Source organism: Ovis aries, chromosome 1 (genome assembly GCF_016772045.2).
Source record: "Ovis aries strain OAR_USU_Benz2616 breed Rambouillet chromosome 1, ARS-UI_Ramb_v3.0, whole genome shotgun sequence".
Lineage (NCBI taxonomy): Eukaryota > Metazoa > Chordata > Mammalia > Artiodactyla > Bovidae > Ovis > Ovis aries.
This window is the reverse complement of record NC_056054.1, coordinates 255,721,184-255,973,424: the sequence shown is the minus strand read 5'-3', so window position 1 is coordinate 255,973,424 and position 252,241 is coordinate 255,721,184. Positions and strand designations below refer to the sequence as shown.

At 41.8% G+C, this 252,241-nt stretch overlaps 2 protein-coding genes and 2 long non-coding RNA genes across 7 annotated transcripts; 2 read left to right on the top strand and 2 right to left on the bottom strand.

The window, feature by feature from the left end:
- Nucleotides 1-2,856: 2,856 nt before the first annotated feature.
- On the bottom strand, nt 2,857-33,232 carry LOC121817362 (uncharacterized). The gene is made up of 3 exons (XR_006057216.2): nt 32,956-33,232; nt 30,319-30,500; nt 2,857-7,794 (listed from the first exon to the last, which is right to left on the bottom strand). It is a non-coding gene; the product is annotated as an uncharacterized LOC121817362 (long non-coding RNA).
- On the top strand, nt 6,981-12,022 carry LOC114113897 (uncharacterized). The gene is made up of 3 exons (XR_006057215.2): nt 6,981-7,095; nt 7,400-7,556; nt 11,665-12,022. It is a non-coding gene; the product is annotated as an uncharacterized LOC114113897 (long non-coding RNA).
- Nucleotides 33,233-118,858: 85,626 nt separating the features above from the next.
- Nucleotides 118,859-152,513, top strand: LOC105602127 (SIN3-HDAC complex-associated factor-like). Its single transcript, XM_042236903.2, has one exon. The coding sequence runs from the start codon at nt 118,987-118,989 to the stop codon at nt 119,650-119,652; it is 666 nt and encodes a 221-aa protein (XP_042092837.1). The 5' UTR covers nt 118,859-118,986; the 3' UTR covers nt 119,653-152,513.
- RYK (receptor like tyrosine kinase) lies at nt 129,278-241,607 on the bottom strand. Of its 4 annotated transcripts, none has more exons than XM_027960289.3 (15): nt 241,157-241,607; nt 214,592-214,713; nt 203,072-203,171; nt 201,116-201,250; nt 198,040-198,093; nt 194,301-194,445; nt 187,148-187,248; nt 183,689-183,823; nt 181,055-181,141; nt 171,562-171,631; nt 164,042-164,174; nt 163,041-163,150; nt 162,719-162,878; nt 131,914-132,050; nt 129,278-130,420 (listed from the first exon to the last, which is right to left on the bottom strand). In XM_027960289.3, the coding sequence occupies exons 1-15, from the start codon at nt 241,383-241,385 to the stop codon at nt 130,309-130,311; spliced, it is 1,830 nt and encodes a 609-aa protein (XP_027816090.1). In that variant the 5' UTR covers nt 241,386-241,607; the 3' UTR covers nt 129,278-130,308. The 4 variants fall into 4 exon arrangements, with proteins under 4 accessions (XP_027816090.1, XP_014947241.2, XP_060251619.1 ...); XM_015091755.4 differs by having other exon boundaries at nt 183,689-183,814; XM_060395636.1 differs by having other exon boundaries at nt 240,836-241,400.
- Between the last annotated feature and the right edge of the window lie 10,634 nt (nt 241,608-252,241).

The window sequence follows — 252,241 nt, the reverse complement described above, 5'->3', positions numbered from 1 at the left end:
AATCTTGCCTTTGCCCATTCTCAGGACTAACATCATCTTTAAAGGAAAGGTCTATTCAGATGTCCACAGATGGTTAGCTGCCATCATCTACCTTTCCTAGGGGGAGTTCACCTAAATGGAGTGGAGACCCAACAGTTGAGCTAACTGAAGTTGGGACTTCAATGAGTTTTATCGGTCTTTCGTAACAAAAAGACACTAGTAGGTAGTCCAGAATCACGACCTAGGTCCCTTCAAGATTCTTAAGTGTGTGTGCTTCCCTGGTTGCTCAGATGGCAAAGGATCCGCCTGCAGTGCAGGAGACTTGGGTTTGATCCCTCCGTTGGGAAGATCCCCTGGAGAAGGGAATGTCAACCCACTCCAGTATTCTTGCCTGGAAAACCCCATGGCCAGAGGAGCCTAGAGAGCTACAGTGCATGGGGTCACAAAGGGTCAGACTCAGCTGAGCGACTAACACTTTCACTTTCTTGTCCTCATGGCTGGCTCCTCTACCGGCTTCCTCTCCTAATTCCAGGGAGAAGATGGAAAATATGAAGGGGCTGTGATCACTTCAGGGAAGCAGATCTCTCCTGTGCATGCTCCGCTGCTTTTCCTTAAATCTTGTTGGCCCAAACTGGGTCACACGGTCACCCATTAGAAGGAGGCTAAGAATTGTAGTTAATATCTGACTGCTTCCTTTCAGTGTCTACAGCAACCCATTTCCCCTAAAAGAACACCCTCAGCGTCTGTTTCTAAGATTCTTCTCAGATCCTGTGATTTCAGCAAATACTTCTCAGCACTAGAAAAATAAAGCACAAGGACAGTTCCTGACTTCAAAGATTCTAGGATCTCAGGGTGGGGAGCAAGAAGAGAAAGCATCAGAGTGAGGTAGCAAAAGAGCTGTTGTGTACATTGGCTGCGGGAACACAAAAGAAGGGCAACAAGAAAGCTGCCTGGAGGAGGTGACTCTCAGACTGAGCCCTAGGGACTGTAAGGCCTGGGAGGATTAGAGTGAAGGAAGGTAAATCTACTCCATGATTTCAGTCTGGCTGGAACTGAGACCAGAAGACAGTGAGAAGGTGAGCAGTGAAGGTGTTGGAGCACCGAGTGGCATGCAATGAAGTGCAGGTCTTATTTCCAACATGCTGCTGCTGCTGCTAAGTCGCTTCAGTCGTGTCCGACTCTGTGCGACCCCATAGACGGCAGCCCACCAGGCTCCCCCGTCCCCGGTATTCTCCAGGCAAGAACACTGGAGTGGGTTGCCATTTCCTTCTCCAATGCAAGAAAGTGAAAAGTGAAAGTGAAGTTGCTCAGTCGTGTCCAACTCTTCACAATCCCATGGACTGCAGCCTTCCAGGCTCCTCCACCCATGGGATTTTCCAGGCAAGAGTACTGGAGTGGGGTGCTATTGCCTTCTCTGTCCAACATAATGGAGAGCCTTTAAAGGCTTCTGAAGTGCCCATGCTGGTTTGCATTTTACATGGGCCTATGGGGCAGCTGGGTCAGTGTGCAGTGGGGCAGTCTGGAAGACATCTCAGGAGCTCTGCAGCAATGGGGATGATTCTGGGGAAGAAGGAAAGGCACAAAAGATGTTGGGCATCCAAGTGTCAATGAGGGAGATGTTAGGCATGACTCCCAGAGTCTGACTTGGGCAATCTGCTTTGGTGATGCTGAGTGCTGAAGAAGGACCCAGAAGGAGCAGCAGCAACTGGGGGAATGTGGTGAGTCCCTGAGGCTCATTAGAGTTCAGATTGCCTGGAGTATGTGCAGGAAAGAGATCCAACAGGCAGATTGGCACAGCAGTCCCGTGCTCAGAGGATATGCTGGGCTAGAGGTCGGGGGCTGGGTATCCACATGGAGGCAGTGGGTAAGCCTCGAGAACAGATGTGTCTCCTGGTGAACATGTGTTGGAGAGCTAGGTCCAGAAGCAGCCACAGCAACACCCAGTTGGCACAGGGGGTGGAGCCAGCAAAAGAGACAGAGGGGAAGAGTCCAGCATGGAGAGGAGCAAACCCCAGAACGCACGTCCGCGTGTTGATAGAGCCCCGGGGCAGTGTTCTGAGGAGGAGGTCAGGAGCATGCCTGGGATGCTGAGAAGGGACGATAAGATCCAAGGATGGCCACTGGACTGGCAGTAGGACCTTGGCAGGAGTGTTTGTGCTGGGTGATATGAGCAGAGGCCAGACTATGTGGCCTGAGGAAGACCTGAGAGGGAGAAAGTGCAAACAGGGGCCAGTAGAACTTGCTCCAGGGGTGCAGAGTGGAGGAGAAAAACAAAGGAGCCAAGCAGCTTCTCATCTTAGCCCCGAAACTTCCTCTCCGCCTGAAACTGGAGCAGTCACGTTCCTCTCGGGCTTTGGCTCATGCTCCTCCCCCTGCCTTGTAGCGCTTGGTTTCTGCCCTTCGAGGGTGGCTCCTGTTTCTGTCTGTTCTGGGCCCCCATAACAACAATAGAACTAAAGGAAACTAAAGGTCATTGTGCCCATTTCACAGATGAATAAACCGAGGCTTGGAGCTCTTCCCTAACACACACTGTGTGTTCCTCCTGCCTTTATTATCACAGGTAGCAGTGGAGACGATACGTGTTTTGCTGAGGGCACAGACCCCCGAGTCACACATAAACGCCACTGCCCCTCCTCACAAGCTGTGCTACTTAAATAAAGAGGCCTGCATCACCTCTCAGTGCCTCTGTGCCCCTTCCCAGCTGTCATAAGTGTGCATGAGGCTGTGCTAAGTCCCCAGTGCTCGTGCGGGAGTTGCTGATGCCCAGTGGGCGCCTGGTGGTTGGCAGGATTGAGCTTGGTCTCTTCCTCTAAGTCAGTTGTGAGCCCTTTGGGACAAAGCTTCTGTGTTCATTATCTTCGCCAAGCATATCCTGTAGCTTTAAGATGTTTATTAAGTGGAATCAAGTTGAAATGAATCCCAGAAAGACCCAGTGACTGGGGAAGGCCTCATTGCTCCAGAGGCCCCCAAGCCCCTCCTGCCGCATACCAGGCTCCCCCCTCCCGCTGCCCTCCCTTCCACTCCACCGCCTCCACCCCCTACCCTAGGCCTCCCTAGTCAGCCTTGTTGTCACTGTTGACTGGCCAGGGGCCCCTTGGTGTGTTTATCAGTCCCCGGGCCGCACCCACCACTCCTGCAGCCGCAGATGGAGGTCTATGACAGTTTGGACTTAGCTATGATTTGGGGCTAACTCTGCCTGGGTTGGGAAGATCCCCTGGAGAAGGGAATGGCTCCCCACTCCAGGGTTCTAGCCTGGAGAATTCCATGGACTATGTAGTCCGTGGGGCTGCAGAGAGCTGGACACGACTAAGCGACTTTCACTTCACTTCACTTCATTGCCCACCTAGCTCCTTGTGTGCCAAGGTGATGGGCGTGGGGTGGGGTGGGTTGGGATGGGGCAGGGGTCCCCCAGTGACTACACCCCCCACTAGGTGCAGGGTATCTCTGCATCCAGATGACACTGGTGTGGCAGCCTCGTCCCCAGTGAGCGGCTCTGGCCACTAGTTTATATTTTTATTGAACAAACGCTCAGTGTTGACAGTCCTTGTCTCCCACTGGCACAAAGCTGATTCACTTAATCCTCAAAAGAACCCAATAAGAGGAGTTACTTCTATTAGTGCCATTTTGTATTTGGAGAAACTGAGGCTTAGAGAGGTTAAAATAACTTGCTCAGGGCCACACAGCTAGTAGGTGGCAGAGCCAAGATTCAAACCCTGGCCGCTCAGAGCAGAGTCTCAGCTCCTAAGTGCATCCTCTGCTCCCCACTCCCCCACCAGAGGGCTCTTCAGGGCTCTGAAGTCCACCTTGGGCCTCACCCATCCCTGCCGCTGAGGACGTCCGCTGCCAGCAGCACACCAGCCTGAGTTGGGGTTTGAGCACAGCCTGGGGCCACTGGGATCCTTCTCAGTCCAGCTCTGAGGGCCCTTCACGCCTTTCTTCTCTACCCGCACCTTCCCTCCTGCGGCACCTTCAGCAGGCCACCTGAGCCTCACTCAGGGGCTGACCTTGCTCCCCTCTCCCCATGGGAAAATGCAGCAAAGAGAGGGAGGGGCAGGGTGTCCCACTCCTGGGACCCCAGCTGCATTGCATGTTACCTATGGGCCACCAGTGTTTGCTCAGGGTGGGCACACTGATGGCATGTCCGCTTTCTTCCCAGAAGAGCTTCTCACGGCCTGATGTCTTGTTCCAGCTCTGGGTCTCACCTGCTGCAGGTCACTTGCTGCTTTGAGAGGAGGTATGGCGGGAGATTCAGCAGAGGCAGGAAGAAGAGAGACCCCCATAGCCCTGACTCTGCACCCCTCCCCCTGGGCAAGGAGCCCCAGCTGGCCCCCATCCTCTGTGCTCCATCCATCCAGTTTCAGGTTGTCCCCAAGCGGAGTTATCACAGCCAGTCCTCCTGTGTGATCACCGGCCAGCCTCCCTGCAGCGCACCGACTTCACTGCAACCTCCTGATCCTGCCATGTGAGGGCCCCGGGCACATGGATCCTGTCCTATGGATGTTGCCAAGTAACCAGAAAACTAGTGCTTTGTCTCTTTGCCATGGCGTTTGTTTTTGAACTGTTTGTTAATCTTTAGGTTATAGTCTTTCAAAAATAATTTAACTGTGTTTGAACTCTACTCCACCCATCATTTGGCACCACTATTAAACCTTTACTGACTTTTCTATTTTTCCTGTTTCTTTCCAATAAGCATGCTTTTTCCTAGAAAAATCACAGTGTACTGTTTGTCTCCTACTTTTTACAATAAGCATTTTTCCATGCTGAGAGGGGCTTGTCACCATTTTTTGAATGGCTGTGTGGACAACCAGGAGTTATGTAAGCTTCCGCTGCTGATGAATGTTGGGGGTGTCTCTAACTTTTGTCTTTTGTACACAGGGACTTGATGGATAACTTTTTGCAAAAAAACTCTTTGCCTTAGGACTGATGGCCAGCAGTGTCATTTGAACACCGCTAGATATTTTTCTCTGTGATATTCAAAATTATGCCTCCTGCTTTATTTCTACCACTTAGGTCTCTTCTCCTTACCAATGACAACCCTCCTGGCCCCTGTAGAGGGTGGCTGGCCCCCAGGGGAAATGGCCTGACTTGCTGTAAAGTTCACCCAGGTCCTGGGGTCCTCCAAAGGTCTTTCTTATTTCCAGTGGCTCAAACAGAGCCCCAGAACTCAGAGAGACATCTTCAGGCTGACCCGCGGGCGCCAGGTGATATGACTGCCTTGATCTGCGGCTCTTTCCCCCTCCCCCAGCCCTGGAGAAAGAACTGTAGGTCAGAGGTCTTGGGTAGGCACCTTCCCCGAAAGAGCTGATCCGCACCTGTATGGTCCAGAGAGGCACCCCTTTTTCTCTCTGCCCTGTCAGCTTACTGGCTGTGTCACGTAAGGCAAGTCGCTCAACCTCTTGGTGCAGCATCGGCCTCTCGGAGCTGCATGAGGAGTGAGCGGGACTCACAAGCCCTCGATATGATTACCACTGTTAGCATGGTTGCTTTCTCCCAGCTCAGCAGTGCTCCCGGCTCAGCAGTGCTCCCTCCTAGGCCCTGTTCCATCCTCAGCTGTTCCCTGCTTTTCTCCTTAGGAGGCTTCCTTTCTCCAAAAATGTCTTCCCAGAGGGAGCCTGGCAGACCTTAATCCAGCCCCTGCTGTGGAAGCTGCATGCGGGGTCAGGGAGGGTCACCTGTCACCCAGGCCTGAGGTGGCTGAAGGCATGAAAGGCCCAACCTGCCTGTCCCTAAGGAGCTTAACTGGAGCCCCATCCTCTCCTGATGCTGGGGATGAAGTTGGGGGGAGTCCAGGAGGGGCACTGCAGAGTGAGGCACCCTCCTAGGTCCCCTCTCCACTCTCCCCACTGAAGCATCCCCTCGTTCCCTCCACGTGCACTAGGAGAAGCTGGGCGTCCCAGTCCCCGCCCTGGAATTCTAGCCCCACCACCCCCTGCCTGGGAGCCAGAGGCCTGGGCTGCAGCACAAACACATAGACAGTTCCTCGCCCCGCCCTCTGCTTGAATCTTCACTCTTGTCCACAGCAGGGTCAATCCACGGGAGCCCCGACGGAGGCTGTGCTAAGCACTTTTCGAATTTCTAAAAGTTCCCACCCAGCCTGGACAATTTTGATTGTCCCCCAGGGCACCGGATCCTGCTCTGCTCCCTGTCAGGCTCTGGGTCAAGGTCTGGCCTCATGCTCCCACCTGGCTTCTGAAGGCAGTCGGTTCTTTTGTCAGTCTTGCTTCTTGACCCAAATCTCCTCCTCCTGTATTTGTCCAGGTCTGGGGCCTCTTTACCGGAAAGGCCTCTGGCTCCCTCTTCCCTTCCCTTCTACCCACCATAGCTCCCAAGTGTTCTCTGAGGCCTGCTTCTGTCTCCTCCTCTGAGAGGGAATGGGTCCCACCTGGGTGGAACACACCCTCTGTGCTGTTTGGACGGACCCCATATCAGGAGGATTGTGAGCTTTTGGGGCAGGGACCAAGGACAAACGCACGGAGATAGCAGGATGCCCGGGAGACAGAACAGGAGTCCCCCACCACACCTGGGATCCCCATTGCACTGATCACACAGACCTTACCTCCCAGATAAACAGACCTGGGCCTTCTGGGGCACCTGACCTGATGCAGCCAACCCTTCCTCTGACAGTTCCCCATTCTGTCCTCTGCCGCCGCTGCCCTTCCAGGAAGAAACAGCTCTGCTTTCTCAGCGGTAACTTTGGGGCCTCTAGAGCTCTGTGGGGCCCTTCAACTGGGCCGGGGTCCCTCACACACCCTGGCCCGTGTTCCCCAGGTGCTGAGTCACCTGGTGAGGTCACTTTCCAGTGATCTCTCCGTGAGGCCTCCTCCCCGGTCATGGGTCACCAGGCGGGAGCGCTGGGGGGTGTGGCCCCATTGCTGGGAATTCGGGAAGAGAACGTTGATTGCTTCCGTGTGAGGCCAGTGGGGGAGGAGGAGGAGGGCCACCCGGAGTGTTGGAACCCAAGACCCGGGAGTCCACAGCTCCCTCACACTGAGGAGCTCTGAGAACCTCGCTCTGCCCACAGTGGCAGGGACGATGGCCAGCAAAGTGGACGTCTCCTGCCGGCCCTTCCCCACATCGCCTGGTTCCCCCCTCCCCACTCTCAGGTTATGAGTTGAGGTGGGTGAGCCCCACTGGGGCAGAGGGCCTGGGGCCTGGGCCTCTGCTGGAGCAGTCGGGAGAGCATGCGTCCTTCGGGGGCTGCCAGCAGTGGGGACGCCTTCCTGGAGGCGGGGGTGGGGGAGGCGCAGGTTCTGGGTGAATCTGTCCCAGGATGTGACCACTGAAGGAGCAGGAATGTGGGCCAAAGTTCACTGAGGCTTGTGACTGTGTCCTTCAGGCTCTGGGTCCCACTGGACCTCAGCATCTGGACTTTGCAGTTCTGTGAGGCAGTGAGTTGATCTTGGCTTCCTGTTGCTCACAGGTAAAGTACGCTGATGAATCCAATAAACCAGGGTTTGGACAACACCAGGCAATTCAGAGAGCGGCCTCAGAGCCAGAATCTCACATAACCTCGAAGCTGCCTTGCTGGGCAGGTCTCGCTGTTACTACTCGGAAGAGTAGAGGAGTAAAGGTCAGAGGTAAGCGTGGTTTGGCACCTGTATCTTCTAAATACAGACCTCATCTTTCTGCTGGGTCTCATGTGCCACGGAGCTCTAATGCCGTGCTGGAGTCAGGCCCTGCCCGTTGAAGACACAAGGATGGGGGCTGGACTGCCCACCACCGGAGGAGATAGCCGAGCTGCAGAGGCTCCAGAAACATGTGGGGAAACAGCTCCGGGGGCGGACATGGTCACTAAAATTCATGCTCAGAAAGAATCTGTAATAATGAGGAAAACACTATGTCATAATGTCAAATAAAAAATAGGACAAACTTATAGATTACACACACATATATATATTTACATAATACTCACAATTATGTTTTTCAAAAGGCATAGAATTTTTTTAAGACTAAAAATATAGCAAAATGTTAAAAAGATGATCTTTCCATGGTGGAAATGTGAGTTTTTTCATCTCATTTTTTCTACATCTTTCTCATTTCTTTGATAAATTTGCTTTATAATGAAGCAAATATAATAAGCTTTATTTAAAGGAAAAAACAGAAAATCACTTGGTCACATAGCAGTTTTCCATAAGTACCATTTTCAGTATTGAAAACAAACCAATCCTTTGCCTGAAACGACATCAGGGAAGCTACTCTTGGTCCAGTCCTGCCTTGACCATTCTCCCCTGGCGCTCAAGTTCCAGTCACTGACTTTGGCCAAAATTCACACCCATCCTGTGCCCTCCTATGAGAGCTTGGCTATTCAGGGGGCTCATGTCACACCGCTGCTTGGCAGTAGCCCCCCTCATGGTGAGCTCTAGCCCACAGCAGCCTGCAGGGAACTCTGGGCATTGTGCCCCTTTCGCTGGGGAGAAAATCAAGGTCCAGGGGACCTAAGAATTTGCCCTCAGTGTCAGGGCTGGAACCTGAACTGCAATCCACCTGATTCCAAAGTCCACACCTCTGGCCATGATGTGACGCAGCCTCTATTCTAAAACCTTCCTGGGTCACTTGTTTCTTTGACCCTTTCACAAATATTTACTGACCACCTACTATGCCCATGACACAATTATTATTTACAAAGGAGACGTGGAGAAAATCTGAGATATCAGCACACCCCAGCAGCTCACACTGCAGCCCTATTGTCTCAAAGTGGGATGTGTGCAGCCTGGGGGTGCCGGGTCATCTTTTAAGCAGCAGGCAGAATACATCACAACTTCTATTTGTAGCTGTTTTCTAATATTTTTTCATTTCTATTTTTAAGCATTTATAATACCCGTGATATACTGCATACTGCATGTCTGCTCAGTGGCTCAATTGTGTTCAACTCTTTGAGACCCTTTGGACTGTGGCTCTTCTGTCCATGGGATTCTCCAGGTTAGAGTACTGGAGTGGGTTGCCATGCCCTCCTTCAAGGGATCTTCCTCACCCAGGGATCAAACCCATGTCTCCTGCTGTGCAGATGGAATCTTTACCACTGAGTCACCAGGGAAGCCCATACCCTATAGTGACATCCTTATAAAACATAGGTGATAACTCTTTGATTGGCATATGATCTTGTTTACGCGTCCATGTACATGAAGCTGTACATCACGGTGATCAGGGAAGGCTTGTGGAGAAGGTGCGAGCTGCACTGGGATGGGTTAATCTGGGCAGAGTGAGAGAAGAGGCCATCAAAGGCGACATCACAGCCCGGGGGGAACTCAGGGAATGGGATGTCGGCCCCCTCGTCCCTGCCCCCTCCTTCAGGCTCAGAGCCTGCAGAGCATCGGCTGGCCCTGGCGACCTCTGGGCCCCTGAGGTTCAGGCGGTGCCCACTTAGTCCAGCAGTTAGGCTCCCACCCTTGCCTAGGACATGGCCCCAAACTCAGGGTCTTTGGAGTCAGATCCTCCTCCTCCTCTCTTCCAAGAGCCCTCCATGTTTCCTCCTAGACCCAACTGCTCCCTGCATCCCACCCCTTTCAGCCCAGCCTAGCCCACCTTGAACCCTGGGTCTGTGGTCCCCACTCCCCACCTCCTCAGCCTCTGCCCCTCTGCTCCTTCTGCCTGCATCTTGTGGGACTGACTGCCCTCAGGACCCACTGCCTGAGAAAAGCTGCTCATTCTCCAAAATCCAAGGCCAGGCAGTGGCCATGGGGCCAGCTGGAGGTTTTCTCTTGGGTCCCTGAGGCCACTTCCAAGCCTTTGCTCCTTGAGCCCTGCCTCCTGTAAGCTCAGACATCCAGCCCAGGCCCCCTCGGCCCCTTCCTTGCCTCCCTCCACTGGGCGCTGCTGAACCCCTCGAACACTCTATGCTGGCACATCCCACTGCAGCTGACCTCACACTTCACCATCACACAGCTCCTTAACCCCTTCAATTCTCCCATTTATCTGTCCCCACCTGCTTCTATTTCCTTCTAGCTTAGAACCCAGAGAATTTCCAGCAAGGGCTATCCATCTCCTCGACCAGGAGTGACCAACCCTCAGGCTGTGCCCTGAGTCCATCCCCTTCTGCTCCCTTGGGCAGTAATCTGCTCCTTCAGATTTGCTCCCCTCCTTCCTGCAGCCTCAACTCTCTCTTTTGAACCTCTTCCTTCAGCAAATTTGCTTATGTTTCCGTGTTTCCAATATTAATAACAGAACAATCACCCACCTCTTGGCTTCCTCTTGCCCCTGCTCTATCTTTTGTCCTTTTTTATGGGCAAGCTTCCTGAGATTGTCTCTATTTTTCTCTCAATCCATTGCACACTGGCCTGGGTATTACACCATCGCAATGGATTGCTCTTGACAAGAGCACCAGGGACCTTGTTAACTTATTCCCTGGATGCCTGATCCTGGCAGGCTCTCCACAGCCTCGAACATATACTCATGGGAATTTGCTCTCAGTTTAGTTTACATACCACCCCTTCCTGCTTCCCTTGTCCCCACCTCAACTGCTTCTCAGGCTCCCTCCTGGCATCCTCATGGTAAATACTCCTCAAACACCCAGGGGAAATTCTGATGCAGCTGGTCTGAGAAGGGCCAAGAATTTGCATCCCTTACAAGTTCCTGAGTGATGCTGCTGCTGCTGGTCCACAGACCACGCTTCAGAACCATCACTTTATAGAGGAAAGTTAGCCTTTTCCTGAGCCCTTCAGTGAATATAGCAGGCTCATCACAAAGTGGGCCCCTGCCACCCAAGCTAGGGAAGGTTCTGGCTCCACCTGGGCTCAGCTCACAGCAGTGAGGACTTTGACAGTGGCTTGCACTGACTCTTGGCTCATTTTCCAACTTACTCCTAATCGTCGTTGCTGTGGCTAAAGAACAGAACATAGGCATTGAGGGTCATTATTGGTGCTCAAAGCGGAGATAAGTGGCAGGGATGCCCATCAAAGGGTGTTCTGCCTGCTCCCAGGTCAGACTCAGGCCTTCCTTTTCTCCGCTGCATTTTCTCTTTGCCCCATCGTTCGTGTTTTAAGAGCACACCAAGCCATGCTTCCGCAGAGACCTGAAAAATGTTATCTAGTAACTGCATTCAGAATTCTCCCTCAGTTTCCTCTGACTCCCTGAGCTCCATCCGCAGCACCCACTTCTGGGCTGAAAGTCGGAGGACTCTCCACGCAGGGCAGATGTCCCCCAAAGAGGAAACAGAATGCACGTGTTCCTGCTATAGGAACATAAGGACAGCCTAATACAGAGGCCAGGGTCATTCCGCAGGGCTGAGCCTCAGAGCTGCTAGGCTCCTTCCTCTTTGCCCTGCGTCTGCCTGAGGGGCTAAATAAATGAACTTCACCTTGGGCCCTTGCCAAGGGTCTGCCTGTTTCCCACAGCAGCCTGGGCTGATCATATCTGCATAGGAAGGAGGGCTGGAGTGCTTGTGCTCATGAATGTATGAAGTCTCTGAGGCAGGGGTTGACCCATATCTGACTCAATCACTCAAAACAGCCACAGTTTACTAGAGCCTGTGGAACAGTGCCTGGATCCTTGCCTAGTACTCAAAAGATGCTCAATAAATATTTGTTGAGTGAATGAATGCGTTCACTCCAGGATAATCTGTTCATTCCAAGAAATCTGACGCGATCCTGGCTGCTCTCATCTAAACCGAGTTTTTCCTATTTCTTTTCATCTTTCCCTTTTTAAAGTTCTCAGATGGGGCATAAAACAAATCCTCTTTCATCCTGCCAGGGAACATGGACCATGGAACCAACACACGCATGAACATCCCTGACAATGGGCTCCCTGTGCACTCAGCAAACCCAGCCATCCCTCGAGCGGCCACACCACAGAGGGAGCCCATGGCAGCCCCCCAGATGAACATAAAGCTGCCTCTCCTTCTCTAGAGATCTACAGCTCCTGGAATCTGCCAGGGCAGGTGACTCCTGGCAACTGTGCTGGTGTCCCTCCCCTTGTACACTCCTCATGACGTGCGCCCTGCATTCTCAGGCCTCAGGGGATCTGGGGCCTCAAACAAGGACTAAGAACAAAGAAGGGTCAGGGATGTGAGCCAGGTGTCAATAAAAGGCAGATGAAAGATGTTTTTAATGAATCGATTTGATCGCCAACTTGTAAAATAAACCTGCTTTTTGGAGCTAAGAGTTGGGAAGATCTCGCCCAACTCTGCTTCTTTCATGCCTGGTTCCCCTTATGGATCAAGCTGTCACCACACAGCCCTCCCCGTAAGGAGGTCACAGTGTTGCTGGGCAGACAAAGCCATCTTCATCAAATAGCCACACAACATGACAACATGGCAGAGGTTAAAGGAGTCATTCTACAGCCTGTCACAGTATCAAAAATGATTACCGGTGAGTTTGGTGTCACATTTTTCTAGCTTTGAATGCATTAGGAAAAAATTTATAACCCTTTACAAAAATGCTAAAGTTCATGTGGCTAAACTCATGCCAAGTGCCCCCTGCCGAATGTGCTCCTTTCCTTGGACAGTGTGACTTCCAGCCCCTGGCCTAAAAAGACTCCCCATGTGCGGCTCTAGCAGATAACTATTGCCCCCGAGGCCAGCCAGGCAGACATGGAGCATGCTGGATGGGGCTGGATTGTGCTGCCCTACTGGGCCATATGGCCCAAAATCAGAGCCCAGGTTTTCCTCTCTGGGCTCAGATGCCTAAGTGACTTGTTGGAGCAGAGCCCCTGGAGCACAGCAAGCAGGAAGTCTGTTCACCACTCAGCCAAGGCCGGGGTCTACCACCCTCCCATCCTGGCCCTTTGCCTCCACAAATAAAAGGCAGTGTAGCTCCACTCTCTCCCATTCCTTCTGTCAACATCCAGTGCAATTCATGACCTGGCATCTTCAGGGAACTCATGACAAAAAGAAATAGGAGTCAACCTGCCAGCAATTTTAGCCCAGACTGATGTCGAGGGAAATGTAATCGCTGCCCCTCGAAGCTGGGGAGGGGCAGGAACCCAGTCCTCCACCCATCCCAGGGCTGACTGGGGTGTGGACACTTCCCCAGAAACCCATGCAAGGTCATGGGGCAGACCTTGCTGCAGACATTGTCTTTTGGAGAAATCATCCCAAAGTATTTCACAAGTGTATGAGTAAACACCAGCCTAAAGTGTGACTCTTCAGAGGAAAAGTGAATAATTAATCTAAGTTTCAAATACTGAATATTTTTCAATAAATGTTGATTCTATTTGTATATCTCCAATCCACAAGTATTATTAAGAAGGTTTGGAAATGCTATTGAAGATAAAGAATAGAGAAAACATGTTTATCTCACTTATAGATATGTTCAGCAGTGTTGTTAACCCGGACAATGTCCAGCTCTGAGCTCACATGGGAATCAGTCACAGAGATGCTGTCCATGTCTATTATGCTTATGATGTTGAGCTGAGGGCTTTTGTCATGCTGCCTTCTTCCTTTCTAAAAATGTGTTCAGAAAGAAAAGAAAAGGATGTTTAGGTTGCAATACGGAGAAGGCAATGGCACCCCACTCTAGTACTCTTGCCTGGAAAATCCCATGGACGGAGGAGCCCGGTAGGCTGCAGTCCATGAGGTCGCGAAGAGTCGGACATGACTGAGCAACTTCACTTTCACTTTTCACTTTCATGCATTGGAGAAGGAAATGGCAACCCACTCCAGTGTTCTTGCCTGGAGAATCCCAGGGACGGGGGAGCCTGGTAGGCTGCCGTCTATGGGGTCGCACAGAGTTGGACACATCTGAAGCAACTTAGCAGCAGCAGCAGCAGCAGGTTGCGATAACAAAATACCATAGCCTGAGGCTAATAAGCAACAGAAATTTGCTTCTCATTCTTCTGGAGTCTGGAAGTCCAAGATCAAAGCGTTGGCAGATTCCTGGTTGTGGACAGTGTCTTCTCACTGTGTCCTCACAAGGGGAAAGGAGGCTCTCTAGGGTCCTTCATATAAGGGTCCTAATCCCATTCCTGAGGGCTCCACCTTCATGACCTCATTGCCTGCTAAAAGCCCCACCTCCAAATATCATCACTGTCAGGGTCAGGTGTCAATATATGAATTTGAGGGGCACAGCATTCAACCTATGCGTGCGCACATGCTAAGTCACTTCAGTCGTGTCTGACTCTGTGCAACTCTACAGACAGCAGCCCACTAGGCTCCTCTGTCCACAGAATTTTCTAGGCAAGAATACTGGAGTGGGTTGCCATTTCCTTCTTCAGTTCAATCTATAGCGATGCACAAAGAAGAGAAAGAAAAGCAAGAAAGATGATGGAAGCATACACCCAGAGCACTACGTGTTTGGTGACCACTGCATAAACTGATGTACCGGAGTGACCTCTGGGGGTGTTGAGGATCTGGGCATCCGTAAGATTGGCTAGAGGCTGTATGCACTTTCCAGAACCCCAGAGAGGGGCATTATGCCAGGAAAGGCCTCCTCTTGCCCACACACATAGATCATTGACCAAGCTCAGTTCTGACTGCCAGTTACAAGCTACTTGCAGAGTCTCTGACACTGGATGGCACACACCATAGATGTAAGTGCCAGGTTAGGGTCCTCTGATAAAATGCCAGATGCCCAGTTCAATTCGAATTTCCAACAAACAACAGGTGTTTTTTTTTTTTTTTTTAAGCATAAGTATGTCCTAAATATCTCATGGGACATGCTTATACTAAAAAATTATTCATTGTTAGCTGGACATTCACATTGAACTGTGTGCTCTTTATTTTTACTCATTAAATCTAGCAACTTGCTATACTAGGTGTCTGAGGGCCTTTCTGGACCAAGCCAGGGTGCTGAGGACAGGCATCCACCTGGCCAGGCCTCCCCAGACACTCAGATCAGGCGTACCCCTGGTCAGGTGACCGCAGAGCTGCTCTTGAATGACTTCTGAGAGAAGGGCCCACTGAATCCATTCCACCAGTGTGGGGAGGGTCCCCATGCCACCATTTCACTTCTGACATATGTCAGTGGGGTAAAAATAAACAGTAGCAAATTTAATGTGAAGATTAAGGGAGACAAACTGATGCTAGAACCTAGATGCTTTATATCAAATGTGTTATTCTATTTTTTTTTTGAGGTCACAGATGTCAAAAGCTTAATGGCAGCAGGACTTAACGGAGAGTTCTCTTTATGAACTTTTTCAATTAATTAGAGAAAGACTACCATTATTTTATTTGACATGGAGAACATGCATACTCCAGCCTGAGGACTGTCAAGGAACCATCAGGACACTGATTGTTAATAGATTCCCAACCCATTTGGAGACCCCGGAGATGATAGGAGAGGAAGCCAGGAAAGCAAGCCTCAGGCAGAGCTGGACTGGTTCACAAGGGCCAGAAGAGGGGCAAGCAGCCTGCAGTCAAGCAGTGTTTTGGGAGAGGGGGTGTTCCCTAAGGATGCATAGTATCTGTGGGCATGCACGGCCACCTGGGGGCCATGCATGTGTGGCATTGTTGTTGTTGGGGGACACTCTGGGGAGTGCAGAGCCCAGATGACAGTCCACCAGAGCCCAAGGCCCTGGAGGACAGTGAGCAGGGGCAAGTCAGGCAGACCCCAAGTGATGCAGAATGCTCAGCTTCTCTGTGTACCAGTGCTGAATTGGATCTTGGAGACAGAGTTTTGGGTGAAGTAGAAAAGAACAGCTTTCTTACTTTGCCAGGCAAAGGGGGCCTCAGCAAGCCAATGCCCTCAAAACCATCTGTCCCAACTTGGGAGATAATAGTGAGAAGTTTTACAGTAATTGTTCAAAGAGGACGTGGTCAGCTTGTGGACATTCTTCTGATTGGTTGGTGTGAAGGTGAGTGGGAGTCAGCATCATCAACTTTCTGGTTCCAACTGGTCTGGGATCTACATGTTTGTGGGCAGCATACCATTGTTAACTGTTGACTTCTCCCACCCAGAGGGTGTTTCAGTATCTGCAAAATAGCTCAAAGATATTGTGGTGCATCCACTGATGGGGAAACATGACCTTGCCCCAAGTCTGCTCTTAACTGTTTCTCACTGGTCTCACGTACTCTCCCTTCCCTAATTCGTAACTGCTTGAAACCTGTCCATTGGAACCCAGGAAGGTCCTGGAGGCTGAATGAAGGCTGCTTCCTATAACCAAGGAAATAGTGGGCACAGAAAGGCTTTGTGCCCAGGAGCCCCACAGGGCTCTGCTCGGTATCATAAGCGGAAGGTGGCATGGGAGCTGGAGGTTAGCCACCCAGAGAGAAGTCCAGGTTTGCTCTTGGCCTGCCACACAGAAGGGACCCTCTTGAGAGTGGCAGGGGAGTCTGTCTGATGGGTTGGAGACTAGAGCTGAGAAGCCCAGGTTTATTATCCTGGCAGAAGTCTTGAGGGGACCTCAGAGGCTGTTGGGCGAGTGTGGCCCAAGTGGGAGTGACTGGGGCCCGCCTGGCACGTCAGCAGGAGGGGGCAGTGAGGATGGTGGCAAAGCGACCAGAGAGAGCAGTCCCACGTAGCCGGAGTGGACAGGGGTGACAGGAGCCACACACACACTGTCTGATCTAGACCATTAGGACATGGGCCAGGGGTTTAGCTCCTGCCTTGACCTGCTGTCGGCCAATCGGCCAGGTGTCTTCCACCATGGCCTGACAGCAGGTCTGGTCCCAGTTCTGGCGCCGTCTCTGTGTTCTTTAGAGAAACCATGTCTCCTCTCAGGAGCCATTTTCACAGCAACACGGGAGACCCCCTTCATGTGCTCTGGGAAGTCACAGCTTCATGTCGGGCCAGCCAGGCTGGCCCAGCACAGTCACTGGTGTGGACCAAGCATGTGGCCTCCACTCAGGATGGCCAGCCTTGGCACCTGAGCCGGGCACACACCACCACAGCTGCCCCACCATCGCGCCCCGGTGTTTCATCAAGGGAGCCTGAAAGCGAAAACAGCGGGAAGAAAAGTGAAACCTCCGGAAGGGGAGGGCCAGGCGGCAGCCCAAGGAGCGCGGGCGAAGGTCACTCCGCGTCCCTTGAAATGAGACCCAGGGGACCTTTGTGACTTCCGCATTCCTGTCTTCCGCCGCAGTTCCTGCGTGGCTCTGGTTCCTGGCACACACAGCCCTGTCGAGGCTGTCATCACAGCCCTGTCAGCCAGGTGGCTGCTCCACCCAGCCCTGTGCTGACAAAGGGTCATCTCCCCACACGCCAGCCACACACAGAACCGAGCATGTGGTTCTGCATGTGGTTCACACAGAACCCACACCTGCGCACAGGACCCGTCCTCAGGTACCCCCGCAGCTCTCCCCAAACACAAGCCTGCACACACCCCTCCCCCAGCTCAGCCCTCACACACCCATCCTGGCAGAAGCACACTCACGAGCACAGACACGGAACACCCTGTGCGTGCTAAGTCACTTTAGTCACATCCAACTGTTTGGGACCCTATGGGCAGTAGCCCACCAGGCTCCTCTGTCCATGGGATTCTCCAGGCAAGAATACTGGAGTGGGTTGCCATGCCCTCCTCCAGGGGATCTTTCCCACCCAGGGACTGAATCTGCATCTCTTACGTCTCCCGCATTGGCAGGCGGGCTCTTTGCCACTAGTGCCATCTGCATTCTTGCACATCCAGTTTCCCTACGTGTGCTCATGCCCAGTACACAGACAGGTGCACGGGCCTCTCTGCTGACGGCTATCAAGCCCGTGGCTGGCTATTCCTCTGTGCATAGGGCAGGGACACCAGCCCCTCCCTCCACTGCCATCTAGGAATGGTTTCCACCACCTTCCTGAGCTCAGCCAACTGGGCAGGGCCCCATAACTGCATCTGGTTCTGTTTGCACTGACTCAAAGGGCACTCCCTTTGAGACCCCGCCCTTTGAAGGCCAAGCCAACACTTACCAGCTGTTTTTCCCACACATTGAACATGGAGTGCTGGAGGAACTGGCATCCTGGCTACCTGGACTCTGGAACAAATCAATATGGTTCCTCTTATCTCTGTGTTAGAGAGGCTATTCCAAGCTGTCAGAAACACAGAAATAGACACTCAGGTTATTTGGAATGGTGGCTGTTCATTGGAAGGAAGAAAAAAGGGACAGAGAGAGATGCATGGGCAGGACCGCAGCAGTGTCTTGCAGTTGGGACTTGAGTTTGGGTTTAACCCTAAGAAGAGTGTCTGCCCTACCTGGGTTCCGGGTACAGCACCAGGCGCCTAGTGTGTGTTATCAAGGGGCACTCACAGCAGCCTTCTGGAGGAGTTCCCATCACTATCCATTCAAAGAGGGTGGTGAGGCTGAGATAGTTTGTGGCTTGCCTGAAGTCCTGCAGCCAGTGAGTGCAGGGCTGGGACGTGAGCCCCGCTGTCAGGGGCCCATCCACGTACCAAGGAGGCCCTGCATCCTGCCGCTCGCAGAAGCTGGTGTCTGTGGCTCTCGACCTGGTGGATCTGCCTTTCTCTTGAGATGACTTCCCCCGTCTCTGGATGTTTGTCTGTCTGTCTCTACTTCCTACTCTGTGTGTCCCTATCTAAAAGTCCCAAGAGGGGACCCTTAGCATCAGTCAGATTCTAGCCAGTGCGGAACCACTCTGAAAGTAAAACGAGCAAAGTTTCAGCCTTTGGGTGGCTATTCCTCCATGCACAGGCAGGAACACCAGCCCCTCCCTCCACTGCCATCTAGGAACAGTCTCCACCACCTTCCTGAGCTCAGTCATCCAAAGCTCCCTTCCTTCCCACAGTGAGCAGATGCCTTGAGGCGAGGCGCTCAGCTGTGGTCAGGACAGCTAGTCACTCTCAGATGCCCTGGGGATGGGGCAAGACATTCCACCAACCCCAGGTCGTCCAGTGTGGCTTCAAATACTGTTATTGGAAATCTGTTATTGGAAATATTTCTCATTTTCCTGACTTGGTGAGATTCATCTAGTAAGAATAATTGAATATCTACAAAAACTAGTCAGGATTTTATGATTCCTGGGGCATCCTTTTGCATTCCAAGTGCATCAGGCAGCCAAAGCAGGAGGAACGGAGAGCTGACGGTGGTGACAACCAGGAAACTCCCTAAACATCTTTTTAAACATTCCTGATGAGTTTTTTGCCTTAACATTAATTTAGAGGCAACAAAGAGGAAATTCCCTGGCAGGAGGTTCAGTGAGCTCAGGCGTCGTGGCTGCAGATGCAGGCAGGGTTCCTGGGTGAGGTAGCTTCCTTCCCCTGGGACCTTTCAGCCTTGGCTGCAGAAGGCCGCCCACACCAAGGGGCCTCTGAAGACACCTAGGCGTGGAGGATCCCGGGCCAGCTCCTCAGTCATCTGCATTCCCAGGAGCCTTCTCCACTGATAGAGGACAGAGGTGGGCGTCTCGGGTCACTCAGCCCATAACACCCGCAAGCACAGGCCACTAAGCCACCCTCCCTTGGGACTGTCAGGAGCAGCCCATTGCAATTTGATCCTTTGCATAAATACGTTAGAGACTGCAGACTTCATGTCAGCTGTGTGGTCCCGATCCTGTTACAAAATATCCGCATTTATAGAGAAACTTAAAGGAAGGAGCAAAAGTCCCAAATCCTTCACTGAAAATGACTGAGTGGGAGGGAATATTCACACCCAAAGCTACAATCTGGATTCTGGACTCTGCCCAACATCAAACAGTATTCCCTGTAGATCTGAAACCCCACATGCCAGCAGCTACTGCGGAAGCAGGGCTTTTTCAGGACAGTCATCTCCTTGGGAGCTGTGCCCTGAACTGACCAAGGATGGCTGACCTTTAGAGTCTCCTTTAGCCCAGGCGGCAGCTAGGCACGAGGCTGTGGGGCTGGAATTCAGACCTCTCTCCCCACAGGCCTGGGCGCATGGGTGTGGGCTGCTGGGGGAATGTTGGCCTGGCCTCGGGCTCCTATTTTCCTAAGTCAGGAGCCAAACGAGGAGATGGCTTCAGACCATGTGCTGCAGGCTGACAGTTACCCGACAACAGGCCAACATTTACAGTTGCCCCTCGATTTTTTAAAGGAGTGTATGTCGGTAGCCTTGTTTAGCAAGAAAAACCTTGATTCCCCACCCCCCACCCTTATTCTACAGCAGAAATAGGCAACTTTCTACCAAGGTTTTACAGGATTCCTAGCCCAGCAGCTGACTTGGAAACTCTTCCAAGAGGGCCCACCTTCACAAAGTTGATGTATGGGTCTCAGTCTCCTGATTTTATCCTGCATTGTTGACAGAAGCACTTTAAAGGGGTGTGGGATCTGAACGGGGACAGAGGTGGGTGATTCTGGGGGAGGCGAGTGGACCCACTGCATGTCATGACTAAATAAGCCCACTACAGGAGAGGAGGCTCTGGAGATGCACTGCCCCAGCGGAAGTGACCTCAGAGAGGAGTGAGGACCATCTGAGGACAGGTCCCCAGAGCCCGGCACTCTCACGGGATGGGTCTGAGCCGTCTCTGCTCAGAGGGAATCCCTCCACACAATCAGTTCTCCCAAACCCAACAGCCCAGCACCCAAGGAAGGGCCTAGGAACATGAGAGGGCTAAGTGGGTGGGCACAGGGCCTTGGGCAGTGCCAGTCCTTTCCAGAAGAAACAGGCACCTGCTCTGCTTGCACTGCCAAGAGGAAAAAGGTGAGCAGAGGCTGCCCTTCCCCACTCAGTCAATGTGACCAAGACCCTCCCATCCTCCTGGAACCTCAATGGGGTGTGTTCCTAAGGGTCTTTGCTCAGAGTAGCCCCATGGTGCTACCAGGACTCCCCTTAAATTACTGAATATTTCACTGAGAGACTCAACTGGACAACTGCAGGACCCAGGGAGGCAGCGGGTGAACTCAGGACCCCAGAGGACTGATGCTGGGGTCATCATCAGTTGTAGGTTTGGGGAGGGGTTCTAAGTTGGAGAGGAAGTGAGTTCCTGGGCTTCCTAACATTCCGTGAATCTCATCCAGACCTCCTCTCTTGGTTTCCTGGGGCTGCTGTAACTATAGTTCCACAGGATGTGGTGCTGGCACAAAAGAACTTTATTGTCTCACAGCTCTAGAGGCCAGAAACCCAAGGTCAAGGTGATGGCCAGGGTGGAGTCTTCTGAGGCTTCTCTCCTTGACTTGTCGACAGCTGTCCACTCCCTGCATCTTCCCGTGGTCTTCCTTCCCTGTGTGTCCGTGACCAAAATCCCTCCTTTTATAGCACTAGCCGTATAGGATTAGAATGGTTCTAAGGATCTCTTTTTAATTTAATTACCTCCTTACAGATCTGGTCTGTAAGCAGACAGTCTTTTCACAGCAAACGCCCTGGTCATAGCAAACACCCTTTTCCGACAACACAAGAGACGACTCTACACATGGACATCACCTAATGGTCGATACCGAAATTAGACTGATTACATTCTTTGCAGCTGAAGATGGAGAAGCTCTATACAGTCAGCAAAAACAAGATCTGGAGCTGACTGTGGCTCAGATCATCAGCACCTTATTGCAAAATTCAGGCTTAAACTGAAGAAAGTGGGAAAAACCACTAGGCCATTCAGCAATGACTTAAATCACTTATGATTATATAGTGGAGGTGATGAATAGATTCAAAGGATTAGACCTGGTAGACAGAGTGCCTGAAGAACTATGGACAGAGGTTCATAACATTTTACAGGAAGGAATGACCAAAACCATCCCAAAGAAAAGGAAATGCAATAAGGCAAAGTGGTTGTCTGAGGAGGCCTTACAAATAGCTGAGGAAAGAAGAGAAGCAAAAAGCAAGGGAGAAAGGGAAATATATACCCAACTGAATTCAGAATTGCAAAGAATAGCAAGAAGAGAAAAGGCCTTCTTTAATGAACAATGCAAAGAAATAGAGGAAAACAATAGAATGGGAAAGACTAGAGATATTTTCAAGAAAATTGCAGACATCAAAGGAACATTTCAGGCAAGGATGCACATGATAAAGGACAGAAATAGTATGACCTAACAGAGGCAGAAGAGATTAAGAAGAGGTGGCAAGAATACACAGAAGAGCTACACAAAAAAAGGTCTTAATGACCCAGATAACCACGATGGTGTGCTCACTCACCTAGAGCCAGACATCCAGAAATGTGAAGTCAAGTAAGTCTCAGGAAGCATTACTATGAACAAAGCTAGTGGAAGTGATGGAATTCCAGCTGAACTATTTCAAATCCTAAAAGATGATGCTGTGAAAGTGCCGTACTCAATATGTAAGTAAATTTGGAAAACCCAGCAGTGGCCACAGGACAATCCCAAAGAAGGGTAGTGTTAAAGAATGTTCGAACTACCAGACAACTGCACTCATTTCCCATGCTAGTAAGGTCATGCTAAAAATCCTTTAAGTTAGGCCTCAGCAATACTTGAATTGAGAACTTCTGGATGTCCAAGCTAGATTTAGAAAAGTCACAGGAACCAGAGATCAAATTGCCAACATTTGTTGAATCATAAAGAAAGCAATGGAATTCCAGTAAAACATCTACTTACACTTCATTGAGTATGCTAAAGCCTTTCACTATGTGGATCACAACAAACTGTGAAAAATTCTTAAAGAGATGGGAATACCAGACCATCTTATCTGTCTTCTGAGAAACCTATACACGGGTCAAGAAGCAGCAGTTAGCCTTCTACATGGACTGGTTCAAAATTGGGAAAGAAGTACAGCAAGGCAACATATTGTCACCCTGCTTATTTAACTTATTTGCAGAGTACATCATGCCAAATGCCAGGCTGGATGAATTACAAGCTGGAATCAAGATTGCCAGGTGAAATATCAACAACCTCAGATATGCAGATAACACCACCCTAATGGCAGGAAATGAAGAGGAACTAAAGAGCCTCTTGATGAGGGTGAAAGAGGAGTGTGAAAAAGCTGGCTTAAACTCAGCATTCAAAAAACTAAGATCAGGGCCCAGTCCCATCACTTCTTGGCAAATAGATAGGGAAAAAGTGGAAGCAGTGAGACTTTCTCTTTGGGGTCTCCAAAATCACTGCAGATGGTGACTGTAGCCATGAAATTAGAAGATGCTTGTTTCTTGGAAGGAAAGCAATGACAATATATTATTACAGTATATTAAAAAGCAAAGACATCACTTGCTAGCAAAGGTCCATATAGTCAGAGCGATGGTCTTTCCAGTTGCCACATACAGATGTGAGTGTTGGACCATAAAGAAGACAGAGCACCAAAGAATTGATGCTTTCAAATTGTTACTGAAGAAGACTCTTGAGAGTCAAGTGGACTGCAAGGAGATCAAACCAGTCAATCCTAAAGGAAATCAGCCCTGAATACTCACTGGAAGGACTGATGCTGAAGCTGAAGCTCCAATACTTTGGGCACCTGATGTGAAGAGCCAATTCATTGGAAAAGACCCTGATGCTGGGAAAGACTGAGGGCAAGAGAAGAGGAAGTGACAGAGGATGAGATGGTTGGATGACATCATTGACTCAATAGACATGAATTTGAGCAAACTCTAGGAGATCATGAGGGACAGGGAAGCCTGGCGTGCTGCAGTCCATGGGGTCACAGAGTCGGACACGACTTAGTAACTGAACAACAACATTACAGATCTTACTTCCAAGTATGGTCACATTCTGTGGGCAGCACTTCAACATGTGAATTTGAGATGCCGTAGCCCAGCCTATAACACCTGCCCAAGCAGCAAGCATCTACTTCTGGATGGCATCTGGGTGCTCCCTCAGTAAAGGCAATCCATGTTGCCCACCGGGTATTTTGCAAATGCTTTCTGCTTCAATCCCTATAAGCTCCCCTGGAGTCAGCAGGGAAGGCATCCTTGTCTCATTTCATAGATGAGAAAACAGGTCCTGAGAGCTAAAGTTAGTGTCCCCAAACCCCCTGCCAGGAAGTGAATGTTCTGGGCTGAGACTGGGCTCCTCACTCCTTGGCACTGTTCCTTCAAACTCCCTGCTTCAGGGACTACAACATTTCCCTTCAAGGAAGGAAGAAAATATTTCCTCTGATAAGAGCTCAACACCCAAGTCAAGTTTGCAGGCTTTCAGGCTCCTCGTCCTATTTAATGTGCCAGAGCTTCTTCTAGTTAACATTTATTTGCTAAATAAAGTCACTTCTCCCTACATTTGGCTCTCACACAGCTGCTCTGAGCCAGGCGCTCTGCGAGGCCCCCTCATATGTATTATATCAAAAATTAATCGTATTTCATAGATGAGAAATGGCAGCTTAAGGAGGTAAAACTGAGCTGCTGGCCAGTGCTGGAAGGGTGCAGTGAAACCCTGGAAAGGGTGATTCACAAGCCCTTATCTTTCGAGGGTAGCAACCCTCAACAAATTCAGTTACTCAGCAAGTGTTTATTAGAGGTCTGCTCCATGCCAGGCACCGTTCAAGGTGCCACTCTAGTTGTTTGGGTTTAATCTATTTACAAAAGAGACACTGAGCCCTGTGTTTATGGAGCTGGAATTGTCCAGAGGGAGACAAACAATAAATATAATAAATAGGTAAATTGTATTATGATTTCCCTGGTGGCTCAGTGGCAAAGAATACGCCTGCAATGCAGGAGACTTACAGGAGGCACGGGTATGATCCCTGAGTCGGGAAGATCCCCTGGAGGAGGAAATGGCAACCCATTCCAGTATTCTTGCCTGGGCAATCCCATGGACAAAGGAACGTGGTGGGCTAAAGTCCATGGGGTCGCAAAAAAGTCGGACACGACTGACTGGCTAAACAACAACAGTCAAATTGTATTATATGTTAGAAAGTGGTAAGTCCTATGAGGCAGAGTGGGGATGATCAGGAACAGTGGGCTGGGGAAAAGAAGTTGCATTATTGAATGGGGAGCTCAGGGCAGGTGTTCTGGAGCGTAGACTCAGGGGAAGGAAGAAATTAGACAATGAGGATGCCTGGAAAAGAAGGTCTGAGCAGAGAGAACAAGTGCAAATGCCCGGCGTCCAGGAGGATGCTTGATGTTTTGTAGGGACAGCATGGGGCCCTGTGGCCAGACAGGCAGGGAGGAGGGTGAGGATGGTGTGGAGGGGAAGTCAGAGCGGAAAGGGGCCTCTGGGGGCAGGCTCACAGCCACTGCCAGGACCTGGGCTTGGCTCTAGAAGCGGGACCTCGGCAGGGCTCTGAGCAGAGACGGCAGGCATGGTCTGACCGCTTTCTAGTGGGATCCCAGCTGCTGTGTTGAGAACACCTGGCAGGGGAACAGAGAGGAGGAGGAGATGCCAGTTAATAGGACAGTGGCGTGGACAAGGTGGTCCTGATGCTGACAGCTTCTGCTGCTGTTGTTGCTCTTTCTCCCTCTCCCCATCTCTGCCTCCTTCTTCCTGGAAAGTCTCTGCAATGTGGCAGACTACATTCCAGTCCTGGTGACCCCAGTGAGCAGCTCTCTGGGGCCAGAGATAGCTGCTTCAGTGCTCAGAATATCAGATTTCTCCTTTAGTAAATGAAGCAAAACAGGATTAATGATGCCAGCCTTGCAGAGCAGTTGGAGAATCACCCATGGATGGACGGATGTGGGTCATTTCAGTCAGTTCAGTCGCTCAGTCATGGCTGACTCTGCGACCCCATGGACTGCAGCACACCAGGCCTCCCTGTCCATCACCAACTCCCTGAGCTACTCAAACTCACGTCCATCAAGTTGGTGATGCCATCCAATCATCTCATTCTCTGTCATCCCTTTCTTCTGCCTTCAATCTTTCCCAGCATCAGGGTCTTTTCCAGTGAGTTAGTTCTTCACATCAGGTGGCTAAAGTACTAGAGTTTCAGGTTCAGCATCAGTCCTTCAAATGAATATGCAGGACTGATTTCCTTTAGGATGGACTGGTTGGATCTCCTTGCAGTCCAGAGGACTGTCAAGAGTCTTCTCCAACATCACAGTTCAAAAGCATCAATTCTTTGGGGCATTCAGTCCCAGCCAGCTCGGTCAAGGCCCCTCAGATCGGCCCTTGATCCCCTGCCCCAAATGGGAACCCTCCAGACATGAGGCTCACAGAAGAATACAGTCCTCTGTGAACATCAAAGGCAGAGCCTGTGGTCATTGGGGAACGAGCTTAAAGAGTCCTAGGGATCCAGCTATGAACTTCATGTCTTCTGACCCTCAGGGCAGGGGGCTATGTGTGTGCACTGGATCAGGAGTCCAGCAACCTGCATTTGTTTATTTTTAAAATTGAGATATAATTGACATACAACACTATATTAGTTGCAAGTGTACAACAGAATATCTGTATATGTTGCAAGTGGTCACCACAGTAAGTCTAGCTAGCAGCAACCTGCACTTCTGCATCAACTTTGCCACGTCCCAACTCAGCAGACTTGAGAGGCGACATCTCTCTAGGCCTGTTTCCCCACCTGACAAGTGTGCATGCTGATAACACTTCCACGCTTCTCTCCAGCCTTCTGGGAGTTTTCAGGGCCTGAGAGGAGCCTGGGCAGTTGTGGAGTCACAGCGTTACTCACTTCCTTGTTTTCCTACATGACTTGGCCCTATTTCCTGGCTTCTACCTCTACCCAGTCAATGACCTGGTCTGAGCCATTTATGCGGGGAGAGCTGGTGAGCTGAGCTGAGATCAGAAAACTGCTGGACAGACCTGGGACACATAGCCTCATGCCTTCCCCTGAGGATGGGCCCTGCCTCTAAGGAGATGTGGGGATGGAAGTTCATGAAGGTCAAGCTGGAACGTCTCTTAGAGACCCTCAACTTACAGTGGGGAAGCTAAGGGTAACAGAGGGGAAGAGACTTGTCTAGGATCTCACAGAAGTCACCAGAAACACTTGTTTGTTTGTTTTTTTACACTTGTTTTTTAATAAACAAGAAACAGCCTTATTATAGTATAAGCAGCATCTATTAAGCTCCACATGAAGCACATAGCTGGGTGAGTTCTGACTCACATACACCCCCATCAACCAGCTCCACAGTCAGGATACTTATCACACTGGGACTTCCGTGGTGGTCCAATGGCTAAGACTCTTCACTCCCAATGCAGGGGCCCAGGTTCGATCCCTGGTCGGGGTACTAGATTCCACATGCCCCAACTAAGAGGGCACAGGCAGCAACTAAAGATCCTGAATGCCTCAACTAAGACCAGGCACAGCCAAATAAAGCTAAAAAAAGTTTCCCACTACCTCCAGAAGCTTCCTCATGGCCCTCTGTCCTGTCTCCCTCACCGATACTCCAGGCAAACTCCAGTCTGCTTTCTGCCACTACCGATGCATTTTTGCATCTGTTTTAAGGGAGCACTGATAGGGCTGTTGGGCAGGCTGGGTGTGGCCTGGGAAAGACAGGGGCCACCAGGATTGGGGCCTGAGGACTGGAAGGCTGGAGCAGCCATACTTTGAGGTGAGGGTCAGGGAGCTTCGTGAGCTTAGCCTTGGGCGAGCTGTCTAGAGTCTGGACTGGAGACCCGCAGCGAAAGACAGGAAGTCAGGGACCGGCCAGACCTCCAAAGAGTGCGTGTGCTGACAGCGGGGCCCTGGTCTCCCGCTAAGCAGCTGGTCAGGGCCAGCTCTCTACAAAACGTCTGCTCCTCTCCAGGGGTCTGGCATCTGTGAGCCCGGGAAAGTGGGCCCTCCAAGGGCAGAGTGTTGTCGCATCTGCCTGGTGGCCACACAGTGCCTGGTCCCTGGGAAGAGCCACTGAATGGGCAAGGAAAACTCCCTTTACCTTGGCAATATTTGCAAGAACCCAAAGTATGTGTCAGAGGAGGGCAAGTACCCAGACAGTGACGACCACTTTCCATGGGCCTCACCTCTGGCCAAAGGTTCTGCAGAAAAGGAAAAAGCAGTGACATCTGACTCATCTTTCGCGAACACTCCCTCAGTTGACCTCCCAGTAACCCCATCAGCTAGGTTCCTCCTTTACAGAAGAGGAAAGTGGGGCTCCAGAGAGAAGATGGCGCCAAATGTGGACCCACTGCATGCTCAGTGATCCCTGGGGCACGAAGGCTTGAGTAAATCTGCCTTTGGCCATCCCCAGCTAGTCACTGCCCTTTCCCCAGGGCTCGCCTCTCTCTGCAAATCTACTCCAAGACATTTTGTCCTGTTTGGACTAACTGCCCCACCAGCCCTATACCTTGGCACTGCACCCTGGCCTCTCACTGTGAGCCGACACTTCCCACCTGCCCTGTCCTAAAGGGCTTTCTCTGGGCCATGCATGATGCCTCATACTCCAGGTGTGTGCAAGGCCTCATGGCAGTATCTTCCAGAAACCCCATTGCGGCTAGAATATTCGACATAACAGATAAACACAGTTGAGCAGCTTTCACTGTTTCTGGCCTGCCACACAAGAGGCAGGCACTGTCTTAACCCTGCTGCACCTGGAGACAGGAGGTCCATGAGTCAACCTCAGGTCATTAAAGTTGACTGTGAGGCACGTGTGCTCTGAAGGAAAAGGTCAGAGCAAAGGACAGGGGACCAACCATCCCAGGATCCATAAAGGGGTTCTGGGGAAGGGAGTGGGGAGCTGGGGCCAAAGGAAGAGCAGGAGTCACCAGGGGAAGATGGAGGAGAGGTTATTCCAGGCAGAGGAGGGAGGGAGCAGAGCTGTGAGGGCCAGAGGAGGCCTGTGTGGCTCAAGAAGGGACACTAGGCAGGTGACCTGAGGATGTCCAGAGGGGAGGTGGGACCAGAAGTGGTGTGTCTTGTCCACCAGCACAGACGCACGCCCTTCCCTAGAGCAGCTCAGGGATTGGGAGCAGGCAGGGGCCCCGGGCCTCATAGCACCTTGTGGAGAGAGGCTCCCAGGTCAGTTCCTGCTCAGCAGAGGCCAAGTAGCACCAAGAGCTCTGCCCAGCAGAGAGGGGGCTGCTGGTCCCCACTGCCTGTCCTCTGTCGGCTCCACGCAGACCAGGAGGCCCGGGCTGTCCGTCTGCAGTGAGTTTTCTGATAGAGGCGGAAAGGCCAAACCCTGGAATGTGCTGACCTCTGCCCCCTGCAAGGCCCAGGAGCTAAGCCCCATTCTTCCCAATGCCAAAGCCCTGCTAAAGCCAAGGGTGGGTGTGGCCCAGCACAGGGCAGGCAAAGCAGGAGAAATATTTCCCCCAGGATGGTTCCCAGAAGGGTCTCCTTCAGCATCCCCAGCCTCCTTCCCTAATGAGGAGAGGAAGGTCCCTGAGGCCAGAGTCAGCACAGCATGCCCCAGCCGGTACTGGCTCAGCACTTCCTGGGCAGGGCCCTGCCAGAGCCCTTGAAACTGGCGGCCCTGGAGCTCCTTTCAGGAAACTTCACAGTTGGTTTTGGAATCCACTCCCATCACATAGGAACAGACTCTGTGGCCTGTGTTGGGAGGGAAGTCATGGGCGGCTGGAAGGGGTGGGGGCTGCAGGGCAGGGCCTGGGCGTGGGGAGAAGATCAACCTTGGAGGAAGCCCAGCCTCGCGCTCTCCAAGCCTCAGTGGCCTCATCTGTGACATGGAAACCACGGGTGCGCTGCCAATGCCAAAGGAAAGCTTTGAGGTCACGGGAAACTGTATGGTGCTTTCCAAGTGCGAGGTGAGACTCTTATCAGGCTCCAGTCACCTGAGGGGAGGACACTGAGTTAAGGTAGCGACAGCCCTCAACGTGAAGCAGAGACACTGCAAAGCTGGGGCTCTGCTGCCTGAGGGGCCAAGCAAGGTCTGAAGACTCTCACCCCTCATCCTGAAATGCAGAGCCCTGGGTTTCTTTTCTCCAGATGAACTGGGCTCTGAACCCTCCGGGTAAGCCAAGACATGGGCTTGCACTGGGGCTTATGGTTCTTAAGGGAGTCCTTTGAGAATCTTCGATGGGAGGGGAAAACACAGACTCCCCGGTGGGTAGGGCAGGATGTACAAGGATCCCAGCTAAGGACCCCTAGAGGTGTGTGTGCAGGAGTTAGGAGTAGACTGGGAATTTAGAAGGAGACAGGAACCCCTGCCAGGAAGCTCCCACAGCCCTTTGGCTCCTGAAGCCTTCTCCGTGGTGAGTTCTTGAGAGCGAGGACCACAGTTTCTTCCTTAGGCCCACAGAATATGCCAAGAGAAGGGCCTCAGTACGTATGTTGGGAAAATGAACAGAACAACTCTTGGGAAACTCTCAACTCAAGTCTCATCTGCCTTTGTCTCTGGCATCATCTAGCACGGCACCTGCATTCAGCTGGTGCTCAGTATACGTCTAGCGGCTATTTGTTCCCCCAGTAAACCCTGCCCTGTAGTCAACACGGACTCCCTGAGCTTCTCCAAGCACGTCTTTTGTTCTCCAGCCTCTCAGCCCCTGTTCCTTCTGTGGGGGCGTCTTCCCAGGCCCTTCTTCACCAGCTGACATCCTGAGCATCCTTTGTGGGCCTCCTTTCCCAGAAGGCCTTCTCTGACCAGATTGACTTCCACTCGGTACCACCCAAAGTCCTCCAAGGACTTTCTTCATCCCACAAGGGACTGCCAGGCTCTCAACACTCACCACACTCCCAGCCCTAACCCTTTCCCTAGCCCTCACCTCAACCCAACGCCCAGCTGAGGGTCTGTCCTGCCGGGAAGGATGGGAGTGTATCCATCCGCTCTCCCCTCGGGGCCAGGACTCACCCCCTCACGCGCTCACCCTTTCTCAGAAGACACAGGAAAGGATGTCTGTATGTCTTTGGATGACAAAGCGAGAGGCTCTGGACCAGTCACCGAACTCCGCCAAAAGGAAGTGGTGGTTTTGAAGAGCCCTGAGCTGGTGGTCAGGATGGCTGGGCGGGTGACCTTGGAGAAGTCACACACAGAGCCTCAGATTCCCGTCTGTGAAATGAAGAATTGGACCACATCTCACAAACTCTGACACATTGAAAGTGTCCACTCCTATCCCAAGAAGGAAATTCCCCACAATGGCTGGGAAAGGAGGGCGGGGTATGTGCTTAAGGGCCCCCTGTCTACCAGGGCCAGTCTCCCTCTCTCCAGGACTGCCCAGGAGCTCAGGACACTGCCGGAGGGTGGGTGTCCTGCCCCTGGTCAGGTTTGCTGTATTTTGCTGTGTGGCGAGTCCTGGCCTAAGGTCAGCTACCTTTGCATCCAAGGCAGATTTCCTAGGAGGGAGCCCTGAAATTGGCTCCCAATTTCGGAGGAGGGAGAACAAGTTGATTCCAGGGAAAGAATATGTTTTCCGGAACATTTAAGACAGCTGTTGTTTCTGAGGCCTGCGGGGGTGCCCCTCACTCTATCATCCCCAGAGTTGCCAGCTCCCCCTAATCCTTGGGACCTGAGAAAACACTGTCCTCCTTCCCTCCCACCAACCCCCTCTCACTTCCAACAAGCAGCACTTCCTCTGGGATTCTCCACCTTGGACTCACTCCAGGGAATTTCTGGAAGCATAAAATGGTGCAAACAGATTGTTTTCATTATGATTATTCTGGGTTTAACCTCCTGGCCCTGCGTCACTGAGAATTGGGGGCTCTTTGTTAGAACCGCATGGGGCAAGCGGCCTTTCTTTTTCTTCTGTTTGCTGCCTGAATCAGTCTTATTTTCCTTCCCTCAATTCTGGATCCTCTCCTGCCTGGACCCATTCCTCCACATGCCCTCCCTGCCTCCTGCAGGATTTGTCTAATGAAGCCTCAGGGTGACCCTGCTCTCCTGCCCGACCTGCACTTTCATCAGACCCTTGCTTCTCTCTGCGGCTGCTTTCCAATGTGAAACCAACCTCTCTGAACCCGCCTCTGAAAGACTTAGAGGGTCTGCCAACATTTGGTCTGAATGTTTTTAACATGAAAAATTTTCCTGTTCCTCAAAATTGTAGTGAAAACAACTCACACAAATGTGTTACATGTAAATTTCAGTACATTGAAAACTACCAACACATTAACTTGGACGGCTGCAAGACCATGTTTTTTTGTACAGATCTCAAAGCAAGAATTTTATTTAATTAAGGGTTGTTCTAAGAACAGCAAGAGAGCTAATTTAAAAAAACAAAACCCATACTTTTAACAGTCTCAAACACTTCTCCATGTGAAACAGAATTTCTTTTATGTATTTATTTATTATCATTCTTTTTTTAATTTTACTTTACAATACGGTATTGGTTTTGCCATACATTGACATGAATCTGCCACGGGTATACATGAGGAAACAGAATTTCTTAATCTGGTACAATCGAAATAGATGGCAGTGGTTCTCAGGTGGGGTGGTTTTACTCCCGACACCTGACTCTGGAGGAAGGGCCAGGGACTGCTGGCTACCATCACCAGGCAGGGTCATGAGTTGTGCCGTGAGGGCTGCCACTCTGGGCCCACCACTCCTAGACCACGTGACCCCAGTCTCAGGGCCTCGTCTCGCCAAGCTTACATTTCCTCAACTGTAAGATGGCACCACAGTATCATGTATTTCATTTGACAGTTGTAAGGATTGGATGGTATCATTCACGCCAAGTGCTTAGAACAGTGTCAAACACACAATCAGTGTTAGCCACCACCATCACGATTCCTGCGAATTCTGGCAGCCTGCAGGTCAGAACTGGCCATTGAAGGACCCCTGTTTGCCTCCCTGACTCCAGGGTCCTCGTCTTGCTTCACAGCCCAGCCCTGGCGTGGCCTTATGTGGATGGTGGGTGGGGGGGGGGGCGGCGGGGGGAGCAGCCTATTGGAAGGCAGTCCTCAGAACAAAGCTTTAAGCAGCAGTGTCCAAAGACACAGACACTTAAGGATTTTTCTGGCCGCAAAACTTACAGATGCCCAGATTCACAAAGCCCCCTCCCCACTTCCTCTTTGAAAGCTGGAGTCCTACTGGGAGGAAGAGGGGGGCGGGGTGGGTGATGGTTAGGGTTCAGGCTCAGCCCTGACCTTTAACTTTGGTGAAGAGCCTCCTTGGAGAAGCTATTCAACCTTGGCAGAGGGGAGGGGAGTGTCCTACCAGGACACCAAGGGAAAAAGGCGGTGTTTACATTTCTGTAAACTCTATTGTTTGAAAGGACACAGAATAGCCATTTCCCACAGCAATGGCCAATGGGGTCAGAATTTCTCACATCTTGCAGTGAGACCAGCCTGACTGGGCTGTTTATTTACAGCAAAAGGCATCATTTTACCAAAATTATTTACTAAAAGCCATCTTCCAGTATTAAATTTGAGAATTTGCTCTAAATGTGACAAATGGGTTTACTTGCTACAGATGGTTTTCCTGCAAAGAACAGCCAGGCTTGGTCAGGCTGTTGGAGTGAAAGCAAGGACCCCTCAGTCGCCCTACCTAAGAGGAGGCCCCTTGCACTTACCTATGAGGAGGTGCACTGTGATCCCAAAGGAAAGCAAGGTTTTGTCTTCCTCAAACCTGTGTCTCTAACCCCCACAAGTTATAAGCATTAAGAAGACGCTGAAGCCCGTTCTGGAGAAGGTTTGTTTTGCTGAGCCAGTCGGCGAGGTTGGGGGCATCCTAGATCTGTCCTGGACACCTCAGTGCCTTCCCTGTCTCCTCCTTCTAGGGCTTCCCTCCCTCCCGCAACATCTTCTGGCTCTTCCTTCAGCATCTGTCCAGAACTAGACCACCTCCCATCTCCACCGCCACCCTAGCTTAAGCACCACCATTTCCTGCCTGAGTCATTGCCGTGGCCCCTCCCTGGTCTCCCTGCTTCTGCTATGGCCCCTCTACAAACTACCACCTGGAGACAGGTCATTTTAAAATGTAAGTCTGATGTCACTCTTCTAGAACATTCGAGTCCAGAGGACCCTTCCCAGCTCAGTTCAGCTCAGTCACTCAGTCGCGTCCGACTCTTTGCGACCCCGTGAATCGCAGCACGCCAGGCCTCCCTGTCCATCACCAACTCCTGGAGTTCACTCAAACTCATGTCCATCGAGTCGGTGATGCCATCCAGCCATCTCATCCTCTGTCGTCCCCTTCTCCTCTTGCACCCAATCCCTCCCAGCATCAGAGTCTTTTCCAATGAGTCAACTCTTCCATGAGGTGGCCAAAGTACTGGAGTTTCAGCTTCAGCATCATTCCTTCCAAAGAACACCCAGGGTTGATCTCCTTTAGGATGGACTGGTTGGATCTCCTTGCAGTCCAAGGGACTCTCAAGAGTCTTCTCCGACACCGCAGTTCAAAAACATCAATTCTTCGGTGCTCAGCCTTCTTCACAGTCCAACTCTCACATCCATACATGACTACTGGAAAAACCATAGCCTCGACTAGACGGACCTTTGTTGGCAAAGTAATGTCTCTGCTTTTGAATATGCTATCTAGGTTGGTCATAACTTTCCTTCCAAGGAGTAAGCGTCTTTTAATTTCATGGCTGCAGTCACCATCTGCAGTGATTTGGAGCCCCCCGAAATAAAGTCTGGCACTGTTTCCACTATTTCCCCATCTATTTGCTGTGAAGTGATGAGACCAGGGAGTCAAATTCAAAGTCCTTTCTGTGGCCTGTATGCTATGCTCCCGACCCAGCATACTCACCTGGGCCTCCTCTATTACCACTTGGCTCACTCCTCCCAGGTACACTGGGCCCTTATTCTCCCCTGAACATCCCCTGGTACAGCCTGCCATTTCCTCTGCTCCCGCATGGCCCCCCCTCACTTCCTTTGAGTTCCTGCTCCGGCATCTCCTCATCAGAAAGCCCTTCCCTGACCATCCTGACAATTGCCAGTGTCCAGCCCACGCAAACCCAGGTTTTCTCCTCTATTTGCTTCACAGCATTGCTGAACCTTCACTCTCTGCTCATCACTTACTTGTGTGTTGGTGGTCTCCCTCGCTGGAGATCCGCTCCTCAAGCGTGGGACATAGTGGTGTTCACAGCTCTATCCCCACTGTCCCCATCCATGTCAGGAGCTCAACCAATACCTGTTGCGTAAGTGATGATTAAGGGAGTGAATTCCGAGGGCAGCCCCAGACTGCTGTGATTCCTCTCCTCTGCCCACAGCTGATGGTGCCTGGGACCACCAATTCCCAGGTGAACCAGCACCCAGACAGGTCAGGAGTAGAACGCTCAGCCCTCCTGCATCATGGGGATTTGTGGGCCAAGTCCTCATCGGTCTCCACCTCCCTCTTTCTCAGTTTAAAGAGAAGATTAGCCAGGAGATAGTGAAAAAGAGGTTACCTGTCAAGGGTTCCCAGCTGCAAAGACAATGGCTCCCCACAGATCCATGGATGAGGCCCCAGGCTGTCCCAGCCTTCTGGTTCCAGGTGTCATCAGAAGCCGCAGGCCTGGATGAAGAATGTTCCATCTACACATATAATATCATGCCACTGGTGTAGGTGTCAGGATTGGGAGCAGAGTCAGGGAGGCTCACTGTGTGAAAGTGTTAGGCTTCAGGGTGGCTCTGTCTGAGACAGAGGAATGCCTTTGGTGGCTTTTGGCCAGTCCAATTGGTCAGGAAAATCATTCCAAAGAAGGAGGGCCAGAGAGCATGATCTCAACTTCCACAAGCGATCATGAACTTGGGAGGATATTCCAGGTAAGAGAAACAATATAAGAAACAGCAAACTGGTTTCCTGAGTAGGGACTGAGAAGCTGGAAATCAATTCTGTAGATGGGCTAAAGTGTAGGATTCATGCTGGGGGGCGGGGCAGGGTGGCCAGGGAAAAATGACCCCAGCACCTACTGCGCCAGGCCCTGTCTCGGTGCTGCTGCTGCTGCTGCTGCTGCTGCTAAGTTGCTTCAGTCATGTCCAACTCTGTGCGACCCCACAGACGGCAGCCCACCAGGCTCCCCCATCCCTGGGATTCTCCAGGCAAGAACACTGGAGTGGGTTGCCATTTCCTTCTCCAATGCATGAAAGTGAAAAGTGAAAGTGAAGTCGCTCAGTCGTGTCCGACTCTTAGTGACCCCATGGACTGCAGCCCACCAGGCTCCTCCATCCATGGGATTTTCCAGGCAAGAGTACTGGAGTGGGGTGCCATTGCCTGTCTCAGTGCTAGAAGATGAATAAGGCCCAACTTCCCCCACCCTGTCACACCCTGCACAAGGTGGTGAGTGTCAGAAATGCACGTGCAGCCAGCATCACGGCACACACGCAACATGCATATACACACTGCACTTTCACACACACACGCAGAGAAAAGGCACCTGGATGAGAGCTTACTCAGTGGCCCTTGTCAAGTCTCCAACATGATTTCTCCCAACAGAACATAGGCAGTGGTGCCAGAAGATCCACCCGCATCTCATAGGCTGCACGCAGCCCCCCTCCTGCAGTCCCCTAGAGCCAGGCTTCCACCTTGAATCAAATCTCTTAAGTGCCCTTTGTTCCTTAGTAAAAGCACCCAGCTCCTAAGGCGTTATTACTGGGGAAAAGCAGGGTGTTGAGTAGGTGGATTCCATCTGTGACCACTGTGTACTTCACTGGTGGTCTAGTGGTTAAGACTTCACCTTCCAATACAGGGGTTTTGAGTTCAATCCCTGGTAGGGGAGCTAAAATCCCACATACCTAGTAGCCAAAAACAAGAAATAAATGGACCAAAATGTGAAGTGGAAGCAATATTGTAACACATGCAATAAAGACTTTAAAAAACTGGTCTACATCCAAAAAAAGAAAAAATAATAATTTTTTAAAAGCTACCAGAATAACAGATATGTAGCTCAGCTAGTAAAGAATCTACCTGCAATGCAGGAGACCCTGGATCGATCCCTGGGTTGGGAAGATCTCCTGGAGGGGGGCATGGCAACCCACTCCAGTATTCTTGCCTGGAGAATCCCCATGGACAGAGGAGCCTGGTGGGCTACAGTCCATGGGTTCAGAAAAAGTCCAGCACGACTGAGCAACTAAGCACAGCACAGCAGGTTAGCCTTGGAGGAAACAAAGATGCTGGCAGCATGGGGTGGAGGGGCCGGAGTGGGAGAGAGGTTTCACTTTTACTGTGTTTTATTACACATTTCAAATTCTGTATTAGGTTTATGTCTATGTATTACTTAAGAAACCAATTTTTAAACATTTTTAAAACTCCCAGGCTCAGAGGAGCCAGACTGCTTCACGAGCAAGTCCCCAAGCAAGGTGGCCCACAGGCCTTCCTCACCATTGGTGCCGACCAAGTGCTGTGGTCCCAGGCACACCATGAGATTGCACTAACTGGCAACAGAGCAGCAAGGCTGAAAGGCAAGCGGGAGGTCTGGGGAGCCAGGCCGCCTCTGAGTCAGTCACCACGGCAACCCAAGAGCCCTTAAGTCCAGATGTTTGCTCAGCCCTTGAACAGCTCTGTTGGAGAATCATGGTCCCAGGAGAGGACGTCCCACTGGCCAGTGCTTGGTCTGATCAACCCCCCACCCACCCACCCATGTGCATCAGAGTGATAACCTGGAGGGCCTGGAGCCGGGAGTGGATATCCTGCCTGCGCCTGGGATCACCCTACCAGGGCTGCCCACAGTGGGGAAGCTTCACTCACTCCAGTGGGTGCTGTAGGGTGCCAGGCCATGGCTGTGGTGGCGGAACTTCCACCACAGGGGTGATGGAATACAAGGCGCTTGAAACTACAGGGCGGGTGGGGAACACGGTGGTGGACAATGAGATCAAAGGGAGCACAGTGTTGAGTAACCTGCCACAGGAGGCTGCTTGCATTTCCCACTGCCAGAGCACCCTGCCAGAGAAATGAATTGGGTCTTGAAGCACTGCTAAGCTATTCTGAACATGAAGTTGCAATTTCAGAGGCAGTTAATGGGATTTGGTTGTATGACTCATGCTATAAACCCATCGGGGTTAAACCTCCGAGTGGCTGACCTGCCACACCCCGCGCCTGTTTCTTGGCAGGAACTGGAGAGCTGATCGCCAGTGATGCTCCTGGAGCATGTCAGAGGTGGGTTGGTGGCTCCCAGCACATTCCCGAACTTTCTGGCTGAGTGGCCTACTTCTTGGCAATCTTGGGGCACCCTGCAGTCTATGAAAGGACATTTTTCTTTCATGAAAATATTGAAATAATTGGAGCTGAATGATACCAGTCTAGCCTGCCATGAGGCTGAGGCTGCCAAACACCTGTGTTCTCACTCGCATGGTTAGTATTAAACAATGACTTCCTCCTGTGAATGCTCAGTCGTGTCCAACTCTTTGAGACCCCATGGACTAGACGCCAGGATCCTCTGTCCATGAGATTCTCCAGGCAAGAATACTAGCATGGGTTGCCGTGCCCTCCTCCAGGGAATCTTCCTAACCCAGGAGTTGAACCCAGGTCTTCAGGATTGCAGGCAGATTCTTTACCATTTGAGCCACTTGGGAATCCCCTCTTCCTGTGGATAGGGATGATCTGATACAATTTCCTAGGATTGCTTTTTATTACATGAAAAAAAACCTCACTATTGTTACCAATAAGGTATCAACATTCTGCCATGGCCAAGGGGGTTTTCAGTTACAGCTGATACCAAAAAGTCAAAGGCCTTAGTCACAGACTTGGAGAAAGGAGCCCGACAACCCAGCTTCCCTTGGCAGAAGCCATTCAAGATGAAGGCTCCGTTTTAACTTCAGAACATTTCTGGTCTCCTCTGTGACAGCAGGGTTTTTGTTCGGCCATGTGTTCTGCCTGTCTCCAGCCTCTGGCAGAGGTCCCTGGGGCCCTTGACCCAGACCTGTTTCCCCAAGAGGGTGACCAACCATCCCAGTTCATGTGAGACTGAAGGAGTTCCTAGGGAGTGGGACTTTCGGAGCAAAACCCAGAAAAGTCCAGGGCAAACCAGGACAAGTTGCTCAACCTAGTTCCCTATCGCCGTCCCATCATAGCTGCTTTCTCCTCTCTGATCCTCAAGGAAGGGGAGGGACGGTGTGGTCCTGGCAAGAACAAGTCAGCTCCTGATAATTCCTCCCACGTGGTGGTCCACCCACCTGTGCCAGACTCTGTGCTAAGGGCTTTTCACATATTATCACGTATTATCATGTATTATCTCATCTCACACTTTCCACAAATGCTTTCCCCAGGAATCTCCAAGGGGCTAAATGACTCATCTGTAGTCACCCTAACAAGATAGAGAGGCAGGAATGGGGACACAGATCTACCTGACATCAAAGTCTCACCTGGACACAACACGAATATAAACCACACAATCATTCTACAGTTTCTTATACCACTTGTCTTTTAAAACTTTGCTCAGGAAACCCTAAAAGATTTCTGAAACTCTTTGTAGTCTCTCAAAACTGAACTTTTAAAGAATGGTCTCAACCATATTCATTTTTTAAATTGGATATCATTGCTTTACAATGCTGTGTTAGTTTCTGCTCAAAATTGAACTTTAAAGTATTTTGTAAGTCTAAATCTCTCTAAATATATATAATTTTGATATATTGTAACTTTTAAGTAAAACTCTCACATCACTCTTTAAAATGTCTGTAATGATGGGAATACAAAATAGCGAACTCTAAGGAGGGGAATTTGGTAATACCCATGGGGTTGCGAAGAGTCGGACACGACTGAACGACTTCACTTTGACTTTTCACTTTCATGCATTAGAGAAGGAAATGGCCACCCACTCCAGTATTCTTGCCTGGAGAATCCCAGGGACCGGGGAGCCTGGTGGGCTGCTGTCTATGGGGTCGCACAGAGTCGGGCACGACTGAAGCGACTTAGCAGCAGCAGCAGCAGCAAAATTATATGAGTGTTTACCCCTTTACTCAGAAATCTTACTTCTAGGAATCTATCTCAAAGACACACTAGTAAAGAATACAAAATGACACACTGTAAAACTGAAGCAATGTTTATAACAGCAAAAGTCTGGAAATCCACATTTCCAGCAGTCCGGGATTAACTTTATATACCACAGCTTGTCAACACAATGGAGTTCCATGCAGCTATGAAAAGGAATAAGGAGAATTTCTGTTTACACTTTTGGAATAAAGTATGGAACATGTATTGTTCTATGAAAAAAGGCAAGCTGTAGAATCATGTGTGTAGTATACTACTTTTTCTATGAAAATCAGGGAAATATGTATATTCCTATTCACAGTTGCCTGTATTTCAAGACAAAAGCAACAGTTGAAGAGGAAATAAAATGGTTTCCTGCATGGAGGGGGATTGTAAAAGATTTACGGGAAGAGACTACCTTACTTTATAGCTTTGATTTTGGAACCATGTAGATTTTACATATTTTACAGAGTAACTAAAGAAAGCTAAATTAAATGAACTTAAGTGGCTTAACCATGCAGAGAATTATTAAAGTGACATTAAAATACAGTAATTTAGCTGAATATTAAGAATAAGATATATGATAAATAAATTGCAAAGAAATCTTAAGTTGCTTACCTCAATAATCATAATATTAGTGATATTACTTTGAAGCTATAGTGCATTATGAAAAAATCAAAATTTTTTCAAATTTTTCAGCATAAGAGATACAAATAGAAAATTTTAAATGTTAAGTCAAATTCTGTAATCTTAAAGTTTACTCTGAAGTATTAATATTGATTCATGTTGTATTTTTATGTCAAAAACCAAATACTTATTTCCTAGCTCTGCCATCTGAAAAGACCTAGAATTCATGACTTATCCAGTAGCAACAAGCACTCCTAGCACCCAGAATATGGTCTTAAATAGCATCTCCCAATACAAAGCTTCTGGGAGAAATATTCAGAAGCTGAAGCAGCAATTTTACAAGGTGAGCCCGTAATATCTTGCTTATACAAAAAAAGCCAGGATGCTACCCAAGACTACTAGGGTCATGTCAGAAGATCACAGAAGTCAAGTCTTACTGGCCAGATAGGCATGAAACAATCTAAGCATCAAAAAGAATAATGACTGCAATGAAACTTTATGTCAAATATGCTTAACATAACTGAGCCCATGCATAATAATACCAAAAAAAAAAAAATTCTGACTCAGGCCATGGGCCCTGAACACACTTGTATGTCTGATATGGGTAGGCAAAGGACACAAGACCCGGGTCACTCTTTGCCCAAACTGTTTATCAGGGTCACGTTGGTAGAGAACTGCCTTGGGGGATGATCAATATCTCCCTTCATGACAAAGATGACTTTTCATCAGCTTAGCTAAGTGTTTCTCATTGTGACGCAACCCTACTGCCTGTGTGGCATCCACCTGGGCTTGCTCTGTGTCACCCATGAGACTTGGGAGACAGGGGACTGATGCCTACATGAAGCCCGTGTTGCTTGCTGAGACATGAGTAAAAATCCATTGTTTGACCCAGGAGCTGTATGTCTTCAGTTTACACCCATGAGACTGGGGCAGCTAACTTGGTGGTTTTCAGTAAGCTAAGGTCCCAGACAGACGCTCATCCAAAGCACTGACCACCTTTAGAAGATATAGGGCTACTAGCTTATTATTTTGAAAACTGGTAAAAAGCAATCATTTATTGCAGTTCTGGCACAAACCATACTTCAGCGTAGCTAAATAGTTGATGTAGGAAAGTTCTTTATAGAAGAATCTTAGCTAATAAATTCAAAAGAGGTGAAGAGAATTTGCAAATCATTTTGCATACCCTAATGTAATAATGAATCTAGGCAATGTTCATTAGTGACTGTCCTTTAAAACTGCTGACTAGAATGCTGATGAGAAGCTGCAGTTCATCACTCTACAATGAATATCTCCCCAAAACAGAGATAACAGGCATTTAAGTGATTTTTGCTGCAATAAAATGAGAATGAAATCACACCATCTATGAAATGTTCTTATAGAAACTTGCTGGACTTCTCTGGTGGTGCAGTGGATAAGAATCCACCTGCCAGTGCAGGGGACATGGGTTTGATCCCTGGTCTGGGAAGACTCCACATGCGGTGGAGCAACTAAGCCACAAACAGCCCACATGTGCTGCAACTACTTAGCCCTTGCATCTAGAGCCCATGCTCCTTCACAAGAGAAGCCACCGTAATGAGAAGCCTGTGTATTGCAATGACGAGTAGCCTCCCACTCACTGCAACCGGAGAAAGGCTTCGCAAATCAACAAAGACCAAGTGCAGCCAAAAATAAATAATTCTTGAAAAAGAAAAAGAAAATGGCCTATGAATCTGATTAAAGCTCCAGGCCTAACAACCATTCACAGGAAAAAGAGGGACAAAGAAACATGTGAATCACAACAAGAGGGTGCAATCAATAAAGTCTAGAATATGGGATACTCTACAGTACAGATAACTCAGATTCTTCAATAAGTAAATGATGAAAAAGCCACAAAAACATAGAGAGGCAGAACTGCTGGATATTACAGAAGACTTAAGAGATGTCAATTAAATTCAATGCATGTGAAAACTTCATATTCTGATTTAAACAAATCATCTGTAAAAAACCATTAATGAGACAATTGTGGAACTTAATGGAATATTTGATGATAATTAAGGAATGACGGTCAACTTTTAGGTGTCACAATAGCATGGGGTTGTTTTTGAAGAAAGAGTCCTTCTTAGAAACTGAAATACACACAGATGAAATGATATGTCTGGAATTTACTTTAAAAGAATCCAGTGGCCAGAGGCAGGGGAAGGAGTGGGAGTGGGGCCTGGAGATGAAACAAGATCCATCATGTGTTAATTATTAAAGCTGGTCATGGACACATGCGGATCTGTTTTAATGTTTTCTTTACTTTGGGGATTGAAATTCCCATAGTAAAAAAGTGTTTTTAAGCAAAATGGTACTACTTTTGAGCTTCTTAAAAAAATGCAATTGAAATCCAAATACACAAAAGTTGTATATGTGATGGAGTTAGAACAATATAGCAAATCTAAGAAGGGATTCATCTATTGAATCAAAGCTGATTTTCTGAAAATTTTGAGCATCCCATCCCAAACAGCACTTGGAAACATTTTGTCCCACGCCCATACCTAAGTAGACAGTCTGCTTTTAGTTTACTTTCTGGGAATTATTAGCATAAAGGGGATGTAAAAATGCTGTCAATCACGTGAAAGACATCAGAGCTTAGATATCAAAAGGGAATCCATATATTTGAAAAGAATGGAATCCGCTGGACTGGCGGTAAGTGGGCGTGTGCCTGTTCAGACACTGTCCTGTCTTCTTCCACCCCAGCCTCCCACCCTATTCCCAAATCTACCAGGTACCCCAACTCTGCACCTTAACCCTGTTATTAGGCCCTCCTGGGCCCAGTTCACTCAGGTTGGTCTTCCCCTCTTCCCTCTCTCCCTTTGCCGCTCTTTCCCCAGTTCCTGTGTATATGACCTGCGGCCATATATGGCATATATGGGAAGGGGCAGATGCCTGCCTCTACCATAAATTTGCCCACAGGAAGGGGGGCCCAGTCCTCCCAGACCACAGGGAAGGGCCATGATCTTTGACCCCCTCCTCCCCTTGAGCCTTCCCTTCCATCTTCACTCTTCTTCTTTTTAAAATTTCTTTCTTTTTGGTTGCAGTGGGTCTTCATTGTAGTGCATGGGCTTCTTATCTCAGTGACTTCTCCTGTCCGGAGCATGGCACAGGCCTCAGTGGTTGCAACCTGCGGGCTCAGTATTTGTGGCACATGAGTTCAGTTGCTCCACAGCATGAGGAATCTTCCTGGAGCAGGGATGGAACCCATATCCCCTGCATTGGCAGGTGGATTCCTTTTCATTGTTGTTAAACAATGATTTTATAGCTTGAGTACAATAAGCAAATTTATGCCACCAGGGCAGAGGCTGTGGATGACTTGGATTTCCAACTGGGAGTGGGGCAGGCGGTGGGGAGGACTCATTTCGTCTTGTAACAACGAGCCAGCTGGTGAATACAGCTCTCAATCAGAATCAGATGCAAGCCTATTATACAGAGTGAAGTAAGTCAGAAAGAAAAACACCAATACAGTATATTAACACATATATATGGAATTTAGAAAGATGGTAATGATGACTGTATATGCGAGACAGCAAAAGAGACACAGATATAAAGAACAGACTTTTGGACTCTGTGGGAGAAGGCGAGGGTGGGATGATTTGAGAGAATAGCATCGAACCATGTATATTACCATATGTGAAATAGATGACCAATCCAAGTTCGATGCATGAAACAGGGCACTCAAAGCCAGTGCCCTGGGACAACCCAGAGGGATGGGATGGGGAGGGAGGTGGGAGGGGGATTCAGGATGGGGGACGCATGTACACCTGTGGCTGATTCACGTCAATGTATGGCAGAAACCACCACAATATTGTAAATTAATTAGCCTCCAATGAAAATAAATTAATTTTAAAAAAATCAAATGAAATTTAGCATCTTTATCCTTTCTGTTCTGCTCAAGATGCTTTCGAACAGCAACGGCTTTCTTAATTAAATGATAGAGGTCCTCAGGAAGATCAGAATAAGTCCTTTGAACTTAAGAATTCTCAGGATTTTATCGCCTGTCATGAAACCTACTTGTGCAACACCTTGTGAGTCTCTCAGGATCATACCGATTTGCGAGGGAGTCAGGCCCTTCGCGGCCAGTCTGTAGATCTGCTCCTTCACGTTGTCAGACATCAGCTCCAGCCAGATGGGGACATGCGGTGGTAGGGGAGAGCTGGGACAGGCCCTTCCCTGGGACAGGTCCTTCCCGGGAGTGTGCATGTAACCCGTGATGGTGGCGGTATGATAGCAAGAGGGGCAGATGGATTCTTGGATTCTCAGCCACCGCTGCCACCAGGGAAGTCCCATCCTCACTTTTTCACCTCTGGGTCTCCAGACAGGCCTTCCTTCACTGCCTCTATCCAGGAAGTGAGCCCCCTGGGCCCAGCACCAAACCCACACCAGCTCCTGTGAAGTGCTGGCTTCCTGTAGAAGCTGGCCAGGCTGGAACTCCTGAGCCATCAGTCCTTTGCAGGCTGCTGCCCATGATGAGAGGAGGCACACAGGGAATGGGAGGGGACAGAGTAGAGGATTGGCACAGGACAGCAGGTGGTAAAATGAAAAGGATGGGCTGGAATTCTCCCCAAGAAGACACGTCTACAATGCTCCTGGAAGGAGGGGTCCAGAGGGTGATCAGCAGGCACTCATTCGGGGTGGAGGTGGGGGGAACCGTGGGATAAAGATAAGGAGGGACAGCCAGGGGAAAGGATGGCAGTCAGTTACTGAGGCCTTTATTCCAAAAACAGATGCTATGAGAGCGCCTGGCTGTGCTGTGGTACCCGAGACAGAGTCCTCCAGCGGAAGGTTCCTTGTTGAGAAGACATCACAGAGCTTGTGATTCAGGGACCACTAGAAGAGCTCAGAGCCTGGGAGACCCTCATCAGGACACAGGCCTGGGGGACCCTCATCAGGGCACATGCCTGGGAGACCCTCATCAGGGCTCAGATCCCGGGGAACCCACACCAGACCTCAGGGCTCCTCTAGGCTGGCCCTAATGCTCCGTGGCTTGTGGGAAGCCACTCTGACACACCTGTCAGAGTGTCAGGGTTTCCACACCTTCCTGATAACAGGGCCACAGACCCTTCTTCAGGCACACAACTCCTTCTGGGAAAGTTTGTCTGGAAGCACAGTGAGAACAGGCCAGGTGTGAAGAAACTCAGGGCCTCCCCAGGGCTCTGGCCTGTGGGGCAAGCCGCTGACCAATGCGCTCCTGCAGGGAGGAGGAGCCGTCAAACAGGACGTTCCCCAGGTGAGGGACTGGGGTAAGAAGGCTGGCTGAGTTCTGTTGGGAAGGGCTCTGAGACCCCTGACTCCCCTCAGTGCTCCCCCTCCCACCCCCACATCACGTGGGCAGAGAGGCTTCAGTCTGAGAAGCATCAGGCGTCCGAGATCAGCTTTCCCGATGCACCTGTTCGGGGGCACCAAGGGACCCTATGTGAACTCCTGCTCCGACCACCCCACTCCTGGGTCCTCTAGGGCAGAGTGGAACATAGGCCTGGAGTCTGGCCAGAGGATGGGCAGGCCTAAAGCAGGAACATTCGATCAGACTGGCAAAGGTGCACGGCCTTGTCCTTGGCCCTACCAGCACTCACCCGCCCTGCTGTGTCCTGCAAATACGTCATCCGTGTTGCTATGTCTCCCTGACTCAGCGGTGGTGGAAAGTTTGCCACAGAGGAGTGAGCAACAGAGCTGAATGAAGAGAGAAAGAAGAATGGATGATGCCTGTCGCCTAGGGAGCTCTCCAGGAAGCATCCTACTCAGTGGGCCCTTCCTGCAAAAGAAACTCGGCACTCAGCCAAATCCAGAGGACTGCAAAGTCAGGCTTCCAAGGAAAAAGGTTCAAAGCACCAAAATTCTTTAGTCCTTGTGGGAGAGGCTAGCCAGGGACTGGGATCTGCTTTCCCAGGATATGCCCAGCCTCTGCCCAGATGTGTGAAGAGCCTGGATCTCCAGACAGCCCAGCCTGCCAAGCCAGCCGTCAGCAGAGCCCCCACAGCTTACTTTCCCACATCGCCACTGGATTCCAGTTCAGAACCTCCTGCAGGATCTGTGAGCCTGAGCCAGAGGGCAAGACATGACAGGAATTTGCACCATTCAAATCAAGACTCTCACCTAGGTCTGCAAATGGGGATCATCTGGGGCAGGGGAGATTTCTAAAAACAGTCATTTTGTCCCACTCCAGACCAACTGAATCAGAACCTCTGGTGGGATCCAGGTCAGGAGATTACAACATGCAGCCAGGACAGAGAGCCCTCGGCCCAGCTCCTGTTGTGTGAAGGTGGGGCTTGGGAGGGTGAGCCACAGAGCATCTCAGAGACCTGACTTAATCTCTGCAGTCACATCTCCTGGACACGCATCTGTGTCCTGCTAACCAACCCTAGAGAAAACACAGATTCCTTAGCCTGGCACCTAATTGAGGCTCCTGGTCCAGAGAACAGCCCTGAGCAAAACAGTGTGTCCCAGGGGGGCTGTGGGGTCTGCAGCTCTTGACAGGGTCAGATAAAGGGAGAGAGGGTGGATAGAGAAGAGAGTCTGTAGGGGTAAGAACATGGACTTTGGGTCATTTGGGTTTCAGATCAGATATCACGACTTTGAAAAATAACCTCTCTGAGCCTCTTTTTCCCAAAATGGGGATCAAAATTCTGACTCAGATTTAAGGTGAAGGATTTAATGGAGAACCTCCAACTGGCACCCAGGAAGGGCTTGATACAAGGAACTGTGGTAGCATCACTGTGGGCCTTAATGTGTTACTTGCTGCAAAGGGGAACTACCTCTGGCCAGGGGTGTCAGCCAGTCTGTGCCTCCCTGTGACTGGCCAACGAGAATGCTGGTTCCTGCTGGGCAGGTGGTGAAGTGGTGAGTTCAGCTGCAGAGTTTAGCTTGTCATGAGAACTGTCCAAGGCTACCTTGGAGGCTGGGTAAAAAGTTTGCCAGAGTGGGCTGAAGTTTGGGGGCAGGTCCAAAACCCCTAGAATCACAGCCCTGGCTTCTGCAACACTCGCATGCCTGGAGGCTGGAAGAGAGACACCACAAATGGCACTTGCCCCTTGCTTGGGAACGTCCCAAGGCATGAAGGGAAGTCCTGGGTTCTGTGGGAAGGGCTCATGCATGAAGCCTGACAGACCTGTGTTTGAGTCCAGGCTGGGCCTCCTCCTAGCTGTGTGGCTGGGAGGGAACAGAACCACTCTGAGCCTCAGTTTGCCCATCTCTAGGATGGCAGTAGTGATGGCGACCTCACAGAACAGAGCTGCAAACCGTGAGGAGTCACGCATAGGGCGTGTCCAGTGCCGTGCAGGGCCTGCAGTGAACGCTCACCACCCAGCAGAACTTCCTGCTTCCCTTGTGCTGGAGATGAGAGATGCACAGCTCTTGGCTAGGCTTCCAGCCAAGGATGCTGAGTCACAGGATAACCAGCTGACATCAGTGCAGGCATGGTAAGAAGTGGGTGGCAGTGTTCCACTTATCAAAACTGTTGGAAAGAAAATCCTGAGTGTCCATCCCTAAAGAAATCAATGAAGATTGGTGCAATTTTTACTCCTGAGAAATTGGACTGTGGCCTTCCCTGGAAATCTCTGCCTGCCACACCCCGCAAGCCACCCTCCTGGGAGTTCCTGCTACTCCAGTGCTTACCTCCTGGCTGTTTGCCTGTCCACCTCCATGATAGATAGTAAGCACTGTGAGGGCAGGCCTGTGTCTCGTCCATCATTGTAACCCTGGTGCCCAACACAAGGGTCCCACCAGTTCAGCCTCTGAGGCCCTGAACATAGAGTGAGGATGTCCAAACACCAGACTAGATCCTGTCCTCAAGATGGCATAGGCAGACCAGTGCCCCCTCCAAAGCCAACTGACCTACTCTGACCTCAGGACCACCTAGACATGACACACAGCTCATCAAGAAATCAGCCACATTGGCTGCCGGGCAGGCTGACCTCACTGGGGTCTCTCCAGCCTCCCCAGCTTACTCATCTAAACTTTGAGAATGGGCTTCATACCCAGTGCCCCTTTGGGACTGGTCTGTGTGAAGTGACGAGGTCCTGTTATCTCAGGGAGGAGACAGGAGTTAGGGCTGGGCAAGCACACACTTCTGGGAGGGCAGGGCAGCCTCATGATGGGAGAGGGCAGCTACCCTCGCCTTCCCCTGCCAATTTACACTACTTCCTGTCGTCTCTTCCCTGCAGAAGAGAGTATCTGAACTGGGAGCTGGGGGCTTTTGTTGAGCCTCCTGTGAAATGGCAACCCCTAGAAGGTTTTGAACTAGAGAGTGATAAGCTCTGACTTATCTTTTCAGACAATCCATCTGGCTGCTGTGTTTACTTGATACTGACACTCAGACTGCACATACCATGAACCAAGGCTTAGTCCTCACAAAACAACAACAAAACTTACTATGAAGTAGATATAATTATAATCATGTTCTTTTACAAATCAAAAAACTGAGTCAAAGAAGTTGGGTAACTGCCCATGTATATCTAGCCAGTATCTGGTAAAGTCAAGATCTGAACCCAACATTCTGGCTCTAGAGTCCACACTTTCAACCAGCTTACTCTATAGAGGGTATAAGAGCTCATCTGATTCCAGATGTGTTTCAAAGGAAGAATCAACATGATCTAATGATGATGATATGATGTGGGAATCAAGAAAGAAAACAAGAATGATCCTAAGATGTATGTCCTACCACGTCTAATCAAAATAATATTGGAATGATGACTGGGTGATAACATAAGAAAAAGAAATAAATGAATAAAGGTTAGAAACAAAGAAGTAAATCTGTCTTTATTTGCAGACAACATGATCTTACATGTTGAAAATCCTAAGGAATCGATCACAGAAGTTACTAGAAGCAATTAGAGAATTTAGAAAGATTGTAGAATACAAAGCGGATATGTCAAAATCTATTCTATCTCTATCAACAATAAATAATTGGAAGTGAACATTTTAAGCCCCAATTACAATGTCATCAAAAAACATGAAATAGAGATCAATTTATCAAACCATGTACAAGTTCTGTTCATTAAAAATTACAAAATTTTATTAAGAAAACCTAAAGAAACAAAGAGTTAACAAAGAGTTAAAACAAAGACTTAAAAATGATTTACAACCTTAAAGTTGAGACATGTTTTATTCAGTGGGAATTTCTAGGACTTCAAGCCTGGGAAGCAGCAGCTCAAGGAACCCTGGAAGGACTGCTCTGAGGAGGTGAGCTGGGGAGCTAGATTATATAACAGAAGCTTTGTAACAAGTGTTAGAGCAAGTTCCTGTGCCCAATGCACAGTGAGGCCAAACAAGGAGAAACGATGAGTTTGGAGCGGAGATAGATTTACTGAAGGGCCCTACCAGGAAATAGGTGGCTCAAGCCCTAAAATACCTCTAAGTGCCTGAAGGGATTTGGCAAAACACTTTTAAAAGCCAGGTGCAGGAGGGGGGTTGAAAGGTATATGGTCAGCTTGTGCATAGTTCTCTGACTGACTGATGGTGAGACAGCCGGGTGGTGTCACAGGGGTTACCCTATCAGTCCTCAGTCTCCAGGGGGCTTGGGACTATGTCCTCACCATTATCAAGTAGTTAACTTCTTAATTTGCTGGAGAGGGAAAGGTTTCTTACATCTGCAAAACAACTCAGGAAATGTGCATCAAATACTATTATCTAGGTACTTCAGAGAGTAGCTAAAGCAGAGGATATGGGGAAAGCCTGTTCTGCTCACCTCCTGGAAGGCCCCCTTGGGGTCCTGCTCTGTTACTCAGGTAGTCTGAACATTAAAAAATTATTGTTAATTAAAAGAAAACCAGGTATCTCAAGTTAAGGAATTTACCTTTTTTTTTTTAATGTATGGGAACTTGCAAGAGTCTGGGCTCACTGAAATCATTTCTTTGATATGTACCTTAGCTGTTCTTTCAGTTCAGTTCAGTTCAGTCGCTCAGTCATGTCCGACTCTTTGTGACCCCGTGAATCGCAGCACGCCAGGCCTCCCTGTCCATCACCAACTCCAGGAGTTCACTCAAACTCACGTCCCTCGAGTCAGTGATGCCACCCAGCCATCTCATCCTCTGTCGTCCCCTTCTCCTCCTGCCCCCAATCCCTCCCAGCATCACAGTCTTTTACAATGAGTCAGCTCTTCGCATGAGGTGGCCAAAGTACTGGAGTTTCAGCTTTAGCATCATTCCTTCCAAAGAACACCCAGGGCTGATCGCTTTCTGAATGGACTGGTTGGATCTCCTTGCAGTCCAAGGGACTCTCAAGAGTCTTCTCCAACACCACAGTTCAAAAGCATCAATTCTTCGGCGCTCAGCATTCTTCACAGTCCAACTCTCACATCCATACATGACCACTGGAAAAACCATAGCCTTGACTAGACAGACCTTAGTTGGCAAAGTAATGTCTCTGCTTTTGAATATGCTATCTAGGTTGGTCATAACTTTCCTTCCAAGGAGTAAGCGTCTTTTAATTTCATGGCTGCAGTCACCATCTGCAGTGATTTTGGAACCCAAAAAATAGTCTGACACTGTTTCCCCATCTATTTCCCATGCAGTGATGGGACCAGATGCCATGATCTTCGTTTTCTGAATGTTGGGCTTTAAGCCAACTTTTTCACTCTCCTCTTTCACTTTCATCAGGAGGCTTTTTAGTTCCTCTTCACTTTCTGCCATAAGGGTGCTGTCATCTGCATATCTGAGGTTATTGATATTTCTCCTGGCAATCTTGACTCCAGCTTGTGCATCTTCCAGTCCAGCATTTCTCATGATGTACTCTGCATATAAGTTAAATAAGCAGGGTGACAATACACAGCCTTAACGTACTCCTTTTCCATTTGGAACCAGTGTGTTGTTCCATGTCCAGTTCTAACTGTTGCTTCCTGGCCTGCATATAGGTTTCTCAAGAGGCAGGTCAGGTGGTCCGGTACTGCCATCTCTTTCAGAATTTTCCACAGTTTATTGTGATCCACACAGTCAAATGTTCTTTAGTCCCTAAGTTATGTCAGACTCTTTTGCAACCCTTGAACTGTAGCCTGCCAGGCTCCTCTGTCCATGAGATTCTCCAGGCAAGAATACTGCAGTGGGTAGCCATTTCCTTCTCCAGGGAACCTTCCTGACCCAGGGACCGAAGATCCTGTGTGTCCTGTATTGGAGGCAGATTCTTTACCACTGAGCCCCTGGAAAGCCCTGATGGCTGCTCGCAGGTGGATATTCTTTCCTTCCTCAGGGAGTGAGTTAAAGAAAAGATGTTACAGTCATCAGCAATTGCAGCCACCACGGACGATGAGCTGGTGAGCCCCGAGAGAACACACTCCCTGAGGAAAGAAAGAATACTGATGGATGTTAGATGTCAGGTGAACCTCCTTTGTTTATAGATATGGCAGGGAATATTCCATTTCTCAGAGATATACCATGTTCCTGGGTTGGGAGACTCTGCTTTAAGATGTCACTTCTTCCCCAATGTGACCTATAAATTCAATAGTATCTCAATCAAAATTTCAGCAAGTTTTTCTCATAGAAATAGAAAAACAGATGCTAAAATTAATATGGAAATGTTAAAGATTTTAAAATAGCCAGAATAACCTTGAAAGAGAAGAACAAACGTGGAGAGTTTATACTATACTTGATTTTCAGATACACTGGAAAGCTACGGTAATCAAGAAAGTGTTATAGAGACAAAAGATTGATGGGACAGATTAGGGAGTCCAGAAATAAACATGTACTTATACAGTCAATTGATATTCAACAAAGATACCAAGATAATTCAGCAGAAAACAGGGACCTGATCTGGGGGTAGAACTCATGTCTCCTGCATTGGCAGGTGGATTCTTTACCACTGAGCCGCTGGGGAAGCCGCAAAGGTATCGTCTTTACAATAAATGATGGCGGAACAACTGAAGGTCTATAAAGAAAAAAAGGAATAGGAACCTCAATTCTCACCTCACATCATACACAAAAATCCATGTAAAGTGGAGCATTTACCTAAATGTAAAAGTCAAAACTAAAATTTCTAAAAGAAAATATAGAAGTAAACCTTTTGAGTTTGGGACAGGCAAAGATTTCTTGACTAAGACTGACTCATAAAGCATAAAAGAAATGATCACTTAGATTTTTATCAGAATTAAAAAGTTTCTATTCTTCAAAAGATACTGCTGAGAAAATGAAAAGACAAGCCACAGACCAGGAGAAAATAGTCACAAAACAAATATTATACAAGGGATTTGTATCTAGGATATATATAGAACTCTCAACTCAATAATTAGTTGACAAATGGCTCGATTTTTTTTTTTTAATGGCAGAGGATTTAAACATACTTTATAAAAGAAAAGGTATGACTGACCAATAAACCACATGAAAGGGTTCTCAGACCATTAGTGCTTAGGGAAATATGGATTAAAACCACTGTACATCCAATGGGGCTTCCCACGTGGCTCTAGTGGTAAAGAATCCACCTACAAATGCAGGAGACATGAGAGACATGGGCTCAATCCCAGTTTCCCTGGGTCAGGAAGATCCCCCTGGAGGAGGGCATGGCAACCACTCCAGTATCCTTACCTGGAGAATCCCATGGACAGAGGAACCTGGTGAGCTCCAGTCCATCGGGTCACAAATGACCCAGTAGAATGGTTTAAATTTAAAAACTGATAACACCACACATTGGAGAGAATGTGAAACAACCAGAACTGCCATACGTTGTTCAGACATTGCAAGAGTGTAAGACGGTATAACAGAACAGTTTCACAGTTCCTTACCATACTTGCCATATGACCTAGCAATTCCACTCCTAGGTTTTGAGAGAAATGAAAACATATGCTTACAAAAAGACTTGTACATAAATGTTTAGAGTATCCTTATTCACAGGATTCTCCAAAATCTCCCAAATCTCCAAAATTCTCCAAGCCAGTCTTCAGCAATACGTGAAATGTGAACTTCCTGATGTTCAAGCTGGTTTTAGAAAAGGCAGAGGAACCAGAGATCAAATTGCCAACATCTGCTGGATCACGGAAAAAGCAAGAGAGTTCCAGAAAACATCTATTTCTGCTTTATTGACTATGCCAAAACCTTTGACTGTGTGGATCACAATAAACTGTGGAAAATTCTGAAAGAGATGGGAATACCAGACCACCTGACCTGCCTCTTGGGAAACCTGTATGCAGGTCAGGAAGCAACATTTAGAACTGGACATGGAACAACAGACTGTTTCCAAATAGGAAAAGGAGTACGTCAAGGCTGTATATTGTCACCCCGCTTATTTAACATATATGCAAAGTACTTCATGAGAAACGCTGGACTGGAAGAAGCACAAGCTGGAATCAAGATTGCCGGAAGAAATATCAGTAAACTCAGATATGCAGATGACAGCACCCTTATGGCAGAAAGTGAAGAGGAGCTAAAAGCCTCCTGATGAAAGTGAAAGCGGAGAGCAAAAAAGTTGGCTTAAAGCTCAACATTCAGAAAACGAAGATCACGGCATCCGGTCCCATCACTGCATGGGAAATAGATGGGGAAACAGTGGAAACAGTGTCAGACTTTATTTTGGGGGGCTCCAAAATCACTGCAGATGGTGATTGCAGCCATGAAATTAAAAGACGTTTACTCCTTGGAAGAAAAGTTATGACCAACCTAGATCAGTTCAGTTCAGTTCAGTCGCTCAGTTGTGTCCGACTCTTTGTGACGCCATGAATCACAGCACGCCAGGCCTCCCTGTCCATCACCAACTCCGGGAGTTCACTCAGACTCACGTCCATCGAGTCCGTGATGCCATCCAGCCATCTCATTCTCGGTCGTCCCATTCTCCTCCTGCCCCCAATCCCTCCCAGCATCAGAGTCTTTTACAATGAGTCAATTCTTCGCATGAGGTGGCCAAAGTACTGGAGTTTCAGCTTCAGCATCACTCCTTCCAAAGAAATCCCAGGGTTGCTCTCCTTCAGAATGGACTGGTTGGATCTCCTTGCAGTCCAAGGGGCACTCAAGAGTCTTCTCCAACACCACAGTTCAAAAGCATCAATTCTTCAGTTCTCAGCCTTCTTCACAGTCCAACTCTCACATCCATACATGACTACTGGAAAAACCATAGCCTTGACTAGACGGACCTTAGTTGGCAAAGTAATGTCTCTGCTTTTGAATATGCTATCTAGGTTGGTCATAACTTTCCTTCCAAGGAGTAAGCGTCTTTTAATTTCAGGGCTGCAGTCACCATCTGCAGTGATTTTGGAGCCCAAAAATATAAAGTCTGACACTGTTTCTAATGTTTCCCCATCTATTTGCCGTGAAGTGATGGGACCGGATGCCATGATCTTTGTTTTCTGAATGTTGAGCTTTAAGCCAACTTTTTCACTCTCCTCTTTCACTTTCATCAAGAGGCTTTTTAGTTCCTCTTCACTTTCTGCCATAAGGGTGCTGTCATCTGCATATCTGAGGTTATTGATATGTCTCCCTGCAATCTTGATTCCAGCTTGTGTTTTTTCCAGTCCAGCGTTTCTCATGATGTACTTTGCATATAAGTTAAATAAGCAGGGTGACAATATACAGCCTTTACATACTCCTTTTCCTATTTGGAACCAGTCTGTTGTTCCATGTCCAGTTCTAAATGTTGCTTCTTGACCTGCATACAGGTTTCTCAAGAGGCAGGTCAGGTGGTCTGGTATTCCCATCTCTTTCAGAATTTTCCACAGTTTATTGTGATCCACACTGTCAAAGGCTTTGGCATAGTCAATAAAACAGAAATAGATGTTTTTCTGGAATTCTCTTGCTTTTTCCATGATCCAGCGGATGTTGGCAATTTGATCTCTGGTTCCTCTGCCTTTTCTAAAACCAGCTTGAACATCAGGGAGTTCACGGTTCACATATTGCTGAAGCCTGGCTTGGAGAATTTTGAGCATTACTTTACTAGCATGTGAGATGAGTGCAATTGTGCAGTAGTTTGAGCATTCTTTGGCATTGCCTTTCTTTGGGATTGGAATGAAAACTGACCTTTTCCAGTCCTGTGGCCACTGCTGAGTTTTCCAAATTTGCTGGCATCTTGAGTGCAGCACTTTCACAGCATCATCTTTCAGGATTTGAAACAGCTCAACTGGAATTCCATCACCTCCACTAGCTTTGTTCGTAGTGATACTTTCTAAGGCCCACTTGACTTTACATTCCAAGATATCTGGCTCTAGATTAGTGATCACATCATCATGATTATCTGGGTCATGAAGATCTTTTTTGTACAGTTCTTCCGTGTATTCTTGCCATCTCTTCTTAATGTCTTCTGCTTCTGTTAGGTCCAGACCATTTGTGTCCTTGATCGAGCCCATCTTTGCATGAAATGTTCCCTTGGTATCTCTAATTTTCTTGAAGAGATCTCTAGTCTTTCCCATTCTGTTGTTTTCCTCTATTTCTTTGCATTGATCGCTGAAGAAGGCTTTCTTATCTCTTCTTGCTATTCTTTGGAACTCTGCCTTCAGATGCTTATATCTTTGCTTTTCCCCTTTGCTTTTCACCTCTCTTCTTTTCACAGCTATTTGAAAGGCCTCCCCAGACAGCCATTTTTCTTTTTTGCATTTCTTTTCCATGGGGATGGTCTTGATCCCTGTCTCCTGTACAGTGTCATGAACCTCATTCCATAGTTCATCAGGAACTCTATCTATCAGATCTAGGCCCTTAAATATATTTGTCACTTTCACTGTATAATCATAAGGGATTTGATTGAGGTCATACCTGAATGGTCTAGCGGTTTTCCCTGTTTTCTTCAATTTGAGTCTGAATTTGGTAATAAGGAGTTCATGATCTGAGCCACAGTCAGCTCCTGGTCTTGTTTTTGTTGACAGTATAGAGCAGGCAAATTTGGCCTTGGAATGCAGAATGAAGCAGGGCAAAGACTAATAGAGTTTTGCCAAGAAAATGCACTGGTCATAGCAAACACCCTCTTCCAACAACACAAGAGAAGACTCTACACATAGACATCACCAGATGATCAACACCAACCTAGAGAGCATATTCAAAAGCAGAGACATTAGTTTGCCGACTAAGGTCCGTCTAGTCAAGGCACGGTTTTTCCAGTAGTCATGTATGGATGTGAGAGTTGGACTGTGAAGAAGGCTGAGCACCGAAGAATTGATGCTCTTGAACTGTGGTGTTGGAGAAGACTCTTGAGAATCCCTTGGACTGCAAGGAGATCCAACCAGTCCATTCTGAAGGAGATCAGCCCTGGGATTTCTTTGGAAGGAATGATGCTGAAGTTGAAACTCCAGTACTTTGGCCACCTCATGCGAAGTGTTGACTCATTGTAAAAGACTCTGATGCTGGGAGGGATTGGGGGCAGGAGGAGAAGGGGACGACCGAGGATGAGATGGCTGGATCGCATCACTTACTCGGCTTAGTCCGAGTGAACTCCGGGAGATGGTGATGGACAGGGAGGCCTGGCGTGCTGTGATTCATGGGGTCGCAAAATGTCGGACACGACTGATTGACTGAACTGAACTAACCAGATGGACGCAGTTATTAAAACTCCTTGTGAGTGTCCACTTAAAATGGGTGCATCTTACTGTATGCAAGCTTATAGTATCTAAAAAATATCCTATAGAGTTTGTTTTTAAAAAAATTAAGAGTGAATAGGAGAACTAGAGACATGGGTATAGGGTGGAGGAAGTTCTTCGTGGCCAACCTCTCCATGAAAAAGAATGCTGATAGGGCTGACTGCAGGGGTTGAGATGAGGTCCAGGTAAGATCATTCCTCACACTCAAGGCCTGAGCATATTCTTGGCCTCAATCAATATTAGATATTATTATACTAACTACAAAGATGTCCACAGAGCTCTGCTGGCCCAATCTCTGCTTTGGATGTGCCCTAATGAGTGCAGACATGTCCCTGACTTCTGTCTTCCTGCTCTGCTCTTCCAGACTTTCCCAGGCCTTGGAAGTCATAGGCAGCTCCCAGCCCTGGATGAGGACATGGTGTTTTTCTCTGTGGTTGTTTAGCAGACAGGGAGAGGGGTTGCCTCATTGGCCCCGAGGAAGCCAGGCAGATAAACTCCTGATGTAATCTCTGCTGCTATGCTTCTCCCAGAATGTCTGCAGTCCTTCAAATGGGACTGGATATCAAGCGGACTTCCTATTTGGATATGCCATTTGTCCTTACGTCAGAGGCGTCTCTGGACTCAGAGCCCCAGAACTCTGTCCCTTACCCTGCAAAACCACAAGGGTAATTTGTTTATCCACAGAGATAAGAGTGAGGTGAGGAATAACAATGGGCTGTGCTCCCCGTCCACACTGCGTACTCAGATAGTGGGAGGAAGTATACGTCATGGAAGCAGCAAGTTGGGAGGAAACACAGGAGCTGCTCTGCATATTCCAGGTGTGGTATGTTGACTAAGAAACATGCACAACTTGGGAGTCGCAAGTCAAGCTTTATTGGGGGTCAAAATGAGGACTGCAGCCCGGGAGACAAAACCTCAGTTAGTTCTGAGAGATTGTTCCAAAGAGGTAGTCAGGGAAGGTCAATATATAATATTTTAGTGAAGGGGGAGTTCAGTGCAATCAAGCACTGAGTTTACAAAAAGGTTTTCTTCTCGTCACAAGGAGCTGATATTGTTGCAGGAAAGGGGACCCCTTCCAGGGCCCGAAACTGGGCTCTTGTCTAACACTCAGAAATGAATTGTCCGAGGAGACACGTGGGCTGACAAAAAAGAGACTTTATTGGGAAAGGGCACCCGGGTGGAGAGCAGTAGGGTAAGGGATCCCAGGAAAACTGCTCTGCCGTGTGGCTCACAGTCTCGGGTTTTATGGTGATGGGATTAGTTTCCAGGTGGTCTTTGGCCAGTCATTCTAATTCAGGGTCTTTTCTGGTGGCACACGCGTTGCTCAGCCAAGATGGGTGCTAGCAAGAGGGATTCTGGGAAGTGGATGGACATCTGGCATCTCCTTTCAACCTTTCCCGAACTCTTCCGGCTGGTGGTGGCTTATTAGTTCCATATTCCTTACCAGGATTTCCTGTCTGGAAACAACTCATGGAAATGGTGCCTGGCCAGGGTGGGTGGTTTCAATCAGTGTGCTTCCCCTAACAATATCACCATGAAGAGATTTAGTAATTTTCTAGATATGAAGAGATTCAAGGATTGGGATTGTGAAATCAGTTCCTGAAAATATCGAACTACCTAAAGACCTGCTCCACCAGATTTCCTGGAGCACAGAATGCTTCATTCCACCCTGGATTCCCGTTGCAGTGCAGCAGCTGCGGGAACACAGGTTCAGTCTCCACAGAGGCAGTCAGCAAATGCCCTTATTGTTCAGTCACTGCCAATCTTCTTGGCAAGTGCCAATTTATAGTTGACAGGCGAGTGCCAATTTGCAGGTATGTGGAATCACAGTTTATGTTACTGAGTCCAGGCTCACTCTGCTCACCACACGATAGGCTAATAAATCCAAGAGATGAGGTGCTGAGGCAAAGAATATGACTTTATTTGGAAAGCCAGCTGACCCAGAAGAAGATGACAGACTAACATCTCAAAATAACCATCTTGTCAGGGCCTGGATGCCAGGTTCTTTTATGGATCAGAGATGAGGGGAAGTGAGGAAAGAAAGTAAAAAGATCATTTAATTCTTGCAAATATCCCTAGAATGGCAAGCTTCTGGCAGGGGGGTGTGTTCATTTCTTTTTCTTACAGTCATTTCACAGGTGCTGTGAAATGGAATATCTCCTGTCATATCAATAAACAAGACTGTCACAGCTATCCATGATTCCAGCCCTCCAAACATGAATTTCTGAGGCATGTTGACAAGCAGCGCAGCTCCCTACACAAGGAATTTAAGGATATCACAGTCATCAGTGATTATAGCCCTGTTAGCTAAACAAAGGCACTTTAGTTTAAGGGTCAGGGAGAGGGTTCAAAATTATCTGAGGCAGGCCATTACGTAAGATTACAATAACAACAGCAAAAACTAGGGTTAAAGTCAAGGAAACAGATTCATTATGGAGTCAAAATTAACCCTTCCTGGTTACAAAGCTAGTATAGGACATACCTGCTATTCTAATGTCTTTTTATTTTTATGGACACTTTTTAATTTGTGTCAAATTTTCATTTATCCTAGGTATACATAAAGTTTCCTCTTCAAGTCATTGCACTTTTTTTTCTTTTTAATAAGGCTTTAATAGGTTTTTAAAGAAGAGTGTTGAGCAAATAAAGGATGATTTTATGCAAATATAGTAAACACACACACACACACACACACACAAATAACATGTAAGTGACTGAAATTTAGAAGGCATTGATAGACCAGCTCCCCACTTATTAGATTTGGAAGAAAGTCCCCTGGAGGTTGCACAAAATCTTAATAATGAGATTCTTATCGGCAAATCCACAGGCACCCAGGAGCCAAGCCTTGATCCACAGGCAGAAGGGGAGGCAGTGCTGAGCTGATCAGGGTTGTAGGAAGACCCACACCCAGCAGACACTGCCGATTTCAGGGATCCCCCCAACACTCCCAGAGTATCCCCAGGGTTATGGAGACCTGAACCTTGATGCCCCTGGCTGGTCTTTAGTAAACACAAGAGAAAAAGGCACTCACCTCAGGCTTCTGTCTCTTTTGTCACTGACTCTGCATTGCTCAGCCAAACCCTAGGCTGGCAGGAGAAAGGTAGCAGCTCCTTATCCTATGTGCCAGCAGCCCACTCCTCACCCATCATCAGAGTCCTTGTGTTAGTGGACCAACACCAACTGTGTTGTCCCCAGCCCTGGCAGATACTTGATCATGGAGTCCTCCTGACACTGCAAGGAGGTAAGCCCCATGGCCATACCCCTTCAGAGATGGGGAAACCTCATTTCAGAAATATTAGAGCCTGTGCAAAGTACAAGCAGGGAACTGAACCAGCGGATGAGGTTAAACGCTGCTACCTGCCACCTGCCCCATGGCATCTTGGAGCCTTGAGTCCAGTGCAACCTTACTGAACTTACTAGGGCCAAACAGCTTGACAGAGTGCTTGCTGCAACCACTTACCCGAGGGCCAGGAGTTATATCACCCATTCACCCAACACTCAAGTAAGGAAGATGAGGCTCAGAATGATGAAGGAATTAGTGCAGAGTCGTACCCATGGCGAGACCTGGGAGTCAAGGCCAGTTCAGAAAACTTTTCCCCCAATCTCCAGAGTCCCTAGGAGAAGGGAGACCCTAGTTCAGAGAGGGTGATCACATGTTAATAGAGAAGCACGTCCTATTTCAGGTACCCACTCTCTACTGCCAGCATCCTGGGGAATCACCCCAGGAAAACCCCACTATTCTGGGCTTACCTTCTCAAGGCTCTCGAGTCTTGGAGAAAACATTAGCATTTCCTGGCAGGGCAGCTCTAAAGACAGTAAGACCTCTCAAGTCACTGCACAGTCTACCCAGAAAGAAGATTGATTCCATGTGGCAGCGAAGAGGTCTGGCTTGGCAGTCACCCTGGCCTGGATTTGAATTCCAGTTGAGATATTCACTCACTGTGTGTCCTTAGCCACATTAATTGACCCTTCCTTGTCCATCTACCTAACATATATGGATAATAACACCACCTTCAGATGGTAGCTATAAAATACACAAAGCTCTGGCATAGTGTCTGGAACATAGTATGTGCTCAATGAGTCAACAGTAATAGCAGTCACTGCAGGAATTGTACTAGGGTTAGCCATGCAACGTTTTTGCTGTTGCCACTCCCTGATCTTTCACCTGAAAAGCAGAGACATCATTTCTCCAACAAAGTTCCATAGCATCAAACCTGTGGTTTTTCCAGTAGTCATGTATGGATGTGAGTTGGACCATAAAGAAGGCTGAGCACCAAAAAACTGATGCTTTTGAGTTGTGGTGCTGGAGAAGACTCTTGAGAATCCCTTGGACTGGAAGGAGATCAAACTAGTTAATTCTAAAGGAAATCAATCCTGAATATTTATTTTTAGGACTGATGTTGAAGCTGACACTCCAATACTCTGGCCACCTGATGTGAAGAGCCACCTCACTGGAAAAGACCCTGGTGCTGGAAAAGACTGAGGGCTAAAGGAGAAGAGAGCAGCAGAGGATGAGACAGTTGGATGGCATCCCTGACTCAACGAACATGAGTTTGAGCAAAGTCTGGGAGATAGTGAAGGACTGGGAGGCCTGGCATGCTGCAGTGCAAGGGGTCACAAAGAGATGGACATGACTTAGCAACTAAACAAAAATAACAAAGAGTAAATCTAAAATGTTCTCACTACAAAGAAGAAATGGTAACTATGTGCTGTGATGAAGGTGTTAGCTAATGCTATGGTAGTAATTGCTTTGCAAATTCTAAGTGTACAAAATCAACACATTGTACACCTTAAACTTACACAATGTCCTATGATAGCAATATTGCAAAGCTGGAAGAAGAGTTTTTTCACCTCCTCTCCTACAGGGACTCTAGTCACATGTATATTAGGATGCTTGAAGTCCCTGCAAGTAAACACACCGATGCTTTGTGTGTTTATTTGTAGTATTTTTCCTTTTTTGTGTTATTTTGGATAGTTTCTATTGCTCTGTCTTCAAATTCAATCTTCTCTTCCACAATATCTAATGTATCATTTGTAACATGTTTTTTTAAAAAAATCTCAGACATTATAGTTTTCGTGTCTATAAGCTCAATTTGAGTATTCTTTATATTTTCTCTGTCTGTACTTAATGTCAGAGAAGGCAATGGCACCCCACTCCAGTACTCTTGCCTGGAAAATCCCATGGATGGAGGAGCCTGGTAGGCTGCAGTCCATGGGGTCGCTAAGTCGGACATGACTGAGCAACTTCACTTTCACTTTTCACTTTCATGCACTGGAGAAGGAAATGGCAACCCACTCCAGTGTTCTTGCCTGGAGAATCCCAGGGACGGGGGAGCCTGATGGGCTGCCATCTATGGGGTCGCACAGAGTTGGACACGACTGAAGTGACTTAGCAGCTACTTAATGTGTTCAACCTTTCATCTATCCTCCTGAACATAGGGATTATAGTTGTAACAACTGTGTGAAGGTCCCAACCTACTGAATGGATCACCTATATTATTTCTGAGTCAGTTTCTAATGACTGATTTTTCTTCATTATGAATCATATCTTTATGCTTCTTTGCATGTGTGGCAATCTTTTGAGTGTACGCCAGACAATCAAAATTTTACCATTGTGTGATGTATATTTCTGTATTCCTATAAATATACTTAACTCTCATTATCAGATGTAATTAAGTTGCTTAGAGCCAGTGTAATTCTTTCAGATCTTGCTTTTAAGCTTTTTTAGATAGGACCAGAGTAGTGTCTAATTTAGTAGAGGACCTAAATTTTCTCCACCACTGGGTAACTTTCCTCTGGATGGTGAAAAAAGGCGCATGTCTATCCCTGTGTGAGCTACAGGAATTTTTCCTCCAATTGCTTTTGGGTGATACTTACTTTAGCCTTGTGAGATATTCTCGTCTTCATGGACTGGCCAGTACTCAGGTGAATACTTCAGCAACCATCTACAGATATCTAGACTTCTCTATCTGTGCAACTCCTCTCTGATGATTTGCCCTGCAAACTCAAGCGACCAGGGCCTCCTAAATCCAACTTCTCAGCCTGAGGAGACCACTAAGCTCTCCTTGGATTCCTTTCCAGGAATTAAGCTGGGACCTTCATAGGCTTCACCTCATTTTCTTCCCATTTTTCAGGAATCACTGTTCTTCACTGCATAATATCTAATATCTTAACAACACTGTTTCATATATTTGTCCAATTTTCTGTTATTTTGGGCGGAAGAAAATCTGGTTCATTAATCCATCTTGGTCATGATTAGAAGTTGTAAATGTTCACCTTTTGATAGCATCAGATTGAAGTGTCTTGTTAGTCATCCAGGTGGAGATGTAAAGCTCATGATTTAAGAGTCAAATACTTCGTGGGAAACCAATGTGTTTAGCCCATTTAGTTCCTTGGAAATTGTTGCAAATACCTTGACTGCTGACAGATAAGAGATGATTCCAGGATGTTCTGTACATGGAGGGAGGTGGGGTATAGGCTCAACACTCACTGCGCAGCCACTGCCATGGTGATGATTGTTCTAAGTCTTGAACAGGCAGAGTCGGTTTTTGTCCAGGCTTGTCATAGCTTACAAAATTTAATTCCTTCAAACACTGGGTTGGGTTGGTAATCTACTTGCTTTCAATTTCATTTATTAATCATAACCAAGGTTTTTTCTTGGTCATAGTTCTCAAATCCTGAAGTGTTTTCTCACCCTTTTCCTTTGCCTTTCTCTCAGTGTAAAGGCAGCTACTTTGAGCCTACCCTGCTTGAACAAAAAAGATCAAAATTTTAAATTTGCACTGAGTACTTAATTCAACTGCTAAATTTTACTGAGCCTTTATTGTTTAAAGCTTAAAAAGTTCCTATATCTTACTATTTAGGACTGCAAAATACTTGTCTTTTCCTTCTTTCAAGGTGCCAAATATCTGGGATCTCCCAGCTTCCTTTTATTTTGGCACTTACACTGACTGAGTCTTTCCTGAATGTATATCATCCTTGCAATAGCTTGCCGTCAAGGCTAATAATATCCACACATATTAATCCTCTATTTCCCATCTCTTTTTTGGTTCTGATGACCATTTAGGCATGGGGTCTTCCTCTCATGTTTCAAAAAATGGTGGTTTTCTCCAGCCCCCAACATAGCTTCATCACTGCTTGCCACCTACTGCTATGGCAATGTCATATACTGTAGGACTTAATTTCAGCAAGACTCCACTTCCTTTACCAATTTCTGTATCAATCAGAATCAACTAATACCTATAACAAAACTAAATCTCAGTGGATTAATAGGAAGACTTTTTCCTCCTTCACATTAACAAAGAGAATGTTTCTGGTTGGGTGTCCCTTCCATTTAATGGATCTTCCATCCTTTTGCAGGTTTCTTCTGGGTCCAATGTATTCAGATAGCTGCCTTATAGATGATGAGAGCAGCCAAGAACCTCAGAGAACAGCCTAGGAGGTGGGTCAAGAAGTTGAGTTCCATTGATTAGAACTAATCACATGGCCCCATCCAGAGGCAGTGGACACTGGGAAATGCAGTCTTCCCGCGTGCCTATAAGAATAAGTAAATGACTTAGTTTCTTCACAGCACCGTCCATGGCCTACATTTACACCACTCACCTACCAGGAACCCACCACAAGCAAAATGAGAATATCAATAAAGAGGAAGTATATGTATAGAAAAATAAAGAAGCGAAAATTCTTGAACTGAAAAAATACAGTAACTGACCTGAAAACTGATGAAGGGTTCAACAGCACACTATCAGGCAGAAAACAGAATCAGTGAGCTTGAAGAAAGATCATTTAAAACCATCAAATCAGAAGAGCAAAAAGGAAAAACTGAATTTAAAAAAATTTAAGAGATCTACAGGAGACAGGGATCAAGACCATCCCCATGGAAAAGAAATGCAAAAAAGCAAAATGGCTCTCTGGGGAGGCCTTACAAACAGCTGTGATAAGAAGAGAAGCAAAAAGCAAAGGGGAAAAGCAAAGATATAAGCCCCTGAATGCAGAGTTCCAAAGAATAGCAAGAATAGATAAGAAAGCCTTCATCAGCGATCAATGCAAAGAAATAGAGGAAAACAACAGAATGGGAAAGACTAGAGATCTCTTCAAGAAAATTAGAGATACCAAGGAAACATTTCCTGCAAAGATGGGCTCGATCAAGGACAGAAATGGTCTGGACCTAACAGAAGCAGAAGATATTAAGAAGAGGTGGCAAGAATACATGGAAGAACTGTACAAAAAAGATCTTCATGACCCGGATAATCACGATGGTGTGATCACTCATCTAGAGCCAGACATCCTGGAATGTGAAGTCAAGCGGGCCTTAGAAAGCATCACTACGAACAAAGCTAGTGGAGGTGATGGAATTCCAGTAGAACTATTTCACATCCTGAAAGATGATGCTGTGAAAGTGCTGCACTCAAGATGCCAGCAAATTTGGAAAACTCAGCAGTGGCCACAGGACTGGAAAAGGTCAGTTTTCATTCCAATCGCAAAGAAAGGCAATGCCAAAGAATGCTCAAACTACCGCACAACTGCACTCATCTCACATGCTAGTAAAGTCATGCTCAAAATTCTCCAAGCCAGGCTTCAGCAATATGTGAACCGTGAACTCCCTGATGTTCAAGCTGGTTTTAGAAAAGGCAGAGGAACCAGAGATCAAATTGCCAACATCCGCTGGATCATGGAAAAAGCAAGAGAGTTCCAGAAAAACATCTCTTTCTGCTTTATTGACTATGCCAAAACCTTTGACTGTGTGGATCACAATAAACTGTGGAAAATTCTGAAGGAAATGGGAATACCATCAGGTGGTCACCTGACCTGCCTCTTGAGAAATCTGTATACAGGTCAGGAAGCAACAGTTAGAACTGGACATGGAACAACAGACTGGTTCCAAATAGGAAAAGGAGTGTGTCAAGGCTGTATATTTTCACCCTGCTTATTTAACTTATATGCAGAGTACACCATGAGAAACGCTGGACTGGAAGAAGCACAAGCTGGAATCAAGATTGCCGGGAGAAATATCAGTAACCTCAGATATGCAGATGACACCACCCTTATGGCAGAAAGTGAAGAGGAACTAAAAAGCCTCTTGATGAAAGTGAAAGAGGAGAGTGAAAAAGTTGGCTTAAAGCTCAACATTCAGAAAACGAAGATCATGGCATCCAGTCCCATCACTTCATGGGAAATAAATGGGGAATCAGTGGAAACAGTGTCAGACTTTATATTTTTGGGCTCCAAAATCACTGCAGATGGTGACTGCAGCCATGAAATTAAAAGACGCTTACTCCTTGGAAGAAAAGTTATGACCAACCTAGATAGCATATCCAAAAGCAGAGATACTACTTTGCTGACTAAGGTCCATCTAGTCAAGGCTATGGTTTTTCCAGTAGTCATGTATGGATGTGAGAGTTGGACTGTGAAGAAGGCTGAGCACCAAAGAATTGATGCTTTTGAACTGTGGTGTTGGAGAAGACTCTTGAGAGATCCTTGGACTGCAAGGAGATCCAACCAGTCCATTCTGAAGGAGATCAACCCTGGGATTTCTTTGGAAGCAATGATGCTAAAGCTGAAACTCCAGTACTATGGCCACCTCATGTGAAGAGTTGACTCATTGGAAAGACTGTGATGCTGGGAGGGATTGGGGGCAGGAGGAGAAGGGGATGACCGAGGATGAGATGGCTGGATGGCATCACTGACTCGATGGACGTGAGTCTGAGTGAACTCTGGGAGTTGGTGATGGACAGGGAGGCCTGGTGTGCTGCGATTCATGGGGTCGCAAAGAGTTGGACACGACTAAGCGACTGAACTGAACTGAAGGGATTTATGGCAATGCCAAAGAATGTTCAAACTACTGCATAATTACATTCATCTCACATGCTAGCCAGGTAATGCTCAAAATCTTTGAAGCTTAGCTTCAACAGTGTGTGAACCAAGAACTTCCAGATATACAAGCTGGATTTAGAAAAGACAGAGCAATCAGAGATCAAATTGCCAACATCCGTTGGACCACAGAGAAAGCAAGAGAATTACATTAAAAATCTACTTCTGCCTCATTGACTATGCCAAAGCCTTTGACCGTGTGGATCACAACAAACTATGGAATATTTTTAAAGAGATGGGAATACCAGACCACCTTATCTGCCTTCTGAGAAACCTGTATGCAGGTCAAGAAGCAACAGCTAGAACTGGACATGGAACAATGGATTGGTTCAAAATTGAGAAAAGAGTACGTCAGGGCTATATATTGTCACCCTGCTTATTTAACTTATATGCAGTGTACATCATTCAAAATGCCAGGCTGAATGAAGCTCAAGCTGGAATCAAGATTTCTGGGTAAAATATCAGTAACCTCAGATATGCAGATGATATCTCACCCTAATGGCAGAAAGTGAAGAGGAACTAAGAGCCTCTTTAGGGAAGGTGAAGGAGAGTGAAATATCTGGCTTAAAACCCAACATTCAAAAAACTAAGATCATGGTGTCCGGTCCATCACTTCATGGCAAATAGATGGGGGGAAAATGAAAACAGTGACAGATTTTGTTTTCTTGAGCTCCAAAATCACCGTGGACAGTGACTGCAGTCATGAAATTCAAAGATGCTTGCTCCTTGGAAGGAAAGCTATAACACACCTAGACAGCATATTAAAAAGCAGAGACATCTCTCTGCCAACAAAAGTCCATATAGTCAAATCTATGGTTTTCCCATCACTTCATGGTGCTTAGGTGGGGAAATAATGGAAACAGTGACAGATTTTGTTTCCTTGGGCTCCAAAATCACTGTGGATGGTGATTACAGCCATGAAATTAAAAGATTTTTTGCTCCTTGAAGGGAAGCTATGACATACCTAGACAGCATATTAAAAAGCAGAGACATCACTCTGCCAACAAAAGTCCATATAGTCAATGCTATGATTTTTCCAAAAGTGATGTACAGATGTGAGTGTTGGACCATAAGAAAGGCAGAGCCACAAAGAACTGATGCTTTCAAATTGTGGTGCTAGAAAAGATTCTTGAGAGTCCCTTGGTCTGCACGGAGATCAAACCAGTCAATCCTAAAGGAAGTCAATCCTGAATATTCATTGGAAGGACTGATGCTGAAGCTGAAGCTCCAATACTTTGGCCACCTGATGCAAAGGGCCAATTCATTGGAAAAGACCTTGATGTGGGAAAGATTGAGGGCAGGAAGGGAAGGGAATGACAGAGGCTGAGATGGTAGGATGGCATCACTGACTCAATAGACATGAATTTGTGCCAACTCGGGGATAGTAAAGGGCAGGGAAGCAGTCCATGGGGTCTCAAAGAGTCAGACATGACTGAGCGACTGAACAAAGCAACCTAAGGGACACTATCAACTGGACCAACATACGCTCTGTGGGCATACCAGAGAGAATGTGACAGAGAGTTTATTTGAAGAAACAATAACTGAAAATTTCCCAATTCCAAGGAAATAAATGGACACACAGATTCAAGAAGCTCAAACAAGTCCAAAGAGAACCACGATGAGACACTATAATTAAATTGTCTAAAGTCAAAAACAAAATCTTACATGCAGCAAAAGAGAATCATAAGAGATCTTCCATAAAATTTTCAGTGAATTTCTCAAAAGAAACTTTGCAGGTCAAAAGCAAGTGGGATGATATGTTCAAATTGCTGAAAGAAAAAAAAAAACTGTTGGCTGAGAATATTATATCTGACAAAAGAGTCCTTCAGAATGAAGGAGAAATTAAGACTTTCCCAGATGAACAGCTGAGAGAATTTATTACCACTAGTCTTGCTCAAGAAGAAATACTAAAGAGAGCCCTTCAAGTTGAAATGAAACAATGTAAGCAACATGAAACCATTAAAAATTATAATGATTTCTCTTTTGCACAGCAAAGGAAACTATCAGCAAAATGAAAAGACAACCTACAGAATAGGAGAATGCTAATGGGAATCCTAATGATAAGACCAATAAGCAGTTGATATTCAAAATACATAAGCAGCTCATACAACTCAATATCTTAAAAAATCCAAAGAACACAGTTAAAAATAATGGGCAGAAGAATCGAACAGACATTTTTTCCAAAGAGCAACAGATGGCCAACAGGCCCGTGAAAAGCTGCTCGAGATTGCTAACCTCCACGGAAATGCAAATCAAAACCACAAAGTGATATCACCTCACACCTATCTATCTGATGGCTATCATCAAAAAGACCACAGATAACAGGTGTTGGCAAAGATGTGGACAAAAAGGAACCCAAGAACACTGTTGGGGAGAATGTCAATGGGTGAAGCCACTGTGGAAAACAGTCTGGAAATGCCTCAAAAAACTAAAAATAGAACTACCATATGACTCAGCAATTCTACTCTTGGTCAAAAACAAAAACACTAAAGCAGCATTATTCATGATAGTCAAGACACGGAAGCAACCACAGATGAAAGAATAAAAAGATGTGAATTATACATGCACACACACACAATAGAGTACTACTCAGCCACAAAAAGAAAGAAAACCTGTCATTCGCAACAGCATGGGTGAACTTGGAGGACACTATGCTAAGCAAAATAAGTCAAACAGAAAAAGACAAATACTGTATAATATCACTTCTGTGTGGAATCCAAAAACTACAAAAAACTAATAAATGGAGCAAAAAAGAATCAGACTCATATATGTAGAGAGCAAATTAGTGCTTATCAGTGGGGAGAGGGAAAAGGGGAGGAGCAAAGTAGAAGAGGGTGATTAAGATGTACAAACTATTGTGCATAAAAAAATTAGTTATAAGAATATATTAAACAAACTAGGGAATATAGCTAATATTTTAAATAACTATAAATGGAGTATAATCTTTAAAAATTATGAATCACTATGTTGTACACCTATAATTTATGTATTATAATATATATACAAATATAGTTGTACATCTCAATGTTTTAAAGGAAAAGAAAGAAAATAATAATGATCTTCAGTAATAGCAAATACATAAATATAGGAACTGAAGGGCCTCCTGATGAAAGTGAAAGAGGAGAGTGAAAAAGTTGGCTTAAAATTCAACATTCAAAAAACTAAGATCATGGCATCCAGTCTCATCACTTCGTGGCAAATAGATAGGGAAACAATGGAAACAGTGACAGACTTTATTTTCTTGGGCTCCAAAATCACTGCAGATAGTGACTGCAGCCATAATATTAAAAGAGGCTTGCTCCTTGGAAGAAAAGTTATGACCAACCTAGACAGCATATTCAAAAGCAGAGACTTTAATTTGCCAACAAAGGTCCATCTAGTCACAGCTATGGTTTTTCCAGTGGTCATGTATGGATGTGAGAGTTGGACCATAAAGAAAGTTGAGCGCCGAAGAATTGATGCTTTTGAACTGTGGTATTGGAGAAGACTCTTGAGAGTCCCTTGGACTGCAAGGAGATCCAACCAGTCAATCTTAAAGGATATCAGTCTTGAATATTCTTTGGAAGGACTTATGTTGAAGCTGAAGCTCCAATACTTTGACTACCTGATGTGAAGAGCTGACTCATTGGAAAAGACCTTGATGTTGGGCAAGATTGAAGGCAGGAGGAGAAGGGGACAACAGAGGATGAGATGGTTGGATGGCATCACTGATTCGATGGACATGAGTCTGAGCTAGTTCCAGCAGTTGCTGATGGATGGGGAAGCCTGGTGTGTTGCAGTCCATGGGGTCACAAAGAGTCAGGCATGACTGAGTGACTGAATTGAATCTAAATATAGGAGTAAATATTGTAATTTTTGATGCATATATGACAAATACACATGACAAAAACATTTTTAAACCAAAAAAAACCTATGTTATGGGAATACAATGTAATATGTGACATCAATAACATAAGCTATAGGAATTGGGGAGCTATAATGGGGCAGAAATTTTTATACATAACTGAAGTCAAATTGCTATCAGTTTAAAATAGAATGTTACACTTTTATTTGGTTTGATGCAATTGCAATCACAAAAGAAATCACCCATAGAACATACACAAAAGGAAATGAGAAGGGAACCAAAGCATAATTACTACAAAAGAAAAAGGAACATAAAGGAAGAGATTAAGAAAGGAAAGGAGAGACATGCAAAAGCTATGAGACAAACAGAAAACAATTAACAAAATGGCAACTATAAGTCTTTCCCCCTTATTAATTACTTTAAATGTAGGTAGATAAATTCCTCAATTAAAAGACATAGATTGGCTGAATGGATTTAAAAAACAAAATCCAACAAAAGGCTGTCTACCAGTGACTTATTTGAGATCTCAGAACACATATAAGCTGAAGACAAAAGGATGAAAAGATATTCTACAAATGGTAACCAAAAGAGAAGAGTACTAATATCAAAGATCAAAATAGACTAAATCAAAAACTGTTACAAGAGATAATCTACCAAGAAGATGTAAAAATTATGAATACCAAACCTCAAAGCTCCTAAATATATGAAGCAAACCACAGAGTTGAAGGGAGAAATAGACAGCAATACAATAATAGTAGGAGCCTTCAATACTCCCATTTTCAATACTAAATAGAACAAACAGACAGAAAATAAGAAACCAGAGAACTCGAACAATATAGCAATTGGATCTAATAGAGCACTCCACTCAATAACAACAGAATATATATTTTTGTGTTTTTGTAAAGCTTTTTATTTTGTATTGGAGTACAGCCTATTAACAATGTTGTGATAGTTTCAAGTGAAGAGTGAAGGGACTCAGCCATACATATACATGTATTCATTCTCCCCCAAAGAATATATATTCTTCTCAAGGACACTTGGAACATTCTTTATGAAAGATTACATCAGTCAGTTCAGTCAGTCAGTTCCGTAGCTCAGTCGTGTCCGACTCTTTGCGACCCCATGAATCGCAGCACGCCAGGCCTCCCTGTCCATCACCAACTCCTGGAGTTCACTCAGACTCATGTCCATCGAGTCAGTGATGCCATCCAGCCATCTCATCCTCGGTCGTCCCCTTCTCCTCATGCCCCTAATCCCTCCCAGCATCAGAGTCTTTTCCAATGAGTCAGCTCTTCGCATGAGGTGGCCAAAGTACTGGAGTTTCAGCTTCAGCATCATTCCTTCCAAAGAACACCCCAGGCTGATCTCCTTCAGAATGGACTGGTTGGATCTCCTTGCAGTCCAAAGGACTCTTAAGAGTCTTCTCCAACACCACAGTTCAAAAGCATCAATTCTTCAGCACTCAGCCAACTCTCACATCCATATATGACCACTGGAGAAACCATAGCCTTGACTAGACGGACCTTTGTTGGCAAAATAATATCCCTGCTTTTGAGTATGCTATCTCATACTCAAAAGGTTGGCCATAACTTTTCTTCCAAGGAGTAAGCGTCTTTTAATTTCATGGCTGCAGTCACCATCTGCAGTGATTTTAGAGCCCAGAAAATTAAAGTCTGACACTGTTTCCACTGTTTCCCCATCTATTTCCCATGAAGTGATGGGACTGGATGCCATGATCTTCGTTTTCTGAATGTTGAGCTTTAAGCCAACTTTTTCACTCTCCTCTTTCACTTTCATCAAGAGACTTTTCAGTTCCTCTTCACTTTCTGCCATAAGGGTGGTATCATCTGCATATCGGAGGTTATTGATATTTCTCCCAGCAATCTTGATTCCAGCTTGTGCTTCTTCCAGCCCAGTGTTTCTCATGATGTACTCTGCTTATAAGTTAAATAAGCAGGGTGACAATATACAGCCTTGACGTACTCCTTTTCCTATTTGGAACCAGTCTGTTGTTCCATGTCCAGTTCTAACTGTTGCTTCCTGACCTGCATACAGGTTTCTCAAGAGGCAGGTCAGGTGGTCTGGTATTCCCATCTCCTTCAGAATTTTCCACAGTTTATTGTGATCCACAGAGTTAGAGGCTTTACATATTAGGCCATAAAACAAATCTTAACACATTCAAGACCAAAATTATACACAGTATCTTTTCTGATTACAAATGGAACAAAACTAGAAATTAAAAGCACATGGGAAACAGAAAAATTTATATATATGTGAAAATTAAATAACACATTCTTAAGCTACAAATGGACCAAAGAATAAACCACAAGAGAAATTAGAAAACATCTTGAGATAAATGAAAATTAAAATACAGTGTACCAAAACTTGTGTTGTGCACTGAAAAGCAGTTAGCACTGCTTTCAGTCCAGAGGAAATGTTATAGCTGTAAGTGTGTATGTTAAAAAGGAAGTGAATTTAATAACCTAAATTTATACCTATAAAAACTTTGAGGAAAGAAACTAAACCCAAAGCTACAACTTGCCTGACGATCCAGTGGTTAAGAATCTGCCTTGCAATGCAGGGGACACAGTTTCAATCCTTGGTCTGCGAAGATTCTACATGCTGTGGAGCAACTGAGCCCATGTGCCACAATTACTAAGCCCAGGCTTTAGACACCTGCAACTACAGGGTCCACACACCTCAACTCCTGAAGCCACATACTATAGAGCTCGTGCTCTGCTATAAAAGAAGCCACGCCAATGAGAAATCAGTGCACCGCAACTAGAGGGTAGACCCTGCTCGCCATGACTAGAGAGACGCAGTGCAGCAGCAAAGACCCAGTGCAGCCAAAAATAAGTAAATAAATAATTGAAAGATAACCAAAGCTAGCAGAAGCAAGGAAATACAAAGACAAGAGAAGAGATAAATGAAATAGAGAAGAGAAAAAATCAACAAAATTGAGTTAAGTGTTTGAAAGAGTTTTTGAAAGTTTATCAAAAAATAACCAAAGCTACCAGAAGCAAGGAAATACAAAGATGAGAGAAGAGATAAATGAAACAGAGAATAGAAAAAGTTGAGATAAGTTTTTGAAAGATTAACAAAATTGATAAACTCTTAGCTAGATTAACTGAGAATGAAAGAGAATACACAAGGGACTTCCTTGGTGGTCCAGTGGCTAAAACTACGCTCTCAATGCAGGGGGCTGGGGTTTGATCCCTGGTCAGGGAACTAGATTCCACATGCCACAACCAATAGTTTGCACGCCACAACAAAGATCAAAGATTCCATGTGCAGCAAGTAAGACCCGGTGTAGCCAAATAAATAATGATTTTTTTTAAAAAAGAGGGAAAATACTCAAATAACTAAAATCAGAAATGAAAGAGGAGATATTACAAATGATGATACAGAAATAAAAATATTCTTTTTGATAAAAAAGAATATTATGAACAATTATTTATATAAATTAAACCTAGAAGAAATGGATAATTCCTAAAAACACATAACATAGCAAATCTGAATCATGAAGAAATAGGAAATTTGAGCAGATTAATAATGAGTTAGGAGATTGAATAAGGAATCAAAAAAGTGCCACTGGACTTTCCTGGTGGTCCAGTGGTTAAGAATCCGCCTGCCAATGCAGGGGATGGGAGTTCAATCCCTGGTCTGGAAAGATTCCACATGCCATGGGGTAACTAAGCCCATTTGCCACAGCCACTGAGCCTGTACTCTAGAGCCTGCAAGCCACAACCAATGAAGCCTGCATGCCTAGCCCCTGTGCTTTGCGATACGAGAAGCCATTGCAAGAAGCCCTCACGCTGTAACATGCGAGTCGTCCCCACTTGCCACAACTAGAGAAAGCCCATGCAGAGCAACAAAGACCCAGCACAACCAAAATAAATAAAATAAAACAACTAAAAAAAAGATGCCATTGCTGAGAGTGGGGAGAGGGCATACCTATAGGAAGTGGAACCAGCTCAGACATGACCCTCAGGGCTCCTCCTCTAGCACCTTGGGACCTGACTCTGCCACCAAGCGTGCAGTGACAGGCCCTGAGAATAGGAGAACTAGACAGATTCACACCTGACTCTGCCTCCAGCCCCTCCATCTCCAGCACCATCTCGCACCATCACACTCTTTGACTTCAGACTCTATAACAAAACTACAAAACAGTAGATCAATGGAACAGAATAAAGAGCCCAGAAATAAGCTCAAGCACTTACGTCAGTTAAGCTATGACAAAGGAGACAGAACTATACAGTAGAGAAAAGATAGTCTCTTCAATAAGTGGCGCTGGGAGAATTGAATAGCTACATGTAAAAGAACAAAATTAGAACATTTTCTCATACCACATACAAAATAAACTCAATGTGGATTAAAGATCTAAATGTAAGACCAGAAACCATAAAACTTCTATAAGAAAACATAGGCAGAATGCCCTTTGACATAGCTAGTAGCAACATGTTTTTGGATCTGTCTCTTCAGGGAAAGAAAACAAAAGCAAGGATGAACAAATGAGACCAAATTAAACTTAAAAGCTATTCTACAGCAAAGGAAACCATCAACGCTGAATGGGAGGAAATATTCGACAATGATATGTCTGATACAGGGTTAATCTAAAATATCGGGTTGGCCAAAAATTTCCTTCAGCTTTTAAGTAAAAATAAAAGACACATTTTTAAATTTTCACCAAGAACTTTATTGAACAATATATTCATCATTTTGTCTGCTACTTTTCAGGCAACTTTATAATTCCATCTTCCCCTAATTTTTATCTTCTTGAGCAAAGAATTGTTCTAAGTATCTTTTACAGTTGTCCAGGGAATTGAAATTTTTTCCATTAAGAGAATTTTATAAAGACCAAAATAAATTGATTTCCAAAGTTGCAATGCTTGATGAATATGGCAGATGAATCAGAACTTCCCAGCCAAGCTGTAATAGTTTTTAGCTGGTCATCAAAGAAATGGGCTTCCCTGGTAGCTCAGCTGATAAAGAATCTGCCTGCAATGCAGGAAACCCCGGTTCAATTTTTGGGTTGGGAAGATCCCCTGGAGAAGGGAATTGCTACCCATTCCAGTTTTCTGACTTGGAGAATTCCATGGACAGAGGGGCCTGGCTGGCCATAGTCTATAGGATCGCAAAGAGTTAGACATAACTGAAGCAACTCACCACATCAAAGAAATTTGCAGTCTTGTGTTACTGACCTACTTTTGGTGTAGTTGGTGATGGTTCATTTCACTTTGCTCCATGATCTCTTCCATCCTATATTACTATACAGTATCTACTTTCCATTGCCTGTCACAATTTGTTTTTTAAATGGAACATTATCATTATGTTTAAGTAGAGAATTGCAACCAGAAATATGGTCAAGAAGGGTTTTGTTTTTTTCTTTTTAACTTATATGGAACCCAAACATCAAAATAATTAACATAACCAAACTGGTGCAAATAATTTTCAATGCTTGATCTGCATATTTTGAGTATATTGGCTATCTCCCATGTGGTATAACATTGATTGTTCTCAGTTAATTTCTTTATTTGATTGCTATCAACTTCAACTGGTCTATCTGACCACTGAACATCATCCAGCAAGAAATCTATAGCATGAAACTTCACAAACTACTTTTGACATGTTTGCTGAGTCACAGCACATTGTCCACTCATTATACAAGCTTTTTTGTGTGTGTTTCAGTTGTGTTTTTATCTTTCTTGAAATAATACAACATAATATGCTAAAATGTTGCTTTTTTCTTTCATCTTCACTGTTAAAATGGTTACCCCCAAATTCTCCAATTTTGATAAGTTTTTCATGAATGCTGATATGACAGCTGTCACAATAAACTAACAAAATTGTTTCAAATGACATTAAAGGCAACTAAGTGCCACTAGAACCATTTTATGGGAAAAACTGAACAAACCTTTTGGCTGATACAACAGATAAACAGCTCATATAACTCGATATCAAGAAAACCCCCAAACAACCCACTTAAAAATTGAGCCATATACCTGAGTAGACACTTTTTTCCAGAGAAGACATATAGATGGCCAACAGGTACATGAAAAGATGCTCAAGATTGCTAATTACCATAGAAATGCAAATCAAAGCCACAGTGTGATATCACCACACATCTGCCTATTTGATGATTATCATCAAAAAGATCACAGACAACAAATGTTAACAAGGATGTGAAGGAAAAGGAACTCTACTACGCTGTTGGTGGGAATGTTAATTGGTATAGCCACTTTGGAAACCAGTACAAAGTTTCCTCAAAAAATGAAAAATATACTACTATGTGACTGAGCAATTCCACCCTGGGACATATATCCAAAGAAAATGAAAATGCTAATTCAAAAAGATACATGCATCCCAATGTTTATAACAGCATTATTTACAGTAGCCAAGATATAGAAGCAAGCTAAGGGTCCATCAACAGATGAATTGATATAGAAGAAGAAAATTTCAATATATACACATATATATTTCATATGTTTATATATGTGTGTTATTCATCCAGAATAAAGACATTTTCTTTTTGCAACAACAAGGACCTGGAGGCAGTTATACTCAGTGAAATAGGTCAGGTGGAGAAATATGAATTCACTTATATATGTAATATAAAAAATAAACAAATGAATAAATATAATGAAACAGAAACAGACTCACAGATATAGTGAACAAACTAGCGGCTACCAGTGAGAGAGAAAAGAGACAAGATAGCAATAGGGAAATGTGAGATATAAACTACTATGTATAAAATAAATAAGCTACAAGGTTATACCGTATAATACAGGGAATATAGGCAATATTTTATAATACTTTTAAATGGAATTTAATCTATACAAATATTGAACCACTATGCTATACACCTGAAAATAATATAGCATTGTAAATCAATTAAGCTTCACTTATAAAAAGAAAATTAAGAAAACAAATCTATTTACACTGGCATTAAAAAAGAATAACATATCTAGTAATAAACATAACCAGAGAGATGAAAACTTGGTATACCGTGAACTACAAAACACTGTGAAAAAAATGAAAGGAAACACAAAATGACGGAAAGGCATCCCATGCTCATGGACTGAAAAACTTAATATTGTTAAGCTGTTTGTACTGCTTAAGGTGATTCACAGATTCAGTGTGATCAGTCTCAAAATTTCAATGACATTCTTTGTAGACTTAGAAAAATAAATCCTAAAATTCATGCTATCTCAAGAGACATGGAATAGCCAAACAATTTTGAAAAAGAGAAACAAAGTTCAAAGTCTAATACTTCCTGATTTCAAAACATACTACAAAGGCCCAGTAATCAAAACAGTGTGATACTGGCAAAAAGACAGACACATAAATCAATGAATAGAACGGAAATTGTAGAAATAACTCTTCACATGTATAGTCAAGTGATCTTCAACAAGAGTGTCAAGACAAGTAAGTGAAGAAAGTATAGTCTTTTCAACAAATAATAGAAGGAAAACGGAATATCCCCACGCAAAAGAATGAGGTTGAACCCTTACTTTACACTATATACAAAAATTAACTTAAAGTGGATAAAATACCTAAGTGTAAGACTTAAAACTATAGAACTCTCAAAAGAAAACATTAGTGAAAAGCTTTATGACATTGGGCTGAATGATTTCTTAGATATGACGTTGAAAACACAGGCAACAAAACCAAAAATTGACATATGGGATTACCTTAAGGTTTAAAACTTTTGGGCATCAAAAGACATAATCAACAGAGTTTAAAGAAAAAAAACATAAAGAATGGAAGAAAACATTTGCAAGTCATATATGTGATGAGGGTCTAGTGTTCAGAATATAAAAAGAACTCCCATAACTCAACAAGAAAAAAATCTGGTAACCCAATTAAAAATAGGCAAAGAATTTGGATAGACATTTTTTCGAAGATGATATACAATGGCCAACAAGCATATGGAAATATTCTCAACATCATTAACCATCATAGAAGTGCAAGACAAAACCAGAGTGAAACACCACCTCAGAGCCATCAGGCTGACGATTACTTAAAAAAAGAAAGAGAAAATAACAAGTATTAGCAAGCGTGCATAGAAGCTGACACTCCTGTGCACTCTTAGTGGAATTGTAAAGTGGTATAATCACTGTGGAAAACAATATAGAGATTCCTCAAAATAGAACTGATATGCAATCTAGCAGCCCCACTTCTAGATAGGTATTCAGAAGATTTGACACCAGGGCGCCGAAGAGATTTTTTTTCACACCCATGTATGTAGAAGCGCTATTCACAATAGTCAAGAGGTGAAAGCAATTCACATGTTCATTAATGGATAAATGCAAAAGCAAAGTGTGGTGCATACGTATAACGGTATTCAGCCTTAAAAAGGAAGAAAGTGCTGTCACTTGTGCAGCATGTGACAGGACCTTGAGCACGTTATGCTGAATAAAATAGTTATCAGAAAAAGATAAATACTGTATGATTCCACTCAGGTATCTAAATTAGTCAAAATCATAGAAAAAGAAAAAGTGGAGTGGTGGTTACCAGAGCTGTTTAATAGGTATAGAGTTTCAGATTAGCAAGATGATCAAGTTTGGAGAAGGCGATGACACCCCACTCCAGTACTCTTGCCTGGAAAATCCCATGGACGGAGGAGCCTGGTGAGCTGCAGTCCATGGGGTTGCGAAGAGTCAGACACGACTGAGCGACTTCACTTTCAATTTTCACTTTCATGCCTTGGAGAAGGAAATGGTAACCCACTCCAGTGTTCTTGCCTGGAGACTTCCAGGGATGGGGGAGCATGGTGGGCTGCCGTCTATGGGGTCGCACAGAGTCGGACATGACTGAAGCAACTTAGCAGTAGCAGCAGCAGCAGCAAGTTCTGGAGGTCTCTTTCACAATATGTTAATATACTTAACAGTACTTAATATGGCAAATTTTACATTAAGTGGGTTTTTTAAAACTATAAGTAAGAAAATAATGTTTAGGAATAAATAAAAGCAAGACCACTGCATTTCAAATCCTGTGATTAGCAGCCAAACATAGACTAAGAGAATAATTTATAGCCTTAAATGAATTTATTAGAAAGATTAAAAATTAATGAAACAAATTTTAAACTCAATAAGTTAAAACAAACAAAAACTATAGACCAAACATATTAGAAGAAATATGTCAAATCAGTAAAAACAAAAACTGCAAATTAAAAATTTTTAAACGGAAATGATCACTACAACTGAAGATTGGTTATTTGAAATAAATCAATAAAAAAGACAAATCTTTGGCAAGTGTGATCAAGAGAAAAAAAATACCAAAAAAGTTTTTAATAGTCAATATCAAGAATATGAAATAAGGCATAATTTTGGGAGAGGAATTTTTTAAATTATGTAATAACTCTGAATATAACGACTTATCAGATTCATTTTTGCAGTCTTTTTTTTATCATAGGTTATGCAAAATATTGAGTATAACTCCCTGTGTTATACAGTAGATCCTTGGTTGTTTTCTATATTATATATAGCTGTGTATAAATGGTAATCCCAAACTTCTAATTTATCCCTCTCCGCTTTCCCCTTTGGTAATCATAAATTTGTTTTCTTTATCTGTGTGTCTGTTTCTGTTTTGTATATAAGTTTGTTTGGGTCATTTTTTTTTAAGATTTTTTTTAGGGAAATTAAAACAGAGGAAATCTCGCTTAGGCTTCAGAAGCAAGAGAGCAGGCTTCTGACCTTGCTTTTGACCTGCCTGGACACTGCCTGGATTCTACGCCTGCCTACAAGCACAGCATGCTGCTACTGCTGCTAAGTCGCTTCAGTCGTGTCCGACTCTGTGCGACCTCATAGACGGCAGCCCACCGGGCTCCCCCGTCCCTGAGATTCTTCAGGCAAGAACATTGGAGTGGGTTGCCATTTCCTTCTCCAATGCATGAAAGTGAAAAGTGAAAGTGAAATCTCTCAGTCGTGTCCAACCCTCAGCGACCCCATGGACTGCAGCCCACCAGGCTCCTCCATCCATGGGATTTTCCAGTCAGGGGTACTGGAGTGGGGTGCCATTGCCTTCTCCAACAAGCACAGCATATCAGGTAGCAATTTAGATAAGAAAGGGAGTGGATTTTGGAATTCTTGAACCCCTGGAGGTCTGGCCAACTGCTCAGGGTTTAACAAAATCCTATGACTCACAAAGTGAAACAAACAGAACTGTACAAAGATTAAAATAAAACCAGGGCTGCATTTTTGTGTGCAAACTAATATCAGTTTGTGGCCTGGGCTTATACGCAGGAGCCCTTGAAATTGCAACTTGAAGTCTCACTGGTGGAGTGGACACACTGCCTGGGATGTTTTCCCAACTGGGACTCCAGATTGTTGTTACTCAGGACTTCCAAGCACCCTGTTTAAGTTTGGATGTCAGTGAGCTCAATTTGGTGATGCATGTGCTATTACTCTTCTCTATTGTTTCTATTTCTCTTTTCTTTTAATGGTAGTATATTGAAATTAAGTTAAATTTTGTTGTTCAGTCACTGTCATGTCTGAATCTTTATGACCCCATGGACTGCAGCACGCCAGGCTCCCCTGTCCTTCACTATCTCCCGGAGTTTCCTCAGATTCATGTGCATTGAGTTGGTGAAGCTATCTAACCATCTCATCCTCTGCCACTCCCTTCTTCTTTTGCCTTCAATCTTTCCCAGCATCAGGGTATTTTCCAATGAGTTGGCTCTTTGCATCAGGTGGCCAAAGTATTGGAGCTTCAGTTTCAGCAACAGTCTTTCCAATGAATATTCAGGGTTGATGTCCTTTAGGACTGACTGGTTTGATCTCCTTGTAGTCCAAGAGACTCTCAGTAGTCTTCTCCAACACCATTTGAAAGTGTCACTTCTTCAGCACTCAGCCTTCTTTATGGTTCAGCTCTCACATCCATGCGTGACTACTAGAAAAACCGTAGCTTTGACTATAGGGACATTTGTTGGCAAAATGATGTCTCTGTTTTTCAATATATTGTCTATGTTTGTCATAGCTTTCCTTCCAAGGAGGAAGTGCCTTTTAATTTCATGGCTGCAGTCACCATCTGCAGTGATTTTGGAGCCCAAGAAAATAAAATCTGTCGCTGCTTCCACTTTTTCCCCTTTTATCTGTCATGAAGTGATAAGACCCAGATGCCATTATCTTAGTTTTTTTTTTTAATATTGAGGTACTGTCATATCTTTTTATCTCTTCATACTGTTCATGAGGTTCTTGTTATACTGGAGAGGGTTGCCATTTCCTCCTCTAGTGGACCACGCTTTGTCACAACTTTTCACTATGATTTGTCTGTATTGGATGGACCGGCATGGCATGGCTCATAGCTTCTTTGAGTTATTCAAGCCCCTTAGCCACAACAGAGCTGTGATCCATGAAGGGGTAAATCAAATAATCCTCAATTAAATATTGAAATTGTTTATTTGTGTGTGACAAGCGGTTTCTTTTGTTAACAAATCCTTTGATCCTGAACTGAAAGTAAAACTTGCAGTAAAAGTCAAATTAGTGTTGTGAGCAGGATTCATGAAACAAAACACCACTCTTCAAGGAAAAAAGAGGTTAAGATGAATGCAGTTTTTATTCTTGAACTGGAAGATTAGCCTTACTGCTCATTAGCTACTAAACGGGGTATATCCACTGAATTGTGTGAGAAATGGAACCTCAAATTAAAGGGGTCAAACCTTTAGAAGTTATTTAATGTTTGCGACTCACTCGAATTGAGAAAGTAGATGAATGTACCACGCTGGGTCAGAGAGGCTAGATCCTTCTCTCTGCCGACCATAAGGTGTGTGCATGCACGCTCAGTTGCTTCAGGGTCTGACTCTTTGTGACCCTATGTACTATAGCCTGCCAGGTTCCTATGTCCTTGGATTCACCAGACAAGAATACTTAAGGTGTTGCCATGCCCTCCTCCACAGAATCTTCCTGATGGGTTGAGCTCATGTCTCTTATGTCTCCTGCACTGGCAGGTGGGTTCTTTACCACTAGTGCCACCTGGGAAGCCCATAGAGAGATTTTTACCTAAGGTTAAACAAAAGATAATATAATTTTAAAACTCCCCAGACAAAAAGGAGGCTCAAAATATATAAGGCTATTTGGTTTCTGGTGACAATATATTTCACATTTGGGCCAGATACTGAGTCCACTTGACAAAGTAACTTGATGTGAAGAAACTTTTAAGGAGAAAAAACGTAAATGAGATAAGAGTTTTTGCTGCTGCTGCTAAGTCGACTCTGTGCGACCCCATAGATGGCAGCCCACCAGGCTCCCCTGTCCCTGGGATTCTCCAGGCAAGAACACTGGAGTGGGCTGCCATTTCCTTCTCCAAGGCATGAAAGTGAAAATTGAAAGTGAAGTCGCTCAGTCATGTCCAACCCTTCGAGACCCCGTGGACTGCAGCCCACCAGGCTTCTCCACCCATGGGATTTTCCAGGCAAGAGCACTGGAGTGGGGTGCCATGATAAACACTATTAAGAATTATTACGCTTGAGTAATGTCTATCTAAAGTAGTTTGTCCAGATTTTGGTAACTTGAATTTCTAGGGTTGTGCTAAATTAAGTTAAATGATGGAATTTTATTAAATAACTAAGCCACTTCTAAGTGGACAGCAAGGAGATCAAAGCAGTCAATCCTAAAGGAAATCAACCCTGAATATTCATTGGAAGGACTGATGTTGAAGCTGAAACTCTGGTACTTTGGCCACCTGGTGCAAAGAGCCAACTCACTGGAAAAGATTCTAATGCTGAGAAAGACTGAGGGGGCAACAGGGGATGAGATAGTTGAATGGCATCATCGACTCAATGGACATGAGTTTGAGCGAACTCCAGTAGATAAAGAAGGACAAGGAAGCCTGGCATGCTGCCATTCACGGGGAAGCAAACAGTCAGACACAACTGAGTGAATGAACAAAAACAAAGTAATATAAGCTGCTAAAACATTAATTACTACACACAGGCTTCCTCTTACAGAGAAACTAAAGATATTTTGATGCTGGGAGGGATTGGGGGCAGCAGGAGAAGGGGACAACCGAGGATGAGATGGCTGGATGGCATCACCGACTCGATGGACGCGAGTCTGAGTGAACTCCGGGAGTTGGTGATGGACAGGGAGGCCTGGCGTGCTGCGATTCATGGGGTCGCAAAGAGTAGGACACGACTGAGCGACTGAACTGAACTGAACTGAACTGAAAGATGTTTTGGACTATTAATGAATATGTTTGGTGCTATCCTGAGATATCCTCTGTAAGAAAGTAAATATTTGCAGAACTTATCACTGGTACTTGTGTTCACCAACCTAGAGAATGCTACTAAAAGGACAGTTCCTGGTTGCTCAAGGAAAGTAGAATGTTTGTTTTTAATAAAGAAGTCATGAGGAATGGAATTGCATTTTGTTAAGGGAAAAGGAAGTAGGTCTGACCTACAGGTATCCGTTTCTGAATGGGAAGATAAAGTTTTGGATACAAAAATGAGAAGAAAGGTTTGGGGAAGATGGACTCTGAGAAAAGAGCTTCATATATGGTACAGGTTTTCTTGAGATGTTGAACTGCCTTTGATAACAGATTTTATGTTTCTTTACCTTTTAAGTGATCTGTTCTATACTTACCTTTGAAATCCTTCATTGTTAATTTGGCTGAATGAATAACTATCATTTCATAATGACCTATGATTTTATCTCACTGAATATTCTAAATCCTTTGATATTTTTGACAGAATTTCCTAAAATCAGATTCTAATTAAGTTCTTTTGACCGCTAGCTAATTTTGAGGTAATGCAAAGGGCCTCTGAGGCATCCCAAAGAAAGATATTAAACTAACATCACTTGGTATGTTAAAGATTTATTACATGAACAAATCTCCTTAGATTATATTGTATGGTAAATTTTACTAATACAGATATTTTAGAAATTATACAGAATTCATAAAGATCTGATATGTCATGATAAAATGTTGTCAGTCATACCTCTAGTTACTATCTTAAAGTGTTACGTGTCACAGCAGTAACCAAGTTACTTTTATCAATTGCACTGTAAACAGATTTTAAATATGCCTTTTTAAGCCTTTCTGTCATTATAGAAACCTATGGTTTCACTCTGATGCCTTTGCAAAAGTACTACCTCTTCAAGAGAGGACTTTTTAATATTAAATTACAATCAACTAGATAAATAAATTTGGTATTAACAGTAAGCTTGTGTCAGACTAGACTTTGATTTTTCTCTCTCTGTTAAGAGAACAGGATTTTCTTGGAATGTGGATTTTGATAATAGACTATGTAAATTTGTTTGCCTTTAAGTGATTTACAATTGTTCTTAAAATCTTTTGTTACTTTGGTAAATAAATACTATTTCACATGATCGATGAAGATCGCGGGCACACGTTGTTGTTATTGTTCAGTTGTGTTGTACTCTTTGCGACTCCATGGACTGCAGAACGCTAAGCTCCTCTGTGCTCCATTATCTCCCAGAGTTGCTCAAACTCACGTCCACTGAGTTGGTGATGCTGTCTAATCATCTCATCCTCTGTTGCCCCCTTCTCTTTTTGCCTTCAATCTTTCCTAGCCTCAGGGTCTTTTCCAATGAACTGACACCTTACATCAGGCTGCCAAAGTACTGGAGCTTCAACAACAGTCCTTGAAATTAATATTCTGGGTTTATTTATTTTAGGATTGACTGATTTGATCTCCTAATAGTGCAAGGGACTCTCCAGAGTCTTCTCCAGCAATACAATTTGGAAGCCTCAATTTGGCGCTCAGTCTTCTTTATGGTCCAACTCACGTCCATACACAACCACTGGAAAAACCATCAGTTCAGTTCAGTCGCTCAGTCGTGTCCGACTCTTTGCTACCCCAGGAATTGCAGCACGCCAGGCCTCCCTGTCCATCACCAACTCCCAGAGTTCATACAAACCCATCTCCATCGAGTCAGTGATGCCATCCAGCCATCTCATCCTCTGTCGTCCCCTTTCTCCTCCTGCCCCCAACCCCTCCCAGCATCAGAGTCTTTTCCAATGAGTCAACTCTTCGCATGAGGTGGCCAAAGGAGTTTCAGCTTTAGCATCATTCCTTCCAAAAAATCCCAGGGCTTATGTCCTTCAGAATGGACTGGTTGGATCTCCTTACAGTCCAAGGGACTCTCAAGAGTCTTCTCCAACACCACAGTTCAAAAGCATCAATTCTTTGGCATTCAGCTTTCTTCACAGTCCAACTCTCACATCCATACATGACTACTGGAAAAACCATAGCCTTGACTAGACGGACCTTTGTTGGCAAAGTAATGTCTCTGCTGTTTAATATGCTATCTAGGTTGGTCATAACTTTTCTTCCAAGGAGTAAGTGTCTTTTAATTTCATGGCCGCAGTCACCATAGCTTTGACTATACACACCTTTGTCAGCAAAGTGATGTTTCTGCTTTTTAATATGCTGTCTAGGTTTGTCATAGCTTTCCTTCCAAGGAGCAAGTATTTTTTAATTTCATGGCTGCAGTCATCATCCACACTGATTTTTGGAGCTCAAGAAAATAAAATCTGTCACTACTTCCACTTTCCCCCCTTCTCTTTGCCATGAAGTGATGGGACTGGATGCCATGATGTTAGCTTTTTTAATGTTGAGTGTCAAGCCACCTTTTTTCATTCTCCTCTTTCACCTTCATCAAAAGGCTCTTTAGTTCCTCTTCACTTTCTTCCATTACAGTGGTATCATCTGCACATCTGAAGATGTTGATATTTCTCCCAACAATCTTGATTCCAGCTTATGATTGATCCAGCATGGCATTTGCATGAGGTACTCTTCACGTTAAGTTAAATAAGCAGAGAGACCATATACACCCTTGCCATACTCTTTTCCCAGTTTTGAACCAGTCTGCTGTTCCATATCCAGTTCTAATTGTTGCTTCTTGACCTGAATACAGGTTTCTTAGGAGGCAGGTCAATTAGTCTGGTATTACCATCTCTTTAAGAATTTTCCACAGTTTGTTGCGGTCCACACAACTACTAGGGGCTTCCCTGGTAGCTCAGCTGGTAAAGAATCCGCCTGCAATTCAGGGTTCTACCCCTGAATTGGGAAGATCCCTTGGAGAAGGGAAAGGCTACCCACCCCAGTATGCTGGCCTGGAGAATTCCACGGACTGTACAGAAACAGTCAGACAGGACTGACAAAGAGTCAGATGCAGCTGAGTGACTTTCACTTTCACTTTTCACACAGTCAAAGGCTTTAGTGTAGTCAATGAAGCAGAAGTAGATGTTTGTCTGGAATTCCCTTACTTTCCCTATGATCCATTGAATGTTGGCAATTTGATCTCTGGTTCCTCTGCTTTTTCTAAATCCAGTTTGTACATTTGAAAGTTCTCAGCTCACACACTGCTGAAGGCTAGCTTGAAGGATTTTGAGCATAACTGTGTTAGCATGTGAAATAAAGGCAACTGTATGGTTGTTGGAATATCTTTCACACTGCCCTTCTTTGGGACTGGAATGAAAACTTACATTTTCCAGTCCTGTAGCCACTGCCGAGTTTTCCAAATTTGCTGATGTATTGCGTGTAGCACTTTCACAGCATCATCTTTTAGGATTTGAAATAACACAGCTGGAACTCTGTCACCTACACTAGCTTTATTTGCAATGATATTTTCTAAGGCCCACTCGACTTCATACTCCAGGATGTCTAGTTCTCAGTGAATGACCATACCTTCGTGATTATCTGGGTCATTAAGACCTTTTTTTAAAAAAAATTTTTATTTTTACTTTATTTTGCTTTACAATACTGTATTGGTTTTGCCATACATTGACATGAATCCGCCACGGGTATACACGAGTTCCCAATCCTGAACCTCCCTCCCACCTCCCACCCTGTATCATCTCCCTGGGTCATCCCAGTGCACCAGCCCCAAGCATCCTGTATCCTGTATCGAACATCCTGTATCCTGTATCGAACTGGTGATTCATTTCTTACATGATAGTATACATGTTTCAATGCCATTCTCCCAAATCATCACACCCCCTCCCTTTCCCACAGAGTCCAAAAGTCCGTTCTATACATCTGTGTCTCTTTTGCTGTCTCGCATACAGGGTTATCATTACCATCTTTCTAAATTCCATATATATGTGTTAGTATACTGTATTGGTGTTTTTCTTTTTTGGCTTACTTCAGTCTTCTTTTGTGTATTCTTGCCACCTCTTCTCAACCTCTTCTGCTACTGTTAGGTCCTTGCCATTTCTGTCCTTTATTGTATCCATCCTTGAATGAAATGTTCCCTTGATATCTCCAATTTTATTGAAGAGATCTCTAGTCTTTCCCATTCTATTGTTATCTATTTCTTTGCATTTTTCATTTAAGAAGTCCCCTTCTTATCTCTCCTTGCTGTTCTCTGGAACTCTGCATTGAGTAGGGTTTATCTTTCCTTTTTTCCTCTGCCTTTCACTTCTCTTTTTTCCTCAGCTATTTGTAAAGCCTCCTCAGATTAGATTGCCTTCTTGCATTTCTTTTTCCTTGGGATGGTTTTGGTCATTGTCTCCTATACAATCTTATGAACATCCATCTGTAGTTGTTCAGGCACTCTGTCTGCCAGATCTAATCCCTTGACTCTATTTGTCACCTCTGCTGTATAAGGGATTTGATTTAGGTCATACCTGAATGGCCTAGTGGCTTTCTCTACTTTTTTCAATAGAAGCCTGAAATTTGCAATAAGAGCCTCATAATCTGAGCCACAGTCAGCTCCAGATCTTGCTTTTGCTGACTGTATAGAGCTTTTCCATCTTTAGCTGCAAAGAATATAATCAATCTGATTTTGGTATTGACCATCTGGTGATATCCATGTGTACAGTCATCTTTTGTGTTCTTGTAAAAGGGTATTTGCTATGACCAGTATGTTCTCTTCACAAAACTCTGTTAGTCTTTGCCCTGTATTTGTATTTCAAGGCCAAACTTGCCTGTTATTCCAGGTATCTCTTGACTTCCTACTGTTGTATTCTAATCCCCTATGATAAAAAAGACATCTTTTTTTTTGGTGTTAATTCTAGACTGTCTTGTAGTTCTTAATAGAACTGGTTAACTTCAGCTTCTTTAGCATCAGTGGGGCATATACTTGGATTATTGTGATTCTGAATGTTTTGTCTTGGAAGTAAACCAAGATCATTCTGTCATTTTTGAGACTGCACCCAAGTACTGCATTTCAGACTCTCTTGTTGATTACGAGGGTTCTCCACTTCTAAGGAATTCTTGCCCACAGTAATGGATATAATGACTATCTGAATTAAGTTCACCCATTCCCATCGATTTTAGTTCACTGATTCCTAAGATGTTAACATTCACTCTTGCCATCTCCTGCTTGATGACATCCGATACCATGATTCTTGGACCTAACATCTGGGTTCCTATGCAGTATTTCTCTTTATAGCATTGGACTTTACTTTCACCACCAGACACATCCACAATTGAGCATCATTTCCACTTTGAGCCAATGGCTTCATTTTTTCTGGAGCTATTAGTAATTGCCCTCCACTCTTCCTCAGGAGCATATTGGACACCTTCCAGCCTCGGTGCTCACCTTTTTGTTTTTTCATACTCTTCATAGGGTTCTTGTGGCAAGAACACTGGAATGGGTTGCCATTGCATCCTCTAGTGGACCACATTTTGTCAGAACTCTTCATGTGACCCATCCATCTTGGGTGGCCCTGCACAGCATGGCTTGTAGCTTCACTGAGTTACGCAAGTTCCTTCACCATGACAAGGCTGTGATCCATGAATAAGGATAGTCCCTTACTATTATGTTTTATTGCTAAAAAGTTTAACTGAATCATTCTAAAGCTTATTCCAATAATCTATCTTTGGATGGAGATCACATACCCCGTGAGCTACAACCAAGGGACATAAAATTGCATGTGGTCTGTAAGTGTATCGCATGCTAATTGGAGTTTATGGCAAAACCAGCAAGGCAAAAGAGTGCCTTTCGGCTTCTGGAGTAGGAAATTTCCAGAGGCTGGAAGAAATTGCACTATCTTTGAAAAAGAATTATTGGCTCATTATTGGGCTTTGATTGATACGGAACAATTGACTATAGAATTTAATATTAAGACCTCAAGTGCCAGTCATGCAATGGGTACAAAGCTCACCCCAAACCTACAGAAAGGGGCAAGCCCAGGAGTCCAGCATAATGAAATGGAAATGGTATATTCAGGAGCAAGACAAACCTGGGTCACTTGGGGTTGCTGCCTTACTTGCAAGGATTTCTGAAATTCTATAGAAGGCCTCAAGCAAGAGGCTGTAATGAAGCCTGAAATAACTGAGTTGTTTGTAAAATGGAGAAAGCCCTTTGACTCTGACTGCACAGGGAAAACAGCATGTGTGGTTTACTTATATAGGGTCACTCGCTATTGGAAAGCAGTGGCATTTAATCTGGTCACTGCTAAATTGCTGACAATGACTGGGGAAGATAAAAGCAGTCAATTTGCTGAGTTATATTCTGTTTATCAGGTATGAAAGTAAGAAAATCTAACCGAATGCCATATATACTTATATTCTTGGTCAGTAGCCAATGGGTTGGCTACTTGGCTTCCCCTTTGTGTAAAGAATAATTGGCAAATTCACTTCTAAGAGCTATGGGGAAAGGAATTATGGTTTGACCTTTGGGAAATTGTTCAAACTACTAATGTTTAAGTCTTCCATGTAGATGTACACAGTGTTCCAAATTCTATGGAATGATGGTATAACTCTATTACAGGTGAACAAACCCAAATCCAAGCATAAAAGTTGATTCAGACTCCAGCAACTTAAAAGGTTTGACTCTGTGGGCACACCAAAAATGTGGCCATCTGGGATAAAAGCAACATAGAGGTGGGCTCAAGACTGAGGTATTTCCTTAACTATGGATCTCATTAAATATGTTATTATTCCATGTCCAATTTGTCAATATATTAAGCATAGAAGCTTACCATGTTTAGTTAAAGGACAATTGGCATGTGGCAAACTGCCTAGGCAGATGTGGAAAATTGACTATAGTGGTCCATTAATTCTAGATAAAAGGATACCAGTATGTAAGTACTGCAGTAAGTAGCTATTCCAGAATATTTAGTATCCCCTTTGGGAAAGTCAATCAGACTAATATTTCTAAAACATTCCAAATAAGTAATTTGTATTATGGTACTTCATTTCCAAATTTAGGGTAAAAATGGGTCACACTTTAAAGTAAGTTAATACAAGAGTTTGCCCAAGAACATAATATACAATGGATATTTCATACTCCTTATTATCCTCAAGCTGCTGGTTTGATTGAAAGAATAGTTTGTTTAAACAACAATTAATTAAACTTGGAAAGAGCTCTCATAAAAATTGGAGGACTAACTTGAATGCTGCTTTCAATATTTTAAATAATAGACCTATGGGAGACTCAGAAAGCAAAGAGGAACTAGAAAACCTCTTGATGAAACCAAAAGAGGAGAGTGAAAAAGCTGGCTTAAAACTTAACATTCAAAAAACGATGGCATCCCGTTCCATCACTTCGTGGCAAAATAGGTGGGGAAACAGTGACAGACTTTATTTTCTTGGGCTCCAAAATCACTGCAGATGGTGACTGCAGCCATGAAATTAAAAGACACTTTCTTCTTGGAAGAAAAGCTATGACCAACCTAGAGAGCATATTAAAAAGTAGAGACATTAATTTGCCAACAAAGGTCCATCCAGTCAAAGCTATAGTTTCTTCAGTACTCGTGTATGTATGTGAGAGCAGGACCATAAAGAAGGCTGAGTGTTGAAGAACTGATGGTTTTGAGCTATGGTGTTGGAGAAGACTCTTGAAAGTCCCTTGGACTGCAAGGAAATCCAACCAGTCAATCCTAAAGGAATCAGTCCTGAATATTATTTGAAAGGACTGATGCTGAAGCTGAAGCTCCAATATTTTGGCTACCTAATGTGAAGAGCTGACTCATTAAAAAAGATCCTGATGATGGGAGAGATTGAGGGCAGGAGGAGAAGGGGATGACAGAGGACGAGATGGTTGGATGGCATCACAGACTCAATGGACATGAGTTTGAGCAAGTTCCAGGAGATGGTGAAAAACAGGGAAGGCTGGTGTGCTGCAGTACATGGGGTCGCAAAGAGTTGGACATGACTGAGTGGCTGAACAACAGATAGGAGAATCAGAAACTGCTTTGATAAGAATGACTATTCCAAACGTACAGATTCATAAAATAGACTTGCATCCTGAAATAACTGAGTATTGGGAAATTAGCCCAGTAGCATTAGCTCCTTTCCAAGCTACTCCTGAGGTAGCTAGACTGGATTTTTACTCTATATCTGAGTGTAGAGTTACTAAAAGATTGGCATGTGTTATTTCAACTGGTATTGGAATCAAAATACCTCCTGAGCACTTTGGATTAATCTAAGAATGCTCCAGTTTTTAACACCGAAAGGGCTCTATGTCTGTGGAAGAATTATAGACTCAGACTAGTAAGGAGAAATTAAAGTAATTTTTTAAAATGAAGGAAAGCATGATCTTCTTATTAATAAACATAATCAAATTGCCCAACTGCTGAATTTTCCATATGTAATTGACAAAGTTCAAAAAGGAGAACTTCCCACTTTATTAACAGTTAGAGATGATGGAGGGTTTGAATCCACAAATGAAATACATGGAATCAGAGCTAAAGTTTGGGTGAAGGAGCCCAACAGTCCTCCCATAACTGTTGATGTGATTTCACAGGGAAAGGATAATACTGTATTAGTGATGATGCCTGGACAGGAAAAACTGAAATATGTGCCATTAACACATTGTTATTCTCATGAATAGACTACTCTTGAAAGCCTGATTATAATATAGGTTGTCATTCATGCTTCAACTTTCAAGGATATGCTACAGTTAAAAGAAAAATATGAAGAAAGTTATTGGGGTGTCTTCAGCAGGAAAAACATGAGCCAGACTTGAACCCAGGTTAACATCACTGTACTGCAAACAAGGCCTGTTCTTTCGTAACTTTGACTTTCTGTGGACAAAATTTATCTCTTTGCTAGATTATACAGCCCTGGTAAAGATATAGCTCAAGTCATGAACAGAAGTTTTATGTGCCGATTTCACGTGTTACTTTAATTGCACCCACTTACTGATAGACTGTGACAAGATTATCAAAGGACTGTTATGTGGACCATCTTCTTGCATTTGGGGAGCCATGCATACTGGAGAAGGAAATGGCAATCCACTCCAGTATTCTTGCCTAGAAAATCCTGTGGGCGGAGGAGCCTGGTGGGCTGCTATCCATGGGGTCGCACAGAGTCAGACACGACTGAGGCGACTTAGCACGCATGCATGCATTGGAGAAGGAAATGGCAACCCACTCCAGTATTCTTGCCTGGAGAATGCCAGGGGCAGAGAAGCCTGGTGAGTTGCTGTCCATGGGGTCTCACAGAGTCAGACACGACTGAAGCGACTTAGCAGCAGCAGCAGCTTATTGGAGAACACCACTAACTATTGTGAATGGACTAAGTCCCTAAGTCCTTTAATATGTTTTTTTTTAAGTAGCCCCTCAATTTATGTGTATTGTAACAATGACGTAGAAACTACTATGTATCAGTGAGAAACCTCTTTTTCTGGAAGTCTAGCACATGTTAATCATATGTATTGAAAAGGGGTCACCTATTACTTTTCCCCCATGAGAAATTTTTATTATGGACTCAAATATTATTTCCTATCTTGTTCCTAATATTAGTTTTTCCTTAGAAAAGTTAAGTAAAATTTTGGAAGGAACCAAAGAGTTACAAAATTTCATAGATAAACATAATTGTAACTTGATAGAACATTCCACTGTTATTACTATCGCCACCAATAAGTTAATGGTTGTAGGAGTTGATGTTCAAAAACATACTTCTCATTCATGGGGGACTTCTTCTTGCCTAAATCCCCTACTGCTCAAAAATTGTTTTCTGCCTTGTTTAGCCCATTACTTATTTCTTTATTAACTATCTGCAATTGTTACTTAACTTATAGAATTAAGAAGACTTGCCTTATTCCTGTATTCTTCAGCCTAAACAATCTTGAGGCCGACTGTTAAGGAAATTAAAATAAAGGCTTCAGAAGCAGGAGAGCGGGCCTCTGATCTTGCTTCTGACCTGCCTGGATACTGCCTGGATTCCATCCCTGCCTGCAAGCACAGCAAATCAGGCAGCACTTTAGATTAAAAAAGGGAGTGTGCCTTGGAATTCTTGAGCACCTGGAGGTCTGGCCAACCATATGGGGTTTAATGAAATCCTATGACTCACAATGTGAAACAAACAGCATTGCAAAAAGATTAAACTAAAACCAGAGCTGCATTTTTGTGCACAAATTATTAATATCAGTTTGTGGCCTGGTATTATAAGCAGGATCCCCTGAAACTGTAATTTGAAGTCTCACCCATGGAGTGGACACACTGCCTGGGATACTTCTCAGCACTCTGTTTAAGTCTGGATGTTGGCCAGCCTAATTTGGTGATGTATTTCTCTTTTCTTTTAATGATTGCATGTTGAAATTAAGTTAAATAATCCTCTATTAAACACTGAAGTTATTTACTTATGTGTAATGAGTGGTTTCTTTGGTAAAGAAATCCTTAAAAACTGAAATAAAAGTAAAATGTTTAGCAAAGCAAGATTCCATATATAAGTCATATCATATTTGTTTTTTTCTGTTTGTTTAATTTGCTTAGTATGATAATCTCTAGATTCATCTGTGTTGCTACAAATGGTAATATTTCATTTCTTCGTGGCTGAGTAATATTCCATTGTGTACCATATCTTCTTTATCCATTCATCTGTCGATGGACATTTAGGTGGCTTCCATGTCTTGGCTGTTGTAAACAGTGTTGCAGTGAACACTGCGGTGCGTGTATCTTTTTAAATTGTGGTTTTCTCCAGATACGTGCCCAGGAGAGGGATTGCAGGATCATGTGCTGTGCTCAGTTGCTTCAGTATGTCCTATTTGTTGTGACCCTATGGACTATGGCCCATCGGGCTCCTCTGTCCATGGGATTCTTCAGGCCAGAATACTGGAATGGGTTGCCATGCCCTCCTCCAGGGGATCTTCCTGACCTAGGGATCAGACCCGCGTCTCCTATGTCTCCTGCATTTCAGGCAGATTCTTTACCAGGGAAGCCCCTGCAGGATCATATGGTAGCTCTATTTTTAGTTTTTTAAGGAACCTCCATACTGTTCTCCAGAGTGACTAGCACCAATTTACATTCCCACCAATAGTGCAGGAAAGTTCCTTTTTCTTCACATCCTCTCCAATATTTTCCTTTGTAGACTTTTTGATGATGGCCGTCTTGAGCAGTGTCAGCTGTTGCCACATTGTAGTTTTGATTTGTATTTCTATAATAATTAGCAATGTGAAGTATATTTTCATGTGCCATTTGGCCACCTGTATATCTTTTTTGGAGAAATGTATATTTAGATCTTCTGCCTTTTTCATTGGATTTTTTTTATATTGAGGTATATGAGCTCTTTGTATACTTTGGAGATTAATTGATTGTTAGTCATATCATTTGCAAATATTTCTCCCATTTTGTAGGCTGTCTTTCCATTTTGTTTATGGTTTCTTTTGATGTGCAAAAGCTTTTAAGTCTAATGAGGTCCCATTTGTCCATTTAAAAAAATTTTTTTCATTACTGTAAGAGACGAATCCAAAAAGATATTATTGCGATTTAGGTCAAAGAGTGTTCTGCCTATGTTTTCCTCTAAGAGTTATAAAGTATCTGGCCTTACATTCAGTTCTTCAGTCCTTTTGAGTTTATTTTTGTGTATGGTGTTAGAGAATGTCTTAATTTCATTCTTTCACATATAGCTGCTCAGTTTTCCCAGCATTATTTATTGAAGACTGTCTTTTCTCCAGTGTATATTTTTGCCTCTTTTGTCATAGATTAGCTGACCATAGGTGCATAGGTTTATTTCTGAGGGACACCTGACTTTATGGATGAGTTTCTTGGTAAATATCTGAGTGATGATTACACAGTATATATAATGATCAAAATTCATTAAAATAAAGATTCAAGACTTGTGCACTTTGTTGCATATTAATCATAACAATTTTAAAACAAAAATAAACATTTACTACCTTTCAATGTTTTCCCTCTACATAAAGCAGTAGGATTATATATTACACATAGAAAAATCTATCAAACCTTCAAAGAACAGATGACAATAACTATGAGCCTAAAAACTTGTGAACAATTTCTGAATATAACACTAAAACCAAAAAACAGCAACTGTAGTAAGGTAAAACGAGAATATAGAGCAGCTGTGTTTATAAACTTGCATTTAACTTTATAATTAGAAAATCAAACCCTGAGTTATATCTAAAGAATCAAAAGAACAATATGTTATTACCAAATGGAGATACCTCAGAAATTGATAGGTAGTTCAATATTAAGTGTTAAGTGTCAGGCGCTCAGTCTTGTCTGGCTCTTGGCGATCCCATAGACTGTAGCTTGCCAGGCTTCTCTGTCCATGGAATTTTCCAGGCAAGAATACTGGAGTGGGTTGCCATTTCCTAGTCCAGGAGATTTTCCCAGGGGAGATAGAACCCAGGGATCGAATCCAGGTCTCCTGCATTGCAGGCAGATTCTTTATCATCTGAGCAACTAGGGAAGCCCAGTTCAACATTAGATAATTTTAAAATAAATTTACTATATTAACAGGTTAAGAAGAAAGGGAAAATGATTGTCTTAATTGATGCTGTAAAAGCATTCTATTGGGAGAAATATCAATAACCTCAGATATGCAGATAACGCTTATGGCAGGACGTGAAGAAGAACTAAAGAGCCTCTTGATGAAAGTGAAAGAGAAGAATGAAAAAGTTGGCTTAGGGCTCAACATTCAGAAAACAAAGGTCATGGCATCTGGTCCCATCACTTTATGGCAAGTAGATGGAGAAACAGTGGAAATAGTGACAGACTTTATTTTGAGGAGCTCCAAAATAACTGCAGATGGTGACGGCAGCCATGAAATTAAAAGACACTTACTTCTTGGAAGAAAAGTTATGACCAACCTAGACAGCGTATTAAAACATTACTTTGCCAACAAAGGTCCTACAGTCAAAGCTATGGTTTTTCCAGTAGTCATGTATGGATGTGAGAGCTGGACTATAAAGAAAGCTGAGCACCAAAGAATTGATGCTTTTGAACTGTGGTGTTGGAGAAGACTCTTGAGAGTCCCTTGGACTGCAAGGAGATCCAACCTGTCCATCCTAAAGGAAATCAGTCCTGAATATTCATTGGAAGGATTGATGCTGAAGCTGAAACTCCAATACTTTGGCCACCTGAAGCAAAGAACTGACTCATTGGAAAAGACCCTCATGCTGGGAAAGATTGAAGGTAGGAGGAGAAGGGGACGACAGAGGATGAGATGGTTGGATGGCATCACCTACCCAATGGACATGAGTTTGAGTAAATTCTGGGAGTTGGTGACGGACAGGGAGGCCTGGCATGTTGCAGTCCATGGGGTCGCAAAGAGTCAGACATAACTGACTGAACTGAAGTGAACTGATAGTGCCTCTCAAAAAGCTACAGAAGACATCACAGAAAGATAAAACACTGGAAGTATTTTCATCAATGTAAAAGAACAAGATATAAGGCAACTACAAATATTGAAGACTGTCCTAAAGGCTTTTTCAAAGGGAGAAAAAGATTAATATATAAACCCAGAAAAAACAAAAACAGACAAAATTATCTAGTTATTGGTTATATAATCATATACATAGAAAATTTCATAACACACCAATGGATAAATTGTCAGAACTAGTTAGAGGGTATAGCAAGTAGCTTTCTTTTATACCAACAAAACCATTTAAAAACTATAACAGAAAATTTTCCATTTATTTTTTCAAAAAATCTATAAAATTAATATTTGCAAGTTCATAATATATAATAAATTTTGAAATGTGAAAAACCTATATGAAGCAAATTATAAAATTTTAGAAGACATAAAAATAATAGATTATAATTAGAAAATATAGTGTGATGGTGGATGGGATTATTCTCTTTATTAACATGTCGATTCACTGAAAGGTAATTATTAACTAGAGTTACAATAGAAATGCTTAAAGGGATTTCATGAGAGAGTCCAAAATCCATCTGAAAGAGAAAATTACAAGAATACAGAACCTTTACAATGTTCAGCTGGTAAAGAATCCACCTGCCATGTGGGAGACCTGGGTTCAATCCCTGGGTTGGGAAGATCCCCTGGAAAAGGGAAAGGCTACCCACTCCAGTATTCTGGCCTGGAGAATTCAACGGACTATAGTCCATGGGGTTGCAAAGAGTCAGATACAACTGAGCAACTTTCACTTTCACTTTTTCTATATTCTTCTCTTTGCGACCCCACAGACTATATACTCCATGGAATTCTCCAGGCCAGAAAACTGGAATGGGTCACCTTTCCCTTTTCCAGGGGATCTTCCCAACCCAGGGATTGAACCCAGGTCTCCCACATGGCAGGCAAATTCTTTACTAGCTGAGCCACAAGGGAAGCCTGAAGAATACAGAAGATGACTGGAAAAGACAAGAAAAAAAAAGTAAGAAAGAAGAGTGTCCTTTAATATAACAAAGCATACTAAAAAGCTATAGTAATCATAACAGCATGGTATTGATTCAGGTATAAACAAGTAGATAATTAAACAGAATAAAGAATACAGAATGAAATCTATGAATGTATAGGAACTAAATATATCAAAGGTTGAATTGCAAAAGAGTTTTTGAAAGGACAGAATATTCAATCAATGATTTAGAAACAATAAACTTTATCATGTGGAAGGGGAAACAAAGTTGTCTTATCCCTTGACAAACATGGACTCATCTATAAAAGTACCAGGAGAAAATTTAGGCTAATATGTTTATAATTATTAGATAAGAAGGTGTTCTTAAGACAACAATGGAAAAAAAGTAATGAATTGTATTATATCAAAACAAAGAAGAAAAAATTAGTGATAATAGGGAAAGTGTTTGCATACAATATATCAGCTAGTAAATAATATCCAGAATATATAATGAATTACAGAGAAAAGAAGAGACAAAAGAGATAAGCCATCTACCTTAAAAAGAAAAAAAAAATGGACAGACTGCAAACTGACTATTTCCAGGAACAATTCCAGGACAATTTCCAGATGGACCTAAAACTTTAATGGAAGGGAACCTTACTCTTTCATCAGGGTTATTTGTACTGAAAAGAGCATCCCAAGAGGGTGAGATAAACCTGCATTGCTGTTTTTTCCCTTCTGTCACTTGTCCCAAGACATGAATGCAATGTGGGAAGCGGGGTAACTAGAGGTCCAACATTTAGTTTCCTAGCCAGAAGACCAAAATGGAGCCACAGAGAGATAAAAAACGTGTAGGAGGTTGCAGAGAAGGGGGAGCTTAAGAGAACAATCCTATGAACTTGTTTGTGAAATCCTGGGCTCACCTCTGAATGGTGCATGCATAGATCTAATTCTAAACAGCATACCAAAGGAGTTGAGAACTAAACTGAGATAGACTGTGTTCTGGGAACCAAACTGACCACTAGGTGGCGTACACGCAGGATAGATAGGAATAGCACTGCAAAGGCTTGAAAATGGAACTTAGTGTTTACACATGGCAGAAGGCTCATTGGAACTTGCAGCCAGAATCCAAGTGAGCTGACTGCCTCTTCACACAAAATTTCAATATTTTATATAGGATTTAAATAAGACCCAGAATCTCACAACATAATTACAACGGCCAGGACACAATCCAAAACTACCAGGCATACAAAAAAACTAGGAAAACGTCAACTCTCAGGGAAACGACAATAAATGTGACGTAAATATTGGGACTATCCGATAAAGACCTTAAAGCAGCTATTATAAAATGAGGATGAAACTGTTAAAAATGAATAGAAAGATAGAAAATCTCAGCAGAGAAACAGAAACTATAAAGAGCCACAAGGAAATTTTAGAACTAATATAATAACTGAAACAAAAATCTCATTGGATGGACTTAATGGAGTGACAGAGGAAAAAGCTGCTTACTTGAAGATAGACGAGAAGAAATTATACAATCTAAACACCAGAGAGAAAAAGATAGGGGGGAAAAAAATGAACAGAGCCTAAGAAGCTTGTGTGACAATATCAAAATTGTCAAATAATTTTGTCAACACAAAAATCATGCTGCAGAAGAAGAGGAGAAAAAGTGTAGTGTAGAAAACATACATGAAATAATAAGGTTAAAAAACTCAAGTTTGGGGGAAAAAAATAAGCTTACAGGGTCAAGAAGCTAAAATAATCCAAAGATGATAAACTCAGAGAAGTTCATGCTAGACATTTCATAATCAAATTGCTGAAAAATAAAGACAAGGGGAAGAATCTTGAAATCTGGAAGAATAAGAAAACAATGATGCAACATTTCTTTTAGAAGAACAAAGAGTCAAATGACTATGGATTTCTTATCAGAAACCAAAGAGGCCAGAAGGAAGTGGAACAACAGTTTGAAAGTGCTGGGGAAAAAAAAGAACTGTTTTGATTATGGTAGTGGTTATAAAAATATATACCTGGGCCAAAACTCATGGAGCTATACACAATACAAGTCATATGTTAGTTGAAACAAGTTGCAAAAATATAGTTTGGGGGTAGACTTCATCAATTAGACCTTACTTCTACACAGAAGAAATTTATTTGCAGCTTCTTGATTTGCACTCTCAGTTACTCAGATGGCCAAAGTTACCAAATGTGTTGGAGGTTCTTTTAAATTATTATTTATTATTTTTGGCTGTGCTGGGTCCAGCTGCAGAGAGCAGGGTCTGCTCTCTAGCTGCTTGGGTTTCTCTTGTTGGGAGCACAGGCTGTAGGTCACATGGGCTTCAGTAGTTGCAGCCTGGGGTCTCCGTGGTTGTAGCTCCAGGGATCCAGAACACAGACTCAGTAGTTGTCATGAATGGGCTTAGTTGCTCCATGGCACGTGGGATCTTCCTATATCAGGGATTGAACCCACATCTCCTGCACTAAGAGGTGGATTCTTTACCATTGAGCAACCAGGGAAGCCCCTAGACATTCTTAAAGCCAGTAAAACAGCCTCTGCTTGCACTAAAGTTAGGCATGTCTGCAGAATTTTTAGCTTTTTTTCTTTTTTAAGGTCTTTGCATCACACTAAGGCTTTGTCTTTAATTATAAGAAAGTTTACCTCTCATGACTTCAAAACACTAATGTCCTGGAGAAAATTCCAAGCAAAATAGCAGAGTTTCTGAGTTATGCTGACATCATTGTTTATCAGTCATGTATGAGCTAATTATTAAAGAAACATATTATAGTGAAATAGAGTATATTTGATAATGATGAGAAAAAAATTACATGAAGTTAAAATGTTCTGAGGTCATCTCATTATCCAAGAGGTAAATAAAGGCATTGATTAATATTAACTTTTGTAAATCAAAAATAAATTGTTATAATTTCCTGGGTAAATACAAAAAGAATGAAAGTAGAGCACATATTTAGTGTACTTAGAAACTAGTTAGGAAAAAAAAAGAAACTAGCTGAGAGGAAATGAAATTATTAAAATATAAATATTCAAAAATAAGAAAAGAAAGGACAGAAAACTATGAGACCTATGAGATAGCACATGGATTTGAATTAAATTGAAATATATTAGTAATTAATAGTCAAACTATATAAAATCAAAACAAAACACAAGTGATGTTATTTCTAAGCTATATGTTATAAAGAAGCAGCAAGATTTACAGTGAAAAGGAAGAAGGAGGTTTATCATGTAAATATTAACTAAAAGAAAGTTGACTTAGCCAATTTTAACATCTCTCTCTCTGTAACTGATAGAACAAGATACACTAAAGTCAGCAATATTGTTGAGCTCCTTTGAGCAATGCTATCAAGAAACTTGACCTAAGGACACATTTGTTGTGCCTGATAACTTATGAGTACACGTTCTTTACAAGTTAAAGTGAAAGCGAAAGTCGCTCAGTCGTGTCCAACTCTTTGAAACCCCATGGACTTCTCTAGGCCAGAACACTGGATTGGGTAGCCTTTCCCTTCTCCAGGGGATCTTCCCAACCCAGTTTCAAACCCAGGTCTCCTGCATTGCAGGCTGATTCTTCACCAGCTGAGCCACAAGGAAAGCCCAATAATATATGCCATTCAGACAAAGATGCTGTGAAGGACTTCTCTTATGGTCCAGTGGTTAAGAATCCACCTGCCAATGCAGGGGACATGGGTTCAATCCCTGGTCCAGGACGATCCCACATGCCACAAGGCAACTAAGCCCCTGTGCCCGCGTTGTTACAGGCTTAGTAGTGCAACATTTAGACAAATTTTACCATAAAGCTATAAAACAAATTTGAAAGGAATGAAAACACATAGAGCATGTTCTGTGATCACTATGCAATTATTCTAGAAGTTGACAACAACAGAAGATAACTAGAAAATTTTAATTTTAATATTAATGAATACATTCCTAAATAACCAATGGGTTAAGGAATCATAACGGAAATTAGAAGGTATTTTCAATGTACTAATAATGAAAATGGGAAGTAAAACTCATGTGATCCAGCTGAAGAAGCATTTAGAAGAAAAGGTAATGACTACAATACACATATTAGAAAAGAAAAAACACCTAAAATAAACCTTTAAATGTAGAAAAAGTACAAAGCAAATCTAAATAAATGTAAAGGAATAAAGAAATTTATGAAACAGAGATGCAATATGCAATACTGAGGATCAGCAAAGCCAGAAATTTACTATTTGAAAAGATTTTGAAAATTGAACTCTGATAAAACCTGTCATTAAAAGGAGACACATTCACCCAATATCATGAATAAAAAAGTGAAACAATTACCAGTGCTACAGACATTAAAAATACAAGAAAATAATATTATAAATAGGGCTTCCCTGGTACCTCAGCTGGTAAAGAATCTGCCTACAATGCAGGAGAGCCCAGTTCAATTCCTGGGTTGGGAAGATCCCCTGGAGAAGGGATAAGCTATCCACTCCAGTATTCTTAGGCTTCCCTGGTGGCTCAGACGGTAAAGAGTCAACCTGCAAGGGAGAGATCTTCCTTGGGTTGGGAAGATCCCTTGGAGGAGAGCATGGCAACCCACTCTAGTATTCTTGCCTGGAGAACCCCCACGGACAGAAGACCCTGGCAGGCTACAATCCACACGGTCACAAAGAGTCAGACATGACGGAGCAACAATATCATGAATAAAAAAGTGAAATAATTACCAATGCTATAGATATTACAAATATAAGAAAATAATATTATAAATATTTTGTATACATTTGAAGCATGTTATGAGAAGTTGCTAGGGAAAATACAACTTAAGAATGATAGAAAGCTAAATATCATTGACTTCAAAAGAAATTGAATCAGTAATCAAAGATCTTATGACAAAGAAAACTCTAGATACAAGTCACTTCAACACTGTTCACAATTATTCAATAAATAATTTCAATCATACATGAACTCTTCTAGAGAATAGAAAAGAAGGAATATCTCCAATACATTTTTCCTTGTGGGGGCTGGCATCAAAACCCTAATGCTATAATCTAACAGAGAAAGTATAAGAACAAAAACTTAGAAACTATCATAACTCATGAATATATATTTTCAGTTCAGTTCAGTTCAGTTGCTCAGTCGTGTCCGACTCTTTGCGACCCCATGAATTGCAGCACGCCAGGCCTCCCTGTCCATCACCATCTCCTGGAGTTCACTCAGACTCACGTCCATCAAGTCCGTGATGCCATCCAGCCATCTCATCCTTGGTCGTTCCCTTCTCCTCCTGCCCCCAATCTCTCCCAGCATCAGAGTGTTTTCCAATGAGTCAACTCTTTGCATGAGGTGGCCAAAGTACTGGAGCTTCAGCTTTAGCATCATTCCTTCCAAAGAAATCCCAGGGTTGATCTCCTTCAGAATGGACTGGTTGGATCTCCTTGCTGTCCAAGGGACCCTCAAGAGTCTTTTCCAACACCACAGTTCAAAAGTATCAATTCTTCGGTGCTCAGCATTCTTCACAGTCCAACTCTCACATCCATACATGACCCCGGGAAAAACCATAGCCTTGACTAGATGGACCTTAGTTGGCAAAGTAATGTCTCTGCTTTTGAATATGCTATCTAGGTTGGTCATAACTTTCCTTCCAAGGAGTAAGCGTCTTTTAATTTCATGGCTGCAGTCACCATCTGCAGTGATTTTGGAGCCCCAAAAAATAAAATCTGACAGTTCCCACTGTTTCCCCACCTATTTCCCATGAAGTGATGGGACCAGATGCCATGATCTTTGTTTTCTGAATGTTGAGCTTTAAGCCAACTTTTTCACTCTCCTCTTTTACTTTCATCAAGAGGCTTTTTAGTTCCTCTTCACTTTCTGCCATAAGGGTGGTGTCATCTGCATATCTGAGGTTATTGATATTTCTCCTGGCAATCTTGATTCCAGCTTGTGTTTCTTCCAGTTCAGCGTTTCTCATGATGTACTCTGCATATAAGTTAAATAAGCAGGGTGACAATATACAGCCTTGACGCACTCCTTTTCCTATTTGGAACCAGTCTGTTGTTTTAACCAGTTTTAACTGTTGCTTCCTGACCTGCATACAAATTTCTCAAGAGGCAGGTCAGGTGGTCTGTATTCCCATCTCTTGAAGAATTTTCCACAGTTTATTGTGATCCACACAGTCAAAGGCTTTGGCATAGTCAATGAAGCAGAAATAGATGTTTTTCTGGAACTCTCTTGCTTTTTCCATGATCCAGCGGATGTTGGCAATTTGATCTCTGGTTCCTCTGCCTTTTCTAAAACCAGCTTGAACATCAGGGAGTTCACGGTTCACGTATTGCTGAAGTCTGGCTTGGAGAATTTTGAGCGTTACTTTACTAGCATGTGAAATGAGTGCAATTGTGTGGTAGTTTGAGCATTCTTTGGCATTGCCATTCTTTGCGATTGGAATGAAAACTGACCTTTTCCAGTCCTGTGGCCACTGCTGAGTTTTCCAAACTTGCTGGCATCTTGAGTGCAGCACTTTCACAGCATCATCTTTCAGGATTTGAAATAGCTCAACTGGAATTCCATCACCTCCACTAGCTTTTTTCGTAGTGATGCTTTCTAAGGCCCACTTGACTTCACATTCCAAGATGTCTGGCCCTAGATTAGTGATCACATCATCATGATTATCTGGGTCGTGAAGGTCTTTTTTGTACAGTTCTTCCATGTATTCTTGCCACCTCTTCTTAATATTTTCTACTTCTGTTAGGTCCAGACCATTTCTGTCCTTTATCGAGCCCATCTTTATTTTAGAATTATGTTAAAAATGTTATATTGAATACAACAATATATAAAAAGAATACAGCATCAAGTTGTATTCACTCAAGGTATACAAAATTGGTATATTATTACTACAGAAAATCAATCAATTAATTAACTTGCCACATAACAGACTGAAGAGTATGAGGTCCATCAATACATTATGTATTGTATTGCTGTGATGGCTGTAGAACAATATAACATATTAGCATTAATAAGAAAGTTTAGTTAGCTTGCTGGGTACAAACTCAATATAAAAAAATCAACATTTCTTCAGCAAGGTTGTTGGATACAGTATCAACATACAAAAATCAATTGTATTTCTATAAACTTGCAATAAAGTCTGAAAATGAAATTAAGACAACAATCCAATTTACTCTATCATCAGAAAGAATAAAATACTTCGGAATAAATCTGACAAAATAAATGCAAGGCTTGTATATAGAAAACTACAAAACATTGTTGAAAGAAATCAAAGAAGTTTTCAATAAATGGAAAATGATCCCATGGTCCTGGATTGGAAGACTTCATATTGTTCAGATGAAAATATTCCCCAAACTGACCTATAGATTCAATGTAAACCTAGTCTATCTCCTAGCTGGGGTTTTCTTTTCTTTTTCAGAAATGACAAACTGATCTTAAAATTCATGTGGAAATACAAGGGATGTAGAATATCCAAAATAATCTTGAGAAAAGTATAAAGTTGGAAGACTTAAAACTTCTAGTTTCAAAACTTACTACAAAGCTATAGTAACCAAGACAGTATGGTGCTGGCATAAGGATAGGTATATGGATTAACAGAATAGAATTGAGAGTCCAGAAATAAACCCTAACAGTCATAGTCTCTACATTTTCGCCTATTCTGAACATTTCATATAAATGAAATCATTTAACATGTGGTCTTCGGTGACTGGCTTCATCATTTAACACAGTGTTTTCATGGTTCATCCATATTGCAGCATATATCAGCATTACATTCTTTTTTACAGTTGAATAATATTTTGTTCTATGAATATACCATGTTTTGTTTATCTAGTCATCATTTGATAGACATTTTGGTTATTTGCACTTCCAGACATAATGTAGAGAATTTAGAAGTCATCACTGTCATCCCTACATAAGAAAAAAGCTAAACAAATGGAAAATCAACAACTCTTCTTAGAGCCACAGAAAATTGAAGTCATAGGGCAAACTGTTTCCCTGAAAACTAGAGAAACAGTTGGATATGGAGACCCATCTCACCTGGAGAATCCCAGGAGCAGAGGTCAGTATGATAAAAAGTATAAATTACAATTGACAGATTGCTGGAAGCTCAGCATAGACAAGCTTGAGAGCTAAAAACTCTGAAGGGGGCAGTCATAGGGATTCCTAACACTTTTATTACTTTCAGGAGCCTCTCTACCTCTCATGTAAAGATTGGAGAAGTTTCCCCTTGTGCTTCTGGCAGAGGAGGGGAAAAGTAAACATTTTAGAATATGCCCAGAGTCCCCTCTTCTCCTTGACATGGCCTACCCTCAAGGGAAACTATTTTATCAAAGCCTGACTGACTTGAGTTTTGCCCAAGTCTAACCATCCTGAGGAAAGGACGCTATTCAACTCCAGTCTCCTCTGAGCTTCCTGTCTCACTTAAAGGGTGAGGGAGCTGGGAAGCGCTTGTGATGCCCAGGGACACGGGCCTACTAAAAGACTGAAATCCAATGATGGTACTACGGAGTGTGTCCCTTCCCCCACTTCCACATCCTGTACAACAGGGATAACAGCCAAAAGATTGCAAACCTCAGATCTGATTTAAGAAGGAGTCTCTTGGGAAACTCAGTGACAACAGGGCAGACAAAAACAAAAATGCTCGAAGAAAATTTAGCCTCTGACCGTAGCTCCAGCTAGCAGTGAACACAGCCTGACTCCCAGCCAGACAGATGGAAAATATTCCACTACTACTCTATTTGTTCCTTTCACACAATATTTCACATCCAGCTTTCAACAAAAAGTTGCAAACCTTGCTAAAAGGCAAAAAAAAAAAAAAGGACTGAAGACACGAAGTATCAGAATCAGACTCAAATATGGCAGAGATTTTGGAATTATCAGGCTAGGAATTTAAAATAACTGTGGTTAATACACTGGGGACTTTAATGGGGAAAAAATGGACATGTAGGAACAGATGGGTAGTATAAGCAGAGAGATGGAAACTCTAAGATAGAACCCGAAGAAAATGCTAGAAATGAAAAACACTATTAACAGAAATGAAAAACACTATTAACAGAAATGAAAAACACTATTAACAGAAATGAAAAACACTATTAACAGAAACAAAAAAATGCCTTTCATGGGCTCATCAGTAGATTGCACATGACTGAGGAAAGAACTAGTGAGCTCGAAAATATTTGAATAAAAACTTCCTAAATTGAAAAGCAAGGAGGAAAGGAAGGAAGGAAGAAAAGGAAAGGAAGAATATCCAAGAATTGTGGGACAATTACAGAGGGTTAATGTAATAGCAATAACAGGGAGAGGAAAGAAAGGAATAGAAGTATTTGAAGTAAAATGATGTCCAATCTCCTTTCTTTGATTTCCAGATTCATGAATTCCCAATCAAAATGTTCAATAGCATGGTTTTCTTTTTTTTTTTTCTTTCTTTTGGTGAAACTGACAGGTTGATTCTAAAATACACAGGGTTAAGAGCCAAAGAATCTAAAGGAAAACAAAATGGAAAATCTTGGTCTATCAGATATTTAAGACCCTAAAAAGAGATAGTAGTAAGACAGTGTGAATACGGTGCTCAAAGGAAAAGGAGTATGTCAAGGCTGTATTGAGTTTTGCCTGCTTATTTAACTTATATGCAGAGGGCATCATGAGAAACGCTGGGCTGGAGGAAGCACAAGCTGGAATCAAGACTGCCGGGAGAAATCTCAATAACCTCAGATATGCAGATGACACCACTCTTATGGCAGAAAGTGAAGAGGAACTAAAAAGCCTCCTGATGAAAGTGAAAGAGGAGAGTGAAAAAGTTGGCTTAAAGCTCAACATTCAGAAAACGAAGATCATGGCATCTGGTCCCATCACTTCATGGGAAATAGGTGGGGAAACAGTGGAAACTGTCAGATTTTATTTTGGGGGGGCTCCAAAATCACTGCAGATGGTGACTGCAGCCATGAAATTAAAAGATGCTTACTCCTTGGAAGGAAAGGTATGACCAACCTAGACAGCACATTAAAAAGCAGAGATATTACTTTGCCAACAAAGGTCCGTCTAGTCAAGGCTATGGTTTTTCCAGTGGTCATGTATGGATATGAGTTGGACTGTGAAGAAAGCTGACGGCCAAAGAATTGATGCTTTTGAACTGTGGTGTTGGAGAAGACTCTTGAGAGTCCCTTGGACTGCAAGGAGATCCAACCAGTCCATCCTAAAGGAGACCAGTCCTGGGTGTTCATTGGAAGGACCGATGCTGAGGCTGAAACTCCAATAACTTTGGCAAAGAGCTGACTCATTGGAAAAGACCCTGATGCTGGGAGGGATTGGGGGCAGGAGGAGAAGGGGATGACAGAGGATGAGATGGCTAGATGGCATCACCGACTCAATGCACATGAGTTTGGGTGAACTCTGGGAGTTGGTGATGGACAGGGAGGCCTGGCGTGCTGCAATCCATGGGGTCGTAAAGAGTCAGACACGACTGAGTGACTGAACTGAACTGAGTCTCAAGAATCCTATAATAAACATGACCAGTCCAGTGCAATAATCAAATCCTTCTCTCTTTACTGCCAGCTTCTCTGCCACTGCATGGAAAACAGTTCTGGTCTGTAAGTGCTTGTGGGATAGATTCTCTGAGTCACAGTTTCCTGACCTGTGAGAGGTATTTCACACTGTGCTGCTTACCTTATAGAGCTGAGGTGTGCAATAGCAGAATAAAGTGACCCTGTGGTGTCTCTAGAACTCTGCATACCATGCTGTCTCTGGCAGGGAAGACTCCTCCTAAATCCCCCCCTCCTGGATAGCTCTGCTCTTCCTCCTGACTTAGCTCCTGAGAAGCCCTAGCTCCTGAGATACGCCAAGGCTGAATTTGGGGTTCCTCCTTCATGTTGCCGTCTCTTGGAACTTGATCACACTGTTTGTGCTTGTGTGTTCTTATCTCCTGTTAGATCCACCACCACAGTCTACAGTGGTGTTTGCTGAATACACAGAAAGAGGGGGGAAGAGTCCCTGATAAACGGTGATGAGAACTTAGCAATGTGAGGCTGGTATAATTGGCAATAAATGAGAGAGGAGAGGTAAGGGATGAAAGCAGGAAGAAGAAAGAGGCAGGGTGGGAGAGAAAGGAGAGGACCAGAGACAGAGGAGCAGCTACCCAGACTCACAGGCTTCCTGCGGTAGTTCAGCGGACCAGGGGGTGGGGCCAGCTCATCCCCATCTCCTACTGAGCTGCTGGAGGAAGGAGGAGGGAACAGCTTTTGCTGGCTGTTTCCCGCTCCCTGATCCTCACTCTCCCTCTTGTTCCCCGTGGCCCAGCCCTTCTACAGGTGGCCTGTAGGCAGGGGGAGGGGGTAGGATTTAGAATAAGATTGTCTCCAAAGAAATTCTCCCATCTTCCTTGCTCTTCCTTCGTTTTCTTGAAACAGAACAATCCTTGGACATTTTCTTACAAGTTTTGTGTGTGATGGTCTGTCTCGGAATTGTTGGACTCTGATTGTCCATCATGTTGGTGACTCAGATGAACTGAAGAGTCCCATTTTAACACTGATTACACTAGTTTACAAAATGGCAAAAGGAAATGTAAGTTACAGCACTAATTCACAGCACTCATGGGACAGGGGCCACCAGAAGAGTTTGAAGAAAATCGTATGGGACCATCCTGATGGGCAGAGCAGAGAGGCAGCCAGAGATGTAGACGCCTGGGAGGTGAGAACCACTGCTCATGGGGACCTGGGAAGAGTCAGTGGTCAGAAGGTACAGGTACAGAGGTCAGGAGACAGCAGGGAGGAGAAATCAGGGTGAGTCCTTTGCCCACCTGGAAGGAGTTGTGTCCAAGAGAACATCCACTGTATGCTTGCCCTCTGTACTGAGTAGGAAGAACAGCAGGCCAAGATGGTACCCACCCCAGGCCAAACCAGAGGGTGCCTTATAAAAGAAATTAGAGTTTTGGGGGAAGGCTGGGAGTCCCTGCAGCCAGTGCTACCAGTCCAGGAGAAGGCTTCTCCATTTTACTGGGGGCTGGGAGAGAAGAGGCCCTGGCAATGACCCTTAAATGGAATCTTGCCAGTTCATATGCCAAGGGTTCCAACTTGGAGGAGAGGGCTGTTGAAGAAATGGATTCTATGATTGTAGAGAAGATAAATACAGCCATCTATATTAAAACACAAATCCTTCATTCGCAGATATAAATGTGTAGCCAAGGATCCCCAGATCTTTGAGTAAAACCAACAACCCATAAAAATAGGGAATAGAAAATAACTGAAAAAAAGTCTACTTGGTATCCTCAGGGAGATTTTTAGGAGGTTTTTCTTTTATAGACAAAGGGAAAAAAGTTATCAGAAAATAGAAAAGAATGAAAATGTTCTTGGAAATTAAAACTGGAATTTTCAAACTTAAAAAATGCAAAGACATAGAAGAAATAACTGAGAACAGTAGGTCTCAAAATGTGATGCCCAATTAGCAGCAACAGGATTACTGGGAAACTTTTTAACATGAAAATTTCTGAGTTCCAGCCCAGACTTACTAAATCAGAAACTAGGGGTAGGGCCCAGAAATCTGTGGGTTTTCACAAGCCTTCCAGAAGACTGGGGTGCACCTCAAGTTTGATCATCACTGTGACCTAAAACATAGGAAAAAAAAAACAGAGAGGTGAGAAATGTGAGAGAAAAATTAAAAGATCTAGAGAATGAACGGAGGAAGAGTCACTGAAAAAGAAAACAGATTTCTGGGGAGAACACAATCAAATATATAATTTCAGAAAATGTCCTTGAACTGAATAAAGATATAGAACTTTAAATCTGAGAGTCTTCAGAGTTGTATCTTCTCAGAATTGCTGGGAATATTAGAGCTAGTACGTGTAAAGAATCTGTAACATCTCATAGCACAGAGCAAGCACTCAGTAGCTATTATTCCCTTCTCGTTCCTTGGTTACTTGCTGTGTGCTCTTCCAGACCTCTCTCTACACCTTTATAGAGTCCTGCCTGTAGTTTATTTTTTTCATAGGTTCATCTTACCTGTACACAGTGTTTTGCAACTTAGTCGTTTGTGTTTAATAAACAGGATGTTCTCCAAGGTCAGTTCCTCCAGATTTACTTCAATTACTAGGCAGTATCCATACAATTCCCTGGTGGCTCAGACGGTAAAGCGTCTGCCCTCAATGCAGGAAACCTGGGTTCGATCCCTGGGTTGGGAAGATCCCCTGGAGAAGGAAATGGCAACCCACTCCAGTACTCTTGCCTAGAAAATTCCATGGATGGAGGAGCCTGGTGGGCTACAGTCCATGGGGTCACGAAGAGTCGGACACAACTGAGCGACTTCATGACGACGATCCATACTCCACCTGCCTCTTGTTGATAAGTTTATGTCTATATTTTACAGTTATAAATAATGCTGTACTAAGTTTCAGGTCATTCAGTGAAGGTACCAATTTCCTTCATCAACACTTGATATTAAAAATGAGTTTAATTCTTGATACATGTTATTAAAAAGAAAAGATCCTCTTGCTGCATTTCACTGCATCTCCTTGACTACAGAGGGGGTGGCCCCTTTCTTGTGTTTGTTGAACATTTATGTTTGCTCTTCTATAAACTTTATGTTCATATTATTCTTCTAGTTTTTTCATATCAAGTTCTTTTATTTATTGTTTCATATAGTATGAAAATTAATTTTTTCTTCTCAGTTGGTAAAGAATCCACCTGCAATGCAGGAGACCCCAGTTCAATTCCTGGGTTGGGAAGATCTGCTGGAGAAGGGATAGGCTACCCACTTCAGTATTCTTGGGCTTCCCTTGAGGCTCAGCTGATAAAGAATCCACATGCAATGCAGGAGACCCTGGTTTGGGAAGACTCCCTGGAGAAGGGAAAACTGCCCATTCCAGTATTCTGGCCTGGAGATTCCATGGACTGTATATTCCATTGGGTTGCAAAGAGTTGGACACAACTGAATGACTTTTACTTTCACTTCATGTAACAAATTTACAGCTTCAGGTTAATATTAATTTTTGAGGTTATAACTTTCTAATTTTATTTTTTTATATAGATAATTTTTAAAAACTAGCATTTGAATAGTTTTTTTATCCTAAAAAAATGTTGTTTAAATCATTCCCCCATTTTCACATGTAAATATGCCCATTTCAGGGCTCTCTATTCTGTTTCAGTGATACATTTTTCAAATCCTTAATAATTTTTCCCACCCTAACCACATCACTACTACCAATCACCATCATTCTGTATCTTTTTCAAAATATTCTTATCTATTCTTGAACATTTTTCTCCCAAACTTTAGAATAAGCCTGCCAAGTTCATTTTATACTCACTTACTACTTTTTCAACGTTCTCCCTCTGTGTAGATCCAAGTTTTTGACCTATATAATTTTCCTTCCCTCTAGAAGAACTTCCTCAAATATTTCTTGTTTAAAAAGGTCTATTGGCAACAAGTTTCCTGAATTTTTGTCAGAGAAAGTGTCTATTTCTCTTTCACTTTTGAAGGAAATTTTGCAGGGTAGAGAACTCTAGGTTGGTGAGTTTGTTTTTCCTTTTCTCTTGACACCTTAATTTCACCCCACTGCCTTCTTGATTTGCATGTTTTCCGAGGTGAAGTCCTATGTTAATTTTTACCTTTGTTCCTCTGTAGGTAAGGTGTTTTTCCTCTCTGTCTTCTTTCAGGATTTTTTAATTTTTTATTTTCAGTAGTTTTAAAATTGTACGCCTAGTCTTTCTTCTGTTTTTCCTTCCTTCCTTCCTTCCTTCATTTCCTTCCTTCTTTTTTAGCGTTTATCCTGCTGGATGTTCTCTGAGCTTCTTCCCAGTTCTGTGGTTTGGTGCCTGACACTTAGTAACTAACAAACAAAAATTTTTGTAACACAAACAAAATTTTTCAATCATTATTGCTTCAAGTGCTTCTTTTGTTTCTTGCTTTCTTCTCCGCTGGTCCTCCCATTACACGTATACTACACATTATTGTTGTCTCACAGACCTTGAATCTTCTGCTCATTTTTGATTGTTTGCTTTGTCTTTTAGTCTTTGCGCTCCTTGCTTTTCAGTTTTGGAGCTTTCTATTGAGATATTCGCTAGCTCAGATTCTTTCCTCAGTTGTTCCAGTCTACTAACAAGCACATCAAAGGAACTCTTTGTTTCTGTAATGCTGCTTATCTCCAGCATTTGTTCCTCTGCTTACCTTGGGCATCTGGTTTGCATGTCGATACTCTATCCGTTAGTTTCCTTAGCATATTAGTTGCTTTGAATTTATGGTCTCATAATTCTAATATCCACCCCCTCCATGTCCAGTTCTGTTTGCTCTGTCTTTTCAAGCTGTTTTTTGTCCTTTAGTATACCTTGTAATTTTTCTCTTGAAATATCCAACCCTGGTCAGCTCTAGTCTTCCACAATGGAGAAGGGAAATTCCCAACTCCAGCCCCCTCTTCCCATTCTATCCCACTAGAAGTGCGCCCCCCCCATTCATTTAAAAAGCCCTTGTTTTTAACTGCATTGAACCTATTAGTTAATTTGGGAAGAACTGACATGTGTATAATTTTGCACCTCTGTATCCAGGAACATGTTTAACAACTCCATTTATTCAGGGTTGCTTTTTAAAAAGTTCAGTATCTTCAATAATGCTTGATAGATTTTTGTATAAGTCTTGCACATTTTAAGACTTGCTTATTCCTATTTTGTATAATTGTTCATAAAGCTATTTTTATAAAATACTTTTTTTATTTTTAAAGTCAAGTACCCTGTTTAGGTATTGTTGGCTTCTTGAAATGTTAATGGTTTTAGTAAGCTATTCTTTACTAAGCCTCTTTTTTTTTGGGGGGGGGGTTGTTTTTGCTTTTTTCCTTTACTTCTAATAGTTCATCTAATAGCTTTATTAGTTCTAATTGTCAGTTGAGTCTCCTGCATTTTCTAGCTACTTGATGAAAAAATCTGGTGATGACCACAATTTTTGTCACCCTTCCTGCACCACCACCTGCTTTCCTATATTATTTCTTATTCATATCTTACTGTACCATGAGATTTTGACAAATAAGGCCTGGAAGAACATGAAGTCACAATCCAAATTTATGGACCATATGAGAAAAGAAACCACCACAAATGAAAGTCAGCAAAAACATGAGCAGCTTGAGACTAAAAATTTAAGAAATGGAATTAATAGATCCAAATTATTAAAAAGGAATGTGTAAAATGATTAAAGAAACCAAAAGTGTAATGAAAAACATAAGCAACTACTTAAGTAAAAAGAGATTTTTTTTTTTCCAAAAAACAAAGGAGAACTCTGGGAAATAAAAAAAAAAAAGAGACACTGAACTTTAAAACTCAAATTCCATTAGAGAGCAGAACAACTATAATTGAAAAAAACAAACAAACAAACAAACTGGTAAATCAGAAGCTAGGTTACAAAAATCTACCCAGAATGCAGGGCAGAAAATTAAAATGAGGAAAAATTTTAAAGAGAGGTTAAGAGACATGAAAAGGGGAATAGGTAGGTAGGCAGGTTTGGTAGCTCAGTCATGTCCGACTCTCGTGACCCCATGGACTGTAGACTGCCTGGCGGCTCCTCTGTCCATGGGAGTCTCCAGGCACGAATACTGGAGTGGGTTGCCATTTCCTTCTCCAGGGGATCTTCCCGACCCAGAGACTGAGCCTGGGTTTCCTGCATTGCAGGCAGACTCTTCGTTGCCTGAGCCACCAGGAAAGGGGAATAGGAAAAGACAAAATTAGACTTCAACATATTTTTTTCCCCTCTTATTGTTAAGGATTAATCTAACACTATACTCTAGTCCTGTATCCAAAACTTGGCATTTCCCCCCAGATAAAAGGAAGTTAATCAAATGCTTACTGTAGCAAGTACATTTACACACAAACATATTTTCCTTAGATCTTTGAAAACAATTTCAAGGCTGCTTCCTGGTATCCTGTGCCTAGATGAGAAAGTATATTTGTAACAAAGGTACTGTGTGCTTTCTAATTTTGCTGCATACATTTTTAAAAAATAAAAAAATAGACCAAGGAATCTAATTCCTGGGTACAAAGGAGTGAGGGAAGGCATTTGTCATGAAGTCACCATGGTGGTTGCTGGTGCCTCTGTTCCATGGTGGGTCAGCCAACCATGTCAACTCTTCAGAACGACATTCTTAGTGATGTTTGTGCTGGTGAATTAGAGCAGAGAGTGATGATGTCTAGGTCATGGGTCATTTCCTTAGTGGCTCACTACCACAGGCAGCAGCCCAACCCCAGTAGGCGCCTTGTGGTCTCAAGTCTGGGTCCAGAGGTCAGGGCCACTGGACCGAAGTTGCTATCACTACTAGAAAAGCAGCTCCAGGGACTCTACCTGGACCGTGCACATGCTTAAATATAGGTTGAGTGAATGCATAAACATATGAGCCAGCATGACGCTATGCAGTGGAAAAGGGACCCCATCAGTGGGTCTCATGTAAAAACTTCCTACATGTGACCATCTCACCCAGGAGATTGCACTAAGCATTCCATTCTTCTCTTTCTTTCAGGAGGGTGTGTCTTAGAAAACAAGCTTGTCTCTCACATACCTTCCTCCAAGGCTTTTGAATACATTTAGATTTTTTTTCTGCCAGTAGGAGCTCTTAGAATAATGAATTCCATATGTGCATATTTCTCAGTGGGAAGATCACCTTTATTTGGTCAGTAAAATTTACTCTTTCCTCCAATAAATCATTATATTTCATAAGCCCTAGAAGAAGTTGCAGAGAAGAGGGTGGAGTGATCCTTCATTGCTTAGGAAGCTTACAATGTAACAGACTCCAAAATATATATCTCTGCTATGCATCAGTATTTGTTATTGGAACACATTTCTCATACCAGTTTTTCAGAATGCTTGAGTGATTTTCAAAAAATAGAAAAAGAAGGTTAACTCTGGCAGCCAAGGTAAGACTGGGAAGAAGATGGAAAGGGAAGGAGCAGAAGGTACAGGAGAGGCTGGCCTACAGACAAGACACTCTTAGGAGGATGGAGGTTAGAGCAGGATTGGTCAGAGAGATCCAAAATTCTGCCCCCAGTTGACTCAGTAAGAATCACAAGAGAAGGAGTGAAAGCGGCTCCCTGATCATGCCCTGATGGAGGATCAAAAATGAAGAGGATGAGTTTTGTGTTGTCCGTGTTGGTTTGAGGTAGCTGAGTAACATCCAGGTGGGAATGCCCAGGAAGAGATATTCAAAAAGGCCTGGACTAGAGCTCCAGGTGCGGGTGGGGACGGGGGCAGTGGCTTGGCATGGAGCAGTTATCTGAGTAAAGATGGAACCACTGAGTAAGACAATGGAGAGAGAAGGCTGGGCTAGGAGCCTCAGGAAGTTCCGCATTTGAGTGAATGGGAGAGAAAGGAGCCTGAGTAGAAGGCTAGAGGAAGAGGAAGAAAGGGCCCACGAGAGAAGCACTGAGGGAACAGTGTTTTGCGCAGGGTGACGTGGTTGAGGAGTCAGGAGGAGGACACGGAGTCTTGCTGCTTCAGGAGCACTGGAACCTGCCGAGGGAGGCATCCAGAGAATAGACACTGGTCACAGGTTGGGGTGCTGACCCCTGAGCAAGCCGTGAGATGGCCCAGGGGTGCTTGAGCCACCTCTTCCTGTGATGCTGCCCAGCAGGGGGCACTGAATGGAGAGCAGAGGGAAGTCTGGACAGAGGAGGGGCCATTAGAGATGAGAGAATCACAGGGGATGAAGACCACCCTGAGAGAGGACCCAGGGCAGGAGGGGACGAGAGTGTTGGCAAGACCAAGAGATGAGAAAGCTCTTCCAAGAAAGGGGGGAGGCATCTGAAGAACACGAGAAGGATTTTCTCCAAGGGCTAAGTCAGGGAGCTGCCGGGAAGGGTCAGCAGGAGTGAGAAGGTAAGATGAGATGGGAGGACAAGCAGGGCCAGAGTGAAGGAGAGGACAGTAGTGGGACACCAGCAGACAGATCATACACAAAGTGGGTCTGGACAAGCGAGGGAGAGCTAGACTTCTGAGAGGTGCCCTGGCCTAGCCTGCAGCTTTGAAAAGGAGCCCAAGGTCACGCCATGGTCAGTCTTCCTTTTCCCTGAGCCCCAGGGAACTCAAGGCTTCCAGGTGACCACCGAGACAGTGGTGGCTTCTTTTCTGGGAACACTCCAGCCCAGAGGTCCTCTGTCTAGCATAACCTGGCCTTGCTCTGTTTCCTGTGGTTTCCTCCCTTCACTCACAGCTTCCAGGGGAAGGAGGTGATACTTCCTGTGCTATTCCTTCTGGAATTCCTACCCAGGCTTTTGGGGTCCATGTTCTGGAGAATCAAGTTGTGCCATACTTGCCCACTGTGATGATCCAATGGGCCTTCAGCTCAGACAGCTGTGAGGACCATGGCCTGAAGGAAGGGAGGCTGGAGGGCAGCTTCGTTAGGAAGGGGTTGAAGTGTCCTAGCAGGAGAAATGGAGGCCCGGACAACAGGGTTGGTGATGGAGTGGAGAAGCGGCGGGGTGGGGGTGGTGGTGCAGGGGCACATTTGAGAAGGAGTGGATTGAGTATGGGGGTGAGAAAAAGAGAGGAACCAAGGCTGGTCTCTCAGACTAAGTGGCACCGAATGTTGTCATCTGATCAGCAGAGTTCCTAGCAAGAAAGGTACTAATGAGTGCATGGCAGCCCAGAGGGTTTTCCACAGAAGAGCAGCTGTCTGTTTTCCTGAGAGGCCCAGAGGGTGGGCAGGGCCCATGGGTGAGGGCCCGCTTCTCCTGCACAGTCACGCAGGGACTTCCCTGAAAGGTTCAGGGTCAAAGTCTCTGAGCCAGCTCCCGGGAGGCTGGGGGAGGTCCAGCCTCATGGGACCACCTCAGGCCTGTGCCCTCAACTTCTCCCAGTTCCTGCCCTGGGTGAAACCATGCTGTGTGGACTGGGAGGCCAGGCTAGACTCCACTCATCCATCCTAGGAAGACAACTGACCTAACATGATACAGCTTTCCACAAGATGGACATTTTTGGTTTTTATCTCTGGGAAATGGAGCATTTGTTTTGCAACAAACAGATTTTTGGATAGAAAGAACTGGATTTGCAAATAAAAGTTTTAATAAAAATGGGGGGAGTGGGGGAGGAGGTCAGCCAGACCCTTTCTAACTGATACCATAAATGATCGCCTTACATAAATGAGGATGAGGCTCAACCCCAGGGTGTGTGCAACACTGTAGTCAGACTCTGGGACCTCAGTGGTCTGAGCTACTGGGTTTAGAATATAGGCTCTCCTCACAGCAGTCAGAAAGCCAAACTCCAGGACAGAAGTGATGGCCACTCACACGGACAAGGGCCATGCATGTCCACGTAACCCACACACTAGCCCTTAGCAGCATTCTGATCCCACAGGAGTGGCTTGAGCAGTTCCCTCTTAGAACAGGAGCCACTGCCCCTCCAGGGATCACCCCACAATCTGGAGATGCTGGCGATGCCCTCCCCTAGAGTTCAGGCTTTGCTGGTTTTATTGGGCCCGGGGGTAAGTTTCTGTGTGGCTGGAAACCTGGGGTGCCCCAGCTTCAGAGCCTTTCCTCTCATAAACTGTGCCATAACTGGCTGGTTATCTGCCCTGCACCCCCTCTTCTGTCCTACCTTGCCACCCACACCAGACTGTGAGAACAAAATGTCTTCCTAGCCTTCTCCATTCCCAGGGACTGGCAGAGCTCCTCAGTGTTCTTGTGGAAGGAACAGACCAACAACCCAATACTCAGCCAGCTCATCCCATCCCTTTGGTACAATAGAAACTTTATTCCTCAGCAGTGAGGACAAACAACTTATATCTCCCTAAAAGCCCCTCCTATACTCCAGGCCTGGCAGGACAACAAGGCAATGAGGAGCTTGCCTTTCTTCCCATCACTGTGCCCACAGCCACAGCCGCAGCACTGAGCCCAGCACAAAAAGCAGCTGGGCTAGCTGTGAGTCTCATTCTGTTCTCCTGCACGTGACTGGCTGGCTGATGGCAGGTAGCACACAAGTTAGCTATGCTGTGGCATGAAAAGATGAGATGGGCAGGGCCAAGCAGATGGCCTGTCTTGGAAATTTGACATGAACATAAGCAAAGAAACTGCCAGTTAGTTACAGATATGCAGTGCGTACACAGAGGGCTGGAATGGCCAAACTGGCCATATGCAAGTTTCAGTTACAAACTATAAATAAGAGAGGAGGAAGCTAGCTGGTACCCAGAAAGAAGCCAAGAGGAGGCTTTAAAATTCTAGGGTTCAAGAACAGCCTCTTAGATAAGGGAAACAAAAGCAAAAATGAAGAAATTGGACTAAGTCGAACTAAAAGCTTTTGCACAGCAAAGATTATGATTAACCAAACAAAAAGGCAGCCTGTGGACCTTCCCCGCCAGCGGTAGCAACTGCAGAACTGCAGGAGACAATCTTTCTAGACAAGGCAGTTGAGGAGGAGGGAGCGATTTGGAGGGGGGGTTGACTTGGCGTGCACTTCGCCCCTCGGGAACGTTATTGCGCGTGGAACAGCTGCTTTTGGAAGGCTATTGCCCAGAAGAAAAGATGTTTGGTTTTCACAAGCCAAAGATGTACCGAAGTATAGAGGGCTGCTGTATTTGCAGAGCTAAATCCTCCAGTTCTCGATTCACTGACAGTAAATGCTATGAAAAGGATTTCCAGAGCTGTTTTGGGTTACATGAGACTCGTTCAGGAGATATCTGTAATGCCTGTGTCCTGCTTGTGAAAAGATGGAAGAAATTGCCAGCAGGATCAAAAAAAAACTGGAATCATGTGGTAGATGCAAGGGCAGGACCCAGTCTAAAGACTACACTGAAACCAAAGAAAGTGAAAACTCTATCTGGAAACAGGATAAAAAGTAACCAGATCAGTAAACTGCAGAAGGAATTTAAACGCCACAATTCTGATGCTCACAGTACAACCTCAAGTGCCTCTCCAGCTCAGTCTCCCTGTTACAGTAACCAGTCAGATGATGGCTCAGATACAGAGATGGCTTCTGGCTCCAACAGAACGCCAGTGTTTTCCTTTTTAGATCTCACATACTGGAAAAGACAGAAAATATGCTGTGGCATTATCTATAAGGGCCGTTTTGGGGAAGTCCTCATCGACACACATCTATTCAAGCCTTGCTGCAGCAATAAGAAAGCAGCTGCTGAGAAGCCGGAGGAGCAGGGGCCAGAGCCTCTGCCTATCTCCACTCAGGAGTGGTGACTAAGCTTTATGTAGAAGGGGAGCAAAAATGATTTAAATTTTGGAAAACAAAGCAACAAAATGACCCTCCTGTTTTTAATTTGGATACCTGCTATTCTGCCAAAAGATGGATTTGTAGAATAGTTTTGAATGGGTTATTTTTCCTCCAGTTCCACAAACTCTGAAGCCAGTGAAGCTTACTAAGAGATAAAAAAGAAGTGTACATAATATTTAAGATGCTGAGTATTTCATAGGAAAGCTGAATGCTGCTGTAAAGTGCTCTTTAAGTCTTTTTTAAAAATCCCCTTCTAATGAATGAAATTAGGGGAATTTTCAGGGGACAGAGATGGGATTTGTTGTATGATAAACGTATGTAGTTTTAGTCTTTCTATTTTGAGAAGCAGTGGTTGGGGCATTTTTTAAGATGGCTGGCTACACTTGTTTTCCTTCATTATAATAAATTTGTCATAACTCAGTAAACATGGACTTGCCCCTAGAGGTAGTTGTTAATAACTGAAATATTAAGGTCTTGCCGAGGTTCTGGTGATTCAAACCTGTACTACTGAATATTAAGCAGGACAGGCAGCTCTCTGGTGCGAATATCTTGAAGGAGTAATTTCTAAATATGCAGAGGTAACTTGACTGCATATGTTGCATCCTGTGTCACCTCCCTCCATATTGATATTCGATACAGATTTTAATTTATATGAAACTTAAAAAGCAGAATCAAAACTTAAAGCAGAATTAAAGTTCCTCTTGGGGAAATGTCAAGTCTTTGGGATAAGCAATCCTATATGAATAGTACCAAAGCATTACCACTTAGTAGAGAACATTCGCTATTAAAAATGTTAGATTATCTGAAAAATAACAATGTGCAAGTCTTGAGGATGGCACACGAGAAAAACAAAGGTTAATGCTTCTTGGGGCACGTTTCTTAGAGGGCTTGCAAGTGTGTAAATAATTTGTTTGTGTTACGTGACTGGTGACTTCACTGAAAATCTGCACAATTCAGTTTTAGCTCTGGATTTCTTCAGTTGACCTTTGTGAAGGTTTTATCTGTGTAGAATGGTTGTTTGACTTGTTTTAACCTGTTAGGGTTTTGGGATTTTTTTATTTTCATTCTATATTAAAGTAAAATTCTACTAAAAGAAAAAAAAAAAAAAGGCAGCCTGTGAATGGGAGAGGATATTTGTACACCATAAGTATAATAAGGGGTTAATATCCATAATATATAAAGAACTCATACAAGTCAACATCTAAAAAACAACCCAATTACGAAATGGGCAGAGAACCTGAATAGACATTTTCCCAAAGACATAGAAATGGTCAATGGACACAAGAAAAGATGCTCAGCATCATTAACTGTCAGGGAGATGCAAACCAAAACCACAGTGAGATAGTACCTCACACCTGTCAGAATGGCTATAATAAAAAAGATTACAAAATAACAAGTGCTGGCAAGGATGTGGGAAAAAGGGACCCTTCATGCACTACTGGTGGGAATGTAAATTGGTGCAGCAGCTACTCTGGAAAAGAGTACAGAGGTTCCTCAAAAAATTAAAATTGAACCACCATACAACCCAGCAATTCTACTTCTGGTATTGTCCCAAAGAAAACAGAAACACGAATTTGAAAACCTGTCTGCATCCCTATGTTCACTGCAGCGTTATTCACAATAGCCAAGATATGGAAGCAACTGATATGTCCGTCCATAGATGAATAAAGATGTGGTGTATACACACACACACGAGTATTGTTCAGACATAAAAAAGAATATCTTGCCATTGCAACAACATGGATTATACTACGTGAAAAAAGTCAGAGAAAGATAAATACCATGTGAATTCACTTACATGTGGAACCTGAAAACCAAACGAAGAAACAAAAGAGAAACAACCTACAGATGCAGAGGACAAACAGATGGCTGCCAGAGGGGTGGGGAGTGGGAGCGGTGGGAAAAAAAAAAAAAAAGGTGACTGTGAAGCAATGAATGCTAATCCGCTTGACTGTGGTGATCACTTCAAAACGTATATTTATATGAACCCATCACATGTATACCTTGATCATATACAACTTTTGTCAATTATACCTCAACAAAACTGAAAAAAGATTTTAAACATTAAATTTTAAAAGGACAGTCTCTTGGGAGAGATGAAATGTGTGGTGGTTTCTGCAGGTGAGGCTTTACCTAGATGGAAGGGAAGTGTGGTGTGGTGCACATTTACAGGAAGGGAGAGAATGGGAGAAGTCATATAAAGGGTATATGTGTAAGAACAACTGGCTTCGTGTGGTGGGTAGAAAGCAAGGGAAGGGAAGAAAGTGCATGTGAGCAGAGGGCAGGCCCAGATGGTGGAGGGTCCTGTGTGCTGGCTGCTGTGCAGGGAACCTTGAATATGCTCTGGGACGGCCTCACCTCTGGGCACCACCATGTCCCCATGCCCCCTCCCAAAGCCATGGCTCCCCGATCCCCCAGAACTACGCCACTTCTAGACCCAACGTCAAGCCTACTCTACCCACAAAACACTAACTCCTATTCCAACCGCTTACTACTTAATCTCACATCTACTCTGCAGCCTCTATGACGCAAGGCTCCAGGCCCTTAATATCCTGGCCTAACTACTTTGCCCAGCTGGGACTCAGCTGACCACGTGAAATACGTCTCACCAACACCTGAAGCTTTCTCACACTGCTGCCCTTACACCTGTCCAGAAAAACTACAATCCTTCATCAACCCCACATTCAGCCTTCTCTCCTGTGGTGGGCTCCGAGCTGGCCCCCAAATCTATTCTCTTCTCTCACAATAGTAGAGTTTCATTTGGGAATGGTGGAGTGTAGTTTAACTAGACCCATTTCCCAGAATTCCTTGTAGCTGGGTGTCTAAGGTCCCACCAGTGGAATGTGAACAGAAGTGATGGGCACAACTTCCCTCTCTCTTACCTGAAAGGAAACTGCTTGCTTTCCGCTTCTGCTCTCAGGAGCTGGAACACTGCTGCGGCAGAGACCTGGCTGTGGCCACATTAGCAGTTGATGGGATGGTGGAACAAGACAGAAGGACTGAGGACCCTGAGAGGTTCTGGAAAATGAGTCACTCCACTCTCCTCCCTTGGGACTGTAACATGAGAGAAAATCAATGTTTATCGTATCTAACCCACTCCTTGTTATAGCAGATTCAAGCACAGTCAAAAGTGTGCAGAACAATGCCCTAACTGATCAGGGCAGTCCTGTCTCCAGGCCTCAGCTAAGATTCACCTTCACTTGATTCTGATCAGCTCCCTTGCCAATTTCCCGTAGTAAAAGCTTCCAGCTCTCATGTTTATCAGGCCCCCATCCGACTTTCACTCTCAACAATCCTGTCCCTTATGCACAACAAATGTGGAGATGAGCAAGCAGGGTCCACCAAGTCCCCCACACCCCTGCAATACTCTCCTCTATCCCAGTGGCTGGTGTCCTTTTCCCTGAGCTCTGATCAGACTCCCTGGATGGAATTCACAGCTCCACCACATACTACCTGTGCAACCCACCTCAGCATTCCTTTCCTCCGCTGCAAAACGGAGATGACAGTACTACTGAACAGGACTGTGCGGATAACTGAGATAATGCCTGGTGTTAGTCAGCAATGGCCACCAGCCACTAAAACAAACGTGACCACACCACCTTAGATGGAGGCCTTTCACTGAATCTCCATCACCTACAAAACTCCGTCTACACCTTGCAATAAATGAAGTCCTTCATGACACATTGGCCATTTACCCCAGAAATCTTTCTTGACATTTTTCCTTGAATGCTATGTTCCAAAAATACCAAAACTGCCCACAGATCTAAAATAATAAAACATTCACTAACTAGACAGATAGATATTAAAATGCCCACTTTTGGAATATTAGTGACTACTCCAGTATTAGTGTCTACTTCCCTTGCTGGAAAAAAACACCCACTCCCTAAAAATCACCATATGAAAAAGCCTATTTTTTATCCTGTGTCTGGGAAGTGATACTGAATTCAGTTTCCTAAAATAGAAGTTAGGATATCCATATTTCAGCTCTAAAGTGCGATGATATTATCAGCTCTACGCTAAGATGATTTGAGGGAGGCAGGAAACAATCTTTACATCTACTTTTAAATCTTATTCTATTGTTTACATACATTTGAAGTGTTGCCTCCTGTGGAAAGGGAAGGATGTTCCTTTCAGAGGGACATGACACATGAGTCTGATGTTGAGGCTGGCAGTAAGACGGCCAGGGTGGCCAGCAAGGGCTGTGGGGACGGGGCAGGCCCTCAGGGCAGAGCTAGCCCCAGGTTTCCACAAAGCCCAGCAGTGCCTGGCTGCGGCCTCCTGTCTCTTCCTCTTCCTGCCTTCCCAGAAGAGGCTGGAAGGACCCGCTAGGGAGTACTTAACCCCCTCTCCCCCCACTGCCCCACCGAGACAAGAGTCTGATGAACTGACCAAGAATGCCTGGCAGGTCAAATAAAACTGCCCTCCTTTCAGTCGGGTCATCTTGTGGGTATCTAAGAGGGGGGAAAAAAGAGCAAAGGCCAGAGGGACACTGCCTAGAGATTCCGACACAAAACTTAAACACAGGTTTATCAAGACATTGCATTTCCTGATAAAGAGATTACGGTCAAGTCACACCTATTTTGGCCTGAACAAGTCAGAGTCAGATGAGCGAGCTTCATTCAGAATATGAACTCCAGCACTTTTCTGGGGCCAGGGCCTATGACCAATTCCTCCTCAAGTCCACCAGTGTCCAGAATGTCCTGTTCTCTGAGTTATGCAGACAACATCTAAGATGTTCTTTAGATGTATATTAAGTAACACTGTCACCAAATACTTTCAATTCAAAATTAACAAACCTTACATGAATGCAAAGTCTTTAAAAAGCATATAAAATATAGTCCAATAAATTCACGTGATATTTCATTAAATGAATAAACAGATGTTTAAGCTCTTTTACTAAGAATTTTTATGGAGACAGACAGCTAATTCCACAGGCTCTAGGTAGTGAGACTGAAGCTAGAGGAAAGGCACCTGGTGGGAAATACTGCAGGCCAAACGCTGAGAACAAAAATATCCCCACAAGGCCAAACCTATAAAGTGGCAGCAGAATTATGGACTGGTGGAAAATAGTAGGGCTGAGGCCAAGGGAACAGCAATCATGGTGGAATAGTAGGGTTTTCTGGATATAGAGGCTCAAATGTTAGGCAGTTGTCCCGATCTGGCTTTCTCAAATAACGGCAGTACTCACCAACCCAAAAACAAGCTGACTGGGCCCTCCTTACACTGGGCAAGGCTTCACAACCACTGTACCTCCTCTCAAACTGACAGAACTCTGAAGCAGCGATACTGCTAAAGGAGCCCAGGGACCAGCCCCTTACCCCATTTCTGCACAAGGGCAGACAGTGCTAGCTGCCCACCAACAGCCATCCCTACTTCCTTACCAATGGAAGGTAAATCTTGTTCAATATTTGTGCTCAAATGTGCATAAACTGATGAACAGTATATGTTTACATACACGCATGCATATATACACACATATACATACATACATATTCATTACAATGGAAAATTCTGCATAAAAAGAAACACTGAATATGCTAACATATGCATGAACCCCAAAACGTTATGCTACATGAAAGAGGTTAGACATAAAAAGTTAAATGCTATATGATACCATTTCCATCAAAGGTCTAGGACAGGCAAATCTAGAGAGACAGAAAACATACTTGTGGTTGCCGAGGGCAGGGTAGGAATGGAATTAGGAGCGACTGCTGACGAGTATGGGGTTTTTTCTTTTCGCATTGGTAAAAATGAATTCAATTGTGGTGATCACACAGGTCTATAAATATACTGAAAACCAGGGTTGTACACTGGAAGGGCAATATGTGAATTAAATCTCAATAAATCTTTGAAAAAAATCCAATAAAACTTTATTTCCCAAGATGGTGGACTGCTGGGGTGCCCATGTGCTACAGCTCTGGCCAGTAAGACGCTGGTGGAAGTACACTACGGATAAGTTGTCTCCTCAAGGAAAAGACTCAACTAACTCATGCCTTTTGCCTTTCATCCTTTTCTCATCTTTCTGCCTACTACAAATCTAGGCCCTGCGGTCTCTCACAACAAAAACATGTTAAAGCTGAGAGAGTAGCCAAAATGGAGGTAGTGGGTAATGGGTGATACCCTGGGATCCCCACACCAGCTCTGGCTTCTCTCTCTCTGGAGTTGTTATGTGAAGAAATAAGCCTGTACTTCGTTAAGTGATTATAATCATGTTTTGATCGCTTGCAGCCAAGCGATCATGCATGATAGCTAACATCAGCAGGACTGATTCATGGGGCCAAGAAGGCGAAAAAAAAAAAGTTCAGAAAGACACAAAAAAGTGGATTCCAAATGGAACATTCAGATGCCATGCAGTGGGCCTTAATTTTTTAAAAAAGGGTAAATAGTTATTTTATTTTCAAACTATATGTATTTTTCCCAGTTTTGTATATCCCCAAGGGGGTGCTTACCCCTCTCCAAAAACAAATTGCTAAAAAATGTTTTAGTTTTGAAATACTGATAAACCAAATATGAACAAATGGCATACTATTATTTGCTCAGAGGAATAATTTCAAATATAATCAATTTCCATCTTTTTTAAAAAATTATTTTCCTTATTTATTTTGGCTGTACCGGGTCCTCGTTGCTGCAGGACTTTTCTGCAGTTGTGGTGAGCAGGGTTCCTCTCCAGCTGTTGTGTGCTGGCTTCTCATTGCAGTGGCGTCTCTTGTTGCAGAACACAGGCTCTGGGGCATGTGGGCTCAGGTTTTCATATGATGGAAACGTTGAAAGTTCTGTGCACCACTTCCCTTCACCCTCACATTCCCCCCGCCCCAGTAAAAACATAACCTTTACCACAGAGAAACAGATTGGTGGCTAGAGAGGTTTTCATGCTTGCAGACCAAATGATAAGAATGAAGAAGACTCCACACCCAAGGAATTTTTCTCCCTCTGCTTAGTCATTCCCATGAACAGGGAAATGTTTCCTGATACTGTATCTTCACCTGGAAAACAAACATGCCTGTGCCCACTCCCCACACCCCGTTACCCCAGTACCTCTCTGATCTCTTAATTACAGCACCATTTCCCTTCACAGCAAAACATTCAAGTAAGGTCTCCACTTTCCCACCTAGTATTTACACTTCAACTTGCTCCAGGCCCTACTGCTTCTGCCAATAATTCCATAATGCCAAATCCCACACAGGCTTCTTCCTCCATTTTGAAATACTTTCTTTCCTGTTTCCTGTTTTTGTTGTTGTTGCTTTTTCCAAGTAGAGTGGTTTCTGCTCAGTCTTTTGTTATTTTTTCTTCTTTCACTAGACCATTACCAGTTGGAGTGCTCAGGACTCAGTCCCAGGATCTTCTCTCCATCTGTAACTGCTCCCAAAGCAAGTTCATCCAATGCCATGGCTTTAAATATGATCCACATGTTACACTCCTACACTTACATGTTCACTAAGACCTCCTCCCTGAGCTGCAGGTTCTCAGCTATCTCCTTAACAATCTCCACTTAGATTACCAATCGGCATCTCAAACATGGCTTACACAAAGTTACTGATTTCCCCTGCCAAAACATAATCCTGTTCTGAGGTTGTGGGTTTTTTCTCCATCTCAGTGTATAGTTTGGCCATACAGATTCAACTATACATTCAAGTGTCAAATTATCATTCTGATTGTGCTCTTTCTTTCTTCACCCCACCCTCCAACATCCAACAAATCAGGTCCAATCTTTGCCTCCTGACTTCCTGCACTACTCAGATTAGTCCCAAACCACTATCTTGTCTCTGCTAAACTATGCAACAGTTTCTTACAGTCTCATTACCTTCACCCTTGCCTCCCTACCGTCTAATCTTCACAAGCAGTTGGCATAATATTCTGTAAAAGCCATGCAGACCACGTCACACCCTTATTTAAACACTCCTTGAATGAAATTCCATTGTATTTAGAACATGAATGCGTCGCCTGGCTTACAGTCTACCCTCCCCAAACAGGTCTGTCTCCGCATCTCCTCTGCCGCCCTCTTCCCCAACAACATTCTGGCCACACTGGCCTTTCTTCTCTTCTTCCAGTGGCAGCAGCTGGAGAATGAACAGGGATGGCTGACACTGGAGGTCAGCTCGTTCCTGCTTTCAGGCTTCTAAGGATGTCCCTTCTGTCTGGATTGTCTCATGGCTGGCTTTTTGTCATTCAGATCCCAACTCAAATGCCAGCTGCCCAGAGAAGCCTGGCTGAAGACACTTAAAGTTACTCTCTATGATACCACCCTGTATTTTTCTCTTTTATAACACTTACCAAAATCTTGCTTATGTTCATTATCTGAGTCTTCTAACTAGAATGTGAGACCTAAAATCGGAGGGACATCAATGTCTTGTTCCTTGCATATCTTGAAGGCCAGATGTACAGTGGGATCTCAGTAAATACAAACTGAATGAATAACCCAAACTTCCTTACTTTTAGAAAGAAAATTTTCTTACAATGGGATTGTTATAAGGAGAGAATGTAACAGTGTTCTTTGTCACTAGCTTATACCACATCAGCGCTTTGCCAATTTGCTTCTTTCCTATAAAAATTACATTTTCTACAAAATCTATTCAGTAATATCCACAAACCACTGGAACGAGACCAGCCATGGAAATCTTATACCTGCTGTTTTTGTTGCAGTCAATGACTCCAAGTAGTTCAGCAAGAAAAACCTATCTAAGTCTTAAACCACTTCTAAAACAAATATACAAACATAAAATAACTTATAAACAGAGATACGGTTACAGGCACTGCACATCCAAGCAAACTGAGAGCACCTCTTACCACATGCTAACTTAGGGTAGAAGTCAATGACAGCACTTTCTTCTCTGAACTGATCTTGTGTACTGAACTGTGATATCTAAACAACATACTATCCCAAACACTTAAAAACATGCACTGAATGTTAGAAGTGATGCCAGAGCTTAACCACTCACTTCATGTGCATAATAATATATAGTAAATGCTATAAATATTTGTTGACTGAATGTCTTCTAAGACTGCAGGTTGTGAACCCAAACTTCTATCACTTACAAAGTTCAAAGAGCTGGCCCTTTAGGCGGCTGAGTATTTTACAAAACCAAAGAACCAGTATTCAAAAGGAGCACCCAGAGAGACCATGGTCTTGGCTGCTTGTAGCAGAGCACGAACCATGTAAGCTATTTCCCCAAATGAACTGCTGATTCATAAAGCTCCTTTTAACAAGAGCAAAAGCCTTTAACTGCTACGTACTCTCTCTACTCTCTCTCCTGAGGATGGGAGCAGAGGCAGGCACCTGCAAGGCCTAGCTATTAACATTTAAGAGGCCCAACCACCTCTGCCTTAGGCCAACTATAGCCAAGCATAAACACATATACCCTAAATTTAATGGCTCTGGAGAAAAGCTTTAGTGTTTTAATACTGTCCTGTAATAATACTCTCAACTTTTTATTAGAACCTGGTGGCTGAGTAGAGTCGACTGCACTTGTGTTAGGGCTTGGGAGCCTGAGTGAGACATGCATGAAATGAAACAGGGTGTCCAGCTGTTGTGTGTTCAGAGACTTATCAGACACAAACAATTATTCATCATGAAGAACATTTTCAATACTGTCATAATATAAAACAAATATTTTAATTTTTCAAGTGTTTTCTTTTAAAAAAAAAATTTTTATACTTAAGTCAGCCTTGAAAATAAGCACAAAATCTACCTGTTTACATTTTTTAACTCAAAACACTCAAGCACCCATTCTGTGCATAGCACTATTCTAGGTGCAAGAAAAGGGAGTCTTAACTATAAAAACAGGATTTCACTTTCTGGAATTCTGTTATCTCCTTTCCAAAGAGTAAAAATAAATAAAATTACCATTGTTTACTGTTGACCTGCCCCCAAGCCCACTCCTGGCTCTCCGAAATGCTAGGTTCTGCCAAATTTAAGATGTTTCAATGAACTCAGTTCCTACTTCCCCCAAAATAAGAAAGCAGAACCCTTTTCCATTAAACAAATAAAAAAACAAACAATTTTCCATGAAAGGCCAGTTTCTATTTCCAGTTAAGTATTTTTCTTTTTTCCTCTCTAGATTTTCTTTAAGTTTTCTTCCTCCAACATTAGCTTTTCCTGTACAAGGCAAACCAACATTTTTTTCTGTTTTTTTTTTTCCCCCCCCTAAGAAAAAGTACTGCATCTTGAAGACAAACCATTCCCAAGACTGGTGATATTAAAACAAACAAACAAAAAACTTTAAAGGTGAATCACCTACATTGATGAAGTAGAAAAAAAAAAAAAAAAAAGCAGTTGGCACTAAGATAGCTATTCCAAATATCCATGTTTAAACAATTTAAAAAACTGTTTATTTATTTTGTAACAATGTACCCTAGTCCAAAGTTAACTATGTTTAAAAAAATTTTGGCCAAAAAATTTACACAAACATTTTCAGTTCAATCTAATAAAAGTGATATCTAGAAAATATTCCATATCATTAAGTCTGTCTTATATAGTTCAAATTCTAAAGCATTCCTAAGGCATGGTGTTCTGGAAGACAAATGTGCTTCTGTGGCGCTGCGTGACGTATGTGGCATCCAAGATTGGCTCCAAGCAGGCCCGGCAGGCACGTTCCTCCTGATGCTGTGAGACTGTGAGAGCAGAGTCAGACGTAGGCCCCCAGGGCTGCATGGAACTCTGTGAGACACTGGACTAGCTGCTGGAACTTGGGCCTCTCCTCCGGATCTAAGGCCCAGCAACAAGCCATCACAGCAAATCTGCAGTGACAAAACCAGAAAATTTGCCTATTGACGATATACTGGGTTGGCCAAAAAGTTTGGGTTTTTCCACAAGGTGTTACTCTTAACCTTTTGATCAATATGATACCAGCTACATTTTCAGTCTAAATGTAGGTGTGGAGAGGAAGACATATTAAAAATCAATCTCTTCGCAGAGCAAAAATGAGTTATGTGGACATTACATGTGGATTTCAATTCTGAAACATGTCAAAATATACCACCAAGTAGAGATTTTATGTAACTATTTAAAACACAGTCAAAATAATAATCTGCTTTATCCTGCACAGTTGATTCTTGAAGAACACAGCGGGGAGGGGAGCTGACCCTCTGCACAAGTCAAAAATTTGCATATAACTTATAGTTAGCCATTCATATCCCCAGTTCCTCCACATCCATATACTCAACCAGCCATAGGCTGTATGATACTGCAACATTTATCACTGAAAAAAAAATCTACATGGAAGTGGACCTGCAGAGCTCAAACCCACAATGTTCAAGGGTCAACTGTATGTAAGTTGTGAGAGAAAAAACTTGGAGGAAGGGGAAGCTGTAACTAAGCTGTAAGAATCCTGGATCTATAGCAAAATCTGTACAAAGCTGCCCCCTCATCACAGTATAAAAACCTCAGGGGATTCTGGAACTGAGACTTAATCACACCCCTGAAGAGCCTCCTGCCCACTCTGATCCCATTACATGGGAAGACTAGCTATGTGGTAAAAGCAGGAGACGGGAGATATCTCACTCATTAGACCAGAACATCTTCCTTATACGTATATCAATTCACACCAGCTGGCAAGGCCAGATGGCAAAGGGAAAGGCTCGATATAGAAGCAGAAGAGGGCGTCAGAGGGTAAGATGGCAGGATGGCATCACCAATGCAATGGATGTGAACTTGGGCAAACTTCGGGAGATGGTGAGGGACAAAGAGTTCTGGCATGCTGCAGTCCATGGGGTTGCAAAGAGTTGGTCATGATTGGGCGACTGAATAACAGCATGTTCAGTGTTTTCTCACTATGCAAATGAGTATCTTGGATTAATCACTACAAATATGAGACAAAAATGTCCTAATGTCAAATGCACTCAAGAGTGACTGAGTCTGGCTGACTTTGTGGTTTCTCTGTGTGCATGCTTACTCAGTCGTGTCCGACTCTTTGTGACCCTTTGGACTGGAGCCCATTAGGCTCCTCTGTCTACGGGATTTTTCAGGCAAGAATACTGGAGTGGGTTATCATTTCCTCCTCTTCTTCACCAAAGGATTGAACCCACATCTCCTGCATTGCAGATGGATTCTTTACCACTGAGCCATCAGGGAAGCTTACAGCTTCTCTACAGGAGTATAATTCAAGTCCAAAGAGGCATGAGTCTCAAAAGAGTAGTCTCTGTATTAGTATGGACACCTGTTCTTATTTCTTTTATCCCAATCACTGTAAATGGAATCAAATCCATGTCTTCAAGCTCAGAAAGAAACTTACAGTTCATCAGGACAGTTGATTGGCTGGGCTATTCGGTAACCGTCTTTCAAGTATGCGGCCATCTCAAATGGGTCGATGTCCACGTAGGGTGTCTGGCCCAGAGTCATAAGCTCCCACAGTGTCACTCCAAAGGCCCACTGAGAAGAAGAGTAGTAACACCATGAGGGGATATTTAACACAGTGGTCAGAATGCTGCTACTTGCGGCCAGGTACGGATAAAAAATACCAATCAACTCTTGACATATCCAGTTAGGTTCTCTTGTTGAACAGAAAAGAACAGTTCAATAAATGGAATCTTTAATATGAATATTATTAGTGTATATTCTTAGAGCCACTGGAAAGAATTATTGTTGATTACAAGCCCCACCACTCAAAATCGTTAATTATTTCTAAAATTTTCCTAACATTTAAACGTGTTACTATAAATACCATGGCTAGCCTGCATAGCTGAGAAGTGGAAAATGTAAATCATGTAAAATACAATGTCATGGATTTCACTACATTCAAATAATTTAAATTACCAGAAATTCAGGAAATTTCGGTATCTGGAAAGAATATCTTTCAACCTTGCTTGAGTAGAAGACCAGATAGTGGCAGGAGCAGAAATCATAAGCAGTGGCAATAGTGCTTAGTCATGGTCCATCCAGGCTCCTCAGTTCAGCTGCGGCTTCTGGGGAGTACGGCAGGAATATGGGGAGTGGCTGGCAGGAATACGTCTACATGCAGCTGCTGCCACGAGGCAGGGAAGGACCAGACTGGGATACCCACTCATCTGCTACCACGCACGAGCCCTGAGGTCAGGGGAGCTGAAGGCGCACAAGGAGGAAGATATCTGTGTACCATGCTGTCATGTTTTGAATCCCTTCAAGTTCTAGACCTTTTTTTTTTTTTTTTCCCATTTTTTCTCACTTTTTTCATTTTTCCTTCACAACAAACCTATAAGCATCATTGGTAGCCTGGTATTACAGACGAGGAAACAGGCTCAAAGAAATAACTTGCCACAAAATACACTTTTTATAAGTGATGGGGGGGAAAAAAGGAAAGGAAAAAAGAGGAGAGGAAAACACAAGAACTGGTCTGTTTAAAACATTTAAGCACAATGCATTAAATTTTAAGCTATTTTTTAATAATAATAAAATCTAGAAATATTATCTAAAGTATACAGATTTTTAGAAGATGTATTAGTGAACAATAGCTTTATTTCTTATTATAATCTAGACAAGAAAACAGTAGAATGTTATCTTTTGGATACAGATTTTTTAAAAGATGTATTAGTGAACAATAGCTTTATTTCTTATTATAATCTAGACAAGAAAACAGTAGAATGTTATCTTTTGGAGTATTTTTTAAATTGTCAAAGAATTCTATACTAAGCAAAAATATACTTGAAACATGAAGACAAAATACAGGTTTTCAAACAAAAGCTGAGAGAACATGTCACTGGCAGACCTACCCTGAGACACATGGGAATAGTTCCTCATGTGGAAAGAAAAAACACCGATGGGAATTTGGGTCTAGTCAAAGCATGAAGAACGCGGAAAACTAGGTATTTTTTCCTCATTTAAAAAATTCCTTAATAGACTGTTTAAAGCAAAATCCCATGTACTATGGTGTTTATAATATAAATAGAAGTATTAGGTTGGTGCAAAAGTAACTGCGGTTTTTGCATTGTTGAAATTTACCATTTGATACTGGAATACAATTAAATAAATGTGGTTATATTATATATCATTTTAATGTACATTTGTTTTTTTGCTAATGACTTATTACTTGCTGTTTTATATTTATTTTAGACTAGGGAAATGATGTTAGATAAAAAGCAAATTCGAGTAGTTTTCTTATTCAAGTTCAAAATGGGTTGTAAAGCGGTAGAGATAACTCACAACATCAACAACACAACTGGCCTGGGAACTGCTAACAAATGTGCAGTGCAGTAGTGGTTCAAGAAGTTTTGCAAAGGAGACGAGAAGCTTGAAAATGAGAAGCGTAGTAGCCGGTCATCATCAGTTGACAACTACCTGAGAAGCTGCTGAAGAACTCAACATGGACCATTCTACAGTCATTTGGTATTTGAAGTAAATTGGAAAGGTGGAAAACTTGGTAAGTAGGTACCTCATGCTACTGCTAAGTCATTTCAGTCATGTCTGACTGTGCGACCCCACTGACGGCAGCCCACCAGGCCCTCTGTCTTTGGGATTCTCCAGGCAAGAACACTGGAGTGGGTTGCCATTTCCTTCTCCAACGCGTGAAAGTGAAAAGTGAAAGTGAAGTCGCTCAGTCGTGTCTGACCCTCAGCGACCCCACAGACTGCAGCCTTCCAGGCTCCTCCGTCCACAGGATTTTCCAGGCAAGAGTGGGGTGCCATTGCTTTCTCCAGCAATGGAGTGGGGTGCCATTGCCTTCTCCGAGGTACCTCATGAGCTGACCAAAAATCAAAATAATTGTCATTTTGAAATGTCATCTTGTCTTCCTCTACGCAACAATGAACCATTTCTCAATTAGATTGTGACATGCAATATAAAGTGGATTTTATACAAGAACTAGCGATGATCAACTCAGTGGTTGGACTAAGAAGCTCCAAAGCACTTCTCAAAGCTAAACTTGCACCAAAAGGTCACAGACATTGTTTGGTGGTCTGCTGCCCATTTGATCCACTACAGCTTTCTGAATCCCAGCAAAACCATCACATCTGAGAAGCATGCTCAGCAAATCAATGAGATGCACAAAAAAACTGCAATGCCTGCTGTTAGCATTGGTCAACACAAAGGGCCCAATTCTCCATGACAATGCCAGACCTCACGTCACATAATTAATGCTTCAAAAGTTGAACGAATTGGGCTACAAAGTTTTGCCTCATCTGCCATATTCACCTGACCTCTCACCAACCGACTACCACTTCTTCAAGCATCTCTACAACTTTTTGCAGGGAAAATGCTTCCATAACCAGCAGAAGGCAGAAAATGCTTTCCTGAGAGTTTGTTGAATCCCAAAGAATGGATTTTTACGTTACAGGAATAAACAAACTTATTTCTCACTAGCAAAAATGTGTTGATTGTAATGCTTCCTATTTTGATTAATAAAGATGTGTTTGAGTCTAGTTATAATGATTTAAAATTCATGGTCTGAAACCACAATTATGTTTGCATCAACCTAATAAAATGTATGTCCAGAACAGCATAAAGGATGGGTAGGGATGAGTGAAAACAATATATTGTAAGCTGCTTAGATTACATATGAAGTGGCATAATATTTGAAAGCAGTATGTGTACCTTTGTAAATCCTAGAACAGGTTTCTTAACCTCAGCACTACTGACGTTACAGAGTGACTGAATTTCTACTGCAAGAGGCTGCCTTGTGCATGGCAGGATGTTTCGTTCAGCAGCATCCCTGGCCTTCAGCCACTAGATGCCCCAAGCAGTGATAACTGAAAATGCCTCCAGATACTGCCAAATGCCCAAACCCCCAGGACAGAGGGTACAAAATTACCCCCAACTGAGGAAACCCTAAGCTAGACTGATCAAAGAAGATAAAAAGACAGACCCAAAATGAGGAATAAAAGAGGAAACATCATTACAGACCCCATAGACGTCCAAAAATATTACAAGTAGCTCAACTTTATGCCAATAAATCCAACAATTTAGATGAAATGAACAAACTCCTTGATATACGCAAATGACCAAAACAGACACCAAAAAAGAAAATATATATAGCTCAGTAATGTTTTTTAGAGAAACTGAATTCACAATTTAAAATGTTTCCACAAAGAAAACTCTATATCCAAGCAATTTCACTGGGTGAGTTCTATTAAGCTTGAAAGAAAAGAATAATACAAGCCTATTATTTGTTTGCTAGGGATGCCATAAAAAGCACCACAAACCAGGTGACTTGAACAATGGTATTTATCTCACAGCTCTGGAGGCGAGAAGTCCAAAATCAGGGTGTCAGCAGGGCTCTTCTCCCTCTGAAGCCTGTAGGGGTGAATCCTTCCTTGCCTCTTCCTCGCATCTGGTGGTCTGCCAGCAACCCTAAGTGTTCCTCAGTTTGCAGCTGTAGTACTTCAATTTCTACCTCTATTTCACATATCATTCTCCCCTTGCAGGCCAGTGTCTCTTCTTATAATGACATCAGTCATACTAGATTAAGGTTTACCTTAATTATGACTTCTTTTCAACATTATATCTCTAACAATTCCAAAAAGTCACATTTTGAGGTAAAGGGGTTAAGAGCTTCAATGTATGCTTTGGGGGAACACAACCGAAACCACAGCACCATCATATACAAACTCTTTCAGAAAACAGGGGAGGATGAAACACTTCTCAATTCTTTTTTAGACCAGAGTTATCCTAAATAACCAAACCAAAGAGTTAAACCTTTTTGGACTTAATATCTTTTTCATTAATTGTTACCACTAGGTAGAGCAATGGCCATCCTTGAGGTCTATGCTTTGGGAGGACGGAAGAGAACAGGATCAGATGCAGATGGGTCTGTATTTTTAAAATCTCCACAGAGACAGAGTCTACTGAAATTTCCACAAACTTACCAGTTTAAAAGTAATATTCTATTCTGCTTAAAAATGGAAAAATGATTTCAAATTAATAAAGTTAAAAGAAAGTGCCTGCTTATACACAGGTATCTGTCTACCTTTAAACTTTATATAGCAAATAGATGGGGAATCAGAAGAAACAATGGCTGACTTTCTTTTTCTGGGCTCCAAAATCCCTGCAGATGGTGACTGCAGCTATGAAATTAAAAAACACTTACTTCTTGGAAGGAAAGTTATGACCAACCTGGACAGCATATTCAAAAGCAGAGACATTACTTTGCCAACAAAGGACCATCTATTGTCAAGGCTATGGTTTTTCCAGTGGTCATGTATGTGCAAGTTGGATTATAAAGAAAGCTGAGTGTCAAAGAATTGATGCTTTTGAATTGTGGTGTTGGAGAAGACTCTTGAGAGTCCCTTGGACTGCAAGGAGATCCAACTAGTCCACCTTAAAGGAGATCAGTCCTGGGTGTTCATTGGAAGGACTGATGTTGAAGCTGAAACTCCAATACTTTGGCCACCTGATGCGAAGAGCTGACTCATCTGAAAAGACCCTGATGCTGGGAAAGATTGAGGGCAGGAGGAGAAGGGGAAGACAGAGGATGAGATGGCTGGATGGCATCACCAACTCGATGGACATGGATTTGAGTAGACTGTGGGAGTTGGTGATGGACAGGGAGGCCTGTGTGCTGCAGTTCATGGTGTCAAAGAGTTGGACATGACTGAGCGACTGAACTGAACTGAAACTTTATATAAACTCTTAATAATGACAGTAATTAGTCAATGCAATGATTAATTTTTAAAGTGGTGTCTTATTTCCACAGGGAAAGTAGTTCACCTACACAGATGGAGCAGAGCCTTTACAAGATGAGACGGATCTGTTATTTACTCATTGGGGCAGCAGCTGTGGGGAACGAATAATCAATCCAAACAATCTTGGAGGAAGAAACAATGAGAATTGGTAAGAACTGGATGCTGCCACTTAAGTAACCCCATCCACTGACAAAAGAAGTTCTAACAACTTCTGACTGTAAGACAGTACTGCTGGTGGTATTTGTGACCTGGAGTGTACACAGGTATCATAACAGTATAACATATATAAGCTGACTTTTAAAAAGTACATCGTTCACATTGTTTTGTCCACATTATCACTAAGCACCATCTACGGTTCCTGTATTACAAATTGCAACACTAATAAACACCAAAAAAGAACAATAAAGCCAAATGGAAAGTTGCAGTTTCATTTCCTTAGAAGCTAACAACAACACAAAAAGTGATTAATTACATGTTGGCTCAGCAACCCTCTTTAAAATAAAAAAATCAAGACCAAATAGCACAAGGATGATTTGTGGAAAACTTGTTCTCTAAAGTCTTCTGATAACTGAACTATTTTAAATTTAGACAGACATTCTATAATTTCCACTTGTTTGATGTTGCTGGAAAGGGGCCAGTAAGAAGGTCAGGCTGTTTTTCCCAGAGTTTTATGTAAAATGTATTGCTATGTCCATTTAATTAACATGTAGAGACTAACAATGTTCTTCTATTTCTCTTAATCCTCTTCTCCAACTTGTATTCTTTTATAGTTTAATACACAAAAGATATGAAATACCTTTTTTCACTAACAACATGTGATGTTCACTAACACACTGATGTGACTTGTCAACAGGTATATAAATAAAATTCTTTTTTACTCTTTGATAGAATGTTCACTAATGTTGGGACTATTCAGAGATTTTCATTTTGTTACTTCAGGTATTTATAATGCAAGGCTAATCTCAATATATTATATATGGTAAGAAAAAAATTTTGTCCAATTCTGAATGATCTCATCTGACCACAGTAGTGCATCATCAAGTGTTCTATGGCTTAAAAATCTGTTAACACTAGAAACTTAACATCCTTTTTTCATATATGGAAATAGGTTCAGATGACCAAAGTAGAATTAATTTAATCTGGGACAAGCGATTTCCAAGCTTGAGTAATAAGAAGAGTCACCTGGAGTGTTTGTTAAAAATACAGATTCCCCAGCCCCATCTTAATAGTTTGGAGGCCTGGAAGTCAATATTTTTAACAGATATTTAGATCCATCTATCTTTAGACCTAGCTGGGTCTAAAGATCCTGCAAATCTAGGAAGTAGTCTTAGATGAGTTAGCAGTGATGGTCAGACAACAAAGACAGATGACAGCTTTTATTTTTACTGTAATATGGCCAACATATAATAAACTGATTTGCTATATTCCCACACATGTATATACCTCTGAAACAAGTCCCATAATCAAGACAATAAGCAAATCCATCACTTCCAAAAGATTCTTACAGCTCTAATCCTTTTCCCCTAGTCCTCTCCACCACCACCCCTACTATTTCCAAATAACCAATAATCTGCTTTCTGTCATTAACAATAGTTTGCATTTTCTATTGCGTGCATGCTAAGTCGCTTTAGTAGTGTCCAACTCTTTGCAACTCTATGGACTGTAGCCTGCCAGGCTCCTCTGTCCATGGGATTCTTCAGGCAAGAATACGGGAGTCGGTTGGCATGCCCTCCTCCTCCAGGTGATCTTCTTGACCCAAGGACTATAGAATTTTACATAAATGGAATTATTCAAACTGTACATCTTTCCTAGCTTCTTTCACTCCGAATAACAATTCTGAGATTCATTCATGATGTAGCATATATCAACTTTTCATTGTTGAATAGGATATGAATAAAGCAGTTTTTACCTGTTGATAGACATTTGGATTATTTCCTGGTTTAGCTACAAAAACAAGCTGCTATGGACATCTATGTACAAGTATTGGTAAGGAAAACACCTGCTTTCATTTACCTAGAAGCAAAATTACTAGATTTTGTGGTATGTATATGTTTAACTTTTTAAGTAACTGCCAAACTGCCTTCCAAAGTGAATGAATGGACCATATTACATTCCCATCAGCAGTGTAAGAGAGCTACCATTTTTCCATATCCTTGCAAACACTTTGGTCTTCAATTCTAGCCACAGTAACGGGTGTGTAATAGTATTTCATTGTGGTTTTAGTTTGCATTTTCCTAATGACTAATGATGTTAATCATATTTTCATATGCTTATTTGTCATCTATGTATCTTCCCTGGTGAAGTATCTGTTTAGATATTTTGCCCATTTTTTTTTAACATTGGGTTGCTTTTTTTTCCTTTTATATTTACTTATTTGGCCCTCCACCCAGCATGTGGGATCTTAGTTCCCCAATCAGGGATTGAACCCAAAACCCCTGCATTGGAAACACGGAATCCTAACCACTTGACTGCCAGGGAAGTCCCTTGGGTTGCTTTTTATTATAAGTTTCCCTTGCTAACTGAAAGTAGAGGATTCCTATGAAACAGTTTATAAACTGAAATGGTATAAAGTGAGGCAGTAATTACTTTAGGACCAGTTTACTAACACACACACAATATATATCAAGATAAATCACAAATGTTCACAAACACAGTTAAAAGCTATGGTGGCTTGATGCTGATATACTAAGTGTAGTACCTGGGTTTGAGAAGGCAATGGCACCCCACTCCAGCACTCTTGCCTGGAAATTCCCATGGACGGAGGAGCCTGGTGGGCTGCAGTCCATGGGGTTGCGAAGAGTCGGACACAACTGAGCGACTTCCCTTTCATTTTTCACTTTCATGCATTGGAGAAGGAAATGGCAACCCACTCCAGTGCTCTTGTCCGGAGAATCCCAGGGACAGGGGAGTCTGGTGGGCTGCCGTCTATGGGGTCGCAAAGAGTTGGACACGACTGAAGCAACTTAGCAGCAGCAGTGCCTGGGTAAGGAGCTTGACAAGGCTACTCTTGGTTAGGGTAGTTAGGGTGAGAGATGCCTCTATAATCGCCACTGCAAAACAAACACTTGACAGCTATTTTGCTTTTTACCTTTTTTTGTAAAACCAAAATCCTCTTTGGATTTCTCTTGGTTTGTGAAAATCATTATATTAACATAGGTCTTTTGTAAAAAAAAGCAAAGTCACATAAAGTGAACTTCTGAAAGTGGGGAATGAAGTGAAGTCACAAAGTCGTGACCCAGGTATCGAACCCGGGTTTCCTGCATTGGAGGCAGACACTTTAACCTCTGAGCTTGTACTGAATTTCTAGAGTTCTTTAAATATTCTGCAAATTTGTCCTTTATCATAGATATACAATTTGCAAACATATTCTAAGTGTGACTTGTCTTCTCATTCTCTCAACACAATTTCAAAGAGAATAAGTTTCAAATTTTGATAAAGTCTAATTTGTTCTTTTACAGATCTTTACTTGGTGTCTTATCTAAGAAATCTTTGCTTAATGCAAAGCCCCAAAGATTTTCTTCTACTGTTCTCTTCTAGGAGTTTTATAGTTTTAGGTCATGCACTCAGATCTGTGATTTACTTTGGGGTAACTTTTGTGCATGGAACAAGTTATGAATTGACGTTCATTTTTCTTTTCCTGGTAGCTGGATATCCAGTTGCTCTAGGACTATTTACTTAAAAGATAATCCTTTCTTCGCTGACTTGCCTTAGCACTTCTGTTGCAAATTAACTGTCCATACATGTGTAGGTCAAGTTTTAGACACTCTATTCTACTCCACTGAACTATTTATCTTAGTGCCAATACCACAACTGTTCTAATTACGGTAATTTGAAATCAAACCCATAATGTCCTTTTTTTCAAAGTGTTTTGTGAAGTGAAAAGTTATCTTTTCATATTAATCTTATCAACTTCTACAGAAAACATTTAAAGTCTGCAAATATCTTCTTTGAAAATGTGTTGAATCTATAGATCAACTTGGAGAACATCTCAATATTGAGTTTTCTGGCCCCAAAACAAGGCACAGCACTCCATTTATGTAGGGTGTTAATTTCTCTCAACAATGTTTCCTAGTGTTCATCATAAAAATCTTTCCCAATTTTTGTCATATTTCTAAGAATTTCATACATTATGCTATTTCTTTCAAAAAACTCTAATATCTGATTTTTATTAGTATATAGAAATACAACTGATTTTTGAACATTGATCTTATATTTTTCTAAACTCGTTTTTCTAAATTTTTCTAAACTCATTTACTCGATGTTCTTCATAAAGTTGTCCACAAATAAAGTTACTTTTTCTATCCACTCTTTTCTTGCCTTTCGTTTCCTTTTCTTGCCTCAGTACACCGGCTAGAACCTTGAGAACGATACTGATGAGAGTAGGTGTCCTTGTCTTGTTACTGGTATTAGGTAAAACGAATTCAGCCTTTAAGCATTAAGTACAGTAATAGATATAGTGTTTTGTTTTGTGTAGATGCCCTTTACCAAACTGAGGAATTTTTGTGTCTATTCCTAGACTGCTAGAAATTTTTATTAGAAATGAATTTTGGATTTTTTTTCTAATACTTTTTCTGCATCTACTGAGATGATCATGTGGTTTTTCTTTTTTAGTATGTTAATATGGTATATTGCACTGCTTGATTTTTCAAACGATAAAAAGGCTTGTATTCTTGGGATAAAGTTAATGTGGTCATAATATTATTTTAAAATATATTTATGCAGTCTAAACTTTCAATTTTTACATTTGTGACCATGATAATGATATGTAGTCTTCTTCGGTGATGTTTCAAGAATGAGAATGAGTTGTTAGTGAGAATGAGTTATTAGTGTTAGTCGCACAGTTGTGTCCGACTCTTTGTGACCTCATGGACTATACAGTCCATGGAATTCTCCAGGCCAGAATACTGGAGTGGGTAGCCTTTCCCTTCTCCAGGGGATGCTCCCAACCCAGGGATCGAACCCAGGTCTCCCACAATGCAGGCGGATTCTTTACCAGCTGAGTGACAAGGGAAGCCCCAGCACGAATTAACAGAAAGTATTCTCTCAACTTTCTGAAGGAAATTGTATAGAATTTGTATTATTTCTTCCTTATATGCTTCAAGGCATTCACCAGTGCCCCAGTTTAATACAGACCTAAAGTTTTCTTTTGGGGCAGGCTTTTAACTAAAAATTAAATTTTGGAGAAATTCCCTGGCAATCTAGTGGGTAGGACTCTTGAGCTTTCACTGTTGAGGGCCTAGGTTCAAGACAGTGCAAGCCACACGGTGTGGCAAAAAAAAAAAAAAAAAAAATCAACTTTTAAATAGATATGGGGTATTCAGATTATCATCTTTTAATAGCTCTGCTGGAATTCCAACACCTCCACTGGCAGTGGGGGAATTTTGTCATAATTATTTTCCTTTAGCAGGTATTCCATGTTTACAGAATTGAAGTTGATAACATGTGTTTGTGCACACACATGGGCATGTGCCTTTGGGGCATTTAAGATCACTCACACCCAACAGTGTTAGCCTTATCCTTGGAGAGCTGCACAGTTGACTATATAAAAGGATCTCAGAGGGCCTCACACTGTCCTCTTCTACCCTCTATTTCCATGCTGAATCTTCATATTTCTCTTTGTCTCACTCCCACAGACTTCCCTTTGGAGATCCCATCTGCTCCCTCGACTACAGTTGTTATTTATGAGTAAATGATTTATTCATTGACCTTTGTGGCCTAAGGTGTCCCTCTTAACTATTAGATACATTGCATAGATATCTACTGTGCTTTTGTACCCAGGGCCCATGTTTCTGAGAATGCCAGCATAATCTTTTCACTGTGAAGATGCAACACAATTGAGGACAACAAGTAGACTGTCTGGTTTTGGGGGAAAACATGACTGATTTGCTATGGGGCATGTTGAGTTCAAGATACTGATGGGTGGAGTGTAGGTCTGGACTTATAGAAAGACACAGAAGCAGGATATTATAAATTGGACATCAGCTTCATGAGAGTGGTGACTGGATAAACAGAGAGCTTATGGTTCTCAGAGGTATAAAGAAGCAAATAGAAAGAGAAGAAAGCCAAGAGAAGAACATAGGGAATGCAGACTTTTAGTTTGAGAAAGGAAAGATGAATAGTGAAATAAAGCAGAAAAGTAAGAAGAGAATCCAGAGAATGCTGTGTCTCAGAAACCAAGGAAGGAAATAATTTCAAGGAGATTCTAGTCTCTAAACATACCTGCAATGGTCAGAAAGGATGAAGAAATCATTGGGGGCTTTTAAACAAGCAGGTTTAGTAAATCAGTAAAGATAGACACGATTGTCATGGCCCTGTGGGAGATGAGAAAGTGGTGACAATAAGTAGATTACACTTTGAAGAAGTTCAGTTATGAGGAGTGGAAGGATTGTACCTTAATGGGCTGGTAAGAGCAAGAGAGGTTTTACTGTGTTTTCTTTTATTGAGTTTGTTTGGGTTTTAGGCAAGGAAGCAATAGGGACAAAGAAACTGGACATATGATTACTGGAAGAGAGGTCCAAGCAATGACAGGTGAATGGGCCCAGAAGTCCAGGTAAAGGTACACTTTGGCATAGAAGGAGGTATACCTCATCTGAGATGGAATTAGAGCAACAGATAGGAGGGAGAAGATACGGAAAATTCTTAAAGAAGGACCTCTCACTGACCTGTGGGACAACTTTAGGTTGCTGAATATATTTGTAAGTGGGGTCCTCAAAAACATGCAGTGGAGACATGGGACAGGGGACAGTGGACAGAAAAAATGATGAAGAAATAGCTACTGAAATGTTTCCAAATTTGATTAAAATTATAAAGCAACAGTTCTAAGAGCTCAACAAACCTCAAACACTATAAGCATGAAGAAATTTACCGAATATAATCAAACTGTTCAAAACTACTGATAAACAGAAAATCTTAAAAGCTGCCAGAAAAAAGAATGTTAATATACAGAGGAACCAGGATACTTTCTCACTGGAAGCCACTCAAGGGGGAAGACAGTGAAGCAACATCTTTAAACATCTTCAACATCTACTGCATGAAAAATACCCAGCTAAAATATCTTTCAAAATATGAAGGAGAAATAAAGCCTTTTCCAGAAATAAAAAAGCTGAAAGAATTTATCACAAGCAGATACACACTATAAGAAATGGTAAGGGAAGTCCAATAGGAACCAATAATGTCAAATGGAAATATGGCTCTAACAGAGGAACAAAGAGTACCAGACATGGTAACTGCATGGGTAAATATGTACAACTTTTTTTTTTTCATTGCTTAAATCGTTTAAAAAGATCACTGAACATATTCCCATGCTCTTTTTGCAGTAATTGATATAACAGAAAATCAGTTAAGGATATAGATTTGAAAGACAGTATCAACTATCTTTAACTAACAATTATAGAACATTCCATCCAACAACAACAGAAGGTGTATTTTCGGGTCCACATGGAATATTCACTACTAAGGTGGACCATATTCTTGACCATGATCAAGTCAATAAATTTAAAGGACTTAATTCATGCAAAGCAGGGTTTTGTGAACATAATGGAATTAAATTTAGAAATCAAAAACAGAAATCTAGAAAATCCTCAACTATTTAGAAACTAAATAATACATGTCATCCAAATAGCTCATGTGAAAGAAGTAATCAAAAGGAAAATTACAGAGTACTTACTATAACTGAATGAAAATAAAAACACATTTCAAAATTTGTGGGATGCTGCATGTATACTATTAAACATCAATATTAGAAAAGAAGAAAAGTCTTAAATTAGTGACTTTCACTTTCACCTTAAGAAACTAGAACAAGAACAAATTAAACCCCAAGTAAGTAGGTGAAAGTAAATAATGAAGATTAGATGGAAGTCAATGAAACAGGAAACAGAAAAATTAGTGAAAACAATTCTTAACTCTGAGAATATCATTAATGATAAATCTTTTGCCAGATTAAAGGAAATAAATGTTATAAATTAACAATATAATGAATGAGAAAGGTGAATCATTAAGGTGATACTACTACTTACAGGTGTTAAGTAGTAGGAGAATACTATGAACAACTTTTTCTCAGTAAGTTTAGACACTCAGATGAAACAGACAAATTCTTTGGAAGATAAGAATTCTCAAAGCTCAGTCAAGAAGCAGATAATCTGAATGTTGTTCAGTTGCCAAGTCATGTCCGACTCTTCATGACCCCACAGACTGCAGCATGCCAGGCTTCCTTATCCCTCAGCATCTCCTGGAGTTTGCCCAAGTTCATGTCCATTGCACTGGTGATGCCATCCAGCCATCTCATCCACTGTCGCCCTCTTGTCCTTCTGCCTTCAATCTTTCCCAGTATCAGGGTCTTTTCCAGTGAGTCAGCTCTTTGCATCAGGTGGCCAAAGTATTGGAGCTTCAGCTTCAGCATCAGTCCTTCTAATGAATATTCGGGGCTGGTTTCCTTTAGGATTGACTGGTTTGATCTCCTTGCAGTTCAAGGGACTCTCAAGAGTCTTCTCCCGCACCACAGTTTGAAAGCATCAATTCTTCGGTGCTGAGCCTTCTTTATGGTCCAGCTCTCACAACTATATGTGACTACTAGAAAGACCAGAGCCTTGACTATACGGATGTTGTAGGCAAAGTGATGTCTTTGCTTTTTAACACGCTGTCTAGGCTTGTCATAGCTTTCCTGCCAAGAATCAGTCATCATCTAATTTCATGACTGCAGTCACCATATGCAGGAGACCCGGATTTGATCCCTGGGTTGAGAAGATCCCCTGGAGAAGGAAATGGCAACCCACTCCAGTATTCTTGCCTGGAAAATCCCACGGATGGAGGAACCTGGCAGGCTACAGTCCATGGGGTTGCAAAGAGCCAGACACGACTGAACAACTGAACTTCACTTCAGTCACCATATGCAGTGATTTTAAAGCCCAAGAAGAGGAAATCTGTTACTGCTTCTGCCTTTTCCCCCCTCTATTTGCCATCAAGTGATGGGACTGGATGCCATGATCTTAGATTTTTAATACTGAGGTTTAAGCCAGCTCTTTCACTCTCCTCTTTCACTTTCATCAGGAGCCTCTTCAGATCCTCTTTGCTTTCTACCATTAGAATCGGTATATCTGAGGTTGTTGGTATTTCTCCTGGCCAACTCGATTCCAGCTTGTAACTCATCTAGTCTGGCATTTCTCATGATGTGCTCTGCATACAAGTTAAATAAACAGGGTGACAATAAACAGCCTTGTACTCCTTTCTCAATCCTGAGCCAGTTGTTCCATACAAGGTTCTAACTGTTGCTTCTTGTCCGGTATACAGGTTTCTCAGGAGAAAGGTAAGATGATCTGGTACTCCCATCTCTTTAAGAGTTTTCTACAGTTTGCTATGATCCACACAGTGAAAGGCTTTTAGCATAGCTGATGAAACAAGAGGTAGATGTTATTCAGGAATTCCCTTGCTTTCTCTATGATTCAGCCAATGTAGGCAATCTTGACACCTGGTTCCTCTGCCTTATCTAAACCCAACTTGGACATCTGGAAGTTCTCAGTTCACATAACGCTGAAGCCTAGTATGCAGCATTTTGAGCATAACCTTACTGGCATAGGAGATGAGTGAAACTGTCCGGACATTTAAACATTCTTTAGTACTGCCCTTCTTGGGAGCTGGGATGAGGATGGACCTTTTCAGTCCTGTGGCCACTACTGGGTTTTCCAAATTTGGAAAGCCTTCCAAAGGAGGCTTTACAAATAGCTGAAGAAAGGAGAGAATTGAAAGCAAGGGAGAAAGGGTAAGGTATACACAACTAAATGAAGAGTTCCAGAGAATAGCAAGGAGAGACAAGAAGGCCTTCTTCAGTGAACAATACAAAGAAATAGAGGAAAACAACAGATCTCTTCAAGAAAATTGGAAATATCAAAGGAACATTTCATCCAAAGATGGGCACAATAAAGGACAGCAACAGTAAAGACCTAATAGAAGCAGAAGAGATCAAGAAGAGATGGAAAGAATACACAGAAGTACTGTACAAAGAAGATCAATATGCCAGCAGATTTGGAAAACTCAGCAGTGACAACATGGAAATGCTGTTTTCACTACAATCCCAACGAAGGACAATGTCAAAGAATGTTCAAACTTTCACATTATAGGGCTCTTTTCACAGGCTAGCAAGGTAATGCTCAAAATCATTCAAGCCAGGCTTCATCAGTATTTGAACTGAGACGTTCCAGATGTACAAGCTGGATTTAGAAAAGGTAGAGGAACTAGACATCAAATTGCCAACATCTGTCAGATCACAGAAAAAACAAGGGAATTCCAGAAAAATATCTACTTGTGTTTCAGACTACACTAACAACTTTGTGTGGATCACAAAAAACTGTGGAAAATTCTAAACAGATGGGAATACCAGATCACCTTACCTGCCTCCTGAGAAACCTGTATGCAAGTCAAGAAGCAAAGTTAGAACCAGACATGGAACAGACTGGTTCCAAGTTGGGAAAGGAATATGTCAAGGCTATATACTGTCACCCTGCTTATTTAACTTATATGCAGAATACATCATGAGAAATGCCAGGCTAGATGAATCACAAGCTGGAATCAAGACTGCCAGGAGAAATATCAATAACCTCAGATACGATGGGCTTCCCTGGTGGCTCAGATGGTAAAGAGGAAAGAATTCACCTGCGATGTGGGAGACCTGGGTTCCATCCCTGGGTTGGGAAGATCCCCTAGAGAAGGGAATGGCTACCAACTCCAGTATTCTGGCCTGGAGAATTCCATGGACAGAGGAGATAGGCAGGCTACAGTCCATCGGGTCACACACGACTGAGCAACTTTCACCTTCACCTTCAGATATGCAGATGACATCACCCTAATGGCAGAAAACGAGGAGGAACTAAAGAGCATCTGGATAAGGGTGAAAGAGCAGAGTGGAAAAGCTGGCTTAAAATTCAACATTCAAAAAATGAAGATCATGGCCTCTGGTTCCATCATTTCATGGCGAATAGATGGGGAAAAAATAGAAACAGTGACAGACTTTACTTTCTTGGGCTCCAAATCACTGTGGATGGTGACTGCAGCCAAAAAATTAAAAGACGCTTGCTCCTGGGAAGAAAAAGTACAACAAACCTAAACAGCATATTTAAAAACAGAGATATCATTTTGCCAACAAAGGTGCATATAGTCAAAGCTATGGTTTTACTAGTAGTCATGTACAGATGTGAGAGCTGGACCATAAAGAAGGCTGAGTGCCAAAGAATTGATGCTTTCAAACGGTGGTGCTGGAGAAGACTCTTGAGAGTCCCCTGGATAGCAACGAGATCAAACCAGTCAATCCTAAAAAGAGGTCAACCCTGAATGTACACTGGAAGGACGGATGCTGAAGCTGAAACTTTAATACTATGGCCACGTGATGCAAAGAGCGGACTCATGGGCAAAGACCTTGATGCTGGGGAAGACTGAAGGCAGAAGGAGAAGGGGCTGACAGAAAATCAGATAACTGTATGGCATCATCGACTCAATGGACACAAGTTTGAGCAAACTCTGGGAGGTAGAGAAGGACAGGGAAGCCTGGCGTGCTGCAATTCACGGGCTTACAAAGAGTGGGACACAACTGGGGGACTGAACAACAACAATAGATAAAACAAGAAGATAAGGGACAGGAAGTTCTGAAAACGACAGGGAAGGAGTCTGGATCTCTCTTTACCAGTTCTTTTAAGAGTTCACTTTGAAGATCAAAATATCATGAAGTAACATTCCTGGAAGTGGAGGCTTGACTTAGCTCAATTTTCATTGACATTAACTACATTTTCACAAACTTCCAAAACTAACACTATGCTGTATTCAAGGTATAGGTTTTATTAATATATACCCCTTTTGGAATATCCAATTTTTGAAGTTATAATATTCTACCAAGTTTAATTTTTCAGACATATTTTTAACCCCTTTCCAACTAACCACAGCTGAAACATGTATCTATAGAATTATGTTACTTTAAAAAAGCTTTACTGGCAGCAGCATGGCAGCCATGGGGGATGAGCGGCTAGATCTCCTATGGGACAAACACGTGCTTCCAGCGCTGTCTGCAGGAGGTAACTGATGGCCACAGTGAGTGTGTGACATAGGCTGGTCCTGCGGAAAGGCACTGTGGAGCCGGGAAACACCCTCAGGGGGGCTGCACAACCACCCACCTGGCACTGTCTCCACTCCCTGCCAGCCTGTGGTCACCCACGCTCCCATGAGCTAAGATGCAAGGGCTGGGGTGAGCAACTGACTATTGCATTTTTTGCACTCTCCATGCTTGAAACGTTGGACTCCTTGCATGTGGTGAACAGGGATGATATAATTGACTGGATTTACCTCCTGCAGGTCTTTCCCACAGAAGACAGATCAAATCTAAATCACCGTGGTTTCTGAGGCTCTTCATATCTGGGTATTCATTCAATCCATCAAAGAATCCTTGAACAGTTTACCCTCACGATAGTGGCCACACAGCAATGACCTACACTGACCTTTCATTCCTAGTTATTCTTGGAGATTGACTTAAGCCAAGTAAATAAAGATGCTTGCTTAGAAGGTTAGAGAACCCTTCAGCTAAAAGATGAAAGTTTTTGTGCATACTAGAAGGCAGTAAAAATGACATGTAATTTGTATACCCAGGCTTCAACAATACATGAACCAAGAACTTCCAGGTGTTCAAGCTGGATTTAGAAAAGGCAGAGGAACCAGAGATCAAATTGCCAACATCTGTTGAATCATAGAAAAAGCAAGAGAGTTCCAAAAAAACATCTACATCTGCTTCACTGACTACACCAAAGCCTTCGACTGTGTGGATCACCACAAACTGTGGAAAATTATTAAAGAGAAGGGAATACCACACCACCTTACTTGCCTCCTGAGAAATCTGTATGCAGGTCAAGAAGCAACAGTTAGAACCAGACATGGAACAACGGACTGGTTCAAAATTGTGAAAGGAGTACATCAAGGCTGAATATTGTCAACCTGCTTATTTAACTTATATGCAGAGTATACCATATGAAGTGCCAGGTTGGATGAAGCAGAAGTTGGAATCAAGACTGCCGGAAGAAATATCAATAACCTCAGATATGCAGATGATGCCACGCTAATGGCAGAAAGTGAAGAGGAACTAAAGAGCCTCTTGATGAAAGTGAAAGAGGAGAGCGAAAAAGCTGGCTTAAAGCTCAACATTCAAAAAACTAAAATCATGGTTTCTGGTCCTATCACTTCATGGCAAATAGATGGGGAAACAATGGAAACAGTGACAGACTTTATTTTCTTGGGCTCCAAAATCACTGCAGATGGTGACTGCAGCCATGAAAATAAAAGACACTTGCTCTTTGGAAAAAAAAGTATGACAAGCCTAGACAGTATATTGAAAAGCAGAGACATTTCTTTGCTGACAAAGGTCTGTATAGTCAAAGGTATGGTTTCTCCAGTAGTTATGTACAGATATGAGAGTTGGACTATAAAGAAAGCTGAGTACGAAAGCATTGATGCTTTTGGACTGTGATGTTGGAGAAGGCTCTTGCAAGTCTCTTGGACTGCAAGGGGATCAAACCAGTCAATTCTAAAAGAAATCACTTAATATTCATTGGAAGAACTGAATCTGAAGCTGAAGCTCCATTACTCTGGCTACCTGATATGAAGATATCTTTTTTTTTTTTTTGAGTGGGAGCAACTCAACTCTAAATTTCCATTCTGAAGGAGATCAGCCCTGGGATTTCTTTGGAAGGAATGATGCTAAAGCTGAAACTCCAGTACTTTGGCCACCTCATGCGAAGAGTTGACTCACTGGAAAAGACTCTGATGCTGGGAGGGATTGGGGGCAGGAGGAGAAGGGGACAACAGAGGATGAGATGGCTGGATGGCATCACTGACTCGATGGACATGAGTCTGAGTGAACTCCGGGAGTTGGTGATGGACAGGGAGGCCTGGCGTGCTGCGATTCATGGGGTCGCAAAGAGTGGGACACCACTGAGCGACTGAACTGAACTTTGAGGTAAACAAAAATTACATCTCATCAACTTAAGACTGACTCACAGGGGGATTTGTCGAGTGACCAGATAATCATTTAGATGCTTTGCATGTACACTTTGGAATCTGTGGCCTGTCACTAATGGAGGAAAGTGGCATTCATAAAGTTCATCCTGGTCTGAATGTAAACACATGGACTTCTGAGCACCTTTGAGATCTCCATCAGAGCTAGAAAACCAAGGGCTGTCTGAACAGTGCTCAGAGAATGTACACATCTCCCCATGACTAACTTTGACTGGGGAACGTGCTCAGAGAATGTACACATCTCCATACGACTAACTTTGATTGGGGAACATGCTCAGAGAAGGCACACATCTCCACATGACTAACTTTGATTGGGAACAGCGCTCAGAGAAGGCACACATCTCCACATGACTAACTTCGATTGGGAGGGTGGGAAGGATTTGTAGCGTAACTGTAGCTCAAGGCTAAAAGCCATGTATAACCAAGTACAGGGCTTCCCTGGTGGCTCAGTGGTAAGGAATCCACCTGCCATTGCAGGAGATGCACTTTCAGTTCCCAGGTTGGGCAGATCTGTTGGAGAAGGAAACGATAACCCACTCCAGTATTCTTGTCTGGGGAATCCCATGGACAAAGGAGCCTGGTGGGCAAAAGTCCAAAGGGTCGCAGAAGAGTTGGACATGATTTAGCGACTGAGTAACAACATAACCAAGTGTGCTCTTTTTTAAAAAAGTAGAGTCTTACAAGAGAATTCTGTGTTGATGTCATTCTGGAATATCGTCTTGAGCCAGTAACCTCTGTACTAGGTTCAAGAAAATATCCATTCAAGTTTGAACCACAGTGGACTCTGTTGTGGTTCTTAAATGTTTATACTGTATCTCTAAGTTCTGTGAGGCAAATTAACTATATGTACTGTAGGTTATCTTAAAAAAAAATTCTTCAGTACAAAACTATCATATTATAAAAGTACACATATCTTCAAAAGAAGTTAACAGTTTAAACAGCATTGATAAACTTCAGGTATTTGGACACTTAGTGATCATTTAAAAAGCCTGGCTGCTTATGGTAGAACACTGATATAATGAACAAAGTATCAGGGATGGTTCTTTGAAAATGGAATATCCCATAATTTTTAAAAAGAAGAATGACTTACTTTGTCTTATTCTTAAGTAAAATGTGCCAATTAAACTTTTGTGGCCTATACAAATGAAACTAACTTCACAGCAAGAATAAACACCTTAACTAATACAATAATTTTCTAAAGGGAGATTTTTGTGCTGTGTGGTTCCTATGTTTTTAGATGTTGCTGGGGTAAATAATAGTTATATTGGATTATAGTTGCAAATCATTAGTTGCTTTTTTTTTCCTTTCTGCAGAGAAAACAGTCTTATCTAGAAGGAAAGACATTTAGTGGTTTTGTTTCTTTTACTGAGATAAATGATACTGTAAATTGTACTTTTATAACTGAGTTATTTTTAGCCATTTGATTTTTTTTTAGTTTGTTGCCCCTTTGTGTTAACTGCTCTAATTTCAAACTGATAGTTCTTTAATTTTTCTAATTAGATAAGTAAACATTTAGGTAAGAAAAAAAAATAACACTATTCAAGTAAATTTAATGGTATAGCTCTATACACAGTCATTCATATATTTGTATATTCAGGTAAGCTGGAAGGAAATGTAACATTTAGAGGTTAAGGACTGGGGATTTGCTTTGTTTTCTTCATTCTGTGACCTACTTGAATTGTAAGGAAGTTAGTATAACTTACTTTTATTAGTAATCAGTTTATCAATAAATCACATCCATCACTGTTAAAACAAAACAAAAAATAAAATAAAAAAACTTTACTGGATGCACAGTGGTGGCATGTTGAACAGAGAGAGGCAAAGGACAGAGGCAGGGATCTGATTAATAAATTTATACAAGTGAGCTTTAAAGGGGTCTTTTTAATAACTCTTCAGTGTAAACTATCACCTAAAAAATCTTAATAATCTTATATTTATGCCACAATATTTTATATTATGGCAATATTATTCTACTACAGTTAAAAAAAAGTCCCCAAGTGTACAATGACTGTATATAAAATGCACTGACAAAAAATACACACTGACTGCAGTAAGCATCAGATTGAGTACATGTTGTTAATTCAACTTCAAAAATCAGCAATCTGTGGACACAGACTGTCACACATGACTGAAAAGAGATCAATTCTACCATAAATCTGTCCTCAGATCTAATATTGGATGCCTATCAAGCCATCACATATATCTGCTATATACAGTACTTTCCTCCATGGTATCAGATGCTTTGACATTGCTCCATAAGAACAATGGGGCCATTTGAAGGGAATATTAAATAGAATGATAAGGATAAGGCAGGAAAGGAAAGAGATGTTCACAAGATCTCTTAAGGAAAATATCTATTCTCAGCTCAGGTCAGTCGCTTAGTCGTGTCTGACTCTTTGTGACTCCATGAGCTGCAGCACGTCAGGCCTCCCTGTCCAACACCTACTCCCAGAGCCTACCCAAATTCATGTCCATTGAGTCAGTGATGCTATCCAACCATCTCATCCTCTGTCGTCCCCTTCTCCTCCTGCCCTCAATCTTTCCCAGCATCAGGGTCTTTTCAAATGAGTCAGCTCTTAATCAGGTGGCCAAAGTATTGGAGTTTCAGCTTCAATATAAGATCCTACAATAAACACCCAGGACTGATCTACTTTAGGATAGACTAGCTGGATCTCCTTGCAATCCAAGGGACTCTCAAGAGTCTTCTCCAACACCACAGTTCAAAAGCATCAATTCTTCGGCACTCAACTTTCTTCACAGTCCAACTCTCACATCCATATATAACCACTGGAAAAACCATAGCCTTGACTAGATGGACCTTTGTTGGCAAAGTAATGTCTCTGCTTTTGAAATATGCTGTCTAGGTTGGCCATAACTTTCCTTCCAAGGAGTAAGAATCTTTTAATTTCATGGCTGCAATCACCATCTGCAGTGATTTTGGAGCCCAGAAAAATAAAGTCTGACACTGTTTCCGCTATTTCCTCATCTATTTGCCATGATGTGATGGGACCAGATGCCATGATCTTAGTTTTCTGAATGTTAAGCTTTAAGTCAATTTTTTCACTCTCCTCTTTCACTTTCATCAAGAGGCTTTTAGTTCCTCTTCACTTTCTGCCATAAGGGTGGTATCATCTGCATATCTGAGATTATTGATATTTCTCCTGGCAATCTTGATTCCAGCTTGTGCTTCCTCCAGCCCAGCGTTTCTCATGATGTACTCTGCATAGAAGTTAAATAAGCAGGGTGACAATATACAGCCTTGATGCACTCCTTTTCTATTTGGAACCAGTCTGTTGTTCCATGTCCAGTTCTAACTGTTGCTTCCTGACCTGCATATAGGCTTCTCAAGAGGCAGGTCAGGTGGTCTGGTATTCCCATCTCTTTCAGAATTTTCCACAGTTGATTGTGATCCACACAGTCAAAGGCTTTAGCATAGTCAATAAAGCAGAAATAGATGTTTTTCTGGAACTCTCTTGCTTTTTCCATGATCCAGCAGATGTTGGCAATTTGGTCTCTGGTTCCTCTGCCTTTTCTAAAACCAGCTTGAACATCTGGAAGTTCACGGTTCACGTATTGCTGAAGCCTGGCTTGGAGAATTTTGAGCATTACTTTACTAGCATGTGAGATGAGTGCAACTGTGCGGTAGTTTGAGCATTCTATTGCATTGCCTTTCTTTGGGACTGGAATGAAAACTGACCTTTTCCAGTCCTGTGACCACTGCCAAGTTTTCCAAACTTGCTGGCATATTGAGTGCAGCACTTTCACAGCATCATCTTTCAGGATTTGAAATAGCTCTACTGGAATTCCATCACCTCCACTAGCTTTGTTTGTAGTGATGCTTCCTAAGGCCCACTTGACTTCACATTCCAAGATGCCTGGCTCTAGGTGAGTGATCACACCATCGTGATTAACTGGGTCGTGAAGATCTTTTTTGTATAGTTCTTCTGTGTATTCTTGCCACCTCTTCTTAATATCTTCTGCTTCTGTTAGGTCCATATCATTTCTGTCCTTTATTGTACCCATCTTTGCATGAAATGTTCCCCTGGTAGCTCTAATTTTCTTGAAGAGAGATCTAGTCTTTCCCATTCTATCGTTTTCTTCTATTTCTTTATACTGATTGCTGAGACAGGCCTTCTTATCTCTCCTTGCTATTCTTTGGAACTCTGCATTCAAATGGATATATCTTTCCTTTTCTCCTTTGTTTTTCGCTTCTCTTCTTTTCACAGCTATTTGTAAGGCCTCCTCAGACAGCCATTTTGCTTTTTTTGTATTTCTTTTTCCTGGGGATGGTTTTGATTCCTGTCTCCTGTACAATATCATGAACCTCTGTCCACAGTTCATCAGGCACTCCATCTATCAGGTCTAGTTCTTTAAATCTATTTCTCACTTCCACTGTATAATCATACGGGATTTGATTTAGGTCATACCTGAATGGTTTAGTAGAGAAATAACTTAATGGATTTAGTGGAGAAATCCACTGAATGGATCAGTGGAAAAATAACTTAAGAAAGAAGGGATGGTGCCAAAGCAAAAACAACACCCGATTGTGGATGTGACTGGTGATAGAAGCAAGGGCCAATGCTGTAAGAGCAATATTGCATAGGAACCTGGAATGTTAGGTCCATGAATCAAGGCAAATTGGAAGTGGTCAAACAGAAGATGGCAAGGGTGAACGTTGAAATTCTAGGAATCAGCAAACTAAAATGGACTGGAATGGGTGAATTTAACTCAGATGACCATTATATCTACTACTGCGGACAGGAATCCCTTAGAAGAAATGGAGAAGCCATTATAGTCAACAAAAGAGTCTGAAATGCAGTATTCGGATGCAATCTCAAAAATGACAGAATGAGCTCTGTTCGTTTCCAAGGCAAACCATTCCATATCACAGTAATCCAAGTCTATGCCCCAACCAGTAACGCTGAAGAAGCTGAAGTTGAATGATTCTATGAAGACCTACAAAACCTTTTAGAACTAACACCCAAAAAAGATGTCCTTTTCATTATAGGGGACTGGAAAGCAAAAGTAGGAAGTCAGGAAACACCTGGAGTAACAGGCAAATTCAGCCCTGGAGTACAGAACGAAGCAGGGTAAAGGCTAACAGAGTTTTGCCAAGAGAACACACTGGTCATAGCAAACACCCTCTTCCAACAACACAAGAGAATACTCTACATATGGACATCACCAGATGGCCAACATCGAAATCAGATTGATTATATTCTTTTCAGCCAAAGATGGAGAAGCTCTATACAGTCAGCAAAAACAAGACTGGGAGCTGACTGTGGCTCAGATCATGAACTCCTTATTGCCAAATTCAGCCTTAAATTGAAGAAAGTGGGGGAAACCACTAAACCATTCAGGTATGACCAGATCAAATTTAGTCTCAAGGAGAGCCAAACACAGAAAATGTATTGAGGGCAACTACTTGATCACAAGACAAGAAATGGTCACTCTGAGACTATGTTAATTGTTCCCAAGGTAAATCCACTTATTCCTCATTCTCAGGAAATACTAGGTCTATTTCATAAAACTAAACAACATATTTCTTAATGTTAATATTAAATTTTAAATCCTTATTTCCTAATGTCTCAATGATCTTTCATTTCTGCAGCTTTTTCCTAACATCTTTTAGCCAATCCATCTTAATATAAATTTAATATTTAAATAGTAAGTCCAGGATTTCTCTGGTGGTACAGTGGTTAGGACTCCACCTGCCAATGCAGAGGACACAGGTTCCATCCCTGGTTTGGAAAGATTTCACATGCCACAGAGCAACCAAGCCCGTGCCCACAGCTACTGAGCCCATGTGCTGCCACTGCTAAAGCCTAGAGCCTATGCTCTGCGACAAGGAAAGCCACCTCAGTGAGATGCTTACCCAGTGTGACCAGAGAATGGCCCCCACTCTCTGCAACTAAAGAAAACCTGTGCAAAGCAACGAAGATCCAGTGCAACCAAAAATAAATAAAAAGTACATCTGTAAGATTGCTGATGTATAAAATATCAACCATAATGGAAACAAAATAAGTAATGGGACTCTTAAGTATTATTCAAAAATTAATAAGGAGGGAATAGCATAAAATGGAACGTTTTCTGTTCTTTTAGAAATAATAAGCCTTCTCTGAAAACTACAGCGCTCTCTCTGATACCACAGTATCACAGCAGTTCAGAAGACCACTCTTCCTGGGCATATTACGAACATGAGTTTCTCCTGCTTTAGTCTGTTCAGGATTGTGGCAGTGACTTTCCATGGCACTGGGCAAATAGGAGTAATTTAAGAAGCACTCTACATCAAACAGAATATCTGGATAACTTACAGATTTCTCTCCTTCTTCTGGAAATAATCTCTAATATTCACAAAAAAAAATAATGTCAATGAATACAAAGTGTTAGCCACTCAGTAATGTCCGACTCTTTGCAACCCCATGGACTACAGTCTGCCAGGCTCCTCTGGCCATGGGACTTTCCTGGCGAAAATACTGGAGTGGGTTGCCATTCCCTTCTCCAGACAATCTTCCAAACCCAGGGATCAAAGTCAGGTCTCTCGTATTGCAGGCAGATTCTTTACCATCTGAGCCACCAGGGAAGCCCACTTTTCATATGCCCTGCACCCTAAAAACCGTTCAAATACCTTAAAGGACCTCCTCATTGCCACAAACTACACTGATAAGACCAGCATGGAAATCATTTCCTTGATTTGTTTTTCCCAAGAAAATGCTTTTTAAACACTATGTAACACCACAAAGACAAGAAAACTAGCATGAAAAACTCTTAATTGTGCATTCCTGCTTGCATTTGTCTCTTAATAGAAGGTAGCCTGTTAGCAGAATTATGTTAGCTACTAAAATTAGCTAAATAATTCAAAGAAGATATAAATCAAAAAATCTGTTCTCAAATAAAGGAAAAGCAAGTCACCAAAAAAAAAAAAAAAATCTATGGCAGTACCACATCTGATGAAAACAGAATAAAAACAATATCCAGAAATTCTTAAGAATGGTTAGGATGACATCATATCTTAGAATAATATTAGAGATTTATAACTAGTCAAATCTAATTGTGCATATTTCCTACGTTCAACAGTTAAAAGCTTATATTAACATTATAAGAATGTCGACATAGTGAAATATTGAATCCTTCCAGTAAAAACTGTCAAAACACAAGCCAGAAATGCAATGTATTATTTTTAAGATGGAAAACATTAACGTATTTCCAAGGAGAATTTTTAAATATAAAGGAATGCAAAAATATTAACGGTCTTTTAAAGGGCAGAGAAAATGTCCCTTCCAAGGCAGTAATATCATTTGTTAAATGTTACATTAAATGTAATAGCTAAAACAGGTATTTTACACGCATAGATATTCTGGTGGGAAGGGACGTTACATTACTTATGACTCTGAATGAAGTTTTACAGCCCAAAAGTAGACTGTTAAATATAGTTTTTTAAAATCCCAGCTCCAGGAGAATGGACACATGTATATGTCTGGCTGAGTCCTTTTGCTGTCCACCTGAAACTATCACAACATTATTAAACAGCTATATGCCAATATAAAATTAAAAAATTTCAAAATTAAAAAAAAAAAACCAATCAACTCCATCCATAAAGGAAAAGTGGGATCAGAATACATGATTATACATTTTCAATACCAAAGTTAAAAGGCAATTTAACACATGTGCTTTAATATAAGAATTCAAAAAATATTCAATCTCACAAAACTGAAAGGCTAGATTTTTACACTAAATAAGTCCCATTAGAGTCATAGGACACAGAAAGGTATTTCCATTCCTTTCAATCTCAATTATCCAAGAGAAAAGATACTTAAGGGAAAAATACATCTATCTTAAAAGAAGTGACATTATAAGAATCTAAAGAAGAAAAATCTGAACCTTTTAGGATCTGACCATGTTAAATGTAAATTGACAGGTATGCTCACTATCATACTGCTCCGAAGAACTTGGGTCACACAGATATTTCAAGTTTATGCTAAAGCATACTAAAAGTAGAGATGATTTTAAAGTAATTTTCCTGTTAAGCTTCTTACCAGTGAGACTGTGGTGATTTTTAAAAATAAAGCCATCAAGTGATTAAGTAACAGGGTATTTGGTATGACTCTATCCTGATGGAAGGCAAGTTCTCATATATGAACTCTTGTAAAATTTGTAAAATATCGTAACAGTAAGAATAACTGATCCTAACTATGATTTTGAAATATTTGCTTAACTAAGCAATGTATGCTCCACATGGACTTCGCCAGTTAATACAGCACAGTGTATCAAGCTGAAGAGATGTAGATCATATTGGTTAGAAATGTATTATTAAGTGAAACCTCATTAGTTGAAGTGTATCATCCAATTTTTACTCTGGAGTTCCTGTGACATATGCAATTAAGTGTTACTAAAAATATCTCCTTAAAAATTTTCCTAATACAGTTTAAATATACAATGGAATACTTACACAGAAATAAGCAGATACATTAAGTTAAGCAGGCATATCTGGGGGTTTTCATTGTGCAAGCAAACAGTACCAGCATGCACACCCCTCTGAAAATTTTTCCAATAATCAAACAATCCCCAATCTCTTGAAGCTACATGGCATTCATGAAGACTATAATCTCAGAAATATCTTTGGGTTTCCTGCCTGTTAGACTAGTTTTGAGTTCACCATGACTGCCACCTCATGTCTGCTAAGGCAACTATGCTACATTTCAGTGAGTAATAAAATCATAAAATTTCAAAATCAACCACTGAAAAGAATATTAACATCCAAAAGAGATGAATGAATTAATCTTTCAAATCAACTATGGAATGATATTTTCAAAGAAAATGTAAGGAAAGTTTCTTTTACTTTTCTACATTTAAAAGTGTTCATATGTAGGCTTTATTACTACAGAGGTGAATTTGAAAACCACACAGCTCTAATTCAACTGATATTATGTTTTAGAATTATGTTCTAACACCAAAGTTAAATTCAGTTTTTGCCCCCATGAAAAGTTTTGCTTAGTGTAGAAACTGGTATTTCATCTACTATGCAGAATTTCTGAACACAGGTTTGGCAACCTGAAGAACAGGTACTTGCATATAACTGGTCCTTACTGTCATTCAACACAGCAGCTGCGTGCTGGCCTAGATTCTGCCTTCCTTTTTAAAAATATCATTTGAGAAACACAAACATAAAAAACAAGAAAGCGACCCCTCCTTCCCTGCAAAGAAGTCCAGGTTCTCTTTATGTAACTATGGAGTCATGTAAGCTGTTTCGTGTATCTGTACTGCTTTACTTGGGATTTTAACTTTGTGACATTAATGTTAGAGAAGTTTTATTATCACAGCTCTGGAAGAACAGACTAGACCTTGTTCCCCACTGCATACAAGCTGAACCCTCAGGGCTTAGTATCTAAGAATCAGCATTTATTTCTCCCACTTCCACCCATTCTCCAGCAGAACTCACGCCTCTGGCTGGGAAAGACTGCGGCAACATGAAGCTAGTTTCTATCCACTATTAACCTTTGCAGCTGCTCCATGAAGAATAAAACATCCTTCTTATCATCATCCATATTTTTTTCTAATATTTATTTTTATTTGGCTGCACTGGGTCTTAGTTGCATCATGCGGGATCTTGAGTTGTAGCCTGCAAACTGTTAAGTTTCAACATGTGGGATCTAGCTCCCTGACCAGGGATCGAAACTGGGCCCCTGCATTGGGAGCACAGAGTCTTAGCCACTGGACAACCAGGGAAGTCCCCATCATCCATATTTACTCTGCCCATCTGACAAGTGTCAGATAAGTTGTTTTACTTTTTTTTTCCAGAGAGTAGCTGACTTTAAATTAAGTTAAAAAAGTATTTTGTAGATATGCATAATGGAAGACCTTCATTTACAGAAAAAAAAAAAAAACTTTAAAAAGTACATATGTAAATTGTTCATTCACATCAAGTGAGTACATTTTATCAAGACGCTTGCTTTGCAGGAAGGCACAATATATCAAATAGCCAACCTAACTTCTGACAAAGAAAAAACAAACTTTAAGTAAAAGATTATAATAACAAGAGAGGGTTTTTCCCCAAATAAATCATTCTCATTTCAAAGGTTTTAAACTGGAATACCTGCCCTCAACAAGGAAATATTAAATAACTTCAATTACTGAGGGGTGGATTGAATGGTGGCAACAAAGATATGTTCACATTCTAATCCCTGAAACCTATAAATATCACCTTATATGACAAAAGATGTGATTAAATTAAGGACCTTGAGAGTAGCAACTTCTGGATTTTGAGGTGAGTCCTAAATGCAATCATACATATCACTGTAAGAGAGGCAGAGGGAGTTTTGAGAGACAGGCACATGGAGCATAGACGATATGAAAACATGGAGCAGAGAGATGCAACCACAAGGCAAGGAATGCCAACAGCCACCAGAAGCTGGAAGAAGCAAGGAAAGTTTCTACCTTAGCAGCTCTGGAGGGAGTATGGTCCTCCCCACACCCTAATTTCAAACCTGTGACTTCCAGAATTCAGTAGTGAAAGAATAAATCTCTGCTGTTTTACCACCAAGGGTATAACAACAGCAGTCACAGGACACTAATACACTGAGAAAGTGTGTATTAAATGAGAAGTCCTTAAACAACACAAACTTAGTAAAAGGGTAACCCTAAACAAATCGCTGAGACCCAGGATACAATGATATGGTAAGTCTGATTTTTACAGCTGAAACTTTGAAGCTAATTACCCTACAAAATTTTACATGCAACACTAACATATCCTGGTTGATACAGGGGACTTGTAAGCAGACCCAATCTCTAAACATTCAGCTAAAATAATAAAGTGCAGTGAACAAGACACAGAAAAACAATTTTCCAAATCCAACTAAAACGTGACAGAAATTAAAAACAATTAAAATAGCTGCAAAATACACAACAATAAATGTGGCTTCTGAAACTATACATCACTAAATTTAAAGGATCCCACTATATGATCTCCTTGAATGAGTAGAACCGCCTAGACACTGACAAGAGGGAAGAGAATGACATCTGGGGAATTATAAATTATACAGGCCATAAAACCTGGAAGAGGTCATTTGGAAAAAAAAAAAAAAGAAAACAATAAATCTTTACTATCTGACAGCCACTTGGTCACTCTGAGACTTAAATAGCCTATCTTCAATATCATTACCTTTAAAACTGGGATGGTGTCTATCTCTCACAGGTTATTCTGAGGATGGAATGAGATTATACACAGTGATGGTCCCACAGTTTGGGTCACAGCTCGTCTCCACAAATCAGCTGACAGGGAGCTAACTACACTTGCTTTCTGAATAAAAAATTTGGGGGAACAGATACTAGATTTTAAAAAGTGGAAAACACTCTAAACGTGTTTGGAGCCTCTTCCACATTTTGTTGCTATACGGGCGTCTCAGCACTTACCACATCACTAGCGCTGGAGAACTCATTATTAACCAGACTTTCAAGAGCCATCCACCTAACCGGCCTGTTTTCATTGTCTCCCAAACAATGATAGTCCATGGGGAACAAGTCTCTAGAGAGGGCATTGTCTGTGATCTTAACTTGAAGTGTGTCATCAATGCTGAAAAGGAAAGACATGAACATCAAATACAATCAGCATGTTGAAAAAAATAAGGAACACAGTCACTCTTAAATACAACACAATCCCCACTGACTCCTCGAGAGAACCCCAAATCTAGGGAGCGCTAAACATCAAACCACAGTGACAAGTCATGGCACCTACACGCAGTTCCTAGCAGCCAGGTCTTTGTGGATGACTTCCCTTCTGGCCAGATAGCTCATTCCACAGGCAATCTGAATAGCCATGTGGACCAGGTCTTGTTGAGAAATTGCCTGAGGTAACAGAAAATGACAATGCTTGTGGTTAGCACAAAAACACTGATGGTAGTTGTTTATTTTATCCCACATCTTACTCTGTCCCCAAATACTTTATACCTGCACATTGAGTTTTAAAAAGCTATTTCTTGACTAAGAGTATGTTTCCATAGCTTATACTTATATCCACTATAGTCCTTACTGTTGACCATTTAGTTTACTATTTCTCATCTGCTAGGCATATCACACCAACATCCAGAATATACAACAGTGGCTCAATAAACATCTGATCAATGAATGCTGAATTCTCAGGTAATATTTCTAATGTTTATAATTAAATAACTTGTTATTTTATAGGAGGTTATCCCCTAGGGACCATTTTCAAACGAATGCAAGTTTACAGCTAACTCTGATGTGCTCTCTGAAGCCAGTGTGCCCGTAAGGAATGAAATTTTCCTCCACATGATGCTGATGGACACAGCCTCCAACAACTTGTTGGAAATCCTGGTTATCAAATTATTCCCCACAATGTATACCTCTGGCTATCACCAGTTTTTTGGGGGGAGTACAACCTCTGTAAGGTCTATTTTCATTTCTAGAAGAAAGATCTAGTGCAAGTACCTTCAAAGAATTATCAGGAAAATGACTGAGATGGTGTTACAGAGGGTCTGAGGTGGTTATGAATAACACACATGGCTACAAAGGGAAAACCTTCAGCACCAGCCTCAAGACAGGAATCACAAACCATCTTCCTCTAAATCAACAGGTTAGCAACACCTTCTGGTTCAGTGTGAGTTTCTTTTTGCAGACTTCTAAACAGTTTGTATTCAAGAATGTTAACATCTACTTTCAAAGATATTATTTAGAAGCTACTGGCAAATAATTGGTATTTGGGCAAATTTTTCTCACCTGCGGATTATTGGCCTCTACTAATTTGCACTGCCGTAAAAACAATTTAAGATTCCCCCAATTCATGTAAGGCAATATCACCATGGGCTTTTCTCCTTCTTCTATACACACATTGGTAATAGGAAGAAGATTTCTATAAAATAATAAGAAATCAGGAGAAAACAAGTGAAATCTGAAACTTCAGGGGGCTATTTTTAATTAAAAGTAGTAAAATAAAGGTAACCTAAAAGAAAACAAGAAATTCTCAAACTTATTTGAAAACACATAACCATTTAAAATGTAAAATTATAAAGCTCTTTTAGAATAGACTTTAATGCTTCCCAAGTATCCACTTTCTTGATAGGGAAAAAACTCAAAAGCTGTTTCCTGTGGACTAGATTCTTCTAAAATACTACTCTAGCCACACTAAATCGTTACTCTAAAGGGTAATCAGAGAGACCAAAAGATGACTTGATGATGAGCATATGATAATAGCTTACTTGGTTCATTATCAACACTTTTAAAAAAAAGGGCCCCAATGCAGCCTACAGAAAAGAATATGATAATCAAGAGCCTGAAACTATCTCACAAAGCCAAAGAGTTCTTAGCAGTTCACATGAGATTTCTAAATCCTAAATTTACCATTTACTGTCTGGGTGACCATCTTTCTTGGCCTTAGTTTCCACACCTCTAACACAGGGACACCCCCAACCATAAAAAGTTACTGTGATATGCAAAAAGCCAAGCATGTAATTAAAAAAAAAAAATTGTTCCTTTTAAAATCTCCAGGGCAGACATAAATACATACATCCTCTGCCTAGTGACATCTCTTCCACTGGTACTGGAAATAATTTTTCCCAAAGTTATATAACTTTTTACATAATTATTAATACCTCATTTCCCCCACTAAGCTGAAAATTCCTAGATGGCAAAAACTAAAGTGAACTTTTTAAAATACCCAATGCTTTGTATTCTGTGCCAAAGAAATAAGCATTTAATAAATATCTAAAAAATAACACCAAACAACAACCTTAAAAACACTTCTCCTTAACTTAGAAAATTGTCTCTAAGCATATTAATAAGGAAACATTATTTAACATAAAGCTATATGAACAAGGATAGTTAATGCAGGATTATTAGTAAAAAGTTGCAAACAACATGATTGTCCAAAAGTAAGAAAGTACAGCCAAATAATAGGCTAGTATACAAAACAAACAGTCACAAAGAGATGCTATGAGAATATGAGTAAAAGCTTACATTATAGGAAAACAAGATACAAAATTCACACATTAGCAGGATAATTACAAATATAGTAGAAGAATAGTAAAACTCTGCACAAAAATGTGCCAGAGTTGTTGTCTGAGTCATGGGACTTTAGATCATTCCTGCCTTGCTTTTCTGTATTTGCTACGTTGTTTCAATTGAGTATATATTTATCAAAACCACAGTCACACAATTTTGGCCTAACAGTGCACAAGTGAAAGCTATGGGCCCCCCTTCTGCTGTGCAGCAGCTACTAAGATGGAAAGCACTGATCCTGTAGAGCCAGGAAAATGAGGACTAGATCAGTACATTTGTATGTGGTAACCTCTCTGCAAGGCTTCTTGCTTGTATTACAGCCTGGGAGTGGCAGCGATGATTAGTTCCACTTCACAGGGGAGGTAATCCATGCAGGAGTAAGTGATAAGGGTATCTGCCAAGAACAACAGCAAGCACATGAAGGAAAAAGCCAAGTCTTCAACTGATTCTAAAACCCTGTTTTCCCCTCGATCATTGGATATTCCCTACCAGGGGAGCAAGACAGAGCTGCTTTTCACACCAAGTCCCATACATCCTAAAATGACTGCAGCAGGAGGGTTGGAGGGAGGTGATCAAAAGGTACAGACTTCTCATTATAAGTACGGAAGTGAAGTCGCTCAGTCATGTCCGACTCTTTGCGACCCCATGGACTGTAGCCCGCCAGGCTCCTCTGTCCATGGGATTCTCCAGGCAAGAATACTGGAGTGGGTTGCCATTTCCTTCTCCAGGGGATCTTCCCAACCCAGTGATTGAACCCAGGTCTCCTGCATTGCAGGCAGACACTCTACCCTCTGAGCCAACCTGATGACTACAGCTAACACTGCTGTAGAATGTACAGGAAAGTGGTTGAGAGTAAACCTAAGAGCTCTCATCACAAGGAGGAAACTTTTTTCCTTTATTCTTTCCCTTTTATTGTATCTATATAAGAAGACAATGTTAGCTGAATGTACTGCAGTAATCATTTCACAATATATATAAATCAAACCATCATGCTGTATGTTTGAAACTTAATACAGTGATATGTCAATTATTTCTCAATAAAAGTGGAAAAAATGATGAACAGGTGTGAACTCAGGTTTAAGTGAACCTACTATGACTTCAGAGGTATGTGAAAGAGCTGTCCAATCTATTAAACTTTCAAAATTATTTTTCTGCTCCTTTCTTAATGACTGAAATTCACTGAGCAGAGTTAAAGGACTCTGACTCAAGCACAGTAAGTTTGCTGGATGAGATCAAAGCATTTACCCTTAATTTAAAAGCCCTCCAGGAGAAATAACAAGCTGCACAAAAATGTTTCAAAGAACAGATGGCTGCTCTTCATTTTGCCCAGTTTATAAAGGGAAAGATGATAAAGAGGAAGGTCTGGGATCTATAAAAAGAGTAGATGGGAGCAGAAGCAGGTGTATAAAGGAAAGGTAGGTTCTGGGGGGAGTCGAGACAAGAACTAGTACAATTCTCCATCTTGCCGAGTGGGCCTACAGAGTGAGAGCCACGAGGCATTCAGCAAAGTGCCTACCATCAGGCACTCTTGGGCCTATGGACAGTCAAACCACAAGAAAAATAGTTCAAGTACTTTTTATGAAGCAGTCCTAATGGAATTTAAGTAAACTGATAGCTATCTTTTATTTATACAGCTATTTTAACTTACAATAAAAATTATTCTCAAAAATTCCACTGGAAAAAGGAATGAACAGAATTTCAAAATGCTCTAAAATATTTCAGTCCTTTACAACTCTTAATCATAGAAGGTAAAAAATAAAGTAAACATGAATTACATACCAAATCTAGTTTTTTTAAAAAGGGTACAATCAGAAACCAGGCGTCATTTGTGGCTGAGTATATTGAGTTTGCTTGATAAATTCTATAATCTGATTACTAAAGATCATTATCTGATTTTTAACCCTCATGCTTGGCAGCATTCCAAGTGTAAAATGGGCACTTAATAAAGGAGAACAAAACAATGAATAAACAAATGCATGAACATAGCCATGAGCAGTCCAGACAGCTCAGTTCAGTCGCTCAGTTGTGTCCGACTCTTTGCAACCCTATGGACTGCAGCACACCAAGATTCCCTGTCCATCAGCAACTCCTGGAGTGCTCAAACTTATGTCCATCAAGTCGGTGTTGCCATCCAACCATCTCATCCTCTGTCGTCCCCCTCTCCTCCTGCCTTCAATCTTTCCCAGCATCAGGGTCTTTTTCAATGAGTCAGTTCTTCACATCAGGTGGCCAAAATATTGGAGCTTCAGCCTCAGCATCCTTCCAATGAATACTCAGGACTGATTTCCTTTAGGATCAACTAGTTTGATCTTCTTACAGTCCAAGGGACTCTCAAGAGTCTTCTACAACACCATAGTTCAAAAGCAACAGTTTTTCAGTGCTCAGCTTTCTTTACAGTCCAACTCTCACATCCATACATGACTGCTGGAAAAACCATAGCTTTGCTAGACAGACCTTTGTCAGCAAGGTAATGGCTCTGCTTTTTAATATGCTGTCTAGGTTGGTCACAGCTTCTCCCAAGGAGCAAGTCTTTTAATTTCATGGTTGCAGTCACCATCTGCAGTGATTCTGGAGCCCAAGAAAATAGTCTGTCACTGTTTCCATTGTTTCACCACCTATTTGCCATGGAGTGATGGGACCAGATGCTATGATCTTAGTTTTCTGAATGTTGAGTTTCAAGCCAGCTTTTTCACTCTTCTCTTTCATTTTCATCAAGAGGCTCTTCATTTCTTCTTCACTTTCTGCCATAAGGGTGCTGTCATCTGCATATCTGAGATTATAGATATTTCTCCCAGAAATCCTGATTCCAGCTTGTGCTTCATCCAGCCCAGTATTTCACATGATGTACTCTGAGTATAAGTTAAATAAGCAGGGTGACAATATACAGCCTTGACGTACTCCTTTTCCTATTTGGAACCAGTCCATTGTCTGGTTCTAACTGTTGCTTCTTGACCTGCATACAGATTTCTCAGGAGGTAGGTCAGGTGGTCTGGTATTCCCATCTCTTAAAGAATTTTCCCAAGTTTGTTGTGATCTACACAAAGGCTTTGGTGTAATCAATGAAGTAGATGTTTTTCTGTAACTCTCTTGCTTTTTTGATGATCCAATGGATCTTGGCAATTTGATCTCTGGTTCCTCTGTCTTTTCTAAATCCAGCCTGAACATCTGGAACTTCACAGTTCATGTACTGTTGATGACTGGCTTGGAGAATTTTGAGCATCACTTTGCTAGCGTGTGAGATGAGTGCAATTGTGCGGTAGTTTGAACATTATTTGGCATTGCCCTTCTTTGTGATTGGAATGAAAATTGACCTTTTCCAGTCCTGCGGCCACTGCTGAGTCTTCTCAGCATTCGACTTCACATTCCAAGATGTCTGGCTCTAGGTGAGTGATCACACCATCGTGGTTATCTGGGTCATGAAGATCTTTTTTATACAGTTCTTCTGTGTATTCTTGCCACCTCTTCTTAATATCTTCTGCTTCTGTTAGATCCATGACATTTCTGTCCTTTATGGTGCCCATCTTTGCATGAAATGTTCCCTTGGTATCTCTAATTTTCTTATAGTCTAGACATCAGGAGTCAAAAAGAAATGTATTGTAGACCCTAGTCCCCTTATAAATGAAATAAATTCCTACCATGAGTAGAAAGAACCATATATGTTCTACATATTAACAATGTATTTTGCTAATTTAAAACCTAGGAGTCCTGGTATCACTTTATGACTTGAAGGAACAATTAATCAGGATCAAACCATAACCTATCTTTAGAAGACTGCCCCTAATCACTGAACGTGCAGTAACAAATAACCCTAATTCACTAAGTCATCCCATTCCACCATCTAAGCGTATCTTGCTAAGTCGCTTCAGTCATGTCCGACTCTTGTGTGACCCCATAAACAGCAGCCCACCAGGCTCCTCCGTCCACAGGATTCTCCAGGCAAGAATACTGGAATGGGGTGCCATTTCCTTCTCCAAAGGGTATCTTGTGGCTACTAATTCATCCTAGTTGGATTCTGGAAAATCCAGCTTAAAGCTGCCTGAGAAAATGCTACAAATGCTTGCTGTGAACATTTGTCAGCTAGAGCACCTTTGGGCTACCATGGATATGAAACTGCTTCGTGAGAAAATTCTGGCTTTGTCTATTTTTATCCCTGCCACCCACTTTTGTGCTGATGTGGTGCAGATCTTTCATCAGAGTAAGAATACTAGCTAAGCACCTAAGTATTAGGTTAATATTATACACTAGTATTTAACATTTTGGTTCTTCCCCCAAGGGTCAGCATGATAAATAAAGTACTCCCAACACTGTCAACAAGAACACTTCCCAGTTCATCATTACCCAGTTCTTATCTTGTTACTCAGAGGAAATAAAATGTAGCTTTTTTCAGAAAATATAATCTAAGGATTGAGTTATCTATCCATTCCTCTTCAAATGAGTTCTATTCTTGGATTAAATCAGTGAATCAGGCCAATGGAAGGTCATATTCTTAAAAGTACATGACTTTAATCCTTCAAAAGGACATTTTTAGCCCCTCATTACTGTGTGGTCAATTTTTTTCAAAAGTCTCTGGCTGCTTTATTTTCAATGTTCATTAACTTAATCAATGTCCCAAATATATGATAAACCTAATGAGACATCTGTCTCAGAGTATGAAGCCAGAAAATCTTTTCTCCGCCAGGAAACATGTACATTTCCTTCTCTTCTAATACTGAGATATAACAAATTGTAATACTTCCTTCAGCCTTGCTTGCCCAGAAGCTAAGAGTTGCTTTGTCTCCTTATTGTTGGCTTTTCCAGCATCACAATGCCAAAAAACTCAGTTTCGTTTTCATTACCATTTTTTTTATCTTACTATAGCTGCCTTTTTACATCCTCAAATTCTTTTGAATATGAACTGAAGTATAAATAAAATTCAAAAATAAAACTGCACATTTTTTTGCAGAACTCAAGTAACTGCTCAAAGTACACAGAAATTACAATGTATAATACCTTTTGCACATATTACTTTATTTTTTCGTAGAAGTCTATAAATATCTTCCAATAAGGATGGTCACCCTCCCATTTTTCAAACATAAGTGACCAAATTTCCAGTAGGCACACAAATTAAACTGACTCTGTACAGTGCTTTACAACAACAACAAACAGGTTGCCCAAACACTGATACCGCTACATAATGTGATACTACAATTATGCCCCTTTTGGCTCAGAAGTTAGAATATCTTGTTATAGCTCTGGAAAAGGACTGCTATCAAGCTTTTAAAAATTTTTCTTCATATAATAGAACTATACGTATCTTTAAAAAAATCATACTGAAAACTAATGATAAGAGACTGGTTAAATAAAATTTGATGTACCATTTAAGGAACTGCAAGTAGTCTTTTAAAATATGGATATGAATCTAGTTACTTACATGAAAAGTTAAATACATTATTTTGCTATAACAAGAAGGATGCTAACCTTATTAAAGATAATAGTATTGTGATTTTGTAGGAAAATATTCTCAACATTTTGGAAAATTGCATGCTAGAAATGCATTAAAAGTGCTGAGATATCCAATTTAGTTTAAAATATTTCCACAATCACAAATACCTATCTATCTGTATCTATCTAAATAAATGAATGATACAGACATGCACAGCACAAACGGCAAAATGTAAATTATCAATGAATTTAAGCTGTGGGCTTATTGGTGTTTCTATTCTGGTCTTTGGTACTCTACATTGGAGGTCCCCAACCTGTGTGGCACCAGGGACTGGATTTGTGGAAGACAATTTATCCACAGATGTGGCGGGGGCGAGGGGATTCAGGTGGTAAACTAAGCAAAGGGGAGCGGGAGATGAAGCTTTGCTAGATCACCCGCCATTCACTTCCTATCGTGCAGCCCAGTTCCTAACAGGCCTGGGGACCCCTGCTCTAGATGTGCAAAATTTCCTAACAAATATTTTTTTAGCATATGTATATCATTATCCTACTTTTTAAAGGGAAATAAACACATAAATATTAGCCCTTTCCTGAAAGCTCAGCTATAATTGCCTAGATGTGAGCTTATACACTCTTCTTTACATTTTATTATGTTTTAAATTTTTTGCAATGAGCATGCATTTCATTTTTATATTCAAGAAAAAAATTAAGCTATTCCAAAAAGACTTTCAATTAAGAACACACTATAACATTTTTTAAAAACATAGCATACTATGTTACCAAGTGTAAACACTTAAATGCTGAGTGGTTTCTGCTCTTACCTGTGATGAAGACCTCGGAGCTTACAACTTTCGGTGAGCATCATTGTCACCTGAATTTCAGAAGCTTGATCTGTATATAAAGAAAAAAGTATTGTCATATATAGTATGATGATATTATACTTATGACACCAATATTTTCTGATATTAGTAAGGAACTATCTCAAAGAAGGCTGAGAGCCAAAGAATTGATGCTTTTGAATTATGGTGCTGAAGAGGACTCTTGAGAGTCTCTTGGGCTGGAGATCAAAACAGTCAATCCTAAAGGAAATTAACTCTGAATAATCACTGGAAGTACTGTTGCTGAAGCTGAAGCTCCAATACTTTGGCCACCTGATATGAAGAGCTGACTAACTGGAAAAGACCCTGATGCTGGGAAAGATTAAAGGCAAGAGAAGAAGGGGGCTAAAGAGGATGAGATGGTTGGATGGCATCACTGACCCAATGGACATGAGTTTGAGCAAACTCTGGGAGATAATGAAGGACAGGGAAGCCTGTCGTGCTGCATTTCATGGTGTTGCAGAGTGTCACACACAACAGAGCGACTGAACTGAACTGAATCTGTTTCATCGATCTTTAGTCTATATAACACTTTCTTGATTACTGTAGTTTTCTAGTATATCTGAAAATCAAGTATAGTATAAATTCTCCAAATATGTGCTCTTTCAAGATTATTCTGGCTTTTTATCTTTAACATTTCCACATTAATTTTAGCATCAGTTTTTCTATTTCTATGAGAAAAACCTGCTGGAATTTTGATCAAGATGAATTTGAGTCAACTCCAGGAGACAGTGTGGTACACAGAGGAGCCTGGTGCGCTATAGTCCACGGGGTCACAAAAAGTCAGACGTGACTTAGTGACTGAATAACAGACTATATGGTAAATTTTCATTAAAAGTTTCAGGTAAATCTAAACAGGTCTAGCCTAAAATTCTACTGTAGTACATAGAATCTCACTGACAAGGTCAATATTTACAAACGCCAGTAAGGATGAGTTTGACTACATAAAGTTGAAATGACAAAGTAGAGAAAGTAATAGGCTGGATAAATATCTGCAACACGTAAGGCATATAAAGGACCAACTCCCCCCCACCCTACCCTGCCGCTTAGAGCTCATACAACAGGGAAAACAATTTGAAAAAGAAGCAAAGGATATAAACAGTTTATTTTAAAAAGAAACATAAAGAACCAGCAAAATTAAAAAAGGGTTTTCTGCCTCATTCTTAAATAAAGAAATGCAAATTAAACTGTGAAAGTCGCTCAGCTGTGTCTGACTCTTTGTGATCCCACAGACTGTAGCCCGCCAGGCTCCTCTGTCCATGGAACTTTTCAAGGCAAGAATTCTCAAGGGAGTGGGTAGCCATTCCCTTCTCCAGGGGATCTGCCCAACCTAGGGATCAAACCTGGGTCTCCTGCATTGCAGGGGGATTCTTTACTTTGCTAAGTCACTTCAGTCGTGTCCGACTTTGTGCGACCCCATAGACAGCAGCCCACCAGGCTCCCCTGTCCTTGGGATTCTCCAGGCAAGAATACTAGAGTGGGTTGCCTTTACCGTCTGAGTCACCGGCAAATTAAACTACGAGATGCCATTTTCCTCTTAAGGTTGGAAGAGACAAAAAAGTCAGCTACCTGCCAGATTGGGCAACAGTGTAAACAGGCTCATGAACAGCATCTTGGGTAGGTAGAGGAAGCAACATCCAACAAAATTTTTAAATACATATACCACATACCATCATTAATCCCACTGCTAAAGTCTACTCACAAAAACTCATCTATACATAACTTAACAAGAATACTGTTCAACTGTAACAGCAAAAAACTCAAAACAACCAAAAACCAAAGTGCCCATCAACACAGACCTAGTTAAATTTTAGCATGCAAGAACATTATGCAGATATCTTAATTTAAAAAATCAGATTTATATGCACTGACACAGGAGTATTTAAAAGATACACTAAATTTTAAAAGCAAGGTAAAAAAACTGTGTTTATGTGATCAGATATATTTCAAAATCAAATTTGTTTGGATGTCCATCAACAGAGGAATGGATAAAGAAGATATGGTACATATATACATGGGATATTACTCAGCCATAAACAAGTATCAAATCACACCATCTGCAGCAATAAAGGTGGACCTGAGACGGTCACACTGAGTGAATTAAGTCAGACAGGGCATATGCGGAGTCTAAAAAAAGCATACAAATAAACCTCTTTACAAACCAGAAATAGAGTCAAAGATGTAGAAAACAAACTTATGGTTACTAAGGGGGGAAAGAGGGATAAACCAGGAGACTGACTTACACATACTACTATATATAAAATAACCAACAAAAACTTACTGTATAGCACAGGGAACTCAAATCGGTGCTGTGTAATGCCCTACATATATGGGAAAAGAATCTAAAACAGTGGACGTATGTGTATGTATAACTAACTCACTCTGCTACACAGCAGAGACTAACACAACACTGTGAGTCAACTAGACGCCAATAAAAATTATTTTTTAAAATGGTTTTTGAAAATTAGATATATTTGGATGTTTTTCTTCTTACTGGTAAAGAGTCATAAGAAACTGTTTAGGGTGGCGACTTTTAGAGGTAGGAGAGCTGCATTTTGTACTTTCCTGTCCCATTTAAATTTTCTAACTTTACAAACATACAACTAGAGAAGAATGACCACAGGAGACGGTGGTGCCTTTTATTGTTTCCTTCTTACCTCTATGTAGCTAAACAAACAAAAAGGAGTACCACTACATTAGTAAAAAAGATATAATTTTCATATACTAGTCAAAATCAGTAGGATTATTCCATTTTATTTTTAGCTTCTGAACTCATGGTTTTCTCTCCAGGTAACAAACAGACTAAAATTGGCTTTTAATTCAATGTTTTTGAAATAAAACATGATAACGCAGTTTATTAATATCTTTAGTCTACACCTTCAAATGAATTAAATCAAAAACCATCAAATATTTGTACAAATCTATAAGGGTTCCACTATCTTAATAAAACAGAGGATATTCTTTCCTGTTTGAAAAGAACACTTCCATTAAGTGAATAGTATATTTTCATTCAGTTCAGTTCAGTCGAGTTCAGTTCAGTCGCTCAGTCGTGTCTGACTCTTTGCGACCCCATGAATCGCAGCACACCAGGCCTCCCTGTCCATTACCAACTCCCGGAGTTCACTCAGACTCATGTCCATTGAGTCGGTGATGCCATCCAGCCATCTCATCCTCGGTCGTCCCCTTCTCCACCTGCCCCCAATCCCTCCCAGCATCAGAGTCTTTTCTAATGAGTCAATTCTTCGCATGAGGTGGCCAAAGTACTGGAGTTTCAGCTTTAGCATCAATCCTTCCAAAGAAATCCCAGGGTTGATCTCCTTCAGAATGGACTAGTTGGATCTCCTTGCAGTCCAAGGGACTCTCAAGAGTCTTCTCCAATACCACAGTTCAAAAGCATCAATTCTTCGGTGCTCAGCCTTCTTCACAGTCCAACTCTCACATCCATACATGACTAATGGAAAAACCACAGCCTTGACTAGATGGACCTTAGTCGGCAAGGTAATGTCTCTGCTTTTGAATATGCTATCTAGGTTGGTCATAACTTTCCTTCCAAGGAGTAAGCGTCTTTTAATTTCATGGTGCAGTCACCAACTGCAGTGATTTTGGAGCCCAAGAAAATAAAGTCTGACACTGTTTCCACTGTTTTTCCATCTATTTCCCATGGAGTGATGGGACCGGATGCCATGATCTTCATTTTCTGAATGTTGAGCTTTAAGCCAACTTTTTCACTCTCCTCTTTTACTTTCATCAAGAGGCTTTTAGTTCCTCTTCACTTTCTGCCATAAGGGTGCTGTCATCTGCATATCTGAGGTTATTGATATTTCTCCCGGCAATCTTGATTCCGGCTTGTGCTTCTTCCAGTCCAGCGTTTCTCATGATGTACTCTGCATAGAAGTTAAATAAGCAGGGTGACAATATACAGCCTTGATGTACTCCTTTTCCTATTTGGAACCAGTCTGTTGTTCCATGTCCAGTTCTCACTATTGCTTCCTGACTTGCATATAGATTTCTCAAGAAGTAGGTCAGGTGGTCTGGTATTCCCATCTCTTAAAGAATTTTCCACAGTTTATTGTGATCCACACAGTCAAAGGCTTTGGCATAGTCAATAAAGCAGAAATAGATGTTTTTCTGGAACTCTCCTGCTTTTTCCATGATCCAGCAGATGTTGGCAATTTGATCTCTGGTTCCTCTGCCTTTTGTAAAACCAGCTTGAACATCAGGGAGTTCATGGTTCACGTATTGCTTAAGCCTGGCTTGGAGAATTTTGAGCATTACTTTACTAGCATGTGAGATGAGTGCAATTGTGTGGTAGTTTGAGCATTCTTTGGCATTACCTTTCTTTGGGATTGGAATGAAAACTGACCTTTTCCAGTCCTGTGGCCACTGCCAAGTTTTCCAAATTTGCTGGCATGTTGAGTGCAGCACTTTCACAGCATCATCTTTCAGGATTTGTAATAGCTCAACTGGAATTCCATCACCTCCACTAGCTTTGTTTGTAGTGATGCTTTCTAAGGCCCACTTGACTTCACATTCCAGGATGTCTGGCTCTAGATGACTGATCACACCATTGTGATTATCTGGGTCGTGAAGATCCTTTTTGTACAGTTCTTCTGTGTATTCTTGCCATCTCTTCTTAATATCTTCTGCTTCTGTTAGGTCCATACCATTTCTGTCCTTGATCGAGCCCATCTTTGCATGAAATGTTCCCTTGGTATCTCTAATTTTCTTGAAGAGATCTCTAGTCTTTCCCATTCTCTTGTTTTCCTCTATTTCTTTGCATTGATCGCTGAAGAAGGCTTTCTTATCTCTTGCTATTCTTTGGAATTCTGCCTTCAGATGCTTATATCTTTCCTTTTCTCCTTTGCTTTTCGCTTCTCTTCTTTTCACAGCTATTTGTAAGGCCTCCCCAGGCAACCAATTTGCTTTTTTGCATTTCTTTTCCATGGAGATGGTCTTGATCCCTGTCTCCTGTACAATGTCACCGAACCTCATTCCATAGTTCATCAGGCACTCTATCTATCAGATCTAGGCCCTTAAATCTATTTCTCACTTCCACTGTATAATCATAAGGGATTTGATTGAGGTCATACCTGAATGGTCTAGCGGTTTTCCCTGTTTTCTTGAATTTCAGTCTGAATTTGGTAATAAGGAGTTCATGATCTGAGCCACAGTCAGCTCCCAGTCTTGTTATTGTTGACGTATAGAGCTTTTCCATCTTTGGCTGCACAGAATATAATCAATCTGATTTCGGTGTTGACCATCTGGTGATGTCCATGTGTAGAGTCTTCTCTTGTGTTGTTGGAAGAGGGTATTTGCTATGACCAGTGCATTTTCTTGGCAAAACTCTTACTAGTCTTTGCCTTGCTTCATTCCGTATTCCAAGGCCATATTTGCCTGTTACTCCAGGTGTTTCTTGACTTTCTACTTTTGCATTCCAGTCCCCTATAATGAAAAGGACATCTTTTGGGGGTGTTAGTTCTAAAAGGTCTTGTAGGTCTTCATAGAACCGTTCAGCTTCTTCAGCGTTACTGGTTGGGGCATAGACTTGGATTACTGTGATACTGAATAGTTTGCCTTGGAAATGAACTGAAAATGAATTTTAATTTTTTAAAATGGTTTTTAGATATCAAAAACAAAGCCACGAGTATATCTTTAAAAATACTTTCAAAGAAACCAATAATGTATGTCAATAGTAAAAAAAAAATAGTAATAATAATTTACATATCTTATAATCAATGCAGTAGGAGGGAGAAGACACAAAGATTGGAAAAGCCAACATCCAGCTTCCAGTCCTACCTAGGAAAATGTTGAACCATCAATAAAATCCAGACCACTAAACACAAGCACCATGATTACATACTCATTCCTTAAAAGTGGAGCTGTCAAAGCTGAGAAATTATTAATTTCACTTACTTCCAAGACTAACCCATGGAATCACTCCAGATGGCTTCACTTAAAACTTTTGTAGGAATAAAAAATGCATAGACACAAACCCTAGGACTTGAAACACTTGCTACTTTGGAAAAATCACTTTACCCCAATGTCTGTTGAAATAAATTTTAGTTGTTTAGAAACTGTTTAAAATTTAGGATCATTCAGTAAATGGCAGGATATGTCTTTTTTATTCTTTCTGTAATATAAACAATTTTTAATCAAATTATGGTCAGAACTACTAGTATTTGCGGGCTGGAAGGAATTTTTTAGAATTTAAAACTAGTAATAGTTGGAAGTCTGCACCTAATTGGTAAGAGTTTACCTTCCTGCCAGCTAGTACAGAGATCCAAGCAAAATAAGAAGTAATTTCACAATGTCATGTTTTGCATAATTTTTCAAGTTCTTAACTTTGATAAGCATGTTCTATTAAGCAAGGGACACTTGAGCTGGATAATGAGCTAAGAAAACTTTAGGGGGAAATAATTTTATACATTTAGTAAGGAAAAATCATTTTCCTGGATTCTTTACCCAGTTTGGCCCTAGCCTTTTAATTTTAAATACTGAAAGGTCTAACTCAAAATGTATGTATTTGAAAAGAATACTATACAATAATTTATATTCTAAAAGGTTCAAGAAAGAACAAAATGATTTTTTAAAAGCCTACTTATTTCTAGTTTGTAAAAAATTAGAAGTTACAAAAGAAAATAAGAACTTAATACCAATAACCTCAAATTCATTCATTTATTTTATGGAATTCAATTTCACAATATTCAATGTGTGAAATTCAGATTCCTAATTTCAATCTCTGGAAATTTATATTAGCATATCCATTAAGTTTCTGTGAAAAATTATGAACTTTTTAAGAAGCCAAACTCCAATTTTGTGCTTCTGCCTAAAGGAAAGGTCACTGATCTTTTAAAAACTTATTTTTGTATTTTAATCTGTACTTCTAACTGCACAGCATGTAACAAAGCACAGAGATTTGTCAGAGAACTCTGTCAGCTCTATGTGGCTTCAATTAAAAAATAAAAATAACATTCCAAGAGAATAAATCTCAGAGACAATCACGTGGAGCTATCTAACAATTTTAAAGCAAATACTGTGGTCAGTACACTTCCTCCGTGTTTCCCACACAAACCATGACTGTATCCTGGCTAAGGACTCACTGTGCCTTCTCTGGTTTCCGTATAACTCAGAGAGAACATTATAATTACAGTGGTAAGATACAGAAACAAGCAAGTGACTACAATGCAAATGTATACAGACAGAGAAATCTTATCTTGTGAAACAGTCCCAGTATCTGCATTGTGTTTTCTTATCACTATTATTTCCTTTTCTCCCCTATTCCAATCCTAAATCAACCCAATTCTGTATAGAAACCTCTTTAGTTAATTCTACATTTATTCAGAACAAATTAATATTAGTTCAGTTCTAAATTATCCATAGAATATTTACAAACCTCAGAAGAAATATTAGAATTAAGGGGAAATGTTTCCTTTAAAAAGTGGAGAAAGTGTAACAAAAGACAGATGTTATTAAAATTAGGGCTCAAATTTTACATTTACAAAGAGTAATAGATAAAGTATCCTTCAACACTAGTCAGAAAACCTAGTGGGACCAAACTTAAATATCCATTTTTAATAGTGTTTTACGGTTAGGAGAAGTGAATGAATAAATATTGAACGCAGTAAGTTAAATCATTTGTTTAGAAAAGAAAAGTATAAATTTGTGCTTGTAGCATCCTTAAACAACTTTGCTAAATTAAAGTAACTTCCTAAGATTTTTTTGGTTAGATTAGTACAATCCAACTTTTTAGAAATGATAAACATAAGCCCTTCATACTTTTCAAGAATTCCTTTAAGTAAATTTAGAAACATAAGTTCTTGTAAATTAACATTAAACATAAGTTCTTGTAAGTTAACGTTGTGAACGTCATAAAATTGTCACCTCCTACTCATAAAACTGAATTTAGTTTTGCCCTCAATTTATGCATTTGAAATGTTAAATTTGTTTTTCCAAAATATTCTAGTTATCTCACCTTACATCAGACACTGTCAGGCTTAATTAAGTACTCTTTAAATTATCACATTTTTTCCTTCTCTTAAAATAAGCAAAAAGACTCAACTAAGAATTATTTTAGTTCAGTTCAGTTGCTCAGTTGTGTCCGATTCTTTGAGACTGCATGAACCGCAGCACACCAGGCCTCCCTGTCCATCACCAACTCCCAGAGTTTACCCAAACTCATGCCCAGCAAGTCGGTGATGCCATCCAACCATCTCATCCTCTGTCGTCCCCTTCTCCTCCTGCCCTCAATCTTTCCCAGCGTCAGGGTCTTTTCAAATGAGTCAGCTCTTTGTATCAGGTGGCCAAAGTACTGGAGTTTCAGCTTCAAAATCAGTCCTTCCAATGAACACCCAGGATTGATCTCCTTTAGGATGGACTGGTTGGATCTCCTTGCAGTCCAAGGGACTTTTAAGCTTTTACAAACACCAATCATAAATCATTAAAATTTTAATATCATAAAAAGGTTTGCTAATTTACCAGTATTAGGCAATAAACCATATTAAAAATATTCTAGTATATTTTTATAGGGACTCTCTAACTGAAAATTTTTATAAACCAGTAAGTGAAAATCTAAGCAATATATTTCTCCAAAAGGTGAACATGTGAAAATAGGTATTCTGTTAATGAAAATATAAACTAAGCACTACCTTTTAGAAAACAATCTGGCAACAACTATCAAAATTTTCAATGTAAATACCTCATGGGGCAGCAATTCTAACTATGGCTGTATCTGTAAAATTCTACCAAGATAGAACACACACAAGTGGATATTTTCTGCAAATTATACATAATAGCAAAAAAAGGGGGTACCAGGAGTGAGAGGAAGGCAAATAACAGCTATACTCATAAGGTACAGTGGTTCATCTTTTTCTTTACAATTCCTCAGTACTGGGGATAGGGTGTGCTGAGATGTTTTTTAAGAAGGAAAAACCAAACATTGGAACCTAGGAAAAACATAATATTAGATATAAGAAAAAAGAAGTTAAGTGGATGCAGTTTAACTGGAAGCCTGAGTACTATCTGGGGCTTCCCTTGTGACTCAGCTGGTAAAGAATCCACCTGCGATACAGGAGACCTGGGTTAGATCCCAGGGTTGGGAACATCCCCTGGAGAAGGGAAAGGCTACCCACTCCAGGTATTCTGGCCTGGAGAATTCCACGGACTCTATAGTCCATGTGGTCTCAAAGAGCCGGACATGACTGAGTGACTTTCACTTTTGAGTACCATCTAACAAATGCATAATGTCTTAACTATTAGCTTCTATTTTCTATACCTTAATGAGAACAACACAAATCTCCTAAAAGTTAGCCTGTATGAGCTAAATTAACATGGACTTATTGAAAGGTCTGTCACACTTTGAAAATCTGAAATAATTTCACTGGCATAAGCCACCTTAGACAGAAAAGCATTATGGAGACAGGATGGGAACAAATCCTACCTTTAACTGTTTTCACAAATGTTTGTTTTTCTTTATTTGGATCTTTCTCATCTACTAAAATCCCATGGAAAATACGCCCAAAAGTACCTAGAAGGAAAAACAATAATTACTGAGATCATATGATAATGCTCATAAAACTATACGTACAAAACTTTCTGGCACAATACAACTTAAACATAACAAGGCCAAATGTGATCAACATTACTCCAGCCCTAGCATAAAAAGACTGAAATCTTTATTTTCCTTCTTTTTAAACTACAAAACATCTTAACTTGCTTTTAGAAAAGACGTATTTAAAACGTCTATGAGAATTCATTCTGAAATAGCCTAAACAAACTAATGATACAGCTAGGAGCACTGGGGAGAAGGCAATGGCACCCCACTCCAGTACTCTTGCCTGGAAAATCCCATGGGCGGAGGAGCCTGGTAGGCTGCAGTCCATGGGGTTGCAAAGAGTCAGACACGACTGAGCGACTTCACTTTCTCTTTTGACCTTCATGCAGTGGAAAAGGAAATGGCAACCCACTCCAGTGTTCTTGCCTGGAGAATCCCAGGGACAGGGGAGCCTGGTGGGCTGCCGTCTATGGGGTCGCACAGAGTTGGACACGACTGAAGCGACTTAGCAGCGGCAGCAGCAGCAAGAGCACTGGAGCTCAGCAATGGGCTATCCAGAGAGACATTTACAAATTTCTAGACTTAGCCTCAGAGCAATGACAAAGGAGAAAAATGGACTCTCCTTATACATTCAAAAACACAAAAAAACCCTGCTTCTGTTAATGACTATTTGCCTCTGGGACAGTTCAAACCCCTCCCTTAGCTGTGACTGACAAATAAGCATCTCTAACTGATAGATGATTTCAGAATGACTCACATGCACCCAAAACACTTCAAACTGAGTTATGGAAGGGGGAAAGCTACTGTCTATTTAACAACTTGAAGAGTTCAGGAAAGTATGTTATTATTAATTTCTGTCCTCTTCTTCCAGCATTGTCCCCAGTCAATACCCTGAAACTTAAAAAAGAAAGCAAGGACCAGCAAACAGGGAAGGGCAGGGTCTTATCTCTCAAACACTTATCATGTGTTACTTCATTTAATGAACATCAGTTCATCTAATCTTCGTGTCTAAAGTAGAAAACATAAGCCCATATTTACAGACAAGGAAACTGGCTATGGAAGACAGGAAATTATTTCTCTAAGGTCATGTAGGTAATAAACTATGGGACTGAGACTGGAATTTGGGCATAACTCCAATATTGATGCATCTCCTTCTGCTGGAACCCCTATACTTTCCATCACAGAGAAAATTACTTAGAATGTTTCAAAAAGGCCTGTGAGCAAGTGATCATCTTTGGTCAAGAACTAAACAGGAAATATCCTTTTAAAGGTGATAAACACTAATAATCATGCTTTAATATACTTGAATATCAAAATCGTACCAAAGCTTAATAAGGCAAGTTAAAAATCTAAAGAAAGGGAAAATAAAGATCAGCTTTATAGAGGAAATAAATTGTGCACTGCTTTCTACCTGACCTGTCTCTTGAGAAACCTATATGTAGGTCAGGAAGCAACAGTTAGAACTGGACATGGAACAACAGACTGGTTCCAAATAGGAAAAGGAGTACGTCAAGGCTGTATATTGTCACCCTGCTTATTTAACTTATATGCAGAGTACATCATGAGAAACGCTGGGCTGGAAGAAGCATAAGCTGGAATCAAGATTGCTGGGAGAAATAACCTCAGATACGCAGATGACACCACCCTTATGGCAGAAAGTGAAGAAGAACTAAGGAGCCTCTTGATGAAAATGAAAGAGGAGAGTGAAAAAGCTGGCTTAAAACTCAACATTCAGAAAACTAAGATCATGGCATCTGGTCCCATCACTGCATGGCAAATAGATGGGGAAAACAGTGCAAACAGTGGCTGACTTTATTTTTCCGGGCTCCAAAATCACTGCAGATGGTGACTGCAGCCAGGAAATTAAAAGACACTTACTCCTTGGAAGGAAAGTTATGACCAACATAGACAGCATATTAAAAAGCAGAAACATTACTTTGCCAACAAAGGTCCATCTTGTCAAGGCTATGGTTTTTCCAGCCTCTATGGATGTGAGAGTTGGACTATATAGAAAGCTGAGTGCCAAAGAATTGATGCTTTTGAACTGTGATGTTGGAGAAGACTCTTTAGAGTCTCTTGGACTGCAAGGAGATCCAACCAGTCTATCTTAAAGGAGATCAGTCCTGGGTGTTCATTGGAAGGACTGATTTTGAAGCTGAAACTCCAATACTTTGGCCACCTGATGCAAAGAGCTGACTCATTTGAAAAGACCCTGATGTTGGGAAAAATTGAGGGCAGGAGGAGAAGGGGAAGACAGAGGATGAAATGGTTGGATGGCATCACCAACTCGATGGACATGAGTTTAGATGGACTCCGGGGGTTGGTGATAGACAGGGAGGCCTGGCGTGCTGAAGTTCATGGAGTAGCTAACAGTCGGACATGACTGAGTAACTGAACTGAACTGAACTGCTTTCTATCCTTAGGGATGAAATGAGATGAAATTCTTAAAATCTGAAACAAAAAAACATTTATACTAACAGTAAATCTTCCTTGAAAACCTGATTTTGAGAGAATAGGTACCTTCTTGGAGTACATCTTTTAGAGTTATCCTCTCCCTGGATATTGCGATATCCTTCACCTTAGCTTTCGCCTCCAAAAGAGTGACACTTCTCAGGTCGTTCTTCTCTATCCGCAAGGTAGGATAACCTGAGGAGCCAACAAAGCCAAACCAAGAAATATAAATACCTTCTTATGGCATCAGGATCAACTAGTTCAGTTAGAACCCCAGGAGTCAAGTCGCAGGAACAAATGAAGGTAAGAATCAAAAAGGAAAAAGGCACACACAGGGAGAATTAATTATGAAGGCCCTACTAAATTTTAAAGAAACACTTTCCCACCTACCCCAAAACCTTAAAATGCAGAATTAAAACAAGAAACACTAAAAATAGTATTTTATTAATACCGCTTCAATTGCTTTTCTGCCAAATGAAACAAAATTTGACTCATGGAATTAATCTAATCCCTTGAATGAACTGCTTTTTTCTCCAAAGATTTTCTAATATAGTCTCCTAACAAAATAACTTCAAATGAAGAGATGTTTGTAAAAATATCTTTTCTTAAAAAAAAAACATATATATATATACATATACACATATATAATTGGTTTAATCATTCTAGCACCCATACAGCCTAGTCATACCATTATGAGATCCATATTCGTTTTTTAGTTCCCTTGATTCATATTCATTCTTAATATGATGACAGCAAAACAAAATTTCTGGCCATAAATTAAAATTCTCATTGCAACAAAAAAAAGTTAGAATAAAAGGAAGATCTAGTGTTATTAGCAAGCAGAAATTGGAACGGTATTTTAGGGAAGAAAAATCCCAAAAGAAAGGGTGGACTCAGACAATGATTACCAGTGGCTGCTGGAAGAACTACATGACAAGCTTTGAAAAACTTTACTATAAAAAGGATGCATTAGGATGACAAAACCTGATCCCACTGATCAGCAATTTGACCATGATACATCTAGGTGTGTGTGTATGTCTAGTATATATGAGTGTTTAATTCTTCCTGGAGTTCTCTGAGTTTCTTCCCTCTGTATACTATTGTGTTTTGTTATTTTTGAAAACTCTTGACTCCTTTATCTTCAATTATTTTTTTCTGCTCCTTTCACTTTTTTTATTTACAGGCAAATATATTTCTGTTGTTTTTTTAAAAAAAAACACTATTTATTTTGTATCATGCTTAAGAAATGAAGTATCTATCTCCTTAAGGCAATGTCTACAAAAACAAGTAAACTTATTGGTGGTAAACTTAAAAATCTGTCAAAAAATAACTGTACTTCCACTGACTTTTTAAAGTGTGTTTTGCTTTTAGCATATATAATGATTTGCTTATCTACCTCTTTAAGGTTATATCCACAATCAAGAAATGACTCCAATGAGCAAAGCTAAACATTTAAAGCAATGATGTGTTTCTTAGGAATAATCTGAACTACCCTCACATGTATCATTTTATATCCTGAGGGACATACATCTTTCTTTCCTTGGTGGAGATGTTAAGTGCTGCTATGATTTCTCTCAGATTTCTTTTAAGCTACAGTGCCTGCTTCTTTCCCCTTTCATTTTTCTTGCCACATCTTACTAAAGAAACTAGATCAACTACCCTGGAGAAAGTCCAGCATCTGACTCTTCCAGCGTCATCTAACTTGTTCCTCTATCCTTGTAAACTGAAAGTCAGTCTTATAGCCTTAATTAGATCCAGGTTAACTCTCTGTGGGGGAAGAAGACAAGAACATTCCACCTGGGAATACAAACTACCTAGCTATCCTACTTTTAATGACGCTAAGTTCCAGCAGCGGATTCAGGCAGTAACACTATGATCCCTCAAATGGTAAAGCTCCCTACCCTCCCTCTGTTCATATAGTTTAAAACATGGACGATCTTTTACTGAATCAAGTCTTTTATTAAGGGATGCAGGTATGATATTCTGAGTCTATCATTCCTTCTGCATTTATTAGCTGGGACTTTTCCGTTAAAAAAAAATGTTCCCTTCACAAGCCAGCACTATCTGGTTAGTGCAAAACAGTTCATGCTCAGCTGTCAGAGTAAGGTATTATTGGTGCCTCAGTTAACTCCCATAAGGAACTTTTTTTTAAAAAAAAGTATCACTACAAATTTGTGGATTTTTACACATTTCTACATTTCACATTTATATCACTTCAATCTACTGCAGTCATTATTCTTTTTGATGCTCAATGGTTCCATTTTGGAAAGCTCTTGTCTTTAGTAGTTTCCCTGATTTTTGGCTCAACAAATATCCCAGGTTATCTTACTTATTCCTGACCCAGTCCTAAGATCGTCCATTTCTCCAAAGAATCCTGATTCTTCTTAATGAGAAACAATACTGAAAGACCATAGGAGGGCACTGGGTGAAGAACAGATAGTCTTATCTTTTAAATAATGTTATCATTTTTTTTTAATTGACTTTGCATTTTGCATTCACTCCTAGGATCATCTGTTTATCTGGGGGCTATGCTGGGTCCTGATTGCTGTGCCTGGCCTTGTCTCTAGCTGAACTGCTCTCTAGACGCAGTGCATGGCTTCTCACTGTGGGGGCGTCTCTGGTTGCGGAGCACAGGCTCTAAGGCACACGGGCTTCAGTATTTAGCAGCATGCAGGCTCAGTAGTTGTGGTCCACAGGCTTAGCTGCTTTGTAGCCTGTAGGATCTTCCCAGTTCAGGGATCAAACCTGTGTCCCCTGTACTGGCAGGCAGATTCTTAACCACTGGACCACAAGGGAAGTCCAAGAACAGATATTCTTAATTTTAGTTTACTAGAAAGTAAATGTCAGTCCAAGGGAGAAAAAGGTAACTTGCCTCCAAGAACCTAATTAATCAATGGCACCAGTGAGTTGAGTCCTGACTTGTGGCCCACTGTCTATCCTGATGATTGTGTTGTTTCTTGTTTGGTGAATGACGTTTCTCAATCCTCATTATGTCTAAATTATACTCCAAGAATGATTATTTTCCCCTGAACAGCTACAGTATAAAAACTTTAATTAAAATCCTGTTCAAAATAAAGGAAATTAGATCTCCAATGGCAGCTAGTTTACCATCATGATCAGAAAACAATGTAAAGTCCTTACCACAGCCCATGAGAACAAATAATTCATTAAAATCCAAGTCTCTGTCTTCATACAGCTCAGTGGCTTATTCTAACTATTTGAAAATCCTCCTTTTGAATTTGTACGGAAGTGATTCAGTAGCCCTTTTAACATAATCTCTAGAAACCTCCCTAAAACTAATTCTAACAACTAAACCTAAAATTTTAATACTCTAATTTTGGAATGTTTCATTCAATGTTCCAGAAGACAAAAGTTTAAGCCTAATTCTGTACATGTTAGATTCTATGAATGTAGCACGGCATATGTCCCATAAGTGATTAACCAAGGACAAGACAGACAGGACCAAGGACAGACCATAAACAATTTTAGTAAATCATCTTTAACTTTTAGAATTAAATTAACTCTTACTGGTAATAGGAGTTGCATTGTTGGGTGTGTCGGCTCTCAGATACTGAGTCGTCTGGGTAGATGGCTGAGACAGCCCTTGGGAACTACTGCTGGCACTGATGCTGCAAATAATTTTTAAAAGAGAAACACTTGGCAAGTCAGCTTCAATGAGAAATTTCCTTTTTCAATACATATAAAATGCATGGAGCCATTATAACCAGCTTAAAACCTTAACAGAGATCACAATAATACATGGATCTCCATCACAAATGTTTCATACTGAAATTTTACTCTACTTCATAATGCAGAGCTCTGTTCTTTTTCTTTCCTTTCTACCTCCACAATCATCAGGTGATTCATCATATCAAAGTCATTCACAAAATGTAGCATTCTTCAAATACCATAGATAGCAGTCTTGAACCTCATACAATATATTAGGGAACTGTGGACCAATACTTAGTTAAGAACTCATGCCATTCAATTTAGATCGCTTTTAAGATAAGGAGTATAAAGACAGGATTCTTTTAATGATGGTCCATAACCAAATGGCCTACAGATGATGGCATATGAAAGCAAATCAAACATGCTCAAAACTTGGCAAAGGATATCCTACCTGGTTCAAGTCTGTTTAATTGAATACATTTTGCTTCTTCTACTTCCCTAATCCCACCTTTTGGGGATTTATAGAATTTATTAGAAATCGTTAGCACTTGAAGCATTTTATTATGCCACATTTTTTAAGTAATCAAGAAACCCAGAAGATGGTAGGCTCAAACAACTTCATACTCGAGATTACTACAAATCAATGTCCTTTCATTTTGTCAGTGGACAACCACCTTATCCCAGGTCACCCTCGACCACATTCTAATTACACTGCCTCAAGTCTAGTAATTCTGTAGCAGTGGAAAAGTAAAGCATAGAAATTCAGCATGAAGTGTGAAATCAAAGGCAAGATGTCATACCCTCAAGAAGGAAGGGCTACTTTCCATGTCTCCCTTAGCTGTAGGATCAGCAGAGTCCAATCAGAGACTCCGAACTTTCCTAAATATGAAAATCTTTTGAATGACCACACCCCACACAATAGTTCTGTATTTTCAAAGCCCAGTCATTAAAAATACACATAATGACAAAAAGCTGCTACTCAAAAATTGATCTATATAGGTCTACATGTATAGTAGGTACAGGATAGCACAGTGAAGAGATGGAAAGTATAACCTTGAAATCAAAACTGCCAGCACCACCATTTATTAACTAGCTGTATGACCTTAGGCAAAATAGTGCTTTTGGAGCCTCAAACTCGTGATGGATAACATGACTACAATACTACCTCCTGAAAAGGTTGCTAAAATAATTACATGAAAAATATAATCCTTTTAGGTCAATGGCCTGCCCTCAAATATACATTTATAAATTATTATTACTATTTATATTCATTATTACTAATATTACCATCCCTAATCTTAGAACCACAGAGCACCCGTTTTTGGAGCTTTGAGCACGACTCAAAGATCACATCAGAAATTAAAACTGTAGAAGTCCAGGATTCAATAATGGGGAGGGAGGAGAAGCATTTTCATTCCCAAAGATGGAGAATATAATAGAATACAAATACTTACCCATAAAATGGGATTAAGAAAACTCATGTTCCAGGATCTAGGGGAGGCTCAAGTTACACAATATATGTGGAAAGTACAATTTAAATATTACCTGCAACCAACACTGATGACTGAATAAATATGTACAGATCCCAAAGTATTTACTAGTTCAACAGTAGGTGGCACTCTTGTACCACCTCAGATTCTTGAAAAGCCTGAGCATGCAACAATGTTAGGAGCATGTACATATTTAGTGGCTGAAAGTTATGACCAACCTAAATAGCATATTCAAAAGCAGAGACATTACTTTGCCAACAAAGGTCTGTCTAGTCAAGGCTATGGTTTTTCCAGTAGTCATGTATGGATGTGAGAGTTGGACTGTGAAGAAAGCTGACTGCTGAAGAACTGATGCTTTTGAACTGTGGTGTTGGAGAAGACTCTTGAGAGTCCCTTGGACTACAAGGAGATCCAACCAGTCCATTCTAAAGGAGATCAGCTCTGGGTGTTCTTTGGAAGGAATGATGCTAAAGCTGAAACTCCAGTACTTTGGCCACTTCATGCAAAGAGTTGACTCATTGGAAAAGACTGATGCTGGGAGGGATTGGGGGCAGGAGGAGAAGGGGATGACAGAGGATGAGACAGCTGGATGGCATCACCGACTCAATGGACGTGAGTCTGAGTGAACTCTGGGAGCTGGTGATGGACAGGGAGGCCTGGCGTGCTGCGATTCATTTGCAGGTCGCAAAGAGTCAGACACGACTGAGCGACTGAACTGAACTGAACTGAATAATGAGCAAAGCACTATGTCAAGCGGCCAGAACAAACCTTTGAAATCCCAGATTTATGAGAAAGATGGAGCATTTGAGGATCAACCCTTGTTACCTATTAAAATCAATATTTACATAGCTATAGCACATGAGATCAAAAGTGAGATAAAAATGTACACTTGCTTGCACTTAATAGTTTAATACCAGTCTAAATAAATTATCTCATTTAACTTTCATAAGCAAGTAAGATGAGCAGATATGAACTCTGCTATAGAGTTAAAGTTAGAATTTAGGGCAAAGATCATCATTTTCCTTCAGAGCACTTGTTATAATTTATATTTATATATCTAATTCATTTATTAATTCAACACTATTTACTAAGTGTCTATTATATGCCAGATACTGTGCCAAGTGCTGGCAAGTTCAGTAGTGAACACAATAAACAAAGATCCCTACTTTCGTGAAGCCTACATTTTAGCAGGATTTCTGGTTTAATATCTGTTATAGCAGACTATAAACTCCATGAAAGCAGGAGAAGCACCTGTTTGTTCATTCCTTCCTCCCCAACACTAAAGCCAGGGCCTGGCCCAAGAGGCCTCGAGTGGTCCCAACTGAGCCTTACTGAGAGCTCAACTAACACTTATTGGATCAATCAATAAACAGAATGGTTGCTTCTGATATGAGCTATTGATATGTATCAAAAGAGGCAAAGAATTACTACTCTAATAGAATGATTCCTGCCTCTCTCCACTCATCCCTCCTTCAAGAAATTCTTCATGAAATATTCATTCAGCGGTAGCCATTAGACACCAGACACAGAAATGAATAAAGGGAAATAAAATGGCCTTGTCGCCAGTAATGAGATAATGGAAAATGAAGATATTGTCAAACAACAAATTCAAGCAACCCACAAAGGAATGAGTTCTCCTATATTCAACAGCCAACAGGGAGAGACTATGGGGCAGACAGAGCACAGGCCAGTCCCTCTGTGCAAAGGCTTCACAGAAGCTCTGCTTCTCCAGAACACACTCCCCCGGCACAGCAGAGATGGAAAAGATGAGCTTGTACTGTCAGGAGAGGGCAAGTCACACACATGGGCTCCAGATTCCTTGGCATGAGCACCCCCTTAGGCAGTTTTGGTCTCTGCCTCTAAATAAGCTGTGTAGAACAGGACTCTGGCTCCCGAGTGTCAGGAATGGAAAAACTCTCTACCATCCCTGTGCAAGGAATTCCGTGGAGCCATGGGTTCCATCAAACCTTACAGGGCTGTTGTCAAGACTGAGGGAATTAATGGATATAAAGCACGTGGAACAGTGCCTGGCATATAACAAGTGAAAAAAGAAGTGAAAGTGTTAATTGCTCAGTTGTGTCTGACCCTTTGCGATCCCACAGACTGTAGCCTGCCAGGCTCCTCTGTTCATGCAATTCTCCAGGCAAGAATACTGGAGTGGGTAGCCATTCCCTTCTCCAGGGGATCTTCCCAAACCGGGGACTGAACCTGGATCTCCTGCATTGCAGGCAATTTCTTTACCGTCTGAGCCATCAGGGAAACCAAATATAAGTGCTTTATACAATTACAACACTGAGTTATTACAATACCTCTATTACAACAATTGGCCTTCCCTTATGGCTCAGACAGTAAAGAATCTGCCTGTAATGCAGGAGACCAGAGTTTGATCCCGGGGTTGGGAAGATCCTCTGGAGGAGGAAATGGCAACTCACTCCAGTATTCTTGCCTGGAGTTTTCCATGGACAGAGGAGCCTGGCGGGCTGCAGTCCACGGGCTCACAAAGACTCAGACATGACTGCGCGACTAACACTTTCACTTTCATTACAACAACGAGTCCTTCCTGTTGCTCTGCTCTGGTTCTAGCAGCGCAATCCTGAAGAAGTTATTTAATCTCTTCAAGTCTGTGTCTTCATCTTTAAAACAAGGACAGCATCATACCCACTAAGTGGCTGTGAGCATCAAATAAAATACTACACATATAGAGCATGGTATAGTACTAGCAGACAACACTTGATGAAGTGGTAGTCACTGCCATCTCACAGGCCCCAATGCAAAGAGAAGCAAGTGCCTCAATACTATTAGATTACTACATGGGAACTTTCTAGTCACCACTATTAGCTTGCTGTCAAGTAATAAGTAACAGCTAGTAGAAAAGGCTGAGAAAGCAATGGCAACCCACTCCAGTACTCTTGCCTGGAAAATCCCAGGGACAGAGGAGCCTGGTAGGCTGCAGTCCATGGGGTCACTAGGAGTCGGACATGACTGAGCGACTTCACTTTCGTGCATTGGAGAAGGAAATGGCAACCCACTCCAGTATTCTTGCCTGGAGAATCCCAGGGACGGGGGAGCCTGGTGGGCTGCCGTCTATGGGGTCACACTGAGTCGGACATGACTGAAGCAACTTAGCAGCAGCAGTAGAACAGGCAAGAGCTGAAGAAGAAATCAATCCATGACTACCAGTACACTGCAACTTTCTGAAAAGAAGAAGCCTAATAATGGCACTTACCATATGCAGGGCTTGTTCTAAGAGCTTACAGTTTTATTTCACTAGAACTTAACAACATGCTTACTAAGTACGTGCCATGATCATCTCTGCTTTAGAGATAAGGAGAACCAAGACATAAAGAGGCTACAAAACTTCCTCTGGGCCACAAAGTTAGCAAGTAGCACAACCAGAACTCAGAGGTGTGCTAGCTCCAGTCCATGCTCTTAACCACTAGGCTGTACCCTGAAAACAAGTGATGATGAAAGGTGCTTCTCATCAGGCATCGTCTGGAAATCTCTGTCAAAAAACTAGAGAACTGGAACACCAATTAATGGGTGAGTGAGTGAGAGAAGTCGCTCAGTCATGTCCGACTCTTTGCGGCCCCATGGACTATAGCCTACTGGGCTCCTCCGTCCATGGGATTTTCCAGGCAAGAATACTGGAGTGGGTTGCCATTTCCTTCTCGGGGGATCTTCCTAACCCAGGGATCGAACCCGGGTCTCCTGCATTGTAGGCAGATGCTTTACCGTCTGAGCAATGGGTGGTAACGAATTATTTCAGCAGCAAAGGTATAAGCCCCACAAATTCTTAAGTTTTTGTACAACTCTGACCTGGTTGTACATGGTTCAGAGCCCTCACACACAAGCAAAACCTCAAGAAGAATGTGTTTATCAAGACTAACTCTGAAATGCTATGCCTCCCAGTGACCTTTAACTCTGCCATATCCTCTCTCAAGAGTCCCATCAAAATGTTCCTGTTACCTCACGACCTCCTTAGCTCTTTCTCTACAAAACCCAAATCTAATGAACACAATCATACACACAAAACATATCCTGCAACACTTCACCCATGTGTTTCTTTTCTTACTCTGACCTTTCTCTTCTTTCTCTGCTCAGATAAAAAATGTGTAACCAAGGGGACAGAGAATACTTAGGGGCAGGAATTAATCCAACCAGCCTCCCCCATTCCCTTGTGCTGTTTCTGCCGGACATATGCTTACTCACTATGTGTATGACACCACATAGGACTGGGGGAGTCAGCAGTAAGATGCAATGCTTCCTAACTGGAAAAAGCTTACATTCGAGCAGGAAAGACAAGTACATAGGGAAAAGGTACAGTAACTGCTACCAAACAGAGAAAAAGAGAAACAGGGAAGGAAAGAGAGACAAAAAGAGGAGGGAGAAACTGACGGCTGGGGGGCTCAAAAAAGACTTCATGGAAGAGATGGCAATGGAGTTGAGATGTGAAGAATGGAGAGGGTTTGAATCCATGGCAAATACAGGGAACAAAAGAAGGCATGAGCAAAAGTCCTGGAGGGCAAAGAGTAGAGCAAAGGTGAGGAAGAAGTAATTATCTGACTGGAGCATCAGAGGCAAGTTCACAGAGGAAGGGGTGCTTATCTCCACACTTTAAAGGAGGACACCTTGAAAGCCAAGTCACGAAGCTGAGAATGTCTTCAGTCAGCAAGCGGGAATCACTAAGGAGGGAAATGAGAACTGTGGACTAAGAAAATAAACTCATCTATCATTTCATTTCTACCTCTCACCCTATCCTGTCTACAATGTACTTCTAGTCATCCTGACTCACCCAGGCTGGGACAAGCTGCTATATTCCCACACTATAATACATATCATCAAATTTATAAACTTTTATAAATACGTTTAATGTCAAAGATTAAATACTTGAAGCCATGATAGAACATCATTATTGTTTTATTCCTAGTACTTAGCATAGTATCTACCAGTGTATCTCAAAGCTACACATTAGAGTCACCAGGGAAGCTTTAATTAAAAAAAAAAAAAATACTGAATACCCAAACACCACCCTAGACCAATAACATCAGAATTTTTGGAAGGGGTGTTGATATATTTTAAAAGTTTACCCATGATTCTAATAGGCAACCAGGTTGAGAACTATGATTTAAATCATAGCAGGTTCTCAATAAATGTTAATAAACTGGATGGATGAATGGACAAATGGACAGATAATGATGGAGGGACAAGCGAGAAGGAAAAAGAAGAGCTATTTCAAAAAGGCACTAGAAGTCTAAAAGACAGTCATGTCAAAGGGGATAGAAAAAAAAAACTGATCTCTACTTTTTCACCAAATAATAAACTGTATTTCTGACTTCACAAATTTTTTTAAAATAAAACTACAGAGAAACACAAAGATGGTATTTTTCCTTTGGCCAGGGCTTAATCAGCTTCCCTTCTTCCCCTGCACCACTGTGCACCACTGAGCATGGGTGTGGGTAGGCTCCCATGTATATGCAAATAACTGTTTTTATTTTTTTCCTTTCCCCAAAGATGTACAATACCTGTCATCCAGTTCAATCCTTTTCATACTATGAAGGTGCAAAACAGCTAATATTATTGCTACAAGAAATATTACTGCACAGCAAACTCCTACGCTGATATAAAACACACGCGTAGAAGTGGTTGGAGCTGCATGTACAGGATCATCTGAAATAAAAATGAATAGCACATTAAGCTTTTGAAACAAATGTCATCATTTGCTTTGTAACCCAATATACACCATGAGTATCCTGTTCTTTGTAAAAGAGATCTTCATTTCACGTGTCCATTTTTTGATAAGATCGGTTACCAGTAGTGTGTTGCTATAAATTCGTACAATTTAAAAAGTGTTTTTGTTGTAGTTTAAAAAAGGGTTTTTAAATTGAACTTTTGGTTAATTAGCACAATTCACAAGTGGCATACACATAATAAACCACCTATCTACAGTCATGCTGTCCAACAGGGAAATGCTCTGCAGCACGCCATGCAGTACAGTAGCCACCAGCCACCTGCGGCTAGTAAGCACTTGAAACGTAGCTAGTACAATGAAAGAACTGAAGTTTTAATTCTATTTCATTTTCATTAATTTAAATACTCACATATGGCTAGTAATTACCATACTGGACAGCAAGCTCTACAGACCCTTCCTCAACAGTGGCATCTCGTGTGAGAGATGAGACATCTATTTTGCCAATCACCACTCCTCAAAGTGGGAGGAATATACAGCAGGGCAACCCACGAGGTAAAACAAACAAACGTTTTTCATCTTTCTCTCTTGAGAGTTAAAAGAAATTATTTTGCTCATCTGTTTTTAAAAATAAAAGCAGGAAAACAAGACTCTACTCATGAAATAATATTCATCTTAATGTTATTCAAAAAGAAAGCCTCAGCAACAGAGTGCTCACATACACACAGGAGCAACAGAGAAAGACGCAGAACCAAAGACCCACATGATAAGAGCAAGCAGAACGGAATAGAAACGATGTAACTGGAACTGGTGTAACTGAAGATTAATGAGTACTCACATCAGCATCCTACTGAAGAATTTGAGTTTCATCCTAAATGATATGGGAAGTCACTGCAAGCCTTCAAGCAAAGTAATGACACACATAACGAAAGTTGAAAAAAAAAAAAGATGACTCTGCATGCTATATAAAGAATACCGTGGGGAAGAGCAAGAGCAGAAGCAAGAACACGCCAAGAAAGAAACGGCCATGGCTTGGACAAGGATGTTAGGGGGAGGTAAGACGTTCATGGATTGGGAAGCAGAGTCAACAGAGTTTGCTAAAGGGATTACGCCAGGATAGAAAGAAAAAGAGGAATCAAAGCTTTGGCTTAAAGAATTAGGTGGAAAAGGTACCTTTATAAAGAGGAAAAAGAAGCAGGTTGGGGAAAGAGAGAATTAAGAGTTTTGTTTTGTCCAAGAGCACCTGTACATGTCTATGTGGAGATGTCAAACTGACAGACAGACAAATGCAGAGTTATGGGAATACGTCAGGACAAAAGATATAAAAGTGACAGCTTTCAAAAACTTATTTTAAGATTGCTTTCTAAAATTTAAACTTTGAATCAACAAATAATGAACCAGTACAGACTGATGCAGAGAGACCAAATGGCTTCTAGAACAGCTATACTTGACCTGCAGCCTGAATGAAAGCAGGACTTTCCTTAAGAACACTAGGGGTCATTCAATCTTGAAGGGCTGGGAAAGAAAGGTTCCAAAGGTTGATGTTGGCAGCATCCATCTCAGCACATTCCAGGGCAGAGGAGAGGACGCTGCTCTGCTGGGCACATGCCCAAATGCACCCTGCCTGATCACCTTTAATTCCAGACTAGTGTATGCACTGTTCCCATCTCCTCATTGACATGTTACCTGCTACCACCTGGTCACCCTTCGGGTCTCAGATAAGACGCCATTTTTCCTCAGGAAGCTGCCCCACATTTCCTCACAGGAGATTACATACCCTTCTCCTCAGGGTCCCAAAGCACCTTGCGCTTGCCATGCCATAGCTTGCCACAGGATATTGTTATCACTGCTTATTGCCTATCCATTTCCTCTGGTGCATTAGAAGCCCCAGGGAGCTTACAAAGTCTGTTTCATTCAAGGTTTAATCTTCTGCCTCAATCATACCACCTAGCGTGTCACAGCGTCTCGGTAAATGTTAGGTAGATGAAAACAAAGAAAGGGAAGGGAGGAGAGAGGAAGCAAGGAAGAGACCAAGGATATACAACACTCTATTCTCCCTGTGAGAAATAATAATCCTAAGCATAAAAGGAATGGATAAAATCACCAGAATTTTAAAAGTAAGCTTGGGGAGCAGTGATATTTTAAAAAATAGTTTAATTTCTTCTCAAAGACAAATCCAAATGAAATATTTTTAAAAGGCAGATAAATCTCATATTATTTTCTCTTTAAAAATGGTATGCTTTGAAATATCCAGAACTATTCAATTTAACCAAGCACAAAATCTAACTACCAGTTTAGAAGAGAGAAAAACATGTTAAATGGCACCATTAAAATGCAGATGTAGAAAATTCTATGAGACAAATGAGTCAAGTTCTTCAACAAATAAGTGACAGTGAAGGGAAAGGGGTGGTTTCTGATTAATATAATACATGTCAACCACATACAGTGTAAGTTTGCTTCATTTGGATCCTGATTCGGGGAAGAAACTACACACAGACAGCTTTGAGACAATCAGGTTAATGGGAGCATGGATTAGCTACTAGAAGACATTAAGGAGTTAGTTTTGTTACACATGATAAATCAAATACAAGTAAAGAGGTGTTAGATGATTGTGGCTTGTTGACTGCTGCTGCTGCTAAGTCACTTCAGTCGCATCCGACTCTGTGTGACCCCAGAGACGACAGCCCATCAAGCTCCCCCGTCCCTGGGATTCTCCAGGCAAGAACACTGGAGTGGGTTGCCATTTTTTTCTCCAATAACTAATGGCTTTTAAAAAGTTCTTTACACTGAAACATTTATAGGTGAAATGGCATGATGCCTAGGATGTGCTTTAAAAAATTCTACCCTTCCCTACCTACCCACCTGTCTGAAAGAGGAAGGAATCAACAGTACAGGACTGGCAAATGTTGATGATTACTGAGGGTGATGGTCACATGGGGGTTTATCAAAACATTCCCTTGACTTCTCTATTTTTGAATTTCTCTGCCCCAGTTGTTTCTAGTTTACTTCCATAAAGAGAATCTAATACCATGTTAAGATGCTGTTATTAAAACTGCTTCAGGAAGAGTAAGACTTAAAGATGCACCCATATCAGAAAAGGAAAAAGAAGTCTAAGTTATACAATCTTATGGAACCATTACCAAAAAATAAAAACCTATGCTGCGTTTCTGCTCTGTAGGTTTAAACGACGTGGATCTTTCAGCTCGTATTTTCGCCTGGATGAAACTAGCTGAGAGCTGCATCCAGGCCATGAATTAGATTTTCTAACTTTCTGTTAAACAGATGAAGATCTTACACATATTTCATATTCATACTTTAATTATGGCCACCTGAAATGATGATATAAATTCTTGCTTATAAAAGTTTTTTAGAATTTTACTTTACAAAATTTTCAATATTCAAATAGTTCCATCTAAATATACCATTCTACAAAACATCAGTTAAATAAACAGCATGGCATCACTTAATCTTTTGGGAAATTGGAAACCACAAAACCTCCAAGCTTCATGAAATCAAGTCTATTTGCAATCAATTATTTTTCATCCCTAATGATGGAAAAATACAGTAACACTTACAAATAGTTCTGCTAGTGTTTTTGTCCAAGGCTGAAGTTTTTACTTCTTCAAGTTCTGAATTTAAAAGGAGATAAAAGATGCTTTAGAAGTTCTTTTCCATGAAAATCCTTATATATTGTAATTAAATTTTCTGAATTTTTTCTAACAGTTTTATATTCTAAAAGAACATTGCCTAAACTAAGTAACAAGGTATTTGTTGCAAAATGATAAACGCTACATTACTATTCTGATAATCATCACTGTATTCATCAACCAACAGTATATGCCTATATTAGCCAATTACAGTCACTCATTGAAAAAGGGTTTCTGTGGTCAAGAAGTCTATGAAAACCTACAAACCATAACCTCTGTGGAGGCTAACAGTGCACATTAGCAGAGTGTAAAGGCACTGAGGAGTCTCAGAGTAATGAAACTTGTCTGAACCAATAGTTTCCATCCTCATATGATAAAGGAAACTTTTCTTGCCAGTACCACCAATTAACATTCAATACAGTACACACATGTTTTCTGTTGCAGACACTTTTCAAACAGTACTAAGCTTGAAAACCATATAAATAAATATATTAAGATCACATACTAAAGTAAGAATCATGAATGTGAACTGGAAGATTAGGGTGGCCAGAAGTACAACCACCAAAAAAAAGACTGGTTCAATATTAAGTTTAAGTCAAAAACAGAATAGAAAACTACATCAATGGTTAGTTTTCATGTACATAATAAAGAAAATGGAGAGGGTATGAGATCATTCTGAGTATCAGCTGAGCATTAAACCTCAGTGGGTACTAGCACTGGTGTGCTCCACAGACTCCATCACACTTGGCCATCATTCTGCCTTTAAGCACTAACAGTTGAAGTGCCATTGTACAGGCAGCACCACCTCCCTAGGGACCAGGAACCATCTGTTCTGCACTCTGTATCTAAAGTCTGCTTTGGCTTTAAAATTACATGAAACTAAGTGTGTAACTGGATATGCAAGAACTGACAAATGTACCAAAACACTAAAGCTAAAATGGGGCTAACTTTTCATTACAAAAATGTCTATTCTGGATAAAGAAGTGGTGAAAATATACACACACAACAAAATAAAAAAATAAGAAAATCCTACCATTTGTGACAATCCAGGCAGACTTTGAGGGCCTTATGCTAAGTGAAATAAGTCACACAGAGAAAGACTATGAGATACTCCATGATCTCACTTATATTTTCAGACTCCAAGAATTAAAGTTTTTTGAATCATAAGAGAAGAGATTAGATTTGATATTATCAGAGGCCAGGTGTGAGGAAAGAAGAGGACCTAGAGAGGTAGTCAAATGGTACAAACTTCCAGTTACAAGATAATTACTGCAGATATAATGTATGCATGGCATATGTTATATGTTAACTGTATGATTATGTGAGAGTTGTTGAGTAAATCCTAATCTATTAAATTCTCATCACATGGAAAAATTTTTTTTCTTTTTTTGCTTTCTCTATTGTTCACTACATGAAATGATGGAGTGAAGTCACTCAGTTGTGTCTGCAACCCCATTGACTGTAGCCTGCCAGGTTCCTCCGTCCATGGGATTTTCCAAGCAAGGATACTGGAGTGGGTTGCCATTTCCTTCTCCAGGGATCCTCCCGACCCAGGGGTTGAACCTGGGTCTCCTGTATTGCAGGCAGATTCTTTACCATCTGAGCCACTGGGGAAGCCCACATGAAATGATGGCGGCTATATAAACTTATTGTGATAAGTTTCATACATTGTGATTTCACAATGTATGAAAATCAAACCATTATACTGTCACCTTAAACTTATACAGTGATATGTGTCAATTATATCTCAATAAAACTGGGGAAAATACAGAGAGAGAGCAACTGTTTACTCTTAATTAAAAGATTAAATGAGAGCTAAAAAAAAAACGCCCATTCTAATGCAGTACCACTTTTTTGCTGGCACATATCTGGACATTAGCCATTTTAATTCTGGCTAATGAACACCTGCTGGCCTCAGGTGTTCTCATAACACTCAGCAGTAATCCTGACTAGGAAGTGTGTTAAGAGACAGTTTGACAATGAAGCAGAAGCACAGGTTTGCAACCCAGCTCCATCACTTAGTTATCCGGTCTTGGCAAGTTGGTCGGACTCTCTGAGCCTCAGCTTCCTCCTCAGAAACTGGAGATAATGAGAGAAGCTACTGCATCAGGCTGCTATAAGCATTAAATGGGTTTAATGTGTTTGTAAAGCACTTGGAACACGGTTGTCACTCAGCAAAACCCAAACTCAGCAAGTTTTCTTTAGTATTTTTTTTCCTACCTTACATACTAAGCAGCTCCACCACTGTGATGGGTAAATTCAGGTCACTTTAATCTCTATGGAACTTAAGTGAGTGGGTTGGATTAGATAACCTTTGGGGAGAATTCTAAAATTCTTGCTCTATGAACTTGTGTGCTGAAGCTCTTTCATATCTGCTGCAATTTCTTGAGTAACGGATTACTCAAAGCCAAAAACTACCGACAACTAGTAAGTATTGACATATAGAATTTTAAGTTTCATGATAGTAGATTAATCTAAAATCAACCCACCTACCTCTTGAAACAGGTTATTATGCCATTTTATAGATGGAAAAAAAAAAACAAACACCTGAAGCTTAGGTTAATAAAAGGAAATCTATTCCAGTACTCCACCAAGGGTAGAGTTATAATTCTAACATGTTTTTCTGGGTCCAGGGCAATGTTTCTGTATAAAAGTAATTCATAAAGGAAACATAGTTAACATCCCATTACTCAGGGGCCCCTGTCTAAAGGCTGTAATTTCTTTACCTCTTTGGCCATTGGTGCTATTTCACATTCCTAAAGGAAAACATTCTTACCAATTCTGACAAAAATTTTGAGAAAGCAGGGACTGAGTGGGGCCTAAATGAGATGCCTAGCTAGAAGCTATCATGGTGATTATTTCAGAATTTCATCAGTTAGGCTCTCTTTTCTTACTTGCAACTATAGTCAAGATTGGAACACAAATCTGTAAAAAGATGACAAAATCTATTTTTGATCTTCTCACATCTATATAAAAAACATACTTTAGTAAATAAATTTCTTACTTTTATAGCACATTTTCCTTCGTTTAAAGTTTAAGACTGTAAAGTTTTTTGAAGAATTTACTGTCAAGTTGAGCTGCATGAGTATCATAACCTCAGAATCTACCTTGCCCGTACAGGAAAGCTCGACCCGAAACACTGTTAAAAAAAAATAAATAAGAAAAAATATTTAAATTTTCTAAAAATCAACATTAATGTCCCAAAATTTAGAATGTATTTCTGTTGCAATAAAACTAAAAAATAATACATTTACATAAAATAGTAAGCAAAAACTTTCAGAGAATTTATCTTTAGACTACACAGCTTTAAGTATAAAGTACTATAAAAGTTAACATTAAAGAACAAATCAAGACAAAGGAAGAGAATTATTTTCAAATTTGCTCATGATTTTTAATACACCAATTTGTCTCCTAAACTCTCTTATTACCACATAGTAAAGATACAAGATCATGAGGCAAACTCCATATCTTACCAGGCACAATCAACAACAGTAACAACAAAGCTCACTTGATAAAAAGGAAAGACAGTTTTACCACCAAAATGCAATTATGTATTGTTGTTAAGGAAGAGATTAAATATAAAGCTATAAATGAAACTGATAAATTCTCACCTATGCATCAAAAAAAAAAAAAAACTTTCTAAGCAGAAACTGTTTTAATTAATTACCACAGCAATGGGATAACAGACTTGGGTGCTTTTTTTTTTTTTTTTCAATCTTTCAGTTTAAGACTCTTTCTACAAATTTAGAATGCATCATTCTACCATCTGTATCAGCGTATGAACAAATGGGCATTTCTGAATTTCTTTATTAGCCCATAAAAATTAATCAGACTTCTCATATTTTCTTAAGGCTTAGATTAACATATGCTACTGGTAACAGTGAGTTAAGAAAGTTTCATAACACTGGGGCTTATACTTTCAAGTTTTAAAACTTTTCATTTTCTTTAAATCTCACATCTTCAGGAGCCCTTCTCAAAAGACGCTCAAAACAAACTGGTATAAACATGATACATATCATTTACTCAGGCAACTCTTGAGAACCTATCGTATTCAGATGTTACGCTAGGCACCAAGGGTAGACAGCTGAAAAAGACAGCTCCTGCCCTCAGGTGGCCACAGGCTAGCAGGCACAGACAAGGACAGAGAATTACAAAATAATGTGATCAATTTTAAACAGTTAAATAAAGATCTTACAGGGCAGGAAGAATAGAAAGAGTTAACAAATGGAGGGAGAGGAGGCAGAAAAATAAGAGTAAAGACTTTGAGTCTTGCAGAATATTTAATATGAACAGAAATTCAGATGCAGGAAAGATGGAAAAATGGTTCCAAACATAGAGATCAGCATGGGCAAAGCCTTGGCTCTGAGAATCGCATGCAGCCTGGCACTGCTGGAGCACGGGGACGATCCAGCAACAGGCTAGACAGACAGGCAGGGGCAGATGCTAAGCACAGCACACCAGCTGGAGAATCTGGAAGGTGCTCAACAGATGAGGGTGGGGCACTGAGGAAGTGACTGTCCAGGCTGCAGTGCAGGAGCTAATGGAAGAAAAGCAATATCAGACAAAGGGGCTCGGGTCAGGGCCAACAATGCAGAAAAGGAGATAGGGAAGAGCCGAGCGCACGTGATTCCAGAGGAGATGGGGAAAAGAAACCGTTTAAAAAATCCAAATAATCCTTATTTACAAAAATCACTTGTAAATCACTTGTGATCACTTGTAATCACTTTAAAGGACTTATGCATCTTATACCTATGTTCTTTAAAGGTATGGGTGTGTGCGTACGTGCTAGGTTGCTTCAGTCGTATCCAGTTCTTGTGCGAGCCCATGGACTGTAGCCTGCTAGGCTCCTCTGTTCATGACATTCTCCAAGCAAGAATGCTGGAGTGGGTTGCCATGCCCTTCTCCAGGTACAGGGGATACAGTTAAAAACAGCATGTTAAACTCCGTCACTGAGACTCACCTGATAAAGTGCGTGGAACTTCCCCCTGAGCAGAAATGTTGACCTGGGGCATGTCCATAGCCACAAAATTGTCTACTTGGAATCCCAGCTTATATTCAACCTATAATATGGAGAAATAAACAAACTGGACCTGTGATAACAGACAGGGCTTAGTATAGCTTGACCACACTGATTTTGGTCATTAACAGATAATCTAGCTCTATTTTTAAAAGTCCAAATTGTCAGAAACAGTCTTAGGAATGTTCCTGTATTTTCACAGTCAAAGACACCAAGCCAGGGAAGTTTAACATACGCAAAGCAGCCAGAGTGAGAATCCAGATCTGGTGAGTCTAAGACGTTTCCCCACCAAACTGTGCTGCTTCTTACCTTGGGGTGTATTTTATTTATTTCTTCCAGTTTTACTGAGATTTAACTGACATATATCACTGTATAAAATGGTTTCAGCATAATGACTTGACTTACATACGTGATGAAATGCTTATCACAATAGGTTTAGTGAACATCTATCATCTCATATAGATACAAAATTAAAGAAATAGAAAAAAATTTTTCCTTGTGATGAGAACTCAGGGTTTACTCTCTTAACATTCATACATAGCATACAGCAGTTGATTACATTTATCAGGTTGTATACTGCACCCCTATCTTATAACTGGAAATCTGTAGCACCTTTTCATTGTTTTCATCCAGTTCCCCACCTGTCCCCCTCTTCTGGTAACCAAATCTGATCTGATCTCTTTTTCTGTGAGTTTGTTTGCATGTTTGTTTGTTTTTGAAGTATAACTGACCTACAACACTATGTTAGTTCCTATTATACAACAGTGATTTTTTTCCTATACATTTCAAAATGATCACCACAATAAGTAGTTATGATATGTCACCACAAAGACAATATTAGTTATTGATTATACCCTCCACAATGTAAATTTCATACCCTTGACTCTTTAATTTTGCAACTGGAAGTTTGCACCTCTTAATTTCCCTCGCCTCTCTCTTCCCCCAACCCCTCCTCTGGTGAGCACCTGCTTGTTCTCTATGTTTAGGACTCTGTTTCTGTTTTGTTACCCTTGTTCATTTGTTCCTGGGAATTTTCAACTGGATAAAAATCCAGTCCAGTAAGCCACCCTCTATCTCATGCCCAGAACAGTACCACCACTCTCCTAAACCACCTGCCATCTAGGAGTCAGAAATCCTGCTGAGGATCACAGTCACCGACAGAGAAGCCCTAGGGAGGCAGAGAGATATGAAGAGCCAAGGGGTTGAGATGCATAATTTACAGTCGATGACTAGTCACCAATGTCTTCTCTAGCTGATAAAAGCCAAGCTCTGAAGGCCTGTATGTGACTGGCAGATGAAGGTCTGATCCGTAAATCCACTCACCTCACAAGTAGATTCCAAAGTACAAATTTCTCATAAAATATCTATGCTGCATTCTCTAGTCCAGCTTTCACCACTAATAGAGTTAATGTTTAGATGTCCACCTAACTTCTGGATCTCAAGTGATTCAGAATCCAGAAAGGAAGACAGATGACTAGAAAAATGTCTCAGGAACACCAATATTCTCTATCAATACCTGGCCTCTATAGGTGGCTTGATAGAACCAATCAGTATCAATCAATATCAACACCAAACACACCCCTTTTGCTAGCAAGATGTTCATGAAAGAAACAGCTCAAACTGCAAAGCAATAGCTGAAATTCAGAATGGATGCCATCTTCAAGACCCTCAACAAGGCCTTATATTTCCCGATATTCTTTGTCCTGTCCTTGGGATTCAATGAGAAGGGAACCCCTCTCAGTGGTCACAGGCCTTCCAGTGAAGGCTGGGATTGGCAGAAGCCAAAGGGCAGAGGGTTAGGAAAACAGTAGTAGGAAAGAGGTTCAAGAAACCATTCTTCAAGAAACTTAACTAGAAAGAACATAATTAGGTAATGGCAGAATAGACTTCAAAGCCTATCTTTCTTTTTTCAATGGGAGATACTCAAATGTGGTACACGCTAATGGAAAAAACCAATAAATAGGACATAACAAAGATGAAAGAAAACAGGGAAAAGAGTAACCTCCCAGATTGTAAGAGAAAGGATGGACACCTGGGCACTGACTGAGTCAGGAGGTGTCTAACCCACAGATAAGAAGGGATCAATCCAATGACTATAACTCCCTCTCTTGGTTCCCCTTTTCACACTTCACTTGAAAGTTCCAGAACAGTACTGCTGTTGTTCAGTTGCTCAGTCATGTGCGACTCTTTGTGACCCTGTGGACTGCAGCACGCCAGGCTTCCCTGTCCTTCACCATCCCCCAGAGCTTGCTCAAACTCATGTCCCTTGAGTCAGTGATGCCATCTGACCATCTTGTCCTCTGCTGTCCCCCTCTCCTCCTGCCTTCTTTCCCAGCATCAGGGTACTGGGCCATTCAGGTGTACCCAGAACGCTATAGGGATATGCAAGTATTAAAGCACTGCTTTACAGTTAAGATAGATATACAAACAATTGTTAAAAGTTGTATTTGTTAAGTGCCATGTTCATAACAAAGGAAATGCTCTTGCTGCTGCACATCAGTGACTTGGTGGTTCCTTGGTTTGAAGTGTTCCCGCTCACCTTAGCATGCGGCAATACTTAGTCACTGCCACCAGGGGGTGTGAGAGAGCCATAGCCCAGCAAGTGTGGGCCAAGAATGAGCAGGCTTTCCAGCAATACTTACTAATATTAAGAAAATGCGTTTGACTATATTCCTATATCCATGCAATCTCTAAACAAAGCAATACATGAAAGGCAACTGCCTGAAAAAAAATTCAGCACAGTCAGCAAGAACTGGATTGGAACCATGAGACTGTGTGACCATCAGATAATTTACTAACTTTTCCCGAGCTTCAGTTTTTATAAAATGCTGCTGCTGCTGAGGATCAAATAAAATAATTAAATGACACACCTAACTGTCAGTCCAGTACAGGTCCCCTCTGATAAACACAGACCCCAGTAGCATCAGCAGTCATTCCAGGGTGGCCATGCTATGCCCCACTGCACTTCCTCATATTGGCCAGCCTGCTCCTGACCGCCAAGATTCTGACACAAGCCTTCCTGTGCCCTGCCAAGAGCAATCCTGCAGCCCTCTGTATTGTCCCCTATCTTGGGAACCCCACTAGACTGAATAGACTCTCACACTGTCGGCCTCTTCACAAGAGTCTTCCCTGCCTTTTCCTCCAGCCCGGCTTTCCTAATCATTTGGTCCCTGTAACCCTCAACCCTCAGGGCCTAGACAGCAGGGTCAGCATTCCCTCAGGATCTTCAGGTCCTTTCTCTACTTCCCTTCCTCATGCACAAGCCCCTGTACTCTAAAGCTCACAGCTTCTACTCACAATGGCTATTTCTCACGCCATCATCATCAGTGTCACACGAGGACTTTACAGAGCCCGTGGCGCTCGGCTCTCCTTGTCTCCTGCCATCTTCCTGGTGGCTTTGATATTAATATTCAGCATTCCTATGTACTGAAGAAGTACTTCATAACCAAAACAAATGTAAAAATCCCAATCTATCAAAGAGCCCATCACAACCTCTGATTTCTACAAAACCAGTTCTTTGATTCCAACACTGATTCAACCAACACTTATGAAGCACATTTGTAAACCAAGGGCTGTGCTCATAGCTGGGATGTAATAGCCAGTGACACTATTTCCATTCTCTCCAGCCTATCCATCCAGGGACCTGGTTTCACTTTCCACAGACTGTGCCCCAGAGAAGACTGGCTACCAACATCGTCTTTTTGCCGTCAGAACACTGACCACCTCTCACGCCACCCCTGCTGCCCAGCACAGCCAGGGGAAACCACAGACCAGAGAGAAAGCTGCTCTTACACAACGATGATCCCCACGTTCAGGGTAGGCCATTAATCCCGCTCAGCAGTCCCTTCCCCACTCAGCCCCTTCTCCCTAGTCGTCTCACTCCAAACCTCATGGGACTCACGGCTTCACCACCTGCTGCCCGCCCCACTTTCCTCCTCTCAGACAATGCTCCTGTCCCCTTCACCTGGCACACAAGAACCTGCACCCCACTTTCTGCCTTTCTTTTCAGCTCCAGGCAGATTTGGTGGCTCAGATGGTAAAGCGTCTGCCTACAATGTGGGAGACCCAGGTTCAATCCCTGTGTCAGGAAGATCTCCTGGAGAAGGCAATGGCAAACCACTCCAGTATTCTTGCCTGGAAAATCCCATGGACGGGGGAGCCTGGTAGGACACAGTCCATGGGGTCGAAAAGCGTCGGACACGACTGAGCGACTTTACTTTTCACTTTCCAGGCAGATCTGTTAGAGCACTCTTCCTCTGCACTCCACTCCCAAGGAGAGATTTATTCCCTTCTCCAAATGATAAACCCTTCTCTCAGCACACTAGCCTTAGCCCACTAGACCACTAATGGGATCCTGTATCATCAGCTCGTCTCTCTCACTCTCCTACATCTTCATTCTCTCCCATATGCCTAATAACTTACTAGACATATGTGCCTAATAATCTTACAGCTCTCAAACACAGCAGATTGAAAACCAAATTTACTATGCTTCCCCACACTTGCTGTCTCCTTTACTCTAGGTCTCAATAATTGCAGGCAGAGGCACAGCCAGCCAGGGACCAGAACCCCTGGGGCAGTAGACAGAGCGAGCTGCAAACAAGGTTAAAGGCCCTAATTGTAGTCTGAGGGCAGGGACGAGACCAGCACTGGAGAGCCTCAGTGTGGCAGGGGGTGAGGGCAAAAGGTAGAGAAATGGGCTCGTGAATGGAGCTGGGTAGCATCAGAGGCACGCGGAGAAGTGGTGAAGGGGTTGAGCAGGATTTCTGAGAAGCCCAGCCCTTTGGCCAGCAGCAGCCGCCTGGAACACAGAAAAGCGTGAAAGCATGGCGCCTGCCCTGTGGCCTCCCTTTTTGAGGGACTGCCTAAACATGAAAGGCATTCCAAAGCAGTTCTCTTCTCCCTCAGGAATCTTCAGAATATAAAATTTTAAATTGTAGTTTCTGGGGTTAGAAACAGCTTATTATTAAAGGGCAGTTTTTTCTATTTTGGCATGCCATCGATCTATACAGACTCTCACTGGCCAATAATCCTTTGAAGAAACAGATCTGCTCTAAAACTAACATTTATAATCTACTGGAACAAAGAAAATCTGAAAATCAGTTGTTTATCCGAACAAAGAATGAGCCAAAATACTTCAGAAAAGAAATAAGAAAAAAATATAAATATTTGAATAAGCTAAGAAATAAACATTTTTTGTAATCTTCCCTTACTTGGAAACAAATGGTAATTGCAAATAGGCAGCTGCTAAGTAAAGCCACTTCCTCTTGGAACCCAGTACAGATTTAAAGTGAGTACACTTTGCCTGAAGCCCAACAGCCTTTCAATTTCTCTGAAATTATCACAAGTGCTGCCTTTCTCACAGAAACCCCACTCTGCAGGGGATACAGCAGGCTGGCCCCCAGGGCTGCTGTAGGAACTCTGGACAAGTTCCCTGCAGACCCTCCTGACAATGATGAATTTCTGAAACCAAAGAACAGCTTATAGAGACTGAGTGGGGTAAGTATTCTGCTACCTTTTGGTATATTTTTGCCTTTCAGCTATCTAAAATATCTGACACTTAACAGATGCAATTGCAAGTTTTTTTCCTGGATACTGGAGAATGTTCTGGAATGCCGAAGCAAGTTGTTATCTGTTAAAACCAGCAGTAAGGGGACTGTGAAAGAAAAGCAACACCAGAGTTCTTACCCCATCTGGAAATGCAATTAACCCATTATATTTACCAACCACTCTCTAAGGCAGTGTGATACAATGTCAAGAGTAAGACAAAGCTCCAGTCTCTGAGAAGACCACAATCTGTTTGGCAAGATAAAACAAAGTCACTGCAGAACACTATTATCAGAAGCTTCGATAATGTTAAAATATCCACAATGAAGTGACATACCAAGAAGACTGAAGATCTTTAGAAGCAAGTATCTCATCTTCTGGTAATTCTTAAAAAGCAATAATTGCAAAGTGTTGGACCCGAGAAGCCTTGACTCTCCTTCTGAAAGTTCCTAACTGCATTCCAGAGCTAACAAGATCAGGTGAAGAACTCTTCATCATGTCTCTCCTGCCCCCTTGCATGACTATCATTTCAAAAATATATATATACACACACATACATACACATATCTAGATGCTTATCCATGTACAGACTATCTTTAGAAGGGGAGATCAGAATCAGGGAACAGTGGCTGCCAATGGAAGGGGAGTTAGGTGGCTAAATTGCTTGGGGATGGTACTAGAAAGGGCTAGGGGATTTATTTTTCACTACATACCCCTATGCCTTTCGCATTTTGTACCATATGCATAAACAAAATACTCAAAAGATTAATTTTTAAAATAAACAAACTTCAATTAAACAACTATGCTAAAACCACAAAAGAAATTATGCCCTAAAACTGGAACTAGGAGTTGCAATGGAGGTCAAACCTGACATTAGATTTAACATACACACACTCCTTTGCTTTTTTACTATAAAACATTTTAAGTCATAACATGACTAGTACTTTCCTCAGAATTCTTATACCTTCTACAGGCTTAGCTATATGTTCAAACTATGAGTTACATTCATTTTTTTCCATTTTAAAACTATATTTTTTCAAATTTACAACTTTATTCACAGTAAAATATCTGCAAAATCCCAGGTGTGCAACTAGTTTGCCAAATAGTTTGTCAAGAATACACGACCCATGTTTCCACACTTCTAGATACAGGCATCCACTGCCTCCGAAGCGGCACATCCTAACTGAAAAGCTCTAACTGCTCCGAAGTTGCCCCTTTGCTGAGCTGTGCCCTGTGCATCTCTTCCCTCGTCAGTTAAGGAGCACCTGTAACTAAGTACCAGGTGCTGCAACAGGCACAAGGGACCCAGAGAAAGATGAAAAGAGGTCCCTACCCCTGACGTGCTCAGCGCCTCAACGGGAGAGAGAAGATCAACTACAAAAATCTTCTTAAGAGCATAAGGGTGTGAAAGGAAAGGGCACCTGACACAGCTGAAAAAGCGGTGGCACCAGGTCTAAGTTTCATGAGCTAATCAAGAGCTAGTGAAGTAAAGACTGGGGAAAGGGTATCTCTAGCACAGCGAACAGCAGCACAGTAACAGAGTCCAGGGCATTCAAGAAATAAAAAGAGACACTAAGCGATTAGCTGGAGGGCGGGCAGAAAACAAAGACGAGATCATGAAGGCTCCCTATGAAACAGAATTTTATTCTGGTGGCAACCGAGAGCCTCAGAGCAGCTTTGCAGGGGGTGCAGCAAGAAGTCAGTCCAGAGGCCAGGAGACCAGTTAGAAGTCTGCTATTTTTCCATAATCGAGAAACATGATCAAAACATGAAAGCCTAAGTTAAGGAGGAGGCATTGGATCTCAAGAGAGATAAGAAACTAATTTAAGGCATAGTTATGAGAGAGAATCATCTGGATCATCTGGACTTGGAAGGTGCAGGAGGCGTCTAGGATCCCTTCTAGGCATCTGGCCGGGCCGGGTAAATAAATGGTGATGGCCTCCAGCAACTCAGGGAACTTCTGACTTACAAAGACCATCATACCAGTAAGGGCAGCCCAAATGTACACTAAGGATGGTGTTTAACACCTGCCACAGAAGAAAGTTATGCTCTACAAGATAATGTGAAGAATGCGAAGTACTGTAGAGCTACACTAAGGCTCCTCCTCACCCAACATGTACCCAGACCAACACTACTTCCCGTTCCAACATATACATTCATCTGAGCCCCTTCTTCTATGTATTCTCCCGCACTCCAATTTCCTCCTTGTCTACAGGTTTCTAAAACTCCTCAGGCACTCATAAGCAGTCAGATCCCTGAAACTCACTCAAAAAAAAAAAAAAATTAGTGTATGTATATTTTTTAAAACAAATGAATAAGAGGTTTAATTCTGTTCAATTCTAACTGCCACATCCCACATTACCTTTTTATTCCTAAATCACTACCCATACTCTTGCCTGGGAAATATTCTCATGGTATATATATATATCAGCAATCTTTTTTCCCAAGGGGGCCCCCAAACAATCACATCCTGTTCAAAGTCAGTAGTTCATTCAGAATAAAATCTCTACTATTTCATTAGATTTTTCACAACTTTAAAATATATGTATTATTTGTTTTTATATTCATCAACATTACAGATGGGAAAAGTAACAAAGGACTAACCATCAATTTTTTGGAGACTATAAAAAGCTTCTCTACTTGAAACAATGGATCTCAGAGTTGCAAGGGAACCTAAAATTCAAGACCACCATTCCACAAATGTTTAAATTCCTTCTACAACACTCCCCCCAAATGGTTACCCAGCGCAGATCTGACCTCTTTCAGTGAGAGGAAAAATCACAATGGCTAAAAGTGAAACCGAGTTTTAAACACAGGTGCAAAAACTAGTGTTTGAAAGGGTGTTGAGTTACAGAATTTTATATAATTTCAAATTGTGCACACGTGTGCGTGCCAAGTCACTTCAGTCGCGTCCGACTCTTTGCAACCGTATGGACTGTAGCCTACCAGGCTCCTCTGTCCCAGGGATTCTCCAGACAAGAATACTGGAGTGGGTTGCCATGCCCTCCTCCAGGGGATCTTCCCAACCCAGGGGTCAAACCTGCATCTCTTATGTCTCCTGCATAGGCAGGTGAGTTTTTTTTACCACTGGCACCACCTGGGAAGCCCTAATTTCAAATTATTTCCCCACAATTACTTGTTCATTATAAAGGAGAGAACCTTACAGTGGAGAAATCTGGTGAGCTGCGCGGTCACAGTAACATCCACAGTAAAAGGACAAGCTGACATCACGCGCCCAGTGGAGGACAGCACTGCTGCGGTGTTACCACCAAGGAGGTATTCGTGAGCCCAATCACGAGGAAGCCTCAGGCAACTCAAACTGAGGTGGCCCTCCACCGGCCTATATGTCCCTAAATGTCAGAGTCAAGAAACAGAAAGGCCACGGGAGCAGGAAAAAAAAAAGCCACAAAAAAGATGATTGTAATTAACTGGTGAAGTGTGAGTTCTGGAGATTAGGAACAGTCTGTGTCAGTGTTAAGTTTCCTGATTTTGACCGCTGTACTTTGGTTATATAAAGAACGCTCCTATCCTTAGAAAATATACACTGATGTACACTGGGGTAAAGGGCACGAAACATGCAATTCACTTGCATGCAGTTCAAGAGGAAAGACGTCTGTGCACATGAGAGTAGGGAGAATGAGAGAATGAATCATAAAATAAATGCGGCAAACCAGCAACAATTTGTGAATCCGGGTGAAGGATAAATGAGAATTCTTTGCACTGTTTTTGTAATTTTCTGTCTGAAATTATATAAAAATTAAAGGTTACTCCCCTAAGTAATGGTAAGGTCACCCAAGTAATAATAAAGTCACACAGTACTGAAAAATGCATTAGGTTTGTCTCCTTGAAGAGTCCAGGTGCCTACTCATTCAAACCAACAGACCTCAGATTAAAATGTCTCGAGTGAACCTTTTCTGAGTGACCTATGTCATTTACGCTGGCACTTCAACATATCCAAGTTACCATCTACTAAATGTTCTTAGATCACATGAATCTTCTCCCTCTGTTTTTGCAGATTTCATCCTAAAGAGATCTAACCACTTCCAAAAGAACATCCCCTATTTGGATACCCCAAGGCAATAATGTTGGACTTGAGGTGTTCTAGACAGCAAGGCACATACACTTTACCCAGGATCCAAGCTAATTTAACTTTCATCAAAACATTCCTGCAGGTGTATTTTAATGCACGTATGTCTATATGTGTACATTTCTCTAATATACATGTGAGCATATATAAAAATGTGGATATATGCATATTTACATAATCATTTTTGCTTACCTAACTGGCAAACAAATATACTTAAAATATTTAGCATTAAGCAGTGAACTGAAATAAGCACCTTATTCACTTTGTAAGGAATGTTGGCTCATTGGTACCATCTTGGGAGAGGGATGGGAGAAAGAATTTGGTAGTAGCAATCAAAATTTTAATCATGAACATTCTCTAACCCAGTCATTTCACTTCCTGATCACAATGTACTATTCAGAAATAATGCTAAAAGTACACAAAAATTTCTGAACAAATTTAGATATTCTTAATATATATACACACACATATACCTATATACATATATACACATTCAGACACATATTTTTTCTATGATTCTATATTCATTAATAATAATGCTAGACACAGCAACAAAAGATGACTACCAATTGTTTTTACCATCCCTTTACCATAAAATTTTGCCTGCCAAATGAATGAAACTATTTGTAACAGGGAAGGGAAATGTTATTAAAAATCCATACATCAATGAAGCACTTAACAAATAACCATACATCATACATCCATACAATATCATACTATAAAGCCATTAAACAGACTGAGTTAAATCTGTAATTACAAAAGTAGAAAGTTGCCAAGACATAGTATCAGGTAGGGAAAAAGTACTGTGCAACACATGTATCAGGTAATTCCCTTTTTGTTTAAAAAGGAAAAAGAAGTACGGTTTCAAGTATCAAGTACACCAAATTTATAAACAATGATTATTCTTCTCGGTTCAGATGTACAAAGTCTTAACAGTTCTTAAAACAACTCTGTAATAGTTGAATTTTCCCAATAACCATTATTGTTTTCTAAGAAGATACAAAGATCTATATTAAAGGGGTCAGATTTAAATGACTTGCTTAAGAACAAATACCACTTTATAATGATTTTTTAAAAAGTAAACTCTACAATAGGCATTTTTATTTTAGTATAGCAAAAACTATTTTTATTTCCCAAATAAAATCCTACTCAGAAGCTTATACACGAGGCTGACAAAATAAAAGAAACTGAAGCTGACCGGGGAAGGTGGACTCTACACTCAGCCTCTCACTCTTTGACTTAAGAGAAAACTTACCATGATAGACGAGCCCAAACAGAGGAAACCTGAAGAATTCAGCAACAAGTAAACCGGGCAAGAAGTTTGTTACAGTTAAAGAAGCTTAGCCAGAGCCAACACAAGTGCTTATACGTCCTGTTCTTTCCTTTTACTGCTTCTCCATAACTGGGAGAACTGTACCCAAGACCTCAAACGTGTCTAAACCACCTATCTTACCAATCCCCCAACCCCTCATTCATAGCTCTTCATAACACCACAGTCACTAGCAGGTCCACCTGTCCCCTCTTCCAGCTAGAGCTACATCCTTGCTTGGAAAGCCTGAAAATAAGTGTTCTGTCAGAAGCTAGTCACATACATGACTAGCTTTCTTTTCATTTTCAAATGAAAGGCTACTTCCATTTTCAAGGATTTTGCAAGTCTAGAGGAATGGGCTCAAGATTTAAAACACATATCTGAGAAGACCCAGTACCGCTACAGCCCACCACCCACTGACCCTCTTGTGCAGCTGGCAGCCCACCCCGGAGATCCAGCCTCTGCCTCAGCCTCTGGGCCTGGGTGGTCCTGTCTCGGCCTCTTTGGTGGACCGCTCTCTTACCTTGGACTTTGCATGCCAAGTGAAGTGCAGGAAATTTGTCTCGCTGGGTACTAACAGGTTAAAGGATAGAGCGTAGTGACTAATAAGGTCATTTCTCACATAATAAAGTTCTGCATCAAGACCTAGGAAAAAAAAGAGAAAAAATTAAATGCCCCAAATACCCTCAAAAGCATTCAAATACTGATCCTAATAACAGAGTAAAAGCACATCCCACGCGTGCTGCCTTATAAAGCAGGAAGAAGACTGGATTTCATCATTGCCAACAAAGATGAAGAAACTGAGATTTGGAACAATTAAGCACAGGGGTGCTGGAGCCAGAACTCTGGTTCTGAGAACCACCAATGCGACGCATTTCCTTTTGGACAAAGACCTTCTCAGATAAATGCCTACAGACAAAAGCCCCTTCACCCTGCAAAACTGATGTGGATTTAGGAAAAGAGACAGGCACCTGGGGGAAACATGAGGTGAGTCAAGGCCTCAAGACCCAGCCAGAGGTGATCCTGGCTTCTGTCAGTTCGATGTGCTGGCCACCTGAACAGCATGTTACCAAGGTACCCTCACACCACTGCCACACAGATACACATCTTCTTCCAAATCTGAACTGCAAAGCAGAGAACACTACACTTCTCATATTCTCAGGACTGCCCTCTCCACAAAGCAGATGCTCGCTAAACTCTTGTTAGACAAGTTAGCACCACAGATGAAAGAAAAACATATCAAGATGCCTAAGAAATGCTAGAGATTTCAAATTTCACTCATCTCCACACCACTTTCTTGGCCAAGGTTACACCCAACCTCCAACACATATCACATTACTCAGTTTTGTGATAACCCCTTCATCCTACTTGTATTAAATATTTTCTTTAAAATTAATTCAATTTTTAAATAAAAATTTAAAGGAAAGATTTAATCACCATCTTAAGAAGAAACCCAGTAATTACTGAGAAAAAAATACAAGGTAACAAAAAAAAAAAAAAACCTACCTACTAACTGCTAGCTAAACACTACTGTCTACATGAAGGCTGTGAGCCTGAGCACAGCTCATTGTTTACAAAAAGGGAAGAAGAGGGTAACAGCAAGTGCTTGAGAGAGGTAAAAATATCAGAAGTTTTCTCCACAATATAATCCAAAAGAACTGAAAGAATAAAAGCAGGGAATAAGAGCTCTCAATTGATTTACTGTTATTTATAGTTGTGGGTAGGTGTCCCTCCAGTAACGGATGACACGTATTCCACACATGGGAGGGAAAAAGATACAGGGGAGGCCAAACAAAATGTAAATTTCCTATTGACTGAGCCTCATACCATGAGTTTAAAACGCCTTGTGGTGTGCAAAGAGGTCAAGGTGAGGCTCTCATACCTCCTAAGATACCCACTCCAATATTCTTGCCTGGGAAACTCCATGGACAAAGAGGCCTGGCAGCTACAGTCCATGGGGTCGCAAAGAGTCTGACGTGACTGAGCAACTAACACTTTCACCTTCACTTTTCACAACCTGGGTTAAACAAACATCTCCTGGACTAGCCACGCAAACCATGAATCCAAAGAGAAAAACTGATGAAGTGGTCATCATTAAAATTAAAAACTTTGCTCCTCAAAAGATATTGAGAAAATTCAAGTCACAAACTGGGAGAAAATATTCACAGCACATCTATCAAAAGGACTTATTTTTAGAATATGTCAAGATCTCTTATGAACCAAAAATTAAAAGACAACACAATTAAATAAAAAGGGCAAAAGATGTGAACATACATTTTGTAAGAAAAGATATGTAAATAGATGATATGCATATAAAAAGGTGCTATACATCACTATTAACAGTGAAATACAAGTTAAAACCACAATGAGATATGATTTCCACTCAGAAGAATGACTAAACGTTGGCAAGGATGTGGAGCAAATACAACTCTCATACATTGCTAAGAATGGGACAATGTTCAACTACTTTGGAAAAGGGCAGTTTTCTTACAAAGCAAAGTGTACGTCTACTCAGATTCAGTTATTCCACTCCTAGATAATTAACCAAAAGAAATTAAAACATACGATTCCACAAAAAAAACTCATATGTTAACATTGAGAGCACTCTTATTCAGAACAGCAAAAACTGGAAACAACACAAACACCCCTCGGCAGATAGATGAATAGCCAATTGTGTTATATTCATTCACACAATGGAATACTACTTGGCAATGAAAACAAACTGCTGAGATTTTGTAACAAGAGATGACTCTAACAGACCATGAACCAAAGAAACTGTACATCCGGTATTAATTATTTTTATAAAATGTTCTAGGAGCAGGCAAAACTAATTTGTAGTGATAGATCAAATCACTGTGTTATTAAGGGAACTTCCTGGGGTGATGGAAACGTTCTGCATCTAACTAGGGTGATGGTTACATCGGTGTATGTATTTTTCAAAACTTAACCAACTGTACATTTAAGATCTGCATGTTTCATTATATATAAGGTTTACCTAAACTTTTTTAAAGAGGGAGGAAAAAAAAGACTCAACAATAGTTTTTACCTCTCTTTTCTAATCTCAAAAAGTTTGCATACCATAGAAAGTTACTAGCACCAACATAAAGTTTTAGAAAAAAATCATCATAAGGGACCAACAACTTCCAAATTTAAATTTCAAATATCATTCACAGGGAAATAAAGAAATCTGTTCCTAACAAATAACAGTTACAATGTAATTACTGGTAATAATAACAATGATCCTTATTTGCACTTTCCAGACACAGTTTAAAATGTTAAGAGCATCTAGTAAATTCAACTCCACACAAAGCTCCTTCCTAGTGTCTTAGCTACCTCATTCACTGAGATACTGGAACCTGTTAATGAAATTTCTAAACACCCTTCTCCTATGACTTATTATGCCAGACTCCCAATGTACGTGAGGTGAACCCACTCTCAACATGTTCTTCAATGTTCCTTTCATTCCCCAACTCCAACAACCTTTATCCATACCAAAGTAGCCCATCTCTATGGACAGCGGGAATATACAAATTGCTTTACCTCCAAAATCTTGAACTGTAATTATCTCAGTACTTTGGTAGCTCTTCAGTTCCTTCCTTTTATTGTTAAAACAGCTGTTCTCTGGGCTCATACCTTCAGGGTCCATAATCCTCTTGTTTCTCCCACCTGATTATAGCAATCATTTCCTTGTTTTTTCCTTACTGACCTCAACCCCAATTACTGCAATTACTTTCTTAAGAGTACCCTCAACTTTCTCCCACAGCTAAGACACGCATACCCCATCTACAAACACCGGTCTTGAACTGTTTTGACTTCCCTGCTCCTTGTCTTCTCCGGTGCTCTAACTGAGTGCTGCATAATCCTGGATGAAGGCACTCCCACAAATGAGTCACTATAACATGCTTCTATGTTCAACAAATAAATATTTATAAGCTGCTGACAGTTTGGAGCCCTGTGGTCCATATCTATAAACACTTAATGGCCACCAAAATAAAAACTGAAAATTTTAAATTCACTACCCTAGATTTAGGTATTGAAACTATAATATAGTAATACTGTAAAACTGTAATACAACTGCAAACAGAGTTGCTGTTTCCTGATTAGATTTTGAGAGAATTTGTTTTGAAATAGCCATTCTTTACTAAGGTAGTTATTCCTAGTTTGAAAGGATTTTAATTTCTTCAAAGAAGCCATTAAAATGAAGTTCAAATTTTCACCCATCAAATCAGTAAATCTAGTTTGTTCTGTCATAAAATATATTCCTAAACATCAATTAGCGTATCAGTGGTTAGGAAATAAAAATACCAGTACAACATATTAATAGAAACTGTGTCAGTTAACATTTGAATCTTCCCAGACATGGGGAACTAGAATAGCAGGTAAAGAACTATAACTTTCACTGGAAAAGGAAAAGACCCTCACTTAGTTCAGCTGCTGCCAGGCAGGAGTCCCCCTCAGCCCTATTTTAAGAAAGCTAAAACAGTGAAAACGAAAACTAAAAATAAGCATCCGCACAAAAGGTTCTCTGCTCAGAGGAGCACCACCAGTCTCTGTGTGGTTCCTAGTCCCAGGAAGCTGCACGTTCTCTTATGCCCAACTTGATGGCAGCCCCACCAGCTCAGAAAGCAGCTCTCATCTGCACTACCTCAAAATCATGCAAGCCAGTGATTTCCATCCTATTATTTTTTAACATCTTTACCTCTCTTCTGAAGCTGCCTCAGCCACCCTAAGTGGTTTGACCAAGCTGTTCAAGTTATCCCATAAGGTACCAATTATGCTTTTATTAGTACTTGGTTTGAAAATTGCAGAGGTCTTGAATGGTTTGCCCTTAACCTTATTTTTCCCATAATTCCTGTTATTTTTAATGATTTCGAAATCTTAAAGGTTTTTGTTTGTTAGAAATGCATTTGATGTTGGAACAGAAATGCTTATATTCTTTCAATACAATACTGAATGTTAGATAGGGTGTAGCAAGCAAGCAATTTATGAACATATATCAATGATTTATAAATGTTTATACTCTAACCCAGTAAATCCAATTCTAAAAATTCATCCTTAGAAAACCAAATATAGACACAAACATTTATGCATAAAGATATTAGTCAAAATTATATTTAAAACTGAAGAAAAGTAACAATATAAATTACCACTAACAGAGCCATGATCAATAAACTATAATACATCCATAACAGAGAACAACAGTTTTCAACAATTTCTTTGGAGGAGAGAGATGGTGTTCCAAGCCACTGCACCCTTTAGTCAAATCTCTCTCTGCTCACCCACGAGACATACTGAAATTCCCCTTTGAAGACAGGTTTTAGCCACTAAAAAAATTACTGGAAAAGACTATGAAGCCATCAATAAGACTATTATAAATAAATTTTAACAAATTGAGTTTTGCTTATAATAACATTAAATAAGGACAGGCAAGATACATACTATACATAGTAAATTTTAAATAATGTCTGTCATTTATAATGGGTCTCTTGCATAAAACAGATGTTCAATAAACATCTGGTAAATTAAACGTACATACTAATGCCATTTGCAGCAACATGGATGGACCTAGAGAGTGGCATCCTAAGTGGAGTAACTCAGAAAGAGAAGGAGAAATGACATCCCTTAAATGCGGAATCTAAAAAGAAATGAGAAAAATGAACTTAGCAAACAGAGACGCACAGACTTAGAAGACAAGCTTATTGGTTGCCTGTGTTGTTTTAGTCACTAAGTTGTGTCTGACTCTCTGCGATTAAGTGAGATAGAGTCTGACTCTTTGCGATTAAGTAAGTCAGGTAGAGAAAGATAAATACTATATGATATCACTTTATGATAAATCTAAAAAATGATACAAAGGAATTTATTTACAGAACAGAAACAGACTCACAGATATAGAAAACCAGCCTGCGGTCACCAAAGGGGACAGTGTGTTTACCTGTCTGCACACGCTCAGTCGTGTCTGACTCTTGGCAACTCCCTGGACGGTCGCCCACCAGGCTCCCCATCCATGGGAGTTTCCAGGCAAGAGTACTGGAGTGGGTTGCCATTTCCTCCTCCAGGGGATCTTCCCGACTCAGGGATCTAGCCCACGCCTCCTGCATCTCCTGCACTGCACACAGATTCTTCACCCGTTGAGCCACCAGGCTATTAAAAAAGTGGGCAGAGTAAATCAGGAGTTTGGGATCAGCGTATACACACTACTATATATAAGATAAATAAACAAGGACCTACTGTATAGCACAGAGAACTATATTCAATATCTTGTAATACCCTATAATGGAAAGGAATCTAAAGGAATATATACAAATTCAGAATATATATTCAGTTATAACTGAATAAATAATATATAACTGAATCACTCTGCTGTATAACTGAAACCAATATAACATGGTAAATTAACTATACTTCAATTTTTAAAAAGATTTCTAAAAAAAGACGAGAACCTTCATTTTTTAAAAGACTAAATTTATATACATAATGTGTGGGTTCCATTTCTCAAAACAGAAAGAAATACCAAAAAATATGAACAGTAATTGATTTTAAATGGTAATTTATGGGTTATGCTTTTATCCTTTTTCTTATATTTTTCATGAGTTAAGTTAAACTGGGAAAAATAAAAATTAATTTTCAAAATCACGTTTAAAGAAATATTCAGTCAGCTGCAGCAATTCACTAAACAAAAACCCAACTGCTGTGTAAAATAATACATGAAGGCCAGTAAAAGCTAGAGAAAAGGCCCTCAAGTGACAAAATTCAATTAAAAAATCACATTGGTAGAGATATCTTTGATATATTAAGATTAACATAGTAATAGCAAATTACTAATGACTAAAACACCTTTCCCTCAACTTAAAATAGCCAACCAAAAGGCTGTCATTGTTGCTGTTCAGTCACTAAGTCATGTCTGAGTCTTTGTGACCCGTAGACTGTAGCCCACCAGGCTCCCCTGGGATTTCCCAGGCAAGAATACTGAAGTGGGTTGCCATTTCCTTCTCCAAGGGATCTTCCCAACCCAGGGATCAAACCCTCATCTCCTGCATTGGCAGGCAGATTCTTTACCATTGAGCTACCAGCGAAGCCCCAACCAAAAGGTAAAATTTGGAAAAGCATTACAAAGTGAAAAAGATCAAAGCTCAGAATTTCACCATTCAACAGTGACAATGGGGCTGAAATGAGAAGAAAATCCTTGAACCACCCAGGCTCACTGTCTGAATGAGGATAACCTGGGAAATCCTAAAGATGATAGGGAAGGCAACAGAGCAATAGGTTTCAGGGGAATCAGAAGTGTACCAAGAATTTATATTCCCAGACAAATTCTCATCATGTGCAAAGACAATAGATTCTCAAAAAAATACCAATTATGTATCCTCCTCCATAAAAGTCACTCCAAAACATACTGAGACATTAACAGCACTTTTATTTTTAACATGAGATCATCATTTTATACTGAGAAAAGGTTTATCACGCATAATAATTCTAGTATAATAATTATGAATATAGCTCTAAATCAAAATGTAGAATCCAAAAAAATCTCTAAATATTAGAAATGCAAAAAAAAAAAAACCCAATGTAATCAATTTTCCCAAAATAACAGAAATATGAGGAGAATCCAATATATGTTTAATCATGTTACGAAACTATCAGCCTATGGCTGATCTTAGCACATAGATATGTGTATCTCCATCCACAATTAATATGGAGGAGTAGACATGTAGACATATCAAGACCATACTTTTAAAGGAAATTCAATTCTTCCAAAGCAACCATAAGAGATTTAAAAAAAGGTGATCAGCTATAAGGAAAAGCACAATAAGTTTGTAAAGAAGAAAATGTTTAGTCCGCAACCTAACCACAGGGGAGGGAGGGAAAATATAACGTTATAGGTCCTGATGTACCATCTATCTCAAAGAGTTACCTGTATCCTAAGATTTCAACTGCATAAAGAAAAATGAGAACATGGAAAAATGCTGGAAAGATATTTACCAAAGACTCCCAATGCATAGTTAAATAATGTGTACTTTTCTTCTTTTTTACAGTCCTGTATACTTTCCAAATGGCGTATGTTTTTATTCAGATAATCAGGCAATAGTTAGTAAAATAAAAAGAATTTTAAACAAACTGATTTTTTTAAAAAAGATGAAATCTGTAAAGACTATGATACATGTATTCCTGAATGTAATCTTTATTCTTCCCTTCCCCATCATGCTCAAAACAATTTTTAAGAAAGAGAAAAGTAATAGACAATTGAAGACAGGATCTAGGTAATCTACTCCTTTCTAACTGCCACTAATCACTAGTGTTTCCAGTATGACCTAACAATTAAACGCAGTCTCAAAGCAGGGCCAGCAGATGGCAGGGTTTATCACTGTCTAGGAGTGGTGCTGTAGCTTCTGCAGAGAAGTGGGCCATGAGGAATGGTTAGAGAGGGTAGTGAAGGAAACCGTTCATTCAGTGATGCTTTACTCAGGCAGTTGTGCACAAGCCAGGGAAAGGGCAACTTTAAGAGACCAGGAAACAGCCTGGTTCTGGTGGAAGGGAGTGACTAAGAGTAGGTTGGGGTACCCTGATCACAGCAAGGAAGTTCCAAGGGCTGAGAAAAGGACCAAGTCCAAACAGGCCGTTTCAATGAGTGCCTTATTTAGAAAAGCACCAGCACAGCCACAAGTAACAAGTGAGAAAAAAAAAAAATCATAGTAATGTTAATATCCTCGAGGATAAAGGGAGGGAAATAATGAAAACAACTCACTGAGGCTCATCTTACAACTCAGTGACTCCAACAACCCTAACGGGTCAAAGGTCCTATAAGTAAATCTCAATGATATAAAAAGAGAAGAGGATGCTGAGTCACTATTCTAGGGCAAAATAATCAAAAATCAAAGTAACAAATGAAGGATATATGCATGATAAAAGCTGGTCCCCTAATGAACAATCCAAAAAGGAAATAAAGAAAACAATTTCAATCAATTAAACTAAGAGATAAAAAGTTTTATACACTGAAAACTACAAAACTGCTGAAATTAAAGAAGACCTAAGCAAACGGAAAGACATCCCATCTTCATGCACTGGAAGACTTATTATTACTATTGCTAAGGTAGCAATACTACCCAAAGGGATATAGCAGTACAATCCCTATCAAAATTGTAACTGCCCTTTTTGCAGAAAATAGAAAAGTAGATTCTCAAATTAATATGGAAATGCAAGTAGCCTCCAACAGCCAAAAGAGTCTTGAAACAGAACACGTCTGAGTTACGTTTTCCAGCTGCAAAACTTACAATAAAGCCAGAGAAACCAAGACAGTGTGGTAACAGCATAATGACAGATCTCTAGACTGATGGAAGAAAACTGAGAGTAAGGAAATAAGCCTATATATTTCTACCCAATTGACTTTTTTCCTTAGTTTTTTTTTTTTTAATTTTAATGGAGTACAGTTGACTTACAATGCTTTGTTAGTTTCAGATATATGACACAGTGATTCAGTTATACATTCATTCTTTTCTAGATTCTTGAATATAGATTATCCGAGAATATTGAGTAGAATTCCCTGTGCTATACAGTAGGCCCTTGTTGCTTATCTATCTTTTCGATTAATTTTTACATAGCTTAAGTTCAATAGTTAAAAAGTTTAAAGTTTTAAAGTTTTACACAATTGATGCAGGTATAATCAGGCCTTTAATATAAAATATTGTGCAACCAGAGATATCGGTCACTTAGCAGTTATTGCTTCTTCCCAATCAGCATAAAAGACTTAGCCAATTAATGCAGAATTTAAGGAACCAGAAAAACACTAATTTTAAACAAACTACAAAAATATCTTGCAATGAAATTGGCAATGTTTCTCTATGCAACTTTTAAAAGGGGAAATGTGTTCTGTAGGGTAAATTTAGGTTTCTTGGCAGAGTGTTTCAATCATGTGTAAACATTGGCTCCATTAGCTAGTATTGGAACAGAACAAAACCCATAGTTATTTTAACCATCATCAAAAGTGGTACTCAGTTCCTCAGGAACTATACGGTAAAGGATGTGTTATGATGCACGGCAAAGAAGCAATAGATAGGAGGGAGTGGGGCACAAGGGCAAACCTGGGAACCCCTGTAAGGCCAAGGCTGTTCATGACCTCAAAAATCCACCTGATGTCCAAGTAGACATCTAGCCTACTGATTTTTGGCAAGTGTGCCAAGACTGCTTAATGGGGAAAGAACAGCCTCTTTAACAGATGGTCCTGGGACAACTGGATATCCATATGCAAAAAGAATGAAATTACCTCAGCCACATATAAAAACTGACTCAAAATAAATCAACCACCTAAATATAACACCTAAAACTATAAAACTCTTAGAGAAAAGTATAGGGATAAAATTTTATGACCTTGGATTTAACAATGGATTCTTAAATATGACGCTAAAAGCAAGAGTAACAGAAGAAAAATAGATAAATTGGACTTCATAAAACCCTCTGCACATCCAAAGCCATTATCAAGGTGAAGACAACCTAGAAAATGGAGGAAAATGTTGCAAATCATCTATCTGATAAGGGTCTAGTGTCCACAATACATAAAGAACTCTTACAACCCAACAACAGAAAGACAATTTAATAATGGGCAAGGGGGACTTCCCCGGTAGTCCAGTGGTTGAGAATCCACCTTCCAACGCAGAGGACGATGGGTTGATTCCCAGTCGGGGAATTAAGATCCCACATGGGGTGGGGCCACTAAGTCCACACACCACAGCTAGAGAGGGGCCTGCATGCCACAGCGAAGATCCTGTGCACCGCAGCACAGATCCTGTGTGCTGCAACTGAGACTCACGAAGCCAAATCAATAAATATTTTTTTTTAATGGGCAGAGGACCTGAATAGACATTTCTCCAAAGAAAACACACCAACAGCCAACAAACATGTGACTATCATTTGTCATGAGAGAAATACAGATCAAAACTACAATGAGGTATCCCTTTACACTCACTAGGATAGCTTTAATTAAAAAAACAAACAGAAAACTGCAAGCGTTAGCAAGGATATGGAGAAGTTGGAACTTTTGTACACTGTGATGGGACCACAAAAAGGCTCAGTCGCTGGAAAAAAAAAAAAAAAGTTTGGTGGTTCTTCAAAAAGTTAAAACAGAGAATTACTACATGACCCACTCTCAGGTATATATCCAAAATTGAAAATAGATAATCAAGTACTTAACACACACGTTCACAGCAGCACTATTCACAACAGTAAAGATGTGGCGACAGCCCAAGTGTCCATCAAAATACGAAGGAATAAACCAATTTTGGTATCTACCCAGAACGGAACACTATTCGGTCATGGAAGGGAATGAAGGACTGACACGTACCACAGTGTGAACGAACTCCCAAAACACAGCGCCGGAAAGAAGCCAGACAGAAAACGTCTCACATTTTATTAGCCCATTTGTGTGAAATATCCAGCACAGATAAATCCACATAGATAAATGGAACACAAACTGGTGGCTGCAAGAGGCTGAAGAGAGAGGAAGATGGGAAAAAACTGCTTAATGGGTAAGGACTTTTACTCTGGAGCAATGGGAATGCTTTGAAACTAGACAGGGTTGGTGGTTGCACAACATGATAGATAAACTAAATGTCACTGAATTATTTCTTCACTTTACAAAGGTGAATTTTATGTCATGTGAACATCACCCAATAAATTATTATTTTTAAAAAAGAAAAGAAAAAAAGCTGACCCCTACCCCATAAACGCAAAGGGAGTGTGCTAACACTGTTTTCCAGCGACCGGAAAGGATCCTGAGGAAAATTTCACTCACAAGAGGAAATCAGGTTTCAGTTAAGCTGAGGAGAAAAAGCAGCACTGTGAAAGAGTCAGAGGAGACCTCAAAACAAAACTTGAGTTCCACAAGATAAAAATGAAAGGGCCAACAGAAAAGAGGACAGAGCAGGCCAACAAGCAGATGGAAAGTGGAACGCGACTGCTGGAGAGCAGACAGGAACAAGGGTGAGCAGTCGTGGACTGAAAGGCAGCACTCTAGTCTTAAAATTATAGAACTGTCCTCTCCTAAGATGAAAAACATTTCAGTTCTTCAACTATCATAACCAGACTTAAATTTCTCACTGCCAATTCTAGCATAGTAGGAATGTTACTCTCTTGTTAGAAAATATGGCATTTTATTCGTAAGTTATTTTTAGATAACCCAAATTCCAAGCTGAAAAACGAAAGTTATTTCTATAAAACGCTCAACATCCATCAAGGAAAATTCACTTTCCCCTAAACAATTTTAAGCTCAAGCTTAATTCAAGGCTTATAATCTACATGACCTGGCCTGTGCAGCTTAAGTTCAAATAACACAACAGTTTAAAAACTATTCTAATTGATTTTAAAAGTTAACTATTGGTTTCCTAAGACCACAACAATGGTTGAACGATTAGTGCCAGTGACCAAACCACCTGTCTTCCCTGCTACCTCGCACACCTCTCAAGCAAGGCTGGAATATTAGTGTACTTGTAGGCACTCAAATGTTAGATGCATGAATGGCTGGCTATTGATAAAAATCAATGTCAAAGACGAACATGAGGAATCAGTTAAGGCAAAAAACAAAAGTACTGTAGGAACAGAACTAAAGTGGAGTTTTTGCTAATGAGTAGCTGAGTGACCTTTGGCAATCAATTATTTAACCACCTTCTCCAGGCATCAACTTCCTCAACTATAAAACAAGGGAGTTAAACCAGACAAAGTTAAAGTCCCTCCTCAGCCACAAAATTCTATTATTCTATGATATCACGATGGTTTCCAAAAGTCAGCCAAAACTCTATTATTCTATGATATCATCCATGGTTTCCAAATGTTAGTCAAACTAAAGTTGAAAATTTAGTCAAGATACCCTTCTAGGTTCTGAGGACAATATGGTGTACGAGCCAGAGGAAAAAAAAGGCTAAATCGTTTACTATGTCTGAAGCCACTAAATAGTCTGCATTTTAATCAATGCTCAAATTAAATACAGAGTTCTTGTTTCAGATTTTCCTAGTTTATGGAAACTAACAAACTGAAATGGATACAATAAAGTAATAATTTGTCCACCAGAAGCTCATAAATCTAGCTATAGTCAAATTATACCTAGAAAATTAGCTGAGGCCTAATATTTAACTACATCATAAGAAGAGAATTTACTAATGTTACACTGTAGGAAAGGGGCATCTTTTCTTCAACTCCTATCTAAGGATAGTAACAAAAACATAACCCATAATCTCTAGCACTGTAACATAAAATATGAAGCATGCCCTGCCACAGTGCCAGAATGTTCTATCTGGTAAAATGATACTCTGAAAAACAATTTATCATTGATCCCTGCACTATTTAAAGAAGAAACTTATCTTACCAAGCTCATGTATTGCAAGCGCAGCACTACAGTAGAGGTGAAGTAATTTACTCACAGTCTGACATAACCACCTTTCAATCTCTTTCATAGCCAGTTCCTAACAGGAGCACACACACACTTTCAGTCAGCTGTGCAGCCATTAGTAACTCAGAGTTGGCTGTTACAGCCAGGGAATCAAAGACACAACAGAGACTTCACAAACATTATTCCTCCCTGCAAGCAACTCCAAGTGCAAATTGGAGTCCTTGTCCCAAAGTTACCCGAATTTTTTTTGCCCCAGGCAAGTCACTCAGCTCTCTGCTAAAAGTTAGTTGTATGAGGACAGGGATCTTTATCCGTTTTATTTCACCAAAACATGTCAAGCTTCTAAAATAAGGCCTAGTGTAAACTCAGTAAGTAATTATTCAATGAGTGATAAATGTTGCTACCTAAGGCAATCAATCAAGCAAGTGATATCTAAATGACCCTTCTAACATTCTATGATTTGAGTTTTTATACAAAAACATACAAATCCCCCACCAATAACTAAAATAAATTATTCTGAGGATTATATGGCACTTTCATATACAGCAACTACAGTAACAGACATCCTGTTATACACCGAAAAGCATCTCATTCATGAGGAAACCAACACTCAGAAACATTAATTACTTGCCTGCCCACATATAACAGAAGGAGGAGATAGATTTAAAACTCAAATATGCAGATTTCAAATCCAATATTATCCCACACCATATTATCTACTATAAACCCACATTTTTGCACATGTGCATACATGCTCACATACACAAACCTTAGAACTTTTTCTTGAAATTGGACTGAATTATCTTAACAAATAATCTAAGGAGTTAAACAACTTTTGAAAAAATGCAAACAATTGAAATGATAATCCTCGGACATTTCCACTTCTGGAGGAGACAGAGTAACAGGACCAGATAAACTCTCTCATCTGAAATAATCAAACCCAGACAAATTACATGAGTTCAGAAAGGCAAAGACAGCTAGACTATGTAAGACAAATTTCCAGAGAAGAGAGAGCTGCATAGAGAGAGAATTTCCAAGATCTGCAGAGGGCTGCCCCTCCAGCCTTTGGCTGAGTACTAATCAGAGCATGCATCAGGAAGCTACACAGAACAGAGTAAAAATAAAAGGTTAACAGAGTGTAACACTTCATAGGTTCTGGAATATCACCTTTTCACATCTACCAGACTGGAAAACCTCCTGAGTCACAGGAGAAAGTACACAGAAAGGTCTTGATTCAGAAATACTTAGACCTACACTGAGCCTGCTCCTGTCCTATCTAACAAGTCTAAATACCTAGACCTGAAAAGATCAAACTATTTCCAAGTAACTTAACTGAGCACCAGAATAAAACCTAAAAATATTTACAGAAATATAAAAATATCCAGGACCCAACAGGACAAAATTCATAATGCCTGTATCTAGTCAAAAACTACGAGGCATGCAAAAAAGCAAAATAGATCAACTGAAACCAATGCGGAACTGGGAGATGTTAGAATCAGCTGACATTAAAACAACTACTGTTAACTGTACCCCCACAAAAAGTCAAGAAGAAATATGGAAGACGTAAAAAGACCCAAATCAAATTTCTAGAGATGAAAAAATACACTGGCTAGGGTTAATAGCAGATTAGCATTTCAGAAGATTAGAAATCTGTTTTCCAGCTTTTAATTATTTTGCCAGAATCTCTGTTGAATATTTTATATCCTTCAGCTGTACTGTGGACCAGCAGTCTGCTGAGACAGCTACGTGCCAAGCCACAAGGTAGCCTTAGTGAAGCAGGGACACTAGAGAATTTGATGCGTACAGTGGTCACACGGTTTACATATGGTACAGAGCTATGGAAGCCAAGGTGGGGACATCTCACCGCGGAGCGGAGTTCAAGGGAGAGAGAGTTGGGAAAATTAGGCAACTTCAAAGGAAGCTATTATAACTAATTTATTTACACTTCCATTCGCAAGTTGAATCCAATATCCTTTTGGATAATAACTAAGTGAGCAAAGGGAAATGATCAAAAGAATGACGACTCCAGCAAGGCACAAGATGGGGAATTAAAAAAAAAAAAAAAGCATGATTCATTCACTTACTCATTCACTGAATTTTAACTGAACAGTACCTGACTATGTGCCAGGTACTGTTTCAGGTGCTGGGGATACAGAGCAAAACAATATAAAAGGGTCTCTACTCAAACAGAATTAACTGTCCTACAGAGGGAGATAGAAACAACAAAAGTCAAGTGTTAGCCTCTCAGTCGTGTCTGACTCTTTGCAACCCCTTGGGCTGTAGCTCGCAGGCTCTGTCCATGGAATTCTCCAGGCAACAATATCGGAATGGGCAGTCCCTTCTCTAGAGGCTCTTCCTGACCCAGGGATTCAATCCAGGTCTCTGGCACTGCAAGCAGATTCTTCACCATCTGAGCCACCAGAGAATCCCACCTAAAAGAAAACAAAAGTGACAGAACAGAGTGGCACTGAAGGTCAGCCCTAGAGAGGCAAAGCTCTCTGAGGAGGGAACACTAAGCTGAGACCCAGAAGGCTCCAGCCACGAAAAGATCCGAGGTAAGTACATAAGGCAGAGCAAGAGTTGACTGCAGACCCTAGGGTGAGAAGAACTTGGCACCGAAGGAACTAAACGGCGGTATGGTGGGGTGCAGCGACAAGAGAAGAAGCAGGTGGCAGGCAAGAGTCTCCATATAAACATTAATTTATAAAGCAGGAAGACTAAAGCCTAGATATATGATATTTATGAATTTCTGTTAATTTCTTAGGTGTGATCTTGGTTATTACAAATTTTTAAGAGTCCTTATCTTTTAGACACACACACCGAAGAATATTTTATGCAATTTTCTGAGTTTGCTTCAAAATAATCCAAGCAGAAGACGAGGGGAAGTGATGACAAGGGAGCGGACTGGGAGTGGGGAGGTACCGAACAAACAAAACTGGCCCTGAGTTGATAACTGTTGAAATTGGATAATGGATACATAGAATTTCATTATACTAGTCTGTCTACTCCTGAATGTTCAAAATTCTCCATAATAAATACATTTTTTAAAAGCAAACTTACTTAAAATATAAGTAGAGGTATTAATAAACATAAATGCCCCCTTCACAGGGGAATTTTCAGGGCTGCAAAATTATTCTGTATGATACCACAGTAGATGCATTTGTCAAAAGCCATGTAATTACAACAGAATAAGCTTTAATGCAGCCATGGAATTAAAAGACGCTTACTCCTTGGAAGGAAAGTTATGACCAATCTAGACAGCATACTGAAAAGCAGAGACATTACTTTGCCAACAAAGGTCCGTCTCGTCAAGGCTATGGTTTTTCCGGTGGTCATGTATGGATGTGAGAGTTGGACTGTGAAGAAAGCTGAGCACTGAAGAATTGATGCTTTTGAACTGTGGTGTTGGAGAAGACTCTTGAGAGTCCCTTGGACTGCTAGGAGATCCAACCAGTCTATTCTAAAAGAGATCAGTCCTGGATGTTCTTTGGAAGGAATGATGCTAAAGCTGAAACTCCAGTACTTTGGCCACCTCGTGTGAAGAGTTGACTCATTGGAAAAGACTCTGATGCTGGGAGGGATTGGGGGCAGGAGGAGAAGGGGACGACAGAGGATGAGATGGCTGGATGGCATCACCGACTCGATGGACGCAACTCTGAGTGAACTCCCGGAGTTGGTGATGGACAGGGAGGCCTGGTGTGCTGCAATTCATGGGGTCGCAAAGAGTCGGACACGACTAAGCGACTGAACTGAACTGAAGCCTTAATGTCTGCAAACTTTTTACAAATTCAGGGGGCAGGAGGAGTTGGATGAAGGTAGTCAAAAGCACAAACTTCCAGTTATAAGATAAGTAAGTATTAGGGGTATAATGTATAACATGATAATTAACACTGCTATATGCTATATATGAATGCTGTTAAGTAAATTGAAGAATTCTCACCACAAGGGAAAACACTTTTTTTCTATTTCTTTAATATTGCATCTACATGAGATAATCGTGTTCACTAAACCTACTATGGTAGTTATTTCATGATGTATGTAAGTCAAATCATTATGCTGGCCATGTTAAACTTACACAGTGCTGTATATCAATTATATCTCAACAAAACTGGAAGAAAAAAAATCCACCTATGATCCACCTCCCAGAATTCTGGAAATAAAAGCAAAAATAAACAAATGGGATCTAATTAAAATTAAAAGCTTCTGCACAACAAAGGAAAATATAAGCAAGGTGAAAAGACAGCCTTCTGAATGGGAGAAAATAATAGCAAATGAAACAACTGACAAACAACTAATCTCAAAAATATACAAGCAACTTACACAGCTCAATTACAGAAAAATAAACGACCCAATCAAAAAATGGGCCAAAGAACTAAATAGACATTTCTCCAAAGAAGACATATGGATGGCTAACACACACATGAAAAGATGCTCAACATCACTCATTATTAGAGAAATGCAAATCAAAACCACAATGAGGTACCACTTCACATCAGTCAGAATGTCTGTGATCCAAAAATCTGCAAGTAATAAATGCTGGAGAGGGTGTGGAAAAAAGGGAACCCTCTTACACTGTTGGTGGGAATGCAAACTAGTACAACCACTATGGAAAACAGTGTGGAGATTCCTTAAAAAATTGCAAATAGAACTGCCATATGACCCAGCAATCCCACTGCTGGGCATACACACCAAGGAAACCAGAACAGAAAGAGACACATGTACCCCAATGTTCATCACAGCACTGTTTGTAATAGCCAGGACATGGAAACAACCTAGATGTCCATCAGCAGATGAATGGATAAGAAAGCTGTGGTACATATACACAATGGAGTATTACTCAGCCGTTAAAAAGAATACATTTGAATCAGTTCTGATGAGATGGATGAAACTGGAGCTGATTATACAGAGTGAAGTAAGCCAGAAAGAAAAACACCAATACAGTATACTAACACATATATATGGAATTTAGAAAGATAGCAATGATGACCTTGTATGCAAGACAGCAAAAAAGACACAGATGTGTATAGCAGACTTTTGGACTCAGAGAGAGAGGGAGGGGGTGGGATGATTTGGGAGAATGGCATTGAAACATGTATACTATCATGTAAGAATCGAATCATCAGTCTATGTCCGATGCAGGATACAGCATGCCTGGGGCTGGTGCACGGGGATGACCCAGAGGGATGTTGTGGGGAGGGAGGTGGGAGGGGGGTTCATGTTTGGGAACGCATGTACACCCGTGGTGGATTCATGTCAATGTATGGCAAAACCAATACAGTATTGTAAAGTAAAATAAAGTAAAAAAATAAATAAATAAAAATTTTAAAAAAAGAAAGAAAAAAAATCACGTAGGAGGTCAGAGAATCTGACCTGATGATATACAGAATGTAATAGATGCTCCCTTCCAGAAGCAGCTTTAAGGGATTCAGATGTACCCATAAGCTTTCATCAAGAGGCCCTGCAAAACCCTCAAAGTCTAAGAACCCCCATCAGAGTACACAAAACTTAGTATATGTGGGATCCATACCCTTGTCTAGGGAAAGGCTCTAAGGTTTTCACAAAATAAGTTGAGAACCACTGATATTTCTCTTGACAGCGGCTTCCTAGCTGAAAAGCGAGTTTCCATTGTTTTTAAACCTAATGCCATTTTGGCCTTCCCTGCAAGGACATTACTATGCAGCCATTACCACAAATAAGTTACCACCAGTGAATTTTACGATTCTGAAAGAAAGTTGTGACAGATACTCAAATAACAAGAAAGATGGCAAATTATGTCTAAGTCTCCTTTACAATTTCACCTTGTTAAAATACTGTATTTCATTTAGTCTAAATGCACCATTATTTTTTGTGCCATTAAGAAAGAGAAAAGGCTGTCAATTACCTGATGACTCACCACTGATTGTAAAATGATTCCAATTTCAGAGATGTTCAAATGTGAAAAAGCCGTACATCTTATAATTCATGAGACATACTGTCCAAAAACCTCATTGGCTGGACCCCATCTCAGATCTCCTAAACAAATTGCTCAGAGTAGGTCTCTGAATCTATATTTTGCTTAAGCCCCTCGGATGACTCTGGCTGGATAAAGACTATGTAAACTGTTAACTTTCAGAGGCAGCATAGTAGAGAAAGCATGCACTTTAGAGTCACACAGCCCCAGACATCTCTGTGACCTCCAGCAAACTGTGTAATTTCCCAGAGTCTCAGCTTTATCTATTAAAAAATGCCAATGCCATCTACTGCCAACAGTTGATAAATAAAAGAAATTAAGTGAAACTGATGACACAGAGCAAGACATATTTATATAAGAACACGTTCATTATTTATGAACAAGATAGAACATATTTGTCTTAAGAACAAGAATGAGACCTCTGAAATTACTTTTCAAAAATAGTCTGCCACTCAACACTGTTAACACAGTTGAGAATTTTCAGTAAATGGTTTATTATGTAATTCAGCAATACACACATTTGTTTTGGCACACCACATTTTTAGAGGTCCTACATAAATAAAGCTGTTTATAACATCTTGATTAGAAAATATTATACTTGGTATACATCAACAATAACACAGAAAAAAAAACATAGTTTTAAGCGTAATACAATTTCAGAGTAGGTAATGGCTCTATTTCATGTCAAGGTTTTGTTTTGTTTTAGTACATATAGCTGGCAAGTTTTTTCAGAACACTGGCATAAGTGTGTTAAAACCCCAAAAGTAGTCATGTGGAACTTCTCAATTCAGGATGCTCAAAAAACACAAACAAACACCCATGTTTCATTTGTTTCTAAAGTGACCCTTAAAGTCCAAACAGTATTTCAGGCAGCACCTTCAGAACAGACGAGTCACTCAGGATGTGACTCACAGGAGACAGGTTTAGCCATAACTGGACAGTTCTCCCACATGTGTAGAATGAAGATGGGGAAAAAAAAATTCAAAACCCACAACTGCACGATGTCTCAGTGTTGCTCTCCCAAAGAACACATGGATTCAAATTAACACTATATCAATACCACCAACCCTACTCAAAACATCCAGGCTTAGGAGCATGCTGCAGGGCGCTAACCCACCTCCACCAGCACCCACCTCCTCAGAGTCTGAGCAGCAGCAGGACAGGCCCCACAGCAGCAGAAAGAACACGCTCACTGCTCCCCTACCCCAAACACTTGAGGTTGAAAAGGAAGAGAGTGCTGGGAGAAAAACGGCTCATCTCATTTTTCTTTTCCTTCAACCATTTTCAATAAGAAAAAGCTGCCCAAATCTGAAACTTTGATTCCTCTCTGCCTCCTCCCTTTTCTTTAGCCCTCCATTCTCCCCAACTGAGTCTTCTCCAAACTCCCTGTGAGTTCCCCATAAACCCATCCCACACCCTCAACTGCCCTAGCTGATCCCCTAGTGGCTCAGATGGTAAAGAATCTGCCTGCAACATGGGAGACCTGGGTTCAATCCCTAGGTTGGGAAGATCCCCTGGAGGAGGGCATGGCAACCCACTCCAGTATTCTTGCCTGGAGAATCCCCATGGACAGAGGAGCATGGCGGGCTACAGTCCATGGGGTGGCAAAGAGTCAGACACGACTGAGCGACTAGCACAGCACAACAAGGCTGACTCTGTTCCATTCCCCTGATCCATCTTTCCAGCCTGCAAGCCACACTTTGACTGGGGCCAAAGCTGTCTTCTCTATAACCCTTCTGTGTACTTTCCTTTCCTAAATTCTATAGTTTCACGTTACCTATAAAATAAAATTCAAATTCCTAATCTAATTTCAACCTACCTCTCAGCTTTATATTCTGCACTCCCTGGTTTTGCCAAATTCTCTCATCTTAGCCACATTAAATTGTCCCTACTCCTTGAGTTCACACATACCTGCTTCCATACATCTCTGGCTTTGTGCTATTTTTTCTGCCTGACATGAAACGCTCCTCTGTTCTGTCTTTCAAGCTCATCTTTGGAGATGAGACTCAAATGTCCCCTTTTCTAGAAAAACCTTCCCTAAACCCCATAAGACCCTCCACCCTTCTACAGTCAAAGGCAATCATTCCCACGATAACTTACATCAATCAGAAGTATAACTCATATCTTAATGTTAGAGTTGTAGCTACAACTGTTAGTCTCTCCTACGAAATTTCGAGTTCCTTAAGAGAAGGAATTTAGTAACTTTGAATTGCCATTTTCTACCACAGTATGTGGTACTTGGTTGGGCTTCAAAAATTTTTACTGGACTAATTCGAGAAGCAATGATCTCAACTAGTATTAAACTGATTTTAAATAAGATGTTAACAATGCTTAACTCTTCCAGAGGGTACTTTATTTTAATGGAGAGGCAGTTATCCAGAGTGAATTCCTAATTGGTGGGAGGCAGAGTCTGTTCTCGGAAGTCCCCTAGACTCCTACAGATGCCCTACCACCAGCATCTCTGCTATCACGACCAGTTTATACCATACCCCCCATCCGTCAGCAAATGTTTCCCACACCCTAGCACTGCCCCAGCCACAGACAATTTTCACCAGCTCTGGACTTCCAGGGAACTCAACTATCAGAATTACCAATTAGACAGCGAACAGGAGAGAACGTGGATAATAGTGAAGACAATGAGCACGTGTGGCAGCAGGCTTGTCAATTCTACTCCTTAAGAGTTTCAGTTAATCACAGCTCCTCCAGAGCTGACAGAGAGGCAATATAGATTCTGGCCTGGGTTAAGACCTGGCCCTCTACTCACTGCCCAAAGGACCCCAAATCAGAGTCCTCATTAGTAAAATGGGGAATCGAATGCCAACACTGCTGCCTAAGCAGGCCCTGGGGCAAATAAAGGGATTCCCCATAAAGCTTCTGAGCTTTTGGAGTCTCTATACCAATAGACCTCCATCAAGACTGCATGCCCTACTACCAGGGGATGAGCTGGTTACATACTTCCTTCAAATCTGTAACAATACATACCCAAAACAGGCATTATTTTGTACCTGACATAGGGAAAAGATTTTAACGTGTCAGCAGCACTATAAAGTGTCAACCATTACTGTGACCACCACCACTACTCTTCCTAATATTGTTATTACCAAAAAACTACACATCACCAGCTCTTAACAGTCAAAGCCCAACCCTAACTTCCATTTACACACTGTGATCACTAGCCTTTAACCCCAGCTTCCTAGGACTCCTCTAAAATGACAGTAATGAAACCACAAAGATATTAAACTACAAAGGGAAAGTAGACAACAACCCATCAAATATTTCAACAAACCTTTGCATGATGTGCTCGTGTGTGCTGAGTCGTGCCCAACTCTTTGTGACCCTATATGCAAGATGCGACACGGCTGAAGAAGTGGTCAGTGCTTCTCAGGACCCCTGGAGGGACTCAGCCCTGGATGCACCAAGGGCCACCAGCCTGAGGCTCTAGCCTGTCAAAGGAGGAGCCACGGATGAGGGGCATTCAAACCTGTTGGGCCCCCAGGTCTGGCAGTTAACGCAAAGTTTTTCTCTGAAGAAACTGAACCACAGAGACAAGGGAGTTGTAAACAGAAGTCCAAGTCTACAGCCTGAATAACCGCACCCTCCATCTCTCCCCAACCTGATAATCCAAACCCAGGCAGCACATCTGAGGCAGCAGACTGGAGGTGTCTTCCCCACAGACGCTGACTAGTCCTAAAGAAGAGGGGAAGGTGCTGATAGGAGGCTCCCAGTGAAAAGCCCACTCGCACCCCATGAGAGGCCAGGAGACCTCTCACACACATACACACAAGCTTGCTCTCCCATAATCAACTTTTCAGAATCTCACTCTTAATTAATTACAGACATGGAAGGATCAACAGATATAATTTACATGAACAGAAAAAGAACTCTGAAATAAACAGGCACATTGGAGGAAGCAGAAGAAATATTTTTAAAATATTAAATATACAGAAAAAATTAAAAACAACATACACCTGAAAGATAAATGAAGATAATATATCCATAAAATTAGAATAAAATGAAATTGAAACAGGGAACAGAAGGAATTCTAAAATTTAAAATCATGAAGATTTTTAAAATACAAGAGCTTAGAAGACAAAACTGAGAAAATTTCCACCTCCTTCCACCTCCAAATATAAAGATATAAATAAGAGGCAACATAAGTTAAGGGTATCTGAAGATCAATTACAGGAGATTCAATAACCAAACCAATAGACATTTCGGAAACAAACAAAAAGTGATGGACAGGAAATTATCAGAAGTAACAGGCATTCTTTAAAACTGAAGGATATGAGTCTCTAGATTGAAAGGGCTGACTAAGACAAGAGGAACCACAGACAGGAGAAGGGGCCACAGAGAAGCTTATAAAATCACAGAATTTCTTAAAGACAAAGACCCTAAGCTCAAACAACAAAGAAGAAAAGCATCAGAATGCCTTTGGATTTTTCATCAGAAACCCTTAAAGCCAGGTAACTGTGAAAAATGCCACCAGAAGTAGCAAAAACATATGTATTTTTTTCTGTCTGATATGTAAATTCTGTCAAATCACCTAAAAGCATGAGGACAGGATAGACATCTCCAGACGTACCAGGCCTGAAATAATTTACCTCCCATGCACTCTTCTCGGGAAGCTACTGAGGATACACTTTAGTAAAATGAAGCAAACCAAGAAAAAGAAAAGGCAGGAGATCCAGGGAACAGAGGAAAAGCGTACAGAGGACAGAAGAGAAGGGTACAGAATCTGCAGAGAAAACAAGCTTGCTGTTTTCTCCCTCCAAAACAAGGAGGCTCTATGAGGAAAACAAGTGGAACTGATAGATGATTTGATGTGTTACTTGAAAAAAAATATCAAAAGGCATTTAATATATTTCTTGGAGTGTATGAGAGAATGTAGCCATAGATACAGAATACACTAATCAGAAAGTTTAAGCCTCTTATTTGTTCCAGGAAAAACAAAAGCGTTTTGGAAATGAAAACATAACCATTTATGGGTGACCATTTAACTCAGAAGTGAATTTATATTTATATGTGTGTGTGTGTATACATACATGTATACATACAATTATGTATAATAAAAATTTATAATATAAATATATACACAATAATGTAAATATAGACTGCTGGTTTTACTAAAAACAATGAACTAAGCACGGGGGTTTGGGAATGAGAAGAGGGCAACTGCTCAGTTATTATACTAGGATATCTACACTGATATCAAAATATGAAAAGTAAAAAAACAGGGGAAAAAAAAAGAGCTAGCTTGGGAAAGCAGCTTCCACTGGAAAGTAGGGCCTGGAAGATGAAAGGCCAAAAGCAGAAGACTATTGCTTTTTAAGTCTTTTAGCGTTACTGATTTTTTTAAAACTATGTGCATGTATGAACTGCATTTAAAAAAAAAATTATTTTCATGACAAAGACAATTAGTTCCATTTAGTTCAATTTATGAAGTCAACTACCAACTTCATTTATAAGTTTCACACTTGGCAATGCAAATCCGTTGTCTTAGAATATAGACACTGTATAATATAGAATATTATACAGTGATGGTTAGTTTCTCAAATTAGCTTTTAGAAGGCACGTAAATCATAATGATACAAAACCATGACACAAGCAGTCTTAATAAGAGTTCCTATAGGAAACTGCATTCTGAGAACTCAGTACACCTGGTACACATCACCCCACCCACTTGCTCTTTTCCAGCCAGGAGTAGCCAAGGAATACTTCCAAGTTAGAATGGAAGAATAGATAAAAGAAGAAGAGGACCTGGATCTGTGCAGGATGGAGAGTCAAGAGACCCACTATAACAGATCAACTCTTTCTGTATTAAGGAAAATACTACAGGTCTCCCCTGTCCCAGAGGTGACTGAGGTTTTGATCAGCAAGGAAATTCTTTCTCCCTTCTTCCCAATGGCTCATTCCTGGGCATAAATTGGATGTTTATCAATCAGGTAACAAATACAACGCTTCAAGTATTAATTAGCAATTATTCTTTTCCACCACACCATAACCAAACTTCTATTATAAATATCTTCATTTCATTCAATGAAACTTTGTGGTCTATGTCAACACTACGTTTGATTTTTTTTTAAAAGATTATTAAATGTGTGGCCTTGAGCAAGTTACTTAAAAGTCTCACTTTCTTCATCCTTAAAATGGGGATAATAATATTCACCTCACCGGGTCACAAGAAAATTAAAGAAAATACCGTGTATAAAAGATGGAGGAGCAAGTATATGGCAGGCACTCCATGTCAGCCTCTGGTTGTCCCCTGTCCCTTTCCTCAATCCAGTTCAGTTGGAGACCCAACTCCTTGGGTCTCCATGACTGCAGCATGCCAAGCTTCCCTGTCCTCCTGGAGATGATTTCTTACATATAAACAAAGCCACAAATTATATACACATTTTCAACCAAAAAATCTTTACAAAATCATGCACAATACATAGTAGTTTTTAAATGAGTAAATCACTATTTTAAAAATATTTTTTAATTAATGTGATGGGTTAATTTATAAACAATATTTTTCCTAAACCTTAGTCTTGCTTCAAGCACTAATCCAATTTGCAATTTTCATTCAGCTAAACGAAATTCTGCTAATTCTGCTAGACTGCAAAGAGGATTTAGAATGGCAGGACATTACAAAAACACAGCATTCTTCTTTGGTTAAAGACTACAAACCCATATATGCAACAATGTCTAAACAGTCTGCTTAAAAGCAATTCCATTTTAACACTACGTCGACTTCAACAGGCTTCAAGAAAGTCTTATGACTTTTAAAAAACAGAATAAAATGATAGGTAAAAGAATAATTTTTCCCATCAAAAACTCAGATGTACCACAAATCTGAGATGAAATAAAGACGGGGAAAAAAAAACAAACTGCTCTTTGGCCCATAATACACAAAAGAAAGTGAATATCTAGGTATCTGCAAGTACCAAAGACTTCCTATTTGGGGCCATTTCTATTAGACCTTCCGCTAAGGGGTTACTTCCAGAATCCACAAAGTCATATTTTTAAAATTAATTCCCCAATAACAAAACTATTTAGGTAGAACAGAACCACCAGCTGACCCAAAGCCAAGTTCTCCTTTTCTTAGAAGGTATCAACGAAGAAGAGAGGCCCAGAAATACAGGACCAGTCCAAACTCCACCATATCCAAGACAAAAACCAAGGTACTGAAGAAGCTAAAAGGTCTGGCACCTGGAGATTCATTCACTATTATAAAATACGCTCATCGTCCCTGATCTGGAGACTGCCTCGAACACGTAGCGCCCTTATAACCAATTTCTTTCATTTAAAGAAAATATAAACCTATGATAGCAGCAACGTATCAGCACAGTAGTGTGGCCTCTACCAGGGCATCAAATTCACTGCAGTTCCTAAATAAAACGTGGATTTCGAGTACCCAAAGTCCAGGGCCCTAGAGCGACACGTATAGGAAGGGTCAAAGAAACCTGGAGCGGCGGGGAAGAGTGCCTCTGGGGAATAAGGCGAAAGGCTGAAGAGGCTGTAAGCAGGCTGGAATGGAGTAGCTCGCCGGCGGCCGAGGGGTCCCCGGGTCTTTAGGCGGCTTGGGAAGTAGGCCGGAAGGCTGGCCCGGGGTCGGGGGCGGGCAGGGACCACACCTCCCGGCCAGCACAGCAGGCAAACGCCGGGGCCCGGAGGCGACCCTGGAGCTGGGACCGAGCCGCCCGCGGTCCAGCGCGCGCGGACTGGGCCGGAAGCACCCGGGCCCGGGCCGACCTGCCCGCCCTGGCGCAGGCGTCCCCACTCACCGATGAGCCGGCGCACCTCATCCTCGCTCAGGTAGAGGCTCACGCTGGGCCCCGCGGCCGCGGGCGGCAGCGCCGGGGGCCGCGAGGCCGGGGCGGCAGCGGCGCCAGGCGTGGGCAGCAGCGGCAACAGCGCGAGCAGGAGCAGCAGCGGCGGCGGCGGGGCCTTCAGGCCGCGGGTCCCCGGGAGGCGGCCCTGGCCCGGCGGCCCCGGTCCCGCCGTCCCGCGCATGGCCACCGCCGCCGCCGCTGAGGAGAAGCGTGGGCCGCCCGCCGCGCCGCCGCCGCCCACCCCCGGCCCCGAGCCCCTCACAGCCCCGAGCCGGGGGCGGCCGCCCAGCTCATCGCGCCGCCGGCCCGTGGCAGCCGGCCGCCGCTTCAGACCGCCGGAGCGCGCCGCCGCCGCCGCCGCCTCCTCCTCTTCGGCGGCATCGTCCGCCGCGGGGAGCGGATCGCGGTAACGCGCGCGCGCGCCGCCGCCGCCGCCCTGAGAGCGCGCACGCACGCACCGCCTCCTCTGTGCGGACCTCGAACCTCGCGAGGAGCCCTTTGGTTTCCCAGTAGCATTGCTGGCCTAGGACTCTCCGATCACCCTCTAAAGGAACCAGTCCTCGCCCCACGTTGTCACTAGCCTGATGTTTGCTTGCCTATTGTCTGTAACACACACACACCCGCCCAGGATGGAGGGTCGTGGCAGGCAGGCCCAGGCCGCGGCTGCAGCAGACCAGGCTCCCAAATCCAGGGGATTGCGTGGATGAGGCCGTGGATTGCAAAAGAGAAACATGCTTTTCGTTTGGAGAGAAGATGGAGACAAATAGAAATCACCTTTTATCCTACCAACAGAGGTCAACACTAACATTTCTCCGTCTGTCTTTATGGGTATATACTATATACTTTTATTTTCCGAGATCTTGTTCAGCAAACTTTTTAACCTTATTTCTACATGTGACAAATTTTTATTTTTTATAATCGTTCTGCATCTCTTCAACCTGCATTTGGGGTCGTTAACATATGGTCCGTGCTGGACTTTGACAGCTCTCCCCCGCCATATGAAATTGTGTGCAAAAGTGTGTTCTGTGTGTGGCCTTGAGCACACACAGAAGTGATATGGACATCTCAATTGTTGTAGGGAGTCCCTGTCCTTCAAAGAGGTTGAGAATCACAGATACACCTGGTCTTTTTAAAGGCGATCCAGCGAGCTGGTGCGCCTTGTAAGGTCATGACCTGTCGCAGTGAAACCTGCTCCAGATGCTGCCTCTCTTCTGGAGGCTTCCAAGCATTCTTGCCGGTCTGGGTCACCTAGTCCCTGTAGGCAGGTCTCTGCCTTGACCCTTCATGCTTCCCACCAGGCCTGCGCCCCTACAAACAGCTGCTCCCTGCCAGGCCCAGCTTCAGTGAGCAGTTGCTGCACCGGTGGTGAGCCCCTGAGAGGGTGCTATTTTTATCCTCTGGGGAGAGTGGGGGAAGTCCTGGAACTTGGTATTCTTCTCTATGGAGAGGGATGGATTCCAATTAAACTGCCCTTGATAAAGTGTTTCCAAATAGGAAAAGGAGTAAGTCAAGGCTTTATATTGTCACCCTGCTTATTTAACTTATATGCAGAATACATCGTGAGAAACGCTGGACTGGAAGAAACACAAGCTGAAATCAAGATTGCCAGGAGAAATATCAGTAACCTCAGATAATGCAGATGACACCTTATGGCAGAAAGTGAAGAGGAACTAAAAGCCTCTTGATGAAAGTAAAAGAGGAGAGTGAAAAAGTTGGCTTAAAGCTCAACATTCAGAAAACGAAGATCATGTGCCGGGGTCCAGCCCGGGTGGATCCAGGGTAATTCGAAGGTGGAGACAGAGTCGGCATCCTGGAAAAAACTTATTTAATTACAGATATAGAGGGAGATTAGAAACAGATAGTGTAGTAGGAGAATTAGTGGAGAAAAGAGGCTGAATAACTGGTTTACATGGAATACCAATCACCACCTACGTAGGCCACAGGCGTCTTTCCATTCTCCCAAAGGAGAGAAGGCACTGAGGCCTCCCCGGTCCAATCTCAGAAGCCCAGGCAGAATTAGCAGGCTTGGTGAGTACCCACATTTCAGATGGGAATTCAGCCAGGAAAATGGGGAGCGAGAAAGAAACGACACGGGGAAATCAGTCTTTCCAGAAACTGATCCGATTTCTTTATTTTTCAGGTTTGTTTATATACCTTTTTGTTATACATAGGGATGAATACAGAGTCACGCGGGGGTCAGCAGACCTGACCCTTGTCACAATCAGGTGCTTCATATAAAATTATACAAAGGTCTTATGAGTTTCATCATCTTCTGGCCATGAGGTCTGCTGACATTTTATGGCCCTTTCTGATGTCGGTCAGTTAACCACAAAACTTATTTTTCCAGGGGTGATTTTTTTCTTAAATCAGGCACCACCCTCCAAATAAAATTGCATTCCTATAGGGTGAGGGTGTAGTGAGTTACAATCAAGAAAGGAATTTACTGAACCTAAGGTTTAACATGATTAATCTTAAAGGTTAATACTTATTTCTCCTATATGCTAGTTATATTCATTATAAGGGCAGGAATATGGAGATTTCACAGCAAATATTGGCTCAACAAATGTAAACCCTTCGCCAATGTTTCCCTTAAGATCTGTTTTGTCTTAAGATAGTGATAAAGTTACATTTTTGCATAACAAGGACACAGTGATATAACAAAGTACAGTGGTCTATAATAAAAAAGAAAATTCATTAACTCAAAAACACTAGTATTGCTAACATCAAAAACTACTATATTTCCTTTTCTATATTCCAAATACATTGATTAATATAGTCCCAGGTGCCTAAGGATATGGAGGGCTGCTGGCAATCATTGACTCATCAATGAAAAAAGCCCTACGCTAATACTCCAAGCTCTCTGTGCTGTTTATGATTGAGGGGCTGTCACACAAGCTAGTCTGTCAGCAGAGAGGTTTGACCTGAGACACCCTTGTCACACCCAGAGCAGGGGATTAGCAGTAATTATTGACAGAACAAATGAAAAACCCCTTCACCAATGTAATTCCTAATCAACCTACTATACTATGCTAATGATCTTCTAACTTCTCAAAAGAGTCTGTATTTAGAAAGTTTTAAAACATCCCCTGCCTCTCACAGTTGGGAGGCTGTAAACAATCACATGCAGCCGGACGAGCCTGATCAGGCAGGCCAGAGAACCTTCAGAGTTCGTAGTTGAAACACTCTTATCATGCCCAGGAATTTTTATTAACTGGAGCCGCAAGTTAACTCCTTCTCTGAGAGAAATGGTTATGGGGGAGAGCTCCCCGTAAAGTACTCTGGTTTTGGGGGTAGATGCTCAGGAACAGGGGGTTTCCTGAGGCTTGATCATGCCTTTGCGTATGCCAAGCTTCCTTCCTCATGACCTTTGCCATGGGCAGAGTTCCTCATGCTGGCTCCCAACAATCATGGCATCTGGTCCCATCACTTCATGGGAAATAGATGGGGAAATAGTAGAAACAGTGTCAGACTTTATTTTTTGGGGCTCCAAAATCACTGCAGATGGTGAGTGCAGCCATGAAATTAAAAGACGCTTACTCCTTGGAAGAAAAGTTATGACCAACCTAGATAGTATATTCAAAAGCAGAGACATTACTTTGCCGACTAAGGTCTGTCTAGTCAAGGCTATGGTTTTCCAGTAGTCATGTATGGATGTGAGAGTTGGACTGTGAAGAAGGCTGAGCGCCGAAGAATTGATGCTTTTGAACTGTGGTGTTGGAGAAGACTCTTGAGAGTCCCTTGGACTGCAAGGAGATCCAACCAGTCCATTCTGAAGGAGATGAACCCTGGGATTTCTTTGGAAGGAATGATGCTAAAGCTGAAGCTCCAGTACTTTGGCCACATCATGCGAAGAGTTGACTCATTGGAAAAGGCTCTGATGCTGGGAGGGATTGGGGGCAGGAGAAGGGGACAACCCAGGATGAGATGGCTGGATGGCATCACTGACTCGATGGACGTGAGTCTGAGTGAACTCCGGGAGATGGTGATGGACAGGGAGGCCTGGCGTGCTGCGATTCATGGGGTCCCAAAGAGTCAGACACGATTGAGCGACTGAACTGATAAAGTGTTTCCCAGGTGGCCCTAGGGTAAAGAACCCACCTACCAATGCAGGAGATGAGAGAGACATAGGTTCAATTCCTGGGTTGGGAAGATCCCCTGGAAGAGGGCATGGCAACTCCCTCCAATATTCTTGCCTGGAGAATCCCATGGACAGAGGAACTGTGCAGGCTACAGTCCATAGGGTTGCACAGAGTTGGGCACCACTGAAGTGACTTTAGCATGCATGTACATGCATGGCCTCAATTTGTCAAGCCTTAGCTCCTCAGCACAGAATACTGTGCCCAAGGAGGCTGGGCAGAGGGTGGGGGCTGAGGAAGAATGATCCACTAGAAATAAAATAGCCACAAAGGTCAGAAAAAATACTCTTGGGACAGCCACCACTACCAGCTAAGGGACCTGGGCTGTGTCAAGAATGGTTTAGGGCTGGGAATGTTTTGTGTGAACAGACTCTCAAATCAGAAAGGCAAAGTTTCCTTAAAGGATGGCATCTTCCCAGCATTTTTGAAAATGATTCACAGTCCCCAAGTAAGGAAGCTCCAGTTCTCAAAACAGTCTTCTCTTACCAGTGACTTCTTGAGGTAGGGTGTGATATAAACAAAGCACGGAACTGTCTGGCAGTCAGGCTTGGTTGGATTCTGGTACTTGACCTTGGGAAAATTACTTAAATTCACTGAGCCTCTGGTTTCCTCATTCATAAAATAGAAGTGATAATGCCACACTCACAGGGCTTTTACAGGATTTAATTGGCCAAGATGTCAATAAAACACTTAAGCAGACACTGGAGTCGGTGGGTGTCACATCCATTGTTAGTGTTATTATAATTAATCTCTCCCCTCTAATGACCACTTCCTGGAAAGTTTCGTCAACAGTTTCCTTCAGCTATTCAAACCAGGGATCCTCAAGACCATTCAGTGTAACACCACACCTACCCCAGAGCCAAGTTCAAGACATTAATGCCAGGCATCACGCTTGGCCCTAGGATGCCAGGGTGAGAAGGAGCTTCCTTGAGGATGTATTAGGTTGATGCAAAAGTAGTTGTGGTTTTGGATGGTGAATTTTAAATCATTATTACTAGACTCAAGCATAGCTTTATTCATCAAAATAGGAACCATCACAATCAACGCATTATTGCCAATGAGAAAGAAGTTTTTTATTCCTCAGTTCAGTTCAGTCGCTCAGTTGTGTCTGACTCTTTGCGACCCCATGAATCACAGCACACCAGGCCTCCCTGTCCATCACCAACTCCCGGTGTCCACTCAAACCCATGTCCATTTAGTCGGTGATGCCATCTAACCATCTCATCCTCTGTCATCCCTTTCTCCTCCTGCCCTCAATCTTTCCCAGCATCAGGGTCTTTTCCAGTGAGTCCAGCTCTTCTCATGAGGTGGTCAAAGTATTGGAGTTTCAGCTTCAGCATCTGTCCTTCCAGTGAACACCCAGGACTGATCTCCTTTAGAATGGACTGGTTGGATCTCCTTGCAGTCCAAGGGACTCTCAACAGTCTTCTCCAACACCACAGTTCAAAAGCATCAATTCTTCGGTGCTCAGCTTTCTTTATAGTCCAACTCTCACATCCATACATGACCACTGGAAAAACCATAACCTTGACTAGACGGACTTTTGTTGGCAAAATAATGTCTCTGCTTTTCAATATGCAGTCTAGGTTGGTCATAACTTTCCTTCCAAGGAGTAAGCATCTTTTAATTACATGGCTACAATCACCATCCGCAGTGATTTTGGAGCCCATAATAATAAAGTCCATTGTTTCCCCATCTATGTGCCATGAAGTAATGGGACTGGATGCCATGATTTCAGTTTTCTGAATATTGAGCTTTAAGCCAACTTTTCACTCTCTTCTTTCACTTTCATCAAGAGGCTCTTTAGTTCTTCTTCACTTTCTGCCATAAGGGTGGTGTCATCTGCATATCTGAGGTTATTGCTATTTCTCCTGGCAGTCTTGATTCCAGCTTGTGCTTCCTTCAGCCCAGCATTTGTCATGATATACTCTGCATAGAAGTTAAATAAGTAAAAAAAAAAAAAAAAAGTTAAATAAGTAGGGTGACAATATACAACCTTGACGTACTCCTTTTCCTATTTGGAACCAGTCTGTTGTACCTTGTCCAGTTGCTTCCTGACCGGCATACAGGTTTCTCAAGAGGCAGGTCAGGTGGTCTGATATTCCCATCTCTTTCAGAATTTTCCACAGTTTATTATGATCCACACAGTCAAAGGCTTTGGCATAGTCAATAAAGCAGAAATAGATGTTTTTCTGGAACTCTCTTGCTTTTTCGATGATCCATCGGATGTTGGCAATTTGATCTCTTATAGTGTAAAAAAATCTGTGCTTCAGGATTCGATGAACTCTTGGAAAGCATTTTCTGCCTCATACTGGTTGTGGAAGCATTTTTCCTGCAAAAAGTTTCTGAGTTTCTTTAAGAAGTGGTAGTCGGGTGGCAAGAGGTCAGATGAATATGGCAGATGAGGCAAAACTTCACAGCCCAATTTGTTCAACTTTTGAAGTGTTGGCTGCACAACATGCGGTCGGGTGTTGTCCTGGACCAATGCCAGTTGTAGGCATTGCAGTTTTTGGTGCATCACATCGATTTGCTGGGCATATTTCTCAGATGTAATGGTTTCACCAGGATTCAGAAAGCTGCAGTGGGTCAGATATGGGCAGCAGACCACCAAACAGTGACCATGACCTTTTTTCAGTGCAAATTAGGCTTTGGGAAGTACTCTGGAGCTTCATCTCAGTCCAACCACTGAGCTGGTATAACTGGTTGTCATATAAAATCCACTTTTCATCAAATGTCACAATCCGACTGAGAAATGGTTCATTGTTGTTGAGTAGGATAAGAGAAAACAACACTTCAAAACAACGATTTTTGCGGGGGTGGGGGGGCTCAGCTCCTGAGGCACCCACCTATGGAGCTTTTTCAGCTTTCCAGTTTACTTCTAATGCCAAATAACCATAGAATGGTCGACGTTGAGTTTTCAGCAACTTATTTTGTAGTTGTAAGAGCATCAGCTTCCATGATGGCTCTCAATTAGTCTTTGTCAACTTCGGATGGCTGGCCAATCTCAAGGCTCTCATCTCCTTTGCAAAACTTCCTGAACCACCACTGTACTGTAAGCTCATCAACAGTTCCTAGGCCAAATGCATTGTTGATGTTGTGAGTTGTCTCTATTGCTTTATGGCACATTTTGCACTTGAATAGAAAAAAGCAGTAGGGTTTGCTTTTTGTTTAACATCATTTTTATAATCTAAAATAAATATAAAATAAACAGCAAGTAATGTCATTATCAAAAAACATAAAGTGAGAAATGCACATTAAAATGATGTATCACATAGCCCACATTTATTTATTGTTCCAGTATCAAATGGCAAATTCAACAATGCAAAACCACAATTACTTTTGCACCAACCTAATATGATAAACATTTATTACGCCTTTTCATCAGCGCAAGAAAGAAAAAGCTAGTGGTTGTCAAAGTGTGGTTCCCAAACCAGTAGTTTCCATTTGGGACCTAGGGAAAATGCTCATCTCTCGGCCCCACCCCAAACTAACTGAAGAAACAACTTCAGAGGGTAGCAACACAGAAAGAAGTGGTATGTACATTTCATCAGCAGCTGGGAGCGCTGCTCTGTCCTACTGTGGAGCAGTCGGCTTCTTAAACCTTCTCCCTCCATTTCGGTGTGAAGAAGTCAAGTGGCACTGAGGTCCTCAGAGGGAAATACAAACATCCTCCTTGACACACATCATTGTCTCTCTCCATCACCTCCCAGTTTGCTGTATGTTCTTATAGCCCTTTCTCTAGACACTTAGCTACATATATTAGATACACAACTGTATGTATGTGTGATTTCTTTCAGTTTTACAGAAATGGATTATTGTTGACACTATTTGCTTTTTTCCCTGGTCAAAATGGACTGAGGTCTTGAGGGTGCTTGCTTGACAGGACATAAGCATTTTAGTTGCAGTGGTTGTTGTTGTTGTTCAGTTGCCCATTTGTGTCTGACCCTTTGTGACCCCACAGGCTGCAGCATGCCAGGCCTCCCTGTCCCTCACCATCTGCAGGAGTTTGCCCAAGTTCATGTCCATTGCATTGGTTATACCATGCATGCATGCCATCTAGCATGCGATGGGCCATGCTAGATTTCGTAGTTCTGATGATGGACCACATATCCTTTCACGTGCAACTCTACACGTATTCAGAAGGGAAGATTCTCAGCAGTGGATATGCTGAGTTAAAGGCCAGTTACCTTTTATTATTGATGCTGCTGCTGCTGCTAAGTCGCTTCAGTCATGTCCGACTCTGTGCGACCCCATGGACTATAGCCTACCAGGCTTCTCCGTCCATGGGATTTTCCAGGCAAGAGCACTGGAGTGGGGTGCCACTGCATAGATTCCACTGACTTGCCCTCCAAAAGGCTTTATCAGGATATACTTCCACCAGTGGCATAAATGAAAGAGACAACACCATATGTCAGGTTTGTTTTTCTTTTAATGAGTTTATTCAGGATCAACAAAGAATTTTTTAAATTTATTAATTAGTGTGTTTCTTTTCGACTTTCCTGGGTCTTTGTCACTTTGCAATGGCTTTCTCTAGTTGTGGGGAGCAGGTGCCTCTCTCTCTTGTGCTGTGCGGGCTTCTCATTGCGGTGGCTTCCCTTGTGGAGCACAGACTCTAGGCACACGAGCTTCAGTAGTTGCAGCAAGCAGGCTCAGTAGTTGCGGTGTACCGGCTGAGCTGCCCTGAGGCATGTGGAGTCTCCCCCGATCACGGCTTAAACCTGTATCCCCTGCACTGGCAGGCCAATTCTTATCCACTGTGCCATCAGGGAAGTCCTGTCAGGGTTTTTCATTTTGCTTTTGACAGGCTGGTGAAAGAAAAAATAACTCCTTTACTCTGGGTTTCCCTCATTACCGATGAGGCTGAACATCTTCTCACAGGTATTTGTTGACCATTCAGTTTACAGCTTTGGCCTGTTTTTCTAGTGGGTGATTTTCCTCTTTTGCTGAGTTGTACATATTTTATTTTACTGTATCCCTTGTCATTTAACTTTATTTATGATGTCTTTTACTTAATTTAAATTTTTGATTTTTAATTTTAGATAACTCTCACAATGTATTCTTTTATGGCTACTGCTTTTGTATCTTGCTTAAAAAAAACTCCACAATGAATAATTTTTGTGTTTTTTTTTCATGCTTTTGTACCCTCAAAAAAGTTAGACCCTTACTCCATCTGTATTAGGGTTCTCCAGAGAAACAGAACCAATAGGATATAAATAGCAATAAATAAGTAAATATATATATGTCAGTTCAGTTCAGTCAGCTCAGTCTCTCAGTCGTGTCTGACTCTGTGACCCCATGAATCGCAGCACACCAGGCCTCTCTGTCCATCACCAACTCCCAGAGTTCACCCAGACTCACGTCCATCGAGTCCGTGATGCCATCCAGCCATCTCATCCTCAGTCGTCCCCTTCTCCTCCTGCCCCTAATCCCTCCCAGCATCAGAGTCTTTTCCAATGAGTCAACTCTTCGCATGAGGTGGCCAAAGTACTGGAGTTTCAGCTTCAGCATCAGTCCTTCCAATGAACACCCAGGACTAATCTCCTTTAGGATGGAATGGTTAGATCTCCTTGCAGTCCAAGGGACTCTCAAGAGTCTTCTCCAATACCACAGTTCAGAAGCGTCAATTCTTCAGTGCTCAGCTTTCTTCACAGTCCAACTCTCACATCCATACATGACCACAGGAAAAACCATAGCCTTGACTAGACGGACCTTAGTCGGCAAAGTAATGTCTCTGCTTTTTAATATGCTATTTAGGTTGGTCATAACTTTCCTTCCAAGGAGTAAGCGTCTTTTAATTTCATGGCTGCAGTCAGCATCTGCAGTGATTTTGGAGCCCCCCCCAAATTATATATATATATATATATATATATATATAGAGAGAGAGAGAGAGAGAGAGAGAGAGAGAGAGAAGAGAGATAAGAGGAGATTTATTATGGGAATTGGTTCATATGATTATGGAGGCTCAGAAGTCCCAGGATCTGCTGTCTGCAAGCTGGCGACCCAAGAAAGCCTGCAGTGTAATTCACTCTGAATCCAAAGGCCTGAGAAAGGGGTGGGGGCAATAGTGTAATTTAAATCCCAGGCTGGAGCCTGAGAACCAGGAGAGCTAAAACAGTCAGAAAGGCAGAAGAAGAAGGGGAATTCACCCTTTCTCCACCTTTCTGTTCCTTTCCAGCCCTAACTGAATTGGATGATGGAACCCTCATTGATGAAGGTGATCTTCTTTACTCAATCTACAGATTCAAATACTAATCTCTTCCAGAGACACCCGCACAGACATATCCAGAAATAATATGTGGCCAGCTGTCTCAGCATCCCTTATCCTAGTCGAGTTGACACATAGAATTGACCATCACAAGTCCACTCCTTGTAAACCTGACACCCCTAAACATCTCCTTAAACTATATTTAATCTCTATAAATAAAAACAATAATGATATCATAACTCTACCAACATGATAAAACTATTCTATCTGCAACTGAAGACGCACTCATTTCTTCCCCAGAAGTGGAAATAAAATCCTTGAGTGATGTCTATTCTCATGATAACCTATTTGTGTCCGACTCTGTGTGACCCCATAGACAGCAGCCCACCAGGCTCCCCCGTCCCTGGGATTCTCCAGGCAAGAACACTGGAATGGGTTGCCATTTCCTTCTCCAATGCATGAAAGTGAAAAGTGAAAGTGAAGTCGCTCAGTCGTGTCCGACCCTGCAGCCTTCCAGGCTCCTCCATCCATGGGGTTTTCCAGACAAGAGTACTGGAGTGCGGTGCCATTGACTTCTCCGTTGACTCAAATATTATTAATATAAATTAATAGTACTGGCAACCTGATGCGAAGAGCTGACTCATTTGAAAAGACCCTGATGCTGGGAGGGATTGGGGACAGGAGGAGAAGGGGACA

Bases quoted from the DNA above. Each gene is read 5' to 3' on its own strand.
- LOC105602127 (XM_042236903.2), top strand. From the start codon at position 118,987: ATGTTTGGTTTTCACAAGCCAAAGATGTACCGAAGTATAGAGGGCTGC.
- RYK (XM_060395636.1), bottom strand. From the start codon at position 241,385: ATGCGCGGGACGGCGGGACCGGGGCCGCCGGGCCAGGGCCGCCTCCCG. The intron at 214,714-240,835 runs GTTTCTTTGACC...TTTTTTTCCTAG, and splicing joins ACTCTTCCCCGCCGCTCCAG to GTCTTGATGCAGAACTTTAT. The intron at 187,249-194,300 runs GTATTGTACATC...AATTATTTGCAG, and splicing joins AGGATTGAACTGGATGACAG to CATCAGTGCCAGCAGTAGTT.